Consider the following 288,358-nt stretch of genomic DNA (forward strand, 5'->3'; position numbering starts at 1 on the left):
CCTAAATAATGGATGTAATTCATGGGGGGGATATCATAGCATGCCACCTCCGTGCCAAACTGACTGCATACATTTTAGAATCATATCTTGTTTTCTCAAGACCTAATTGCACATTTCATCCTGTACTATTTTCTTCCTGTATCAAGGCTATTTCACTTTCTCCACTATTAGACCTGAACTCCCCTGATCCGAGATTTCCTTCTGGACATAAAAATGACAGAAGATAAGTATGTAGTAACAAACACATTCATTAGTTAAGATGCCAATCAGGAAAACAAGTCTACATTATTTTTTCATTGTCTATGTGACATAATGGGCCTATATAGTGTTTAATTTACACAGTCAGAGTACTCTGAAAAGACAAGATAGGCTTAGGCCTATATGGGTAGAGTAATGCATAGTCTGCAAGCCCGTCAATCTTTGTGATGGAATATCAATCTAATTCTTGGGGAAATCGTTCTAATATCTCCTTAAAACAATCATCGCACCAAGTGGCGCATAGTGGCAGGTCCTGATGACACAACAATTAGTCAATCTAAACCTGAGCTGAGTTGTAGGTGAAACCAATAGGCCAATATACATGTGTCAATGTGATCTGATCAGTTTATCGTATCGTATTCGCGTGTAGGTGTGAAATTTTTTAAGGGAATCGGCTCTTGTCGTTACGTGCATAGACATCATATAGGTAGACGCCGCCTCCACTGCTTCTCGGCGAAACGCGTCGCCGCCATATTGTTTCGGGAGCTCTCTGACGCCAGAGGTCTGTCAGACGTGTCAAACAAGCGCAAGTTGCCAGGAGCTGTGGTTTATCTGGATAAAAATCACGATAACCTTTTACATTTCGCAACCAATTTCATGGAGTATTCAAGGGTTTATGCTCTACGTGAAGTGTGTGAAAAAGATTTGCCCTCTACGTTACTTTGAATCTCGCTAGTTAAATCGCCAGTCATACATGTGCATGGGTCTATGATAAACGCTCTCTTTTCTTGCACAGTTCGTGCACTTTGAAAATACTGAGAAGATCTATAAACTATCGAAATAGTGCTTCTTTATTTACTACGTATTGACCATCATTAAGAGAAAGAGCATACATCAAATAGTGAGAAACTGGCAGTCAGTGTGTTTTTCATAGTTTAATAGTTCCTTTTCAAGTATGTGCATTAAGAAACCTTGAACAGTGCAATTGGCAATACACACAATACACGAAACAATATGGCGGCGACGCGTTTCGCCGAGGCAACGGGCTGAAGCATTGGAGGCGGCGTCTACCTATATGATGTCTATGGTTACGTGTCTACATGTGCAAAATGTGATCCGTTTACATTGCCTCGGGCATGCACAAAGACCACGGAGATGTGCTCCCACCTGGTTTGTTTACTAACAACATCAACGTGGATCCGCACCGTGCACAGGCAGTGTATTGGCTTAAAGTTCCCTTCTTTCTATCAGCATATAGTTCTTAATATTTTCTTTGAATAACCACTCTCAGATGGAAAGAAAACGAGTCTACGCGTGGATGTGTTTCAACAACGGTAGAAAACTGTGTTTGCTCCGTCTTTTACTGAACTCATAATTATATGACAGTGGTATTAGTTACAGTTGAGACATGGGTACAGTTGATACACCCAAAATAACTTGCATGCGCAGCAATCCTGAGACGTGATTTTTAGTTTGCACATGAATACTAACGTCTTCTTTGATCCCAGGAAATTTGAGCACATAACCCATCTCCCTTACGGAGATATTGGCGAAAGTTGTATTACCTACTTCATTGCAAACGTCTAGTTTTGCACACGTGTCTAGTTTTTGTGCAGTAGTGAATAGAGTCTCAGTCTACTACACCATACATAGCATATCATGTTTGTAGAAAATGATTAAGGTGCAACAAATGCCAATAAGCATATTTAAATTAAATGATTCACATTGCAAGTAAAATGGTGCGGCTGTAGCACATACAGGGAGGGACAACGGTGACGCAGTTTGGATGTAGCGACAAACATTTATGTGCTGTAACAAACAGTGTTGTTAACCAGTATGTGAGTAACGTGGGTTTTATTAAAGCATAGCGTGTGTAATGTGTAGCTATTTCATTCCGTTTATTAACCTTTCCGGCTGTCTGTATTTACTAGCCAGCAGCAGACGTAAAGGAAAGGGAATTAACCCCGAAGTTAAAAACATGTAATCTACTTCGGCAGCGGAGCATTTTAATCCCCCGCAATCTCTCTACAAACTTACATATAGACGCGGGATCAGCAGAGGAAAATCTACTTTCCTTTTGGGAGAAACAAGGCCAGTCGTTCCCACGACTACAGCATGCACCTTGCAAAATGAATTCTATGCATTCCAGCAACAAGTGCTGCGAGTGAGCGCTCCTTCAGTGCAGCAGGGCGCATTATAGAAGCCAGGCGCTCTCGCCTGAATCCTGACACTGTAGATGCTATTTTATTCCTGCATAGTGCTAAGACAAATTCTAAATAGAACGAAGGTTAGGCATATCAGCAGAGGTATATTTTGGTTACATTAGGATGGCTACGTTTATAGCTTGCGTTTTGGGCGCACCACAATGCCAAGTTTGTCGCGACTGTAATGGCATATTTCATTGTGGGGGTGATTGATAGCTTAAGGCTTATGAGACACAGTGTTTTCCGATGTTTTACTGAGTCCTCTCTGTCTCTATCACACACACACACACACACACACACACACACTAACGGAAGCAAAAAAGGTTTAAAAAGGTTTAAATTAAGTGACGATCCCTCAAATATCGCGTCTCCTTGCAGCGCCGCAAACCTGCAAGATATGAGTCAGCTGTCAATCTTGGAAGAAGCCTTAACCTCTCGTAGATGAAACTGCCTGGGTAATTTTGTTTCGTTAGGCTATTAGTTATATTTTAAAACAGCCAGTCATTGTAGCCTACCACTCGTGGATTAAGGAATTTCAAAGAGATGATGGAGTGATTTGACATTGGGCATTGGCAGCGCAAGATGTTCAGAACAAGTTAAACTTCTAGCTCAGTAACATCAACAGCTAAGAAAGAAGGTAAGAAAAATGGTCGGAAAACTTTGATTTACAAGGGAAGCAGGCAAGTGTTAGGGTTGTTACAGTATATAGCCTACAATGTGGTGAAATTTCGGAATGAATAGGCTCTGCGTTTCCTTAATATGCTTTCTTTCATTTTGCAAAAAACAGTAGGCTATATTACCATATTAAAATGGTGTACCAAATTGCGTTTTATTACAATGATAAAAAATTGTAGGCCTACTAGCCTATTGGATCAGTCTCCTTTCAAGAACAGGCAAGAACTTTCTAGCCTTTAACTTTCTAGCCTCCTGTCACCCCATGACACATCGGTCTGATTTGACACGCCCTTTTCTGAGCTGAACGATCGGTATAAACCACCTCTCTCGAAAGGCTCAGACAATCGGCGGAAAAATGATCAGATCACATCTAGACCAGTCCTACATGAGGCAATTGTAACCACATCGCGAGTTTCTATCGGAACAGATGCGATGTGAACGGATCACATTGACACATGTATAAGGGGAAATGACTCTATACAGAGGACCTTAGCGCCATCAAAAGGATGTAAAAAACATGGCATGTAAGGAAGGTTACAGACATGAAATCACTACACAAAATTGTGTTTTTTTATGTCAAAATTACCTTACAAAGTATCGGTTTTACTGTTTTGGCAATAAAAGACACATTTTCAGCTTCTATGGGGCAATATGGGTAAGTTTAGTCAAGAAAGCAGGAACTTTCTGAAAACATTTAATTTTCAAAAAGTTCTTGCATTGTTCAGAATTTGGCACACATTCCTTTCTTGTAATAACCTCACATCAAAATCCAATGCCAGTGATGCCTAGGCTTTTGCTTGCATATTCAAGGCTGCGCAAGCGTGATATACCCTAAACCTGATGAATAAACCAGGTCAAATTCTAGGAAAAAAGCCATTGAAATTATATGTGTGAATTGCTTTGATACAAATGTGAAATTTCCATAGCCTGCATTTTGAAATAGGCAAGCAAATATTGTTTTATTGCAATTAATTTATTTGATTTTGTAACTTTGTTTGCTTGCACTCAGCCAGCCATATTCCCTACCTTTAAACGGTAATAACAACACATCTAACATGATACAAATGCAGCCTTGGTAAATTATATAGGCTGTGGCCATTGCTTATAGTCTTACTAATGTCCGTTTTCTATTTACTAACAGAAATGACTTAAATCAATGAGCAAATAGATCATTTTATGAATGGTCAAGTTTTAAAAATTCGGTATTTTTGCACTTCAGTTATTTTGAAGCATCTTTAATGATCCATCTCAACAGTCCCTTATCATAGATATATTCACTTATATTGAACGTCTTCAAAGCTAAACCAGATGTAGCATGCTCTCCTCTAACCTTTCATCTTCTTTTGTGCAGTGTATGATTGCAAGAGCACTTACTGTAGTGAAGAACTGGAGAACATGTAAACTCACTACTTACTGTAATACTAGTACTACTACAATTCTGATTGAAAATAGTAAAAACAGGTCTTGTTGTGACTCACTTTAACTCTCAATACTTTGTCCTCTGCCTCTCTAGATCCCAGACAGTTCTGCTGCTGTGACAGCTCTGAAAACCTCTATATGTACTTCAACAGCCTCCAAAAAATAACTGATCAGTGTGAGTCGATACATTTGTCAAACCTCAATTAACGAAAATGCGATACTGGTCCTCCTCAAAGTCTTTACCGTAACTTTGTATTATTCAATAAAGGTATGTTTAGCATCACAAACTTGGTCCTCACTCAGCTGCACCTGGTCATGCTAATAAAAAACTGGAATGGATGTTAACAATAGAATTGGTCTATGAAGATTACTACCCCTGGTGCCTTCACAAAGGCATCACACTCGCTGGTATCTAAAAAAAAAAAGAGGCTGTGTATTGACCATATAGGGACTGATAGCTCTCATACACCATTCAACCTAAAATGCTACAGTGCTAAAGAGTTAAAGAAATTATGGAAAATGCTGTTATTGAGCTGGGATTACGTCGTCTGTAACTCTAAAAATACAGATGACATGAAAATATATCAGCCAGTTAAAGTATTTTATTAATGCAGATTGGCAAGAATATTAATCATCTGTTTTGTGTTTTTGTTCAAAGCATTTGAAGTATTACACCATCAAACAGTATTTTTCCTATCACACAATCAAACTACGCAGTCAAACACCTTTATCAACACTACTTTTAAAAACTATATAATTAACACCATCAACATACAATACTACAGTCCAAAAGTTTGGCAGTGGCCAAACATGTTTCAGGGGATTCTCTTGTGAACGTACCCAGCATAACTACAGATAGTTGAACTTGTTTTGCCTTTATTTTCTATCTCAGGAGCATGAGACAGGGCAGAAATGGCATTTCACATCTTTTTCATTTTGACTGCAGGATAATCAGATGACTGGATTGTATTGGATAGATTGCTGGTCAATGCATATCTATGCAGAATTGTACTGCTTAAAGATTTCTGATCTGATCAGTGCTTTCCGTAATTTACCCCTCTACATTAATTGCATTTAGGCATTTTGAACAATAGGTTGACACCGACATCAAACAAAATGTGCGACAAAAATGTGTGTTACACAAAAATAATTATATCTATAGAAAGAAAAAGTATACATGCTGGGTGAATTGAGAGCGTAATCTCATTTCAGGATGGAAAAAAACATGATTTAGATTTGAAAATGGGTCCAATTTACACTGAACAACATATAGAGCTAACTTTTCAATTTGATTATTTTCCCATTTGTGACTGCAATGTACATATCAGGCTTTTCTGCTTCAAGACCTGGTAGCCCAGAGTAAATTACATATAATACAAGACAGAAATCGCTGTTGGAGAACATTTCGTACAAATTATTTATAAATAATATATTGATATGTATTGACAAATTAAATAACATATTTTGTATATATTTATAGGCAAATTGACATAAGGGGTCGAGGCTCCATCCTATAGCTCTCCACAACAAGCTGCAAAAGAAGAAAAGATTCAATGATAACACAGAATAAAACACATGAAGACTAGATATAGTATCTTTACATTTTTACAAACAAAATAAAAAATAAAATAAAATAAATTATGACTGGTTTTACATGAACGTGACAAATCATAGTAGGCCTACTGGTTTCTGGCATCTAACACAGGATACAGTTAATCTTTTTAACTGTTTATATAGTTATCAGTTATTAGTTATATTTCTCTTCATAACTTTCAAGTTGACACAGTATTTATGGATGCAGAAAGGTGTATCCCTTTGTGTGCAATAACTTCAGAGTATTTTGAAATCACTGACAGAACTATGGTTGTTTTGACACAATGCAATGTTCATTACACGTCCAATAGGTAAAGCTGTTGGAACCCGCTTGGAAAAGTCATTATTCCTCTGAACTACGTTTTGCTATAAAAGTGCCTGGACAGCAAACCCATAAGACACCAAACTACACCACGCACAGTCAGCTGGCTGCATTATTGGGCTTGGCGCGCCCTTCAGTCTTTACGTTAGCCGTCTGCCTCACACTCCATACATGCAAGAAGCAGGCATACACTGGATGAAGTGGATCCTAATGTTATGCTTGAGAACATAGTTGAAATGTATCATAAGATGATAGTTTATAATAATTTATTTATTACTGCCTTTAAGTTTTTTGTAACACCCATTATGTCAGGCCAGGGCGGAGGTTAAAAATGGCAATCACTTTATTAATCAATTATTGTTGACTCATTTGGATCTCTAACTGCATCATGTGTGGGGGCCAGGAAGTCCTCCTTCACAGATCAAAATGCCGAGGAGGAATAGACCGAAATGCAGAACAGCTTTAAAGGTAGTCCTTTTCTCTAGCATAGTAAGGCGCAGAAAGATAACAAAGGCCTATTCATCATTTCTCTTTAAAAAGAACATTTTAGTACAAAAATAGCAGAGATTTTGATCCATACCTGTCTCTACTCCCAGAAATATCTCAAGTACCAAATGGTTTCGTTCTTCAACTGTGGTCCAAACAGTGGGTTGGTTTGAGCCAGGATGGCTATTAACCAGCTGAGATGGGGAACACGTTAATTTATTATTACACTTGCATTATAGTTACAGGGTTCATAAAACTATTAGGCTGAGATTGAGACATTGATATTTGCAGCATATTTCTACTCCAATTCCACGTAAATGAATGCACGTTAAATGATGCTGAATACTTACAACAGATAGCAGCAGACGGCGGTCAATATCAGACTTGTGATGATAACACTGATGGCAAAACAAAATGAAGGAAAGAATTAGCTGAATTGGTAAATGAAGGGAATGTGTATCTTAAATCAAACATAGTGAGAATTCGAGGTTGTAGCAGAGATACGGGTAACTAGAAAGATGCACTACGCTCTAAGGATGCAAGAGGCCTTGTATGGAAAGCATCCGTATTCCCACTTATCCCAAAATACAGAATCTTCATGGCTAAACCACAAGAAACACAATATTGGTTTTACAACCTACAATTCGCTCGAAGGTTATATCACACGAATAACTATAACGTTAAGTCCTGTGAAGAACATTATCGTTTAAAGCCTACTTACCCTCTATTTGGACCTTTTGGCACGAAAAAGGGGGCTACAACACCAACCAAACCCCATAGTGTTGTAAAACAAATCATCGGCCAGGCAAGCGAGTGGGCAACCATTTTGCACAACGATTATTGTTTTGATTTTATCCTTAGTATATATTCGTGATGATGGACTGAAATAACGATGCGTTCTCACGTAACCAAGAAAGCGGCTTGTCCCACCTACTTTGCGTCACACCGCTTTGGATTGGCTGTAACGGTCTCCCTGTTCCTTTTTGCTCTATTTTTTACTGGTGCAATTGAGCCATCAGTCAGGATTACAATCAAGCAATGGTTGATACAGGTTGAGACTAAGTCCGTAAGAGAGCATTGATAGTGACCACTCCCATCATATGTTTTGACAATACATATAACAAGAGGCCTTAAGAACACACACGTTTGCAAATGGGTCAATAAGCCTACCTCTCTGCCCTACCACACGCGCGTGCTGGTGTGTGCCTCACTGATACAACTGATCCCGAACACAGGAGCTAGGTATGGTGGGAAATGTAGGCCTTTTAAATGTAGGCTTGAAAAAAATCTGTTGCAAGTAGTGTGCTTCTCTGCAGAATTCCACGTTTGGACCTCCTCCTACTCGTAGATTAGGAGCAATGGCAAAACCTTTAAAAAATAACCAGTAGATGGCAGTATCAGACTAAAGTTTGTCTGGGATGGGGTTTGGGACGGTATGGAGCGCTGTTTCTTTCTTGTACAACCTGACCTCAACTCATGAGCCTCATTGAAAGCAGAGATCCTGGAATGAGTCAATTTGAATTGTCGATACTCCACACTGCTTCCAAATGTTACAACTGGGACTGCTGAAAAGAATCTACATGTATGATTATTATAAGGTTATTTTATTAATATGACATCATTATGACAAAGGTAATTATTGAAGTGCAAGCACCACAGCAATGAACCTTTAAACAAACAAAGCACTGTGATGACACAGGAATGGTGATATAATTAATGTATTATCATCTCTTGAACTTTTGAGTCATGAGTGGTGATTGCACATTGTGATGCACATTGTATGAATTGATTGCACTTGATTTTTAGCCGCCCACTCAAGTACTGTATGTATTGTATCATGTGTTAGAGGACAACATTAAAAGATTCACTTTAGCAAAAATCAGCAAATTTGCCAACACAAACGTGTGTGTAATGTTGCACTTGGACGGCAGCTTGTTCTCCGCCAATTTGTGTGCGATGATGGAAGAGTTAAGGAATCCTGAAGTAGGGAGTGGAGTGAGGTTTAGGAGCTAACTGGGTTGTTGTGTCCTGGGATGACTCAAAGGCGGCATCCACAGGGAGGGAGATATCACCTGTTATCTCAAGTGGCCAGGAGAGTCCAGTGAGGGGAGTGAAGACAGGCAAGGGAAAATACTATCTTCAGGGGCAACAGAAGCCACTCTCTTGAGTGCTGGTCTGAGGGTCTGCAGTATTTGTTTTAGGGTTTTGATGGTTTCTATGGTGATGAGACAAAATCATGTGTTTAGTGACAGACCACAGTAGAGCCTTTATTGTACACTGTTTGATATATATGATATAAGTCTACGATTATCTGATGTTGTACATTGTGTACATATTGGTCACCTGCCTCATTTTACTGATGTTTCAGGGTAAATAAGGCTTTCTTTGTGTGCATGTATCTATCTTTTCCTAGCCATCTGTCTGCTTGTCTTTGTCCATCTGTTTTCATTCTATTATACCTGTGCCTGTCTCTGTCTGTATTTCTTTCTGTCCGTCTGACTGTAGGCCTATATATACTTGAATCATATTTGTGTTCATTCATTCATTTATCCACTTGACACTGTTACAGTTACATGCCCCATTGTTTCTCAGCCAGATGGTATTTTTCGCGAGACTTTTAAACATACAGCAGCCTTTAGTCACTGCAGCAACCTGCTGTTTTGCCGATGACCAATCGTGACTGCATCCAATACCCAATACCACTGTAAAGTTTGTTATTCTGGAGCTCCAAATCGCTTCTAATAAATCACAACAGAGTTCTTGTCTTCTTTATGAGTGGCCTGACAAGGCATGCACACAACCACTTCATAACCCAAGAATGCATTTCCCTCTTAGGTCCTATCCCCTGAGAGGAAATGTACTCTGAGTAGGAGTTCAGCTTGAGTCCAGAAACTCTACAATGTCTCCATCCCTTTCCTCTCATTTGAGAACACTGTGCAGGTGAATGTAAACCAATGAAAAAAGTTTTTTATAGTCACTGATTTTAATGAGAATCCAAGAGTCTGATTTTGCTCCATCAGTTGCCTAAGTGTGATCAAAGAAAAGCTTCACCAAAGTTAAGGGATTCAAACGGGGTCCACTAGAGTAATGATAACCAGGTATGGAAAGGTTTTAGCATGACTGCTGAAATAAGATACAGAGCATTGTTGCAGCCCACATATGGTATTTGCTACCCCCAGTGAGAGAGCCTTATCTGGCAAGCATATATCATATAGGAGGTCAGGATGAGAGAGCCTTATCTGGTAAGCGTATATAATATAAGAGGTCAGCATCAGTGAGGGCCATGTGGTTACTGATATGCAGTTGGTGACCTCATTGCTCAGACATCCCCACTTAACTTTTGAATGGTCATTTTCAAGCTGTAGATCTCATCCGAATCCACTTAGGAACATGGGCCTCATCAGTGCCGAGTGGGGTTTGAGCTCATTCTGTTCACACTCTCTCATGCCTGAGCTGTTTTGCCTGGTTTGCCTGTTTTGCATGGTATCAGGGAACGGAAAGAATGTTTAGGGTGAGCTAATCTGCTCTGTACATGACAATGCAGTACTTCACAAACTGGGGATTGTGTATAAAAATACATGTAATATTATGTCAGAGAGGGGGGTGATAATGTGGGGTAGAGTTGTACAGAGGTATTATTGGGTTTTGTTTCAAACTAGCAAACTAACTCACTGACTGACTAGCCTTGCAAACACCCAAAACAGAAGTTGTCTCTTTGCTAGCTTGCTAATGGTGGATGTAGTTACTTTGGTGACACAATGCTGTGAAGATGCTTGTGGGTTTCCAAATAGAATAAACTACATAGTAAATAGCCTAGATGATTAAAGTTTGTTTTTCTCTCTACGTGACCATATCCCAGCAGAATGAATTTGAGAGTGTAAGAAAAACTACTTATTTACCACTGTCAAACATTCCTTGAGAAACATTAAAAACATGCATAATGTATTTTAACATCACTCTGACTTAAAAGCAGGGTTACAAAATAATTGTAGCTCCTGATTGGGATATGCATATTACTTAAAAAACAACACCATCCAAGATGTTCATGTTGAGGCTTTGTGCTTTCTGAAGAAAGATGTGGATGGCATCTCCTGACAGTATGTGAGAAACACAAAAAAGAAACACTGCAAACTAAAACAAATCAGTTCATTTATTGTATGTGTGCATTGCTCTGAAATGTCATAAATAATGCAATATGCACATTTCCATGTGGAAAATACAAGTTTCACTTGAAATAACTTTATACAGTTTTACAACATGTCAAATAAAAGGTGCCACTTAAACTACAGTCCTCTCAGGTACAAGAATCCCCATTTGTCAAGAGGGACAAAGGAGCTCTTGAAAGGGAGTCTGAAAAAGAGAAGACGACAAACATAAAAGACAGAGAAGTATAGAAAAAAGGAGAGAGTTAAAAAAAGGCCAGGAGTTTTTTTTCTTCCAGAATTAAGAATGAACATGCACTGAAAAAGCACTACAAGGAAAGGAATTTTGGCATGCCACAACACACCATGCCACATTTTAACACTTGAAATCTGAGACAATGGAATAGACACACTTTTTCAGTGTTAGAAATTGTGAAGTGAAAAGTAGGTGCTGAACAGTATAAAGAGCTGATCATGCGTCCCTATGGTGAAACACTGACCACAGCACAAGGTCAGGTGACTGTGCAGAGCGGATCAGCTTCAGGGCTGACATGATTCAGACTCGGAGGTGTCAACGTGGGGAACTTGGAAAAAGACTACAAGTGAATCAAAGAAGAGAAAATAAAGGAGAGGTATTATGAAATGGACAGAGAGATAGCAAAGAGCAATAGTAACAGAAAAGGACACATACATTACACATACATCTGAGTTAAATCAATGAGAAACGTGTGGGTGAAAAATCCTCCCTAAATGAGTAATGTTACAAATAAATGCTTTATTACCACGTACAAATACTAGATGTAAACTGTCACTGTTTAACTCCTTTTCACATACTGGAGACATCATCCTGGTGGGTATAATAGTGTCCAGCCAGGGATGAGTTTCAGTACAAGTTTAACTGTTCAGTGTATACTTGTAGAGAACACCAGAAATCTAACAAGATCTTTGGTGGAAATCAGTTTGGTGAAAAACATTTCTTCAGCATCTGCATTATCTTTGGGGTACATGATATATAAGGTGCTCTTTCACACATGCAATTCAACTGTTCATGCATACAAGTATTTTTAGTGTAACCAAGTTCAAGCAGTGGAATGATGTGCCTTTAACAGTTGTAGAGACAACCAGATTCAGAGGACTAAGATGAACAATGTCAAATCAGTTATACTCCTTTCTGCTTTTGCTACTACCAGAAACGCGTCCAATGCCTTTTCGTTACTTTCCTATTCTGTCCTGGAAATTGAAGAGGGGTATTAAAAAGCATCATGATCTGAACCTGGGTCATCTTTACATGGACTGGTACAACAGAAGGCACTGAGCCATGCCAGTCAGAGACTTCCCTGAAATGCTACTTTCATCCAGCTATATTTCAGGGAAAAAATGCCCAAACACAGATGTACAAATCAACAAAATGATAGTTTGAAACAAAGTCAAATAAAAGAGTGTTACAATTCAATGGTACAGCAAGTTTGAGATACTAAGAAATGTTCTAATGGAAGATTGTAACACACTCACAGACACACATACACATGTAAACCTGTTAAAGAAAGATTTGGCTTTGTGAATGGCTTAAAAGATGAAACCCTGTTTTGGCATTTTTCATTGCACACAACCTTAAAAGAACACACTGCCCTTCCTGCTGAGTTATTTCAGGTTTAGTAAACTTGCAGCATCTGCACAAATCTGGTCCTTCTTGTCTGAACACGAGAAATAAAAAAAGACCTCTCAGAAATAAGCACATGTACAGGCAAGGACAGACCACCATTTTAAAGTGCTTTAAGACATTGTGCATTAATCACAATGTTCAGAAAGACTGGAGCTACAGCAACCTGAGAAAAGCAATGAACACATATTTGGAGGAGTTGTCCTGAGCAACTCATCAAATAGATTCATAAAGGAGATTTGAATGTAGACATGTACTGATGAGTACATTTAGATTTTCAAACATTGCTACACACACATCAACCCCGTGAAAGATGTTTTGCATCAGGCACTTGCTGATCGTCTTTAATTTTCTTGAAATTACTTTAAGAACAAACTACAACCTGCTTTCAGCAGACTGTTAGGGGGAAAAAAAACCTTGTTTATAGGTATTTACACAGTGGCCAGCCATCATCACCCCATGCATTTCAAACATGCGTTTAGGTAACACAAGTGAGTTCTCTAGAATGGCATGGAGCCCCAGAGGATCATAGGAGTTCCATTATTTTATTCTAAATGAGCCTGAGGCCTAGGTGCTGCTCAGCCCACTGCAGCAGGGGCTGCGGGGAGATAGTCCCCGGCCCGAGCTCGAGCTCGGAGTACATGTGGAGCAGCACCTCCAGCTGGAAGCCCAGCAGGGGCAGGCCCAGGCTCAGCAGCTCGAACAGGAAGCCATAGTCCTCGGCGTGGGCCGTGAGGTGGAGGCGTGTGGCCTGAGCGGCGCTACGCATCCAGCGCGACAGGCGGCGGGGCACGGCACACACAGACCGGGTCACGTGCACGGGCCAGCTCAGGCTCTTCCTGAGCAGCGAGCCCAGGGTACCTGGAGACGGCCGCGGGCCGGAGGAGCTGCCTCCGCTGGAGTTCTGCGTCCCGGAGTCGTCCTGGAGCCCTGTGCCGTCGTTTTCCTGAAAACAGAAAGACACACATGCAGGTCAGGTATCAGATATTGAGAGGAAGAGGCACTACTTGCTGTTACGGTGATGAAGATGGTTACCATATGCAGACCGAAAGCCTTCTCTCGCTTTGCACCAGATGTGCGTTTTGCAAAATGCAGTTTGCAGTACAGCTTGCCTGAGGAAACAGGACATGCATACATTTCCATTAAGAGCTTAACGGAAATTTTAAGAGCTTAAAAAACGAAAACTTCATTACTTTATAACCAGGATGCTAAGGTGCTCTGTAGTTGTGGCGTCTGTGACTTACCTGTTTCAGAGTCAAACGCATGTCCGCCCTGGCGTAACGGAGCACAGCACGTGTCACAGCGGAAGCACTCTCTGTGGAAGAACAGGCCTTCCGCACTGAGCCGCTCCACAACATAGACCCGTCTATTACATGAGTGACATAACTCACTGCCACCTAATTCCCTACGGAAAGAGCCCTGTGAGAGAAAAGGGGTAGAGAGAGAGAAAAAGAGAGAGAGAAAGAGAGAGAGAGAGTGAGTTATAGACACAGTAACTTGAAAAGTTGTCGATGTTTAATTTGGCTCTGTTGGTTTGGGAGAGTTCATGCCTGGACTTTGCCTCCAGTGATAAGACAGATGAGACAGAGCAGATTTATGTGGATGCAGACGTCCCTCCTACTGGCAATAAAAAAAAAATAATATCTCTGCCATAACCAGGAAACAGGTTGAAAAAAAAAACAGGAAGCACTCACACGAGGGCATGGTGAGTCAGTATTCCGAGAAGGTCACACAAGTTCAATTTAATGTTTCCCTTACAAAGGAGGTACCCTCCTGTTTCCTACAGAACCGCATCGCTCACCCAACAACAGACTCCTGTAAAGCTAAATCTTAATGCTGCCCCTTCTGTGACACTGAAGAGTGCTAAAAACGAACCTGGAACCTATCCACTGTGGCCTACACACACAGCCACATGCAGTAATGTAACACTCAGCGTTCTAACACCCCAAATCCCCAGGCTGCAATAACCTGGCAGCCAGGTGGGGTAAAGGTCAGAAAGTGAAAATCCCACCATATTTTTTAGCTCCTTCTGTACCTGAAGCCAGTTCCCGCACCGATATATTACTGCTGATCTTGACAGGGATTTTTGTTGTTGTTGTTGTTGTTGTCTTTAACAGGCACACACACACACACACACACACACACACACACACACACACACACACACACACACACACACACACACACACACACACACACACACACACTGATGATTGCTGATGTGTATGTCCAGTGGGCTTACCGGGGAGGTTGGCGGGCTGTTGGCCTTGGGCTTGTGATCGTGCTCATAGAGAGAGGCTATTGTCTCAGCCCTGGCTCCCACAACCAGAGACACCTTCCCCACCGTGCGCTGACGGCCACAGACAGACACAGAGGTGGGATGGAAAGAAGGAGTAAGACAAGAAAGGGACAGAGACAGCTTGATGCAGACAGTATCAGGGGTTAGTGCAGATGACCCAGAGCGCAGAGGAAGTAAGAAAAATGGATGAATTTGAATTTGGAAACACAACTGAGCTCAACACCTGTTTGCATGCAGCATGTGGTTAGATTAGATATCAGCCAAAGAGTGCTCAGATGTTTTCCTCCAACTCAAAGGAACCCACATTCATTTTTTTACCATGCGTTAGAAGAAGGCCTCAGATTTCATCCTGTGATCCCAAACCACTGCTCCTTCCAAGGCAACTTGACTTTTAACTCACAACCACCACCAACCCTGTCCCCCTCCAGTAAAAAAAATGGGAGGTTTTCCCATCAAACAGATTTAAATTTCAAACCATTTCTAACAATGCAAAGACTGCCTGGAATGTTCTCCTATTGTGGAAAACTGGGAATGTCGAAGTGGTTTGACGTCCTTCTGCATACCCTTATGGCCTGATCCTGATCAGGGATCTACCTGGGGGGGGTGGGGGGGTTGCAGACAGTCCCACAAGGAGCGGCACCACAATAATAAACTGCCTTTGATGTTCTCAGGGACATGCTGGCTAATCGAAACCCGTGGCTTCAAGCTCAGCCAAAAATCACACCACACATTGGCATGCAAGCGTTTCCTCGAGGGGCTGTGAGCGGGTTCTGAGGGCAAGCGCATTGACACAGTGACAGAAATACCTGTTTGGGCCCAGCAGGGTCCTGCTTTGACTGAGGCGTTTCTATTTGCTTGTTGAGCGAAAAATGGGACGTGTTGCCGCTGCACTGAAATCAAAACAAGATTATATCTACTGATCACTCACAGTTTTCATTTGTAGTGCTATAGAAACAACAGGAGGCTGTGTCAGAAAGCACACAACATGGTTTTGATATGTAAAATACGGTAGAATAAAAACATAAAAGAAAGTTAAAACCATGCATGTTGCAATAACATGTACCTAGAGAACATGCATGTGGCTTTGAGGCACTTTGAGGGGCACTCACCATCCGCATGTCATTCAGTGCTTGTCTTTCAGCTGTGTTTCTACAAAGCTGCATATCTAAATCTTGTGGCTTCTGGATTAAGGTGTTTTTACCCCCCATCAAACGTGTGCCGCAGGCAGAGAAATGAAGCAGAGAGATGACATAGTTGTTAATGATGAAAGTGCGCATGATGAAATTCCTGAAAGTGATCCAAGATGGGTGAAAGACCGGTCCGTGGGTGGATCCTTTACCTGCTGCTGCAGCAGACAGAATGCAGAGGATATGAAAGTGGGAGGAGGGGGGCAGGAGGAAGTAGGGCATTCTGGCAGGAGGGGCGGTGGAGTTATTGCTGGAGTTATTTGGGGAGTTAGGTGGCTGGTGTTAGGAGGCAACACTGTAGAGTAGTCAGGCTGTCCAGAGCAGAGGAGGTGAGGGGCCGCGTGGACAAAAGGGAGGAGATAAGAGTCAGAGACAGACAACAGCGTTAGAAGGAGAAGGCACTAGGATAGAAAAGAGGTGGTTAATGACTGACTGTTCCTGCCCTGGCATGAGGTACAGTTCAGTAATGTGTGCATGTAATCTGTGTGATGTGTGTGTTTGTGGCAGGGGGGGTAACCTGTTACTTCCCAATGAGGTATTGCAGAAGCTCCACTGTAAAAACTCAAACCTGATTCCCTCATTATGTATCAAACCGTTCCCAATCACACACAAAACCCTGTATTGGCAGTGGACGGCCAAAGCACATGCAGCCACTGTCAAGCAGATGTGAAGCTTTCACAAATGAGTCAGCTATATACCCTTTAATCATCTACCCCTCGTTCTGGTGGCCTAACTGACCAGCAGGCTTTGCTGCAACTAAGACAAAAGCCCCACCTAGCTTCCCTCCTGAGAGCACTGCCAGTTGTGTTTCAATGAGCAGCCAGTGAACCCGGATGCTCCATGCTGTAAAGACTCAAACCAGATGGACTAGTGACCTTCTCTCAAACACCACAATTTTGTCTGTCATTTTGAGCAAAGAAATGATCGAAAAACCCAAGACTGTTCCTGTTGCCTTTTTTGAGTGACAGGGAGTATAAGTCATCTTTTGGCTGCGCTGAATACCTGATGGCTGATGGATTTCCCTGCAGCTTGTAATAAAGCAACAGGGCTCCCACAACAGAGCCCTGAGGCAACCATACCTCATACCGCTCTCTCTCTCTCCCTCTCTCACTGTCCTTCTTTGTCTCTATCTCTCCATACCTCTCTTTCTCTCTCAATGAAGCCCTCGGGATGTGAGCCTCCACTCACTTTAACAGCGCGGGGCAGCGGGAGAGCGCACGCCTCGGTGATGGCTTCTGCAGGTTTTTTAGTCTCAGTGGGGATTATAAACTACGCAATGAAACAACGAGAGACCATTTATTTTTAATGGTTTCTCCTGAAACAAGCGGTTGTCCAATGTGTTTTTACTGGGCGTTAATATTGGTTAAAAAGAGGCTTTGTAGCATTGACGCCTTGACGTAAATAAACATTTATAGACCCACGCTATTAAAACAGAACATGTGATTAAATAAACACAGAACACCATGTCCTCCTACAAGCAATCAACAACCAGCCTAAAGCACACCATGCAACATTGGCAGCGGTGACTCAATCTGAACTCTCCTTTTGTCATTTGTGATATGATCCAGACCCCAAGAATGATGTATTCCAGTGTTCAGGGTAGTCCAACCTTCACACTCATAACTGAACACAGGTGCATGCAACTTACTAATGGACATACCAAACACTCAACCCAGCTATATGCATGCATATATATTTAAGAATTTCAGTTCCTCTTTTTGAAAACATACTCTGCATTTCCAATTTTTACACAAAAGACAAATATATTTGTGCACATATGTAGCACATTATTCTAATTCAGAGCAAGCAGACATTGCAATAAAATGATGCACAAGGCCAAAAGGGGAGGGGGCTGGTTGAACAGCGTGGAATGTAAAACAAAACCAAAACAAGTGGTGGTGAAATCAGACAAGACGAGCAACAACACAGGTGCACTCAGTGGGGTGGAGGGCTTCACACAGCGAGACGGTCACCTGAGCCGCAGAGGTCTCGGACCCGGTAAACAGAGAGCTCAAGTGGACGGCCTTCTCCTTTATGCTCTTTTTGAGAAACTCTCTAGCATTCTGCGTCTGGGTTTTCCTCTGCAGGATGCCACAGAGGGAGGAGAGAGAGAGAGAGGGATGGAGGGGAGAGGGATAGAGAGAGAAAGAGAGAGAGAGAATCCATTGGGGACAGGAAAGAGAAGAGGCAGTGAGATCCCTGACATGGACATAAATTAACAGGACATGCACTAACTCCATTTTCTGCCCTAACCTCTGACTCTCAAAAGAGAAAACCAAAAGGGTAGCAGTAGACAGTAGAGACAGAAACTTAAGTCAGAAAAACAGACAGGTGAAGACAGAAAGCAGACAAAGGCGAAAGAGTGACAGGTCACCTGGGTGATCTCATCTTCCACCCTCTGCATGCGCTGAATCATCCCTTTCATGGCTAATATTGCGGAGCGAGGGGAGAGAGGGTGGCTGGGGCAGTCGGCCCCGTCTGCAGAGTCCGCGGCGCCTGTGGCCGAAGCAGCAGTGTCTGCGCAGTTGGGCCGCGACTGCTCATACGAGTGAACGACCTGCTTGGGGCGCCTGCGAGTGAAGATGGGGCTGGCCTGGGGTAAGGGCAGAGGGGGGTGTTCCTCTTTGTGTCTGACTGCAGCTGCAGACTGAAACTGCAAACACACAGCACATGTGATAGAGAACGAGTGAGGGAGAAAAAGAAAGAGAAATGGAGAAATAGACGGAGAGTGTGTGTGTGTGAGAAGAGAGAGACTCCTGCCTCAAGCTGGCTGACAGCCCCCTGTTCCTGAGGCCCAGCTGGGTGCCGCACGGGTGGGGCAGCAGAAACCTCTCGTGCAAGTCTACCTCACTGGCAAGTTCCACCCTGTGGCCCTCAAAGACATTATATAACCTCCCACCTCATGTACTGAGGGAGCGCTGCTATGTGCGTGAGTGTGAGTGTGCTGCAGCAGATTTGTACCTGTCTCCTGGTCGGAGGAGGTGGAGGAGGAGGAGGGCGTCGCTCCTTGGGTCTGGTAAACAGGGGGCTCTCAGTCATGTCGAGGGAGGGAGGCCGGGGTGGCCTCACCGTGCCCAACCCAGACTGAGGCGCCGCAGAGAATAAAGGAAGCCAGGAAAGGAAGGGTTCAAAGAGGACAGCGGAGGAAAGAGAAGAAGAAGAAGAAACCTGACATGCAGAATCCCTACAGTTGGGAGTTAGGGACGTGCGGAGGAACACCATTTATCTAGAGAAACATCTCTCAGACACTACATAAGAGGCTCTGCATTGGCCCTGCACCAGATTTGTATCTGAGTGAAACAATGATATGCTCTTCAGTGATACCATGGACTCAGTCCAAGTCCAACAGATGTGTCTGATGGTTCTCACCTGTCTTCGCAGGGAGCAGCTAGGGGCACTCTCCTCAAACTTGGCCAAAAGCTGGGTAGCCATGGACTTCACCTTGTTCTCCTTCAGATCCTGCCCGTCCCTCCCAGACGAACTTTGACTTGAGAAATTTGTGGCCTGTGAAAGAATTCGAATCCAAATCAGCGTGAGCCTTACACCTCATTTTTTTATTCTGATCCAGGCGCTTTCGATATTTCCGTCAGATAAGACTGGATTAAATCAGAGCCAGATGGAACAACATGGCACAGAGTACTGAGCAAAACCAACCTCTTCTAAATAGCTGCATATCTTTCGTCTTCGTTTGTAGGTCGGGTCATTTTCCTCCAACTTCTTATCATCCTGACACATAAGAATAAAGGCATTTGAATATCTGGTTACAGTTATGTCTCCCAAAACTCAAAAAGTCTTGCATAATCAAATATCTGTGAGATTCTACTTTCCATGTTTTCCTTGAACCGCCAAGGCAATATTGGTCAAACGTTCTTGTAGTAGCTGGAAATATTATCCCACCACAAACTTGTCTCAAGTCTATAAATTAAAGATCACTTACACACAGTAAAGAGGAACCAAAGAGTGCTGACTGTACCTTTGGTATCCGCTTTCTTGGCTGCGTAAAGCTGAATGATTTGTAAACAGGCCTGGTTGGTTTGGAGGGGCAGTCACCGTTGTTCGCATCCCTCTCTCTCCTTGAATCTGCATCGGAAAAAACATTACCCTCTGTTGAAGCTTTATGACTTTCCACTGTACTCTGTTATTAATGATACAAACGTGGATAGCCAATATAAATGTTCAAATCCAATTAAGAAAAGACCCTTAAAATGATGCAACGGAAAGCAGAGGCCCGGGCCAGCCCATCTGCTTTTCTCACGAAACTGCCCGCTAACAAACAAAAGTATTCCTGGAAACCTCCACTTCATGATACCAGATCAAAGGAATGTACACAATTTAACTTGAATATTTCACTGGTGGATCTGGGCAGCTGACAGGGCGTGTAACTTAAGAGGATCCTATGACCTCTCACAGGTCACAGAGCCAAGTATACTTAAGGTCTTTGCACAGGGTATATAGAGAGAGTGTTTTAAGGTATCCCTGTCTGTCCATCTCTACTGAGGGAACCTGCACTGGGGCAGATGTGCATTCCCCACATGCCACGCTCCATAACGGATTGGGATTGTGTAACAAGCTGTTCTTTTACCCGAGGCTGGATGAAATCTCACACTCTCTCTCTCACTCTCTGGCCTTCATAATTCAAGTGTCTTTTGAAGAGAAAGAAAAAAAAAACACCAAGTAGAGAGCACACAATGGAGTGGAAAGACTCGTCACAGTTCTCCTGTGCAAAGCGTGGCCCTGGGCTGTTGAAAGATACTAATCCGTGACCCATTGAGAGAGTGGCGCAGGTTTTTCTGTTGAATGGGATACCTTTCTGAATGAGTGTGATACTGTAAAGGAATACCATGAGAGGGCAGGTGTTGTTAAGGCACAAATTACCTGAGGGTGGAAGAGGCGTTCCCCTGAAGAGCTCATAAAACTTGGACAGGTAGGTAACCATAGTGACTTTGTCCGGCTCCTGACCAGCTGCCATCTCCTTGCTGGTGGTGAATGGCTTGATGCCGAACTCGCGGTCAGCAACGTCAAAGGCCAGCTGGAGGTTCTGAGCAAAGTCTTCCTCATTCAGCAAATCATAATCTCTGGAGGTAAGCAGGTAGACAGGGTACTGTGAGCATAACACTGAGATATGGAGACTGCACTAACATTGGTGCAACACTGAGACAACACTGAAACATCAGGCCAGTGTGAGCTAGGGCTATCATTAGGCCAACAGGGACTAACTGCCGAGCCCTCAAACCCTGACAACAATAACCATTTGGACAGAGAGCCCCTCAGTACTGGCCTAAAACCCACCTATTCGATACTACCTTGGTGTAAACGTCACCCATCCACCCATTTCAGAGATTGTTGAGATATCATGCAATAAATATCTGGATGCCAGGCATCTATGACCTACAGCACAATATGCTGTTTCTGATCTTGGCTTTGTGGAATGTACAGTAAACACTCAAATAAAGTATAAGGTCAACAGCCTCGTCAGACTCCTCTATTTCTTAAAATGGTCACAAGCCCGTGGAGGCATGATCAAGCCCCGGAAGTGACAATGGAATCGCAGCTGGTCTTGGCACGCACTAGCTCGCCCAGATTTGGCTCGATAGTAGAAACAGGGCTATCGAGTGGTGGTTGGAGCGCTGGAGCTAAGAGTGTTGTGAAACTGGTAGGTGTTATCTGGAGTGGCTGTCTTTGGACATACTAACTATGTGAGGAATGACTCTTGATAAGGCCTGAGAAGTCTAACAGATGTCAACGTCAGGCTCTCCAAACAACCTCCCTCTGTGGCACACAGACTGGGTCTCTTTGAGCTTTTACACTGCGTGTCTGACCCTCAGTTTGCTTGGTTCTTTCACATCCCTCCGTAACCCTGAAATGAAGAAACCGCCTGAAAGGGGGGAAGGAGAGAAAAGAGCACTTGACACGGGTCAAAGCGTTCTTCACACACATTGCCCATATTTACACTTTACAAATGGGCCTCTGAGCTGCAGCAAGAGCCAAGAGGCAGACTTACAACAGGGCCCACATGTGAATCATAAGACCAATTGTGGTTGTTAAGAGACATAAACATCTGATCATTCGTTTCATGGCTGATCTCATCTTGGCAAACACTTCGAGGCATTCTCACCCGCCACCATGAGCTCATGAACAATAAAAGTGAGCTGGATAATGGGGTATTCATCAGTACTGCACATGGCCTCCAGTTTTACAAGCACCCCGGAAAGAGCTATATATCAAACATGACATGAAGAGCATTCAGGGTTAAGTATAGGGTTGGCCTGGGCACAACAGAATAAGGATGTGTTGCAAAAGAAGGCGATGTGGGGAGGAGAGGCAGAGGCAGGGGTGATTGCAGTGGGCTCTTACAGGAGGTTAGGTCTGAAGCGGTGGATGAGGGCGCACAGGGCCAGGCCGCTGGCCCAGGAGGAAGTGAGATTGCACACGCTCACGCCTTGGTAGCCGTCCGTCTGCTTCTGGCACCACGTCTGTAGCCGGCCTGGCCTCACCTCGGACTCTGGAGAACAGATGAACACACACACACATTTTAATACTCCACACACTGACTTGAGACACTATAATACTCCACACAATGAAATCAGACGGCACAATACTGCACACTCTCTCCTCAGACAGCGCAAAACCGCAGTGTCTTTTTTTGGTAGTTTTCCTGTTAGGTAAGTGTAGTCAGACCGTAGCAAAACACTTGATGCTAATCAAATGCGTTATTAATGTATTTACAAGATATGAACATGCCGCTGTGTCATTGGTCAAATCCAATGAGACGAGTTTGAAATTGAGGCATATGACGCTCACGGCAATGAGGAAGTGAGCAATGAAAATCAGTGACGCACTCTTAACCGCAGAGGTGACTGGAGTAATCCAGTAGTTTAAGGTAGAGGGAGAAGATAACAGGATAAACAGCAGCTGAGGTATGTGCAGTGTTGTGTTAAGACATGCCCCTCATTGTGTAATGAGATGACGTCGTTAAAGAAGGGTGGGGATGTGTTCAAAGACAGGTTATAGGTGAAAAGCTGTGTGTAACCATCAAGAGCAACATACAACAAAGTATACTAACATTGGCCACAAATGTAACTTATGCTAAATGTATAGATCATAAAGCATTTTTTATGTTTTCTGTTTTAGGATGTGGAAGCATAGCAATCATAATAGACTAACCCGTATTTACTTATGCCCCAATACAGTATGTCTTTTCAACAATGAAAACTGAAATTTTTCAGACAAGCCCATAAAAGTCAGAGGGTACAAAATAGGTCTGGGGTATTTAGCTGTTTAGAGAGAGAGAGAGAGAGAGGGGGGGGAGGGAGAGGAGAGAGAGAGACAGAGAGAGAAAGAGAAAGAGAGAGAGCGAGAGCGAGAGAGAGAGGACTGAACACTCCCCAGAAGGCCTTTCCTCCATGCAAGGCCACAAGGGAAAACAAACATCAGACAGGAGCCAAACTCCTAATGCATAGATGAGGACTTCTGAGACGGCCCTGGGACTCATTTAAACAGCACAGGAAAGCAGGCCTTTGGTAGGTCTGCAAGAGCGCATCCTCAAAGTATTCTTAAGCACATGACCACTGTCTAATTGAAATGTATGCTTCCTCATCTTGAAGGGAGTGTTTCCACAGGGGATTGATTCAGACAGGCTACAGCTTGTACACAGAGAGTCTGACATAAACATAAAATAAATAGTTTCTTTGCATGCTGTGCAGACACTGCAATCCACAATTCCCTGAGGTAAAACCAGCATTTAACCAACACTAGAAAGCCCCACATGCCAATAACAATGGACTGACCTCGTCTAGACAGGTTGACGGGGCGACGTACAGTCGCAGCGCGCTCTAAAGAACAGTTCTTCAGTTCTCCATTGATGTAGAGATGTCGCACCTAGGAAACAACATAAAAGCCCACCCCAAAATGTGTGAGTAAACACATGCACCGGATGAGCAGACACCTTTCTGTAAAACTGTGCTATTCTTGAGTAATGTACAGTGCCATGTTTTCACTCCACGGCCTGCACATTGTTTTCATGACAAACATTAGGTGTTCCACTATGGTACATGGTGGTGCCTAATATTGGAGAGTTGGAGTGTATGTTATGGAATGGATATACTTTATTTCCAGGCATATCTCCGCTCACCTGGTGAGGTCTGACGCAGTTAGAGTTGAGATTGGGGTAACGTGTCGCTGGGTCGACTGTATACTGATCAAAGTTTTTGGTGATGTTCTCAGTTGTGGTCTGAGGTAGTATTCTATATAGACTTTCCCTGAAATTCACAGAGAGAGAAAGGTCAAAAACCCCCTCCAGAGTGTGTATGACAGTTAATATATTGCTGCTGTAGAAAATAATGTCATAAGAACAGTGAATCCTTTTAAACTTTGCCTTTCCCGATTTGCTTTAAAGCTCCAATTTGGAAGAATTGGCATTGACTAGCATCCCTGTCCTGCCCCACCCATAACCGGCATTGTCACATTTGACCGAGATTCCTGAAGCCAGATCCATGACTTTGAGCTTCTCTAAGCATGATTGGTGGAAAGCTGGGCCTTACTGAGAGACTTAAGACAGGAACATCTCCACTTTCATTGTTCTACATCAGCTGATAGAAACCTCTATTGTGCTCAACCTCTCTGACTTCTGAATGACATTCTGAATCTTAAGTCTAGTGTCTTACTCACCTCTCTGCCAGCACCTCTATTGGAGCTCTGCCCTGTGCCCAGCTCTTCACCATCCAGGCTGTGTCAAAGGCTGCCAGGAAACCTCGAGCACACCCTGTGCCCATGGGCCAGAACGGCTGAAGGAACATCCAAACATTTATCAGCAAACATCAGAGAGAGTCTTTCAAGGGGCTCCATCAACAACACTCAGGGGTTCGTTTATGAGGACAAGCAAATGAATACAAGGTGGTGCCACCTTGTTCTCTCAGACTGAACCCTACCAAGCAGGTCTCACCTCTAGTAAACTGTCTCCCACCAATGCGACCAGCAGCTGGTGGCCGAACCGCTCCCTGACAAGAGCAGCGTTCTCGGAGGCATACATGCAGGTAAAGTCGAACATGGCCACGTCCTGCTGGCCCAGGTGGTTCATGGCGAAGTCCAGGGTGGGCAGCTGGTAGTGTGTGGAGTAGTCCGCTGCTTCCCGGGCATAGCCTAGCAGAGCCTCCTGGTTCACGTTCCCACTGCTCAGCAGCATCTCAGTATCAATGTAGTCCTGTAATGCAACAGCAGTGAGTGTTTGACGTCTCTGAGTTTGTGTGGTACAAAATAGCAGACGAAACTGTGGAGTGTCAAATTTGGCCTCATTATTTTTGTTGGTCTTGTAGTATACAACCCCAAATCAGAAAAAGTGGAGACGGTATGTTAATCTAAAATTAAAACAATGATGAAAATAATGATTTGTAAATTATCTTTGACCTGCATTACATTGAAAACAATACAACAGCACATTATTTGATGTTTTACCACATGAATATTTAATGAAATATCTTGTCTGCAATGAAACCCAAGTCGGGGTAAATTTATAAATCACGGCTTTCTTTTTTTATTAACATTTTCCTGAGGTAGAATTCTGGGGTTGAAGTAGTGTTTTAAATCATGTACTTGATGATGGTGGATGAAAAAAAGTAAAACTATTACTGCAGTAAATGTTTCCAGCAAAAGACACAGTGGCACATTACAAAATCCCAGTAGGAAGGAAGTCACGGGAACACAAACACCTCTAGGAGTTCCAATGATGTGTTCACTGACAGCACTAGTCTAAACTCTTTAGCCCTTGGTGCTTCTATGAATAAACTCATGGCAATGACTCAGGCAGAACTAGGCCAGTCTAAACAGTGTGCATCCTCGATGAAGTATGTATTAAAGAGAGCGTGGGTGCATGCCTGTTTTTATGTTTGTGCGAGTGCCTGTATCAACATGAATCTGATTGCATGCCTGTTTGTCTATGTTCACAAAAGAATGTGTGTTTATTCGTATATTTGTGTTCATGTGTGTGTGTGTGTGTTCACACGCAGCCCCAGGCACCTCATAATCCAGTGAAATATGCCCTCCTTTGGGATGTTTATAATAATCGGCACTCATGGCTGTGTTTATGGTGCCCCGGCTAATAAACTCTTCAGTTGGCAGGCCACCGTAGATGAGGAACTCACACACACAGACACAGACACAGACACACACACACACACAGACACAGACAGACACACACACACACACACACACACACACACACACACACTACACAGGCTTTTACTGCCATGTTTGTGGCAACTTACGTTAATGATGACTCCCTTGTCCAGTAAACTCTGTTTCTTAGCTGTCATGACAAAGTAGTGAGTATTGTCCCTGTAGTACACTATGTTCTCCAGATCGATCCCTGCGGTAGAGCGGAGGTAACAGAAGGTTGTATGAGGACAGGAGGTCAGAGGACATGATAACATACTACAATTAGTACAAGCATGCACAATCCTTTATTTTCTATACACTTTTAAGCAATTGCACTTGATTATCTGTGTTAGGCCTCAGACATTCAGACACAGTATAGTTATTTAGGATTCATGTTATGATTTATGTACTTTGTGTTTGTAACCTTAAACACTGTGTTTCAGAAACATCAGGAAGCTTTTGGCCAACCTGTCTCGTCTTTGAGGTCCAGAAAGAATTTTTGGTTGAAGATGAAGGCCACGCCGCTGATCTCCTCCACTTTGGCCTCTGCTGTGGTGTTCCTGTTGATGAAATTGGCTGTGATGGCGATGGCTAGTTTTCCACGAAACTCCTTCCTCTTGAACCCTGTGGGTGCCACATAGACAGGGAGAGAGCAAAGGAGAGAGAGAGAGAGAGAGAGAGAGAGACAGAGAGAAAAAAAGAGAAAGAGAGGGAGAGGGAGAGAGAGAGAGAGAGAAAATGTGACATTACATTCTGTGGGCCTGGGGAAGTCACACTAATCCATGGGAAATCTGCCGCCCTGCCTGAATGCCTAAATCACAGGCCAGTTATTTTAAGCCCTCTGAGGCTTGGGCCCTCTACAAAGGTGAGGAGATTTTTATAACCGCATAACCGCAGGCTAAGTGATGCTTGGGTGAAGGACACTGGTACTGAAAGTACTCTGTCCTTGTGTGATGTCCAACGCGCACGGCTCACTTCAAATAATTGCTTTGCTTTTCTAAATAGGACCAGCAGCAAATGGGCCATTCAAATTTAAATGGCCATGAAACTTTCATTCGGAATACTTTGGATGAAGCAATTTCCCTCACAGGTTGTGTGTCCAACTCCATACAGCCATTATACAGGGCTAATAGCTATTAATTTTGTTCCTCTCAGTAAAATGCAGACCATTAGGGAATAAAAAACGAGCTAAGGAGTTACAGAGTTAGAGTTTATCAGAGGCAAATCATGGCCCAAAAACATAGTAGCATTGAGATAAATTTGAGGCATAAGACAAAAAACTAAACTTTCCTGCCAAACCATAATCAATTCCGCTGCCTGTCACCGACATTTGATATAAAACATTCCCTGTGAAAAATATGGCTGGGTGTCATGATCTACAGCTGGGTGCCGTGATCTACAGCTCTACAAGCTGCGGTGACAAAGCAACAAACCGAGGGACGCCTGCATACAGGCACAAGCCAGGGCACGGAGACGCCACCCTGCCAGCTTATTTCCATAGCTCACCCTGCAGGCTGCATGCTAATACCCAGCTAGAATTACCGCAGCTGAAGGAATACACCCTAATTACCCTGTGAAGTCTGAGAGAGATAGGGAGGAAGATGAGCTAGCTTCTTCCTCTCTCTACTCTACCCCCACCCCCTTATCCCCTACAAAATAATATATGAGGCCCTGAAAAGTGTTTTTCTGGAGGGGGAGCTTGCAGTTGATTTCGGGCCAAGGCTGCTCCATTACTGTCATGTTAATTCACTGGGGCATTTATCTCCCGCTCCCATCACTCTTTCCGAATGCAGCGGAGAGTCCCCTCGAATGGCCCTTTGGGGTATATTTAACTTTCCCCAGACAAGCAAAAATAGCCCTTCATGCTCAGGAGGAGAACGGCACACAAGTTAAAAGTTGGTTCAGCTTCAGTTTGCTTTGGACTACTTTCACTGTTTGCCGCCCTACATTTGCAATGCGCTCTTTCAGATCACGCAATGCCCTTTTTAGGAAGGAGCATCTGAACTGGATAGGTGAAAAGATGACAAGTGTGAAAGAATGAGTCCAGGGGGCCTGCGTCAGCCATAGAGGCCCCGTCCGCGGCGCTGGGAGGGGCCCCTGGCCGCCGGCTTTATGTGGGCCCCAGCTGCACTGATTCGGAGCACGCCCCCTCCCCCTGTCTCTCAGGGAGGTCCATGACATCATGGGGTATAACTTTACTGAAGCAAGCCTTAGGTTATGGTTTCGTAATTTCTTGGATGAAACAATGACCTCTAAATGGGCAAGAGAGAGAGAAAGGGTCACACACACACAGATAGATAGAGAGAGAGATGGACACACACACACATATAGAGAGAGAGAGAGACACACACACACACACACACACACACACACACACACACACACACACACACACAGATAGAGAGAGAGGCCAAGCACAACAGCCAAGATTTCTGCACGCATCTTAGTTACAGTTGTTATGCAGATCTCATATTAATAAAGAAAGAGCACACAGTGACACAAAGTTGGCCTTTTTCCTTATCACATTTATTTTCAAAATCGTTTGGGAAATGTAGACATTCCAACTTGTTGACATTGTGATTTTAAGGCTATTTAGGGTATTGCAGTGAATAGTTCAGAGTAAAACTTAAGGAGAGATAGAACTTTGTAAAGAGCTATGGCAAACACTGCGGCTTGTATATCTTCGCAGGTCGCTGGATTATATTTCGTCAGTCCTATCGCTGTGTCCATCTAATACTTCCTCTCCAAATATAGGAGAAATATAATCCTACTTGTACAGTTACTATGGAAATAGGCCATATTTGTGCCTAAAAATGTACTTTGTTTACCAGACACCAACACAGTCCGCAGATGCATCACAGCTTTCTCCTACACCCACCTTCCAGAGTGTTCCGTCGCCCGTCCGCCCCCACCACCACGTCAAAGTCGAAGTCAGCCACTGGGTGATCAGCAGGACGGAGTTCTGCCCTCCAACCAGGTCCTGGATGACACAGACACACACAGGCACAGGCACGCACACGCACCCACACGCCAATGCCACAAGGACATTTGCAGGCGTACACAAACACACCAATATAAACACACACAAACACACACACACACACAAACAAACACAGAGCTGAATGTCACATGTACACACAGACTGTTTGTTGTCTGCTGTCAGATGCCATATTTATCACACCTGTCAACGCATTGGTGAAAAAGGGCACAGCCACCATGACAACCTCTCACACAAGCAGGGCTTAGGGTAGTTTCTTGCGTAATCTATTTTAGCCCAGTCTACAGTTCCACCCTTACATAAGGGGCAATATTGCCTTCTGCTACATTATGGGTTTCATACAAATCACATCTGTTATCATCTTCATATGTCTTAAAGTAAACACAACCAGACTAGAGCACTTGTGTTTTCTCCTTTTACAGCAAATTAGCAACACAGAGCTGACGGTGCGACCTTAGGCAGGTTTCAGGGTCAAAGTCCGCGTACAGTACAGCAACAGAGGATCTTAATTTAGAAAAACACTTCTGCTTCAGCCCACTGATGTTCCTCGCTGAAGAGGAAGTGGGGGGACCGCTAACAATCGGTGGACTAAAAGGGAACCAAATCAAAAGCAGCCCCTGGGAAACCCAAGTCTGTAAGCCACTGATGTCATGTCATTCCTTAGATCAGCAGCGCTTTCATTCAGCACTGTATGCATGCTTATTTAAAAGCATGCACATCTGGCAGCACACTGCACCTAGCTGCGAGGCAATGAAAAGAGGATATGGTTATAATTACGCGGAATAATCAGCATTTGATTAGGTCTTTATTTGGTTTTCGATACAGCATCAAACATTACCATGTGTGCTTCATAACGTGAGTCAGTGTGCTCTGGCTATGAAACAACATGGTTGTTCTCCTCTTGGGGTTTAATGTCATTTTATAACGCTGTTGACCACTGGTCACCATGGAGATATATTTTCACAGGCGAGCGATACTGTACAGAGTCAGGAAGTTCATTGTTCTGCTTTGGGCTTTGTCTTCCTGGACTTGATGCCTCTCTAATGGGCCACAGGAGACCGCGGAGCGCTGGTGGAAAAGCACTGGTTATCAGGAGCATTGATGTGCATGCCAATGTCACACTGATGTAATGGAATCACACAACCCTCCTGCCTGCCTGCCTGCTTTCCTGCCAACCACAGCTTTGCATGTACACAGGCCAGGGCCTATTATACTTTTTCAGCAACGATCAAAAACAATCTCAATTGACTGTGCATTATAAATTGGATAATAAACGTTCAGATTGGATGCACTCTTATATGACTTGGACACACATGTGAACTGGCATGCTGTATGCAACTCCTTAACTAAGTATAATATTTGAGTGTTGGACTGAGTTGTACTGTAAACGGTTGCATGTGTGCCACAGGTAAGGGAGTGAATGTATATAAAGTGAGCTGGATTATGGGGCAAAGAGCAAGTCACCTTCATTCTCTTGGTCTTCTGGAGGCTCCAGCAGCTTGACGAACTCCGTGTTGACGTGGAACTCAACGGCCACGAGGAGGGCCACTTTCAGAAGCATGAGCTGTAGCTGCCGAATACCTGACAGAGAGACACAGACCATGAGCCCCAAGAGGTATGTCAACAAATGCAAATGTCAAAGCAAACACCACCGTGACTAAAGAAGCACACATTTGCATGAACACACACACACACACACACACACACACACACACACACACACACACACACACACCCACACAAACACACTTCAGATTTTCAGAGTTTCAGCTCTATTATTGTCCTCTACTGCGTGATATTGTCTATTGTCTCCCGTTTTTTATCTGACTTAATGTCCTCTACAATATGAACATCATAACCACCAGGCTCAATGGATGTGGGGCAGCCTCAGTCAAGCGGTACTCACTGATGTGGTCTATGGCTCCGGCGCAGAACTTGCCACAGAACTTCTTAGCTCCCAGGCCCCTAAGGTCATGGATGGTGTAGGGCCAGAGGTGCAGCACGTTGTTGCGGGAGAACGCGTCCCTCTTCTCGATCACCACCACCTTGGCCCCGAGGAAAGCCAGCTCGATGGCAGTCCGCAGACCACACGGGCCCCCACCGATGATCAGGCACTGTGGGGGAAAGACCACCGCAGTCAGGGAAAGCGGCCCAGCCAAACAGATCTAGTGTACACAACACCAGGTCCAAAAATCATGCAAGCCATTTATTATGTCTGGGATGAAGCTTAGCTAGGGTACTTATTACTGTTAATCGCATTAGTGTAACTCACAGATACTGTGAGACAAGTAGAAACAAGTTCAGTGTTGTAGGGGGAAATTAAATTGACTTAGAGAGAATCTATCATGACGCCATGCCTGATAAACTCAATTACCGGACTGAAATCAAACTACGGTTACGTGCGTCTGGTGGAATGCCTCTTTGTTACACAGCACCAAAATTAGAATCATTATTACCTGGAAGCCTTAAATCTTACTGACAACCATGTCTTACCACAGACATTATTCAGGCAGCTGTCTCACTCAAATATGCATGAAGTCAGTTTTTTGGGTTACAGTATCGGTCTGAGAATGTGTAATGCGGTTATGACTTCATCCCCACATTTGAGCAGGATAAAAGGCAGTTTAAGAAGGGTGGGGGGGGGGGTGGCTTTGAGGTATCATCTAACCAACACAGCTCAGTTGGAGGCTTCCTCTTTCCTCCCACCCCACCACCAGATGAGAGTCCATGCCTTCTTGTGCTTCTGCATTCAAGTCCCGTTGGCCCAATCTGACCCTTGTCTTTCTGATCCTGTCATTTCCTCAACTGATTAAATGTCCCACCTACGTTCGGCAACAACAGAGGGGTGCGTTATCACCCCCCTTTCCTGGATGTCAGAGTGCACAGGCACAGTCCAGGGAAGAACCAGGCCATGTTTGAACAGAGAGCCCCGTTTCCAGTCACCCAGATGGAGGTCGCACCCACAATGACCACAGGAACTCCCTGGCTGGTTGTGTCACTGCTATCCTCACCCGCGCCATATTTTGATTTGCTTGAGTTTCAGATTTCCGAAGTGGCTTTATCGTGTTTGCGTAGCTGTACCAGGGGAACAGCACCGCCATCTCTTTCTAAGGCCAGCACACAAAACCAGAGCCTCTCCCAGCGGGAAACTGTTTTACAGCGCTGTCTGTGCCAACAGTACACAGAGAGAGAGAGAGAGCAAGAAAGACCAGGCCATATAAGGGCCACTCCTCCCCAGGGCAATAAAAGCATGGATGAGATTAAGTCATTCTGTTTGTTTCCCCCACGACTCCGCCTCCGTCTTCAGCGCGAGTTTGTGTGATTATGCTGCGCTGTGTCATCACGACGTTTCAGGGCCTCAGGGTTTGGGGGATGAAGGGGTGGGGGGGGAACGACCGCGCGCCGAGAGAGAGGCATCTGCAATCCATCAGGCCTACAGGTATTAGGCAGATGCAGGTGGCTGCGGCTCTGTCTGGACAGGCCTGCCCCAGTTCTGCCGGCCTAGGCGCTGACTGATGATGAAACAGGACGCACTCTTCTCACGGCGAGAGATGAAACCTGCCAGGTGTGCTGCTGAGTGGAACACTGACGTCTTTCTTGAGAAACCTCAGAGGAGGAAACAATGGGAATCTTCACGGGTGGCCACATTCCCCCCCGACACTTCTTATTTTAATCTCAGAGACATGCTGTGCACACGGGACAGTGAAATGTGTTTATCAAACCAGGCAGACATTATCACAATGATAGTTATTGTCGTCCCCCCCCCCCCCCACCCCACCATCCTCTAAAACAGCCCCTTAGTGTTTGCTGCAGAGGTGAGGAATTTCCTGCTCTGTGGGCCCATCTCCTGAGGGTCGGGCAGCCAGTGAGCTCGGGCGGTTCTCACCACAGTTATGTGCAAAAACAGCAGAGGGGCTCGACCTCTGACCTCATCCTAACTAGGGCCAGAAAACACTGACCTGGAGGGTCTTGACCTTATTACCCCAATGATACCCCTACAGAGTGTGGTTGGGTGCCAATCACTGGCTCATCTAATTTGATTACGCCAGTCTGGGACAGGAGTCAGCGTGTACAGACACTCAGGATCCAGAGAGGATCCATGCTGATCAGTGGACCTTGTCTGCTTAAGAGCAGGCAGCTACTTCAGCCTGGAATGCAGCTTAGCTCTAGGAAACTGAGGGGCATCTTCTTAGCACACACTCCATGGTTTTACCATCCCAAAGAGGAGCAGGGATCCGGTCCCCTGCACCGGAATGGAGGACGCGACTGCAAACGTTGCTTGGCCGAGTGCGACTGCAAACGCTGCTTGGACGAGTGCACTGGCTGTGTCTCGAGCTGGTTTAGGTCTCGCCTTTACAATAAGGCACTCAATCATCCGGGGCAGACCACCGGCAAAACGACAACACAGCCTGCCAGCTCTCTCACAGCCAGGCATCTGGAGCTGCATGGGAACCTCGCGGGCTCACACACACACGGCGTACAGAGCAGACAGAGCAGACAGAGCCCCCGGCAGGGTCCCGACAGCCCTGTGAGAGCCTGTGAAACGGTTCTTTAGTAGAACACATGGTCTGTGAAAGTCAAACAGCCCCCAGACAGCCCCTGTCAGAAAGAACAAATCTGATTTGTCACATTGAAATAAAAACAATCCTGTGTGCTATTAAAGTGTGTAATCAAGGAAGGGAAAAAATAAACACATTTGTCAAGAGGCTGTCACAGCTGCTGGGGTGAGAAAATAAATGCTGGACTGGAAAATACTGAATGTAGGACAAGATATATTTGCTGTATATTTTCAACTGCCGAAAAAGTTAAGCAAGCAGCAACTATGAGAGGTGTTCCGAGAGGAGCAGGTGGCAGACAAACTCTCCCAACTGATAATTTATTGCAGTGTGATTACTTAGCATGATGCACAAAAATGATGGCTTAAAAAAAACACCTGAAGATGCACAGCCAAGTGGGAAATGACAATCCCTTCCAGGGACTACTGCAGTGAACTGGCTTTCTAGTCTAGGTAAGGATCTTGCTTCTTCAGATGGCAGGCCAGAACCAAATACTTTCCACGTCCAATCTGGCCAGCGGCTCGGCAACGCCCTGGAAAAGTCTTCCAGCCTCAGCCAGACCAGAGAGAGCCGTTAGAAAAATAAATTATAAAACACGCTCCTGCACAGCGATGCTCTAGATATTTCAAGACAACGGGAGCAATGCAGAAGTCAGCAGAGGCATAATAACTCAGAGAGGATGAATGAGACACTCCCCAACTCCCCTATGTGAAATCCTCTGTGTGTCTGTTTCAACACTCATTCTGCTGCTCCCTTTTCCTCAAAAGCAGAAAAGTGTCATGACAACGGTGGTAAAACAAAGCAACATTCAAGGGAAAAAAAAAAAAAGGAGAATGAGGGAGGGGGTGAAAAAGCATGGCACTGGCACGCCACAACCAGCAGAATGATAGAGTGAGCATGATCTCATATCCTGCTCTGACTGCGGTTCCAGACATTTGGAGGCAGGGTGGGGTGTGATATCATGTCAATCTCTCTAATTCCCTTCTCCTTCTGAACCCCACAGTAAACCGTCACTTGCGTCATCACAACACCACACACAAAGTCACCTATGGGACACAGATGGTCCGCTTTGCTTCCAGACCCTGTCGGCCCAAATAAGGGAACTGTTTGGGCTGTTTATGTCACCATTGTCATTCGCTCACTCTCTACTCAAGTGGAAACAGCGAAACAGCACAGATTATCTGCTGAACTTGCTGTTATTCTTTCAGAAGACTCGGCCTCCTACGCGACACAATACCCCTCTTCAGTCGCCCAGTGCCTCTCATAAATCAGATCCTCGCATATGATTGTTTCAATACACTTAATGACCTGTGCTGAAGAGCTTGCACATCTGCTCTTTTGTTTATCTGTACTGTAATATTTATCATTGCCATTGAGGAGCATGGTCCTGAGGCTTGGCAAGACTCGAAAATCAGTCAGAGGAAAGTTTATGACTGGAATCAAAGAGGATTTGAAGTTCTACTGTGAATACTCGACTCATTTTAAAATACTAACTTCAAACACACACACACACACACACACACACACACACACACACACACACACACACAAACACACACACACCGACACACTGACATACAGACACACACACACACACACACACACACACACACACACACACACACACAATAATAATAATCTGGGCAGAGTGCCAGTCAGACGGGGTGTGTGTGTGGGTGGGTGCGGTAGAGGGGGCGTGTTAAGAACAGGGCCGGCGCTGGACCAGCTGAAATAATCATATGGAAGCTGCTGAAGGATGTCGTCTGAGGGCTGTGCTGGGTTTTTTTTCTAGACGTGCTGTATAATCACACAGGGAGGACCTTACTGTAAGCAGGCTCAGGGAGCCTTTGTCACAGACTTTTTCAGACCAAACGCTGGTGAGAGATGGCGAGATCTTGAGAGGGTGGGGGAGTATGCATACGTGGGCAGACACAAGGGTGTGTAGAGAAAGAGAGGAATAAACCTACTATCAGTGGACTTTTCACTTGTTTACTTTAGACCCATTCTTGGTTAAAGAGTTACCAGCAGAAGCTGCAGAAAGGGTCATTGTTACCATTTTGCCACAATCGTACTCTGCAGAAAATGGCTTAATCAGTCTTGACATATTGTGTTTTGAATAGACAAGCTAGATAACCTTTGTAATGTTCGCTCTGGTATCAGTACAAACAGCTGATAGTCTAAAACAGACTGCAAAAACAAGAAAACCACAATGCTGATAGGGACTCCCTTACTATGCAGCCCTGTATGATTCATTCAACCTGCCACCCACCCCCACACACACACACACACACACACACACACACACACACACACACACACACACACACACACACACACTCCCCTCCCCACCCAAGAGATCCTCCATTTCTAACTGAGAGGCCTCCTACACCTTTGTTACCATTTTGATTTAATAAATAGAACCGCTGCAGTGCTTACTTTTGTGCCTGCACAGGCTGTCCCCTTCTTGTACTCCTTGTGGTTGGCTCTCTTGTCCAGCTTAGTCCACAGGGCCTTGGCCTTCCAGGAGGTCATCCTGGTCTTAAGGCTGCTGTAGAAGGTCTCATGATCCAGGGGGTCCAGCTCCAGCTGCCTGCACATGATGTTGAAGGCCTGCAGTGTGCCTTTGCAGGTTGAGGCCTGGACAAAGTTCTCAAAGAGCTTCCCCGTCCTGCCCTGCTCATCCTCGGTGTCGGCCATCTTCACCGCGCCCTCCCCCAGTGAGAGCTGAGACACCTGGGTTGGGTTCTGTAGCTCTCCTCTCTACCCGTCTGACCGCTACTCCCGATGTCTGTCCCTTTTTGCCCTGGCTGGTTAAGTGGTTACACCCAAACCCCGGAGTCTATGGTCATGCCCAACCTGAAAAAAAAACAAAACAAAAACACAACACAACACTGAGTTTGAAGTAATCTTGTGGGCATTAGGAGCATGTCATTCTGAACTGATACAACTGTGCCAGTGAATGGAGAAACTAAAAAAGGCCTGCGAGGTTGTTACGTCAATGACTGAATCACTAGCAGCAGCCTACAACAGCATCAACGTGGTGAGATGGAACATGACAAAAACAAGTTGCTTAACTAAAAACACTGAGCTTGTGCCCGGTGATTTACTGTTTTGTGTAAAGGGTGCCAAAGAAAAATCATCTTAAATGAATCAAACATGGCGTTAGATTGAGTCATCTATGATATGCCATCGGTTTGGTTTGATGAAAATGAATTGTGTCAGCAAGTCCAAACATTGAGCTCAGATAATAACGTGTTCCATACCGTCGCTCAGTACATTCTATCTCTGTGGATTACTTTGGTCATTCTTTGGCTGCATATCAGCTAGGCTTAAGGCAGACTACAGTCTGTATTTTTATCTCGCTGAAGTGGATTGCACTGAGCAGTTAAACAATTTTTTTTTAAATTTAACTTATTTTTCAAATACAAACACCCAAAAAATGCTACACAGGCAGTTCAACAAGACCAGCGAGCTTTGCTCATCTGCTCTCTCTCTGCTAGTCATTCACACTTCACTGGACGTAGCAGCCAATTTAGCAGGAGAGTGAGCTGCGCAGAGTTTTGCCGAGCAAGCAGAAAAAATGTTTTGCTTGTCTTGTGGCTTTGGCTCCGCAGCACAGAACAGGACAGAGGTGCATTTTTTTTAGGCATATGGGACACCTCGGTACGCAATGCCCTTGCACATGTAGTTCCCTCTTAACTTACAAAGCCATTACCTTTAAGATAACAATATAAGCTAGAATTGGATACACATTAGTATAACATATATAATGTCTCTGCAGAATATCTTTAGAATAGAATTAGTATGTATTACAAATACAAAAGGATTCTTCAAATCCTAATGTAACTGTAGGCTCCAAACCAAAACACAAAGAATGAGATCACTTCTCTGGCTCTAGTAAATGTATGCTGCATTTCCTATGCAGCTCTTGAAAGCTGTCCGTGAACAAGCACTGACAGGCGTGTAACCTGCCATAAGACAGCAGAGTATCTTTAAAATCACCAGTGAAACATGGTCAGGCTGCGCAAATTTCTGTATCAAAGCAAAACATCAGTGTGCTAACACAGCAGCTTGGCAGATGTGGAAAGTCTGCTCAGTAGAAGTCAGTAACCTCTTGTTGAGTAATGCATTACGCCATGACTAGCGACCTCTTGGACATTGTATTCAGCTGTAACCATAATAGCATACACAGCGCTGGAAAATGGCCAAAACATATCCATTCGGAGCCCCAAAGATTATCTGTTCTCTTGAAACCTCTGAAGATCATTTATCAGCTGTCTGCATGCAAACAGGTCAGATGAGGCAAGGCCTTGTCTACCAATCTGCTTTAGGTGCCGTGAGAGGTATTCTTCTGTAATATACAACAAGCCACTATAAAGAAAGGAGGTATGACAAAAATAAAATGCTTGAATCAGGGCAATCTCACTTCTGCAATCCACACTCATTTTCCCCTTCACTCTCACAGGTGCTAAATCTGTCCCAGCATGAAAACATTTCACCTCACACTGACACCATATAGTTCCCATCTAATGCAGCTCATGTTATGAAAAGGGTAAGCAGACAGGCAGTTGGGGGGTAATGGTCCATGTAGAAAGACAGACCAGCAGCAACAGCACAGGGATAGACATGGGGGAACGTTGAGAGATTGTGTTTTCAGCCGTGTTCGTCCTCGTCCCTGGCGGCCCCCTGAGAGAGGATGTGTCCACTCCTGTCGTGTGGGTGCTGAATGAACTCTGGCGGCCTCCACGCTGGAGAGGGCCCAGCCCTGCAAACACCCAGCCCGCATTCCAGACCCCAGACGCCTGACACAGCCACAGAGCACCACAGCACAGGACACACCCCCTTCCAGCTATTCTACTTGGGTGGGGCTAAGCCTCAGCATGAAGAGTGTCACTCAGAAGCACATGCCCTTCTCGAGATTGTTGCTTGATGTGTGTTAATATGTGCAGTGTTAATGTGGTGTGGCTAGGAAGTGACACAAGGGTGCTTTTATTAGCAACAGAATATTAAGACCAGTTTAGTTTAGCAATACTCACTTCAGAAGAAAAACAACACTACTAATTGCACTTCCAGTAAATATATTGAGGGCACTGGTTCAGGAATATAGGGAATTATTTCAGTTCAGAATGGTATTACGGCTGGGGGTGGGGTGCCATAAAAACATGCAGATTCCTTAGTTTAATATTTCTATGACACCTCAATTTGATGGTATGTACTTTGGGCAATAAAACTTCAGTGGACATTCAGCATATGACTGATGACCTCAGTCTACACCTGTGTGTCATATAGGGGCCCACGACGGAGGGAGGTGTGTCATATAGAGGCCCACGGCGGAGGGAGGAAAGGCTAAAGTTTTAAAATGAACACGAAGCCTAGTTTTGCAGATTTAAGCATTAAGTTAAGCAGTAAAAGTTCGAACCTCAGTAAAACTACAGAAAACATGCAGTTGGTTGACCACTAACAAGTAGTTTGGGAGTCCGGACCAAAACACCAGGAAACAACTTAAATATGTGGTTATTTGAACTTCATCGTTTCCAGCCTCTGCCTCACAACAATTCATATGCTGCGTTTAAGTTTGATTCGAGACATTTATATCTGTATTACAAAACATCGGGCTTGCATGCTGGCCTAAATAGATGTTTGAAAAAACAATTAGATCCCAGTGCTGGCAAATACCATGGCGGTTAATGAAAAGGTAGCCCAGGCAGTACACACAGCTTGGCTTTTAAGCTGAGGTTGCATTGTAACGAGTTAAATGCCATGACTTCACCAGCTGAGTGAATGGAAAGCCAATCGTGGGCAGACAGCACTAGCCCACAGAGCCTCACTAAAACACACATATACACGCACTCTCTCGCTTTTTTTCTTTCTGTAAATGACACACACACACACAAACACACACACACACACACACACACACACACACACACACACACACACACACACTTGCACTCTCGCTCTATCTTTTCTACTCTGCGTCCCTTTTCACATCTCTCTCTACTTCCTTACTTTTCTTCTCTATCTTTCAAAACACACGCACACATGTAAATACACATACAAATTCACATAAAACACAGACAGTATTCAAATATGCCCATTTAATTTTAAACTGCCTCCTTGTATAACAACATCTGTTCATCATATTGGGAAAATGACCAAGTCAATTTCCCAACGTATGAATAAGTGTACAAGCGTGGTTCATTAACAGTGAGTAATCCCTATTTAGATACAACTAAACTAGTGTGTTAATCGCAAAATATCTATTTTTTTTAAATCATCTGTACTCCTCACATGTAAGAAGAAAGAGAACAATGGAATTTTAAGTTGCTCCATCCTATAGTCAAGCTTTACTGGACAAGAATTCCAAAGATGTGAAATATGCACCTGTTTCGACTGGCAATTCAACACCAAAGAGACCTCCTATGATATCACTGCTGCTCTGCTTGACGGCAGCCCATTAGGAACAAGCACAAAGAAAACACAGAAAACACAACTGCCAGTGAAACAGTCTGACTACTATTCTTCTCTTGAGGTTTGATGCCAGGTCAGGTTTGGCTAAGGTAAAAAGGCATGCAATGAAAGTTTCGGCAGTTTTGAGCCATGGCTAATAAGGGAACACACCCATTCCAGTGAAACACAATGGTGATGGTAATGAGGCGGAATTAATTTAGTTATATCCAACTTGGCATTGCAACTCCACACCCAGTTATAGCACCAACATATTATATCAGGGGGCGAAATGGCCCATAGATAAAGTTATAGTTCAGGATTGCAAAGTCAACACAGCATATCCTCGTAGAGAACTAGTTGGGGAAGCTTTGAGGGCTGTTTATTAAGAGCCTTTCTGTCTGTCAGAGGAAACAAGAGGAAGCTGATGTCACCAGAGGAGGAAGCAGCAGCAGAGCTGGGAGTTACACATAACATGTTAATTACGCCATGGTCTGAATCAGGAAGGAACCCAGTTCGCACTCTGTGATAAGCAGGCCATGTGTCTGCAAGTCGAGGGCCAGGAGGAGAAAAACAATGTTTCCCGGTGCTTCTCATGGATTGAGTCCTTCTCCTGACCAAACTAAACTCCAGTATCTCATAAAGTTGGTCTCTCTCACAGACACACACACAAAAAAATGCTGGACTCTTTTTCACAGTGCTGATGCCAAAACAAAGGAAGATTCTCTTGGACGAAGAATGAAAACAATGTGTTATCTGGCCAGCTCCGGCAGGGCCGTCTAGTGAGGAGAAAAATCATTAATTCACACAGAAGCGAAACCCAGAGACATGGAGCAGCTGTCCGCTGCCTCAGCACCGGTCTGACCTGCCGCTGTGTGCGTACCACATGTCCCCTCCTCTCTGAGAACATTTGGAGCCACACAAGAGAGATAAAAATAACAGCACAAAGATGGGCTGCTTACTTATGCAAGGTTTGGCAGATGCTGTCATCCCCAGAAAAATCCTAAAACCTTTATGGCATGACCACATTCGCACAAAAGGAATAAAGACGTGAAGTGGATAAGCACCAAATAAACATTACCTGGTTCCAATCAATTATACTGTCTAGCTTTTGGGTAGTAAAAGTTGCCGTTTTTGCTTGACTTTGAAGTTGTTAAAGTATCCCATTCTTCCAGCACTACTGAAATTAGTTGCCACAGGGTAATGGTAGCACAAGACAATATTCTTCCATGTCCTTATCTGCTGTGGCTTTGGCCACTTGTGAGTTTGTACCCCCTCTAGGTATAGAGTGCAGAACAGGAAAAATAGTTGTCAGGGGTGACAGACAGGTTTTGTGCTCGAGGAAGGAAGCAAGTGATCCTGAAGACATCTGCTCATGGCCATGTGCTCACCAGAGGCAACACATGCCGGCTTTTGATGAACTTCAACCACACGAGTCATAGTGAAGGGCTTATTGCCTTGACCGGACTTTAAACTGTCATGTCTTTTTTAAACCTGTGTTGGTAAAACAAATACTTAAGGAATAAAATACGTACATGTTGTTTAAAAAAAAAAAATTATCAGTGAGTGGCTAAATCTAGTGAGGGTTTATCACTCTACATATGAACATGCTACGAACGTGTGAGGTTTTAAAAGAGTAAGTGTCCGAGGCTTAACCAGTGTTTTTTTTTTTAATCCTGTAAAAATCCTGCATGTTATTCACTCTTTCCTGTCCCAATTGCCAATGCTGAGGGACCGGAAACATGGGTCCATTTCTGCTAGGATCGGAGAGGGAAACGTGTGTGCAGAGGGAGGAAATAGAAAGTTCACTGGTCTGCTCGAGGAAATTCTATGCAAGGAGAGGAGTGTACATAATTAATGCTCACCCTTGTTGCCTTAGATACAATGAAAGCAGCATCGACTTAAAGTTCATCTGGTTTCTTTATTGAGTCGGATGAGTGGCAGTGAACTTGCTGGGAAAGGCTTGCTTTGATTTTTGAGTGGTTAGCTCATATGTGCCTGGTTTTAAAATTAGACAAACCTGCTCTGGTAGGACTGCTCTGGAACACTGTATTTTCCCCTTCAATCCTGGGTTTAAATCAAGCTTTCTCCGACCACTAATTACTGACTGAACTGCTGGTACCAGTAGCTGTGTTTTCACTCATTTTAGCTGATTTGGACCCAAACTGAACATTCTACGAAGTTCTACTGAGAATTCCAAGATAAGCTCTTTTATGGCCTTATTTGTAGACCCTAATGAGCCATAAGATTTTTGTACCTCCCCTGTTGTTACCTTTAAGAATTTCCACTGAGAATATCAGGTTGGGTTTGTGTAAACCTCTCCATCTCAGCAGACATCTTTAAATAATTATGAACACAGATGACTAAATGTCAGCTCCTCATCTGTTTGGATTTCTACATCCCACCCTGTTAGAACGTTTTAAACCAAATACTAGCCTTGGTGAGAGACATGCATTTTCTTGTCAACTGAACAGACCAAATATGGTGGTTGTTAACTTGATGATGTCAGAAAAAAACTACTTTTTTTTTTGCTCACCTTACGTCACTCTGCCTAAACAGGTTCAGTTGATGTATAGGAATCTAAACACAGGCCAGCATTCTTAAGAGGGGGCAAAGGCATGTTACCTTCTTATTGGTTAAAGTGCAGAAGAACACTCTATCTGGAAGTCTACATTTTGGGAACATGGCAACATGTGTTGCCACAAAGCTATCCTCAGAATTATGCAATATGACAGCGTAAGAGGCCAACAACACTAAAAATTCCTGAGGAAATTCCAACGATACAAGAAAAAAAAGCCCAGTGGTTTTCAATGAACATAAAAAGCATGAAATGTTTATCAAAATCTTGTGGGTCTGAAAACCTCTGTGTTACTTAAACTGCACTCAAAGAATGTGTTCTTTCAATGTACACATCAAGACAGTTTGGGCAGGCACATGTTTTCGTTTTAGCATCTCTTTATGCAAGATCTCTGTGAGCTCCCTGCAATACAAATTAATTTAAAATCGTCTTGGGACCTGCGAAAGCATGAGCCATCGTGGGATGCACAGGAAACGATTGCTCATTCAGAAGAAGGAGGGGGGAAAATTGGTCTGTTTGTGTGGCTGCCTCTCTGAATCACAAACCTGCTCATGTGCCACATTCCTTCTGTTCCTCTCACGTTTCCCTCACACGGACATCATTGCAAAGACAAGATCACCCCAGAAGTCATAAGCACACCACAGTATACAGCGGCACACCTACACACATCAACACAACTCTGCCGGCAGCCACACATTAAATGTACACATTTGCCACATCTTCACATTCTTAAGTGAAACAGACACTGGTCATACAAGTCCAACAGCACACAGTTATACACAAACACGCATAACTGCCAATGCGTGGTTGCCTGCACCTACTCAGGTGATCACTAGAAGAATTCAGCCAGTTTACAGTATTTTCATCCCCACTGTCACACAGGATAATCTATGGGTTAGAGTTACACAAGCTAAAGAGTCCAGAGGGGAACAGTTCAAAGCTGGCGTTATCTTTCTCATGCTGTTAAGGCAGTAACTTTCTGTGTCTGTCTCCATTTGTGTGGATGTTTCCCCTTATGTCTTCCCAGTTACTCAACTCAGCAGCATAGCTTTTGGTAACTAGAACAGATATCCAATGACACATCTCTGCTGTTTATGCTAATTGACTCCTAATACCTTCTATCATCTATCTATCTATCGACTTCTATCATCGACGCGAGAAGTCTGAGAAGTTTTGCAACTCTGACTTTTACAACACGGCATGGACATGTAGGGAGAGGCTAGACACTCTGATAAAAGAAGATTTATACCCTGGTTAAATCTATAGGCTTGCTATAAGAGGTCAAACTAATCACTCCCATGCTTTATTGCATTAGGTTTTGGAAGTTAGTGATTCTAGATAAATGAATGTTCCCTCAAAATGCTCTCAAGATAGGCTTAGACTCCTACAAAGTTATGAAGTATTGGACATAAGTATGAAATAAGGAATGTTAATTAAGCGTACCTTTTTCTTAAAGATATTCTTCACTGATTAAAAACAATACCTGGCACTACAGTTGTACGATGTATTTCAGTGTTTTCAACAAAGACTGAAGACTGCTTCATAAAACAAAAGTAATGAAACTAAATTCTGCGTGTAGACAAAGATGATCGTTTTAAATTGCACTGGCACTAAAATTAACATTATTTAACAACTTCAAAAGATTGACTTTATTCCTAAGTAGTCCTGACTGTGTTAGTTATAGAAGAGGGTCAGTGGCTGTCCCATTTTCTGAGGCACAGTGGCCAAGGTGACTTTACAGCCTAGAATCTGTGGCATACAGAAGGAATGCCATACTTTTGCAAATCCAGCCCACTCATATTCAAAGGGGGACCCGGTAAAAGGTAAATCACTAAATAAATATACAATTTCATACATCACAAGAACTGATTTTGAATAAGTAGTCCAGCTATGTTAGACCAATTTGTAAACATTTTACAGCAGACAGCAGGCGACACCTTCCTGAATTTAAAACTGTTTTAAACAACATGCTCGGAGGAAAGACATGTTACATTTTAGACGAGGATGGAAACATTAGGCAAATGTTCTTAAATTATTGAATGGCTACTTCGGTTCAGAGTAACCCGACGAAACCGCAAGGCTGTTTGTAAGATAGAATCTTGAACATTAATTAAATGCCTGTCAAGAGACCAAAGCGCACAAGCAGCGAACTGATGGCGAAAACAAGCAGTGGTTTATAGTAGCCTAGTTTACTTACTTCATATTCCGCTGTCGTCTCACAATTTAATAAGCAGGGTAGTATAGGCTGAAATACGCAGCGCCTTCTCACCTAGTTCGTTGGTGAATACCTATAGTAAACTAAAGTAAAGGAGGCAGCGAATATCACCGAGACTTCAGGTGATCACTGTTTACCAGTAGCCTACGGTCAAATCCGTCTGTCACTTTCGTGTGAAGGCATGTTTCGTTGGGAGCTCGCATTGAGCGACTGGCTTGTTTTTGAAGGCGGTGCTCACGAACGCAACTTCCAATGAGAAGTGCGCCGACGAAGAGGGCTTTGACAGCGAAGCAAACGTACTGTGTATTGTTTTCGCAATGGTTACTTTAAATCAAAATAAATATTATTGACGACTTAAAATCTCGCCATAATTCCAATTCCTCACATCTAATCGTGTGAATTTCACTGGCGCGCGGCTGGTGGATAAAGTTACTTCACTGCAAAGAGTGTCTGGGATCTAAGGTGGCACGTGGATGCGGTGATACGAAAGTGTGCACTGGGGCATAAAAATATCCGCAGCTGCTCTGCATATCAGTGCACTGATTTTTTTAAAACGGTCATGTGAACACTGCAGTGCCTATTCAATTGCGAGAAAGAAAGTTGTAAAGACTTCATTGTCGAAAATTGCAAGTGGAACTAGGCTTCGGTAGCTCGAAAATAGGAATTGACGAGGTTTGACATTTTAGTTTATTAGCTACTGACGTTCGCCTGCTGCGCTTCTCGTTACAAACAATTTTGTGCCTTCACAAATGTCTATTGCTCACTCAGGGTGTGTGCGTGTGTGTGTGTGTGAACTAACCTATATTGATCAACAATGTATCTATACAAGAATTTGAACGCGGTTGCCATTGAGCCAAATAAATGTAGAGATTAGGCTATCTTACATCTCTCTCCGTTTGTGTTGACTGATTTACAGGTCCAATGTCACCGCACAGGCCAGCAATCAGAACAACGAGGCGCAACTGTTCTGCTCCTTCTCGGCCCGCATGCTTTTACTGCAAACGGCGGATGATCGTCAACTCCTCATATATCAACAACAGGCTTCGGACAATACGAATGCCAGGGTCCTGCCTGAACAACCAACAGGCATTTGACCTTTGGTGACATATGACATCTTATTTATGTAGTCTACTATTGCGGTCAACTTCAAGCCACCTTTGTACCCTACCCAACAGGATCACTGTTGAATGGTGATGTGGAAAGCACTGACACTATAAGTGATCTCAAGCTGCATCATTTGCAACTTGTGTGGCTAAAGGTTGCCCGTTTTGATGAAATTTATATCACGTTTTATGTAAATAGCGCCCCTCAGTGGTAAACTGGGTTTAGTGTTAGATGATGGCAAGATTAGTCCACATCAAACATGCAACAGCAGGCTTTTCTAGCTTGGATTTACATTTAGTCATTTAGCAGACGCTTTTGTCCAAAGCGACGTACAAGGGAGAGAGCAGTCAAGCAATAGAAACATGGTGTAACAATAAATAGCCTACTACTTTACATAAGAAGTAGAAAAACTAACTAGATAAGAATAAAGAAGTGCAGGAATGTAAGTGCTCTAAGTGCAAGTTAAGCACTAGTCGAAGTGCCAGTTGAAATGGAGGTGCTTTCTGAAGAGTTTGGTCTTCAAAAGCTTCTTGGAGAGGGACGCCCCTGGTATTTCTAGGAAGTTCGTTTTACCAACGGATCTAACGTTAGGCTATACATTCTATAGACCTAACAGTCCAAGATATGGTAATTTAATGTAGGTTAGCTCATTTTTGCATTTAGTAGGAGCCTAATTCAAACTCAAAAATAAGACTACAAACATTAGGCCTAGCCTTTACTATATTGCGTCTGTTTTCATTGCGCCAGTTGTGATGACCAGAGCATATTGGCTATCATTCAAAAGCACACAAAGACACAGCATAGCAGAAAGTCAACAGACTGAATTTATGATGACTGCAATAGGGTCGGATGGCAGTTTTGCCACGTGATGGCGTGCTCGGACCATGAATAGCTTGAGCCGGTTCAAAAGACAAAGTTGCCTTTTTTGTAACCTACTCTGTAAAGCCGACCTAATGCAAATGATGATACCTGATTAGTTCATAAACGACATAGGCAACATACATTCCAAAAGTAGCCAAATCAACTTCTTTATCAAAACAGTGTTTGATTGAACAGACGTAATTGGTGGTTTTAAATTGAATATATCAACATGTTCCGACATGACATCACATTAGTCTACTGTAGCCTACTCTGCAACCTCAGAGCGGAGGAGTCCTGCCCACTGCGGTGCACCACCCATCCTCTGGCATCATAGTCTATAGCCAAAACGGCCAGTGGGGCCGATCACTAAAGTAAATGCGTACAAATATTTAAGTTACCCAATTATTAACTTCATGGTATGATATGGGTGTGAGTTACTAAAAAGTTCCGAAGTAAGCTATTGAACCTCCACGATAGCCTATAGCCTACTAAGTATCTGCTTCACATCCATCCAATCAGCAGGTTTATATTGAATCGGTGTTTAATTTTCTATGGTCGAGACATTTGCGTTATTATTGCTGTTTCATCGTTGTCCTCCCTGTCCCGATGGCATCCTGCCAATAGTGGCACAGCTGGCTTGCTTCACAGTGCCACATGACAGTGCTGCTCTTCTAGATCATTTGCACGGCGCATACGGAGACTGAGGACTAAGGACAGGCTAGTTCAGGTGAACGACTCTAACTGCGACGAGATGATGCTCTTTTTCGTTCTAAGCCTGTGTCTGGCTGTCGGAAATGGCATTCTACCAGATATGCCAACAACCGTGGATTCGGACGTCAACAGCACACTCGAGGCAAATGTATCCCAAGGTCATACAACCTTAAATGATATGTTTAGGGAGGTAGAGGAACTGATGGAAGATACGCAACACAAACTAGAAGACGCGGTGCACCAGGTTGGTAGGCTATTTGTTTTTGTTTGACTTACACATGGGCATTAACAAGCTAATTTATCACAGGTTTCACTGGTTTGTCAATCATTGCTGCTATGTATATACATCAAATTGTCAGTAAATGAACAGCCATCTAATTATCTGTTTATATTAATGCTATTTGCAGCATTTACACAATGACCTCAAGAAAATACTGATTCTTTAATCTATTGTGATCATGCATTGTTTTTCTGACAATTCTATAGTCATGGAGATAGATGGGTTACTGAAAATAGGTCTATTGATCTTTGTAAAGGATAAAGAAGGATGTTGCTTTAATAAAATTAATCTGTGATTCAGATTAACAATGAGAGTGCCAAGTCCAGCTCGTATGCACAGGATTACCATAATGAAAACATCTCTGAGAGTGTGGCCGGAAATCAGTCCATTCAAGTTACCAAGGAGGTTGAGAAGGTAGGCCCCCCAGCTGACATTCACTCCCTCAGTGTAACCTCTCTATGTGCATACTAACAACTTGTCCAATGTATTATTCAAAGACATAGTCTCTATGCCCTTTATAGAGAAACATACATTATATTCTGATTAAATGATATTTCGTCCTAATGCAAAGCATTTATTTAAGTATTCTTAAATAATTACTGAATGTAAAGTAGTCGAGGCAATGCTATTTCATTGTGAAATTGCTTTTACCTGTGGGGGAAATTCAGTGAGATTAAAGTGAATTATACAGCACGTTTTCTCCAGCCCTGAATCAGTAGTACACATTCACTCTTTATGTGTTCTTGATTGGATCTGCATTCTCACTCAGGTGGCCGACAACGCAACTGGAGAGACTCACTTTCCCAGAAGTGTGATCCAGAAAACTAAAGAAAATGATGTTGATCATGTGAGTGCTTTGATACACTAATTTTCCTCTGCTTGTAGACTGAGAAACATTTTCTTGTAGTCAACATTGCTCAGCAGTTGGATTAAGCAAAAGTACTGCAATATGCTATGGAGGGCTGTCTCAAATGAAATATTATCTCTGTTTCAGACTTTTGTATCCTCTACTCCTCACCTGCACTCTGTCACACAAACACATAGCAAACGCTCAGACAGCTAATTCTCTCTCTAACTGATGTGCGTCAGTCCTGAGAGGTCTTCAGGCCACTACCCTGTCCTTCAGGGCATATGGCTGTGTCTTCAGCACACTGATGAAAATGCTGACTGTCCAAACTCACATAGGATGTGATACATGAGGCCACGCATTCAAATACTGAGTCTGGTAGACACACACAGAGCACAGAGAAAAGTCATTCAGAGTAGTGAAAAGTATGTTAGAGTGTTGAAAAAATTATGGCGAAGTTAATGAAAAGGTACTTGTAAACAATGGATTTTAATGTTTGAGTGAGGTGTTTAAAGGTCAGCTGAGACTGTAATTCAGTAGTTTTATTGATAATAAACAGTGACAGCTTTGAAATGATTTTTGGCCCAAAATATAAGACGGGAAGTTTCCTTCTCTGTCCTCATCCAGGACTATTTATGAAGTAAAATAACAAAAAGAGGAAACTGCATATTTTCTTGAGTGAGGACTAGCTCTCTAGTCTCAGATTTCATTTCAGGCCAGCATCAGTAGGGTCATTAATGGTTTAAATAAATACTGCTGAGATCATATAGCGGCTTTGTACACTTCAGGACTCACTTTGGAGTCACAGAACAGAAAGTTTGAGAGCCCTGTGTTGCTCTTCTGTAGGTCAAAGGTTACTGAGCCTCTACCATGCCATATATTACACTGTGTTGAATTACTCTACCGTAAAAACCAGAGAACAAGTAATGTATTGTACATAATGTGTCTAGCTCTATGCAGATGTTCCCTATTACAAAACCACATCTAGGGTCAGTATGTGACCATAGCTCTCAATTCAGAAGTTGAAAAGTCTTAAGGGTCAGCCAAAGAGGAGATAACATAGACAGCTAATGGGGAACACATAATGGCTATGGAATGTTGTGGAGTGTACACAGATGGCAGGAAACACTAAGAGTTATTCCAGTCCACGGTGCGATAGCTGGAGACAGGCTTAATATCTGTGGATAAATGGTTAAGCTACAGCATTATAAGTCTGAAGGATATATCAACTATATGAGACCCTTTTGTTAACAGAAATATTATGTTTCTTTGGCATTTACAGCGTAGAATGCATCCATGTTACGGAAAGGATCGTAGAGAATCTTTGCATTAGAGAGTACTGGATCCTGATGCAAACAAGCACTGACCTTCTCTTTTTCTGAAACACCCTGAATGTGTCCCCACCCCTCCCATCTCTCTCACAGGAGTGTATCATCGATGAGGACTGTGAGAAGGGCACATATTGCCTCTATGAGACGCACCGCTCCCAGTGTCTGCCCTGCAAAGAACTGGATAGGGTAAGGCAATCAATTAATGGGCAAAGTGATTAAGCAACTACAGTCTTCATGTTGGTTCTAAATGTAGCAAGCTGTTTAACGCAGCTGGGTTTGTCTAAAATTGATTTATTTGGGTCATTACAACATTACTTAAACATTTACATGTTTAAAGTCAGAATAAATGCTTACCCATGTATGTCTCATGAAAAATAATCAACAAAATATTTGAAATGCCATTGTACCTTTCAAGGAGTATGACAAACATTTATGGAGGTTGCAAGAGTTTCACAAGGGGTTATGGGATGGTAAGACAAGCCTTACATGGATCTTTTGAAAAGATGCTGCAGAAAAAAACACTTATAAGAGACACACGTACTATCTCTGTAGAGGCAGTTGCTAGAAAGAGATACATAGCCAAAAGGCCCCTCACCACCCAGCATTTTAATAATATGATGCAACTGAGTCTGCATTATAACTGCATTGCAGTGTAGCCACAAGTGCTAAGTGTAATCAGATATGAGCACTCCTTTCCTCCACTGACTTTCCCATCAGAGTGCAAGGCTGGCTAAATATGAGCACCTCCTTAATTCTCCTGACTCACTGGGGATACAGATGAGAGAGTGGAAAGAGGCAGAGAGAAGGCAGAGATAAGGCAGAGAAAAGACAGAGAGAAGACAGAGTTTCAGCAGATGCTAGCCCTGCAGTGCTGTGGGCGAGGGGGGTGGGTGGGAGGACGATGCCGAAGTCAGAGCACACACTGAAAATGCTGGCAGTGGCACTTGTCCAAAATAGGGTGTGTGCCCAAAATATTAAGAATGCATGAAAGTGAATGTGAGCTCAGGAATACGCTGTCATGAAGCTGAAGACTGGTAAGGCATTTTTCAGGGTGAAAACATGCAGAAGTCGCACCTATTAAAGTAACCTGGTTTTTAATGGCATATGGTTAGCATAATGGTGTACGCCAGCCTGATGTAATGCTCATTCAAATGTTTACTGTTGGCGTTTTTGCTTCAATGTGCTGTGTAGTCATGTAGTAAGGATGAGGAGTGCTGCTCGGGACACCTATGTATTTGGGGCCAGTGTTCTCAAAATGCAACCAAAGGAGAGAGAGGGAGCATCTGTCAACACCAGAGCGACTGCTGTCCCAACTTGTGCTGTGCTGTCCACAAAGGTAAGTCTCTCTCTCACTCTGTCCCATCCTGCCAAAACCTGGAATGTTATTCTTCATGCCTAGACAGTGAGTTACATCCAGTGGAAATCGCCTGCTTGCTTGTGAATCTCAGCTCCAAGGTCTACAGCCTGCTCACAGAAGGCCTCTGCTGTGCCATATGTTTACCAGTCCACATTTGTTTTGAATTTAATACACCCTGCTTTTATTGCCCCCTTGGTTTAAACATAAAAAATAGAGAGAATATTCTGTGGTCTCATGTAAGCTTTGAAGTCTGAACCAAAGACGAGCATGGAGGTCCCATACCGAAGTCAATGCTGAAGCCATTTTACCTTTCCTCCTATTGCCCCTCAACAGCTCTGCTCTTCCCTGTGTGCAATTCCAAGCCAATCGAGCATGAGCGCTGTTTCAGTTCCACCAATCACCTGATGGAGCTCCTGTCCTGGGACGTGGAGGGGGAGGGTCCAAGGGAGCACTGCCCCTGCGCTGGGGAGCTCCATTGCCAGCACATGGGGTATGAGGGTCCTGATTCTGTTATTGAAATGAATTGCTTGACTGACAATTAGGGTGACCAAGTGTCCCGGTTTCACTTGACAGCATGTCGACCCTTTGTCCAGCATCACACACATTGAGATTATGTCCTTTAATGTCAGAAATAAAAACACATGGATGCGTTCTCTTACCCACACGGTACATGAGCCGCTTATACTGGCGCCACATCATTTCTACACTGTGTCAAAAGCAGCACCCTGGCTCATACAACATACCCCAGCTTTTCTAAAAGCTTTCAACTAATGGCTGAGAAAAGAGTAGTGAAAGTGGTCATCATCATGCTGGGATGGCCGTCAATCAGAACATGCAGACGTGGGGATGGTACACAAAATATATATATATTTTTTTTTTACACAGGTGTTCATGAGAATACAAATGTCAGGTTACCTCTCAGTAGCAGTGACATGTCCCACACAAACTTACCACTCATCCCACATTTAGTCTATTTGCATCTGGTCACCCTACTGACAATGATATAAATTGTCCTTAAATGTCAAGTGAACTGATAGTATTGATACTAAATCATTACCAAGTGATATTTACATAAAATGTCAAAAGTTAACCTGTTTCATAATAGCATATTCAAGCTATTAAAATATCTTCTGTTTATGGCAATATCCCATTTCTAATTCAGTGCAGTGACCCAGAAAGGCAGTCCTAGATTTACTGACTTTGTGCATGCAACAATTTTGTAGCATATTCCCTGCCATGTCCCGTATGAATGTATGCATCTCCTCTGCCAGGAGGGGATCTCTGTGTCTACAGCCCCAGAAGTCCAGTGAGGAGGAACTGACCGACACCCTTTACTCCGAGATTGACTACATCATCTGAGAGTTCACAGCTCGAAGTGGAGGAGCAAGGAGAAGCACACATAAGACAATCCAGTGGTGGGCTCTTGGTAGGTTAGCATCCAGAAACAAGGGCATCATATCTCCACAAAAGCATCACATTCCTCAATAGTGCAACAGAGCCCATTCTAAATACAACATAAACCAGCTCTAACCAAAGGCTTAACACATAAGATGATCCAGCCACATAACAAGCCAAGCCCTTATTTTTAATCCTACTGCAGTGTGCAAACCGCTATCCATTTAACTAATGCTGTAGGTGTGTTGCAGTACATGTGCCTCATTATTAACAGAGTTCAGCCAGGAGCAATAATAAGATGCCTAAGAGTTACACAGTGTAATCATATTTATCAGAACACCATGCAGTACTATTAAGATGTATTTATTTATTGTAAATTGTTAACCTGCTTTAATAAAAAAGGCAAATACCATTAGCTGTCCTATAGGATCAATGATCAGTTACAGTTGGTTTCCCAAAGTCTCACTGTACCTCAGTCATAGTTAAGCTTAAGACAATAAAGGGTTCATATCCGTGTTCCGTTGGTCTCGTTTTTTTTTTTTTGCATGAATAAATTAAAACTATGAATTAACTTAAGCTTGTGTAGAAGGACTTTACTGTATAGAACAGTTTCTTTGTCTTAACAAGTACAACAGTTTAAAACAAAGAAACCAGACACATACATTGATTTAATCGTACCTTTCAATTACTATTGTGTGACTAATTTAAAAATGTTACCTTAAAGACAACATATACCACCTTCAGGGACTTCATCTAGTGCTGCATATATACAGATATAATCTAAAGGTGGCACTTGCAGAATGCCATTTAAATCCTAAAATCCTCAGAATTACAACAGCAGTAGCATTAAGATGACAAATGAACAAAATAAACCAAACAAAAACGGGAAATGTATTGTCTCTTTATTTCTGTATTGGCATGTCTACTGTGAACAGCTTGTGGCAGCACAAGGAGCCAGGTGTAATTTTGTGTGTGTGTGTGTATGTGTGTGTTTGTGTGCGCTTCCCACTCTGTCTGCTTTTCAGTCTACATGAAGCAGCAGCAGCATTCAGCCTAGTTACACCCCTCAGCTCTGGTTACCTGCACAACCTATACAACCCCCTTGCCCCCCCACCCCAAACCCACTTAAACCCACTTAAACCCCAACCCAGGCTCCGTTCACATCGTGCACAAATAAAAACGAGGGAAAAAAAAAAAAAACATAGACGACATCTTCTAAACAAACAAAAGGTTAAATACCGACAAAAAAAAAAATTAAAACGTGTGCCAGAGGTCACTCTCAAGACCTAATATCATCATTAAGTCTGGGGTGAGAATAATTTACATTTAAAAAAAAAAAAGGTAAATGGTGCTGTCTACTTGGTTTGCGTGTCTATCCCTGGAGGCTAGGCAGACTAATATGTACCAGTTAAGGAGGACATGCCGTGAAAGAGAGAAATCACTTTGTCTGCGCAACAAGCCTAAGGAGGTCCCACAGTTCTGCAGGGCGTTGGAGGGACGGGTCACCTCCCACACCCACATACGCAGCGAGAGGAGATGCAGGGAAAGGAGGGGGGAAAAATAGACAATCAAATGTACAGAGAATCGGCAAACCTCAACAGCCATAAAGGATTGGGTGAAGGAAAGCAGTTCACTTACTATCGCTTTTATAGTTGAGTGATAAACGACAAAAAGGAAAACAATTTCATTCAATCAACGATTTTACACATGATTATTAATCTATGATTGGAGTCTGCAGAAGACATTGAAGAGATGGAAGATGTCTAGACTGTGGCTTCATGGGGCATAGGTGGACAACAACTTCCAATGGTCACTTTCGAGTAAAAAGTGCACATATGAACAGGGAGGGCTTCCATCATAAAGCTTCCCATGAAAGAGACAGCAAATTCTTGGGGAGACAAAAAGGTATGAGGGGGAGGGTGGGGTGAAAGTAATTAAAGACAAAAGCATCGATGAGAATCAAAAGAGAGCAAAAGGAGAATCAGATTGAGAGAGACTGGGGGGGGGGGGGAGAGAGAGAGGGAAAGAGGCCATCTTAGTATGGGCCTCTACTCCAGCCGTGCACCTCTCTGGTTCTGATACATCTGATTTTTCAGAATGGTATTGGATTTTTTTTTTTTTTTTCGATTCACAAATGAATAGCTTTTGCACATCCCTTTAAACTTTACAGTACAATAAACTACAGTGCACAATAGTTATCAGAGCCACGCTATACCCCGTTCCCCATTGCAGTTCAGGGTGCAGGGTCGTCAGCCCAACAGCACTAGTTACGTTGATTCAACGTGGGTCCCACGCGGGGTGCGGGCTGGGTGGCGCTACACTGCGGCAGGCAGGCCAGCGGGAAAAAAATAAAAGTTTTTATTCTTTTACTTAAAAAAAGAGAGAGAGAAAGAGACAGAGAGAAAAAGAGAGCGATAGAGAGAGGGAGAGAGAAATAGGGAGAGAGAGAGAGAGAGAGAGAGAGAGGACGATTTGAGGAGGAAGGGCCGGCTCCACCTCTGCGTCAGCTTCAGTCCTGGCTGGAGTCTTTGGCAGGCCCTCCGTCCAGGTAGATCTTGAGGGCCTTCTCCTTGCGGGGCGAGTAGCTGACCCGGTGGCCCGTCTTCAGCAGCCGGCTGCTCTCCTTCTTCATCAGCTCGCTGCGCTCCTCCTCCGACATCTCCATCAGCTCCTCCGTGCTGTCCCTGCCGCCGGGCAGAGGAGAGGAAGAGAGAGAAATGGTGGTCGAGAGAGAGAGAGAGAGTTTAGGCACCACCGCTATGCATTGCTTCCAAAAAGAACAAGGTACTGAAACACTATTGACCTTCACACAAAGATAAAAGAATGTTCTATAGGTTTAGGGTGCAGAAACAAAAAAGGGCAAATTTACGGAAAAAATTAAATTAAAAAAATCTAATGTAGGACTCACACTGGCTCCAAAAAAAATGGTTTTATTCCAGTATGGAAACAACCTCAATAAATATGTATGTAAATATAAGGGCCAACTGCCTCTAGACATCAGTCTGTGGTCTTTTAGAGAGCAGTGAGAGTGCTGCTCCACAGATGGGGTTTCTGCCTATGAGGGGCAGGCAGGCAGGGGGCTATGGCCATTACCTGTAAAAGACCACTGCTCCATCATCACAGATGTAGAGAGGCCAGACGTTGAGGGTGGACACTTTGGGGTTCCAATCTAAATCCTGATGAATCTCCAACACCGAGATATCACAGGGAAACGTCCCTCGACCCTAAAGTGAAACATTTGATCTGCATTTTATACCGGTGACTGAGGGTAAAGTGCATTTCATAAATTATGGGGTTGGATTCAAACATAATCCTTGTGGGTACAAAATGGTCACCATACCTTGGAAAACTCCAGGTTTTCAAGGGGAATACCACTCAATTCATTGAGCTGTAAAAGAATAAAAAAAGAAAAATAATTCAATTAGGTACACTGACATGGGTGTTAAAAGTTATTAACTATATTAATCCACTGCTCATTAGCTCCCTCCAGTGGTCCATTCTAGCCACACCATACAGATTAAGAGGACCTAGTAATCACATTGCTTAAGAATCCACAACATTAGAATCATGTTGCACTTGTGTGGTCTGTAGTCATCCATGCACGCACACACAAACTCGCACACACCTTTTCTTTGAGTTCCTCCACACTGCTGCTCTCTAGCACCACCTCCTGGAAGGGCTCCAGCTTCATCTGGGACGGCCTCCAGCGCCGGGTCAAGACTGCCAGCTGGGACATGGACTTCATCCGCTCTGGTTCTGTTGGAGGATTTATGACGCAGAAACACACCACTCTCAGAATATTGTATTAGTGAACCCAAAAAACATGATTGGGCCTACTCCATGACTAAGTAGCTGAAGTGGTTTGCATGAAGTTTCTCATATACATGAAAAGAACATAAGAGTGTTCCCTTTCCAGTGACACATCAGACAGAAGGCCTGCAGTAGCTCTTTCTACCCTCCAAAACATTAAAACTTGACCTTTACCCTCAAGGACCTCCAGGAAAACTTCCCAGTTGCTGGAAATATTGATGTCTTCTTCGTAGACGTGGTAGTCAAGAAACACTGTCCCAGGGTTTTTCCAGGTCTTCTTCCTGAGGCGAAATCTGGCCACACAAACATGGTTCATTAGCATTCAGCAGCATCCCCGGAGCACTTTAGTGATGAATCAGTCATCTTTTCAAAAGGTTAAAGCACTGATTCACGTACTGCAAAAAAGTTAATGAGCTAAACCGAAAGCATTTTATCTGGATACATGATGCAGGAAATAGCTTGATTAAATGGTTCGTTCGCTCTTGATTCCTCTCCACTTTTTTTTTTCCACGACATTGATTATAATGAACTAATGTTCCATTGATTGCAATGTCAGTGGAGAGAATGATTTCTGAATTGGATGACCAACCTTCCCTGGTGTGTGCGCCGTGTTGGAGTGTGTGCGCCGTGTTGGAGTGTGTGCGCCGTGTTGGAGTGTGTGCGCCGTGTTGGAGTGTGTGCGCCGTGTTGGAGTGTGTGCGCCGTGTTGGAGTGTGTGCGCCGTGTTGGAGTGTGTGCGCCGTGTTGGAGTGTGTGCGCCGTGTTGGAGTGTGTGCGCCGTGTTGGAGTGTGTGCGCCGTGTTGGAGTGTGTGCGCCGTGTTGGAGTGTGTGCGCCGTGTTGGAGTGTGTGCGCCGTGTTGGAGTGTGTGCGCCGTGTTGGAGTGTGTGCGCCGTGTTGGAGTGTGTGCGCCGTGTTGGAGTGTGTGCGCCGTGTTGGAGTGTGTGCGCCGTGTTGGAGTGTGTGCGCCGTGTTGGAGTGTGTGCGCCGTGTTGGTGTGTGTGACTCACCTGTCAATGCTCAGGTCCAGCTTGCACTGGTCCTTCAGCAGAGGCTGAAGCTCCTCTTTGGACTGTCTCACGGTCATGCCCTTGGCAAACACTGTGTCCACCAGGAACTTACAAGGCTGGGGGACAGAAATAACTTGCGGTCAGACAATTACTGAACATAAATGCAACAATTTGCATTTATTTTATAAGCAATTACTTTTGGCATCATCTAATTTTGCAGAAATATGGTCATGTGAAGGACAGATAAACACACCTGTCTTTCCCACTAGCCCTCCAGTACTATGTAGTTCTATGGTTCACCTCCCAAAAACCCACAAAACTTTAAGAAAAGCCTTAACAGCACAACATGCTAGAACTCTATAATGCTTCTTTAAGTTCAGTCTGCACTATCACCAAGCTCACATAACCAATGGTGTGTGTATGTGTGGGTGTGTTATTGGGTGTGTGGGTGTGTGTGTATGTGTGTGTGTGAGTTCAAGACTGCACTTTTGGTGTTTTAGGTTTACCTCTGCATCGTTGATGAGCAATTGATAAACCTTCACTCGGTACTCTCCTTTCTTCAGGGCTCGTCCTAACCGAATGGTTATCTTCAACAACACAAATATAGCACTCATTAGTACACAGACACGGCCATGACTCAGATGCAGACTTATTCCACTCATGACCGAACGAGCCAACGTGATCACAGGTTAAGGACTGACCTTGTTGTCGTCTGAGAAAGAGGAGAGTGTCTCGTTCAGCCGGACACTCTCAAACTCCTGGTTGTTGGCGTAGACGCGGAAAACTTTGAACTGTGTGGCCGTGATGCCCACAAAGGGTTCCAGGTTCTGCTTAAACGCTGCCAGTGTGATTCTCTTGTCCACGTGGACCAGTAGACCTGCCAGACCAGTATGAGAAAAATAACCGTGAGGACTGTTGACCTGAAACTAAATGACACGGTACTTGCATGGCTGCTTAGTACATGACTAGGAGTTTCTGATACTCTTGATAGATAACACATCAAATAATAGAAGAATTTTAACACTGCATAAGAGAGCACACTGCTCAGCAGGTCCCGGTGATATCAGAGTATATTACTGTCCTGTCTTCTCTATCCACTATCAGAACTGCTGTTATGGACTATGAAGAGAGAGGGGCTCACATTTCTGTGCGTCTCCTGCTCCTTCATCCTGCGTGTAGGGTTCTGCCCTGAAGTACAGGTAAGGCGCCTCAGCCTTGCTCTTGCCGTTCTCGTCGTACTCGCTGTCGGTGCCCGAGTCCTCCTCGGCCGTGTCCCACGTCTCCTTCTTGCCCTCGTGGGCCTTGGAGCGGCGGCTGCTGGTGATGCTGTGCGAGTCCAGGCCGTTGGCCAGCGGCAGAGGCCCGCTGCTGTCGGCATTGCACAGCGTGTCGCTGCTGTGGCTGGAGCTCAGGATGTCGCTGTCCACCGAGCTCGTGCTGCGGTCGTTGTTCATGTCCGAGTCCGAGCGCTCCTCCAGGGGGAACTGGTTGTCTGGATCTGAGGAGGAGGAGGCGGCAGCGGCGGCACCAGCACCGGCGGCACCAGCACCGGTGGCACCGGAACCGCCAGCACCCCCGCTGGCCGCAACACGCCCTCGGCTCTCCTGCTGCGGCTGCAGGGGCTGCTGCTGGGCGGTCTGGGGGGGAGCAGCGGGCTGCGAGGTGGACGGCGAGTCTGTGTCCTGGGCCGGGGAGTCGATGTGCTCAAAGTCACTGTTGTCGGAGCTCTTCTGGCTGCCACTGGTGCTGGTGACCAGGCCCTGCTGCTGCTGCTGCTGCTGTTGCTGCTGTAAGGACAGGTTCTTGAGCTTCTCCGTGCTCTCCTCCAGGATTGCCTCCACCGATTTTCTGCTGCCCTTGGCTCCCCCCTCCAGAGAGTCCTCAGAGTCCCCACCACCGCCACCGGTGGCGCCTGCCTTGGGGCAACTAGTTCTATTGGCCAGGGAGCCTGGCGACTGCTCTGGCAGGGTGACAAACAGTCTGATTGTGTTCCCGTGGCGGTCCAGCAGTTTCCACAAAAGGGAGTCAGTGAAAGTGACCTGGTGATCGGTAGAATCAGAGCTTTCGACATACACCTGGGGGCAACAAAGATCACAGTCAGAGAAACACAAGCGCGGTATTTCACCCATCAAGCCACTTAACTCAAATTTGCCGTTGATTTCAATCTTGAGTTACATATAAATATTAGCTCTGCTCGACACACATCTGATGCTTTGCTGCTACTTATCTACAGCAAAAAGGAATAAAACTAAACTCTCTCAAAGCTAAACACCACATTACACCAAAGCATTCCAGACACATTCAGGCAGACAAGCTGTAGCACAGTGTTTGTAGGTCATCCAAATGACATTTAAATGGAAGAGATACATAAGGATGTCCTCAACAATACAGCTTATGTGAGACAGAGGGAAGGAAACCTTGTTGCTCCTGAAGAAACCTTCTGCTTTCAGTGTCTTGTTGGGCACGTAGAGGAGGCGAAGGTCATTATAGCAGCGCTCCAGGACGACACGCATGGATTCTGCTGAAAGCCCCGTGGCCTGTTACACACACACGTAAAATATGACCACAAGTTTACCACACAGCGCAAAACTTCAAACATCTAGTCTTTGAGATAAGGTAAATGCAAACAAACAGCTTGATACTCCATTTCACATTGTAAGGGGGTTGTACCTGTGCAATGAGTTGCTTAAACTCGGTGACCGACTGGTTCAGGTAAGCCCTGACGCTCACTGGAGGGGCGATGGTCTCACACTTCAAATCCACTACGTGGACTTTCACCATGACCTCTATAGGGACACACATGGAGATGCATACAAACATGACAGCCTGTTCCCAGCCTGTGATGTCAAAGGCCATTGTCTGGCCACAACCTTGGGTCTGGCTGTACTTTAACTCTGTTGCTACACAAAATAACAAAACATCTGGGACAATAAAAACAGGCTACATACACATAGACAGGACTAGAGGAGGTTAAAACATTTAATAACAAAGGTTTTTCCACCATATAGTCCCAGTTTGATTGACCAAATAACACTGATCAGGTGAGCATATTCATTTTGATGAGCTCACTGATATACAGCCGCGGAAAAAATTAAGAGACCACTTCAAAATTATCAGTTTCTCTGGTTTTACTATTTATTGGTATGTGTTAAAGTAAAATGTACATTTTTGTTTTATTCTATAACCTACTGGCAACATTCCTACCAAATTTCAAATAAAAATATTGTCATTTAGATCATTTATTTGCAGAAAAATGACAATTGGTCAAAATAGCAAAAAAGATGCAGTGTCTTCAGATCTCGAATAATGCAAAGAAAACAAGCTCATATTCATTTTTAAACTACACAATACTAATGCTTTAACTTAGGAAGAGTTCAGAAATCAATATTTGGTGGAATAACCTTGATTTAAAATCACAACTTTCATGTGTCTTGGCATGCTCTCCACCAGTCTTTCACATTGCCGTTGGGTGACTTTATGCTACTCCTGGCGCAAGAATTCAAGCAGCTCGGCTTCTTTTCATGGCTCGTGACCATCCATCTTCCTCTTGATCACATTTCAGAGTTTTTTTTATGGGATTCAGGTCTCGAAATTGGGCTGGCCATGACAGGGTCCTGATCTGGTGATACTCCATCCACACCTTTACTGGCCTGGCTGTGTGGCATGGAGCATTGCCCTGCTGGAAAAAACACTTCTCAGAGTTGGGGAACATTGTCAGAGCAAAAGGAAGCAAGTTTTTCTTCCGGGACAACGTTGTACTTTGCCTGGCTGAGGTTTGTAAAAGACCATAAGGATTGAACCAAAGCCGACTGGAGGGTCTCCTAGTTCGTCTTCTCTGATGAGTCCAATTTCACAGTAGGTGCAAGACTCTGTGGCTTGTAGGCCTCTCCAGGTCTCCGTCTAACCATCAGACGACCATGTGTTGGGCAAAGCTGAAAATTGGACTCATCAGAGAAGACGAACTAGGAGACCCTCCAGTCCGCTTTGGTTCAATCCTTATGGTCTTTTACAAACCTCAGCCAGGCAAAGTACAACGTTGTCCCGGAAGAAAAACTTGCTTCCTTTTGCTCTGACAATGTTCCCCAACTCTGAGAAGTGTTTTTTCCAGCAGGGCAATGCTCCATGCCACACAGCCAGGCCAGTAAAGGTGTGGATGGAGTACCACCAGATCAGGACCCTGTCATGGCCAGCCCAATTTCGAGACCTAAATCCCATAAAAAAACCTCTGAAATGTGATCAAGAGGAAGATGGATGGTCACGAGCCATGAAAAGAAGCCGTGCCGCTTGAATTCTTGCGCCAGGAGTAGCATAAAGTCACCCAACAGCAATGTGAAAGACTGGTAGAGAGCATGCCAAGACACATGAAAGTTGTGATTTTAAATCAAGGTTATTCCACCAAATATTGATTTCTGAACTCTTCCTAAGTAAAAGCATTAGTATTGTGTAGTTTAAAAAATAATATGAGGTTGTTTTCTTTGCATTATTCGAGATCTGAAGACACTGCATCTTTTTTGCTATTTTGACCAATTGTCATTTTTCTGCAAATAAATGATCTAAATGACAATTTTTTTTATTTGAAATTTGGTAGGAATGTTGCCAGTAGGTTATAGAATAAAACAAAAATGTACATTTTACTTTAACACGTACCAATAAATAGTAAAACCAGAGAAACTGATCATTTTGAAGAGGTCTCTTAATTTTTTCCGCGGCTGTATATGTGCACAGCCAGAAGCACATGCTGTTCTTTAATAAGCAGAAACAGCCTTATTTGTCAAGGGCTTGGCCAAAAGAAATATTGACAACCACTATTTGATGAGGTGAAAGGGCATCCACACACGCACATGCTTGGAAATGTCCTCTGCAGGTAAGGATCACCTGAGCTTCAGGTCTGGGTCTCTGGAACTCTTACCTCCAGGTTTGTAGGGCTGGAAGACCTGGTCTGGCCGACGCGTCTCCAGCAGCAGGTCAAACATGTACGAGGACTTGACCCCGCCGAGGAGCAGACCCATGGGCATGTCCTCCTCGCCCTCGTACGAGCGCTCCAGGTACTCGTGGAACTCGTCGTACTTCACCAGTCGACAGCAGTCCAATGGAGCCACACCCTCCAGGTCCATGAGCTAGCGGGCAGAACCGACACATACATTAAAGTGGATTTGTCCCCATTGATCCCTCAAGCTGGTCAATCGCACCACAACTAGTGCTATTGGTTAAGACTGAAAGGTTGATGTATGAAGAGGGTGATCCTACAAGCCACCCTGACACACTAAGGCTAATTGCAAGTTTTAAGTATCAATCACTTCAAGGACGGCACACTTACGCACCACCTGCTATTGTGGGGAATATGCAGCAATGTTAAGGCTATGGCAGTAGAGTGGACTGTACCTTATACGCCGATTCTGTGGCCTCTCTCAGCGTTTTGTCTTTGTGTACTTCAAGCTTGTTCTCCATCATCATCATGTTCTTCACTGGATGCATGCAGAACAGCTTGATCTGACAAAGAGGAGAGAAGAGAAAGGGGAGAGGCAGCACTGAGTACAGACGAGTGACAAAACTTCAGAGACTTCTGTTGGGAGGAGGTATTTGAGCTCTGATGTCAAGAGTGGCATTGGAGAGTCCTTCAGTGGCAATGAGTGTGTGTGTGTGTGTGTGTGTGTGTGTGTGTTTCACCTTGCATGTGTTGCGCTCAATCTCTCTCTGCCTCTTCTCTTGCTCCTCGGACTCCTTCTCCCTCTGGACGAGACGCTTTATGTGCTCTGGGAACTCTTCCGCATCCAAGTACTCTGTAAAAGCCATGCAACACATTGAAGACATCCAACATCTACCAATTTAAAAAAAAAATAAAATAAACGTGTGAAAGCTACATTTTAGTCAGTCATATTTATTTCCCTTACTTGCATTCCGTGTGGGATCTTTCAACCTGTATATGAGCATATATGCATTCGTAGAACTGCATAGGGAGTGAGAGAGGAGGGAGGGAGAGATAAAGAGGACAATATTAGCTAAATGTTATTCCTGTCTAAATGTTATCAGCTGGCACGGCATGTTCTTTACAGGAGGTGTTCGACTTCCACGCTAAGGAGGCGCTACATGAGATGACACTGGTTATCAACAGGGCTTTGTTAATGCCGCAATAATGGGCCCCCTGTTCCCCTCCGAGAGAACAACGTCAGTCGGCAACACCGTGAACAGGGTTCCTTTAGATGAAGACTTTGATTGTGGTATAGTGATGCAATTTCCCGGCAGCTTTTTTGTTTTGTTTTTTGGAGTAAAGAGAAATCTCTGCATTCTTTGGACACCAGCGCTACACGAAAGCATTATCCTTCAAAAGGCTATCCCTCTTTGTTATACCAACACTTAAATGCAAAGTGGAACATTTAATAAAAACTCTCTGATCATCATTAACTAAAGTCATCTTATTATACAGAAGGCCACTGGTGATAGCAAGACATTCATCTGTATTTACCACAGGTCAGGGAGGTTGCACTGACCTGGCAAAGGCACTGGAATAATAGCCTCTGCTCCCTGAGGACCCCCCATATGTCTTCCTGATGTCGTCATGTGTGATCTGCACACAAACACAACAAACACAGAGCATCCAGTCAAAACATGCACACCCAGTCACGTTCCAGACATAATCTTATCTAAACTGGGCACCTAGCATTTGTGTGGTGGATTACCAGGCTCAATGCAAATAGACTAGAGGCTGAGCAAACACCCCCCCACCCCACCACACCTCATCGTTACCTAAACCAGTAGGCCACCCCCTAGTCCCTTACTGCAGGTCACTTCAGGACTCACCTTGCTGACATGCTGGTCATTAAAGCTGTACCACTGGCCGTCGCTGAAGGACTTGATGCAGGCATAATAGTGTCCTCCTGCTGCACTCCCAGAGTGCACCATGACTGAGAACAGCTCAAAGGTCAGCGAGCTCTGGGGACAAAACAAAGTAAGTCAGGAAATCCAGCCGAGGGATGGAGTAATAACAGTGTGGTGACCATCTCTGGTGTAGTGTGGAGTTGAGAAGGTAAAAGAGTTTAGCTTTGGATAGACAGACTCATCAGCAGTGAGGGGGAAGCAACCCTTAGCTGTTAAGCAGGGAGATGAACTGATTAGCTGTGATGATAGAGGGTTGTAGGAGCTAGGCACTCAGAGAAACGTAAAGGGGGGTGGCAGTCAGGACTCACCTTTGGCTTGAGTACCCTCTCCGTGCTGGCGGTGCTGTCCAGGCAGATGCCCTCGTCCACGCCGTCGTCCGTGGAGAAGTCATTGCTCATCTGGTCGCTGTGGCAACTGCCCTCATTCTCTGCCCCGCTGTCGGTGCAGCTTTCTGTCTGGGGAGACTTCTGCAGCGAAAGGGCGGTGTGGGGACAGCAAGAGTATGAGGGTGAGACACACAGATGCTTATGATGATTGCTTCCACACATTTAACATACCATGAAGGACTACATAAATACATTGGAAACGTCAAAAAAGACAAAATTAAGGATAGTTTGTTTCCCTGTCTGACTAAACCTCTCACTCACCTCATCCTCCACATCGATGAAGGAACTCATGTCGAGCTCCTCGGGGAAGGTCATGCGGTCATTGAGCTTGATGCGATGCATAGTGGTGTAGTCAAAGTCGAAGCGCTTCAGCTGCAGAGTCAGCAGGTAGGGAAGGTGCAGAAACCTCAGGCCCTGCAGAAAGCAGACGAACACAGCCAGGTGAAGATTACCTCCCGGGGAGTGAGAGCCGCTCAAAAGGCTATTTAACCTGAGGGGGAAGACCATTTCTTGGGGGTTGGGCTCACCTTGCGGGCGTCGCATTTCTTCTTGCAGCGCTCGCAGAAGTACTGGTTGGGTCCATCCAGAGTCTCAGGCTGGACGAAGGCCTGCAAAGCCTCCTCCTGTGACACCCCCCAGAGGCACGATCATCAGTTAGAAAATCTACTTCAAGCAGTTAACTATGACCTGCATTATCAACACCCAACTAACTAAAGCCACTGCCTCAAAGTCGTATGAGGTCATTTTACTTGTGGACAGTAAAACTGAACTGAATGCACCATGACTCAGGAGGGGAAAAAGACCCACCACACTGCCAAAGGCCTGGCTGGACCCAAACGGCCTGATGACGAGAGGGATGTCCAGGTATGTGTCGATCCTCCAGCTCTCGTAGCCGCACTCCAGGCAGCGCACATAGTCCTTCAGCTTGCCCTGATACAGCTGGTTGATCAGATCAGCCTGGATACACAACTGAATGCACTCAGAATAAGAACAACGGACTCCCATATAAAGAAATACACTAATTCTCAATGAACACAATGAGCCCAAAACCGATGACGTGCTTCTCGACACAGTATGAATGCTAAACTTTCACTGAGCTCTTTGACTTGTAGCCCACTCACATTCTTGCCTTCAATAGGCTAGTTCACTTACAAAAGTGGTCACAATTACACTTGACATTTCATTATCCCCCCCCAAATCATGCACAGCTGAGGCCTTTGAAGAGGCTCGCAGGTCTGCCCTTAAATAAAAAACAGCTAGATGAACATGGGCACTGTTTGGATGACACGATGAGTAGGGACACAATGGGAGTCAGTCAGTCAGCCGTCGGCGCTCAGCTGAGTGGAGCTGGTCTCTTCCTTAATGAATGCCTCCCGCTCCCTTGCACTCACATGAGCCAACCCTCAGAGGGTGTTTACGCAAACGTCCCCGGATCAGAAATAGCTGACCCCGGGGCTTTTCGGCCACTTTCTGTGACACTCCACAAAGGCCTCTTTGTTCTGGCGTCCGGGGGAGAGCGTTCATTGGCTGAGGATTAGCGACTATATGCAAAGGGGTGGGGGGCATGAGTTCTACCTGCTCTGTCTGCTTCCACTTTTGCTCCAGGGCGTCAAACATGACCCGGCACAGCTCTTGTACGTCATGTTGCTGCCAGGCTGAAAAACACGGAAACAAACACGCGCAAACACACACACACACACACACACACACACACACACACACACACACACAGAGACAGACCGACAGTCAAAGTGAGCAACACAACAACAAAGTTGCGCCACGTTTCACAATTCCACAGAACAGCTGAGGCCAAAGTGCAAAGATGTCCACGGGCTTCCCTGAGTGCTGGGATGCACATGTGAGGGGACCCCCTGTGGAGGTTTAGGGCAGGCCCACGGTGGGGAAGCGGACTCACCCTCGCTGCTGTCCCAGCCGAAGCTCCGCGTCACATCCGTGGTCTCGATGGCACGCTTCTTGCTGGTCTGCAGCAGCACAAAGAGCCTCTGCAGCTGGTAGGGGATACTGGTGACTGGGTCCTCTTCTGAGTCTGACTCAAACTCCCAACTAGGAACAGACAGCAGAACGTGAGCGTGCGCACTGATTCTCATGGGACCGTCTAAATAAACCCCCCCCGCCCCCCACAATCAATAGACATGAATGGGCTTGTGCATTCTGGAGAAACCCGACTCACTTGTACAGTGCATTTCGGAACTCTGGAGTCATGAAAAGTGTCTGCAGAAGGCTGTTCAGGTAACAAGTCATGGCCTGATTGACCAGACCCACATACCCTGAGAGCGGGAGAGAGAGAAGATGTAGGAAGAAAGAGACGAACAAGGAAAGCGAGACAAAAATAGTGAGCAGGTCATGCTGTAGGAACAAGTGCAGTGTTTTCTCTTTGTGAAAGACGTGGTGGTGGTGAGGAGGAGGAGGAGAAGGAGGAGGTGGAAGGCCTACCGGTCTCTGACTTGTTGAGTATGGAAGAGTAGGAGTAGCTGGGGCTGCTGTAGTCGCTGCTGCAGCCCACTGTTCCGTCTCTGGGCAGCGGGCCGATGAAGCGGTCCTGCGAGCTGTCCTCCAAACCGCTGCTGTCCGCCGTCCCGGACTCGTCCTGCACACAGAGGGCCGGAGAAATATTGTTTTTTCCGAAATGTATTAGGGGACATTTAATTTAAGTGTAGATACAGTAGCCCAATATATGCAGAGATGAGAGGAGATAAGCTAAACGTATATGTTGTTATAAGTTTTATATAGCCTTCGTGTGTGTGTGTGTGTGTGTGTGTGTGTGTGTGTGTGTGTGTGTGTGTGTGTGTGGGCATTTGGCTGTAGCCTACACTCACAGAGGCGATCTGCGGCTGCTCCCCATCCTTATCAGTTAGATGGAGAAAGTTCTTCTTGCCTGCCTCGAACCCTGAGTCCACCAAGGTCATCTCACTGCTCGGGTCAAGAGGTGCCTGTAGAGAGGAAGAGGAAAAGGAGAAGAGGTTGCCAGTTAAGAGGAGGGGGATCCCTGCAAGAAGCCTGAAGCAAGAAGCCTGAAGAAGGGGAGCAATGTGATCAGGTGTGTGTGTGTGTGTTCAAAAGCTCTTTCAGGGGAGAAGCAGTGCAGTAGCCTGTGGGTGTGCACATTGAGTTGGCCCTGTTGAATGTGTCTCTAAGTCAATTGAGCGTCAGGCAAAGATGACATTATTCAGCATTGGGTGAGCATGACTAACATCGGAACGTCTGGCAGACCCTGATAAGCAGCTTGTCAGTGAGAAAACTTTCACTGCTATAACGCCCTGCTGTACACAAAACTGAGATAAGTGGGATTCGCGATAAAAAAAGACTAAATTGGTCCTAATTAAAATATGAATAATAAAAAAAAGATGAATAATGAATTAAAATAGTGAGCTTCCATTACAGATGTGTTGCATATAACGTTGGTTGTTACAGGGACTGTGATAAATGCAAATAAAGAACCCACTTTTCTGATTTCATTTATTTTATGCACATGGTGGTATGTTCCTAACACCATGACAAATTTCCTAAAATTCGATTTAAATAACATGTATCGCCTTGCCTACAGTATGGCAATATATTGTATTGTAACCCCTCGATCATGATATGAACCATACTGCCAGATTCTTGCCATTACAATGCCCTACTAACCAGTGTTTTGTCCTAAAATGAGACCGATACTTTGAGGATAAAAAAAAATGCAGTTTATGGTAACGTGAAAGCACCCTTCACCAATAGAAAAAAAAGACAAGAAAACAAAGAATAAACTAAGCTTTTAAATATTTCACAATAGCCTATAGTATCTCACACAAAAATGTAAAATCCACTGACTTCTCAAAGTTTCTATGGCCATGGGAGGCCTGTATATGGAGGAGAAACAGAGAGTGGCTGGCCAGGCGTGGAAACGGGTCTAATCCACTGACCTACTCAGTGAGCTAACTCCAGCCCCAGCACCTGTGCTCTTGGTCAGCTGCAGGATTAGCATGTGGCCGGGTGAAAAACAGCACACTCATACGCACACACGCACGCATGACCCAAGAGTGCACACGGCCTTCATTACTCTTAAGCACCCACAGATCAAGGGGAAAGAGCCTTGTAATCATAATCAATGGTAAAGACTATGATGTTAAAAATAATCATATAGCCTTGCATTCTTTGAGATGCCCCACCCTCCACACCGACAGTCACTATCTACGGGATTGTTGAAGTTACATCATCTAGTAGTGGAAATACCTTTTTATAACATTTACCGTATTGCATATAATAATAATATGCCATATAATAACAATAATAACTATTATTAAAAACAACATGTTTGTCGACCACTGTTTGCATTTAATTCAGGAGAATTCAACCCCTGCCAGAACTGTGGTTACTGGCACAGATGGTGCCCACTAGCCAGTCCATCATCCCAGCACAGATGAAAATCTCACCATGGTCTCAGTGCCGCCCCATGCCAGATCAAAGGTGCCGTTCACATAGCCAGCCTTGTGGGCCACATCCTCGAAGAGTTTGGAGAGGGCCGTGGAAGCCGGCAGGTTAAGGGTCAGCCGCTCGGTGACAGTCTTGGCATTGGTGGTATCCTGGACGATGCACAACACACGAGGCTCCTCAGCTGCACTCTCTATCTGCTTGGGACACACACACACACACACACACACACACACACACAGTAAGTACAGAGCAGGTGCTAAAATGAAACAGACACATGCAGATTTGAAAACCAGTACATGTGCACAATAACTTAACACACTTTTTCATTAGTATCGTTTTGTTACTATAAATCTGACAAAACTGAACATAGAGCTCACTTGGGAAAAATGCGTTTAGTAAACCACCAGTCTCACAGTTCCACAGACAATGCAGCAGATGTTCTTCAAACATTTACACACACCAAAAAGGACAGACATGAACTGCACAAAACTGGAGCAGACGGCTTGTGCAATGCAGTCTTGATATGACCTACCGCAGACCTTGTTACATTAAGCTCTCCAAAGACACAGCTTAAAATCGACGGATAGGAGGCATACAAACAAGTGGAGAGGGAGGACCATCGAGCTGCCTGAGCGTATCTAAACCCAGCCAAAGCATGTCTGTCAAAATCAATGACCAAGAATTCGGGCTGTAACAATGCAGAGACTGACATGCCTGTTAGTAGGAAGAGATCCACTGCTGAAACTTCCAATTCACACAGACAAACAAGGCTCAGCATTAAAAGATTTGAAACTGATTTAGGAACAGGGCCAGCTATGTTCAGTCACCAAGAAAGATTTTTTTTTTTCTCACTGAAAAAAGAACTTTGTTCTCCTTTTTTTCCCCCTCCAAGAGACTGAAGGTCCTCTCCTTTAGCACAACTGCGAAGGGCCTTTGTTGACTGCACTGCACTGCTCATATTACTGATAACAATAAAATATATGGCTGCCCTGTTCCAAGAATGATGTAAGAGACATGTTTCTTGGATATCGGTGAGATGGGGGCAGTGTTTGTCGGTAAGCCTGGGGAAAAACAACTGGGAAGGGAATCACTTGAGCAATAGCTTGGCAGCGAGATCATGTTGTGTTGTCTGGTGCTCTACTCTATATAGGCTACACCCACCACTCTCTTTAGAGAAGCTAGCAACTAGCAAGTAAATTAGTCTTTATCATGCTAGCCATTCTTCTATCCATTTATCTGTCGATAGGGCATCATTCAAGTCTTGGAAAGCAAGTTTGTTGTGGGTCAAAGGTTAGTAAGAGAGGACACACGCAAACAAGCACACTGATGTCAACCCTGCATGCACAGGCACGCAAAGGCTCCATGACTCTCACTCTTCAAATCGCCCAGAATCGCTCGCTCACGCTCTCACACACACACACACACACACACACACACACACACACACACACACACACACACACACACACACACACACACACACACACACACACACACACACACACACACACACACACACACACACAAAACACAGTTCAATCATAGCAGAAGCTACCTGAGAATACCTCTGCTTCATTTCCTCAAAAATGCTTTGTCTGCATCTCCAAAACAGCCCCTGGAGCCAAACAAACATGACTGTCATACTTTGAAGAGAAAAAAAAAACCCTCAAAGACAGAAATGTTACAGTGCTGCTGTTGTTAACATTGCCCAGACTCTAAATGCCACATGTCTCTGCTGGGAATTATCTTGGAGGTAAATTAAAATCAACACCTCAGTAACACTGTTGAGAGGAAACAAAGGAAAGGAATCTAGCAATCTTGGCTTAAACTGACAGCTCGCTGCTCCAAAAGTCCCAGAGATGTCGATACACAGTGGGGCATTATCAGCTTAGTGGGTATTTTTATCATGGATAATATCGCAAGGTGCTGACATGAGGACACCTGTTCTCTTGCTCGCTTCGAAGCAGAGACAAAAGGCAGGCAGGGAATCATCTGAACAGAGGTCACCTGGCAAAAATGACTGCAATTTTTTTCAGCTAGCCTATACCTTCAGTCCAGCTGCAATAATCTGCCTTTTTCCCCAGGGCACCATGACTGCTCTATTGCAGTTATAAATGTCAGGAAATGTTGACAATGAAGAAATTAAGTATAACAGCGCATATGTACAATATATACACAAAACAGCATGTACCATGACCTGATGACATCGCCAAAGGGCCTTAAGGCAATCTACAATCCCAACAACTTGAAGTCATTGTACCTTACTCACCAATAAAACCTGTTCAGGGAAGAATCATGTAAATTGACAGGTTACACAAAAGGGAAACAGAAAGCAATCACCACTCAATCTTAGGAGTATTAGACTTACCCTGAGGCATACATAAAAAAGAGACAGTGAAAAAAGCAAATTTCACTTCCTGGTTTAAGAGGCTGTTTGAGTCTACCAGAAGAGAAATTACCACTGGAGGAGAGTTCTAACTGGTTTATTTAGGTTGTCAAAAGTTGTGAACGCTGGAGCAAGGTAAAAATACAAAGTAGCAGCATCGGAAGCTATCGAGTACTGTGGAAATAATCTGAAACAAAAATACCTCTGGTAATATGGCTGACTCGACAGCACAAGCCCACTGTCAAAATTATTTAACAGCAGCTAGCAGGTGGTCTACTGAAGAGCCAGTAGGCTCCTCAACCTCGACCAACCAAATGTGGCCATGAGGTCTAGCTTTCCTACTAACCTGAAGCCATTGATCCAAGTTCATCACCTTTAAGGAACTGAAACAGTGTGAGGATATTCCAAATCCATATGTGTAAATCAAAACACAGTTTCTGGGAAAGTGCTGAAATAAAAACCAGCGTCAAACCACAATGACATTAAAGAGCACATGAACATTTAAACAGGCCTGTCATGCACGCAGTTTCATGTCCACTGTTGTGGACAGCGGTGTGGAACATTTCTGCCCGTCAAGGGAAGGCTTGAAATCTGTAAACATGTTGACTACAGCAAACTGAAGCAAAGGGTCCAACACAGTGACATCAAAAGCAGATAATCTTCACTCCATAGGGGCGGGTCAGATGACCACGAGGGGCACTCAGTGATATGCCCCATTCAAAAAGCTCATTCTAGTTAAAAATACATTGTGCAATGATATTCTGTCTGCATTCTGTGTAACAATTTTTAGTAGCTAGTATCTTTTTCTACCAGCTGCCAATTCTGTTTCAACTCTATAAATTATAATGAGATGCACATAGAGAGTTGTGGTCACAGATCTTCTTCCTATGACACTTTCTCTGAAAGCGTTCTTGTTTGTGAGACAAACTGTTGTGTCAGTGTGAACTGATCAGGGCACCTGATATTTGTGCTGCTATGGATTTGTTCAAAATCTATCTCCCGGACTTTGTTGAGCCCTATCTCCCTGACTTTATGAATGCCGTAGGTAGTGCTTCCTGTACGCTGAATCAGAGTAAAACCTGTCCATTTAAATGGGAAGGTATTAACTAAGGCTAGCACACTGCATGCAACTCTCCTTCCTCAAACAAAGCAAACTCAAACAAGGAAACCAATTTCTGCATACTTCTCTTTTCCCTGATATTTTGAACTGTACATATTATTACAATGTGCATCCAGGCCTGTTTTCTTTTGAGAACACACAGATTGACCCATGTCAGTACAGTAATGATGTTCAAATTCAATTTGAGCAGAAACTCATAACTTATTTGCTTAGATAATGTAGGCCACAGTAGGCCTTTGCAAAAGGGCAAAAATAATCAGTCAGTGCAAACAAAGCAGTAGTTTTGATGTTCTTTTTCAGAAGAGATGAAGTAGTAAACATCTCTTAGGCCTACTACAGCTTGAAGTACAAAATCACTGTACTCAAGAATGTTGGTGATTCTAATCCTGCTGAAGTGCAGAAGACTCTCCATACACTGCTCTTGCCTCTATTTCCAGCGGGTTCAGTGGAGTCATCCATGTTATATCACAAGCGCAAAGGCTCTTGTTTTAAGACACAAATTAATCTATTACGATAACTGCCGAACGCAATCAAGAAACAAGAATAGAGGTATCCCCCAAATTTGTTTAAAATCTGCTCAGCATTTAAAAAGTACACATTTCAAAACTCTACTGCAAATCATTTTTAATAAATATAAACTGCACAAATGTGTCAGATTTCATGGTAATGTTGACAACGATCATGTCATTCTCCTCAAAGAAACTGCGGGAAGAAGGAAAGGAAAAAACGACTACGTGCCTTGATTACCGCTATGGAAAAATGTGGTCTCGTGTATTTCTCATTTTAGAAAAAGAAAATGTGGAAGTCAATTAAAGACATGGTATCACATCGGGAAATGAGCACTGCATGGTGTTTTTGTTTGGGTAGATGTTGCGTCACCGATTCAGATCTCCGTGCACAATGACAGGTCAACATGTATCACAATTACAACTAGGCCTAAACCATGTTGATAACTATACGTGATAACCCCCGACGACGACTGTTGGCTATTTGTTTTGTCCCTGCAATGACACAGTCACAGGTGCCTCTGTCATACTTCCTTACCTGATACGAAACATGGACGTCCACCATCCATAGGCACTCTTTGAAGTTAATTGCTTATTTCGATAGATGGTGTACTTTAAGTGGACGATTACTGGTAACTAAATAGCGGGCTAGTTAGCTAGCTAGGAGTCATCAAAAGTACACGGCTAACTGCCCAAGCGCTGTGCGGTCACGGTCTTACGAGCAACATTACAGAAAGCATACAAATGACCAGCTTGGTCATCAAGCCAGGTCGCAACAATGAAGGCCCTAGAAGGTGCAAGTGTTGACAACATGGTTGACAACATTGATTCCCTAACGTTAGTTTAAAGCTACGAGAGTTAGCTATACTGTTGTCATGTAAATGTCGCGTTGCAATTCTTCAGCACAACGGCCAACAACATCAGTCAGGTTTCCACCAGAATACACAGGTTGACACATCGCAGTTGTGTTGGTAAAATTTCTCAACAATGACTCGATTCAACACTACCAAGATAATTAACTTGTTTGTATTCTAATAAGACGGATTTAATGGCTCTCTCAATGTTTAGCTAGCGTTTGCTAGCTGTAACCTATCTATCTAGCAAACCAGCTACATGCTAGCTAAATGGCTACATACTAAAGGTAGTGCGAAACTAACAATTAAAAGTTAACATCGGTACACTTTGACCCCCGCGACTCTCGACTCTTTTCAACTTATATCTCAATCGACAGCAGAAGACCACAGATAAACGATTATCTAGCGAGACAGTTTACCAATGTTAGATATTAGTCTTTGCTCGAGCTGGTTTAGTAGCTTGCTATTAGCTGTCCTGCTAACAACTAGCTTGCTTATTTGCCTCTAGTTCGTGCGATTTCCTTGTGGTAAAAGCGATGTGAACTTCTCCTTAACATTAGCCCTTTTATTATTGTTCGTGTTGCTGAATTGCTAACGTTCTCACACGTAAATTCAGAGGGCCCGCTGCTGACAAAACCCGGTCACTGTGTGTATGTGATAATCTCACCTCTTTGGGTACGAGCTGGTTTTCTTCGCTGGGCACCATTTCCATTTGGGCGACAATTTATACGGACATCTACCCCAAATCGGATGTCAACAGGAAATGTGAAGAGCAGTAACGTTGCACACAAACATAATTTCTGTTTGGTTCAATCCAGTTGGATATCAAAGTCAAACTGAACAGATAAAAACTTGCAATCAAACTAATCGCAGATACTTTCTTTTCAGTTACACCACCTATGCACAAACAGCTATCAATGGGGGTAAAAATGGCCGGGCGTCAGTTTCGCGAGAGTTCAGTCCACCTAGTCTTGCGTCACTTCCTAAACATCTTGCGTCCTGACATTACCTGCCAATCCATTTGCACAATAGCAGCAAGGGAATAGGAATAGGAATAATAATAATAATAATAATAATAATAATAATAAAAATAATAATGCCGTGACTATCCTTGATAGCTTACAGTCATAAGGGGCTGACATCTTCAAGGAATGTGAATTTTGTTTAGCATGCAGATCAACAGTTCAACTTTTTAGGATAAAAGTGGACAGACAACATGGATGCGAAGGTAAAACAAGTCAGTATATTTGCTTCTTCAGACAAATATGGGTGTATTAACTGCATTCTGTATTGACACCACATTAAGGAATTAGGTATTCACAAATGTACTTCTTCTGACTGCGACAGACTTCATCATGCCACCTGCCCTGTGCAGCCAGGGAGAGAGTGACACAGCTCTCTCTCTTGCCACCTGTGGGTTGTTTTTTGGACTTGTCCCAGTTAAAGAAAGTGACTGGCATGCTGTTAACATCCACATACTGGCCCTCCTTAACGATGTCTGTCACACCAATCCAGAAATCCTTGGCACCCATAGAGCTCCGTTTGGCATATTCTCTCAGTTCATTGTTCTCTTGCATGTCACGTGGGGTAGCTAGTGTACCACCTTGAGCAATGCAGTCTTCATTGGCGTCATGGTAGTGTTTGGGCTCTTCAATGGCCAAGTAGCATTTCCTGTGTACTTTGATACCACGCAGACAAACTAGAAAAAGGCATAACAACAATGTATAAAACTGAAAGAAAGGTTGGCAAGTTGACAAATAAGAAAAACTCATGAAGGATACAATTTATTTAAGTAAGAATATGTATAGTACTTCTCCTTGAAACTCATTCATAAATTTAATTTAGTCACTTCAAGAAATTATTCTATATGTTTGTAAATTAGTCCAGTCTTTGCAGACTATCACACCAGTGAGTATCTGTTCAGTATCCTCCAGAACTAGCAATCCTTGTTCAAATTAATACATTTCTTGCCAGTTTCCTTGTTTGAAGCACACAACAAGCTCAAGTTCAAATTTGCTTATATTTTAAGCATCTTTAAACATTCAATTTATCTTGGAAAAACTAAGTCTTCCCAGAGTAACAAACAAACCCTTTCAAAGAAGTAAGTTCAGACAGATGCCAATTTTTTCTGTCCTCTATAATGCACTGCATGTAATCTGCAACTGAAAAATTTAAACTTAGTATCAAGTGCAGTAATCTAAAGGTCCAAAGCCTCACATGGCCAAATCACAAGGAAGACTGCATTGTCTAACGCTCTAGATTTAATATGGTCTTTAAGTTTGCTGGCGCCCTCTGTTGGAGATATTATCATAATCCAACCCGCAAAGCCCTCTTTAATATTCAATATTTACATGTACATTTAAGTTTACATTCACATTAATGCAGTTAGCATGCACTTAATCTACAACTTACATCATAGTGAAGGGATATGTTTCTATCTGTAATTGTGCTCCCGGGGCTTTACAACCCATGGCTGTTAAAACCTGGCTCTAGTTGAGCCCTAGGAACACTATGCTGTTCCTATGCACTCATTAGCGACTGGGGATCTGTTAGAAAGTTATGGATACATTCTAAACACAGAATGCAGGTTTCCCCATTGAGGCGATACAGCTCATAAGACAAGATCCATGTCAGTTCAACAAAAGTAAGTTTGCCATGTCCTGTCACAAGGCGAGTGTCTTTCAATTGAGTATATCTTGAGTGAAGTTATGTACAAAATTTAAAGCCAATTATCAGGGCAGGACTTTAGACGGCAAGCTTAAGTATTCACCCAAATACATTTGAAGGGGTTTTTCTTACATCACAAAGACCCTACAAGGACACTCACCTGTTTGTAGAGCTTGCATCTCCTTCAGAGAGTTTACTTCTAGCCACAGCTTGTCTATCTGTGTCTTCATATCCTCCTCATCTGCTGTATTTCAGGTGAAATAAAAAAAAGGTACAAACAGGACTATAACAAAATTAGCTAAATTCATGCTGCACTTGTTCTTGACTCTCAGGCAATGTGTGAATTGGTATACCTTCTAACCGTTTGTTCCGTTTGTCTTAAAACATGTCCTCAGCACCCACCTATCCTTGAAAGTGTGGCTGTCCTACCTCTACTGTGAGATGTGTGTTACCTCTCTGCCGACCTGGGGCTTCTTTCCTGGAGCGGGAGGGCCTGCTGTCCCCATGTTGAAGCAGGGCCATGCAGAGTACCAGGAGGATCAGGAGCTTTGGGCACGCCATCACTGCAGCCATTAGAGTCTGGCACACACTGGAGCTCAGTTTATACCACTGAAAGAAGCTCCCTGACACTCTGGACAGCTCTCCAAGTATGGGGGCTGTAGACAGCTCTCCAAATAGGGGGCTGAAGGTTTGCACAGTAAGGGTCTGGCATCTCATTGGCTTACAGTGTAGAGGCTGTGTGTGCCCCCTTGAGACATCAAGGGGGATTAGAATACCTGGGACGAAGTGAGAACAATCACTGCCTTGTTTCTGCCCATTCATAAATATTTACCTGTGCTAGGGTGCCGCTCATTTAGTAGTTTTCCCCCATTCATTGCTCAAACAAGCTGCAAATTCATTGACTGCCACACTGTTACATGATGTGCAAGTACAGTAAACAGACCCATTGGGCAGCTCTCTCCAGTTATGAACCCTGTTTTGTAACACCATGAAATGTATATATATGGCAACTTTGTGCAATCAAAGGAAGCCCCCTTCACCGTGGCTCCAAAACATACCAGAGCCACTATAGCTGCCATGTGATGCCATGCAAACTTGCTGTTTGAAAGAAGGTGCATTCTTTACCAATAGACTAGTCATTAGTTTAATGGTCATTCATAGCAGTTATGATTATTTGCTGTTTCCCCTCCCAATGTTATTTTTGCATCAATAATTGAGATGTTCTATAATAAAAAGGCATCATTAGTGCAGATATTTCAAGAAAAAGGTTCTTATAGTACTTGTTGTATGGTTTTTGTTAAGAAACATATTTGCTGAGGAGGTTCACCTCTATGTTCCCGTGGAGGAGGCTATTTTTAGGATGAGATGTTATGAGATGGAAGGAGGGAGGTGTATAGAAAAACTGTTGATTAAAGCAAAGAGACTCAGGGAACTTTTCAGTGCCTTGGTGCTATGACTAAATGAATATACGGAGGAATATATGGAAAGCTGTACAATTTATAAAGACCCTCAGTTAAATATGTGAAAGAGAGGTATGTTTCAAAGGACAACATAGGTCTTTGCCAACAGGCCATAGTGTTAGACACTTAGTCATACTGACTAGGACAGAACAGTTTACATGATATTCATGGCACCCAAACCACAGAAGCCTTTTATACAACACACGTCACTGGCTGAGGCGACTCATACAGCATTATGAAATGAACCTTTGCTGCCACAGTGCAGACGACCAGTGAGATTCAAATATAATCGACCGGATTCTTCTACAGCATTGAATGGTTGAATCCAGCATGATGGAAGATAACACAAATAATAATGATTTATGTGTCTAATCTGATAACACAAAGGACATTTTATGAGGGAGAAAGGTCATTTTGCTGGTGTGCGGGGGAAGATAAATAAGTGGACATTGTGCATGATTTTTTAACCATTCCTGCTTTTGCAATATTTGCTACCACAGCTTTACCAGAGTGCATAGTGTTTGTAAATCAAACAGATGAAAGACACTAGAGACAAGTATATACAATGTCTCGTCAAAAACACTACAGTTTTATTAAACACCACAATGTGCAATGTTTGCTATGCAGATCCATTTATTAAGGTGAAAAGAACAGGATGCCTACAAACAACATAAGTAAAGCAGAACACAAGTAAAGACACACATTTGTTGATATTTTCTCATCTATCTGCACCTGGACACATCCTATGAAATAGCCATATATGACTACTATTTTTTCAGTGTTTATATTTTAAGGCAAATGGATTACCCATTCTGACAAAACATTACTGTCACACTTTCACTCTGTCACTCACAAACAGAATATTTGTCCACAGTACTACACAAAGGCAAACAGAGAGGGGACACAGTCATATTCTTGTGCGCTAAAGATCCTCTATCTGCACCTTTGTACATGAAGCATATTTTGATATCTAATGATCTGCTCTGAGTTCATCTGTAACTGACTTAAGAGACAAATGTAGTTCTTCTGAAGGGTGATTTGAAGGTCATTAAAATTGTTCCTGATTTGATATTCCAATGGATCATTCAGAGGTAGAACCTTCTCAACAAAATGAATAACCATAATCGCCTCTAGTGATTCTGATCACCTGAGGTAATTCTAGAACTTATTGATTAAATCTAAACCACATTAGGTGAACTAGAAACACCTAGGTTAAACTACGAGGTTGTTGTAAAAAGGTTTGTGTGTAATTGAGTTTACAAAATGAACCACAGTCAGTCTGAATTTTCTGTGTATTCTGCACAATGCACAATGAAGCATTTCTGGCACAAATATAATAACAGACTTGGACCATAAAAATATTCTGCTTCATTTGAGTGGAATGTTCTAGCAGGGTTAGCTTTTCATGATGTGAAAATGGCCTATGTCATTTCTGCGTGGCACTACATGCAGAGGCACCAGAAGGTACAGTAAACATGACACATCATGGCAACAATGCAAAGGAATAAATTAAAGACAATCACTCACTGCCACACTGATTTTTGTCTCAAAATAGAATAAGGCTAGGAGGTTGCCCTTTAACCGAAGCTAATCAAACATCTAATCACACAAATACCACATGAAATACAGTGTACCGGGTATGCTATGTAAATTAAGGATCTACATAATGACAAGGAATGAGGGGAAAGTAGTTCGAAATATTCAACTCCAAGACAACCCAAAGGCACTAGTAGTTGTCCTTTTTACTACTGCAGGATGGATTAAGTAAAATGCTAAGTGGCACATAACAGAAGTTAATGTTTAATGCAAGAATGCATTAATTAACCTTGAGTTCCTATATCAGGTTGTGTTTTTAAGAAATATGTTTCAGAAGAGTCAAACACAGTACTGTCATCCTTCCACTGAAATCTTTTAAAAGTTGTTAATTCTACTGTTTTTCTTTTTTCACTTGGCAACTCACTCACTCTTTTATCAAAACAACAAGATCCAAACTCCTACTGGTGCAGACGCTGATGCAAACTGATAACCACGTAACAATATTTTGATTGGCAACACAAATATATTTTAACACTGCATTGGAGAATGGCACTTTTGTTTGAATCTCTGTGTAGTCAAAACATATGTTTTGAAACTTTTTTCATAATTTTGCACATGAAACTAGTCGACAACGCAACTACAGTACAAACACACACACTCATACACTGTACAACAGCATGGATTCACGGGTGCGTAGTTCAGGTCCTGGAATAGTCTCTGGTTCCTCCGACTCTCCTTAGGCCCCAGTGTAGTGGTCAGAGCTTACTGGATAAAGGGCATGCGCTCCTTGTTGTCATTGTCCCCCTCATGTTCCTCCTCCTCTTCGCCTGCCTCACTGGTCTCTGTGCTATCATTAGCCATCTACAGCAATAGAGAGGGGAAAAGATAATTACCAACATGTCTTTAACAGCAGAGAGCACAGGAGAAAGGATGATGTAAGACGTTTTCATTTTAAAGTGTTGACCCAAACCAAACATGTCTCTGACAGTCGTTATAGTGACTTTCTTGCATCTCAGTTCTCCAAGCAATTGAGAGAGAGAAAGAGAGGGAGAGAGAGAAAGAAAGGGCATAGCACTACTTATATGGTTTACAATTGTATTAAAATATCAATATTTCCATTAGTCCTCTGTCACCCATAATGAACCTTGTTATTGCCTCTGTACCTTCAACAGGTCAATGCTAATTCTCACTGGAAACTGGTCAAATCCATATGACGGATAATAAAACAATGATTGTGTTCGCAATTATCTCTGCATATGCTTCTCTTAAGATGGATTTCAGGCTGAGACGTTTCCATGGAAACATCTTATTTGCTCCAGCATAGGGATAGTGTTCACTGTCACCAGACTCTTCCCTCTGTAGCCCCCTTCACACGATTGTCAAAATGCCATTCCCTTAAGGAGCAGTTCCACACACAGTTTTGCTGGCCTTAGACAGCAGTAATAACAGTGGAATTTACACTTCCTAATTTTCACATGGATATCGTGGAGAGTTTATCATAGCAAAATGTAACAAGTTCATTAACTACTGAAAAGTTTTTGTCGTTTGAAAAGAATAAATAGAATAAGTCACCAAAGGGGTGGGGGACTTTTCCACATCCAGGATTAGTTTCCCTATGTTGCCTCTGTCATGGATTCTCTGCATAGCCTCTTTCACCTGAAAATCAAACACAAGAAATACCATTTGCCTCGAAAACAAACATACTCTACACCCCCACATACACAGAGAGAGAGAGAGAGAGAGAGAGAGAGAGAGAGAGAGAGAGAGAGAGAGAGAGAAGAGAGAGAGAGAGAGAGAGAGAGAGAGAGAGAGAGAGAGAGAGAGAGAGAGAGAGAGAGAGAGAGAGAGAGAGAGACATATCACAGGCAGTGTATTTTAATAGGCATGTCGTTTTAGAACTGCAGCAACTATTGCCCATTTAGGTATGCAATGCTTCAAAGTGCACAGTGGGTGGCAGTGGAGTTGTGTAAAACATGAGTTAAGAGCTGGACTACCTGGTGTTTTGACAGGCTAACGATGGAGAACGCTCCTGTATCTGTTTCGAGCAGAACAAACTCCCACATAAGTGATGTAACAGCTAAAATAAGCACAAGTTGAACAACATTTTCAAGAAGAACTGTGTGTTAAGCTGTAACTTGCTAGACACACAGCTGAACTGAAAAACTGAAGCCACAGAGTTTTATAATGTTACTGTGCTCCTCATGCACAATGATAAATATACAAAATGGGTTGACAAATCCATTTGTTAAATGCTGAATGGATCCCTTTCGCTTAACTAAACTCAACTTTACACGAAAGAACCAGGTCAATGACTTGATAGGATTACAGTACTAAGAGCTACATTTAGATATCCCACATTAATCTGCCTCATTAATATTTATATGTTGACTGGAACATAGCTAAAATGTTCAATTGTAAGGAACATATGTTAATTCAAATATTCAAGTTGTAATATTAGAATGATCAGGTATATTTTCAAATATCTTCGACTGGGATTATGATAAGCCTCCAGTTGTTTTTTGCAATATTTATTCATTAAAAAAAAGTCAGTTTAAAAGCCTGCGCAAATCAAGACAGGGTTGACAAAGCAAACATGTGGGATGAAGGCAGTGCTTGCTTTAAGCCCAGAAAGAAAGCTAATGGCTACACCAACACAAACACAGTCTGACTAGCTAAATATCATCAGACGTCCACAGACCAATGGCCACTGAGACCACTGTCTGGGTTGGGCCTGAGCTTGATGTCAGGCTTGTGTTGCAAAAGCCAGCTAACTTTTACCCCTCAAAATGCTCAAGACACCATGCACTTACCTATTCAGTAACCAGCCATCAGACACATACTGATTTCCAAAATTATTTTCTTCTTACACCCACATGCCAACCCATTCATCAATTTTCTTCTGACTTATTATGCTGTTAAAAACTAGAAAGCAGATGGCCATATTCCTGGAACTACTTCAACTTTAATGTTTCATTTTCATCTTGTAATGCATCTCCTTAGATCATTTATTTTCATTATTGTAATAGAATGACATGACAATTTGATAGCACTGAGAAGAGAGGGCCTCCTCTCCAACTTTGATGATATCAATTTACAAACTTCCAGCTGAGAAACAAGTCTCAATTGATTGTGGGAGTGAGTAGAATTTCTGACCATGTCTTCTTTTATTTGAGTTTTCTGTGGCCACGTTAAACAGGAGGTTTATAGTTATTCTTTATGAATTTGCATGTCATTTACATCTGCCAATTTTATGGATACAGTTCAAACAGTATTAAGGGTCAAGGCTGTGCAGGCAGATTAAGGGGTGAATATCAAGAGGCAATATTACCACTAAAATACCACTGAGATAAAGACGCCACCCGATGGGGGGAAATAAATTCAACGAATTTGAGACTTCCTGGAAAAACGACAACAACCTGCCTCACCTGATAGCTGTATCATGGCTGTATGCAAAAGTCAAGCAGCCAAAAGGAGCCTCATCGTTCTTAGTTACATATATTCTCAAGCCTTCCATATAAAGGAGACCTCTACTTTCTGCTCTACACAACACACTGTATGCTTACTGCCAGCGGCCCTTATCTTGAGTTCTCAGCCGCAGCAGCCCTGAGAAATGTGACAATTTCTACTGTATATTTAAGTGTCATACTTTGTCTAGCTCTGGGGGCCTATACCGGCGCCCACTGTTGTCTTGATGAATCTCCTTGCCTCTAAGGTTACACTCATAATCAATAATCGCAACATCTATTGCATCTTGAACTGCTGGCAACACCGGGCAAACTCTCCTCAACTCTATTAGAGAGGCCGTCCAGCTATCAGGGGGGTTTGATTGTTCAAGAATGGCCCGCTGTGGCCATCACGCGTAAGCAGCAAGAGCAGTTCTGGACGAGCACAATCAAATGCATCATTGAGAAAGCGCTTCATAAACACTATCTACTTCATCTCATCTGTCGGCGTGCAAATAGCTTCACGTGATTGCAATTTCTTTTTCTTGTGTATAACATTTGACAGGCCAATCTAAAGCTTGATGTCTTGTGGGAAACATCTGGGAAATATATCTGTGAACATATGCACACAAATAAGTCATAACAATGATCACACTATGTCTCTCAAACATACAGTGCTCTGCCTATATGATTCCTGATAACTAACACCAAGGTAAAACAGAGAGGTTCAAAACAAGGTGGTCTCAGAAACATGACCTTCTTGGAATGTTACCTAGATTAAAATCATCGTTGATATAGTTTTTCAAAATAAAATTCCTGCACACTCTAACTAATTCATGAACCATACAGAACCAATAACGGCAAACAATATTGTTACTGTTCTTTCAATATTATGACAGTGACAACAGAGGTATAGAGGCTTTTAAATACACTGGAAAGAGTACTTCAAGAGTACTTCAAGTACTTAAAGAAATAGGTTAACATGATGATAAGAGGTGGCAGCATTGCCTTAACACACTGTATCATAGTAGCTTAGGGTAAAGGTGTGAAACTCAGAGGTGACCCACAGTCCTGTCTGGAATTACACCGTGTTCTTGGTGTGTCTAAAAATGATACTTTACAATGTCACCGTGGAAAAGGATCCATGTTCACACAGAGGAGTTTCTCTTTGTGTGGGTGAAATCAAGCCAAGCATGGTTTGCATTGAGCCACAGATATCCCCCTTTAGTCAATACCAGGAGAGCTTCTTTTAGGTGCTAAGAATGCAGATCAGTCAGACAGGACCAAGTGTTGCTTTAATGCCAGGGGTCTGTCACAAAGAACCTGGCACAGAGAACCCCATACAGGGACGGTTTCCTGATCAAGCTTGCTGGTGGAGTCCAATTGCAGCACATGGACATTTAGTACGTTTTTTTTTGCTGACATATCTATTTCTAATCAATCTAATCACTAAAAGGTATGCTCCAAACCAGGAGATGCCCTTGTGGAATGGAGGATAACGTATTTTCAGGGACAACACCGCAATCACATTTTACAGACAAACACATCAGGACAACGAAGAGCAATATAGAGTTTCTGCATGTTAGATCTGATTTTCCTCTGCAGCTTTTCAAAAGCAGTCATTTGTTTGTGCCCCTCAGCCATGGAGAAGTAGAATTAGATTTAATGCCTTTGTTATTTTACTGGAAGAAAGCCTATTGGGGATGGGGGAGGGGCAAAATCCAAAACATATCTGACGCTTGTCAGAGGAATAAAAAGGGCCCTTTTAATTGACCGTGATCCACTATAACTGAAAGCAGACAATGACAATGTCTGGCACTGGCTCATGTTACATAAAAGAGTCTGGGGCTGTTGAAGTGGATTCTCAAAAGCTAGATGGGTTTCCTACAATATGCAGGCAGGCAGCATAGTGACAGTCAAGGACAACTTTTCACAGCGAACACACACTGCCTCAAAATGGCAGATTCACACCATAATATACAGATAACCATGTCCACACACTCAGTGCAGAGGTGTGAATCCAAAAATCTTAAATGTAGCACAATAATGTAAGAGCCCTGATCCATAATTCCACACATTGAAAAATCTCTTCTCGTTTCACCACGGCTCCCTTCACTTCCTAATCACTTGTTAAAGCAGATTTAGGAGCTGAACCCTTTCAAATGCTGTGGAGGGAACTGAGGGGGAACTCATGCATAAAACCAGAGAATGATCCAGAGTAAGACTCTGGGAAGGGAGGGCCATCACTCAGAGGATAGCGGGGCAACGTGGACTCACTGTTTTTCCCTCTATACAAACACTTAACAGCTTACAAAAAAAGAGGTGGTTTAACTGATGAGCACAATTATCAGAGTAGTGGAATTACTGAAAGAATGACGCAGAGAGAAATCCAGGCCGGATTTACGAAATCATCCCTCCACATTTCAGCTACCCCTCCATTTCTCCACGCACGATTACTTGGGGGCTAGTCACCAGTGATGCGAGGCGTTATCTAATTTACTGTGAACCCAGAATGAATGTGCCCCTTTGTGTCAAGTTCTTCATTCACGTATTTAATAAACATTACACAATCCAGGCACACAGGGAACACAATGCAACACAAAAAAATAGGACAGTGGTTGAGCACCAGTCAGCCGTTCAGCCGTTGGTAGACGGACTCAAGCTGGCATGAAAATGATGTATGGGAGGAAATAATGTGTCAATGGCATCAGCAATTTGACTGAGTTGTGCTTTTGTGACTGTGGATGCTTTTCTCAGGATTATAATTTAATAATGTCTGTATTGTAAGGCCTTTGCTACTTTGGTATGTATCTGCTTGCACATGAATCTGTGGTATCGAGGCAGGCAAGCCCTCCATATGTGTGTATGGGACAGATTGTGAGGCTGGTGATGGCTAAAGTCTCCCTGCTGGTTCTCATCCCACGCACTGGGCTCCCGGCATTCAACCCATTGCTCTTTGATCTGGCACTTCATGCATTATGGTTTCAGGGAATATCCTACCCCCCCCTTCCAAAGCTTGTTCAATAGCAAAAGTAATTTAATTCCATAAATTCCAAAGATATACACAGACACGTCTTGTTAGCGTACCAGTTTGTGCCAAGCATTCAGTTCACCGGGACGTGAAGTTTGATAAATCTCCTGACATTCCTTGCCAAAAGCACACCCTGTTTATTAAGTCAAAGGCCGCACAATTTCACATTACTATCCCCGCTGATACTATGTGCCAATGGGAAATGTCACAGATCTCTGGTAACTTTGTAAGGGCAGACCTTAACGAAGCCATGAGTGATGGGTACTGAGTTGAAATCGATTCCAGCAGAAGTCACCAACTTCATTCAACTAAGACACACTTGTAATATCCCTTGCAATAAAGAACAAAATGGAGACAAATAGTCTGACTGAAAATATTCCCTCAGACTGAAAATATTCCCTCAGTCAGATATCAAACACGAACATGACAACAGCCTGTAAATAAAGTATGAAAGTTGCTTATGTTGAGTAACAATTTATAGTTTCTAAAGACATGTATTTAATTCCGTTTTCCTCTGAGTCATTTGTCCCACTCAAACAAATGGGGTTTTCAGTAAAATTTTGGAATGGAAAGACAAACCCTGAAATTCTATAATGGTCACAATTCATACATTCATGATGCATGATACAAAATAATATACAAAATATGAATCACTAATAACATTAAAATAGATTCATGTTAATTGGCCATAGCAGATAAAGCTTCCTTACATGACAAGGCAAAAAAACAATTAAGCCTAAGAGTTTAGACGTTGGAACATCATACCTCTCTTCACATACATCACCCCACCCATGTTCATCTAATTTTGCCTTTAAATATCAAATGAAAGAAAAACACTATGATTCACTGTTTTACGTACATGTTTTGCTAAAAACCACACTTGAGATAAATATGAAATATGGAATAAACAAACAACAAACAAACAACATCGAGTGCTCTGTGATGTAAACAATAAATGTCACAGCATATGAGCTATACAAACTGATATGAAACCCAATCTCCACCGACAACTGTGCCCTTTTCTTATTATGATTTGGAACAGTACTCATTTTCTGTTGAATTGTTTTGTTTTTGTTTGAGAGAAGCAGTGGTTGGTAGGAGAATTACATTATCTGATGCAATTTGGTGTAACAGCCCTGTGTTGGCTTGAAGACAACACTACAAAAGGAAATGAGATATTGGTGGCACTGTTTACAAAGACAACTGGGTAACACAAACAGAATTCATCTCAGTTGCTGTCATACAAATAGCTCTATAAACTCTTGACAGCAGTTTTATATTTATATATTAAATATTTTACTCTTGAGCACAAAATAGTATGAACCAACTGAACAAATAATATGAAGGTAACATCACGCCTAATCTGTGCAATCCAATCATAAAATAATATCTGTGCATCACTTAGATCCTTTACGGACTAGGAAAAAGACAAATGACTCATGCCAGATTGCTTTGTTAACAAGGTCCTTGACATCTCCTGGTCTCACCCGGTGTGGCACAATTAAATTAGTAAGCTGGCCATGACCAACGCAACCGCTCCTGACATTAATTCAGCATGTAATGCTCATTTAAAAAAAAGTGCTGAAGCAAGACCCCATGAGTTCCCCGCTAAACTAATCAGAATCCTGAAAGAGTGGTGTGAACGAGCTACACTACAGGTGTTTCTCATTGAGCACCATTCCTAGCAATTTAAAGCGATATTTGGTGCTGTCAAGGCAATTTGCCATCTCCCCACGAGGGCCTCCACTGATGCACTCAAATGAACCCACGGTTGACATCATGCGAGCTGTCTGAGGCTCATCTGGGAGATGGGAGTGTTAAAGCAGCTCTTCAGCCACTCCGGGCAGTGGCCATTTAAATGCCTCCGGGCCTTTCTCTCTCTCTCTCTCTCTCTCTCTCTCTCTCTCTCTCTCTCTCTTTCTCTCTGGAGCGAGCCCCTGGTCACTATCTCATCGCACAATTGCGCAGAGAGGTCAACAAACACTGGCATATTTATTAGCGAAGGACCCTAGTTCCCATGGCAACTGTGCAAAGCGTGGCATCACCAAGGAGGAAATGTCAGCAGCGGTGGCAACTGAACAACGGTGATGTACAGTCACCGATCTCTAATTCTGCACCGTAGTTAATGACGTGAAACTGCACGGCAGGAGTCTGCCTGGCAGGAAAAAAAGAAAAGAAAAAAAAAGGCTTGCAAAAAAACAAAACATATTGCTAGAGGCTTGAGGCATACAGAGAAACACTTTCTCCTTGATTACTATTTACAATCTGCTATATATTTAGCTTTTCATGGTTATATATAAGGGTACTAGATAGATGGTGCCTCATTGCACAGAACCACACATTATGTGTGTGATGGACCAGAGCAAAGGGTTACCATCTGTAGGTGGGTCAGAATCAGAGTGAGGAGGCAATGAAATAGGGTTTAGTCCAACACAAAATTAAAATGATGAAAAAGCAAGAGAACCCCCCCCCCAAAAAAAAAAAAATATAATATAACCAAACAAAAACTGTCCAATATTTCAAAGAAATGGCACTTTCAGGAGGCACTGACTTTGCCTGACAAGGCAAGGAGAACATGACAACAAATAACAGAGAAGTCGGTAGCACCTACAAAGATACATACAAATATTCTGTAAGACTAAGCTTGTGCACCACCTGAGTCCAATAAAATATCTGTTTGCGAGCCTAACTAAGCTGGTGTAGTATCCTTTGTCCTGCCGTCATTACACAATGTGCATGTTTGCATGTGCCCATGTGCACCAGTCCATGTGTTTGTGCGTGAGTTTGTCTACCCAGCCATATGTGTATGAGTGTGCAAGAGTTTGTAAATAACAGGGCTGAGTTGTGCATGCAAAGCTTTGTTTATATTTGATGAGACCCTGTACTGCATCAGAGGCTCCCTCAGCATGAGTATGAACGTAGAATCCAGCCCGGCTTCTTCTTACCTTGGGCCTGAGGTGTGAGGGAGTGAAGAGTTAACATCTATGTGTGCAGGATCAGGGTTTAATGAGTTTAGGTCAGACACTCTAAATCAGGCCTGGCTTGACAAGTCCATCCCCAGCTTGACACTATCGGTGAGGCTGAGATGTGTCTGTGGGGAGTGGGGGAGGATGCTGCACTGGGCTCTGCAAGCAGCCCACATGCTGACAACACCTGTCTCAACAGAAGCCCTCCATCTCTGTCTCTCTGTGCCGACATGCCCCTTCCACGCGGCGCAACAGCGTATAAATCAGGCGTTAAAAAAGTCCCCCTGTGAGTCAGCACAGCCTAAATTAGATCCCACTCTCTTGTCCATTTTTTACGTTTTTTTTTTATTTTCCTTGAGTACCGCACTCGTGAACGAGAGCAACTCGTGGCATTGTGGTGGGTGTCGATTTCCAAGAAGATTCCAGAGAAGATTCCACTCCTCTCCTTTCAGATGAATTTGCCAGCATTACACAGGACCCAAGAAGATGCCTAGCAGAGTAACAGAACATAATGTTTTGATGTGTTGGGTGTGCATTGGTTTGCATAATTGAATCCTGTGCCTTCAAAGCCAATCATCAAAGCAGAAGCAAAGAGAACCTCTTACAACAAAGACCCCTTTTCTGCAGTGTGCATCATATCTAAAATATAGTGGGAAACAGCTATTCCTCTTTCATAAGGCAGCTTGAAAGGTCCTCTCTATGAAATGCATCTGTAAACAAGGAGACATTTTTTGCTGCCAGGTCAGTACCATCACTAATACTCACTACATCACTGTCATACAGATATTATACAAAACCCAACCTGCCCAGAAGGGGCTCAGGCCATAAGGGCCATACAGGTAAACAGCCAGATAGCCATCTCTACCTGGGGTAATAAGGCAAGAGGAATCAGCTTAGCTTAAACCACTCTCAAGTAATGACATTCTATTGTCTCCTAAGGCAAGAGGTAGCCATAGGGATGGCTAAATCTGATTCACCTCAGGTTGCTTTATATCACTGAGAGAAAGACAGAGGGTGGACAAAGGTCCAACACCTTTCTTCATTTCCCACTGAAATTCATTTGTAATATGTTCCTCTGATCCTCTCAGAGTCCTCTCATTAGTTCATTAAATCTCAGTATGTCTGAACTATTTGCAACAGCAAAAGAATAAGTGTATTCCCTCCTCTTTATCTTGCCACTTCGATGAGTGGAGACAGAGGTTGCCTCAAACAAAATGAAACACAGCAGCTACTGTTGGTTTTTCACAGTTGCAGTCAGAGATTATTTACATACAGGCTTCTGCCAACAGTCTGAAAGCCTTTAAGTGAAAAATCCATGGCAACATGATTGCACTGCTGGATGGCTTTGGGAGCCCAGTGGGATAAACAGACATGTAAGAACATTTACTTGACATGGAACTGCTAGTAAATGATTCTATGGATATCCTTTGTATATTCAAACCACTGACATTAAAACGTCATTTGTTAAAGACTTATGACATCCTGAAAAATTGCAGTAGTCCTCCCAACCTCTTTAAATCAAATCAACATAAAAGATATATCTAAATGATCTGATATGATAATGATATCTAAGTGATGTTCATGTCATTCCCCTGCTGCTTGCTAGTGTATTGGTTCTGCCACTCATCTCTCGCCTGCCCATACCTGATCCAGCGGTGCTGCAGCCTGTAGTTGTGAGTTCTGTCCCTGGCTTTCCCCATTGCTGATCCCGATGACAACAGCTATGTTCTGCAGCATTTAGCCTTCAGCCTATCTGAGAGAGCCGAGGCAGTTGTAATTGCCTGCTCTGAATTACATGGAGTGCTTCTGCTGTGCACACTGCATCCTAGTGAGCTTCCACAGACGTTGTGGAGCTATTTGGGTTCAGGCCGGTGAGACCTATGTAGTGTTTGCCGCTGGAATTTAAATGCCGTTTGTGGCAGCATTTCCTACTGTCAGATGAGGCCCTACAATAAGTCCTGGAGATTGGTTTGATGAGCAGCATACTATCTCTAGGTTTCATAGTGTATATCAAAAATGGGGCATTATGTAAGAGCTTCTGATGGTGTCTACTTGTGGTAAAACAATGGGGGTCCAAACTCAAGCATGCCAACAGATGTGGGTGGCCCTGATATCCAGGGCTAGATATTGATAGTGATGGCCCAATGCAATTTCATTTCGGAGAGTCCTGATTTAATTATTTCTGATCATTTGGATCGTTTGGCATTCATACTCCACCCGTATCATCCAGTCACATGGTGGAAACATTAGCATACAAGTTCATTAGCATACCAAATCCACACAGCCTCCTGCAACGCTGTTTGCAAAAGTGGATCATTCACTTGCCCAATTTCACTGCTAGATTCACCAACAATAATACTTTCTGTATCAATTATTCCAACTAAATATTACAATAAGGTGTACTCACCATCAGGGGGTTGTTATATTGTTTAACTGCACATCATTGCATTCTCTATATCTTGGAAATCATACCAATGTGAATCATTAGAGTAGCACAGCACCGTGAATTAGCTCTTATAAGATGCAGGGTCCCCTGTTGCTCTCAGAGAAAGCATGATTGCAAAACTGAACAGAAGAGCATGCAAATTGTATTGAGACACTGAAATATGATGCTTGCAAACGCTGATGCCTGCACACGCTTCAAGGCAGCAATGTTCCTCTCGAAAAGCATATGGCCACTGAATAATATTACTGGAAATGGAGGAGTGTTTTCACCACAACGCAGCCAAAACCACAACACTGACATCCGTGAGAGCATAATTCATATTTCACTGCTAATACGATGATGTGTGAGTCACAGAATGCTAAGAGGTAGAGAGTAAACACAAGATAACTTATCAGACAAGACTCTCTACAGAGGTAAGAAAAGACAATGATGAAGCTCCACACTTCAACCCCCTAGAAACCAAATGGTGTCAAAAACTGAGATATTATAGTCCCCTTTTAACCATTATTATGCAGTGCTAAGAAATACCAGCCACAGTGCCAGGATTCATATTATGTAATAGGCCATAATTCAGGAACACACTTGTTTCACATGGGAAACAAACAGTAGCTGTGTGCAAAATTTTGAGCAATTCAGTCAACAACAAAGTCATTACCGTCTGGAACAGAAAGCCGCCCTCAGAGGCTTAGTTCATGGCATTTGAGATTACCCATTACCATCAAAGTTTTGTGAGTTGGCAAATATGAAACATGGCTGTATAAGGACGCAGCCCATTTGAACAGCATCAGAATGCAGTTGAAGTATACAAATAATTGAGATAGTTGGCATATCATTTAAATAAATTGCTTGATTGAAGGGTATTTATTGTGTTTATTAATGACCCTATTGTTACAGTCACTACAACACTCATTCAGTGAAAACACTCTACCATTCACAAAGCATCTGGACATTACAACCTTCTTGTAGTTCTTGGTTACCAGATATGATCTGCTATTTTCATGCATTCTAAAATTCACCACACAGCCAACAGTAACCTACTTAGTTAAAGCAGCAAAAAGAATTTTTATTGAAGCTAACTACCTAAAAGGCATGCATAAACCTTGCGAACACCACCAACAGCCCAGCTGACACTCATATAAGCTTGCCAACACAACAACTGGTGTCTTCTGGCAGTATAGCTGCTAATGACCTGTGTTTGAAAGCTTTTCTTCCATTTTTTGCAGGGTATTCCAGCCCGGTACACAGAACTACATTGGGCATATCCTGGATGGCTAGCGAGGAAGACACAGGTGTTTATCTGTCCTTCACATGACCATATGCTATCAAAATGAATTCGAGGGTGGTACCAAAACTAGTTGTCTATAAAACAATACCTCAAAAAGTGTCAAATTGTAGCACTAAACCTTCAATATCACATTTAAATTTCAAACAGAAATATAGCTATGGAAAAACTCCCAACTGCCATGATGGAGGTGCAGGAGACATAACAGAGGGCTAGAAAGCTGACTGGAGTTAAGTGGGTGGGAGCAGCAATGGTAGATGGGACCAGGCTGGACAGCCCACCCACCATCTGATAGAGAATGCATCTACAGACAGCTGACAGTGATTCATGGCACAAACTCAACAGGACATAATCCAGATGGTCTGCAGATAATTTTCTTTTGATAAGGCTCCCTGTCTTACTGTCACCTGTTATCACCATAGCGAAGGGTAAGTTAACCAGAATGGACATTTTCTGCTCTTAGCATCGTGTCGTCAAATTACACAAAGACCTCCTGAACCGTAAATGATGCAACACTGGACAAAATTTAGGCAAACTGAACTAAATTTGATGACTTACAGTAGAGTAGATCTTACCTCCTCCAGTGCCCACAGGGAGTCTACGAGAGGTTTTATCTTCTGCTGGTTGTAAAGGGAAAAGAGTTTGTGGACTGCGTTCTTCACCTGGCTGCATCCACCCTGCTTAAAGAGGAGATTTAGGAGCGAGAACCCGGCCATTACTTTGTTCTCTTCATAGAGCTTAATGGGGTTGACCTTCTCCACTTGCCACCACTAGAGAAAAAAACACAGCAAAAATTAGTCTTATTATACTCCTCATGCCAAACTTGGTGAATGATTGAACTTTGTAATTGATACATTATAGTCTTGCTGACACTTTGCTTTCAAAATAAGCGAATGATTCTATGTAATTAACAAAATGTGTTTTCAAGAGAGAAATGCTTTTCAAAGAATTTAAGAAACATTTTCATCACCGTGGTTGATTCATATAATGGGAAGATAATGTTGCTGAATGTTTTTTCTATTTCTGAAACATACCTTTCTGGCACAGAGAACTGTTAATAAGATTAAAAGATACTCACAGATTTGGCAAAACTGAAGAAACTTTTGGTCTCTCCGGTAACCATGTTTGATGAGCCTGTGAAAATGATGACAGAATCAAATTCAAATGGAATTCATTATTTAGTACCATGCTACTATATCATAGAGAAATGAATTAAACAATTTAACTAATTAATTAATTTAATTACATTAAACTTTCAACACTTTGTCACTTTGTAACACATTTTTTTAATTTTCAAACAAGCAAACGTCAAGGTATTAACCAGCATTACAGTTAACAATACATATTATACATATAAATGGGGTTGGATGACTGTCTAGATGGCATTATTTAGTTTATTGTGGTTTTGTCATCCTCCAACTGATCTCATCCACACTGCAAAAGATTGCAATTACAAATTATATTGAATGGGATTGGATTGACTTCACTCTATTGCTTGATGTTCACCTGGCCATGAATGTGGTGGACTGAGCTAGGGTAAGGGAGGGTTGGGAGTTTCCAGACTATGACCACAGTGAAAACTAACATTTATAATTTTACTACACCAAAACAAAGTGACTGTCTGAAGACGTCTGAATAACTGCTAAAACTTAAATGTAAGTTATGGGATAGAGCAGTCTACAAGATTCTTTGTGGATGGAAAATTACAAACTTATTTCGAACCAGACTACGTGGTTTTCAAACAGTAGGACTGCAAGACAAGGACAGTCATCTTAAACTCAGTAGAACTTTCTGAAAGTACACCTTTGAGAGTTCAGTGATGACAGCTGAATCAAACATCGATCTCCCATGGCATAGATACCATACCTACCATAAAGGATATATGTGCCCAGGGGCTTTAGAAGGCCAAGGCCTTTCCCAGTGTTCTCTCCGCATAAACAGTCCAGGACAATGTCTACCCCCTCTGCTGAGATCCTGGGAAATACATAAAATTCCATTTGAGTCTCCTCTTGTGAGCAGTCTATGCAGCAGTCAGCCCCCAAGGCCAGAATATTTAATAAAAACACAAGGAAACATCTCCTCAGTAATTGAAATTCAGCCTGCAAAGTGTATCTAACCACACGCTTCCCTCATACCAAAAATGTTTCCACTTTCGTCATAGCAATCCTAATCCCAAAGTATGCACCAGAGTGAAACAATGTATCCACTTTAAAGAGTTACAATGAAATAACAACCGTTACACAGTCTGTGGCACAATACAGTAACATCATCTTAAGAATCACATTGACTTTGCTGTTGATATACAACCAACAGCCATAGTTTTATTTTCATAGAATGCCATAGAATTCCAATGAAAGCATTGGAAAAACTGGACAGGAATGAGAACATGCTCTAATCAAGAAGTTCTAATGCCTTCTCATTGGCTGGGCAACTTGTGTGGCAGCCTGACTTAGGGGTCTTGTGATGCCCACTGCCTGTGTGGACTGAGTGACTTGAAACCAATTTAATTTTACTTTTCTGCTGATCCTTAGAAGAATGTGGGGTCGCAGAGATGAAAGGCTTATTAGTCTCTCCCTCACTCACACTCTCTTTCTTTTGATATTCCTTAATATATAGTACCACAACAGTGTACAAGTACTGCGTTGATGTTTCTCCCTGGTCACTAAACATACCAAAGCTTCAGATATTTTTCTGCAAATAGCAGAGATCAATAACAGTGCTATGCACCTCCGGCTTGAGCCCACACAAGAGGCTTGGTCAGAAATGGCCATATCAGTCTCAGCCTTGTCAGAATGACTCTCAAATAGCATCTGTTACTGCTAAGGAATACACGAAAACAGTATTTTGAAATAATGAGTCAGTATTCTTGACAAGATCCCTTCACCACATGGGCAAGGTATTGTTTAATACCATTTGAAGGTATGGAGAACTCTCTACACCCTTTATTTTGGACTTTTCAAGAGAGACACCTGATTGGACCAGCTGCAGCACATGCTTATCACATCAACTGTTGCTGGTCGCTACATTTACAGACCATGGGTACTCCTCCCTGAAGAAATGCTCTCCCTGCCTCTCTATGTGTTGCCATGGCGACCATGGTCATACAGACCCGCACTCGATTATAGGTAATGTCTCCATCCACACAGTCCATACTGACGTGGCTCCTATAATCACATTATCATTACCATATCACCTTGCATGTGCATGAATTTGCTATACAACTCCACTCCCCCTTCATCTAGGCAGCTATTCCCCACCTTATATTCTCCTATAGATATTTCCACAATCTGAATCTCTGAATCTAGATTTATAAGGAAGGATTTAGAATGGATTTTTTTTAAGTAGCATGCCACGTGTGTGAGCCATTGGTACCGGCAAAACAGCTCTTACTTTTTCACTTCTGGCACATAATCGATGTTTCTGTCAAACAGGTGAGTCACCGAGTCTTTGATGGCCTCGTGTTTAAAGGGTGAGGCGGTCCCAAACAGGGTGACATTCGGAACGGTTGAGCAGAGCTGAGCAACAGCTTGACCCTGAAAATGACAATCCATCCAGGAGTGATCATGTGATTAACATTTATGTAGATGCTTTTCAGTCTCTCGCTTACATAGATTAAAAAACAGTAGTATATATAAGTTTATACAAGTTAACAGAGATACTTTGTACCTGTCTATTACAAAGTTACAGTTAACAGTAAATTATCATTTTCACAGTAGGCGATATGTCTTTAAGGGGACGCAAGTACACCAACAGTACATTTATTTACAGAGAGAGGTGTAATTGCACAGATTTTAGCTCCTGTGTCACTAGCATTTAAAATATTGGGCATAAATATGACGTTGATATTGATGTGCCTAAGTGCTGAACAACAGCAGAAAATATCATTAGTAACCATCCTGAGCAATTATGCTTTAAACAGCTTATGAGAATGGCACACGTGTGAACATGGACGGGTAACTCACCACACCTCCTCCTGCTGAGTGCACCAAGACTGACATGCCCTCCCGGAGATTGGCAACTTCAAACAACATCATGTAGGCGGCCACAAAGTTCATGGAAAAGGCTGCAGCCTCAGTGAAAGTCATATCATCTGGGATTTTGTAGACAAAATCCAGTGGTGTACAGACCACCTCAGCCCAGGCATTGTAATTCACAAATGCCATGACCCGGTCACCAATCTGTGGAAAATAACAGCACCCATCTGATCAAGGTTAGAGGCTGACATGGCCTCTGAATTATGAACATTCCTCACACCATAACAGCACCTCACTTATTAATCATCATGTATAATAAAAAAAAGGCAGCAGTGGTAGATATCAAATTTAGGCAATAGGCAAATTATCAAGCTGGGGTAGTTTAAGTTACACGTCTTTATTAAAAAGAAGTTGCTTGAAAAATTACAATAATGTGATTAATGTATTTATATCCTATGCCAGCCAGGGTATTATATTAATCATGCATTTGCCCATGATAAATTAATCAAACCATTTTACCACAAAATCTGAATTCTCAGAACATCTCAAAACTCAAATATTTATCCAGACAATTTTTTTTTTTTAGAGGGAACAGAGAGAGACAGAGAACAAGATTAAGCAAAGAAAAAGGACCTCTTCAAAGACAAGAGGAGGAGGAGAGGAGAGAAAGGTAGAGAGAGAGAGGAGAGGAGAGGAGAGGAGAGGAGAGGAGAGGGAGAGGCATGCAAGCTCAAGGCACTGACTGACTTTTTAAACAGATTCCATTAATGCTTTTGAAAGAGGCCAAGCTACATTAGACACAGCCTTTAGCTCCTCTTTAAGTACAGTAGCCTAATTTTTTTATTTTTTTACATCCATCACTGAAAAGACTTCTAAAATCTTTCATTTTGTCATAGATAATAGTTTTAGATTCAATATGCATTATAAAGAATAATGTCTCAAAAGGAAACGAAAAAAAGGAAACGGTAGAAAGTGATGACCTCTAAGTGTTTCTCCTCTAAAGCGTGCTTTTAAAACGGCAGTTCACAAAAAAGCCTGCCGTAATTTCCCACTGAGAGTCAGTGATAGCAGTGAGTCATCACAGGCTGATTCACCTACCTCAAATCCTGTTGTGTTGTCTCCCATCGCTTCCACTATGCCTGAGCATTCAAAACCAGGTACAAGTGGAGTCTTTGGAGGGTTATCAATATTTCCTTGTCGAACCATGAGGTCCACAAAGTTCAAGCCACTGCAAAGAGAAATTATGCCTAAAACGATCACTAACATGCAAACATTTAATGAACATGCAAGTAGCCCATGTATTTGTCTTTACATTACTAATTGAAGAGGCACATTCATTTGAAAGTTCAACTGGCAACATAAACAGATGGCTTTTAGGCCCACTTATTTATTGAATTCAATCAGTCTTAGATGTCTCATTCAAACTGTGCCTTTTACAATGATGGTCACACGTTTGGGGGAAATAAAATAGAGCCATACGTGTTTTATAAAGATTTGTATGACTTAAGATAAAATGTATCTGGAAATATACAAATAAATGTGAGAAAGCATTTATCTTTGGAAGAACAGGTCAAATGAAAAGTCCACCAGTTTTTAAATCATTTTCACTGTGGTAGTCACACAACCTATCCATTCATTTGGTTAATACATGTAATACATTTTCCACCATTCTATCGCTGAAAGGGATAGCCTACTTACCAGCACAAGTAACAAAACAAAAAAGGTTTCTGCACACGAAAATATCTGAATACAGGAACAGAGGCTTTGGATTTAGAAAAAAAACGATATTTTCAAAAGGGTTATCGTAAAATAGTGGATGGTGTAGTTGTTGACGTTCCTGGTACTTCTGCTAATTTTCATTCTACGTTGAGGATGTATTACAACCTATTTCGATTGATTCATTTTAAAGTCCAGTTTGCCCACGAGCTTATCAAATATTTTTCGTCAAGCAGCGGCCTACATTCGAGAAATGATGAGCCATGATTCTCTTACTTACACATGACAAGTGGTATGTGGTTCTTTCAGAGACAACTCATTGAAATAAACTTGATATTAAATTATTTATTACGTGCACTTACGCTTCATGACAAAGGTGGATGTAATTCCAAATATACATAATTATTGCTCCCATACTAACCTTGCACGTTTCCCTCCTACAAATTACATACTATAAATAAAACCATTTGGGACTTTATCAATAAAATACGAGGAGGACAATGACTGAGTATAGAAAGCCTGGTTTGAGAATCAACACACCACTTATGGACCCATGGTCATTGGTGATACCGAGCGCAACATGTTGCTGGATTCCTGCCAGTTGCACAAAGTTCCAACTATTAATTTCCACTAACTCCGATTTTAAGTAAATATAACCTGTTCACTTAGGAGGGATTCAAATATATTTACCATGCTTTAACCCGAATTTTGACCTCTCCTTCCTGTGGGTCTGGCATCGGTTTCTTGGTTACCCGGAGTTTGTTCAGACCCCCAAAGGCAGTAAGCACTACGACGCGCATTTCTTTGGCATCACCCGCAGACGCGACATTCTCTGATTCTTTAGCGCAATTTTTCTCTATCATATGATCAGTTTCTTCTGTCATCTCCGCTCCCTCCTTTGGCATATCCGTGGGTTTCATGAGCAGGCTGAGATAGCAAACTAACGGGTTCTGTCAACCCCTCCCAGCGATGTGGTTACCGCAGGTTGCGTATCTCTGTAGAGTGCAGCAAATGCTGCTAGATTGCTATGGCTGAACGGATTTGGCCGCTGAGAAAGGCGACTACCGTAAAACTGTGTGTACACGTGTAACTTAAATATATAACGTTGATTTAAACTTTCGGTAAATTGTTATAATTACAGTGCATGAAATGCCCTGTATTGTTATTCGGTGGCTTCTTATTTTTCTTCATCTTATTATTATTCCTTTTACTGATCTTCTGCGCTTAATTCGAACCCCTTAAATTAGAAACTTCGTTCAAACTTTGCGTAGGTCTTATAAAGGACATGCTATGTATTTTTCCTTATCGGGCCATTAGGACATCATAATAGGGTATTTAAACTGGCTTGCACCTGCGCCAAGGTTCCAAGGCTCCTCTTCTCCCTGTCCCTCTCCATTCAACTGAACATTATAAGACACCTTCCATTCTCTACTTTTTGTTTTCGCTCCATCTTTCTCTCTTTCTATCACACTCCATCTCTCTGCTTCACTCCATTTCTCTCCTTCTTTCAATATTTTCCCTCTTCACTCTCTCTTTACTGTCTTTGTCCAGAGCCACTCTTGTTCACTCTTCTTTCCTTCTTCCACTCTTCTTTCTTTTCTTCTCTCCTTCTTCCACTCTTCTTTCACTATTGTTTCTTTTCTTCTTCCACTCTTCTTTCCTTTTTTCCCTCTCCGTTCCTTTTTTCTTTCCTTCTTCCACTCTTCTTTCCTTCTTTTAATCTTCTTTCTTTTCTTCTTCTTTTCTTAACTTTGCATTTCATGCACTGGTATTTCCTTCAGGAAATGCATTTTTTTGTTTATAATGTTCATTATATCACAGCAATCGGATTCTTAAGACTGATTACAGCTTTAATGTTTTGAGATGACACTCCATGGGCATTTTTTTAATGTGTGAAAACAAACCAACTGGCATCTTTTTTTTCCAATGACAAAATGAAAGATACGGAATTGCTTCCAGCTACTTTAATATGTTTTACAATCTCAGCTTGAAAAATAATAACTTATAGGCTATATGACTAAAAGTGATCTAATCAAACATTGATTTCACTTTTCTAAGTTGTGGCTTGCTATAATCCTGGTATTTAGCTCTGTCATTCAGTGTGAATAGTCCAAAGGCAGAATAACACCCTTCACTATCTACACGTGGCAAATGAAACATGCAACACCATTAAATGGCTTCTGACTGACCAACTAAGCAAGGGCTCTCAGTTCTAAAAAGGAAACAATGCTACATAGGCCTGACAAGGGCCTTCATAGAAAAGAGAATAACCTATGTTATTATCATGTCACAAAATGTACAAATAAAACAATTGTGTAGTTTGTTTCTCCATTTATTTAGGTAAAACCATCTTAGTAGCTTTTATATTTCACCCCTCACTCAATGAATTAAAAGGTTTAGTCTTGTGTAGGTGCACTTTCCATTGTCAAGGCAATGAGTGGAAATAGAGTAAACTTTCAGTGGATGTGATATCTCGTCCACATTGAGTACGAGTCAGATATTAAAATCATTGGTGGCCCCTAGTGGAATACAGGCATCATCAGAATTCAATTACTTTTAATCAGCAGGAAGGGCTTCTACTCTGACATGAAACAGAAGTTTGGTTAGACTGAAGTAAAAGGCCAATATGGAAGGACTCGAAGAATGATGCTTATGGGCTAGTGGTGAGGAAAATGTATTTGCTTTGCTTATTATTTTAGTGCTTTGGAAATTGACACTAAATCAGCATACATTCTTGCCATAAAAATTGTGCGTATAAGAGCGTTATATGTCACTTTCCTTTTCTTAATAGTTCACTGTATCGCATATACAACAAAAACATTTATTATGAAAAAAAAGCCTGAGACACACGAATAAGACATGCAGAGTGAAATACAATTTTGTCCTTTATCAAGCTATCGAAACATTGCTTTGTTCTCTGGAGTTTTCTTCACATGGTATAACTGGTGTAATAATATCTGACCTACTTACATAAAATGAAATAAATTATATTTTTCAGGTATGCGTATTATTTAGTATGAGTCTTTAAGGAGAGCAGGACAGGAAACAACATTGTGGGTTGAATCATAAATATCTCCTTCTTACACTTTCTCTGGAATCTTTAAACAAAAACAAATTTTGGAGTTGAAAATAAAAAACTGGTTTCTACTTTCCCGGGATACCGGTGAATATTCGAAGACCATGCATGGCTTGGATCTCATCCTTTAGTGCCTAAAAAAAGAAAAAAAAAGAAAGCTGATGAGTGTGTGCGAGTGTGTACATAACTCCCACATATACAGTGCCACTTAAAAGTTTGTGAACCCCTTGAGCAGTTAAGAGTTTTCTGTTGTTTTACCATGATTTTTAAATTTCACCAATTTTCCATACATGAAATGTCAGGTTTATGTTTATCAATTGCATGTACTTGTTTAGAGGGAATTGTGTGAGTAGCCAAAAAACTACATGAAACATGGTGTTAGTGTATGTGCAAAAGTAAGTGAACCCCTAGCTGCATTGGTAAAGTCAAGCAGGTAACAGATTCGGTGAAACATATTTGGCTGCTTAATAAGTAAATTAAGCAAACCAATCAAATGAAACATCCTTAGGAAAAGGGTTGGGCAACACAGATTAATAGAGAGAGGAACCCAACCAAACTGCTGTTGTGCCAAGGTGCACACAGATCAACAATGCCGAGAGGAAAGAAGATATCCGAGGACATCAGGAAGAAGGTACTGACAGCCCATCAGTCTTGGGAAAGCTATGACCATCTCCAAAAGATTCCAGCTCCATCCATCCACTGTAAGACAAATAATGTACAAATGGAGGGCATTCAACATGACCACGACTCTGACTAGAAGTGGAAGCCCATCAAGACTATCACCAAAAAGCACCAGAAGAATAATAAATCAGGCAAAAGCCAACCCACACATCACTTCCAAAGAGTTGCGGACCGATTTGGCAGCATCTGAGGCCACTGCCAAACTAAGCCGATTTTCATACTTTCCGGAACGGATTCGGGGTTAGTCAATCGCGGCCAGACAAAGCTGTTCTGCGCTGTGATGCGGCCACACACACCCATTGAAACTGGTGAATCTGCTGTAGTACATAATCAAGGCCTGTTGGTGGCGCTGTGAAGGGTGCTACCGGAAACGGAGAATAAGACTCGGAGAAGAAGACGACGACAAGTTACAACTAGTTAAGTTAGTGACAGTTCTGTTTGTCGCCAAGTAGTTGACCATACTGTGCCTTAAACATTTCCAATGCTTAAATCATCATTGTTCGACCTGTATGTGATACATTATGTGCATACCTAATGAAAGTAAGGGTTTTCATGAAGTTGCTACTGTGATAGATCGTGTATTTTGGGCTACCTTCTAGTGCTATTAGTAGTGATTAGCATGCTAAGCGGAGATTTAGCTATGTTCGGTTGATACACTCAGTGCGGGCACATGATGGCAGCACTCCGATCCTATCCGATTCTCTCCATGGGGTCTCCATGGGGGGTTAACTGCTCTATCTCAAAGCACATGGAAGTGACAAAACTAGATCAGTTCAAATCAAATGCGGAATGTTTACATCTGCTACCGTTGATTATACAGTATACGTTGTGAAATGAAACAAAAACACACCACAGTTAAAGTTGTATTAGTATTGATTGATTCACATCGATATGAATGGATTACATGACTAACAACTGGTGGAAAAGTAATATGAAAATATTTGTTCACTGAATTAGCGCGTTCTGTCCCAAACAGTTGCGTTCCAGTTTCTAAGTTTCACTTTCGCTTTCAGTATTTCAACGTGAATGAGAGGGAGCACAAGAACTGAGAGTCTAGCAGCGTTTATCATATCATATACATTATATATGATGCATGTATATGTCTGTGGGCACGATCTCAAGCACGTGCAAAAGTTGTTGTTGTCCAATTTGAATCAGATACGAGAGATACATGCGCGCCCAGTCCAATTACCAGCGGAATCGAATCGTGTGTCCAGGGGTTTACATCGGAGTCCAGTCGGACTCAAGTCGGACACAATGAATCTAGTTCTGGGGAGACACATGTGTCCAATATCCAATTTAAATCGGACTGAAATCGGAAATTGGACACATGTGTCCACACTGACTGTAATAAAGATGTGTTCAATCCTGCTAAGATTTCGACTGGATGAGATATGAATGAGATCCATGTTGCCTAGTGTAATGTCCACTATTATATGTATCTAGTAATACAAGTTGAGTTATTGCTACACAATAACAATTACACATGTTAATGTAATTCAGTGCAGTGCTAATTAGTCCCCATAAAGAAGACTGCTTTGGTAACTCAGTGAACAATACGTGCCCTTTGTTGTTTGCCAGCCATAAACAGAACAGAAGACTTAAATTGTTTTGTTTTTATTGCGATTGGGAAGATGAACGTGACTACTTGACAGCTTCCAGCGTTCAGATTCGCGGATTCAAACCCGATTTGCGGTCAGACAGGCTCTGATAGCAGGGTAGATTGCAACCTTCCCACTCTGGAGAGGGGATTCTAACCTTGACGGTAAGTGACGCTCCAAATGGCAGATTTGTCTGGCCGGGAGGCCAGTTTGTCAAGGTTACGTTCCGGAAAGTATGAAAATCGGCTTAGTGTGGCAGTGGCCTGAGAGGTCCGCAACTCTTTAGAGGTGATGCGTGGGTTTGCTTTTACCTGATTTATTATTCTTCTGGTGTTTCTTGGTGGTGGTCTTGATGGGCGTCCGCTTCTAGGCAGCGATACGGTCATGTTGAATGCCCTCCATTTGTACATTTTTGTCTCACAGTGGATGGATGGAGCTGGAATCTTTTGGAGATGGTATTATAGCTTTCCCAGATGTCCTCCGATATCTCCTTTCCTCTCAGCATTGTTGATCTGTGTGGGTACACCTTGGCACTACAGTAGTTTGTTGGTTTCCTCTTTCTTTTAATATGTGTTGCCCAAACCTTAACCTAACAATGTCTCATTAAACTTAACTCTACTTAAAGCAGCCGTAAGGAGTTATGGTCCAAAACTAACAACCCAACCATCAAAAAGGCATGCAAAATCCTTACAAACACCAACAACAGCACAGTTCACACTGATATAAAGGCTTGCTGATATGTTAACTCTTGCTCTAAAGCTACATTTGCCTAATAACTCAACCAGCAAATTTTTATAGCCAACCAAGTAAAACGGAATAGAAAGCTTTGGAATGAAGGCTTGTGATAAAGTCTTTACACACTGCAAATAAGTAAGGGATAATGTATAGAACGCAGGTCATTGTCGGGAAAATAAGCCCCGACAGGGCGAACAGCACCCCGACGCGAAAGCGGAGGGGTGTCGCTTCACCCTGAAGGGGCTTATTTTCCCGACAATGACCAGCGTTCTATACATTATCCCGCTTATTATACGGTTACAACTAAAACAAACAAATTACTTAACACCGTGTGTCTTTTTACAATGCATTTGTTACTATACGTAGTGTTTAAAAGGAGAGAAATAGTTCGCCAAAGACGTTGAACTTCAAAGACAGTTGAACATTCTTTAGAACACAGCTGCTCAACCGTCCGCTGAAACTCCATTGATAAGTTATCGTACTACTTGCGGAGTGCTACGAAAGACGTGAATTAGAGGCAAAAAGGCCACTTTCCTTGACAGCGGTCATTAAGTCCATAGCAACGGTCAGTTATCGGAAAATAGTTGACCGCAGAACGTTGGGAAGCCCCATTCAAGTGAATGGAGCATTCTACAGCATTAAGAAGAGCCGTGTAATAACTTTAGTTAATTGTCAATTAATCATTTTCAGTAGTAACGGAAATTAACTTGATAGGCTTATCATTCAACTAGTCAACATCATAACCGTGGTATATTTTGAGGGGTGCATACACTGCATTCTGCATGACACCACAGTTTGCATTGTTATAATTTAGCAATCATAGAAGTAAGATACCCAAATAAAAATAAGTACTTCATGTTTTGTGGGATAAGCCCATATGCTTACCCCCCTACCCAGGTGATCACGTAAGGGATAATGTATAGAACGCAGGTCATTGTCGGGAAAATAAGCCCCGACAGGGCGAACAGCACCCCGACGCGAAAGCGGAGGGGTGTCGCTTCACCCTGAAGGGGCTTATTTTCCCGACAATGACCAGCGTTCTATACATTATCCCGCTTATTATACGGTTACAACTAAAACAAACAAATTACTTAACACCGTGTGTCTTTTTACAATGCATTTGTTACTATACGTAGTGTTTAAAAGGAGAGAAATAGTTCGCCAAAGACGTTGAACTTCAAAGACAGTTGAACATTCTTTAGAACACAGCTGCTCAACCGTCCGCTGAAACTCCATTGATAAGTTATCGTACTACTTGCGGAGTGCTACGAAAGACGTGAATTAGAGGCAAAAAGGCCACTTTCCTTGACAGCGGTCATTAAGTCCATAGCAACGGTCAGTTATCGGAAAATAGTTGACCGCAGAACGTTGGGAAGCCCCATTCAAGTGAATGGAGCATTCTACAGCATTAAGAAGAGCCGTGTAATAACTAGAGATAGTTACCTGATTCACAAGCTGGTGTTGCTGTACTGTTCTTTTACCTTTGAATTCATCAGATTCTATATGGACTTCATACATAGCTCCGCACCCACCTACAAAAAATAGCATTTCAGCCATCACTAACGGTTAAAACAGGGTCACAACAGGTTACATGAAGTAATTGATTAACTTTAAGCTTACCTGATATATCTACAACCCTCAGAGACGCAGCTTGAGGAAATTTCTCTTTTAATACACTTGCGATTCTTACTTCGCCGTCAGTCTGTGTGGTCAATGTCCTTACCATTTGCCTACAGGCGTTGCTCTGAAAGATAGTATCATTAGTATCATTGTCAAATGAGCGACCAAGGTAACGTTCGTCGTGACTAGGGACCTAACGTGGAAAGTCGGCTATAATTTAAGCGATCACTTGAACATACATTATAAACTACAGTAAATGTGAATATACAAGTATAATACCATCTCTTAAACAACCGTTCAAGCTGTCGAGTGTGCAAAACACAAGGTGACCAAGTGTATCTATCGCAGTGAATTGTTTAGTTAGCTATGAAATTAATGAACGCAAAGTACTTCAACAACTGCATTAACTTACATGGCACCTGAGAGCAAATCTTGAAATCGAAAGCATAGTGACACTTTTTTGCGAATTAAACGGACAACCTAAATACTTCTGAAATTAAAATCAACCTCTATGAAAAGTCATGTCGCTACCACCACTGCTGAAAGTTGTGTAAATGCTGTCGCTGTAGGATGATGTCACGTATCACATGTCTCTCGTACGCCCTCTAGCTACTCTTTAAAGCATTTCAGGCAGATAAGGACTTTTTATACAGTATATAGCTTCCTTGCGCTCCCAGAGTGTGTCGTGTGCACCCGTTTTCATAAAATAGAAAATTACAGAAGAAACTTTTCAGTTTTGCGACCGTAGGCCAGACTTCTTGAATGTTTACTCCATTTTTCACTGTGTCAAAATGTGTATACAATTAGGCACACTTGAGTAAATGTGAGTGATGGAATAATAGATCTCAAGAAGAACATAGGGTGGATTGCCCTAATGTGGGACATTTTTTGCTTTTCGGACTTCTGTAGAATATTACGATGTGAAGGCAACACATTAAATCCACATCCAATAGGCCTACCTTTTTGAAATCCTAAGGGGGTGTCCTAATCAAATCAAAAGAGAAAATCCAGATAACACATTCATAAAATAAATTATAAAGATATCAGTGCTCTTAGTGCCAAACTGTCTGAGAAAATGGACAGCTTCCTAATGTGGGACAGTCATTTGCCTAATGTGGGACACTGTAAAGTCTATGTTAAAAAGTCTAAACCATGGGGCACCTTCATTCATGAATGATAGTGTTACTTCCTCAATAAGCTATGCAGTAGGTTATTTTCATGTTCAGTCATTTTATCATTTCCAATGTTGTTCCTGTTAAAAAAACAAGGTTTAGCCTATGATGAACGTTGGAAAATTGACCATCATCCGTACACACACATCATCCGTACACACACAACCGCCGTTAAAGTGTCCCTTGCCCTTATTATATCTGTAGAAATAAAGTATTTTAATACTGCAAAAGATCACTAACAACATATAAATATTACCATTACTATTGCATAAACCCTGCTCCACCACTCATTCTTGACTGGGTTGAAGTTTTACAACTGTCCCATATTAGGCTAATCATACTGTCCCACTTTAGGACACATACTTGTCCTAAAGTGGGACAATAGAAAAATTGATTAAAATCAAATATATAGTTTAAATATATACCATGCTATACTATTTTTTTATGAACAAACAATTCATAAACACATTAAGATAAAAAAGAAGCATGATTTTTTTGATAATGATTAATTTATACTCTTAACACCAATTTGGTCAAAACTGTATGTCATTGACGTTCTGGTAGCATTCACAGCAGGTACTTCCTGTTCGATGATTGCCCCGCCCTTATTTATGACTGGACAGTTCAAAAGTTAAATTATTTTGATCACATGACACTACAGCTTTGGTTTTCTCATATATTCACTAACATTCATTTGTTTGGGGAAGAGCCACACCCACTAAAGCTTAGGTGTCCCACATTAGGCAGTGTCCCACATTAGGGCAATCCACCCTATATAGGGTGACCAGATTTGAGTTGGTGAAAAAGGACGTCTGGTCACCCTAACATATAGCCCTAACGCTAGAATAGCCTTGAATATCGTTGTAATGTACCAGTTGGATACTAATTCCAGGTATTCACTCAAAGCAAAGAGACTAAGGCGAAGGCCACACTAAGCCGATTTTCATACTTTCCGGAACGTATTCGGGTTTAGTCAATCGCTGCCAGACAAAGCTGTGCTGCGCTGTTCTACGGCCACACACACCCATTGAAACTGGTGAATATGCTGTAGTACATATGCAAGGCCTGTTGGTGGCGCTGTGAAGGGTGCTACCGGAAACGGAGAAGAAGACTCCCCAGCTGCCCCAGCTTCCTCTTCTCGTCCGTGAGTTCGCGTATAAACTCAAGCGCGCAGTCAGGAGCAGTTAGAAGGAGAAGACGACGACAACGACAACGACAACGACAACGACAACGACAACGACAACGACAACGACAACGAAAACGAAAACGAAAACGAAGCTAATAACGAAATACAAGATGTCGAAGACAAAGGCAAAGACCGATTTCTTCATATGGACCGACGACGAGGTTGAGCTCCTTTTGCAAGTGAGTCTGGACTACAAGACTCGTAGGAGGGTGTCGACTGGGAGACGTGCAGGACCAAATACGAGGACATAACTCGCCTGTTTGTCGAGCTATACCCCAAGGAGTCTTCTTCCCAGAAGGATTTTCCTCACCCCGCGAACCCGATAGCCAAAGTACAGGTCATATCGAAGCTCAAAAATGTAAAACGGAACTACAGGAAGGCGGTGGATGCTGGACGTCGAAGTGGGAATGGGCGAGTGGTGCACCTGTACTTTGAGCTATGCGGGAATCTGTGGGGTGGCTCGCCTGCTACGAGCTCTATCGAGGCCGGAATCGAGACGGGTGACCTGGAGGGCATCGACGAACTTGAGGAGTCTTCAATTGAGGCACCTGACGCACCGGACTCTGACGGAGCCATCCCAGATGCGGTGGTTATGAAGAAGCGCAGGGATTTGCTGCAGGTAAGCTCGAGATATTTTGCTACCTATATTCTTTGTCGCTTACCGTTTGATAACGCATACAGTTTTGAATCCGATTGTTACTTTATATGGTGATTTAGTACTCAATTTGTACCGTAGCTTTGGACTTAAACGCTTGTGTTATAATGTGATTTGTTCTGTTTAATCCAAGGCGAAGCTGAACAGCCACAGAGGGGATAGGCTGAAGAGAAAGCTACCTGCTGATCAAGACGATCTGAACATTAAGAAACGGATGTTGGAGTTGATGGAAGACACCAACAGACAGAACGTGGACAACTCAGCACAATTCAGGGAAAGTGTTTCGGAGATAACGAGCGCAATAAAGGATGGCTTCTCTCTGATGAGGGAATTATTCCTTCAGCCCTCCAATAACCCACACCCCTACCCCCACAGCAGTGGGTATGGACACGGACATGGACAGTTCTATGGGCACCCACCTGTTAACATGCCCTCCACACTGCACACGAGCACACCGGTTGTGAGGCACACACCTAGGCCCCAAACAGCACACGCACAGCACATGACACCCCAATATCCACCAAGACATGACCCCACACAATCCTACTCTTTCAGACGGGCACTGATGCAGGAGGATGCAGAGTAATGCGCTTTGCCTTGTTGCACTGACTGTGCTGTACAATTGCATTTGTCTGTAATTATTGTATATAGTTAATACTTTTGTGTGATGTTTTTATGCTTGTTTTTTTATCACCACTTCTCTATCCCAAAGACAGTTGGTATTTTATTGCATGTGCACTTTTAATTAAAAAAAAAAGTAATGGAAGCTGTTGCAGTCGTTTGTTTATTTGAAATGAGTTCTCCTACCCTCCATCATGTGGCAGTCAGTGAGATTGTCTTGCCATGTCCCAATGCAAATTGTTCACTCACAGTCTCCCTATGCAGGTTAAATTGAGGTGGATTGCATATATCAGACCATAACTTAACACCTCAAATAGGCACACATAGTATGAATAGCACTAGGCCAGAGACAAAGCGTCTTTGAGTATTTAGAAAAGCACTATAGAAAATTGAATTATTATTATTTAGGAGCGAAGACTGATGGCTTGGTTGAGATCCATCAGACACGGTGATGTTTTGTCTTGAGCCAGGGCTATCAGGCTGATTGTTGGATGGTTATTGCATTGTGAAGGAGGCTGCAAGACAATCACCATGTATTGGTCCCAACGCAGGTTGTTCATCTACCCACAGTCTCCCTATTCAGGTTAAATTGAGGTGGCTTGCATATACCAGACTATAACTTAACACCTCAAATAGGCACACATATAGTATGAATAGCACCAGGCCAGAGACAAAAGCCTAGGAGCGAAGACTGATGGCTTGGTTGAGATCCATCAGACACGGTGATGGTTTGTCTTGAGCCAGGGCTATCAGGCTGATTGTTGGATGGTTATTGCATTGTGAAGGAGGCTGCAAGACAATCACCATGTATTGGTCCCAATGCAGGTTGTTCATCTACCCACAGTCTCCCTATTCAGGTTAAATTGAGGTGGCGTGCATATACCAGACTATAACTTAACACCTCAAATAGGCACACATATAGTATGAATAGCACCAGGCCAGAGACAAAAGCCTAGGAGTGAAGACTGATGGCTTGGTTGAGATCCATCAGACACGATTATGTTTTGTCTTGGAGCTAGAACTATCAGGCTGATTCATGGATGGTTATTGCATTGTGAAGGGGGCTGCAAGACTGTCACCTTGTATTGGTCCCACAGTCTCCCTAATTCTGCCTTCTTCCATTATTTTACTTGCACTTACTCACAGTTCTGCATATTGTTTTCTTAAGTAAAATATAGTATTTATTGTTACACTAGGTCTCTATTGCTTGTAGCTTGAATGTTCTCTCCTTTGTACGTCGCTGTGGACAAAGGTCGTCTGATAAATTACTAAATGACTTAATGTAAATGTATTGACCCTACAGCAATAGTGCAAAACTAAGCAGGTGTATGTGGCAGAGGGCATTCATTGTGTGTTAAGTTTAATGCTTGGTTTTCATACATCTCCTCTGCCCTAAGGACAGTCATTCTGATATTGCATTTGTACAGTCAATATAGAAAGAAGATAAAACTAGAAGCTGTTGCAGTCATTTGTTTATTTTCAATTGATACATTTCACACATGTTAAAAATGGCACAAGCATTGAAAACAAGACACTCAAGGGTCCAGGTACTTTGTGACTACTCTCCTCACTCTCTTACCCTCCAACTCATTACTGTCAGTGAGAAAGTTATTGCTCTGTGAAGGAGGCTGCAGGTCACTTTGTATTGTTTGCAGCACAGATTGTTCAGGCACAGACTCCTTACTGACCTCACAGAAATTGTGCAACACAAAGCAGGCGTAAATTACATGGGGGAGTTCATTCAGGTGGAGGTCCATAGGCCTTTTCAGTGCAGCAAATCTGGCCTTGAGGCGTCCAAAAGCACACTCTATGACCATGCGTGCTCTACACAAAGACAGCCCAAAGTACTGTTCTTGTGGTGTGGAACCACCGTTTGAGTACTCCTTCATGAGGTAAGGCAACAGAGGGTAGGCTGGGTCCCCAAGAAGAAAAATTGGAATTGCTTCCTCATCGTCCACAATTTGCTTTTTTAGGGTAGGGATCCTGCCAGTCTTTAAATCCAAGTTAATCTTTGAATTGGCAAAAACCCTTGCGTCGTGCACACTGCCAGGCCACTTTATCACGACTTCCATGAATCTGTATTTGTAGTCACAGGTGGCCTGTACATTAAATGAATATCTACCTTTCCTGTTGAGGTAGTCTGTGGAGTTGGAGGATGGCTGCTTGATGTCGATGTGGGTACCATCGACTGCTCCGAAGCACTGTGGCATTCCATGAGCACGGTGAAAGTTCAGGATCCAACAAGATCCTCAGCCTCGGGCTCCGTAAAAGGTAGCTTAATATATTTTGGACCTAGGTGGATAGTAATCGCCTTGCACGTCTCCTTGACATTGACGGACACCGACTGACGAGAGATGCCGAATGCGTTAGCAGTCTTCCGTAGTCTTCCCATATCGCTTAGGTAATACAGTGTTACCGCAACCCTTTTAAGCGTTTCAATCGCTGTCCTCATCTGGGTTGTTTTCCTTTCAATATGCGGGCGAAGTTCTTCGCTTAGTGCGACGACGGATGCTCTGGACATGCGGAAGTTCTCCCTCCATTCATCGTCCATGACAACGCCATCAACAAAGTTGTCCCACCAGGTGCTAGTTCTCCCGGGTCTCACTCAAAACCTTCTTCTGGTTGCCCTTCTGGTTACTCTCCGCGGTTGGTCTAACATTTCCAAACGCTGAATGTTGTTGGCCACGATCTGTCGTACATCTCTACAGTAATTGAAGAAGCGAAAACTGTGATGCACTAAGCCTAGTAGGTTGATTAGCTGCTGCAGCAGCAGGAACACAGCTCTGGAGTCCGCCATCGTTGTGATTGTGGAGTGACAGCGGGGTTAATAAGAGTTCAAGCTGAGGTCGGAAGGCGGGGCGGGGGCTTCGAGCGTTCACGTGGGATAATTACGTCATCAGATTCGCGGATTCAAACCCGATTTGCGGCCAGACAGGCCCTGATAGCAGGGAAGATTGCAACCTTCCCACTCTGGAGAGGGGATTCTAACCTTGGCGGAAAGCAACGCTCCAAATGGCAGATTTATCTGGCCGGGAGGCCAGTTTGTCAAGTTATTTTCCGCAAAAGTATGAAAATCGGCTTAGTGTGGCCTGCCCTTAAGGAGACTCGGAGGTAGGTCTATGCATCTGTTTATTTCTTTATTTATTAATTGGAGGAAGGACAGAGTAGGCCATAATATAGCCTACACACACATAAAAGCATTTCATTGCATAGGCCGAACCAGTTTTATCAACTTATAAAACATAATTGTAAACACACGTTTTCACCCATAATTGGATGAGTCACCTTCAGGCGCGAACTGGCCATTGAGAAGTTCGTGAACTTTTTCAATCGGTGTTTCAATGCGTTTCAAAAAGTCCCACTGCAGGTTTGATTTAACTTTTTAGTTCATCGACTTTAACAGTAAATAAGTAAAATATACATGTAAATGTGTTAAATTGGTGAACTATCTCTCTTATGAAATATGAGAATGGGCTGCTATTTTCTATATTAGGCCTATTTCAATTTTCTTTGCACTAGCCTATAAGGCATATAATATTTGAATCAGTTTTGTATAAAGTAGGCTACTCAAAAGCCATACTTGAGTAAAAGTACAGATACGTTACTGGAAAATTACTCAACTCAAGTAAAAGTAAAAGTAACCTTTTAGAATATTACTTAAGTAAAAGTATTAAAGTATCTGATCTTTACTGTACTTAAGTATCAAAAGTAATTTTCCGATATTAAATGTACTTAAGTATTGAAAGTAAAAGTAAAAAGTAAAAAAAAAAAAAGTAAATGCTGTTAATAAAAAAGCAAAGGGTCAGAATTTTGAGAATAATGAAGTTTATTCAGACTAAAATGAGCAAACTTATAAACATGGGCTGATTTGAACCCCACTCCCTACTCAATACATCGACAAAGACAAACATATAGGCTACTGTATGTCTGCAAATGAAGCTGCTTGCAGCTAGATATATCTAGATATATTTGATAGCCCAACGTAAAAATGATGTATGTTAAAAAAAAAACTTGCTGTACAATCTTAACAAACAGGTGAACATGGCACTGAAACAAAAGCAGGAACCAACAGGAGGAAGCAGAAACCAACACAAACAATAACAGATGGTGTTTTTAATTAATGATTCATTGATTGATCAACACATGTCAGTTTGAATCTGGCATATCAAACTGGGGCCACTTGACAATAAATTCCCCGGACTGCTTTTTGGCGCCAGTCTGCCCCTCTGCCCGTCAGCCAGTCAGCTTCATGTTGTCCCTGTTCAGTACTCATAATAAATGTTGTCCCTGTGCAGTGCTCAGTTTTCTGACCAGAAACACACCTCTTAATGCTGGATTTAGACTCTTAGGCTAAAGCCTACACAAGCTTTATAAAAAATAGCTCAGAATCATTCATTTACAGTGATTACATATTCACAGGCAAGTAAAAGTTGCTGAAGTGATATCACAGCCATTCATTTTATATAGAGAAATTGCAGAATGTCATGAATGTTTCTTTAGTAGGCTACTATACAAGTGTATTTGACTGTTTACTATTTAAGACACTGAATTTAACTGCTCTGAGGGATGAAGTATCCATGCATATCCATGTGCAGTTCTGCTTTTACACGTGCCCGAGCAATCTCTTTAAAAGTCTTTGCATCAAGTACAAGTAGAAATCCTAGTTCCCCCGGTGTTGTATTTATCACAGATGTTAGGATCACACCTACAAGAACAAGAAAAGGGAAGAGGGACACATCTTCATAAACTGTATTGATATTGAAAACTGTACCTATAATAACTTAAATTACACATCCAGGGTTTTAAATGGGGCGTGTCGTTATGGCTTACCATCATCTTCTTCAACTGCATTTGGTCTGGAAATGAAAACAGCCTCAGATGGCCAGCAGTTTTCTGCAGTCCATTCTTGCTTTTTCTTTGTCTGAACATCAAGCTTGACAATCTGTTGTGATGAATATACAGTACATGATCAATTGTGGTTATACAAGTAGACAGCACATATAACAACTCTTTAGGCTTTATTATTTCATGTGGCATAATGCAAAGGAAGGGATCAAACCTTTGTGGCAACAGCTGACATCCCCACCTCTGTCATGTACACAAATCTGTGCTTCTTGCCATTGTAATCATAGTTGATCCTGGGTACTTCTACATCTACATGTTTTTAGGAAAGGAAAGAATAACTGAAAACACAACATTGCCTGTGTCCTGTGTGAAAAACCATTGTTTGAATAGCAGTTTGCATTAATGTTATAATATAAATAAAATAAGTATATTTTCAGAAAGCAACCTGTCCCTGAAGTAGATTTACCTCCACATAGAACCTCTGGCTGGCAGTGCACCTTCCCATCTTTCTCTTTCACAGCACTGGCTGTAGTGTACTTGAGCTTCACTAAATCCGCCCCTACTTCAGACTCCTCAAATCAGCATAAAAGTTATGTAAATGATAAGCACTGATTGACTTAATAATTTCCAAAATGGTGTATTATTACTGCCGGACAACGTACCTTGTCTGTGAGTGGAAGAGCAAACCTCTTGCATTTTGGTGAGCTGTAGGCTTTGTTTGATGACCCTAGGTTCCCATTTTTTTTGTTCAACTTGTCAAGGTAGAACATGTTATACAAGCTGTCATCATCATATGCAATCACATCAAACACTACATGGCCGTCCTCCTCAAAGGCATTCACATGATGGTAGACAACCATAGAATCGGTGTAGTATTTAGTCGCCAGCTCTTTTTTCGTCCTTCTGTCAATTAGATGAATTAGAGTCTGTGGAAAGATGGGAGATGCAGAGAAAATCAGAAATTGTAACAGGTGTTGCTGTTGTATTTCTGTCAAGCTACTGAAATCAGTTTTGTTTGAAATCTGAAATCACAGTTACATTTTCCTCCGGATGAAATTTCATGCAGCTAGCCCAGTTAACTCCTCTCATGTAAGCTGTAGCCATCTTAAGGATGTCAAGTTTGAAGGGCTGCTCTATGAAGATGAAGTAGTTGTCAGTCATGCCAAAACTGTGATAATAGCTGGGGGTGAGAAGGGAACGGCAGGGTATTGAACAGATGACTTCCAGGTTTTTCAGGGCAGGAGCGGCATCTATAACAGACAATAGGAATCCTTTTATCGCAAAAAAAAAAACAATTTTGCCATTTGTCATGTGGGGCGGGCTGGTCATGAACTCATTGAGCAATGACACAATAAATGTATGTTGGTTGGTTAAGAGTGGTCATTTGATATAATTCATACTGAAACACTTACCCCCTTCTTTAGTCGCTGCTGGAACCTTGAATATTATGTACTTGGACTTGGCCTTGTCTGCAATTGAGGTGCCCATGTTGTAGGTATTTCCCTCTTTATCATAATGTGGGTGTGATGTCACTAGGTTCAAAGGAAGGTATTTGAGGTAGTCCACCTTAAAGATAGTTAGAGTAGAAAATTGGTATAGGCTACAAGGAGAAACTGAGTGTAAAGGGGTAGTCAGACCAGTGTTTTAGCTACCTTGTCAAGAGTTTCCAGGGTCACTGGATCAATCTTTCGGATGTAGTTGGTTTCAGAAGTGGCATAAAAGTCATTTCCATATCTTATGATGTTATTTCCACAGTTATCTGTAAAGTCTGGAACAGTGTGGTTGAGGAAGGTAATGACCCTGTGGGTTTGAAAAATATATATTTGTCAGTGGCTCATATAGACAAAGGCCTACAGTTCCTCGAGTGTTTTGCATTCCACAATTTGCTGATTCCACTCAAAATCAGCAGTTTACTGCATTTTGTCCCGATCCGGCATAATTTCTTGTTTGCATACAATTGTATAAAATTAGACATTAAAGTGAGTACATGAGCAAGAATAAGTGAACCAGGAAATCAATTATCCTATCTTTTTCAAACAAGAACCTTTTTATTTTGCCCTGTTGACGGTGAAACAGTGCTCCCTAGTGGTAAATGATGCAACATTTGGAAAAAGTCCAAATTACCGTTTTGTGTGATCAAAGAGTTACTAAGAATGGTCTTTCTGTCAATATAGTCAATATAGGGATTTACAGATAAATTACCTTAAAGTAACATTATGCAACAATTTTAAGGTGAAGGTGAATCCTAATCACTTCAGGAACAGCAGTTACTTACCTGGAGAAGATGTTTTTTCTAGGGTCTGGGTAGGCCATTGTTCCCATCTCAGAGACAACGATTCTCTTAGCCTCCATGTTGGCTTTGTATGTGTCTCCTCGGAGATACCTGTTTTTGTAGCTCACTCCACCTAAACATATTTATTTATCCATTTAATTAATTCATTTACCCTAATTTCAAAACATATTTTTTATTTCTTAACCCCCATCATGATTCCCTAAACGACTATTTATACAGGCTAAATTAATGTGGAAAGCAGGGAAACAGAATATTTGTACAAATAGGTGTAGTCAGTCCAAACAGTTGTCCCCTGTAAGAAAGTATCCCTTACCATCTTTAATTGTAAAGCTGTGCATTAAAGCCATTCCATCAAACCAGTGGTTGTAGGAGGTCTCACCCAGAGAGAATATACCTGGACCAGTACGCACCAAAGTGCCTTGAAGCCAATCTGGAAGTGTTCCTGAACCAGAAATGAACACAGAGCAGTGACAGTTGTTTCTAAATAATGTATTGGCCAGTGAATACAGACACCTTGAAATGACTTGCTGAGATTTTAAAAAAATCTTTTTTTTTTTAATGGAGCATGATGCAAATTACTCTTCTTTGTACATGTGAGCCCAAATATGACTAATTAGAAATATGTCTAAAGAATGTACTCTGTTCAGATACGAGTTTTGGTTTTAGGTAGAAGAAATGTCTCATACTGTACTGATTTTAGCCTGAAATTTGAGGCAATTTTGTTTGACGTCATGTCACCATCACAAAAGCGAAGTAGCAGAAATAATTTACTCTTATGAAGTGAATATCAACTTAGCCTATGCATGCAACATGCATCGAAGAGCATTACTGAAACAAATAATAGCAACGAATCATGCTGCTAAATGAACAAAATTCCTTGCAGATTGAATCGATAGGCCTACATAAAGTGTTGGTTTGTATACAGAAATAATTTCAGGCTGCAACTTGAAACACGGGGGTTAGTTCTTTATAGTTTGTTTGTCCATAAAAGTCTCTTGCATTGTGTCACACATTCATCAGCTCCAAAAAAAAAAAGAAAAGAAAAGTTCGACCAATGCAGCTTATAGCCTACATAGGATACGGTGAATGGCGCACCGTCCAAAACATGTCCAAAGCAACACATAAGCTCAAAAGTGAATTCGCAAATCCAGTTTACAGTGAACGGCGCACTGTAAATGTCCAAGCACTACACCTTTAAAAAATTAGGAAGCTGGTCTACATTATTCATTGTAGGCTTAATGGAACAACTTCCAAAATAGTAGAAAAACTAGCTAACTAGCAGTATCGTTACTGTGTAGATCTGTCTTATTTATTTTTTCTTCGTCACTGGGCCAGGGTACCTGTTGCTAGGCAGATGTCAAGGGGCACAATTAAGACTACCCCTTCACCCAATGTCAACTTTGTCATACATCGTGCCTCACGTTCCCCTAATGTAGAAAGTTATTTACATTTTTCTCTTTTTCAGTTACAATGTACGAGTACACGAGTGTCTGGAATAGATAATCATAGCCTATATCATATAAACCCTGCTCAGCATTAGTCCCAAACTGTAGCCTACCAACAGGATGATCAACAATCAGCTTCAATTGGATTTAAAACCATTTGGAAAGACAATATATCTTGAAGTCAAGTCTATTGCCAGGGTATCTGTGTAAAATAGTTCTTCATCTCTGTCACTGACACACACTCACTCAAATACTCACCAGCGATATCTGCTTCTGCTGGCTCAGGATTCTCCTCTTTGTTTTTACCGTAATCGTACTCCATTGTGCTTTCAGGATGCCAGAGCTAGGCAGTTTTCTAAGAATCCTTAGAGAGACTGGTTTATAAGGACATGTAAAAGCTTTAACCCCTCCCCCTGTTCCTCAAGCTTCCCTGAATAATGACAACGGTGATACAGGCTTCTCAGAAAACTACTTGTTATCTTAATTTGTTATAATTTCTTTAATTGCTCGTGGAAAGCGTACTTACAGAAGTTCATTCAATGTTTTACTGGCAGGTGTGTTTTAAGAGAACCAAACGTATCAGTCACAGAACGTCAGTGGACTTTCCGCCTGTTCGGCAAGGCATTTGAAGGTTATTCTGACCCAAACATTTTATATAGTTATAACTCAGTCATCTGTTCATCCAAGCAAGCTAAACATTTGTTCTTTGTTCATGGCTGATATGGGAGAGGGTTATGGAAGACATCCTTAATTATGTTACCCTTTGTATGCAGGGTGATGGAGTTCAAAGATATCTATCTCTATTGTGTGGTCCAGTACAACCGTAATTACAAACAAATGTCCAGGATGGCCATAGTCCTTGCATTATCAGCACACAACATGTTATCTTAAAGTGATAATCCAAATAAGGTGCAAGGAAACAACTTATTATGTTATCGGGGAGGACTGCTGTATACATCTTCATGCCAGGTTTTATGGGTATGAGTTACACAGTGAAGGTTTATCAGGACATTTATCACATGTTGAGCTCAAGTAAATTTTTAACTTCATGGTCGTGGGAGGAGAACCTCCACCTGTTTGAAAGAACGTGGCATAAACTGCACGCTTTCCTGTGAAAATGTTCAAACATATTTGTTTGATCAATGTCTTGATATTAGTTGGAAGTCTTGTGCATTGGTTAAACAGTAAAAACACCTTTTAACAAACTGCCAATGTCCTGTTTTATAATAATGCTTATAGATGCATAAAGCTGCAACAAATACTCAAGACAAAAAAATGTATATATAAAAGGTGGTAATGTCTCCCCTACCTACTTTTAAACATAAAAACATATGATGTGGTTTATTGTAATGATACACTGGTGCATCCCCTACAAACCAAGCGAACCTAGCCACATGAAGTCAAACGTATGTTTGACTGGCTTACGTGGAATGAGAAAATGTTCATATTAATAAGGTACTGAAAGAAATTGGGAAATGAAAACACTGCAGTGGGCATTGGAAGACTTTTCACTGGCAAGTATTTGAGAAAACTTAGACAGAGATTGACAAACTGTCTTAATCTTGTGACACACACACACACACACACACACACACACACACACACACACATAACACATAATGGACAGAGTTAGAGGGACCTCCTCAAGTCATATTTGAGAACTCAACAGAATTCAATGTTCTCATCAGTGAATGTACAATGTCTTTGGGAATGGACAGTTAGCTGAACAAGTTTCTGATGTGATCACCTTTGTCTGTTTCGTCCAACTGAGTTTAGCAGTGTTCTTGAACATACTCATGAGTAGTTACATGGGTGCCATAAATTAACTTGGCGATAGCTAATGATCACATCTCAATATTGAAGCTGAAGAGATCTTTTTCCTGTGCTCAACATGGAGCCAAAGAGCATCTGTATGTTGTCAGTCAACATTCTTATTCAGGTTCTTCTGTTTGACTTGCTCTGCGTAAGAATCCCTTTAGATCAGTACGTTTGCTCACAATAGCTATCCTCTTCAGCCTATTTTTAAACCAAATGTAATGCGGTTCAACTGGTATTCTTTCTGATTTACTAGAACACAAAATGGCATATAGCCACCTCCTCTATCACAAGGGCACGTAAAGAATCCAAAGGGAAGAGAACAAGTTCATTCAGATGATTCATATAGCATTAAATGCAGGTATAGAAGTCTGGCTCTTGAGCACTAACTAGACCAAAGAAAATACTGCTAGTCTTCTTGATACCTTTTGAATAGGCCTATGTAATGCATTTATAGCCCTGGTCTGGAGACTTTGTACTCTGTGCCACTTGTTTGTGCAGTAATTACATGATTGCTCAAAGGCTACTCTTTGGGATAAGAGGTGCCCTAGTTCTTAGGTTTATTTTGCAATGTCATCGCAATTGATAATGAAAGAGATATGTAACAGTGCAACCAAACCTTGCTGCGCTGTAATGCTTTTTTAAATATTATTTGGGGGGGAAGGTGAGTCAAAAATCATGTTGTACCAAATCAGTTCCTGACAGAAATTCATTACACTGATCTGTAACCTTAACACTTAAGTCCGGAGAGATTTTCTCTTTCTTGTTAGATGCCACCAACAATCATTTTCTGTCTGCCCACTTTCCTGACAAAAGAGATCCCTAACCGGTTTACTTGGCATTTGTCATCTGTTTGTTTTACATGCCATACTTGAAGTTCATAGCACAGACTAAATATCCCGGCATTACAAAAAACTACTTAAATTGAATACTTTTTTGAGATTGTCAAATTCACACCTAACCACCGATTTGTGAACTAGTTTGTAGTCTAAAAATTGCGAATTTAAGACCGAGTGGACTGACAAGTAGGCTATGCATTTGTGCTGCTTGTGGGCAGGACAAAACCGATGTGTTTAATCTGCAACAAGACGGTTGCCCTTGTCAAAAGTGGTAATGTGAAACGTCACTATAAAACAAAGCATGCACACTTCGAACAGAAATACCCGTAGAACTCTGAAGTAAGGGTCAGAAAAATAAACCCACTGCAATCATCATACCAATCAACATGCAGTGTTATAGTTATATCAGACACACAACAATAGAATGCATATACATACATGCCAATAAACATGATTCTGATTCTGATACCTCAACATACAGTTGTGCGACTGCCTTTTCAACCATGAATATGATGAAAAACACATACAGGAGCACACTGACTTATGATCCTCTGCCTGGACACCTTTATTGCCCAATTTTCAAGAAGACGATCTTAGAGAAATCGTTGTGTGTGTGGTCGTTTATTGTATAAATACCTCCTCCCGGCAATCCTCACATACAGCGAACGATGGCAACTAACAGACAATGGTTGATGGTGGAGCTGGACTAGTTTAAGTTATTAGCAGAGGACGTGCTTGTAGCGATTTTTTTTGGGCGACAACTACAACAACAACAGAACAGAGACAGAGGCGCAGGTGGCATGTACGTTTACTAGATTTTCCGCTAAATCAAGCGTTAGCGTATTCACAATAACTCTCAAAAGTGTGCTGCTAATGCTTAGACCAAAAACCCATTGAAACACATAGTAGCTAGCTATCTTCGCTGCTAAAAAGTACAACGTTATCGTGCTGATATGCTCTCACACGCCACCCTCATTGAGGCAAAAGTAATGTTTGCCTCAAATGTCTTTCACTGCCGTTTTATGTAAAGTCAGCCATTCTAAATAGGTTCTACACATACATGAAATACATTTCCTATTTAATGGATGCAAAGTAATGCTGCCAGCATTACTCAGTAGCAAATTACGTTAGATGTCAGTTCAAGCTGGTTGGAGAAGGCACTTTCAACACCGAGCCACCAGTCAAGAGACCAACAGTGGTCGGGAGCAATGTACTTTTCGAGGGTTTATATAAAATACGGTAGCCGTAATGCTGCAAACGGTGCAGTAGTTTGGTAGTTTACCAAAGTCGTACTAAAACATTTTGACAGAAAACAGGAAATGTGAGGTCCTAACATAGCCTGACGATGTCATCTATCTATAAATCCAGGAATCTCTGTGTGTCAGTCTGTCAGTCTAGGGCGTATCTCACTGACGGTAGTTACGTTAGTTATGAGATTTGGCATGTAGCTTACGCATGTCATGAACCTGTGCATCCTTGATTTTGAAGATTTTTGAATTTATAGTTTTCGAGATATTTGTATTTTACCGTTTCCCCTAGGAAACAATGGGTTATCGTCTCCCGTCCCGTCGGCACTATGGGTAGTGACGTCACAATCAAACAATATACGCGTAGTAACTATCCTGCCTTCACTCAAAGTTCAGAATACCGTTGGATAGAGGAGGTGAGGTCCGCATTCAAATTCTTCTTGGTGAACAGATACAGACTTTTGCTCAGGTAATCTTAAGACAGTGATTGATTTGATCTATTCGTTTATTTTTAAGCTTCTTTATAATCTAAAGACAGTGATTGATTTAGTTTCGTTTATTTTTAAGCTTCTTTATATTAAGTTTCAAAGTTGATGCGTATGGGCCTCGCATGTAACCAACTCTCATTACCATGTTAAGTAGTATATTGTAGTTTGATGTATTTGTATAAGAGTTAGCTTTCTATTCAATGTTGATGGTAAGCCTAGACCAGTGACCATGCGTTCATGCATCTACTGACGCAATGAGAGGTTTTCAGATGTGTCCCGATGTATCTGTTGTACTTCGTGTGTAGATTTTGTTTTCTCATTATTGCAATATTATAAACCTCAGTCTGCATTTACCCTGGCTGGGAGAGGCTGTCATTCGGAAGATACTGTGTGTGATCGCCTTTGCTCTGTGTTCATTAAACCTGTCAGAGTGTATGAATAAACGGCTGGGTGCCAATCAAAATCACAACGCAAGAGTGGCCGCTACAAATGGTAGCTTATATTGATAAGCCTCGGAGGCTTTCAGATTGTACATTGCTTTCCCATCTGTTGCTATGGAGTCCACGAAATACGCGCAATTATGCTGTAAGTTATGTCGGGCCACGTCGTCATGTTATCCTCCCAGTTCTGCACTGAACAACAGCTAGCCTACACCTACGTCTGCTAACACTACAGAATGCATAATTCCTACGGGCACTGCACTAGTACTTATAATTCTATTCAAAATATGAGTCTGATACTGAACTATTGGGCTGTGATTATGGGGCGTGTTTCAACGAACCAGGGGGAAAAAAATGCCTCTTCGCTCAATTGGATACCTAGAACCAATCAGAGCAACGTAGTATGACCATCTGATACATTAAAACTTTAACCTGATCCCGTAGGAAGGAAGGCAAAAACATCTTTTCGATCGACAAATGCCTTGCTCGCGTTTCTCTGTTCCTCTTTCAAAATGAATGCGCTGTCGATATCTGTTGAGATATGCCTGCTCACGTTACTAATTAGCAGCAAGGCCAATTAGCTACTATGTGTTTCAATGGACTTTTGGTGTAAGCGTTAACAATGACCTAACAATAATGGTCTAGAGCGCTTCAGTTAAGACATACACTCCTTGGCAACATTCGTGTTGCACATATACAACTAACCGAGTCAATGTAGACATAAAAAAGTCGTGTAGATATCATAATTTACATAAAATATGTCCCACTTACAAGCTCTCGATACGCTGCCATCTTGGGAGGATTTCGAATCTACCGCTTGATCATCTGTTCATCATCGTATAAAGCCCGCCCTGACAATTTGATTGGTACGGCTTTATCCGACCGATGAAACTCTCTTCCAACTAGCTCAAAGCCAGACCAAATCTCCCTGACCAAAATGTTGTGGGCGGGGTTTGGGCTGGTATCCAGGCTAGTCCTGCCATGTGTGATTCCGAAAATGATGTAGTTTGGAAATGATGCCGTAAGCTGGCCAATCACAGCCAAGGGGTTATCCGACTCTCTCCGACTCTTTAAGAAAAGTTAGAAAAAAGCGTTCCTCTCCGATGGGTGGGATGGGTGTCAACACCTGGGTGAAGGTGTTGCCAAGGCGTGCCAAAGTGTCCCTCTACGACCGAATCGGAGAAGTAAAAAACGGCCTTGAGCCTTGCGAGCGTGCAGACAGACTGTGATAACGTCTAGTAAACATACTTACAGTGACCTTTCGACCAAAGCTGGTGAAAGCTGCCATAATCAGCTGCTCGATATAAAGGTAAAGCACAAAATAGTAAAATAAACAAAATGGTTAAATCATCACAAGTTAATTACAGATGCCGTGGCTCTCTTTTATCATGCCAGTTAATTGATCCTGTGCGTATGCTACCCTAATCAGTAGCTCCGCCAGCTATAACTAGCTAGTGAACTCTAGCCTACAATTGTAAAATTGTAGCCTACTGTTAACCTACTCACCTGGGGCCGTATTCACAAAGCCTTTTATCTTACCACTAGGAGTGCTCCTAACTCGCGCTAAAACATTTTACATAGGAGTAATTTCTTAAAAGTGATTCACAACGCCTCTGAGACCTACTCATACTAAGGATAATACCAACTCCTAAGCTTAAGATAAAAACTCTGTTGCTATGGATGACGTCAATTATCATGCACGAGTTTAGAAGCGGTGCGCACGGTGATTGGTTGCTGACAGGCGCTCTCATTCAAAACTCAGTCCTAACATCTCCCTTACGATCCCACAGAATCAACAGAAAATAAGAGAATAACCTAGGCTTCAAATTAAGTCATATTAAATAGTAATGGACAGTGCACTTAGCAGAATGCACACGCATGATGACAAGTTTGTGCATCCAACGAGAATGACGCTTTGCAAGTTAAGAGAAAGAGAAATTGCCGAAAAAAACACGGAGCATGGAATCAAGGAAGTAATAATTAAAGGACCCTGCAAACTATTAGGTAATCAGCATATTTCCAGCCCTTAAACACTTCAAATATCAGTCCATACGGCTCTTTAAGTTCTCCTGTCATAATGGACGAAACGAGGGCGAGACGTAAGAGAAAGCCGAACTGGTCCCAGGACCAACTGCTCCTGTTGGCCCAGTGTGTGCTGGAGAGGAGGGGGGTAATAAAAGCTAAATTTGGCTGTGGGGTGACCACAAAAAAGAAGCGTGAGGCATGGGAGGACATATGTGTTAACAAAAATGCTTCATTCCCCAGAGTTGCGCACAAAGTGATTACGGCACTGGCCCTGTCTGGGCTAAGCCTCATTTCCCCATGCAGGACATGAAAGCGGCGTTTCAGCTGCCCGATTCCTTATTCCACAACATTGCGTGTATTCTTGTGCGCTCTACAATTCATGGAAATAAACGGTACACAATAATTAACAGAATTAACAAAGAAAAGGCGACAAAGAGCAAATACGATTTTGTTCCGAGTTTGTGTCACCAAAATAGGCCTCATGCGTATAATTACATGTTGTAGTTCAACTGTGCTCCCGGTTGTGGATTGAGGAAGGGTGTCAAAAGCCATGTCTTGCATGGATAGCCACTGTCACCCAACAAGTGGCATCCGGCAGGTACATGGTGCCGCTCAAAAAGCTGGCGCAGACCGCTCTCCATTAAAATGCGCGAATCGTGAGTAGATCCAGGCCACTTCGCAACAATATCCATGATTGTGAAATTTGGATCAAACACTATCTGTGTATTAATTGAATGTACCTTTTTGCGGTTTACAAAGACGTCCTAATATCTGGATGGAGCAATTATTTTAATGTGTGTTCTGGCACCCACGACACCGGGCATTCCTGCAATCGACATGAAATTGACCTTGATCCTTTGAAGTAGGAGATTGTCCAAAGGGAACCGGATAAACTGTTGTACAATGTGTGGTCTACAGAGTGCGGTGATTGTTTGATGAATGAATCGGCTTACTGATGATTGCGACATTCTGAAGTCGTCTGCGTTGCAAAGTTGCATTTCCCCCGTAGCCAAAAATCTTAATGTTATCAAACATTTAACTTCCGGACTGATTGGGTTGTTTCGGTTAGTTGGAGACGTGATTGCATCCCGCACTAATTCTAGTAAAATGCTGATTCCTTCACGGTTTAAGCGATATCTTCTCAACAATTCAGAGTCGGTGAAGTGTCTCCAACACGTTGCGTCTGGCTTCAGCCATTTTAAGACTTTTTGTGAATAGGTCTTAGTGACTTAGGAGTCGTCATGAGGAGTTTTAAGCTGTCCTAGACTTAGGTGCTACTTTTAGGGATAAAATATTTTGTGAATTGCTCTTAGTAAAACAAATTAGGAGTCCTACGCCCATTATTTTTAGGAGTTTCTCCTAAATTTGCCACTTATGAGCTACTTTTAGCCCTAAGATTCTTTGTGAATACGGCCCCTGAGCTGCAAATCCCATGCTACAGCACCTATCTCAGCAGATGTCTTCAATATGTTTATTGTTGTGCCATATTTTAAATCTAAATTTGTAAATGTATCTTCCTAAAGCCTACTAGAGGACACTATTTCATAGGATATTTTCAAAAATGTCTCATGGGCTTAGCCCCCCCAAAAGTGGGAACCTAGATTTTCCCCTGACAAGTACCAGAAGTATGTTTTATATCATATTGTTTATCATAGACTGATGCAAAATAGCAGTTTTACACTTAAAGGGGTAAAGAGATGAGTTGGTGTGAGTCTGGTTTGTTTGGAGCTTTTAGAAAAATCAGGAGGTGCGTGTTCCTCTCCGACCAGCTCTCCGAGGGCTTTCTGAGGGCTTGGATGGGCGTTAACACCTGGGGGAAGGTGTTGCCAAGGCGTGCCAAGGCGTGCCCAAGTGTCCCTCTACGACCAAATTGCAGAAGTGTAAATTACGCTTTAGACAGCAGAGGGCAGTAGCTGTAAATACTGTATGTAAAGGGGTTAGGGAGTCAATTATGTAGTAAGTCATTGTATCTGCACATGTCACTGAAATACCCCATACTTTCTTCCCTGGTGTTGGTAAAGTAATAACATTTAAAACATTAAAATAAAAAAAAGGTTCTAAGCAAGATCACTCTCCATTTGTCTGTGGCAAGTAGACATGAAGCAAAGGACAGAGTCTCCTCAGCATCCGTATGAGAGCAGACACAAAAATCCCTTCCTTACATAATGTTATTCTGTAATTGAGGCTGTGAGGTGTGCAAAGTCAAGCCAGTTATAATGCTTTTTTTGCAGAATGTAAAATAGTGGAAGAGAGTCATCTTAACCTCGTCATTCAGAGTCTTGCCTCATCTCACATTCATTTTTCAAATGCATTGAATCAAACCATTACATGATTGTAGGCTTTGAGTGATAAGATAAGATAAGATAAGGGAGATACACTTTTATTAATTCTGATGGAAATTCAGTAAATTTGATTACTGGGGAACTATGTGTACTTATATGAGGTACACATTATACTGAACCACATTACTAATCTGTACAGAGGACAGGTTGCAGAATTCATTGTTAAGGCTATCAATACCATTGATAAGACCTTCTTGCCCTGTAAATGGAAATTGTGGTTCTAGCAGTCTGGCCCTTTGACTGTGTATGAAGTGACTATTTCAATTTGAATAAGGCAGTTAAGAAATGGCTTCTGTTGTCATTGTTGTTAGGTACTGGTAAGTATCAGAAAGATGGTTGTCGTATACACTGTTGTGTTGTAACCCTTAGGTGAGAAATTCCCAACCAATAGCACAAGGAATGTAACATCTTGTCCTGTGTATAACAAAAAACTGCTTAATTAGTAATTAGTAGCCTGGAAATGCTAAATTAGTAAGCTGTTGTGAATGGTTTAGTTAACAAGAATTGGCTGTTGTGGAGGCAAGGAAGGATGTAACATTACTAAAAGTTATGTGGATAAGGTCAAAACCTTTCCATATAGGCTTAATGGAAAAGATGTCGAAAAAAGATAAGATAGTCAAATGTATAAGATGTTCCGATAATTTCACCATTTTTCCAAAAGGCTTTCTCGGTTCAAATGTACAGTCTGATTCCAAACCTATATTTACCACACCGAGATACCGCAATACCATACACACAGTCATGGCTGGCTAAATGGGACACAAAGTGGCTCGAACTGAGCCATACAGTATTCCAGCCGATCAAGGAGCATGGAAGAGAGGGGTGCAACTTGATTAGCGGTTGACCTCAAATATTAACAAACTTTCTCCAGAATCGTGGGCTGTACCTTTAACTGACTGGTGGTGGACATTCAGTTTGACTATACATCCAGACACAACAACTTGATTGATTAGATTGTGTTCGATCAATGCATTCATATGCATGCTTGGATAAAGTAAATTGAAACATGGTTTATAGATGAAATAATGAAAGACAATATATAGTTAGTGCACTTTAATTACCAAACCCATAACATGCTAGTTGGGTAAGTAAGGTTAAATAACCACAAGACTGCTTACAGATTTTTATCAGACATTGATATACTGTACATTATTTCCCACTTACCACAATACTGGCCACTTTCAACCATTTTGACTAAACTGTGCAAGACAAATGGTGCCAAAATTATTTCTCTTGACCATTTAATATAAACAAGTGCCTTATATAAGATTTACTGCATGAGCATCTAAGCTTTTACAGAGAGGTCTTGTTACAATGATTATTAAGACCAGAGATTCATAAAAGCAGTTTGTTATGTGCTTTAAAAACCAAAGTCACCAAAAATGAAAACCCTGCCTGCATTAAAAAGCATTCACTTCCTCTATTTGAGATGACCCCCACACATTCTTCATTATCATACAAATATACAATAGATAACAAATAAACAAATGAAAGGGCTATACATCCACGTTAAAACGTTATGAATTCCTTGTATGGTTTACAATAGGCCAGGGCAAATTAACTACAGAAGTAGCAAATCATTTAATTATGTAAATGCAGGGACGTGCAGTGAGGTTCAGAGCCGGTGAGGCACAGAAACCGGAAGTGATTACGTCATTTTGAGCTCTAGTTTAAACTATATATATAATGTATATATACATGTATATATGTCTATGGTTTTAAAATTGTCATCTGATCAGAACTGAAAAAACGTTGTTTTATTGTCTAATACCATTATTTTCAAACGATTGTTTTTTTATTGTATTATGATGAGTTATTAATAAGATATTAATAGTTGCAAGCTAGTGTATGTAGCCCTCCCACCAATGATATGGCTCATTTCATTTTGTCTGGAGAAAATATAACTACGGTGGTGGGATGCTAATTTAAATGACCATTTAACCAACTCGGACAGCTTCGAAAAAACAATTCCATATTTATTTACACAACATATTAACATGTAAACAGTTAAACACCGCATACATAGCACACAATACCAAAATGTTCTACTGGCCAGTATAATTTAAAGTTGGTGCACTTTCGTTGGAGCTCATAACCGTCAGTTTGAGGTGAAACAAAATGAATCCACTCACGATTATCAGTATAGATCAGTGGAAATCCGTTGTCCTCTTCTTGAGTGAATGCAGTCAGTGGCTAGTTTAGCTCAGGATTAGCACCTACCTAGTCTGCTCACAACTTCAAGGCAACTTTCCTGCATCAACAGCCTTTAGGTTCTTTAGGTTCGTGTTGCGCATGAATATGTAGTCCCGTTGGGAAACGTGAAATACTCCAATGCAAATGTGTAATACTACTGTGTTAACTTAAAATACTTAAACGTTCTTAGTTAATTCAACATGCCTCAGGTTAGCAATGCAATCTTCCATTTTCGCTGTCAAACTCAAGTAGAGAAGTGAAGAAGAAAATCCAACGTCAGATTATATACCCAACAAGTGCCCTCTCGCTCGCCACCCTTCTTGAATCCGTGGTAGTGCGTGCCTCCCTTGCAATATTTTTCAATGCGTTTTCAGCTCAACTCAAAAGGTTCTACGCTTGCGCACGCATGCGTAAAACCCAGTTTGGAGTGATTTCGCAATCCTAGGGGAGGCACTGCCTACCCTGCCCATAGACTGCAATGCATCTGCCTCCCTTGACCGCACGTCCAATGCTCATTGGCTGATCACTGGGAACCGGAAATGTTCAAATTCAGCGATTTTGATAATAAAAATGCTCGAAATGATCGGAATCATGCAGAAATGACACTCGTAACACAGATAACTACAGAAATATGAATATTTATTTTATAATACATAAATATATATGATTATTATACAAAAAAAAATATTTTTTTTAAATATTTTTTTTTTTTTACTTTTCAAAATGACAGGTGAGGCTCTGCCTCCCCTGCCTCCTATGACTGCACGTCCCTGTGTAAATGTCTAAGTTATAGCCAGTTCTTCTGACACCATACTGAAGACTTTGAAGGTTAACAAAACAACAAACAAACAAGGCTGACTTCAGCCAGTTTTTATTAGCACAAACGACACACAGTAACACACACGTGCATAGTGGCGATCAGGACACACACAAACACACACACGCAGGCCTGAGGTCGCAGTGGATTTTTTCTCCACATTTCACCCATCCTGGACTGTCCTTCCTCCAGGACCCCCCCAGGAGCAGTGGGCCCGCCCGGGAAGTTAATAATGTTAAAATACAAATGAATGTTAAAATGATCGTATTATATAAATTATTATACCGTATGTTAACAAATATTCTATTCAAAGTAATTTGTTATATTTTGTTTTGCTCAATGTTGCATGTCCTCCTGAGATTTTACTGATAATGCGACCTATAGTCGTAGCGCACTTTCATGAGCTCTGACCTCAGACCACAAAACCAAACCCTGCTCAATTACTGCCCTTTTGAGGAATGAAATAGCCATGTAGGTCCATGTGAATAGTGGCATCCACTGATGCACGTGCAATCTCCTCCATTGTCTTGGCATTCAAGATGAGCATAAAGGGGGGTTTTTCTGGATTGAGAGACACGACCGAGGACAGAAGCACTCCTGAAAATTAAATCGAAGGGGAAACATATAGTTCATGAATAACGACATAGCATTATACCTTATCGATAGTGTTCACCTTACAATACAACACGTGCTGTGTTTTTCGGTAATTGTCAGAAATAAAACTTTAATTTCATGTTCCTCTTTTGCATGCAGCCTGTACTACTTGCCATCATCCTCCTCCTCTGCGTCGGGTGAGGCCACAAAAACAGGCTCAGATGGGTAGCACTCCTCCTCTCTCCACTCTTGATGAGTTCTGGTGACAATGTCCACTTTGGCAATCTGCAGGAAAAATGATGGACAGCAAGACTCTTATGAGTAAATCTGTGCCTGCTTCTATACTTGTAACATTATCTGGTGTTGAGACAACATGTTACCTTATTCGGATGTGGAGACCACTCCACCCTTGAGCCGTAGAAATATCTGTACTTTTTGGTATTAAATTTGTAATTAATCTGTGGCAGCTCTAAACCTGCGGGGATTAAAAATCGACAGCTATATATTAAGATCAAGAAGAAAAACTTTCAACCAAAGGCTTATTTGATCAAATGATACAGGTTATTAGTATATATAAGGAGGAAACCTACCAACAAAGAGTGTGTCAGGTGAACAGAAGACTGAGCCATCCTTCTCTGTCACTGCTTTGGCGCTTGAGTCCTTCAGTGTCACAAGGTTTGTGCCCACTGGAGTGTCCTGCAAGACGAGGTGTGACCCATATAGAATAAGCAGGCATAATTCCAGTCAAATTGAATTAAAATAATTCAAATTAGGCTTTTTTAAATTCACTGAAATGTATGCAGAGATGTCCACTGTACCTTGTCAACAGTGATGGGCAAGACAAATCTCTGACAGACCGGCGGCGAGAAGATCTTATTGTTTTCGACGAACTTGTCTGTGTCTTGATTCAAGTTTTCAATGTAGAACATGTCGTACAGGTTGCTGTCTTTGTACGTGATCAAATCAAATACAACATGGCCGTCTTCCTCAAAGGCATTTATGTGGTGGAATACTACAAAAGGATCTCCGTAGAACTTTGTGGACACTGCCTTTCCAGTCTTCCGGTTGATCAGATTGAAATATGTCTAAGACAGACCAATATAAATCATGGTACCTCTAGAACTTAAGGTGGAAACATAAGACGATTAAAAAAAATTATACACTTGAATAGAAATAATTTGCTTACCATATCGTCTTTGTCATATTTGAGACAGCTTCCCCAGTTGACCCCTCGGAAGTAGGCCGTGGCGAGCTTGAAGACGTCAAGCTTAAAGGCCTGCTCCACAAAGATGATGTAATTCTCCGTCATGCCAAAGCTGTGGAAGTAGCTGGGATAGAGGGATGATCGGAAGGGGATGGAGCACACCTGCTCAACTTCACTCATCGCTGGCTTTTTCTTGCCTTCATCTGCAGACAAATAACAGTGTTTCTTTTCATAAACATTTAAACATTGAAAATATTAAGTGTAAATCTGTTTTACGTTATCCGATCTACGTGTTGCCGGGACAGGCCATTACCTTTCTTCTTCTTGGTACCTGATGCATCTGCTGGAACTTTGAATATCATGTACTTGGGTCGGCCAAAACCGATGATCGCTGTGCCCATGTTGTAGGTGTTTCCCTCTTCATCGTAGTGAGGGTGTGCAGTGGCCAAGTTAAGCGCAATGTGGTTCCTGTAATTTGTCTACAGGAAAATGTATCACATGTGTTTCACAACTTTATGGGCTTTCACACCTTGGTAAAGTGACCTTTCTATGACCTTTTGTCAAATAATAATTTGGCCACACATCAACTCATTTAGTAAATCAAGAGGACAATGGAACAACCTCTCAAACCACTGGCAAGGAAAACAAACATTTTCATTAATCGGTGATATCTCCTGTCCTCAAAACAGAAATGTTAAGTTCCAGAGTTTTTCTTTAAATGTTTTCCATTTAAATTTTTCAACTCACCCGCCCCACTGTTTCCAGAGTGTGCGGGTCAATCTTGTTTATGTAGTTCACTTCAGATGCAGCATAGTAGTCCTCGCCATATCTTATAATGTTCACCAGGTTGTTGTCCGTGAAATCAGGGATGGCATTGCTGAAGTAGGTGAAGGCCCTTAGGAGAGGCCAAAAGTGTCATGGATCTGAATCTGCATCAGCGTTGTGTAATTTTGTTTATGTTCCATAGCAACATAGTAAGTTGAAGTTGAAAATGAAAATGTATTGAATTGAAATGAAGGTATTACTTTGAAAATATGTTTTTGCAGGGATCAGGATAGACCATAGTCCCAAATTCTGACACAACAATCCTGTTGGCACCTGTGTTCCTTTTAAAAGTCTCACTCTGAAGGAATTTACTCCGGTAGTACACATCACCTGAAAATGAATAGCATTCATATCAGTAACTGTATTGCATTGCGAAATGTAGCTCAATGTGGATTGTGCTGTGTTCTATGCCTTTCCTTCTCACCATCTTTGAAGGTGAAATTATGGATGAGAGCCATGCCATCAAACCAGTGATTGTAAGCAGTATCCCCAATACTGAACAAGCCAGGACCATTGCGCACAAGTGTCCCCTGTAACCAGTCAGGGATTGCTCCTGGATGCAGAGAGACACAAGAAAATAATCAAGTTCAGTATTAGCTTTTGTCATCAGTTCACCCGGAAACCAGTGGTTCAGACAGTTTAAAATGATAACAACTTTGTTCATTAGCAATCACCATAACATCCCCAGATCATTGTTCTTTCTGACACCAGTTTTAAAACAATAAAATGCAACGACATGGTAGTCAAGAAGCTGTCAACTTCATATCACAGTTTTTCGACCTTAGACTAAAACACAAGAAAACAGTTATCATTGTAATTGATTAAATGAGCTATAAAACCCTAAATATATAAATTATATGTAGGTTTTTAGTGACGGTTTTGACTCAGTAAATTAAAGTTTGAGACAAAGTTTACTCGGAATTACCAGATACTTTCGCTTTTACGGGCTCCGGGGTCTCAGATCCATTCTTAGTAAATACTGCTTGCATGATTCCGATTTGTCAGCTCAGTATTCTCCGTGCCGTTAGTTTGACTGATTTGTCATGAAATGGCATGCTGTCAAGTCCAAAGGCACGTTAGTTTACTACGCCAGTCTATATATAGCCTATCGACTAAACACGACGGCCTACGTGCGCAACCGCATAATGTATTGTGTAATACATTTTTCATGACGAGTTGACGCCTGTCAGACAACTTACTTCTGAATCTTACTTAATGTACACATGCATTCAATCTGCACTGTTGACGATCATTTATCTTCGAGAAACTATTGAAGTGGCGGTGGCGCACACTACTAAAAATATGCGCATACATGCAAAATTCACTTACATTTTTATCTAAATTGGTTTATCTCATGGTATCTAAATTGCTTTTGTGGACTTTGCTACTTTTCACAAGAACACTGGAGATCGCGGTGTTATTGTGCGGGCGAAGTGTATGGAACTGAATAAGGACCCATACACATACGTACTAGACTATAAAACTATTGACTAAATATATTTTGGAATTTAAAAAATCAACAGCACCCTTAAAGACATAATCATAGTAATGTTAATTTCACACCGTTCTTTGTACAGCAAGCAATCAAACTAATAATCTTGGCAGGTGGCACTTGAAATTTCTGCCAGTGAGGCCTGGAGGATAAAAAAAAATAACCTAAATGTAGGTAAGCATCTTATAGAAATATTAACAATATCCACTTGCTTGCAAAACAGCTGGAGGAACTAGCAGTGACAGGGCTTTTGATTATGAAAACCATTTTGGTCTTCCTTGAGAACTTAACATAAACACTATAGATAATTTACAACAACAGTGTGTGGTTTCTGTTGATGGCAAGATGGCACTGTACAGAACAACAGCGTCTCACTTATGGTCAACTTCACAAAGCTTATCTTCAAAAGCAGACAGTGGTCCTGAGGCTTAACTATCAAGCCACTGGGAACACAGATTGTCCGGCAGTTATTTACCCATGGACCTTTTTACAGCACATTCACTACAGGCCATTGTTCACAATAATGCCTCAATGGAAATCTCACAAAGCAGTCAAACAGCCAGCGAACAGGTCATTTCATGAGATTGGGGCAGCATGAGGGCGACTGACGTCAGTATGCTTTAAATGTGCAGAGCTTTGAGGCTGCACCAGGTCACTCGTGGTGGCAAATATGGAGACAGGTTTCCTCACCAAGGTGCTCCTGATTGCGATTTTACACATAGCTGTGACAAGTGGCCAAGACTATACAGAGGTGTCAGTCTGTCTGGAGCACCAGGAGGCTTTTGATGGTTCTTGTTATGAGTTTGTGTCGCAGCAGCGCAACTTCCAGAGCGCCCAGCGCTGGTGTGAGAGAGGCGGAGGACACCTGGCGTTCATCCAGAATGATGAAACGCAGCAGTTCTTCCAGAGGCATCTTCAGCCCCGGCAGGACTGGTGGGTAGGGCTGGCCCCAGCTTCCATCAACCTGACCCTGGACTCGGCTGCTGCTGAAGGTAATACAAGCGCTGTGATTTAAAATAAAAAGCTGATCACCCTGATTTGGTCTGCTGTCTAAGTATTTACAGTTACAATTGTACTCTTAATTATGGATTCAATACATGAGTACAAACATGAACAAAACAGATTTTTCTTAATGGTTTTTATTTTTAAAACTTGCACAGGGAGATGTGAATTTGTGAAAGAGGGGATGTGAACAAGAACCTTGTTAGTAAACTATTCATCGTACAAGTTGTTTCCACCAAGTCTATGGAAGGAAGCGGGAGTATGAGTGCATAGGGGTTTGTGTGTATGTGTGTGTGTGTGTGTGTGTGTGTGTGTGTGTGTGTGTGTGTGTGTGTGTGTACTACTTCTGCCTTTTCTTTAGAATAGTGTTTCTTCAACAGTGTTGTTGCAGTTTTTTCTGAAGAAATTAGGAGGAACAAGAGGAATTACTGCTTAGGTTTACAGCATTCTGCATTCTGTTTAGCCTAACCACATATTTATTGTTTAAGATTAACTTTACAAATACATTTACCATTTCCAGATCAAATTACCAGCTGATTTGGTTGAAATGTTGTACTTGGTAATTGTCCCAGCAGTGATACACCAGACAATGTGATACACTAAAGCGCTGACAGGAGAAAGTGTTTACTGAATGAATTTCTGCAGTGGGTGACAAAAAGATCCTTGAACTTTTATATCTGCTGTGTTTTTCATTTGTCTATTAAATTATGCTGGAAATGCGGCCACTAAACCGTCTTTAAAAAAAAAAAAAATCAATGTTATCTCTCACTTCAGATTGCCTCAGAGCCATTTACACATCTGTCAATCAACCAAAAACTGCACCCTCTCGATATCTGTGATTAGCAGCAGCCCGTTGACAAGAAATATTGGGTCTAAATGTGTTTATTCTCATGCCATTGAAATGGGTTAATGGCCACTGTCGTGACTGACACAGCCCAAGCTTTATCTTCCTCACAAACGAGGAAGCATTATCACTCAGACCATTCTACGGCTTCTATTGTTCCATTTACGGCTGTTCCTCCTGTGTCTTGTCTGGGTAATTTAGACCCTACCAGGGTCAAGCTGTAACTCCAGTATACATGCTTTGGTGAAAATATATTGTTTCTGATTCGAACAACGTTATCACTGGGAACCTGTTCTGAGTAATCACATCACAAAGGGTACATATTTCAGCATGCAGGGCTGGGAGCTCCTATGTTGTGCTCTGGGTGTAGCCAGTTCACCCATATTTCAGAGCGTGTAATAACTCTAGGGTGTACTGTGTAATTCTATGTGTAATGTTTGTTAGGAGTGTATTCACGTTCCCCTCTTTTGTTAAGGTCAGCGTGTATCTTTTGTTAGCAAGTCATGTAGTTTCCTCATGTGTTATGGCCTGTGTCATCCTGCGCATGTGTATGAAGCCCAGAGCATTTCCCGCACTCAATGCCAATTGTCCTCCATCTGAATCAATGCTGTTAGTGCCAAAGAGTAGCCTTACCTCAGCTCGTCACTACATCTATAAGCCTGTATTTGAAACGCATTATTAAGTAGGAAAATTTACTAGTTTCAGTCTCCATATAAAAACCACTACAAGAAAGTTAGTTTAATTTTACAACCATTCATCCAGTATGGAAATGTATTTGGTAAAAGCTTCACTGACATTATATTACTTTCTCATAGGAACCCTGTCCTGGCTTGACGGCTCTGATGTTAGCTACTCGAACTGGGTGGGTGAGCCCTCACTGGGAGCCAGATGTGGCTACATCCTGCGGGACTCTGGCTTTCAATGGGAGGCCACAGACAACTGCACCCAAGAGATGGTCTTTGTCTGTGAATTTGGTTAGTCTTCATTTCCTGCTTTTCTGAGTGCATAGGCTTATGGGATAAAAGCAGTCTTGTTCTGTTCCTACCAGTCATGTCTGGTAATGTTCTTTTTCCTTAGAGAATGGGAAATCTATGGCTTGTGCAAACCATAACGCTACCCTTCAGTGTGGCTCCGGGCAGGTGATACAGGTCGACGACAGCTTCTTCGGTAGAAAGACGATACACTACTGCCAAGGCGGCACCTCTTCTTCCGCCACATCCTCCTCCCAGGAGGAGTGCAGTTGGGTGGATGTAGTAGATTTAGCAGCAGGTATGGTGGTCAGCACAACATCTCTATGCTTTACATGTGCTTTATACTTACATTTACAACAATATTATTTGGTGTTTTGCTTTCTTGGCGAGGATACAATATATCTCTACTAAGACATCTAGACGCTCAGTGCTCTCTGTAAAAAATCAAAGAGTGCAAATGCCCTAATGTTTGTGTCATCGCTGATAGTTCATGCACAAAAGGATCTCTCTCATATAGCACGCTCTGATGACTTAGAGGATAAATAAGGCTCATACTATAACAAGGTCAATATTTACTGAGGCTTTCCGAAATATCTCATTGTTTGTAGGGGAGGACAGATGAGCTACAGGGATGAATAGTCAACACTGTATGCAATATGGCCTCCTCTCTGTGAAGTACAGTGTTTACTGTGAATCTAATACTTGGTACAGGGATACTTTCCATTGAATGGACAGCCTTGCACGAGGAGAGAGTAGACCACATTTCCTAAACAAACAGTAATACAATGACGGCTATTCAATTTCAAGGGCACTGTCATGGACTGCAAGCCTGCCAGGCTTTGGCAGATGCATCATCCTTTGGAGAACCTTGCCCTGGTCTTGGGAGCTACTTGTCTGTGGAATATCACTGTAAAGATGGTAGGCGCTCTCTTTCTTAACCTGATTGTTTAGGCTTTCCAATATTGTCCATATTTATAGAAACATAAAAATGATAGCTGGTAGTGGTCATAGTGAAATCGTGGACAGTATATATGTAATGGCAAATAAATGGATCAGTATTCATACAGGATAGAATTAGTGATTATACAGCCCCGGTCAATAATACGTAACTGAAGCTTAATCTGTAAAATTTTGACTGTATGAACCTTTGGTGTACATACTTGCCCTTCTGCTTGCCATGTTATATTTATAATCTCCTGCATTACCACCTTCATGTGTTCCCATATCACTCAACTCTATTCCCATATCATTCACTCAACAAATGGTATTGAATGGTATTCAACTGATGGTATCTGTTGCCCTTGAGGTCTGTGACATTTATAATTGTTCTCCAGGTCTTCACCTGCTCATGAGCAAGCTGGCTGCTGTCTTTGACAACGTCACTATCCAGGTGAAGTGGCTGTTGCACCCATTTCAGGGCAACCTGACATGCACTTTCAGTGCAGGTGATGGCCACACTATCGATCCCTACAGCCCTGATGAGTGAGTTGAGATGTGTGTGCTTTAACTTTATGAGCAATTTGCATCAGTTGCATTTGTAGCGTTGCCACAACTTTTACAGACTACACCTACATTGAAAAGAAGGTTGATGATTTATCTAGAAATCTGAAGTGATGATTCAATTCAATTCAATTCAATTCAATTCAATTCAATTTTATTTATATAGCGCCATAACAATACAATTGCCTCTAGGCGTTTTACAGAGCCCAGAGCCTCAACCCCCTTAGTGCAAGCACAATGGCAACAGGGGCAAGGAAAAACTCCCTGTTAGACAGGAAGAACCCTTAAGCAGAAGCACGGCACATAAGGGGGGACCCATCTGCTTGAGGCCGGCCGGGTGGAGATAGGGTGCAATTGGCCGTTGGTTTCTACAGGTAGACCAGGTGGAGAGACTACAGCAGCGTCCCATGGCAGAGAGTCTAGATTAGGAGGGAAAGAAAAGGAAGAGAGTGACTGGGTAGAGTTCAGCTATCCATATGTGTAGATGAGAAGTGGTGGGGGTGAGGAGCAATGTTTCCACTTCCATCAGCAATTGGAACATGCTATAAGGTAGAGAGAACATTTATGTTAGTAGACATTCATTTCAGAAACAGATAGGGAGATACATTTGGGTAGTAGATTTAACAGTAGGCCATATGGCTATTTTATCAGTGTTATTATAGGCATAAGCAATATGATATGAAAGGAGAAAGAGAGAGAAAGAGAGAGAGAGAGAGAAAGGGAGAAGATATGTTTAGTAATGCTGGCATTTAGCATTTTGTTTGGTAGTGTACATACGGAGATATCAGTTGTAAGCTTTAGGGTTGCAGGGTACACAGCAGTGCCAACTTGGCTGGTGACAGTCGCAACATGCGCCGTATGCTGTACCCGGGATCCGTTAAGGCGGTACAACATACGCTGTCTGTAGCCCAGTTTTGTTGATTAGGGGGGGTATTGCACGTGTTTAGATGTGTTTAGTAAAGCTGGCATTTAGCATTTTGTCTGGTTTAGTACATTATGGAGATTATAGTCGTAAGCTATGCTAGGGTTGCAGGGTTCACAGCAGTGCCCATTTGGCTGGTGACAGTCGCAACATGCGCCGTATGATAAGGTTAGGGAGGCAATGGATGGCCTTTGGAGTTTAGGAATTTTAAGCATTCTGCATTCTGAGGTTCTAGAAAGAGGGTCTAGCAGCATCTACGTAAGGGATAATGTATTGTCCAGAGGTCATTATCCAAAAATAAATCCCGATGGGGCGAACAGCACCCCGACGCACAACCCATTACTTGCTGACTTCAAATTACAATGAGTATGATACGTTAAATGACCGGACTACTTGCGGAATGATATGAAATATGTGAATTAGAAGCACAAAACCCATTGCCAATGACAGCGGTCAATATCTTTTCGCAGCGGTGAATATCAAGAAATATTCACCTGCGAACGTTGGGATGGCCTATTCAAATAAACGGTACTTTTTGGAACATTCTGAAGAGCCGTATAATAAGTGGTGTTTAATCAGCTTTCCTTTTGTTAGGTCACAAGCCAGTGTGGTGCATCAGTATAATCATCCAGGAGTCTTCACCGTGGGGGTGGAGTGCAGCACCAGTGAGTGGCATGTGACTGCACAGAAGACCATCACTATCCAGGAACCACTCAGTGAATTTGGTGTAATCAAGTGCTACAGCATGGGCCAGTCAATGATCAGCGCAAACTGCAAAACCCTCGCCAAAAACCCTCTCACAATCCAGGTCGAACTGGAGGCAGGTAACCAAAATGTCTCCATGCGGTGCACATGTGAAATTAGTTTTAATGGTACCGTTAGAGTTGATAAGATGAGCACATGACTTCACTTTCACAGGAACCAATGTCACCTACAAAGTTCAGAGCGATGTCACAGTGCTGGCCTTGTCATCTGCCGCTATTGGCATATACCCTCACAACATCACACTGGGTCCAGAGGCGCTGCAGAGACTGGGTCTAGGCTGCCATCAGCTGACTCTGCTGGCCTCTAACAACGTCACCGCTGCAGACCACTCGGCTGCCCTGGAGGTGTGTGTGTTGGAGATGGTGCAGGGCCTACAGGCATCAGTGTCATCGCAGGCTGGGCTGTGCCCTGAGTCAGACCTCCAGATCACCGTCTCTCTGGACCACGGAGCTCCTGTGCAGCTGCTCTTCCAGATATCCGACAGCGACAATAACACTGTCCAGGACACAAAAGAAATGGACAGTGGCAGTCTTCAGGTTTTCAACATTTCAACAAGTGTCCGAGGTTTCCATGCTTTTAAAATCAGATTTTCATTACAATGTAACCAATCGGAGAATGCTCTCAGAGTTGTCTCATACCTATATTGTTTGTATTTTAGGAACAGTGCAAGTGAAGGTCAAAGCATGGAATTTACTCTCAACCTTAAACCAGGATGCAGGAAATACAACAGTGGTTTGCTTTCCTCAGTTAGAACTTTGGTCAAATGATACTCAAAATTCAGTAAGTTTTCCCTAAAAGATACACATTCAGCTATTGAATCCTTTCTTGATTCTCTGTTACTCTCATGTCAATGCTACGCCTATTTAAACCAGAATTAAACTGATCCATATAACTCCCATGACTTTTCTACTTAGAGCAACGAGCATGTGAGAATTCCAAGGGCCAATCCTGATATTGAAATGAATCCTGATGTGCCTAAAATTGGAGTCAAAAAGGTCAAGCTTAAGGTCAAAGGAGGAGGATGGAGAGAGGATGATCTTCGCTGGAGCTGCAGTAAGTCTTTCACAACATGTTTTTGTTATATGTTGACTAGCAGCACATTGGTGTCACTCTGATTGGGATTTCAATTTTTTTCTGTTTTTCAGTCAGTCAAAATTGTAAATGTTCTGAAATCTCTGATGGGAAACATCATGACATTTCCGAGGACTGCCTACCAAGCCCCTTTGAATATGTAATGTACTCTGTGAAAGGCACGAAGACGGGTGAAACTGAGGAGTTTACGTCAACCAAATGTGTAACCCTTACTCCAAAGAAAGAAATAACTGTCGGAATAAGGTGCGAAGCTGTTTTTGGTTATATAGATACATTTCGTTTTAATGTTTTTGGGATTTAAAGTAACACATTGTTTGATGTCTTATACTCCAGGATTTCAATGGCAATGCAAACTAATCTTCTTTTCAGTTGTGAGCACTGTAACCCTGTCAACCTTCAAAATGATCTAACCCTTATTGTGGATTGTGAGGGTTGTCAGACAATAGTGTGGTTAATGGAAGACACATCTGCAGTCTCTGTGAGTGTGTTTACTTACATATTTATATTATATTATATATATACTGGTGATATTTTATACTGTATTTTAAAGGTCTAATAATTTGTCCGAATTCTATTAGAGTTTTTTGTTGTTGTTTTTTTCTTCAAGGACGACCTCAGCCCCTGTTACAAGAATGAAAAACGACTCACTGAGGTACAGAGGGGTAGCTCATGGAATGTCCCAAAGGCAGCCCTTGTAAATGCACAGCAGAACATCAGAGTGGTTGTTTACGGTAAGTGCCTTATTCTAGTTCAGACACTGTGCACATGAATCTAAGTCACTATATGTAACTCACTGATATTTTTTGTTTACTAAACCCACTATAGGTATTCAAACATCAGGAAGAAACCCAAAGTCTGGTTATGGTGAATTTACAATTCCATTAACTGGCACCCCAAGTGTGGCACCGACAAATTCTGCATCTATCACAACAAAAGGACAGTCTAGCTTACCCTCTGTGACCACCACATCTCTCTCTGCTACAACCTCTGCTTCTGGGGCTATCACATCAGTCTCTGCTACAACCTCAGCTTCTGGGGCTATCACATCAGTCTCTGCTACAACCTCAGCTTCTGGGGCTATCACATCAGTCTCTGCTACAACCTCAGCTTCTGGGCCTATCACATCAGTCTCTGCTACAACCTCAGCTTCTGGACCCAGCACGTCAGTCTCTGCTGCGTCCTCAGCCCCTCCTGGGACGAACGCAGCTCCACCCAGTGTCCTCTCATGCAGGACCAACCCAACTGCTGGAGATGTTCTTTCTCCATTTACCATCACATGTGAAGTAACCCAGTTGTTCTGTACTCCTGGACCCTGCACCTACTGCCTCAGGACTGCCAGTGGTAAGGAACTAGTCCTGGGTACATTGTTCATGTCAAGCTTTGATGAGTTTCTGTGAGTTATGTCAGATGGTAATCGCTTGGAATACTAAGAATAAACTGAAACTATTCCAATTGGTTGTCTATTTCTATGAAGTCAAACAAAAATGACAGGATGAAGGTTTATATAGTAATTTAAAGTGTATGAACAAACTTCATTATCATTCTTGATATAGTAACCAAATCTTGATCAACACATTGGCTCATTTTGTTATCTTTTTTAAGGCAATTACCTTTATTGTGGTAATAACCCCGAAAAGAGGTCACTCTTTATGCCGCCAGGGGACAAAAGTAGTGACTACAGCCTGACTGTTGCTGCAACTTCGAAGAACTCAGCAGGAGAAATCTTAAACTCCACAATTGTCATCACGGTTTGTGATTGCTAATTAGACAATTCTCAGTTCTTATCTGATTAATTTTGATCAACAAACCTTGGACAGAATATGTTGAAGTGAAGGACATGGTATCATGTTATCAGCAGAGGTTTTAATGTTAAGCTAACATTATGTGAGGCGTCTAGCATAGGCTAACACTCATCCAGTTGAGCCACACTAGACACTGTGTTTCAACATTGTTCAGCCTTGTGCCCAATACACTTATGACAAGACACAAACTGACATGACACAGTATGTGAAAATGGAACACAGTATGTGAAAATGGAAACTGATGAATCTCAAAATTGATGGTTGATGTGTTTGTCCACATTTAATGTATGTCTGTCATTTAGGTGAGAGACTCTATTGCAGAGTCCTCTGTACAGGGTCTCCAGAACTTGGTGTCAAATCAAGTGGCAGAGTTGCAGAGCCAAGGCCAGCTTACAGGGGCATCCTTGGCTCAGATGTACCAATCTGTGTCAAATGCCTTGAATGAAGGTTCCAGTGAGGAGGAGAAGAGTGCCAGAAAAGAGGTATCAGTGCAAATCCTAAGCGCTTAGCTGAAGGTTAACCTAAATGATGATCCAAACAAAGTACATGTTGATGGGGTAACTGTCGTGATCATGAGTTTAGCCCATGCTATTGCTGTGAGATGTTAAGATGTGAAGTCCAATTCAATGATAATTTTGGTTTACTTTCAGCTCAGAGAGCAGATGGTCACCAACATGTCTGAAGCGATACAAAGTGCCCCCATCAAGAGTCGAGAGGAGGTGCAGGCCATTGCCAGTGCTGTGGCAAAACTTACTAAGCAAGATGACGAGCTGACTACAGCAACACAGGTTAAGGACTTCTGGACTTTTGTGCTGGACCCTACATTTCTTAAGGAAATACTTATCTCTATCATATACGGCTTGCAATACAGTCTGAGTAGGTGTGCCACACAGACACAGATATCTTGTCTATGAGCTGCTGGATCTGAGAATCCAGGGCCCCCTACATACTCTGATCAGAGGGGTTAAGAGGGGTTTAAGGAACCCAGTGTAATCATTTCCATCCAGGGGAGTGGGGTCCCTTTGCAACTGTTGTGGCAATAGCTGTCCATAGCAGCATCAGCCTTTGACATAAGTTGTGGGAAGATAGTACTGGCAGTAAGGATATGGGAATGGAATTGAGCCTTTGAGGACTACCCTAGCCCCTGATGCACTCTTTTTGTTCCCTTACGAACAGATTCAGGCCAGCACTGTTTTGGCAAAACTCAGCAAGTCCCTCAACTCATTTCCTCTCCCTGGAGATGATGCAAGTGAGCAGATGTTAGAAGCATCCAGGCCTCTCATCGAAGCTGCTAGTAATATCCTTGGGGTCTCCGCAGCTTCAGATAAACAGGTACTTTTGCTGCATGAAAAGTGTAGTTTTAAATTATTTAAATGTTTTAATAAATATTATCTGGTACAGGCACTCACTCATTGAGGTTTACATATATTTCAGAGTGAGATCACAGAACATTTACTCAATGCTGTAGACAATGTCCAGAGTGCCCTTCTTGCAGGGAGACAGCTCAACCAAGGGCCCACAGTCTTAAGCACTCCTCAGATTAGTTTATATGTCAACAGGTAAGGAACAGCTACCCAAGCTGCAGGGTAATTTTATATTTGTTCTTTCCATTATGCTTTTCCATTCCATATTGGATAACTGAATTGGTGCTTTATTACCGAAAGATCAATTTATAAGTTCTTTATGTAATATTGTGTATATACAGCTTGCACTTAAAAAAAAATCTACCACACAATATCCCTCCTGTAGACTGTCTCCGGAGGACCTTAGGAAACAGTCATTCACAATTGAGGACTCCAGCTCTCCCAGCTTCACCTTACCACCTTTGGATCCCTCTGTTGTGCCACCAGAAAAGCCAGTGGATGTCCGCGTAAGAATTAGGCACACAGTATAGACAATGCATGGATGCTAATGTATGCTCTGTCTAAATGGTGTTTGAATGCAACTGTTTGGACTATTATGTCGGTTCAACTAATGACTTTCTCTGTTCCTGCATATTTCACTCCACTTGTCAGCAATGGTGTTTATCCTCACTTCTGGTTGACCACCTGTCTGTGTTCCATATCAGATGATGAGCTTTGAGACAAATCCATTCTCCTATAATGAAGCACAGCCCATCAATGGCACAGTGGGAGCTCTGTCTCTCACCCGAGAGAATGGCTCTACCATCCCCGTTGGGAACCTGGCAAATGAGATTGAGGTTGGCATGTTTACCATAATTTGTTACAGTGTTTTGTTAATTGTATGTTTATTGTGTGTTGTAAATCCTTTGTTTAGCTAAGATGGTTCATTTGAGACCCAGGTTTCCAGTAACTGTTTTGATTTTGTTCAGATTCTTTTGCCAAGGCCATTAGCTGCTGGAGTAAACAGCACTTTCCTGGACCTCGGAAATTTCAGCACGATCATGATCAATGTGACGTCACCTAATGTGTCCCTGGTGCTCAAGCTGGACCCCTCAGAGGACATCTCCTTACACTTGATGATTGGCTTTCAGGAGTATCCCAATAAGACACACTACGAGGCACAAACTAACCTACCACATGAGGGAGACACGCAAGGTATCCACATTAAATCTCATTCCTAATAATGTGCAGAACTTTTCAAATCAAGATAACTGAATGACTGAAAAGTTTTTCTTTCATTCTGTTGATTCTGTGCAGATGAGAGATATACATGGGTGTTGAGCTCCAGGAATATGACAATAGATGAAGGTATATACTACCTTCTAGTGAGGCCCATTGTAGAAGCTGGTGTAAACTCTACAAATGCCTCGGTATCTATCACATCCATCGCTGCTCAGTGTGTGTATTGGGATGAACTAAAGCTTAACTGGAGTGACTATGGATGCAGGGTATGTTCTTTTTGCACTTTTCTAAGAGTGATTATGCATTTGACCAAAAAGCAGTGTTGGGTATGAAAGCTTTTTACAATGAAAACAGGCTTTAGTCAGATTGTTATTACCAATCACTACAACCTGATTTATTTAACCTGATGATGTTGTGTTTATTAGTCTAAAGCACATCCTCTGCTCTGTATCCATAGGTTGGCCCTTTGACTACGCCCCTGGTCACACAGTGCTTATGTAACCACCTGACGTTCTTTGGAAGCTCCTTCTTTGTCATGCCCAATGTGATAGATGTCACTCAGATTGCTCAGCTTTTTGGGACTTTTGTCAACAATCCAGTGGTGGTGTGCTTTATTGGTGCCATTGTCCTGTCCTACTTCGTTGTGGTGATATGGGCACGCCAGAAGGATGTTAAAGACACAGCTAAGGTCTGTCTCATTTATTACAAACCTCACAGATATGTGACATTCTGGTTGGTATTTTACAAGCACAGCTATGACTAGACTGTACATACTGTATATCAGAATACCTTTACTTTCCCCTTTTAAACAGTGCAATGTATATAGTAAGCTATCTGTTGATGCACCAACATTATATTGGCTTTTGACTTGTCACAGCATTTAGCATTCCTCAACAGAAAAACTCTGAGGTTCTGAAATGATCGCTGTTGTTAGCCATAATGTTGATAGTGGTACTGACCTGTAACTATCCAGTCCCTTTAGCTCCCCCTAGTGGCAATCTCCAACAGTCAGGTAGGTACCAGTCCTTGGAGTTCCACCAACCAAGAGTAAGGTGCCAGTGTTCACAGGAATTACCAGTTTGAGCTACACCACCTCTCAAAGTAGTTGTGGATCCCATTATATAGATCATCCTTATTTGTGAATGTGTTTATTAAATTACATTTAATAAGAATTACTTATCAACTCACAGTATACTGTATTTGTCAGTTATTTCACCAATGTTTTGCTGCCTTTTAGGTTAAGGTTACTGTGCTGGAAGACAACGACCCCTTGGCAGAATACAGATATTTTCTGAACATCAGCACTGGGCACCGGCGTGGGGCTTCTACATCCTCTCAGGTGTGTATATCTTACTGCTTCAAGGTCTTACTGGGCATCTCTGATTGGTATGGCACTTTCCTGTTGTTGTTATTTTGATATACAATTTTTTTTCTCATTTACTGGCAATGACTATGTAACGCCGGTTAGAGTTAGACTTTTCCTATGTCAAAGGTCACACTGTGTCTCTGGTCCCATGGTAGGTGACAGTGACTCTGCTGGGCACTGAGGGTGAGAGTGAACCCCACCATCTGACTGACCCTGACAAGCCAGTGTTTGAGAGAGGGGGGACGGACATGTTTTTACTGACCACACCATTCTCACTGGGGGAACTTCAGAGTGTCAGGCTTTGGCATGACAACTCAGGAGATCATCCTGCCTGGTAACAGAGATTTGCCTGTGCATGGCCACCAGTCAAGACCTCATCCACTCATATTTTCCTACTTACTGCAATCATTGAACAATAGGCTACACATGAATTGCACAAATCTGTCATCCACTCATTTGAAACATTTAATTGTACCAAGATATGTGCTGTGTGGCAGATCTGAACGCAAGTTTATGACACAGAGCTAACCAAAAGCAGGTTGCATGGTGTAGCATCACAAACCAGGCACACAGTACTATTACATCTGTGTCTGTGACTTACATGTTTTACAGGCCCACAATACCATAACATCTGTGCCTGTGACATCCATGTTTTACAGTCACTCTTATGCCTGCCTCTAATGTTTTGTGCAAAACAGGTACATTAACAAAGTGATGGTGCAGGACATTGAGACAGGGCAGAAATGGCACTTCCTCTGTAGCTCATGGCTTGCCATAGATATGGGGGAGTGTGTCCTGGATAAAGTGTTCCCTGCAGCTACAGAGATGGACTTAAAGAGATTTAGGTAAAACATTGTGTTTTTTAATTTGTTCTGCATATGTTGTTTGATTGTGACTAGAACATTTTTTGTCATGATAAGTCACAATCTTTAGCAACATATTTTATTTGGAATTCAGGTATGACAAAAATGTCGTTTTTCTTCTAGTTAATTTATGGGTCGATGTCCTGTCTTTCATGTTGCAGCAATCTGTTCTACATGAAGACAGCGAAAGATTTCCGCGACGGCCACATCTGGTTCTCTGTGATCAGCCGGCCCCCAAACAGTACATTCACATGTGTGCAGCGCGTCTCTTGCTGTTTTTCCCTGCTGCTCTGCACAATGCTGACTAGCATCATGTTCTATGGCGTGCCCACAGATCCCGCTGAGCAGACCATGGACTTGGGTAAGTCTCTGCACATTTCACCCTTTGCCAAACTACCTGGATGAGAACAACAGACAGCAGCGCTCGCTTCTGAGGTGAGATGCCTATAGGGACTATTTCTTTGTCTTCTTTTCCCAATACGACAGGTCACATAGAGTTCACCATGCAACAAGTGATGATTGGCATCCAGAGCTCCATCATCATGTTTCCCATCAACCTCCTCATTGTCAGCATCTTCAGAAACACACGGCCCCGACAGCGGAAGTCCAAGAAGTCTGGAAAGGAGAGGACCATGACAGAGACGTGCAAACAGGCAAAGAGTGGTCGCGTGTCACCAACTCAGCCTCCCTCTCCTGAGAGCCAGCACAGGGAAATAACACCAGACGCTGTCATCAAGGTAAAACAAATGACACAGATAATTAGTTAATCAGCTTTAACCATCTAGTAAGAGGAATTGGTCGTCAATGTTATGCTAGTAATGTCTACACTTTCCCCCAGGACATAAAAAGAATAGCGCAGTCCCTCTCCAAGGTCATGAAGAACCCACTTCCCAGGATAGATGTGACATCTGGCAAAAACCCTGACATCAACACTCTTCTGTCACTCGTTGAAGATATCATCCGACAGCAGAACCGTGCAGGGGACATGTTTTACACAGATGACTCCAAGTTTACCGTCACCTTGGAAGGTTATTACACTATTATCTCATTAGTGACAAATGCATCTTGTAAAAGGGAAGTTGCAATTCTTTAAAAATTAGATGTAATTCTTTGTTGCTGACAGAGAACACTTCCTCTGAAAGTCCAAAGAAAATGACCAGTGATGGCCAGAGGTCCAGTCTCTACAGCCAATACCTCTACCGGCAGCTTCAGCATGTGGAGAAAGAGCTGGGGCTGCTAAGTCCCACCCGCTTCTCCAACCCAGACAGCTACAGCCAGGCCGTGCAGCAGGTAAGGGGTATGAAGGATCTCCTGGAGCCCCACCTGTCTTCAGCCTCCAGCGCAGACCACCCCTCCCGCAGCCCTAGCCCAGAGGACAGCACAGAGGGAGGAGGCGCTGGCAAGAAATGCTGTCAGGGAGGACTGCCCTGGTGGTTTGTGTTCATTGGCTGGCTCCTGGTGGTGGCAACCAGTGGAGTGTCTGCGTTCTTCACTATGTTGTACGGGCTGAACTACGGGAAAGAGCGCTCAGTCAGCTGGCTAATCTCCATGGTGGTGTCCTTCTTTGAAAGCCTTTTTATCACTCAGCCTCTGAAAGTAAGAAACTTGAAATAACTTTAAACCAACGGCATTTAATTTAATGAATGTATAAAAAAAATACTTTCATGATTTACTGACACATCTGTGTGATATTCAACACCACACAGGTGCTTGGTTTTGCAGTTTTCTTTGCCCTGGTGCTGAAGAAAGTCGATCAGGAAGAATACGGCGATCCACCTATTGACGGATCAGGGTCAAATGCAGGTACCATTATTATAAAATTCTTTGTTATGCATATAGATACTTTATCAGTCATTGATCAGTCATTCAACTTAAATGAAATAAACACACACACACATACTTTCAGGTGATCCTGATGCTGTACGGACTGCACGAAGAGACAGCACATGCAGCTTTTACCAGCCTCCGCCACCCTCAGACATTGAGAGGATGAGAATGAATATGATCAAGGAGCAGAAAGTGTTTGCCCTCATCAGAGAGATCCTCAGTAAGTGAGACCTACTGATAAACACTCAATCATTCCATCCACTGAAGAATCAGAACTAACCGGTTTTCCTTCCGCAGTATACATGGGGTTCATGTGGATGTTACTCTTGGTTGCCTATGGTCAGAGAGATCCAAATGCTTACTACCTGAACCAGCACATTCAGCAAAGCTTCAGTAGTGGGATTGCAGATTCTATGAGTCACAAGGAGGTGTTTACATGGGTCAACACATCCGTTCTGAACAACCTTTTTGGACAATATCCAGGTAAGCAGTTTGTAATCATTTAGTTTTCATAGACACAATGTTTCATTATACCATCTGAGGATTGAATAACAGACAAACATACACACTGTATGAGAAGTACACTACAGTATTACATTTTAATCAAAGTCAAAGGGAAACATTAGGCTAACCCTATTCAATGTTTAAAATACAAAATCATCTCATCATCATGTCAAATCCACAACATGAAGGGGGTTATCAATAAATATCGATAAATATCACAGCCTCATACACTCATTAGTCTCTGTTTACTCTAGGCTTCATAACAGATGGGAATTCCAAACGTGTTGGCAATGCACGCCTTCGCCAGGTGAGGGTGCAAAAGGACTCCTGTCGCATTGCCCGTTCTATGCGCCAGTCTGCTACTGACTGTCATGCTCCGTACTCTTGGGAGATAGAGGACATGGGCTCCTATGGAGCAGGCTGGAACCGTTCCAGGGATATGAATACCTCACAGGAGGCTCTTGCACCCTGGCGTTACCTGAGTCAGGTCAGACTCAGAGCACATCCCATCTGGGGAAATGTGGCCATGTACCGAGGAGGAGGCTTTGTAGTGAACCTCGGCCCTGACTTACCCAATGCTACAAGGTAAAAAGATGACAAATGAAAAACTGTAACGATAAGAACTTAAGATCCCTAGCAGGGTTGGCAATGTTACTTTTTAAATGTAATAGGTTACAGACTATGAGTTACCCTGTAAAAGTGTAAGAAGTTATGCAACTATTTTGTTGTTACAACTTGTTACATTTGATTACTTTCGATTTCTTTTTGATTAGTAGATGATATGGTCTACATATAAGCTTTAAAGCTTTTTACAGACAATAATAAATTCAGATGTTACCCCTTTGTAATCCCTAATCCCTTCAATTATAATAACTATAATTGAATTACATATTTTTTCTCAATAACTGTAACTGATGACCATATTTTTCTAATCCACAGCGCTCTTCAGTACTTATTCGACAACAGATGGCTGGACGTTTACACTCGTGCCATCTTCGTGGAGTTTACTGTGTACAACGCCAACATCAACCTTTTCTGCATTGTCACGCTAATGCTAGAAACAACAGCTGTGGGTAAGGCAGGCATCTTATTGATTTGAGCCATTTCACATTCAAATATCAGAGATCAGACATAAATACAATCATTTTATAATGTTAAATTGCTAATAATTCAGCAACATTATGTTTGTACAGGTGCATTCCAGTATCGTAGTGAGATACAGACTGTCCGTATCTATCCGTCTACGGGAGGCCTTCACATTTTCGTCATGGCCTCCGAGGTCATCTACTTTCTCTTCATTCTCTACTATATGTTTGTCCAGGTGAGTATATTTCATGAAGGACCTTAAACATAAGTAGTGAAAGTTAACAAGACTGTTCATTCCTCCGTAGCCATAGTTAAAGCCATCATTCTCTCTCCTTATAGGGTAAGTTAATGAAGCAGCAGAAGTGGGCTTACTTTAAGACTAAATGGAACCTTCTGGAGCTCTCCATCATCATCCTCAGCTGGAGCGCACTGAGTGTCTTCATCAAGAGAACATTGCTGGGAAACCGGGACCTGGAATTCTATCAAAACAATAAGGACACGTGAGTGATCATCATTTTCAGGTGACCATCCTTATGGTGCAGAATCTTGGGACTGGATCGTGAAGTTATATTTAAACCTCTTCTCCATTAGGTTCACCAGTTTCTATGAGACTGCTACAGCGGATGCAGTACTGGGCTACCTGATCGCCTTCCTGGTTCTCTTGTCCACCATAAAGCTGTGGCACCTGCTGCGGCTCAATCCCAAATTGCACCTCATCACCTCCACCCTGCAGAGAGCGTGGACAGACATCTCTGGCTTCCTGTTGGTCATGACCATCATGCTTCTGGCCTACTCTATTGCTGTAGGTTACCCACCCACAATATCCATGCAAACACCGGACTCTAGTGTAATGGTTTGATATAACAGAAGCAAACAATTGATGCTATTATGTTAATCTGATTGTTAGTTAGGTAGGTTCACTGTATTCCTAACCAATAAACAATCTCATATTAAACTATACATATTTTTGCAGTGCAACCTAATGTATGGCTGGAAGCTATACTCATACAGGACTTTTATTAATGCCGCACAGACTATGGTCAGCTTACAGCTTGGAATCTTCAACTATGATGAGGTAAATTCTTTGTAAATGTACTTTCAACAGAAATGAATGCAAATAGGTAACAGCTCATGAATCTCTTTGTTTTGGATTATAGGTTTTGGACGATAACCCAGTAATTGGTGCATTCCTAATTGGATCGTGCATCATCTTTATGACCTTTGTGGTGTTGAACCTCTTTATTTCTGTGATCCTGGTGGCATTTAGTGAAGAACAACTTCACCATAAGGTTTTGACATAACATAACATTTGACCTTTTGATTTTAAGAAAATACTCTCTGAAAATACTCTCTTTAAGTGTATGTAAGATTCGTGAGATTTTAATTCCACTGATATCCTTTTATTCCCCAGCCATCTGAAGAGGAAGAGATAGTAGACCTGATGCTGATGAAAATCAGCAGCCTGTTTGGAATCAAGGTCAAAAAGAAAGAAGACAACCACTGCAGTGCAAAAGAGAGTGGCTCCTCTTCCACCATTCACAATCCTGCACCATCTGTCATATCATAAAACTGTTTGTCATCCATTGTTACTTTAGCAACAGAAGCACTTTGGTGCTCAGTAGTCTGTTGTCTGGGATTTTAGTAGGGAAGTGATGTTGCTGCATGTAGGACGAAGTTAGTATGCAAAATAAATAAATATGCTGCTTTTGGTTCTTGTTTATGTATACACATATGCTGTATGTTGCTAACTTGAACTTCTTATAATTAAAAGACAACATCCTGAGATTTGGGTAAAGTAGTAGTGATGTGTTAGGGAGCATCCTGTGTCTTTCATATGTGAATTGTTTTGGATGGCATAAACATGGTAAACTGTCCACATGTTATCAGAGTTAACATGTTATCAGAGTTAATGTAGTAAGAGTTGAATTTCCTAACTATACTAGTTAGTGCTTTATTTGATTATCGCACGCTATTTCTGGTGTGGAATAAATACATAAAGGCCAAAAATGATGTGTGGTATATTTTATAATTCAGTGCATAATACGCTGCTGCAGATTTCATGTAGCCTATGTATTGCATCCATACAGGAGGGGTGCATTTGGTTAAACCTTGTGGAAAGTTCAGAGTAACTCTAAAGCAGTTCCTCCTGAGCCCCTCAGACAGATTGTATTTCTTTATAATGAGATTTAGATTAAATTAAATTCACACAGGATGATTTTTTGTAAATCTATAAAACACAAAATGAACACATCGGTGACATCTAATTGGTAATGTTTCTAAATGAAGATCTACAATAGAGCACTTAAGTTTTTTTTTTTTTTTAAAGGACAAAACAAAATGTTATGATGGACTGTCCCTGTCATAAAATAAATAAACCACAATTCAAGTCTCAGTTTAATGGGGTAAATATTGCAAAAGCATTAAAATAACTATTATGTTGTACAATAGGTTATATGGAGATGGTTTAGTGTCCTTCCAATGGTATTGATATAGACATCGTGCTAACAAACCAGTTGAACAAGCAGCTCACTGAGGCCCTTGTTTTCATACAGCATACTTGAAGTGCAGCCATTTGGTGAAATTTGAGTCTTATGATTAATGTACTTGATGCTTATTAATTAATGTAAAAGATGAGCTTGCCTTGACCTGCATCTCCCCCTTGTGAATAATATGAGGCTTCAGCTAAAAATGATCGTTGGAAGTTTTGAAATTAGAATTTTTTTTATTTAGTAAAATTGCTTACATGTTTGTTCTTTAACAGATCCTACACCACGGGGAACAAAAGAGTAGGTGATAACCATGCCTTGATGTTTCAAGGACTGTTGCAGTATATGACTGTCAGATACCAGCCTCAGTGTTTTTCTTTAAAAAACCAAACAAAAAAAAACTAATCTCTATATAACAAGTAGCACAGATGGATTTGATGACCAATGACAAAAAAATGGGGTTCCCTTCCCTCTTTTAATCAAAACAAAAGCATGTTGAGTCCTCTTTATCAAAAAGATAAATACAATGCCCGACCAATCCTGTACTTACAAACAGGACGGGGGTACCAAAAAACAAACATCCTCTCAACTTTAGTCAAGACGGTGTGAGCCCATGCTAGAAGCACTAGTTCATTTCTTTTCCTTTTTCTCATCTTTCTTGGCTGAGGCATCTCCCTTCTCTTTCTCCTTTTCCTTCTCCTTCTCCTTATCTTTGTCCTTGTCTTCTTTCTTCTCTTTCTTGGCATCATCTTTCTCTTGACCCTCCTTCTTCTCAGCGTCACGGTTTGCAATTTTGTTGTTGATTAGATTGTGGAGGGCCACGACGGAACGGATTAGGGAGGCCAAGTAGACAACCAGCATCTGGTCGTTTGTCTTGAGGTAGAAGGCCTTAATGAACTCCTGCAAGTTGACATCCGGCAGCAGATTGAACACATCCTGCAGCTGGTAGATGATCTGGTGGTTGATGGGCAGTTTGCCTGTTGCCACCTTCTCAAGGTAACTCTTGATCTCCAGCAGTTTGGAGTTCAGGCCCTTCAGGCCATGTACCTGGTTGGTGATGCGCTGAGACAATGTTCCAACTGTTGTGTCCTTGATATCTCTGTTAAAAATAAAAGAAGTTTAAGTTGGAGAAATCAGAACTATTCAGCTATGGCATTTCAATAGCCATCATCTCCAGCAGCACAGGACTGGACACCTGTCAAATGACCCTACCTGAGTAAATGCTCCACACCGACTTCTTCAGCCTCTTCAGCTCCAATTTCACTCGTCACATGCTCAAATGTCTTTGAAGTGGGAGTTCCATCCTATCACACAGAGCACAGCAAAACATGTCAGGCCCTATTTATCCAATCATCATCTTTTTGGAGTTAAAATCACTGAGCTATTAGTTCAAAACAAAGCAATCTATCTAAAGTTACACACATTTAGGTCAGGTTATCAAATCTGGAAATAAATAATAATACTTACTATATTACAGTATCGATTAACATACTTAATTATACTATTATCTCTCTATATATACATAGTATTATAAACAAGAATAATGAGGATGATCTTACATCATGCACTTCTTCCACAGAGATGTAGGCCTCAGTGGGCAGCCCCAAGTCTTTGGGCTTCACATCAATGATGACCAACACCTTTAAATCACAAACACAAATCACAGTATTTTAGCAGTCCATCTAGAATTCTACATTCTCTAGGCATTTAACACCTTACAACATGTTTATAATTACTTACAGAGTTGGCGCAGTACTGCTTCATGAGTTCATTGATGGCAATGTCATTCTTGTGTAGTTTTGGACCAGTGTGATACCACCCAACTATTCTTTCTCTGGCTAAAGAGCAATTGAACATAAAAAGGAGATGAAGAGCCCAATTACATATGATACTTTCCACCTACAGGGATGGAAACTGGTGGATTCAGCTTGTAAGACTAATATCCCGCACGCACACACAAAAACTTACCGTTTACTTTCTTGAACATTCCATACATATTTTCCAAGTAATCATGGTCCAGGAACCACACAGAATCGTCTTTGTCATCCTCATCAAAAGGCACTGTACATCAAAAAGCATTGTGCATTAGTTGGCATAACTATACCAGCGTTGTCAGATAAGTTGTTTCAAAACAAGAGAAGCCTGTTATAACCTGCAAAACTGTTGGAAACATCAAGAATTTTCTTGTGCCACGATCCAAGAAGAACACCCACAACACGTTTCTGACTTCCAACCTTTCCGATTCTGGCGTTTAGGATGAGAACAGGTGTTAGACAGACAATACATGTTTATGCTTCACTCTTGATGGCATTTAAGGTATTTCTCCACATTCCCACTAGCAATACAGTAAACTGTGATTTTAAACTAACACGATTTGATACAACTGTCATAAGGCATTTGTATGTATTTGTATTTATTTCTGGATAATTCATTGCATTTGTTTACATTTGTCAAGCCTTGTAAAATGTAAATAATTGCACAAAAACTGATTTTTTTTTTTTTTTAAAGTATCAGGGAGGAATGAGGTAGTTTTTCTCCCCCATTTGTTTTACTATCTAGGCCTCTTCAGGCAAGATGACATTTTTTACATTTATATAATCCGGACAAAACACAAGCAATTGCAGCAAGAAACTGAAAAAGTGGAAAAACTGCAAATGTTGCCAGATGTTAAATGGATTTAATGTTAACTGTTAACCATGGACTTACTACGCAGCTAACGTTAGGTAGATAGCTAAATGACTGAGTCATTTTGCTAACTTGGAGCTAAAGTTATACAGTCACACGAACTAGCCAACGGTCTGATATTTATGGCTTTAACCAGACTATTTGTGCTAAACAGAATTACCCCACATCAATATATTAATGAAACACTGAGGGTAAGGATTATATCAGGATGAAGAAAATCTTCTGTGGATAGAAAATTGTGCATCTTCTGGCCAAATAAATTACTTAGCTAACGTTATGCTAGCGAGACAAATGCTGTCTAAATCACGACACAGAACCCGGTTGGCCTTTCCTGCTTTCGCTACTTACCTTATATTGTTACAATCGAATTATTTTGACGGCTACATATTTAATAGCGTGGTTAAGAAGAAAGTATTATGCGTTAAATCACAGGCACAAATAACGTACTTTTCAGCTACAGCACCCTAAATGACAGATACTGTCTTACTTGCCTAATGTTAGCCAATTGTATCAAAGCCTGACGTTAGCTGTCGATAGCTCTTCAAGTTTAGCTGACGTTATAGCTACAACTATGTAAGTGCCAGGCAGACAAACTAGACTTCAGTACTTGTATCCTATAAACTCTGTCATTTCCAGCATACATGTCATGGGGGAAAATAAGTTCAATAGCACTTTCACAAAATTATGTTCGGTTATCTACTTTGCTGAATAGCATGGTTACTATTTACGTTAGCCGATGAGCCAGCATTGCTGGGCCCCTGAAGTTAAACCGCGAAAGATCTACTTTCACAAATAAATCCTAGATCAAATTATGAAAACATATTATTTACCTGTTGAAATGGTCAACCACACTTAGCAACACGAGGGGATGTACAACAACCCTTTCAACAGCAAGCTCCGGCATTTTGGTCAATGAAGTATTGACAATAACCTAGCTAGCTATCATTCAATGGAAATTTCACTTGAGCAGCGTGTAGCCAGTGACGATAATGAACATTTCAATATGGCCGCTATTCAAAATGTTTTCAAAATAAAAGTAGAAACTTTTAAGAGAAATCCTCATTTAACAAATTGTACGTGCCACCAAAGGTACAATACACATACTGGTTGGGAAATCTTAACCAAAAATAGAAAAAAGCTTGAGAAAAAAGAAGAAGATTGAAATGCCTTTTTTTAAAGCAAAGAACCTACTAGTGTTGTTCAAATAAAACAAAAGTAATTTCTTCCTTAAATAAAATAGATATTAACCCCTGAATCACCTTTGTAGGTACCAGTGTAAGTGGATGGAATTACACAGCAAACATACAGCAACACTTCCTTCTTTTGGTCCATAGTTCTGCTGTCCAGTAAACTAGACATTGGATTATGCTCACTTTCAACTTAGTAAGTATGTATGTGAAACGCAATCACTACAGCCTAACAACCTATTGTCCCTAAATATCTTCCTAATGTTGCCATTTTTCTATTTTAATCTATGTTTGTCATAGTTATTATTGCCATTGGTCTAAGAATTTGGTACCATGTGTGGCTCAGGTGCTTGCACTGCCGCTTCACAGCAAGAAGGTCCTGGGTTCAATTCCCGCAGATGCCGCTGTTGGTACTGGGGGCAGGTTCTCCCCAGGCAAAAATACAGCAGCTGTGTAATTCCATCCACTCTTGGGGCTTTCTGTGTGGACTTTGCGTGTTCTCCCCGTGTTCGCAAGGGGTTTCCTCCACTAAGAATCCCAACAGAAAAACATGCAGAAGAACAGAACACTCTCCTGTCCGTCCCTGATCAAGACGGACAGATCACTTGACTTGGTCTCCGGGTGCCATAAAGGCTGCCCACTGCTCCTGGCTGTCCTGGAGGAAAGACAGTCCAGGAAATGCAGAGGAAAACTTCACTGCGACTGCGGCATGCGTGTGTGTCGCCACCCTAATGCATATGTGTGTCGTTTGTGTAAAATAAACTGACTTTACACATTTTCTACAACAGAAAGAACATTTTCTAAAATAGTACATGTCAAGCTGCTTCACAAATAGTTTTTACATGCTCTGTAGCATCTGGTGCATTTTATATGCAGTACATTTCAATGCTACCTCAGTTGTTTTTCCCTTATATAATTGAGTAGCTTGTGAAAAGCCATGCAGATGTCTTTGTGTCCACTTGTAGAAGATGCGTTTTATTATTAATATTGTCTTCTGTTTTGTCCTGTCCAACTAACATCCCACTTGTGATCTGTACTTTGATGAGTGGGCTAAATAGGCCTTTTTTCTGTATCTTTCAGCATTACTTGTTTGTCTTTTTACATGTGAATAACATTATACAGATACTGCCACCTTCCCTGTCTTGCATAGTATAAAGTACAAAAAATACAATGTACTGTTTGTTCACCAGCTGTCATGGGTGTGTTTAAATATTGTATGTAAATGTATGGAATATATATTTATATTTGTAATAGGGAACACAATAATGGCACTCTGTTACTCTTTGCAGTTGGTTGTGTAAAGATGTCAACAGGTCCTTGAATCCATTCTAACCTGCTCCATCACCATCTGGTATACTGCCTTTACTGCCAAAGACCAGAGAAAGGATCCTGTCTATCATTTGTTTTACTGAGAAGGTGATTGGCTGCAATTTGCCAACACTCCAGGACCTGCACGACTCCAAGGCCCTGAAGTGAGCAGGGAAGATTATGGCTGACCCTTCCCAGCCTACTCAGGTCTGTTTGAAAACCTCCCCTCTGGTAAGTGTTGTGTGTTTTTCTGTATGTGCTACAAAATAACTCACAACTCTGTCCTACCTATTCATATTAAACACAGTCTATAGGCTCATTTATTTCAGGAATGTGTAGGATATTCTATGACTCACAATCAGTTAATAAAACAATTGGCCCTTAGTGTGAAATGCCACTATCTGGATGTGGTGATGTATTATTAATTTAATGGAGAAATTAATGATAATAAACAACGAAAAACGTTTTAATAAGGTACCATCTCACTGTACGGTTATTTGCCAAATCAGTCTGTTATTGTATTTATCCACCCTAGTTATCAGCACATCAGGCATATGCCGGTCAGAACGTTGAATCATTTGACAATCCGGACTTTTATTCTGTCGCTTTTTGCCTATCTTATTGTTGCTAGCTCCACGATACTCAACTTCTTCACCAACTTGTTAAGTAGAGGGCCGCAAATAAACAGATGGTGTATTACCGCCACCATCTGGACTGGAGAGTAAATCAAATGAGAAATCTGTAAGTAACTTTGTAGTTTTTAGAATTAACATTTCAACACTTCCTGGAAAAATTATTATGGATAAATTAATGTTTTTATTTAGCAAAATCGGCGAAAATAAGATGTGAGCAAAAAACCACCAATGGAAAACCGAGGCAACCATCTGATGAGTAAAACATTTTTGTCAGTTTGTTTTTGGGAACTCATGCATGCCTCATGTCATGACTCATGATTATTTTGCACCCCCTTTGAGGCTATGGGACCTGGTGTGTCTGCAGCTAATGCAGCCGGATCTAATGTCAGCTGTAACGTGATTGTTGTCTTAGAAGAGATGTCTATGATTCCTACAGTCTAAGACGATTTGGTGAGGTCACTCATGCCAAAAGCTAATTTCTCAAACCATCTTTAATTCTATGGGTGCTTACCACCACCAACTCTTTTGGAGTGTGTTGCAAACACTGCTGAACTGGATGACCTAGAACACTCATCTGCATCAATCTCAGGATAACCTTCATACTGCATCAAACTAAGTTTGTCTCTAGAGAATCCTGAGAATCCTACAGTTGTAGTATCCTACTGAGACTGCATCACACATATTCGGAAGAGAAAAGAAGTCGTCCATTGTTCAACACATCTATCGCATACATATAGCCCATCTAAGCAGCATTTTTTGTGAATGATGGTGAAATTATACATATTGTGAAGACCTGATCAAAATACCTTGTGTATGAAAGGTTATGGTAAATCTAAACACAGAAACTGCATAGGTTTCACAGCGCCTCAGGGAAACTTGTATAGAACAGTCCTTGTTTCATTGTGGTCATTATGATTTATGTCCACATACAGAAGCCAAAATATTTAGGCAAGTTTTTAAAAAAAATTGTAACGTGAGGATAATCAAAATATACATATATACAGTATATATGTTATTGAAACACTAATGCAGAAGTAAAGAAAACTTTGTTAAGACAAATGCCTAGAACTTTTGTACTGTACTGTAAACCATCTTTGATGTCCTTAAACACAAGGATGCCCAATTCCCTTTCCCGTTATCTATTCTGAAAAGTCCATGATGAGGTCAGGTTGGCTACCTTGCCTGTCAGCAACAGACAGAAAAGAGAGATTGTTAAAGCCCATCATGTGCACTTACATATTTCTGTCACTCAAGGGTGTATTGTCAATTATCAAAACCTACTTTATTAAGTCCATCCATGGATTCGTTATAACCAGTGGTGTAGTGGTCCCTGGAGAAGTGGGTATACTAATTTTTGTAAGCAGCTCATACAGCACAGGATAAACGCCCTGCTTTGAGAAGTGGGTATACGCAATGCTGACCAAAAAATAAGTGGGTATACTCTGTATACCTGTGTATACCCGGGACTACACCACTGGTTATAACCCTGTAAATTAAGTTTAGAAAGGAGGTAGTAACAGGAACTTCCATAGCACTGCCACCATCCTCCCTTCTTCTTCTTCTTTGTCAAAATCCACAGTGCACCAGAGAGACAGCCCAGAGTCCTTATGCATTAACGTAACCAGCCTTCACCCTGTTGGATTATTTATTTTGGTTAGTTTATTTATTTTCGAAATTGTTAATTATGAGTCTCATCCCAGTAAATGTATGCTCACATTTTTGTCATAAAATATTTTGTTTATAAATGCCTTCTTTTTTTTTTTTTTTCGTCGCGTGTCAGTGACGTTGCACAAAATACACTGCACCGCCACCAACTGGACATGGAGTGTGTTACAAGGGGGTTACTGTTCAAATAGTTTCAACATTATATTATATTAGGTTTCCGCCGTCTGTCGAAATAACTTATTTTTGCAACTTCCAACTACTGCTTCGCGTCCAGACGTCACATCTGCTTTCATATGTCCCGCCTGTGTGAATGAACCATGGGGAGGAACGCAACACGCACAGTCACTCCGGTATGGGGATCTATTTGACAAGTAAAATTCTTCATGAATGAATTCTTATTGGGCGAAGAGTGTTTGGTGTTCGAGGAGCCGACCTGCAGGGAAGATGGCTAGCTGGCCACACACATATATTAAGTATGAATGTTGTTATCCATACATAGCAGTGAGAAAATGTTGTTGTGCTCAGTATGAGAGCATTATTCTTTGAGCCGTTTGTTTCGAACTTGAACAAAAGCATAGCAATGAGCTGCAGGATAGTTAGCCTTATCACACACAGCTAGCTAGTAAGTTAGCCACCACTTTGATATTAGTAGCATAGCGTGTAAGATAGGATAAGGGGACCTTTCTACATAGCTAGCTAGCTAGCTAGCTAGGTGAGTTATCTATATTGGCAAAACTGACAAGTTGGCTTCTCTTCACCTAACGACAACTGAAACGTTACTGTTTTTTCGTAGGTTAATTTAGGGTACAGTTTATTTAGAATTAGTTAAATGATATCCAGAGGTATGGTGCGTTACTCTTTATATTGGTAACCTGTGACAGAAGTGGGAGTAGGAGAGAAGCTAATATTTGTTAGCTAGTTAGCCAGCTAACTTGGCTAGCATTTGACTGATAAGAGCTGGCTACCTAGCTAGCGGTTCATTGTTCGATGCTAACTATTTATGTCGCGAATGCTGGCTAGTTTGTCCCAGATTAGTCTCGACGTAGGTTGAGGTGACCGGCTAAACACGACAACGTATGAGATGAATATTAATTACGTGTAATAATAGAACACAGCACAACACAGTATTTTGCCTAACGATTTGAGATGGCATAGTCAGCCGAATTTTGGTCTACTCTCTAGCTCCCGTCAACAAAGATAAGCTAGTTCGTTAGCTACCAACCTTTTTTTCGATAGATAGCTTGTTTAATTGTTTGCTTTTGTTATTAACTGCCAGTACAATCGTGCCCCATTTAGTGGAGACCTATTTAACTTATAGTGCAACTAATCAGTTTCAGCGTTTTGAAATATAACGCCAATGAGACAGGTATGTATTTAGATAATCGTATTCTTCGAAAACGTTCTGTCATTATTTGTCTTAGGTAGCCAGCTACCTATCCTAACTAGGTAACGTTAGGTAGTGACTTGTCATTCACAGGTAGCCTTCACTGGTCTTGCTAAAGTTACCCTTGCTGAGGTGCTGGAGGTCCAGAGCCCAGTTGGATCAAAGCATTCTATGAGAGAGGGATTATTTAATTGTGTCGTTATGAGTGACTTGTTGTGTACTCTCAGAGTTGGGGCATGTGCCAAACCTGTATTTCCATACGTTTTGATATATCCTTTACACATTACATTCACAGCTTCTAGTCAACAGTGCTGTGGATGCCATGTCCAAATAGCTGATGCGTTACCAGATATGGACACAAGACAAAGGGAACCAGTCACACATCGGAGGCACTGACAGAAGGTGAAAATTGGAGTAATTACTTTGAAGCATGCAGATCATATTTTAAAATGCATATTGATTTAATCTGATCAGTCATCACCCTATGGACTGGCTGCCCCATCATTGCATACTTAGTTACACCTGCCTACCATGACCCTCTTTCCTTTCTTATGCCCAAAATTACTTCCAGAGGATAGGTGTGAATGAATCTCCTGGTGCGAGATGTAACAGGATGCTGAACCATCACTGCAGAAGGAATCCTGAACTTCAAGAGCTGCAAATCCAGGCTGCAGTGGCAGCAGGGGATGTCTACACCGTCCGCAAGATGCTGGAACAGGGTTATTCACCCAAAATTCGGGATGCCAATGGCTGGACCCTGCTTCACTTCTCGGCAGCGAAAGGGAAGGAGAGATGTGTTCGGGTGTTCCTGGAGCACGGAGGTGGGGAGCAGGCATAATTTTGTATATATGACTTAACAGTAGTCAGGAAGCGGTATCCAAAGTAGTCCAGTTTGAATGTTGATCTCTCAATATGTTTCATTTGTTCTTAGTTATGTTACTTTTCATTTGTATTACACGCCACAGATGTATGATCTGTTTTGAACAGGGATAGTGGGCTTTGAAAGAAATATTGTTTTATGACTGATTGCATTTCACAGCTTACCTATCAGCACCCAACAGAAAATGTTGCAAAATGTGCACGTGTACATATGCGGGTAACGGTAAGAGACCATAATGTCCGAGTCCAGTTGAGAGTACTTATTCGGTGTTGCCACCCAGACCCTTCCCCAGAGGTCGCTAATAAGCAGTCCAACGAAATTCTGGTCTGACCAGCTCTTCTCTGTTGAGAATTTCCAGGCTATAATCAGCAAAGAAATTATGTGGTATAGCTTTTTCCAATTTTGAGCAGATAGTTAAAATATAGTAGAAATGCTTAAAAAAGAAAGTGGATTCAAGTCATTTTTGGGCTGTCACTGTAGACTATGTGGGACATAGCCTTACTACATTAAGGACCCCCCCCCCCCTTCCCTTTTTTGAGCTAAACGTTCCTGAAATACAATTTCTGTGATGGTAACAGTAAGTTATAGGATACTATTTATTAGGCTATAATTAGTAAGGTAGTCGCATTGCAAAATTTAGGTTGAAGAACATCAAAAGCAGGTCAAGCCCATCTCTAGAATGGAGCTGAAAAGTCATTAGGCTACCGTATTAGCAATCTATTGAATTATAACTCACTAGCTTTTACAGATTTAATTTGGTACATGTACACATTTCCGATGAAGGTCTGAATAACTGCCTACAAACTTCCCTCAGTTGTGAACGGTCTGTATGAACTGCCCTGTTTTTTCCTTTGTGCTATAGCTCAATATAGTTTCCTTAGCACAGACGCTGATAGTAAGTTGGTGCTGAAGCTTATCATCAGTGTCACTTGATGTCAAATTGATTATTTGTAGGGATAGCGTCTTGAAGCTAGATGGCAGTGTGAAACCGCTCTGGCACACATTGGTCTCTACATCAGCTGAGTCTTGTTCAGGAATGTGTTTTCATTGCATTTAGTGCAGTTTGCTTTCTTCAGCTAATTTAAATGGTGATTTAGATTTACCTGGTTAGATTTGTACTCATAACTGTTAAATGATAATCCATAGTGATGATAATATTGATAACATTGTAACTTGTGTTTTGCTGTAGGTATGTCATTTTGTACCATTGACAGGATTTACTAGTTAGGAAGTTGAGGAAGTGTAACATTATGTTAGCATCAAGATCTCATTTAGGCAAGTTGTCTGCAAGATTTTCTTTTTCCCCCAAAAGTTTCTTGCTGTCGTTTTCCCTTCCTCTCTCTCTCTCTCTCTCTCTCTCTGCTAAACAAAGCAATAATGGCTGTCTTGGGTAATTGAAATAGCAGGACTTAACCTATGGCCTCTCTTTCACACTCTGCTCTTCCTGATTGTTGAAGTGCATTACCAGCACGGCCCATGATGGCCCCTTAATCTCCCATCTGGCTGTCAGCTCATCCTGGCTGTGTGTGTGTGTGTGTGTGTGTGTGTGTGTGTGTGTGTGTGTGTGTCGCCCGGTCTCTGCAGCTGACCCTACGGTGAAGGACTTCATCGGGGGCTTCACGGCGCTGCACTACGCAGCCATGCATGGGCGTGCGCGCATCGCCCGCCTCATGCTGGAGTCGGAGCACCGTGGCGATATCATCAACGCCAAGAGCAATGACGGCTGGACGCCGCTGCACGTGGCGGCGCACTACGGGCGCGACTCGTTTGTGCGGCTGCTGCTGGAGTTCCACGCTGAGGTGGACCCGCTGAGCGACAAGGGCACCACCCCTCTGCAGCTGGCCATCATTCGGGAGCGCTCCAGCTGCGTGCGCATCCTGCTGGACCACAGCGCCAACATCGACATCCAGAACGGTTTCCTGCTGCGCTACGCTGTCATCAAGGGCAACCACTCCTACTGCCGCATGTTCCTGCAGCGTGGAGCCGACACCAACCTTGGCCGCCTGGAGGATGGCCAGACCCCGCTGCACCTGTCGGCACTGCGCGACGACGTGCTCTGTGCCCAGATGCTCTATGCCTACGGCGCCGACACCAACACACGCAACTACGAGGGCCAGACGCCCGTGGCTGTTTCGGTCAGCATGTCAGGCATCAGCCGGCCTTGCCTGGACTTTCTACAGGAAGTCACCAGTAGGTGTCACTCCCCTATCTGCTCTGTCCTGTCCTCCTACCTGTGTGTTTAGCTCTATGGGCTGGGGAGGATGTATGTATGTATGTATGACGTTCAGGTGAGGCTAGGAATCTGATGCTCTCCTGATGTGATGGAAGGGTTTTTGGCTGCTTTCCAGTTTTGCACTTGAAGTATGTCTTTCCTAAGGGTATGAAGGAATCAGTTTTTTTTCTTACACATTGGAGTTCGTATGGCCCAGAAAACTGGATCATTGCTGTGCATATGGCATAATGGCCAAATGACAGCCATCAAACAGCACTACTTTTGCGCTGTAGCAGCAGTTTAATCAGTTATCCCAGTAATGATGCATGATGAAAGGCTGGTATGATTGCAGCTTTGGTCAGACATGTGTTGTGCTGTTTGATTGTAAGTTGAGTAGAAAGTGGAGGATAATGTCATGAAGCCCAGCACTCGCTCACAGAACAATCGGCCATATGAAAAGAGCCGTGTGTTACCTGAAGCGCTAATGATTCGGTAAGCACAATACCTGTATTCCCATTATTCTCCCTGAACTTTGATATCGAGACATCAAAGCCAAAGTCCTCAGACAGACACGCACTGTGAAGTCAGCCTCATTCAGCTCCGGACAGGCCGGCCTGATCATCTTTCCCCCCAGCTTATTGATCATCCAAACTGCTTTATGGGGGTAGCTTGTCAGCCCCTGTCTGTGCGTCCATGTGATTGACACGCCAGCCTATGAGCAGACCGTTCGTGGCCATAGCTTGGAAGTCAGAGCTGCATTTGAAGTGACATAAGACAGGACCCACAGATGGCCTCAGCTATGCCTTTGTTGTGGGTTTTCCAGCTGGCTTCATTTGTGGGTACAGCCTGTGGCACGGGGAGCAGAGAGTGTACTGCCTTATTAAGCTGATAATAGTTTTTAGTTTTTTTTTAATAGTGAAGTCCGGAAAAGGGCCTTTCCCATGTTAACTTCTGAACCGTAGCAGATAAAGGGAGTTCAGTGGCCTTGAAGGCTGTTCTGAGGGCCAGGACAGAGGAGTTTTTGCTGCTGTTAGTCTCAGTGTCTGTTTTCATTAATTGGATGCATGACCTAGGATACCATTATGTTCACTGCCTGCTTTGTGCTGAAGTCGATCCAAGAACATGCCTCGGAAAGCAGACCTAAGTTGTTGATGTAGCCTAAAATATAGTTTAAACTTGTGTGGTCTCTACTGTCAAGTCTTCATAGTGATATTTGATTAAAATATTTTCCATCTCTCTCTCTGTCTCTCTCTCTCTCCCTCTCCTCTTTAGGACAACCCAGGACTTTGCAGGACTTGTGCAGAATTAAAATCCGGCAGTGCATAGGCCTTCAAAGCCTGAAGTTCCTGGACGATTTACCCATTGCTAAGGTCATGAAAGACTACCTAAAACACAAGTTCGACAATGTCTGATGGCAGCCAAAACACGTAATGACATAGCGTTTTCTTCTGCTTAAGACTATGCAAACTGTTATCCTTTCTACTTGTGAACTCTAAGAACAGGTGCACAGTTTTTATACAAAATGAGATGAATGCACATTTCTATTTAGCTATATGATTATAAAATCAGTGAAAGTCAGTGAAGGAATGGCCAAGCCTAGTTGCTGCGATGGTGTGGATATTTAACTGAAGTATCATACTTGACCACTGAAACGAATCAGTAAAAGAAGTTTGTACAGGAGCGCATTCTACAAAATTCTGTTCTCCAAGTTGGTAGGAGGCTGTTCATTTTGTGGCATTTCGTAATCACCAAAGCCTAGTGTAGTTTGTTCGAATTTCAGTCGTCTGGATCGAGTAACCATAGAACAGAGATTCTTCTGCTCCCAGTCTCAGGAGGTTAGTGGCCTGTTTTAGCAGTTGCTTTTCCTCTTATCGAACACAAGACATTTATAAGGTACCAGGAGCTTTATTTCTTACCCAGAATGGAGCTGCTAAAGAATCCTTGACTGAGGTCATCCTATAGAACTCCTTACAGCTTTGGCGTTAAATATAAACAAGACGATAATCTTCGGAAGGGGGGTGGGGGTGAGGTTGGAGTTTTTAAAGAAGGAAAAAAAGAAAGAAACATTGAAGCTCAGTGTAGAAAAGCCTCAGTTTCTGTCACATGTCATCACAGTTCATATGCTTCAACCATGGATCAGTGATTCAGGACACCCATTTGTGGGAAAGCGAGAAAGAGCTCCCACACTTTCCAAGTATGTGCATCTCTACACAGACAGTTCTGGTGCTTTGTCTTGATGTCATTTCTGAGATGGGGCTATTGCATTGTTTTAAGTGTTTCTAGTTTGGCTTCGAGTGCTCATTTGTTCTAGGCGTCAAGCGCCAAATCAGTGTTTTGTAGAAAGCAGACATCAATATCATCGTTCATTTTGAGAAAAGCAGCATCTTAGCCTAGTGAGTTCTTGACGTTGAAAGTGGCCAAATGCAATCCCAAACATGTTTAACAGAAAACTGTTGGCTATTCATGTCTATATTCACAGAATTATTAACAAAGAAAATGTAAATAATTGTGTTATATGTACAGCAAATATTTTTCTAGAATTATTTAAACAAACTCAATTTCAAAGTGTGTTTTAAGTCTCATGCTTTTTTGTCGTGTTTGGCTCATGTATAATTGCTCTTTCTTTTTAGAGATTCTTTAAAGAGTTAGAAATTGCAATTAAGACAAGTTGATATTTTCCCACACACTACAAAAAGTATAAAAGATACCTTAATATGTTTTCAGAAATTCTTGTTTGCATTGTCAAAATGAACAGTGAAACAATACCTTCTATTGGGGACATTTTATTAATATAATCTTTAATTGCATTTTCCATTCCATAAACTATTTGATTTTGTCAATTATTTTAGCTGAATCTTTGGCATCTTTTGTGGTGTTATGGTTAGTTTACTCTGCTCCCTCAGGCAAAACCCTGTCATAGGAAAAGAGAAGCAGACACCCATATTTCGACAGTGTTTGTGGACTGCGAAAGTGTACAGGAAGAGTGTGCATTTTCGGAAGAACAAAGTCTCGTTTTGATTGCCCTTACATGGCCTTGGGACTCTAAATTAAATGCAGTCATGATTTTAAAAGTCAAACCCGTCGGCCTTTTCAACCTGGTCTGCCGTCTGGTCTTCTGAGCTACTGGCTTCCCAAGTGTAGTGTGGCATGTGTGCTTCAACCTCTGTGTTCTGCTGTCCTGTCTGCCTTTTTTTTTTTTTTTTTTAAAGAAGGAAAAAATAAAACGTGCAAGTCAATGGTGACATCAGTGTGCTCTCCGCATCTTTCTCAGAGGCACGCTTGTCTCCACAAATACTTTAACCACCAGCTGCCTTTGCCATTGTTGTCGCATGAAGCGTAGGATTACAGTGAAACACAGACTTACAGAATGTCACAAGGAGGGAGTGTTAATTTGTCTTATTGCGTTTTTTATTACAGTTTTGGCAGTCCTGTGGGTCTATTTGAATACTGCAGCATTTTGTAAGATTTTGTATGAGACGTGTGTGTGTGTGTGTGTGTGTGTGTGTGTATACTGTGTAGATATGTTTGGAAGCATTTATTCTGTGTGTAAGAGGTGGCAAGGGGCATGTGTGTTGCTGTTGTAATGTTTGGCACTGCAGAGTTTGGAGGACCGAAGATGGTTAATTTGTTGTCAGGGAATCTAAGAGCTTAGTAGGAAAAGTCTATGAAATAATCCCACGTCTTCCATGCCATCAACTACTGAATGTACATAATATGCTGTTTGCCGAATTGTTAATGTAAAAAATGTGTGAATAAAAAAAACCTGGCATAATCCTTGTGTGCTAGTCATTTGTGAACACTACTGAAATCCACAGTTGTTACTTCAAACAGAAATATGGTTAGATATAGATACATTTATTTTTAGAATGCCACCAATTCAGTTAATATTCTTCCATTACCCTGTTGATCCAAATTGGGAAAAGTGGAGATCAGATTCCCAAGTGCTTCCTATTGTGAAGCCTAACAGACAGACTTCAGCGGTGTTGGCGTATGTGTGCCAGTGCGCTGCAGTGATAAGAGTGTTCTATGAATGGGTTCAGTGTTTGTTTCCTCTGCCTTGCACTCTCGCTTCCTGTCCTCTGTATCGTCATGCAATAAATCTCCGGCCCAGATAGTGATCGTGGCAAAGCCTGTTTCAGGTGCAACCCCCTCCACCCCCCGCCCCAACGCTGCTGAATCCCTGCCAGACTCCTCGGGTTAAGAGCCATACTACACCATGTGCAGCAGGATGGTGCAGCAGTAGATCCATTATAACAGCTCTACTTTTACAGCTGGCGCTACATGAGAAAAAAAAAAAAAAAACGTATTCTTCACATGTAGGGGATGGGATACCTAAAATTACACAAGCTTGGCAGTTTGTCAATATGTTTCATGATACATGTATCCCTTTGAGCATTGGAGTGTGGGGGGGTTCTTCCTTTCTTTCCTTCTTTTTAGACTTTTCCCTCCCTCACTTTCAGGAATGTGGACCTACATAGAAAGATTTTTTTTTAGTTTTTTTTGCCTTTGTCTCCTCAGTCTGTACACCAGGACACTGCCAAACTGTGTACCTGTGTGACCCAAGAGCACCAGTGATATATTTGTGTATTACTTTACAAAACACAGGGAGCTATCACTGATCAAATCACAGGTAACATTACATGATAAAGACAATGGCTTTCCTCTGTAGACATGTATCCTGGCAGACAGTGGGAACAATGTACCTACTGTTGGTAGCTTACATGGGGCGGAGGAAATCCTGTGCTGTTCTCGTTTTTGAAAATGTGGAGCACTGAAGCTTTGGGTTTAAGGTGAGGAAGCTCCACACTGGTTAAGTTGTGGATCCATCATGGAAGATGGAAACCCCTTTGTGGGAGTTGTGTGTGGAAGATCGCTGCAGGGAACATGCAAACGGCACTCCATGGATTTTGGGATGTCATGGTTTGTTTCTTTATCTTAATGACATTTCGGAGATTTGGCCACTTATCATCTTAGTAGTTACATATCAGTGTTGTGTTTGTTGTTTAAAGTTGAGGGGAACTGCATTTTTCTTTTTCAAAATGTAAAGTACCAATTTAAGTAGTTTTATGCAGCTCGCTAGATTTAGACCAAAACTCCTTATTGCTGCTATAAGTTAACAAAATTTAATTTTGCTGCTTAAATTGTATTTTGGCTTTTTTCTGTCAACAAAAATATTTCAACAATATAAACAGGTGAATAGAGTATAGTATAATATAATATAGTCATGGTCTGTTAAGTGCAACCCTGCCATTACGTACTATATTTCATTTTGTCAGCGCATTAAAGCCCATTGCAGCTGTATAGAGCCTGTTTTCATTACGTTGCTTGATTGTGACTTGTCTTCATATTGATGTGATTGTCTTGTGTTTTAATATACCCTCACTGGTGATGCATTGTTACTTAATGAAAAGACATACGAGGGCTCCAAGAAAAGCAACAACATTCCAGGGGCCCCTCTGGACCACTTCCACATCCATATCTCAAGAGACTCTTTATTTTCTGCCCCCCTCCCTCCTCCAAAAAGTTATGAGACAAGTGTGTATCCCAGGCCGGCGTGTGACGCACTGCCCCTGCCGCTCACTGCACACAATGGGGCCTCTTTCTGGACTTTAGGGGAGCCTCCGGTACCGTAACCCAGCTGTTCTGTTACCGTTTTATCAGCTCCTAATTTTTGTGCTGAAAGCCGTGCACCTCTGCGCGGATGCACGGCGTGCTCATGCAGAACAGAGCGAAAGGCCAGGCAGAGGAATGCCCTCCTGCTGGGAGCCTGGGGAATAAAAGCCCTGCGACCGCCGGCTCGGCCTCTCCTCTCCTCCCGCACACTGCACGGCATTGTGTGCTGCCGCCGCCGCCGCGCTTTAGCGCAAAGCCCTAGTGGCTGGCCACTCCAGGTGCATGGGAACGGGGGGATGAGGTGATGGGCCTCCAGCCCAAGCACCCCCATGCTAGCTGAAGGGAAAGATTTGGCTACACGTGTGCCGGTGGGCAGACAGATGCACCTTCATCCTCCAGCAGTGGTTATAAGACGTTTATGATAAGCAATAGCAGAAGGATCCAGAAGAAAATAAGCAGAACTTAATAATTAACTATACGTAAAAAGGTACAAGTCGTCCTACCATGCTTGTGTCTTTTCCCATCACTTCGATCTTTCACCTAATAAAGAAAGTCAAAGGCAGAATTTTTCACTGAGGATCCAAATGAGTCCGGATATATGGTCGATTGTCCAGCCACAAGGAAAAATAATCCCAAAGTGAGAGTGGGCTAAGTGACATTTTGGGCCCACAAAGAGGAGGCCTGTTTGATTTTTGGGAAAACAGTAGATGCTGTTAAAGATGAGTAATGGTGGTGTTGTGGTGCCAACAGTATGGAGGACAGCTTGGGAAGATCAAATATATGCTCGCTTTCAATATTCCACATCAGCCACATGCTGTTTTGATAGTTTTCCATGAAGATGCCATGGAGATAACTCTATTAAGTTTCAACTGCCACAGAATCATCATGTAAACTTGTGGATCATTCTGTCATTCTGTTTCTTGTTGCGTAGTTCATTGCTTCAAACTATGGTATTTTCGTCCTAGCATCTGAAATGCTTTAAATGTTATGTCTATGACTGAGAATGATCTTTAATTATATTTGAAATGGTATTGTGCTAATTGTTTCTGATATTCCTTCAAATTGAAAATACACTTGAACAAATACATCTGTTGTTTTGCATGTGTGTGTTTCTTCAAAGTGCAATTCTGAGAGGGTTCTGAAAGAAATACTTATTTGTATTTTTTGTATTAGCAGTTCTTTTAGTGCCTTTACATTGCTGAAACCAAATTACACTGCAGACTTGATTCAAAAACATGTTTCCACTCCTGCATTGCTATATTGCATGTATGGAACAATCTAGACAAGTAATAGCCTTTCTTTTAGCATATGGTAGCACAAATACCCTAACCAAACTCTGGTCTTGTGGTCTAATATAAAAACCAGTCAGTCTACCTTGTTGCACAAAACAATGTTTGCTTGTTGGAGGAAGTACACAGAAATACAACAAGGCCAGTGAGTGTAATGGTATATGTTGGTACTTGCCCAGAACGCCCTTTCACTAAAACAAGCCTGTTCATCAAGGATACTGTACACTGCTGTACAACAATGCCTCATGCATATGTTTTAAATCAAGGGCTTCCATGTACACACCCTCTCATCCTTCTTGCTTACCTTCTTTACATCCAAAGCACTCTCCTCTAAAACCTGATCACATGATTTCCTTTTGACAAGAAACCCGGAGCATTGTTTGGTTTTTACTTGGATTTCCCAGCACTTTTTTCCCCCCTTCACTTTCAAGGCTGATGTCTGTTTGTGGTCTTTGCATTCCTGCACCAAGCCTTGCCCAGTCTGATTTTATTTATTTAGTCTTTCCTTAAAAAAAAAAGGCACACAGATAGGGTTTTGGGGTTGACTTTCCCATAGAAGCTGACAAACTATCAAGTGACATTATAATTTGATCAGTGTTAATAAAAGCTCGACATGGCTCTCGAGGCTGACAGGGCCAGTTGAAAACCAGGCTCTCCTGGGATAGGAGCACAGGCCAGCCTGTGTGTGCCAAAGAGCACTGGGCCTGGCTTGGGTGAGAGCAGCCCTGGATGGGTTTCAGCAGAGGCCTGAGACCTGTGCTGCCAGACAGACCACACTAGGAGCAATTATCCAGGACACTCACTCATGCAAGCAAAATAGTTCTAGCTGAACAGTGGAGGAGAACCGACATGCCATACTAGATGGTCCACTCGCCGGCTGAGATAGGTGGTTTAGGTTTCTGGAGAGAAAGAGAGTATTGATTTGGGAAGCATCAAAAACTGCTCTAAATTAATGTTTTTGGTACCTTCCAAGGGTCCAGCATTGCAGCACTAAAAAACAGGGATTTCTTTTACTGTTACTGTTTCCATGGTAATGCAGGGATAGTATTGTATTTCCAGGCTAGTAAAGAAAAAAAAACTTCATCCAAGGGCATGTATCTCTGTAAATGCTGAAACATTAAAGGATTGAAATGGCCTGTTTGGACACTAACCAGGGGGATGTTAAATGTAGAGCAGCATGTCTAAGATAAGCATGGCACTGACCCTGCCAAACAAACCTATAGAAAAAAAAGCACAGTCCTGTAGAGCATAGGATTTCCACACAGACTCTTTTATAACATCGCCTGTCAGCAAATGAATGGCTAGCAAATCAGTCCATAGGTTATGCAATAAAAAAATTCTCGTTGTCTTTTACTGATTTAAATGGCATATATTTATATGTTCAACAGATTTGTCAACAACATGCACAATTTATATGATAAACAGAATACAGGGTTGCCCTTGACTACTCATAAATAAGAAAGGTGTTTGAAATAATAACTGTAAATATACAGATTGTATTGGATAATGTGCTGTTTGAAAAGGTTTGGCTATTTTGACAACTGGTCATCCTTTACAATTCACTTCAACTAGATATTTTCAAAACTTTACTCAGGATACAAATACATATCTATGTTTTCCCACATGTTCTCTCCTCAAATTATGTATGACATATCATATTTTCATAGTGGGCTGAGTCTGAGAAGCTGTTAAAATGAATTAAAATGCCCTGACTGAAACTACAGTCACACTGCGGGATATGAGAAAGAAATATGGCTGTAGAATAGATCCACAGCACAACTACCGCAGGCCGATTGCACACATGTCTCAGGGCCTTTGCCTTCTCTTATTAGAGCAAAATCTGTGCAGAAGAGCTCATGTTTCATCTGACAACAAGACGATCCCTCAATGTTTATTTTCCTGTGTTTTTAATGACAAGATTTGTCTGTCACCCACCTATTCATTATCCTCCGGGGAATAATAACTTAGACAGATTACAACCACATCCTTGTCATGCAGGAGTAATAACATAGACAGTGCTGTGCATGGTAAGCACTTTGCTAAACAAAAGATAACATTGATGCCGCTACTAAAAGCACTCACACTCTCCCTGTGCCCCAACTTACAATCTAGCCGGGCCAAAAGGGAGATGTAAACACTGTTCAGTCATTCAATCCTCCACATTAGACGGCTGCTTTTGACAAGGAGCCCCTGCATCCCCGGACAATGCGGCTACATAACACAACCTCTCACTGGGACACTACTGAGTCTCCACAGTGACACACTATCTCACAGACTGCGTTTCAGCCCAACAGTTGGTCACTGTAGCGAAAAGCAGAGGAAATTATCATTTCTGAGGCTATCGCTGCCCATCATATGAATATAGGGTATTACAAGTACTTTAAGTTATTTAAAGTTTGTTTGTGTAATTCCAAAAGTCACTGGGTGAAGCTCTAGTTCAGTTTTCAGTGATCAGCCGCAGTCATGACCATCATGGGTTTTTAAAATAAATGTTCTCTCTTTTACGTTTTATTTTTTTATGTTTATGTTTTACTCGTCATTTAAAATCGTTTTTTTAAGTCTATCCATTTGTTTCTGTGACATGTTTGTTTTCATAAAATCTTCACCGCCAACTAGACTGGAAATGGACAGTCTACAACCAGAGTCATGTACGTGGTGAGGTCTGCACCCTGCGCTGTCTGGAGTGCCTGCCTGACCGATGGATTCCACAAATGACCAGCCCTTAAGGACAATCTTTCCAGTTGACAGTTTCTCTGACAACTTCCTTCACTTCCACCAGGGTCTGAAAGGTCATGTGGTTCTCAAAGACCTAGTATATGAAATACAGAATGACTAATTAGTCTTTGATATACAGTTCAATACAGTTTGTTTGTTTTGGAAGTGAATGTCAAATACTATACACCACAGCCACAAAATGAAATGGCTGTACACAGATGTTTGGTCTCTCAGTGTCATGATAATGAGTTTTAATTGTAAGGCAAATATGGAATAGTGCTCTTGAGAGATGTGATAACAATCATGGACAGACAGACCTTTAGGGACTCCCCGTTTCATGACAAGACCCAGACTCCAGGGTGAGTTGGGTTCCCAGATAAAGCACTCATGTGCAAAAGTTAGATATCAAACAAATACACCACATACAAATACACTTTTACAATAATGACTTGTCCTGTTAAATTAAGGACAGACAACTTCTGTATGGATGTGCTTTGGCAGTTTGATTACCATGTTTCAGCCACATTAACTTGTAGGTATTTATAATTGAATTGTCTTACAAATGTAATTAATGTATACTTCTCTGCATGAGTTTTTTTTTTTTAATTACAATGAAAGAGCAATCTGAAATCAGTTTATCAAAATGAGATCATGTGGCATAATGTAGATCTTTTTTTGTTTGAGCTTTTAAAATAAATGTAATGTGATTTATGTGTATAACTCTTTTTTCTGCTTGTACATTTCAGAATACCTTTGAAACATGATGCACAGTATGGTAAATCATTAAGTATGTGTCTTCATGTCAATGGTACAATGTTAAATAAAAATCATGTGTCCAAGTCAAAGCATTCTTCAAAGTGATTTAGAGATCACTTACATTGTTACGAGATTACATTGCTGTAACCTCAAGGCAAAACTTCTTTCAAAGAGCTGATTGAAAGCAACTGTGATGTTGTTTAGATAGAAGAGATAGAACAACTATGTTGATTCTTACTATCATTTTAATAATCACCGTAAATCTTTGTAGAGTAACTATTCTTGTTCTTTGAAGGCGCACTCTCAGTCAAGATTAAGAGATTTTGATGGCTTCATGTGTAATCCCACAATGGTAAATATTATTTTAAGTCAGAGATGAATCAAATAGTTTTCATCTTGAAGGCATAAATGTGCTCTGATCAGAATATTAGTAACAATTCATTTTAAGTAAAATCATGTATGGTGGATAACTTGTTTTCCTTTCAAATAACACACTTTGCTTGTACAAATGTTCTTCTTTAGAAATAAATAATAAAATCTGAACGGTAAGGGAAAGTTTTGCAATACTGTTCGCAACTGGGCAATTTCATCAACTATGAAACCTAATCTTGAGCTGGCAAGAACGGGCGATGACAGATTCTATATCTAAGGTCCCATTGTTTGTCCGTTTTCTCTCAATAAAGCTTGCAAATTGCTCTGATCTGAAACACAAAGTGTGCTCTCACTCTTGAAACAGTCTGAATAAGCGGCTCGATGGCATCTGAATTGGTGAGAAATGGTGGGGATAAGAATCGCTTCCTACATCAAAGGCCCAGTCCTGACAGGGCACGATAGGATGAGGGGGAGCCCTGACAGAGAGGCAGATGGTACACACTGATAAAGAGGAAGTGAGCACCTCCAAGAGCCCTCTGCTGTCAGCTCTCTGTCTGTGTTGTTGTTTATCCCAAAGTAGCCAGCTAGACTATCAACATGCTGTCTTGTTAAGAAATGCTTAGCCCTTCAAATAATGACCCTCGTTAGCTGTCTTGTAGGGTTATCTCTAATTGAACAGCTCCTAACAGAGAGAAGTATTGCAGTAATTACTAATTTACTACTGTTGCTTTAGGCATTTTCTGACTAATTGTTTTGAAAATAATAACTTTCAAATGTGAAGCATTATCATCATCGAAACTTCAAACAAAGCAGAAACAAAAGATTTACTTGGTGGAAATCATTGGCCTTCCAGCTTACATGAAAACCCCAATGAAGAGCCACAGTTGTCTACAGCCAGTTCACCATGATGGTTACGCGCAGTGCGGACCATGAGCGGAACTACTGCGACACCTTTTGTTTTTGTCCCTCCTCTAATTAATGAGGTTGCAGAAGAGCGCGACTTGATGGAACGGCTTTCTTCCTTGGTCCCTTGTTTTGGTGCTGTAGCAGAATATTAGCATCTGCCCGAGTTTTGTTCTTTCTCATCCTGTATATTTTGCAACAAGCGGGAGACCTCCTCATTCTCATAGGGGGCTGAAAAGGGTCTTTGTTTCCAACTCTGAACACCTGGAGGGAGTTATCTCAGACAAACTCCCTCGCCCTCGCCCTCGCCCTCCCCTTCCAAACCAGAGATGGACCACTGTCTGCCCAATCAGCAGAGCCAGTCCCACAGACAGAGACAGTCACAGCAATGGGAAACTGCCTCTCCCATTAGTGATCACATTGTCCTTAAGAGCCTGCAAGTGATCTCCCATTGAGATGATTCCTGCAGAGGCAGCCTGACACGCAGCGGCAGCTGGTTGGGTACCATGGTGGCCGTCCTGTTTACACTGTGTGTGACTGTAAAAACAGACAAAAGCATGTTTTTCACTCTCTCTGTTGACTTGACAAGACCTTGATGTTATTTCAAAAAAAGTATCCATTATGTTACTATAGTCACGCCATCAGTTGTTCACTCACTATTTGTCTTAAAACATCTGAAGATGTTTGGAGGATATAGAGTTGTGTTCTTTATTGTCTTCTGCCTATTTGCTATTTTGGCAAAAGCGAATAACAATGATAATACTGTAGTGTTCAAATGCAACTGCAGACCTCACAATTAGCTTGGTAATGACCAAAGAAAGCCTTCAGCCATGATGTGCTGGGGGGAAGACTTGACCTTCATTAAAAGGTGTGAAACTCCAATTAACCAGAGCATCCAAGCTTGGAGGATAAGGGCACCTGCTTCCCCTTTCCCACGATGTGGAGGTTATAAGGGAGCACTTCAAACACAACTCTCTTTACTTTTATAGTTTTTAGATTAAGGTTAAAAATTGTGACGATAATAATAATTGAATGTAATGTATTTTATTCCTTCTTTAATTTAATTCTTATTTTGTATCTATATCTTTTCTTATCTATATTGTTTTTTTGAGTTGATATTTTGAGAAGGTTATTTTGTGTAAATTATGCACCCACTGAGTAGATACACTCCAATTTCCATAGCATGGAAATGTCTTTCCTTTCCTTTTCCTTGTCTGTCCTGTTCCGGAAACTGATTTCCCCATTAGTTTTTCCAGCTTCACCTTTCACTTTTCCCTTTTCCCTCTCCATTCCTTCCTGTCATTCCTTTCGCTCAATCACTCTGGGTCTCAGCCTCATTAGGAAGTGTTAGAAAGTTGCTGAAGTGAGAAATGGGCCCTCGAAAGCTCGTTGTCCTAATTAAACTTTGACAAGAAGAGTGACAAGAAGCAATGGAGAGGAAACAATGGCAACAGTGTTTGAGTATGAGCCCAAAGCTGGGAAAGGCTTTGTCCTCCAGAACAAAAGCATTTGTTTGCATGTGTTCAACTCCATTCAACTTCACCAGGCCCAGGTGCAAAAACCAACTTCACGATGAACATCACAACTCATCACACCTTTGCACGGCTGATGACTGGCCAGCAGTCACCCCCAATCCCCCCTCTGGAACTAGATCAAAGCTACTGTGTTACAATGTAAATATTGTGCTGGAGAATTAATTCACACTCATTACTTCCATTGCCTGACTGCAGGACACTGCCAATAATTTGGGGGTACAGTAATCTTTTTGGGCTGAGAGAAGTCCGAATAGCTATTTTGGTGCACCCAGCATAATTATAGCAGTATCAACTTATATTTCCATGTCTTTTTGTCTTTACTTTAGATATTAATCATCCAAACTTCCTTATACTCATAGATGACTAAATGTATGTCTAAACTATATTTTGCAGTCCTAATGAAAGTTTTAGTGTCTACATTTGTTGCAAATGTAATCATAAAACAAAGAAAATACCTTTCTGTGTGGCGCAAGAACAAAAAACAGCCTCATCCAAAACGTGTTTTTGAGCACGTGTTTTACGTCAATTGAAACAGTGCAGTCCAGTATGAAGACAACCACAGCGGATGTTGAAGTCATGTACACCTATGTCTCTGAATAAAATAGCAAAATTCTCAGACCCGAAATGAAGAACAAATGACCACAGACTATTGAATTAACTTGTATTATTCGTTACATGTTGTTCCATTATTCACCGTCTGCCCACTGTGTAGGAGTATTTATTGAACTCACGTGTTCAATTGAGCTTATTAAGGACTCCAACGGTGAATGCCCATGAATATGTTTACAGGGGCGGGGTTGGGACTAACTTGTCCAGAGGGAGGAACTTCAAAACTTCTTATAAAGCCTGCTGGATGAAACAGTGCCCAGTCAACAACTGCTCCCTGTACACAACTTTCTGTCTTTATCTATCGCAGTATGGCACAGAACGGAACTAAAGAAAATGGACTGTCTCAAGGGGACATTTTGCCTTTTCCCCAGCCTGTGAAAGTACCAGAGGTTACACATACACAGGTAAGATTCACAATTCAATTCACATTCAAGTTTCCTAATTGCTATTTTAACTTCGATGAAGTAATCAGTCGAATAGACTCAAATTCTCAGGCGCTGGGATTGTGTGTGTCGGTAACTGTATTACTTCATTTCATAAGCATGTTCGTGGACAGAGTCTGCCGCGAGCTGTTTCTTTTTGATATCAGGACCATACTTGGACTTGAAGTTAATTATTAAACTAATAAATAAGTGAATGTGTAGGCTACTCGTTTTACCAAGTTGTGGTTAAAATGTATTGTTCCATGGTACTAGACTATTTGTCCAGCAATTTTTTAGCATCTGTTTTTTTTCTTCTTCTGTATAGCCTACTTAACCATTGTGACTGTGTTTTTAATCCAACAGATCTTTATCAACAATGAATGGCACAAATCGATAAACGGAAAACGTTTTAAGACAGTCAACCCGGCAACAGGTGTGAAAATCTGCGAGGTTGAGGAGGCAGATGAGGTATGTGACTGTTCTGAATTCACCAGCAGGTGTATATGGCCGAGGATATTTGTTAGGCCGCCAGCAAGTGCCGTGGTCTTGCCAATCCACTAGATTGTTATACGTGAGATTGAATATATGGCAAACATTTAAAAGAGTTAAAGTCCATTCAAAATCTCACGTGATTTGTTTATATATCCCATAATGTCAGGCAGATGTGGATAAGGCTGTGGAAGCTGCGAGAGCTGCCGGTCAGAGGGGATCTCCGTGGCGAAGCTTGGATGTGTCCAGTCGGGGGAGACTACTGCACAAATTGGCCGACTTGTTGGAGAGAGACCGAGTCCTGCTCGCAGTGAGTTGATTTTTCCTGTGTCCTGTACCACAGAAAATTGGAAACTCCAAGTTATCATTACATAACATTTACCGTTAAAGAGCCGTTATAATAATTATATATTTTTTTAGAGCGTTACAATTATTTTCTAAGAGAGCATTTCCCAGCTGTTCACTCACAGCTTGAGCCCTTTTTCTTGACTGTTATCACTTATCCTAACATGGTACAATTTCATAGTCATAAACTGCTATCGGCTTCATAAACATAATATTTTTTAGGAATTACAGACCCCCATCCACCCGCCCCCGTCCCCTACACACACGCACACGCACACACACACACACACACACACACACACACACACACACACACACACACACACACACAAATGTTAATACCACTTTTTGACGAGAAGCAGTAAGAATGTCCAGTCCAATAAAAAACTGAATGATGAAGCCTGTGGTACAGCCAAGGGCATTGCAAAAATCTAAAACAGCATTGCTTCGTATGACATCATAAACACCCCCTCTGCTTCTCCTAGTACACTGGTGACTTTTGGTTTCTAAGTGCAGTATTACAATCTTTGTAATTAAACCCCTGCTTGCTTTAGTTTTCACTTCATTGAACTGCCAGATTGCATTAGGGAACACATTTGTGAATGAAATTTTACAGATGTGAGTGAAGTAATATTTTGGGATCGCATGTGACTGCTAATTGCAAACATGTTCTATAGTTCTCTGCTGGCGTGTCATTAATTACAATAAGTCCCAGCACTGTTTGGGGAAATACAAAACAGATTGACTATACAAAAAGGTAAATGTGATCTCTTTGGTTATCCAAGCAGTTTACTGATTATCTCTTAATTTGTAGTGTTTTAAGTTAATTAACGTGGAAGGTCTGAAAATGCAGACCTGCATCTTTGAAAGTCCATGAAGATGAGGAGAAACAGTGTCAGCCGAAGTAGGAGACGACATCCATCTTGTAAACAAATCATACATCAGAAGACCAGCTCACTCACTCAGAGGACATCAAACACTTCCTCTGAACGTATAGCAGAGTACAGAGCCAAGTCATTTGTTAACTTGGTGTAATTGTTATCAGGGTTACCGGATTAGCAAGTGAATCATTTTAGGAGGAATTAGATATATGGAAATGTAGTGATAGGCCCTTAGCAATTCATTTGAAGTCTAAAATGACGGTGCTTGTTTTCAGGGCATATCACAATGGGATGTGCATAGTGCATGATCTATTACAATTGCATTGGCCAATCTTTCAGTGCATGCCAACCCTGGCCTGCAAAAGACACGGGCCTGCCAGCGGCTCTAGAAACACACCCACTAAAGCTTGGGTCCTGGTTCATGTCTCTCCATTGTGCTCTGTTTGAGGGGGAGAGAATCATTTATTTTCAAATTATTATTATTTCATCTCTGGATCCACAAATTCCCGCAGCATATTAAACTGTTGGTATGTACGGCGCACATAAAACATTGTTTTGTAGCAACCACTGCATTACATTAAGAAGCATTTATCAGATCCTTTCAATGTTTCTTTAGGGTAATCTTGGATTTAATATTTATGTCAGTCAAATCAACCATCTGTGATTTTAAATACTATGGGACTTGCAATACATCTCTAGAGTGTTTTTTATGGTGGTTGATCTAACGTTTAATTTTCTTTTCAGACTCTGGAAGCAATGGATGCTGGTAAACCATTCCTGCATGCTTTTTTCATTGATCTCGATGGCAGCATCAAAACTCTGAGATACTATGCGGGCTGGGCAGATAAGATCCATGGCAAATCACTACCAGTAGGTAAGTGTCTATTCTATTGTGACTCCATTCAGTTGTGTATTTCTTTATTTAGCTGGAAGCGTTTGTGCTGTCAGTCATGACAGCCATGGCCACTTGCACAGCTTGCACCGCTGCTTCCTCCTTCCACAATGCGGTCTGAAAGAGATGAGTTAATGGTCGCTGGCTCAAGTCAGGGGGTTAGTGAATTCTTTTAAGCCCTGGGTGGTATCTCGTCCCCTCTAATTCCTCCCTCCTTCCCCTGCCACAGTGTCTCTGCCACACCGCAGGGGATCAAATAGACAAAACAGGCGAGCCTCCTTCCTCCCGATTACATTCAAATAAAGTGTTAAAAGACGAAAGGGCCAAGCGCACAAAGGAAAAGGAAGAGGCTCTGATCATAATCATTGAGGTGCATCAGCCAGTGCTGGGATGTTGCACTGATAGGATTGGGCACCCAAGACGAGATTTGAGTGCAGCTCACTTAACCCACCCACCCCCACACACACACACCCAAAATGGTTTCCCCTCTTGGTTGGCCTCTGCCTCGCCCAAGACCCAGTCTCGAAAAAGTCCCACTCACATCCGTTTTATGAAAATAAGTTCCCTGAAGTGTCCCTGGAGCCGTTTGCCCTGGCAATATGTAAATTTAACCTTTGATAACCAGTAGTGAGGGATCACCCAGAAACTGGGAGATAATGAGTGTCAAAGATGGCCATTGTGTGAGGGAGACTCTCCGTCTGTAATCACAGGTGAACAGCCGCGCAGGGAAACATGAGAAGGTCAGAGAGGAGAGGGGCTGGATTTAGCAGATTATCAGCCATGGTTTTGACATATCCTGCCGCAGCTATACAGCAAATGTCATGTTATAAGGCAGGGAGTTGCTGTTCTAAAGATGCACGTAATGGGGATCGGTGGTTGCTCAGAAGTAGTTTAAAAGCATTAATAACAAATAATTCAATTTAATAAAATAAGAAATAAGTGTTTTTTTTTTAGATATTTCACCATCAAATGAGCGTTGTTGCTGAAGAGAGGCTTAAAACTTGGTTATAGTGTAATGATTTTCTTGATGGTATCGTACTGTGCGCTCTGAAAATATTGCTTTATTTGAATTGGCATGTACAGATGCCATTCAGTTCACAGGCTTTTATTATATGGCTCTTTATTTCCACTTACCATCTCTACCCAACAGACTTACTGAAAAAAAGAAAATTTGTTTCCAAAATGTTTTTTATTGCCCTTGGTGTTTCCAAACACCTGCTGTTGCTGCCCCATTGCCTGAAGTACCAGGTCTCCCAAATACTTCCCCTCTAGCGCCGTAAAACACTGAACACACACACACACACACACACACACACTCACAGAAAAGATGTCGGCAATTCTGACATCTCATTTAGCCGTGATCCACAGCAGGGCCGGATCTCAGGTTTCAAATTTGTCTGCGTCTCTCTCTCTCTTTTTTTTACCTAGCCATTTGTGAAACAGGGATGTGGTTAATCATTCCAACTCCCTGTTTACAAAGGAGAGGGTACAGTGCAGTACAAAATAATAATGCGGCAGAGCTACCTTAAATTACCTCTGGCTGGATATCTGATTCCACCGTGGAGGAGAATTGGAGAAGGAGACTACTGACAGGGAACAAAGGTGTGCATCAGAGCCAAGGGTAGATCTGCAAAGAGTTTGAACTGCTGCCTACACCTTTCACACTTTATCCCTCTCCCATTACATTATATCTCTGGTAAAATATATACACTCATCCTGGCCAAATCTTTGTGTGGGCTGCTGAGATGCGCGTTGGCGTTTTTTCTTTTTCTTCTTTTTTTTTATTCATGTTTGGTTTCGGTGCCCACATCCAAGAGCTTCTCTCCTGAAAAAAACCTCTGGGTATATCAAAGGCACATGTTTGACAATGCATTTAAAAACAGCGGTTAATGTTTTTTTTGTGTGTGTTGTCTCTTGCGCTTCAAACAGATGAAACTTTTGTGTGTTTCACCAAGCACGAGCCTGTCGGTGTTTGCGGAGCAATCATTCCTGTAAGTATGAAAGAGGGTCTGTTTCCACCCACTGTCAGCTGTTTCACTTCCTTCAGCTAAGCGGCTGAAGCTCATGATTGTATCTGACGCAAGCACGGAATCTCAATTAAGCAAATCAGACAGGTCATACACATCATCATCTCGTGTGCAACATTTCCTAATCTTCTTGCAAAGGCTTACAGTTGCGATCTCTCGTACGCAAATATTTTAAATGTTGTAATGCTTGCTGTGCCAAGGCCCGTTTTCAGAATGACTTAGCGAGTGCACAGGGCGCTCTGACTAAGAGGACAACACTCCCCCACCGGCCCACCCCCAACACCCCCACCGCACCCAAGCATCCCGTAGGCCTCTGACTCTCTCGTCCCCCCGCCCACCCTCTCTTAAGAGACTGCCTCTTCAGCTGGCACACTCGGTGATGTTGTAACTGAGGCCTTTCTATCATCCCTTCCCTTCCCTGCTCCACTGCTGGGTTAAGGGTTTTTTGGTCCCTGATCGCCGCACTTCACCCTCATTGTTCGCCCCTCTGTGTAGGCCACGATGTTATCAGGGCGTGCACTGCCACAGAGACACACAGCATGCACTTGGGGGAACTCCGGTCCAGGTGTTACCTTACAGTGCCGGAGCCGAGGCTGAGGCTGAAACAGAATCCACACAGGCGTCAGCCAAACAGGGGACACAATGCCACTCCGATTCCTCCATCCTTGCCTGATGCGCGCGTCCACTGTATGGCACAGTCAGGCTGTGAAAGCCCCAGCAGTGCGCTCTTACCCCATTAGCTTGTATAGCTCTTTAGTACTGTGCTGAGATCAGATCCTAACTCATATTATTAACTACTAATGAGTCTTTGCTGATTAATGGAATAGAACACACATCACACAAATACTTTTCTGGAAATTCAATCTGAATCTCAGTTTTTGCTAATCGCGTGCCCATGTTTCTTAATACCAGCACAGGGTACAATTACAAATCGGTTCTGTGAAGTCTATATGTTAGCAGCCCTAAGTAATCTGTGACTTTGATAATAACAGCAAATGCAATCAGGGTAATTAGATCGGGGCTTGGTGGGGCTCCGCTCAATTCATATCGCATTACCCGTTTCTTGAAAGAGCATATTTTGTAAATTTAGAGCAAAAGTGATCTTTCAAGTTTATCTAAATGCTATGTATCTTCTTATGTTGCTTTGGCAACAAAAGAACAAAACTGTTGTTAGCCATGGGATAATATATCATGAAGTGTTATTCATACTGAGGCACTGACTGTAATTACTAAAAGTACTACTGGCACACACAGCCCATGACTCAGTATGAAAGGAAAACAGGAAGCCGTTCTCTGGAGTACAAAATTCCATAATTGCCATCACTGTATCCAAAATGCTGTAAAAGTTAACAATGCATTAAAAGTAAACATGTTGCCCGCGTGCTCATTTCTGCTGACGGGGCCTGCACGTTGGCCACGCTTGTATTCCCCAGGTGCACAGGGGTTTGTTGAACACTTCGCTCTTGCCTATCTCTCTTTTTCTCTCTGTGCTCTCAGTGGAATTTCCCCCTGTTGATGTTCACGTGGAAGATTGCACCTGCACTGTGTTGTGGCAACACGGTGGTCATCAAGCCGGCCGAGCAGACCCCACTCACAGCACTCCACATGGGGGCACTGATCAAGGAGGTGAGGTGAAACCCTGGGACCCATTGGGGTGGGGGGGGGGGGGGGGGGGGGGGGGGACGACGACTGCGGCCAAAAGTGCCAACACACAAACATTCAGTCAGAGCAGAGGTACTGAACATCCTTCTACAGACATCCATTCTTTTGCGGTGAGAAGAGGATATGTTGTTCAATATAAAAGTATCAAGTAAAAAAAAAAATGGCATTGAGCTTAAACAGCCAGGCAAGGAACTCAGAGCCTGTGGGACATTTGCTTTGACCTATTTAGGTTCACTTGTAGCCCATTAGTCAATTTGGTTCTGGACTCTTTTCGGCGCATGGAAAAAGTCCTGGTCTTAAGTGATTAGGCTGTTTCTCTTTTATCATTCGTAATGATTGTTAGCGCAGCCCCGCTCCGCTCCTAATGACTCACATTCTTGTGGCTGTGCCACGCAGGCCGGCTTTCCCCCTGGAGTCGTGAACATCCTACCCGGGTTTGGCTCCACAGCTGGCGCGGCCATTGCCAGCCACATGAGTATCGACAAAGTGGCATTCACTGGCTCCACAGAGGTAAGCATTTTCATCTGGATGCGTAAGACAATTAGAGCCTACTGCCTGTTGTTGCATACCCACTGTAATGCTGTTAAGAGAGACTTTAATTTACTTAGTTTTTACTTTTAGTAAGTCGTGTTTTTTTGGTCACTGTCACTGTTGATATATCAGCAGATGTCCTGACTGGCTGGATTGTCCTCACTGCTTTTTGTCTCCAGGTGGGTCAGCTGATCAAAGAAGCCGCTGCCAAGAGTAATCTGAAAAGAGTGACTCTGGAACTGGGAGGGAAAAATCCATGCATTGTCTTCGCTGATTCAGACTGTGAGTGATGTGGTTTTTGTCATATGACATCAGCGCAATGACATCTGAAAAGGTTGAAATGGTATCACATTGAAAAACCCACAGCAAGCATTTTGGTGATGGCATTAATATTAATGTAATTTTTGATGACTACAGTCTTTGTCAAACAAGTAAGAGCTGTGTGCAGCTGATTGTTTTTTTTTGATAGACTACATTGCTGTATGGTTAGCAGGATGCCTGTAAAAAGTTATTACAGTACAATAGCAAAAGTCCGCAAAAAGTAATGTGAACAGCACAGCAAAGAGAATTTGAATTTGTTTGCTTAGACTAACCCAATCAGAATCAGAATAGTTTTTATTGCCAAGTAGGTTTACATCTACCAGGAATTTGTTTTGGCATAGTGGTGCTGACATAATAAACATAATGCACAATGAATCCACAAATCCACATCTTTCTTTGACCATTAAAGGAATACATGAATAAATGCTTGGGCTCACCATGTTTATCTGTATGGCAGAAAGGAAGTGTAACCTTTCTCTCCTCACAGAATTGTGTAACCCAGTCCAGTTGACCACTGATTCATGTGTGTCTGTAGTGCAGCTGGCAGTGGAAGAGGCCCAGAAGGGGGCGTTCTTCAACCAGGGCCAGGCCTGCACAGCCGCCGCCCGCATCTTTGTAGAAGACGAGGTGTACGAGGAGTTTGTGCGCCTCAGCATGGAGTCGGCCAAGAGGATAGTGTCCGGAGACCCCATGGACCCACGAACAACACACGGGCCACAGGTGAGCGACTTGCTCGCCACTTTAGCACTGTTTTAAGTGGCTGATAATTCAGACATTTTAAAGACTGAGAGGCTTTTTATTCATAGTGCTTTGACATAGTCATAAGAAAACCTGTAGCAGACCCTGTTTTGTTATTACACATAGTGTTAGTTGCACAAGCGGCTAAAAGGTTGGCCCATAATGGCCCATCATCACCTAGAGGGCTAATTGAGCTTGGAATGCTTTTGCTATTATAGTCCTTGTTCATGAAGTTTGCCACCCTTATCTACCACCTAGTTACAATTGCATTTGGTTCGGTTCTTCACCCAATAGTAGAAGTGTGTGAATCGGCTGACAATTCTAACAATTCCAGCTGAATCACTCAGACCTGTCTCTCTCTCTCTCTCTCTCTCTCTCTCTCTCCCTCTCTCTCTCTCTCACTCCCTCTCTCTCCCTCTCACTTTCTCTCTCTTGCTCTTGACCTTGTTGTGGTAGATTGACCAGAAGCAGTTTGATAAGATCATGGATCTGATTGAGAGTGGGAAGCGGGAGGGAGCCACTCTGGAGTGCGGAGGCCAGGCTTCGGAGGGAAAAGGTCTTTACATTCAGCCCACCGTGTTCTCCGGAGTCAAAGACCACATGCGCATCGCCAAAGAAGAGGTACTGCAGTGTTCAATGGTCTAGTTATTTTCCATACATTTTGTTTATGCTGTAACATGCTGTTTGTGGGATGAAACCAATTGTTGTTGTTATTGTGTGTATAATACTGCCATCTACTGGTGAGCAACAGAATGAAATTGAATGGATTGTGAGTAAGAATAGTTTTTAGTTACAATGTTGTTGTTGAAATGAAAGAACAGACAATATTTCAGTTTGATGGGCAGAAACATAGCTTTGCATTGGTTTTGAAGCTGATGTTTTCAAACCTAAAATAGCTCAGCTTTTATTTCTTTGCGAATCCCAAGAGAGGTTTTTTCAAAGGCCTGTCAAAGCTCTCTGACCTCACCATCCTAAAACCGCAATGTCACACTTAACAAATCTAAGATGTCACCAACCATCTGCTTTCTAATGTTGCTGGCACTGAAGTATACTGTCCCAATTTATGAGAAGCCAATTAAAAAAATGTGTGCATAATTAGTTCTGTGCAGTTTTGAGAGATGAGGGGAAGACCAGAATAAGAGCATTACTACATGTTTGTGTTTTGTGTTTGCATAGTGTGGTATCCTAGCTGAGTTTGGTTGGGCTCAATTCTCTGCAGATTTTTGGCCCCGTGCAGTGCATCCTGAGATTTAAAAGCCAAGAGGAAGTGATTACGAGGGCGAACGGCACGCAGTATGGCCTGGCAGCGGCCGTGTTCACACGCAACATGGACCGGGCTCTCAGTGTCTCTTCTGCTCTGCAGGCTGGCACCGTCTGGTTAGTGACCTTACTAATCCCCTCACAGCCAGCGTGGTTACCTTCGGTAGGTGGAGGAACAGAGTGTTGTAACTACAAGGAGATGCTTTGAGGCACATGAGCTGATAAACGTCTTAACTGTATGCCAGCATAGCCTGTGCTGTGAATCGCCTTGGATAAAACCACTGGGGTGTCAAATTTCAGCAAATCGAAAAAGTTTCATAAAGCAGCCGTGAAACAACATACAGTGAACTGATGGTATAGAGTAATTCAGTAATAGTGCTCTAGAACAGCAAAGACTATGGTTAATCCATCACATTTAATAGGTTCACTACAAAACTTTATAGAGTTACAGTAGAGAAACAACGATGGACTTCACCTTGACTCTTGTAGAGAGTCTGTGCTGTTATGTTTTACCAATGACTGACCTTTCTATGTAAGGGAGCCCTCATGTGGTCACTATGCAGAATGTATTTGATGGAAATTCATACCAAGGGGTTTATATCCCATTTTTTAAGTTTATAAACTTCCCCACTGATTTATTTTCTCAGTCTGTAAACTTTGCTCACAGTTGTGGTAATCCATTTCTACACAGTTTCACAATTTATACTTATGGCTTTGTAAATCCGTTCCATGAATTTGTAATCCGGTTCCTCAAGTAAACAGTTTGACTTGGTATGTATGGATTGGTAAAATGAGGGAACAGATTTACAGCTCTGTGGGTGTGGCTTGTAAACTGATGCAATGGAGTATAAATCTGTGAGTGCTGAGTTTCCTCACACAGTGACCTCAGAATGGTGTGGTATAGAAGTTTGCCTCACATTATGGACATACCAAGTCAGGAATGTGTAGCTCAACTTCCAGTCAGTAATGCTGAAGATAACCACTCTCCTACAGACATTATAGCATAATTTATTATATTCTCTTTCAGCAGTTTATTATTAGTTTTTCCCATTGTGCTATTTCAGCTAAAAGACTAGGTGGATACATATTTTTCAACAGAAAAATAAGTTAATGAAAGACATCTGTCTGTGACTGTGTGTTAATGTGTTTTTAATGGCGTCATATCCTCCTCACTAGGGTGAACTGCTACAATGCTCTTCATGCCCAGTCTCCATTCGGAGGCTACAAAATGTCTGGAAATGGACGAGAGCTGTGAGTAAAACTACAATCAGATCTGGTCAAAATATGTCACATTATTATGACACTGTTTCTTCGCACTGTTATATTTTCCTGTCTGTGTTCCTTTCGATTTGATGTTACCCAAATTGTCTTTTGGGATTACTATGTTGCAATGCAGCATATATCCTACTAACTACAAACTAGAAACAAACATTTAGAGGAGAGTTGACCCCATCCTAACTAATTCAGTTTGTGTTTGGTCTTGCAGTGGTAAGTATGCCCTAGCTGAGTACTCTGAAGTGAAAGCAGTCACCATCAAAATCACGGAGAAGCTGTGAGAGAGAGAAGGCCCAGACAGCATCTCACTCAACCCCAGCATCGAAACAAGCACTTCCTGTGATAAACACCACCAACTAGCCGCAAGAATGTGGCTTGGCCTGATCATCTATACCATGTCTGAAGCCCATGGTTCTGCACCATGGCTGTGGAGCCTTCCCTCATAACCAACGCTTTCTTTACCTCTGCCAGCTACCTGTCTGTCCTCTTTTATCTCTGTAGATGTTATGTACAAATGTAAATGTAATTTGTTTTTGCTCTATCTTAAAAAAAAAAAACGTTGCGTCTTAAATTGCAGTCTTTTTCTAGAGTGTTAAACTATCTCCCCTGCAGTGAATGGACTGAGGACAATATGTCTCAAAGGAAAAAGAACTGATGTGTATGTCTAATACTGTATGATTGAGCCACATTACGTGATACTCTTGATACTGTTGTATCAAATGTATACCATCATTAAAGGTCTCCAATAAGGAAATTGTGTTTTATACCATACTGCTAAGTAAGACACATTTGGGACATTTACAGCCAATGTACAGTTTTTACTTTGAATAGGAAACTGTCCAGTTTCAATAGGGCTCTTTTTAATTATTGTCTAAATACCGCTGCTCTAAGTAGTGTGGTGATATTTTTTAAAGCTTTACTGGAACTGGAAACGTCAAATATAATGTGAAACTGGACATTTCATGATGTCATTAATGTATTTTAATAGTTTGACAATTTGCTGTACATTCAGCAAATCTAAAGGAAGGAATCAAGTCAAAGTGCTTTTGCTCTTCAGAGAATGTTTGTTAAATTGTTTTACCTGCAGAGAATGTAACAGTTATTTACAACCCAAATGGCAAAGTTTTTTCATGATTCTTTGAGTAGTCATTATCTTTTTTGTAAAACCTTTAAAATCTAACTGCTAAATAAAAAAACAACATTGTTGGAATTAATTTAATGGTGAAGTGATTTCTTGGCCTTTCAAACATACAAATGTCAGCCTAAGATTATAAGTAGCTCTATAACATATGAAGTGGTCATGCTAGTTGTAGACTATCAATAGTCTGATTAACATTGATATATTAACACTGCTTAGGAGGTCAAGCACAAGTCATTAATAACAGTAGAATGTAACAATTCCCGTTTCCGGGTACTGTCTCGAAACAATGCCGTAGAACTGTGCAGTGCAAATCAGATGGAAGCACTGGATGGTAAATCAGGAAGTCAGCCTCTTCTCTCTGCGAACTTCTCAAATCAGGTCTAGCAAAGTCGTCGGTTGATGGCAAGAGAAGAATTGCAGCAATGTCCGTGAAAGTAGGTTTTGTAAGTATTACACAAACGATAACACAATAATGTGGTAAGTACAGAATTACTCCAACACGCAGACACGAGATGGCGCAGCTGTCAGAATGTAAGGTTTTAGCAGCAGGCTATAAAATATAGTAAAAGTTTGTATTACCTGCATATAACATTGTAACTGATCGGCAATTGCCTTCTGCTATTGCTTTTCTGTGCTCATTCGAGGTTGCTTTGCATACGTATGCGAAGAGTACACAATTTGTTGTTCCGAGCTGTGTTTCGCAAAGTTTTCTCATGTCAATCTCATGTCTTACATTAGTGAAAACACAACGTAAACTTAATCATTTTAAATATTCCTCTTGGGTAGCCTATATACCATATAGTTGCAGACAACAATCTCCCAGTTTTGTTGCCTTTATCTAACATGCAATTTCAGGCAGGGCTATTCCAACTAGTTTTGTTTTCCTCTGTGTCAGTGTCTTCGGTATTCCAGTCCAAGAAAAAATGAGTCACGTCTGCCTTGGTAATCTCATTGCACTGTGGCAGAACTGTGAAAAGTGTGCTGTACACTTGCCGCATTCTTAGCCATCAACGGTAGGCATTTGTATTCACCTGTTTCTTGTAATCTTACCAGCCTAGTATTATCTGCCTCAATACCTTGGTATCTAATCCTAACCTGGACAATTCCTTCAAGGATAATTAATGATTTTTTTTATTATTATTATTTGTTTTAGCATTTCCACCTTTCATTTTAACAGTATAACTGAATGTCAAATGCTATGGTTTGTGGTTATTGATGCTTATCATGCTTTACATCAAGCATATCTCAACAAACCCTATGTGATTCTTTGTTGAGTATCATTATATGATGTACTTCATGTTTTTTTCTGACAGCTAATATATTTAGATTACATTACTCAATGGAACTACTCAGTACTGCTAAGGCTATGTGTTGTAGACACCAAAATGTTTTCCTTAACTGTTGTTCTGTTGGCATGTGGCAGTAAATAGGCTTCTGGACAGCAGCACCATACCATGACCAAGATGACTTCTTCATGAAGAGGATGCTGTGAGCTGTGTGGAGGCCATGCAAATTCGATGAAAGATGTCTTACTGGTCTGTTGGAGTCTCAGAGGACCAGGGAACCACAAGCAGCATGGGAGAGCAAGATGGTGAGAAATGACAGTGAATGTATTGAAACTCTTTCACAATCCAGTTTTTCATAGGAAATGATGAAGCAAAGAGGTGGAAGAAGAGTGTAGCCAAAGTTGATTGTAGGGTCTTTGAGTTGTTCGTAAACCGCGTTGAGATTGCAGCACGTGTCTCAGAGGTGGTTCAGGAAACATACTGGGAGCCACATGCAGAAGTGAGAACTGAAACACGTTGACGCTGTAAATAGGCACCAGTACAGTCAAGGCTGGGTTTGGTAAAAGTACCGTCCCTCTCACTTTTTTTTGGCAGTCTCTGCTCTCTCTTGTGGTACAGTTTGATTGTGGTACAGAGTTCCTCCCTCACAGGACCTTAAAGGCACCCAGTGCAACTTTCGAGGCTTAAAAATAAACATTCAATTTCTAGTCTTTTTTACACATAGTAAGTTTCAATAACTCCATACCATTACATATCGACATTCAAGGAGCAAAGATGAGACGTCGTTGTGTGGTGAGAACTGATAGAAAATCGATAACAACAACAATCGCCGCCATTTTCTTTATTTATTGGTGCCCACAATAAATAAAGCAGGATTCCAGTCAATGGAAAAATGGCCTCTCCCCACTGGTGATTGTTGTTGTTTACGATTTTCTATCAGTTCTCACCATAAAACGACGTCTCATCTTTGCTCCTTGAATGTCGATATGTAATGGTATGGAGTTATTGAAACTTACTACGTGTAAAAAAGACTAGAAATTGAATGTTTATTTTTCATTGAATGTTTATATAAAGTTGCACTGGGTGTCTTTAAGGTATTAGCAATGATTAAACAAGCAATGATGGAAGCCAGTCCTTCTGCCATAAGCACTGTAAAATAATCCACAAAAGAATATCTTTGCTTTGTTTTAATTTTAGGATTAACATCTGTCAGGCTCATGCAGAGTATCTGACAGGCATACACTACTGTGGCCATTTCTGAATTCTGAGATGGACCACATGAATTCACACATGCACATGTACATGATCTATACCACTCAATGTCCAGTAGATGGTGTAACCCCCTCCAGCCAGTGCAAGAGAACGGCAGCCGTGGCCACCAGTGAGAGCAGCTCAGAGGGCTACTCTCTGTAGAGCGTGCAGCCGCCAGCCAGCAGAGCTGGGGGTTGCTGCGGCAGCCCCACGCCCGACGCCACATAAAGAGGCTACTGTGCTAATCGGCTCCAGTGTTGCTTAAGCCATCTGGTACAAGTGTGCCAGTGAAATAAGGCTCTGAGGTCATTCAGACGCTTACTGTAGCCCTCTTCTCCCGCCCTGTACCAGTCCGCTGGAGCGCAGGGGAGGACGAAAGGGGTGGGTTTCAGTATGTAAAGGGGCTGGAGGTAGGGAGGGGGTAGGAGGGGAGGCAGCACAGGCTAACCTTGCCATTAAGGACAGGAGGGGAGAGCGTAGTCAGTGAGGCATCCTCCCCCTCTTTAGCAGAGGGATGCAGACGGTGTTCAGGGAGAGGAATTGCTGTGTTTTGGTGATAGGAAATCCTTGATTTATTTTTTTCCCGGACTTATCAAGCACAAGCTGTGTGGCATGAGATGTTAGAAGGAGGGTGTCATTCTGCCATGGATAACACAGACAGGGTTGGATCAGCCGTCACATTATGACAAGGTACTTTATGTAGGAGGCACACTGTCAGTTGTAAAAGCATGTTCACAGCCTGACTGTTGAGGATTTGCTGTCTCTTTGTTGTGGTAGTTGTGGTCGAAGCTGCCAGAATATGATCTATTGAGTTGAACTATACTATTTTGGGTTGCTTGTAGAAGTATCCAAAAGATATCTTTCTCTCCTTAAATGCTTGTAGTATTTGTGGCGTAGCCTTCAATGTATCAAGAAATGTGAATACTTTTTGACGTTATTTTTGGTAGTTTAGTACAAAATGTTTAAAAGGCCCATCATATTTTCTTGCCATTATTTGAAGTAGTTGAAGAGCACTTGATGCGTCACACTCACTTATCAGTCTGTTTGATCTTGATGTGATCTTCATGTGATAAGTAACTCAACTCTAGTGTACTGTTGAAGATGTCATCAGAGCCTTAACACAGATGGCCCAGGTCACCATCAGCGAACATTAAGTCATTTTCCTGGTATCAACTTTTTGTTGTTCATAAAGCCATTGAAAAGATTGGAATTCACAACATATAGTAATAAAACACATGAAGTAGACACCTTTTGTTTATTTTTCTAAACAATGATATAATACAGCTAGTTAAGTCATGCATTCAGTTTGAGAAGGCCTCAAATCCTAGTACCATAACAAAGACTGTTATTTAAATAGCGAGTATAAGCCTCTCATAACAGCCAACAAAAGCCATTGTGTTATAAATATATATTTCAGATATCTGTTTTTTGAAAGTTCAATCATTAGGACCACATAATCCAGTAAAGGAAGGATCTCACCGCTATGCTGAAACACTCAGTCGCAAGTCTTGTAACACGCTTTTGATCACTTGATGTAATCAGTAAGCGCAACAAATAAGCAGATTTTCTTCTTTTATTTGCTAATGAGGTACATCCAGCAAAATCGGCAGCATTAACCAACCCTGGAAGTAAAATCTGTAGAGGGCACCATACTTCCAAATTCAAATTATTGTTTCTCGTGTTCTATTGCAAATAAAAGTGCAGTGAGTCACTGAGGTGAGGCAGTAAATTCCATGAGATCTTTTGGACAGGTTCTCTTTAGAGTATCGATTTGGATGCTATTGTAGCAGATGCTCCATGCTCTATAATGTCAACATCTCCCTGGAAGCCTACTTAAGGTTTAATAAATCTCATTACAGCACCACCCATAATCTATTTGCTATGATACACTAATGTTCCAGAGATGAACGGGATGGTTTTTAATGGGATTTGCTCCCTTTAATCTTCAGCCTAAATAGGGACTGCTCTGTCACTGATGTCAGGAGTCAGTGATGAGCTCTTACTGAGATTATGTGAGTGTGAAACCGATCTCTTTGTGTGGCAGGGGGGGTGTATCTGTGGGCTGCGTCATCTCTGTCAATTAACCCACAGGCTGTGGACGCGTTTAAACAGTATGAAATCTGAAAAAGCACGATCGGTCTCATATCTTGACTGCGTGCAGGCTGTTGTCCATATATTTTTGTATTCCTACGGCCTTTAGCCAAGATGAATTGCTGCCAACTCAAGTTTGATCTCTGTGGTTGGGCTGTTAGCTCCAGCAGTAGAGAGGCTGTATTGATGCAGCCCTGGCACTGGTCTAATGGTTACTGTCCCTGAGGATTTCTCAAATAGCCCATCAGACTTGCCTGCTAAATTATTCATTCAAGTCCTCAAAATAGGGAGCAGTTTCAGTAAAAGAGACTTGTTTCTCCTATTTTCCTCCTAAATCTTTATGAAGCAAACTTTCACTTTAGGTTGTCAAAGAGAAGTACGCTCTTTATAAATGATGTGCGATACACACAGTCTGTTTCCACATATGCAGGTGGTGGGGAGAGCCAAACCGTCAGCCAAATTAAGAACACATCCCCTTTCCCCTTCTAAGCTCTGCAGACGCCCACACAGCGCTTCAGTGAATGCAGTAGTGGGAGCTGTAGATGCTTCTGTGTGTCTGTGCATCTGCATCCCTGTATTTACACCCAGCAGTTTCTTCAGATGGAAGTCTAACACATTAACCTGCAGGATGAGCCAGGAGGGCTTTGGGTATCCATGCTGCTTAAGGGGCTCTGCACAGCGTACCTTTGAGCCCTTATTGTCCTTAGAGAGATCCAGGGGTATGCGCAGCCTCCCCTCACATCCCATGCCACAAGCTAGTCCAGGGGGAAACTGGTGTGCATTCTTTATGAGCGTGACCTATTTTTTTATGCCGTTCTTGGTGCAAGGCTGTTCCCTGAGCTTGCGCTGGAACTGTGTGTGCGCAGTATGGCGAAGGCTCTTCTCTGACTGAAGTGCATCTTCCGTCTGTGTGTGTGAGTGTGTGTGCTGAGGTGAAAATGTTGTGGGGGGAACTGATCAATGATATCCTCTGACAATGCTCCTGTCCCAGGCGCCGCCGACATGGGAGCCAAACATTCTCTCTTGGGAAACTTCTCCTTGGGCCAGTCGCCGACACTCGAGAACATCCAGGCGGCCTACAGGGATGGGGAGAGCGACCGAGCGCAGGATCTGATCAGGATATCTTGCAAGGAGAGTGGTGGGCTCCGGCCAGAGCGGGTAAGACATGCTTCCTCTCCTCTCTCACTTAACGAGTCTGTTGTTTCTGCTGGAGGTGAAAGGAGCCAGGAGCAGGAGGGAGGGAACGAAACAGGCAGCCGAGTCTTATCGATCAAGGGGGCGAAGAGCAGAATTCCCTATGCCCTGAAGAGGGGAGAGAAGAAAGAGCAGAGTGGTGTCATGTTTATATCTAATATTGGACACGAGCACACAGTCAGCAACCAACCATAGCCAGAGCAAGCACAAGAGCTGCCGTTCCCATGTTTGTTTATATTGAATGCAGCTCCACGTTGGCTATCGTCAGGGGAAGAGGTGGCCTAGTTAGCATATGCTGTTCCTCCATCAATTTGGCTGAAATAGGCACGCTGAAATGCAGATATCATTCTGGATGTATCTACAGTGGCTGGGAAGAGGAAGCAGCCCCTTCTGTTTTTGGCATTGTGGTGAGATAGGCGAGACAAGATTCGGGATTCTCCCCATGCTATTTCTGAAAGCTACTGGTCAGTCAGGTATCTTGTTTTGTAATGAAACAGGGCAGTTCAAAGGTTTAATTCCTTAGGAGCCGATGAAGATGAACTTAGCAGGATTATTTCCAACACTTTGTCCTTTGGTAAAGTCTGGAGAAGAGCAATAGCTTTTGTAAGCAACACAAGGTTGATATTGACATTAATATTGATTGGTGAGGTTGATTTTGCTTTGCAGTAAAAAATAATATAATGACCTAGTTAAATTACCGATAAGATACCGACATTCCTACTAGAAAGGCATATTTGGACATGTACATTGAATCCTACTCTAATAAAAGACATTGATATAACCTCCTGACATTTCATAATTTTCTCTGAGGCTTGGTAAATATTGGCACCTGTGGGAATTGAATATGAAAAAAGAGAAGTGAAGAAAAGAGAAGTTATTGTGTCCAGTCAGCGTTAACCACTCTAATGGGTCTGTAATATGGTCGTTAATGATGCCGCTATTGGTGGTAGTGGCTCTGAATGCCATAGCTCAGCATACATGCACACTTACACTCTGATAATGAAAGAAGCATCAGCTTTCAGCACCTACTTTGAATAAGACCCCGTCCATTAAAAGTGACCTGTAGTGTTGATTGATGTTTCATCCTCTTAAACATACAAGACCTGACCTGGAACACAGTGTCAGTTTCATTTTTCTATGTTTGAGAATGTTGCCAGGGCTCTTTCATCAGATTAGGAAACATTCAGTCGTGAGATATAATGGAACAGAAGTAGAGACTGGTCATTCAAGTGGATTCTTATGAAGTGTGTCTGCTTGGAAAGAAGAAAGCCAGAATAAAAACAGGAAGTGCCGTTTAATGAGCTGACTCTATGGGTATGCCAGAGCAGTAGTTGTGTTGTTGACTGACTATGTCGGCGCTTGTTTGAGGAAAGCAAAAATTTGTTGCATCACTTATATAAAATGTGTTTGAATTGATTAATTAATGCATCCGTGGTAGGTTTCAAGAGTTAAAATAATTTGAAATTGTTGTATTTTTTATTTTTTTTGTCTTTGTGCTTCCTTTATACTTTTAATACCTCCTCACCATTTAGGAAGCCAATGAGAAAAATCATTTTAATAGTATTAATAGTGTTGCTGCCATCTAGTGCCGGTTCCACACATTGACATGCGCTCATGTTTGTTTTCAGCTTTTTACACACTTTAAAAGCACAGCATGTAGTCTTGTCCCATCCCATTTCCAGACTTTCAATAATTAGGCTATTTAATTTTAAACAAGTCAAAACAGTCTCCCATAATCTTCCTGAACATTCCCTGCACCTTAATTGTTGTAGGCCTTTTTTTGCATTTCTTTGCATGACATGGATAAGAATAAAACACAGCAAATTTACAATGAAGACACGAAGAAGGTATAGGAACACTTGGTAGAGTATCTTTTTACTGTACCTGCAGACTATCATTATTATAACAGGTTCAGGAATGTCATCAGTTTTGACAAACAAAACCAGATTTTGCAGAATTATACTTTCTAACGTTACAGTTAAGAGCTGAGAACATGCATAAGAACACCCAATGTGACTCCTATAAACAAAAACACTTGTTTGGGATGTTTACACAGACCACAGAGATTCGGCATAATAACGTTAAATACCAATAGGCTATCAGTATGATATAGTAGGAACTATATCATTAACCTTTGCTGTATTTATAAGTCTGCTGTATTGGCTCAAAGCAACTCATTAAATGCAGGTGATCCCATTGAGGATAACTTTTGCGACATTTCAAACAAATGTTCTAGTTCTGGTTTTGTAGTGAACCTATGAATAGGCTATGTGTCTCAATAGTTTATCAGCCCTGCAACTCAAAAAGCCTACCTAATATAGTTAGACACATTTTCTTAAAGTCTCAGCACCTCTGAAAGTAGGTTTTTGAAAAGTGTGTTTTTATAGATGATTTAACCAAAATCACTTTTTAAAGCACTTTGAGCTGCATTAAAGCACTTTGAGCTGCATTTTTTTTTTTTTTTAAATATAGGCTACCACGCCTATCTCCTAAATGGATAACACTCAGTAGATCATTCAACCACTGTGGTACCACTTATGAAAAGATACTTGATTGCCATCTCTTGCTGTGGAGAGAACAACAGAAGTGAAGAGTTCATTCTCTATCTCGATAATGCGCATTGCACACAATTAATCGAGACCATCAACTCATTTTGAACTGATTTGTATTTTAATAGCAAAGTTGGTGTTGTCTGCATGTGTGTGCCAGAATGTCTGTGGGTCATTGGTGTTACAGAATAACTGCCCTGTTAGATAATCTTTATTGCTCATCCAACAGGTATGAGGAGAGGCGATCCTTTCTTTCGCAGGGCAAAGTGTTATCATCCACGTAACAGCATATGTTACGGAATACAACGGCCAACTGCTGCAGCACAATCACACTCGCATTTTCTTGCAGAAATGCATCTCTATTCTCATGTTGATATACATACTCTGGAGTGTTCTTTATTGCACATGATTGAAAGGCTAACTAGGAAGCCTATCCTTTTAAACATGTCGTCCTGGTGTCTTGTGGTCCGCGCAGCAGGAGCTGCTGTGTGTAGCTGCTCAGTATGGGGATGTGGAGAGCGTGCGCTACCTGCTGAGAGAGGTCAGGGTGCCCATTCCCCAAGAGACCGGAGAGAAGAACCCAGCCATCCAGGCCGCTCACTCGGGCCAGCACCACGTGGTCAGAGAGCTGCTCAACTCCATACCCTGTGAGTCAGTGACAAAATCAATGGGACCGGAGACTGCAGGGGAAAAACTGTTAGAACAGGAACCTTTGAGAAATGGAATGTGTATCGACTGGGATTTAAAAAAAAAAATTGATGTAATGAAGACGTGCAGACATCCCTACAGCAGTGATTTTTACACACATATGATTTCCCTCTTTCAAAAACTATTAAGAAGAATTGAGCAACACATTTTCTGTCCTTTAGTGCCTTTTTATGCTCCTGCTCACTATCATCCTCCTCTCCCACTCTCTTAACCTCTGTCTGTCAGCGCATTGTCTGCGCAGGGACCTGCTGAATTGGATGTTGGCGACAGCATGCCAGCAAGGACACCTGGAGGTGGTGAAGCTGCTGGTTCTTAGTTACCAGGCTGATGCAGAGGGCTGTGCCATTAACAACAATGAGTTTGCAGTCATCACGGGCCTGCCATTATATGCTGCAGCAAGAGCAGGTATGGCTTGCACGCACACACACACACACACACACACACACACACACACACACACACACACACACACACACACACACACACACAGTGCTAGTAGGTTTTGTGGGACCGGGCAGTCACCCCACGTTATTGGGATGTGCCGACTAGAGATAGTGGTGAAGAGGAAAAACCATGGTGCACAAGATGATGGTTTTCATACAAAAATATATATTTGTATTTATTTGCCTGGGGAAATCTCTCCAACACCAAACATACATTAAAATAAATAAATAAGTACTAAAATAGCAAACCAACAGCAATTCAACAGCATCTATTTCACCTCTGAACAAGAAACTCCTTCGCCACCCCTTCCAAAGGAATGAGGCAACCTTAAATAATGCTTTCCATTTGGCCAAATTGGACCAATCATGCCCAATTGAATCCAACAATGTCAGTGGGGTAACCCTACCCGCATTAGTCCTATAATGCACATAATACATTACATTAACAAATTCACCAGCTAATTCACCAATGTTCCCATAACCATACATTTACAGCTTTTACACATACCATCCATATTATTAACAATCACACATAACAACTGTCAAATTAAACACCCCTCATGCCAATTCCCATCTCCCTCCCCTGTGGGACGTGGAGAAATACCGCCCCTTAGAAGCGCGCGCTTCCTCAATCAAGCATCAGAATTGGAGTGTTGTGTTGGGTGAGACTGTGAGTATCTGTGTGTATGAGTGTGTTAAACGGGGTTGTATGCAGAAACAGCGAGTAAAGGTGCTATGACATGTTAATGGATGTAATGATAATAAACAGGTGAAAGGTTACAATGGTGAATCATGTTTTGTATTTATACTGCGATTATACCGCGTTGTAAACACACAATGGCGTTTGCGTCTGAACTCGCGCCAAACTCTCACAGCCAACCATGCACACAGGCTGCATGGAATGGGTAGCTAGCGACAGACATGTCTAGGCATGTGTGTGTTAGAGTGAGTTCATTGTCTCTCTCCCACTCTTGCGGTCAACGAGAGTAAAGAATCCTCGTAGAATCATGACTATAAATGTGAAACGTATTTTCACTTCATGTAACCAGCTTGTGCTTGTTGAACAAGTGGTGTGATAAATTAGCCTACTTGCTTTTACTTCTAGAGGTTTTACTGGTGTGGTTGGTGTCCTCACAATCAGACTGTGTACTGGGCTGTTACTGTAACACAGAGCTGCCGATAACCCGCCCGTTGGAAACGGCATGTGAACCAAACCACTTTGAGGAATGGGGATAATGATTTTTCAACACTTAAAACAACACATTGTTTTACGTTTATAATAAGCACCGCTTGTATTTAATATTATTATATTATTCAAACGTATTTATTTGTGTTTACAATGATTGTTGGGGGGACACGCCCCCCCTGCCCCTGCCCCCGCCCCCGGGATTTCCGCCTATGGGTGGAAAAGGGAATTCACCTGAGATAAGAGCATGTAAAGATAAACAGCAAAGGAATCTGTTGATAAGCTCTGTCCTATAGCAGTTCCCTGTAATTACAATGAGTTGCAGTAAACCTGTGAGCCAACCTGAGCAGAAACTTTTACAGTTTTGATTTCTCTCTCGTGTGTCATTGGTCACAAAAGTGGAAGTCGTGGAAGGGAATTTACTTCAACCAGCATTCCAAAGTAAAGCACACTTCTTCTTTCTGGTGGTATGTTAGCGGTACTTCCCATCACTGAAGCACTCCAGAGCCGAGCCTTTTGAGTCAAGCCAATATTTCTGTGCTCCCCGTAGGCAAAAAGGAGATCGCCACCTTCCTGCTGGAGAATGGGGCCGGCTTCTCCTCCTACACCTTGATGGACCACCCCGACTTCAGCCGAGAGCTGCTGCGTCAGCGCCTCCTAGAGGCCATCCCCGGCCCAGAGGCCAGCGGGACCACGGAGGAGGTCAGTGTCCGAGTCAGACACAGTTTAAATCAGGGAAGGATTGCACAGGCCCCTGGCCTACATGATGATGGGATTTAATGGTGATTTTGGATCGCTTGAGGAGGGGAATGAAAGCAGTGTCAGTGGAATTGTCAAAAAAAAATGTTGTGTACATATCTGGTATTAATCAAACTATTTGCATCTAGTCAAGTGACTGGCATGCATTCAGGAATTGCACAGCTTGTTGTGTAAATGTCTGGTATCTATCAAAATAACTTGGGTGTGGGCATGCGTGTGTGTGTTTGTGTTCCTTTACTCTTTTATATCGAGATGTTTGTCTCTTTATATTTCCATGCAATCCTGTGTGTGTGTGTGTGTGTGTGTGTATGTGTTTACTTAAAAGTACTTAAAAGGCTTAAAAGTTAATATGTATGTATGTATGTTTGTGTGTGTGTGTGCCCATCTCTTCAGGCTCTTTCAGTGCAGTGGTCAGGCCTGAAGCTGCCATGGCTGGAGCTGGACTGGTTTATGGATGTGTCGTCACGGATCACCCATCTGGACCTGTCCAGAAACAGCTTGAGCTCCTTGCCCTCCGTGGTGCCATGGGGCCTGATTGAGCTGCGCAGCCTGGACCTCTCATGCAACCAGCTCAAGGAGCTGCCCAGCACCCAGTCCTCCCAGGAGATCATCTGCACACGGTGAGGAATAACATAAACACAGTAACAAATATATATGCTTATGTGTGAGTGCACACATACACACACACACACACACACACACACACATACACACATGCACACACACACAGATACACATATACACAAACTTAAAGGCCAGAGCAAGCACACATATACACATAAACACAACCACACCCAGTTTGCACATAAACATACAGAGACAAGCTTCCCCATGGAGAACAATGAAGGAACACACACACACAAACACACACACACACATCCAGCACACAAACCCAAACAGTATCTATTCTTTACACACATCAGTGTAATCACTGGGTCCTGAGAGGCATGGGAAAGTCGTCTCAAATCTCCACCAAGCATTTGATTTTTTCATGCTCCTCTATCCTCAAGCCAGAGAAATAAATCTGTGTAATCCTGTCTGCGTTTTCTCCCCTCCCTCCCTTGGATGTTGTTCCTTTCCTGCTGAAGATTACGCGACGTCAGTCTATCTGAGAACGAGCTGGCCAGCCTTCCTCCTGGGCTCCTTCACATGTGCCAACTCCAGAGGCTCAGCGCCGCTAAGAACAAACTTACCTCCCTGTTCGAGGTCCCTAATGGTACGCCCCGCACAGCACACACAGACAGGAGACAGGGACACACTACTGATGGGGTTTGTGATGTGTAGTGTGAATTGGACCTTTGGGGTTGGAAACAGAGACATCTATCATTTGTATGATAGAAAGATTTTTTTTTTCCTGTGAGATATACGTCTATGAACTCTCTCTTTATTTGTCTTTCCGTATCGCTTCCTCACACACACACACACACACACACACACACACACACACACACTGATTTTCATGTTAAATTCAGGGACCAACTGGATAGGTCTGCGTAAGCTGCAGGAATTGGACGTGGCAGACAACAGCCTGAGCAGCCTGCCCTCGCCAGTACTGCACTGCTTTAAGTCCCTGTGCAGCCTGAACGTCTCCAGGAACAAGCTGGCGTCCTTCCCTGACCCGTGGGCCTGCCCTCTGGTTGGTAATCCTACATGCTCTCTACCCCTTCAGAGCTTCTCTCTGGGTGGTGCTGTTTTCTTCCCCACAGTGCTTCTTACATGCATCTTGGAATTCCACCCATGCGGCAGCATCATATTTCAGTCCTTTTGCAGCCAGAGCATCCTAAACCCGATCCCCAACCCAGCCTCCCTCACCAGAATGTGCTTATTCCTCAACTTTCTTTGGCAGTCAATTGTTCATAGGCTTATAGGGACATAGCCTTGTTATTGGGGGTAAAAAGTGTGATGGGTTGATGTGGTCCACCTTGCCAAAAAAAAAAAAATGTATCTTGAAGCAGATAAAGAAAGTGTGTAGGCCTCTGTCTTGGTGAAAAACGTGGGGTCCATCAAACCTTCAGCATTGCAGGATTATATGTATTGAAATTAAAAAATACTACACAGTTGCATTTCCTTGTCCTGACAGAAATATTTAAGAGCATCCTGCAACCAAATTGAGAGCCTGCCTGATTTGATCTCCATTTTCTGGAGGACTCATCTGAGGGAAGTGGACTTCTCTGACAATGCCCTCAAGGAACTGCCCTCCTACATATTTGAGCTGGAGGTACAGTACATACACATACCTTCTGTCAATAGGAACAGTTACTCAATGTATTTTTTCATCAGCTACAGGCCTGTCCTTCAGTGCACTGCCTCATGATGGCACTGTTGTCCAAGTCAAATAATTCAATTGCGGCGTTGGAAAACAGTTACCACTTTGAGGAAACTGACACTTTCACGGATAACAGAATCAAAACACTGATACACAGAGACTGAGTGTATGGTCATTAAATCTTAATAGGTTCATTTTATTTTAATGAAACTTTGGCATGCCCCCTAGCAAATCGTATCAGTAAAGAAATAACTCAAACAAGCTGGTAGATTTAAAGATATTTGAGACTCTCATTACCCCTCCTTGTGTAGCTCATAAAAGACCTGGCAGTTATTCAAAATACACACAGGAAATCAGTACAGTAGCTTAGAAAGATCAGTTTACAGATTATTGCTTTCTCTGACCCACCAGGATGGCTTTACAGTTTCACATGGTACATATTTGGGCGATTTTATTAGGTTTGGGTTCAGGTAACAGAGATAAGCTTTTTGGGCTTTTCTAAGCAGTATCAGTGGGTGGGATGTACCCAGGTGAAACCCCCAGGTGATGCGCCATGGTGGAAGAGGGCACAGTCGCGTTAGGCACCCTGGTGATTTTGTTTGTGTTGCAGGCCATTGTGTCCCTGAGGCTGTGTGGAAATCAAATCTCTTCTCTGCCCGCACCCAATAAATGGAAGTGCTCACAGCTGAGAACACTTGATCTGTCCAGGAACCAACTGGGGAAGTAGGTCATACTGTTGACTGCCCTCTCTCTCTCTCTTTCTCTCTCTCTCTTTCTTTCTCTCTCTCTCTCTCTCTCTCACTCTTTCTCTCTCTCTCTCTTTCTCTCCCCTTCTCTCTCTCTCTTTCTCTCTCTCTCTCTCTCTTTCTCTCCCCCTCTCTCTCTCTCTCTCTCCCTCTTTCTTTCTCTTAGTCACTGCATGGCTTTCAGGGACTCATACCCCTTTGGTATAACTTCCTGTTAAATCAGTGTCCTTCTAAAACCCAGACTCCATTTTTTTTTTACTCCAATGTTTGCTGCTTCTTTCAGGAGTGAGGAATCAACTAAAACCAGGAAGTTGACCTTTTTCGCCACATGGCAAAGAAGAGACCCTGAACCAGGTAGATTGTTTGGTCACACATACATTTACTTACAGTGCCCTCAAAGCAACAAGGCTACATAAAACAAAACTGTAACAAGGGTCATGTCAAATAAATTTGTTCTCCGTTGTTATGAACACTAGTTTCTGAGCAGTCATAAGTTCCAGTGTCCAAGCACTGCCACACCTCTATACAGAGTGCTGGTCTAGGATAGTCTCTTAATTGTGTGTACAGTATGAAGTCATTGACCAGCTCCTGAGACTCTTGTGTCTGTGGCTTTTTTGGCAGTGTCGCCCATCCAGTTTCCAGTAATACTGCGGGATTCGTTGGAAGTACTGTTCTTGAACGACAACCAGCTGGACTACGTTCCCCCTTCCGTGTGCAGTCTTAAAACTCTCTCCGAGCTCTATCTGTCCAAGTGAGTAGCTCGCCTAAGGCTGAAGTCCAAGGGGAAATGGGGCTGAGCTCACTGAGATGTTGCCCGCTTTTGGGCCCTTCCAGTGCATCTGATACCCCAATGGTCTCCCTTTTCTCTGGCTTATGGTTTAAAGTTTGGTGCTGTAAGCTAGTGCTGACGTTGACGCAGCTTATGTGTCGCAGCCGCGGCTACTGCCGCTAACGCCATATCCTCCTTATTTTCCCTGCAGCAACACTGGCATTCAGGAGCTGCCCGCAGAGCTTGGCCAACTTCCCAACCTCTGGCAGCTGGACATCGAGGACCTCAATATCAACAACGTCCCGCCCGAGGTCAGGAAGGAAGGTAGTGTTACGTGCCGTGCCATGCCGTCCCATGCTGTGCCATGTCACCCCCCCAAACACACTCACACATATGGGCCCCACTTTTAGATCCACTGGCCCACATCTGCTAGATCCACTTAAGCTCATGTCAGCCTGGAGGGGCGTTTGGTGTCACAACACGTTAGTCAGGGAATCTGCTGGCCACTCAAAGAGACAAGCCTCTTAAAGCGGTTGAGTTTGTGTGCACAGGGCATTCTGCTGCTGCTGCTGTGCTTTCACATGGATTACATGTTAGCTAGAGGACGTGTGATATTTAGTCTCCAGGAGACAGTTCTTGATACCCTTGAAATAGCAATGGGAAAGTGACATTCATTTTAGCTGAAGCTGCTGCGAAATCTTTTTCTCCTTGTTATAACAAGGTATAATAACTCAATCTAATTTGACTTGGTTTGCATTGCAAAGGTAGTACTGTATACTAATGTGAGGCCAATCAAGACTAAATAGATTTATTAAGAGAAACTGAGTTTGTGTTAGTCGGAATACATAGTGTTAATGTGAATCACACATGCAGGATTTTAAGTTTTACATTTATTTCAAAGTGTTGCGAATATGAGGTGACCCCTATAGTGAGTTAGTGAAGAAGAAGAAGAAGAAGAAGAAGAAGAAGAAGAAAAATAGTGGATCAGCTTCAGGAGCCTACAGTAATGAAAAGTTCTGACTGCAGTCCTGTGTCCTCAGGGCCAGCTGCCGTTCTGGGGTACCTGCGTGCCCACCTGAGGAAGGCGGAGCCATGCCGGCTTCTGAAGATGCTGGTGGTGGGGCCGCCACGGCAGGGCAAGAGCGCCCTCCTGGAGTCCCTGCAGACGGGTCGCAACGCCCAGTTCCTGCCCGCCGAGTGCAGCATCCGCACCTCTGACTGGGAGCTGGAGCGACCCAGCGGCATCAAGGCGGGGGTGAGACAGCGCCACACGTCACATCACACTCACTCCCATAATCAGACATCCTCAGCCTCATGCTCGATGCACTCACATGACACACTCACATGTACAGTAGTTACACTACCGCGTGCTTTCAGCCAACTGGGGTAGAAGTCTTTGTAGAGCGGAAGGCTGGAGTCTCTGACTGAGGTCTGAGGTCACAGACTGAAGGCTCTACTCAGAGGGGTCTGGAATGCCGTGTTTGACTCCCAAGGCAGCATTGCGTCATGAACAAGCCGGCCACAGACACGTGCTGGCCGAGGACCTTCTCTCCGAGGCGTCTCATCTCGTGCTTATCTCTGTGTGCATTCCCATGCACACGCATGGCCCAGTGGATGAGTAACAGAGAAATACTGAAGGGATGGACCTCCCTTTTTGAAGGGAGGTTTTTATTTCTCATGCATTTTCAAATCTTGCATAGTTTAGGTGATTTATTTTTACTCTAAAAGGCAAACAGCGATAAAGTCCCATCTTGACCTTTCCTCCCTTAAAGCAATAAAGAGAGCAAGCGTTTGAAGTGACTTTTGACCCCTCCTGTAGAGGTGGTCTCATTTCCAGGCAGAGGCTGACTTAACTTCCTGTTCCCCTGTGAGTCAGGAGTCCGTCTGGCCGGGGCAGCTGGTCCTGCTCAGCCCACCACTGATTTACCACTGCTGTCCTTTTCCCCCCCATCCCATTCTCTTGTAATGTGCACATATGAAAACATTCAGGTCTCTATTTGAATGCTCCACCACCCCCTACCCAGAGGCAATGTGAAGTATGCTTTGTGGTTAAACAACCAAACAATTGCTGCAATTGTATGAAATACTGAATGATTTTCTGAAGCAGTGGTACAGTATTTTGAGTTTTGAGGGTTTTTTTTAAGAAAAGAGGTTTTCATCTGATCCCATGACGTGTGTGTTGCTAGGTAGACTCGGTGTCCTTCAACGTGTGGGACATTGGTGGGCCAGCCAACATGTCTACGGTCAACCAGTGCTTCTTCACAGACAAGGCCCTGTACGTGGTCATCTGGAACCTGGCAGTGGGGGAGGAGGCGGTGGCCAACCTGCAGTCCTGGTTATTGAACATCGAGGTGAGGGGAAAGGCCAGCGGAGAGGCCTCATCTCCGTGATACCTCCTCATTACATCCCTGACAGCTGCTCTCTTCTCCTGGCCGGGGCCCCCTGGGGCTGGGGGTGCTCAGGGCTCAGGGGCCACGTCAGCGTCAGTCAGCAGGGGCATTTCTTATTTTGGGTCAAGCTGTCCACTGTTATTAATTATGAGGGTGTTGAACTGTGTAACTATGTGAACGGTTGAGCTTTTTAAGTTAATACCGGGAATATGTGTGTTGAATTTAGTTTATAGATATGATTCTCAGTTTATGTTCCCTGCTGTTTTATATTATATATAGCAACAGGACCAAACGGGGGTTTATGACCAGAAAGTAGATTGTAAAATTCAGATTTCTATCATTTTCATTCAGGGTAGATGCAACCTTGTATATGTGCTGTACTGGTCCATTATTTATGAACCATGTTTTAGGAGGTATCATTTTAGATAGGTGAGAGCCATGTTAATGAGCAGTTCTTGGGGATTTGACTGTGGTGTTTGTCTGTTAGGCCAGAGCGCCAAACTCAGCTGTGGTGGTGGTTGGCACGCATCTGGATCTCATCGATAGCAAGTTTCGCACTGAGAGGATTGCCACCCTGCGGGCCTACGTGCTGGCGCTCTGCCGCACTCCCTCTGGAGCAAGGGCCAGTGGCTACCCTGATATCACCTCAAAGCATCTATAGTCAGTTCCAGCTTTTGTTCTATTCAGTTCCACCTTTCTGTGAAAGCGTGTGAATGGTTCTGGAATCTTTTAATGCACTGGAGACGATCCCGGTGTTTTCCTCCCCACTAATGGTTGGCATGTGGGTGTGTGTGTGTGTGTGTGTGTGTGTGTGTGTGTGTGTGTGTGTGTGTGTGTGTGTGTGTGTGTGTGTGTGTGTGTGTGTGTGTGTGTGTGTGTGTGTGTGTGTGTGTGTGTGTGTGTGTGAGACAGTGAGGTGTCCTGTAAGACTATGGAGGGTGTGGACGGACTAAAGAAGCTCTTGTATCAAGTGGCCTGCTCTATGAGGGACATCAGCAGTGCAGCCAGTTGTCACAGACTGGTTGGAAGGCTGGTGAGTACTACATGCTGTGATTTCAGCCTTGATGTTTACTTCTTCTCCGTAAATGTAATTATGTGAAACTGAAATGACAAAGTTACAGAATGGTCCACTTCAATAGCATTGTCATTCTTACTTCTTCTCTGGAAATGTCATTATGTGGAACTGAAAGGACAAAGTTACAGAATGCTCCATTTCTATAGCATTGTAATTCTAAAAACTGATCATTTTTAGGTTTCCTCCGGTAGGAGGTAACCTATTGTTATTGTAGGCTTTCTTCTATGAGTACCATGGGAGTCAATGGCAGCCCCTAGAACCATATGGTAACTTTTTGTGAAATTTGGCACACTCATTAAGGACAGTCCCTTCTTCATTCACACCAAGTTTCATGGCTGTCATTACACCACTCTAGCGCCACCAACAGGTCAAAGTTGGACTTTTGTAACACACGCAACTTTTGAACCGTATGACCGATTTTCAAAAATGAGGTACCATTGGATTCCCTGGATCAAGACGAATTTAACCCACCCCATGGCGTCAATTTCCAGTTATATAGATTTTCCGCTATTTCCGGTTTTATCAAAAACCTTTGAAAGCCTACTCCTCCTACAATTTTTGGCAAATCTTCATCAAAATCACCAGAGATGATCTTCAGACCTAGCCTCACAAAAGTTACTATTTAGAATTTTGATCGTCACAACCGTTTGTCCGGTACAGCCACTCAAATTCAGCTGAAAAGTCGCCAAACAGGAAGTGAAGTCATATTTTGGCAAATCTTTGTGAAATCAACACCAAACTTGATATGTCACTGGAAGACACTACAACATGTTCCCATGTGCAAAGGCAACTTCATATCTTAAAAAATGATTGATATAAAGCAAATTGGATACATTGTTAACGCTAAAATAATGCTTTACACATCAACAGGTCAAAAAGTGATACTCTGATTCAATCACAAGTTCATGTGAAGACACTTGAGAATGTTAAGTACACAAATCTGAAAAAAAGTTGACTGTAAGATGAAAAGTGGATTTTTGGTGAATATTTGAAACATGCATGCTTGGCTAATTTCTAGGGTGATTTTCAGTAGAAGGTCTCTCTCTTTGCTCCTCCGCGCGTGTATGCTCCAGATTCTCTCTCTCTCTCTCTCTCTCTCTCTCTCTCTCTCTCTCTCGCTCTCTCTCTCTCTCTCGCTCTCTCTCTCTCTCTCTCTCACACACACACACACACACACACACACACACACACACACACACACACACACACACACACACACACACACACACACACACACACACACACACACACACACAGGGACAGGGACAGGCTCAGGCTCCTTTGACACGCGCAAGCACACACACACAACATTTAAGGAAATGTAGGGATGACCACAGCCCTTCTCACTCTTAGCTTGAAGCCATGGCCCTTGAGGATCTTCAAAGTAATGCATTTGAAATGTAATATCCCATTGGCAAGTCTGCAGCATGGATCTTTCTATACAGTGACAAATTGTCACAAAAATACATTTTTCCCTGGTTCGCAATGTCTGGAGGAGGAAACCGCCATCGCTGCTTGCAGCTATATTTATTTTCAAAATACATATTTGTGTGTAATGTACTTTACCGGGCACATGCAGCTCTGGACATGAAGTACCCTGAACACAATAAGCATGAACTTGCGCACATATCCCTAGGGAGTGCTTAACAGAGAACACAAGGGACTCAACACGTGTCTGCACGTCTAAATGACAAGCATTTACAGCTCTGACTGAGAGATCCCTTGAAAGTACACGAAAGGAATGATTAGGGACCTTGTTGCCCCCTGTTCACCCCACCACCACCCCCCACCCAGATCCCCAAAAGTTACCTGACCCTCCAGGAGGCAGTGCAGGCAGAGCGACTGAGGCGAGACTCGGAGGACATGGTCCTGTACCTGACCGACCAACAGCTGGAGCAGGTCATCGCACAGAATCCCACCAGTGACATCAAAGACTATGAAGATCTACAGACAGGTAGCCAGCTTCAAACCACCTGTTCAGTTGAACCCTAGTTTCACCTTAGTGATTCCCCTACAATATGTCACCAGTAAGTTCCGCCCAACTTAGTCAGTCTGTTGGAATCAATAGTTTGTTTAGTGCACCGTCTTGACCTTCAGTAAAAACAGGTTTTACACATCATGTCCATATGTCATTTGTCAACTGAACAAACATTTTTAAATGCGGCAAAGTGTATGGTGTAAGTGTTTTTGACAGACAGACAATGAATTGAGATAATAACTTGGAGAAGAGCATACAAAACTGGGCTTAAATCTGAACCCATCCTACATGGTCTTTGTACACGCTAATGTTACACTGACGTGTGCGAAGAGTGACGATGAAATGTGCACATGCCGACGATGTCAGTCACATGCTCCATCTCTACCCCACAGCCATCAGCTTCTTGATTGAAACGGGCACCTTGTTGCACTTCCCCGACACCTCTCACGGCCTGTGCAAGCTCTACTTCCTGGACGCGGTGTGGCTATCCGAGTGCCTGGAGCGCATCGTCCGCCTGAAGAGCTCGCGCTCCGTGGCCCGCAACGGTGTGATCCTGGCCGAGGACCTGCGCATGCTGTTGGTGGGCACGGGCTTCACCCAGCAGACGGAGGAGCAGTACTTCCAGTTCCTGGCCAAGTTTGAGATAGCGCTGCCTGTGGCCAACAACAGGTGAGAAACCTTCACTGTGGACCACCCATGTACATGCTAAAATCAGGCATAATCTTGATACCTGCTCAGCAGAAAGAGAGGCATGTGTCCATCTCAGGCCATTGGCATGGATTCAAACTTTAAAACATATCATAGAATCATAATGGTCTGAAAACAAATCTAATCTCATTCTCACAAACGAGGTCAAAATAGCACCTTATGATGTTCATCTTTATGACCAGACCAGACCAAACTACACTCTTGCCTAATGCCCTCCACCTGTCTTGCATACTGCAGCTATCTGCTCCCCCACCTTCTCCCTGCCAAGCCTGCCATGGATATCCATGGCTTCCGCCTGCAAACCCACAACACCATCCAGCGGCACTTCAAGATGAGCTTTGTGCCAGCTGGATTCTGGGAGCGCTTCATTGCCAGGATGCTGATCAGCTTGACTGAGATGGACCTGCAGGTGCGAACATCCACAGAAACACATGGCAACACCACTCAGTATTTAGTTTGAGGCTGCCAGGTCCAGCCAGTCATCGTAAATCCTCAGGCCATTTACATGCTTCATGTAATTTAATGTACTAACAACCACAATTTAGCATGCAGACCCATAGCCACAGAATGTGAAATTGTATGTGGTTGTAGCTCTGGTGACCACATGACCAATATGATTATCCTTATCTGCTTGTGGAGGTTATATTTATATCTTATGTAACTGTGTCGAAATCAGATGTAATGAAAATGTGGGTCAAAATGTTTTGTTGTCACACTTCACAGGCATTTGAGAACAAAAAGAATCCAAAAAGCCACAGGAACAGAAGCACAGTCATTTACAGTTTTGCTGGGAACCAGCAACGGAACCGCTGCAGCACTTTCCGTGTCCGACGGAACCAGACAATCTACTGGAAAGAAGGACTCCAGGTGACCTTTGACGGAGGATACCTAAGGTAACTATAGTTTTAAATGCCCAAAATTGAATTACCTTTTATCCGTCCAAACAGGATCTATTGTAACACAGTGAACAATAATTAGCATAAATTAGACCCTCGGAGGAATGCTTATGGAGGAAAGTAACTGCTTGCCAAATCATCATCAGTGAATCATCACTGCTTAAGTTATGATTCTTTGCATGGCTGCATACTTATATATTTAACATTTCATTAACCATTTTGAAGACATAACAGTTTCATTTCGAAAATTGGTACCCTGTAGTGTTTGGCACACTGGCAACAGTTCAGGAGAGTTTTTCCACGTAACATCAGGACTGTGTGTGTGTGTGTGTGTGTGTGAAAGCCCTGGGCCGTGCGAATGTTGATGATAGGCGTGGGAAGAGAGGCCCACTGAAGTATGAACACATCTCTGGTGTGCAGAGGGAAATGAGGCGTTGGGAGATTAAGGCTGTTCACACACACATAGGCACACACCCACAGGCACGCTTATGCACACCTTTTCTCTCTCGCTGTCTCACCCTGCAGCGTGGAATCATCTGACCTGAACTGGAAGAGAAAGAAGAGTGGGGGCATTAAGATCATCTGTCAGTCGGAGATGAGGGACTTCTCAGCCATGGCCTTCATCACTGACCATGTCAACGCCCTCATAGAACAGTGGTTTCCTGGTGAGGCACCAACACCCTCTTAAACCCGTTCTAGGGAAAATCTGCACATTCATGTTCATTCAACATGGTTTCAGTGGCTCAACATTTATTTCTATAACCTGTTATATAACAGAATAACAGAACAGAACAGTTTTCTGTTTGGTGTAGTGGTAGGGGCATCCTCCCGCCCTGTGAAGGATGCACATCATATCTGTAACACAGTGTGTATATCTATTAGCAGTCAAGATGAGAGAAGACAATGAGCAGTGATTTGTTTCATGGATTTCCTTAAATGACAAGGTCATTTTGAAGTCGTGAGCAGACCTGTAGTGAAGAGATTTCGCTAGGAGGCTGCTGGTGCAGAGGGAAAGCGGTCTGACGGACGTGTGATTGGATTACGCCGAATAGTAGTGATGGATGAGATCGGCAGATATGTTGTGAGGAAGAGAGACAGAGAGATAGTGTGTGAAAGAAGAAGTGGAGCGGGCAAAACAGCAAGAGAAAAGTGTTGTGGCCCAGTGGGTTGACACATTTGAAAGGGCTGGTTTTGTTATATCAGTGAATGGTGCAGTGGGGAGAAGGGATATTAGGAAGCTCACTTCCTGCAAAAGAGGAATATAACGTAGTAGGTGCCACGAGTCCACATTTCTGCTGGAGGAGCTTAAGAGAAGGGAGTTCATCACCGTTGTGCAAGAGCCAGAAATGTGAAGAAAGTGGATGATGAATTGGTTTAGGGCTAGATTAGGTGTCATGCAAGGCTAATGATGGGGAGTGTACTGGTGTAGCCAGTGTAATGAAAGAGAACTGTCAGTTTACTGTAAATCATTTTTTACCAGAGGTTCTTATAGTCTCTCTCTCTCTCTCTCTCTCTCTCTCTCTCTCTCTCTCTCTCTCTCTCTCTCTCTGTCTCTCTCTCTTGCGTGCTCGCTGTGTCTCTCTCTTGAAACAAAATGCTTTTTGAAGAATGTGGTCTTGGGCTTCTGGTGCCTCAGGTTTGCTTCAGTAAGGGCTGAGCAGCTAAGTCTACCTCTGTGAAGATGAAGAGGAGGTGACTTTAGAGAAACTGGAGAGGAAGGACTTGTCACTGTGTATAATGTTGATTACTTGAAAAAGACAACACCCTTGGTTCAGTGCAAGACGTTAGAGGTGTTACATAAAATATTACAGCAAATATTACAGCAATCTCAGTTACTGCCAGCCAGGAGGCTAGATTGGTTACTCAACCTTGAATGGGGCTGAGGACAACCTGAGCAGTTGGAGGGATTAGTGTTTTCTCGAGAAGAATGAGCAGGGAGGAAGAAGGAGTATTGATGCATAACAAGATTCTAAGCCGATTCAAGGAGAAATGGGATTTGAGTTTCAGCCAGGTGTCTTAAGAGCATGGGGAAACCTCCTATATGAGCCCCTGTATACGTTGGCATTGATCCTAATACAGATGTAGTTGGTTCTACATCTGAACCCTGATTGTCTTGCGGTTTCACCTTGGGCTGTGTCTCTCTTTATGTAACTAAGGAGTTATCATTCTGAGCCATCGCTGGTGATGTCCTCACTCACAATGTCCATGAAAACAAAAGATGACATCCCTGTCACCTCAAGAGAGTAATGACCTCTCAAGAGCTCCTGGGACTCTACCCTCTGCGTGTAGGTGGTTCTCACGTCATCTGCCCTCTCAAGACAACGGGGCTTCACAAAAGGAGAAAAGAAAAGGAAAAAGGTTTAACCTTGTCGTATGAATGTATATACCATCAAATGCCATGACTAATTGTGATGAACATCACCTTGTGACAATTTGTAGTAGTCAATAGATCACTACAACAGGGGTGCAGCTTATGTTTGTCATTCCCCCATTCAGCCATGCATCCCACACAACATGCTCTCTTCTTTTGTCATAATTTGCTGTTGATGAGAGGGCAGAAAATATACTTGTATTGGTAACACATGGCAACAAGCAAAACAAGCAAAAAGCCTTTCAATTCTTGCTTGGGGGGATTTTCACCCATTCTTCCTGTGAAGATTCTTCTTTTGAGGTCTATCCACAGATTTGTGATGTTATTTAGGTCAGGGGACTGCATGGCTGCTGATTGTTGGGACAAGGTTTGAGGAGTCATAGTATTTACAGAGCTTTAAATTTTGCATCACCTGGCCTTTCCTAACCATGATTGTGAACAAGGCATAGCTCTAACAAGCTAATTAAGATAGCTTGGTAAAAGTAAGTGGCCTTTTTTCAAAACAAAAACAGTACACTTATCTTGATTTAACTTTATGCCTTTGGAGATCAGTTTGTCAGTTCATCTTCTACTCACTATTCACAGTGACTGAAATGTTGACCGGGGGTGCCCAAACCTTTGCATACCACTGTAGATACCTGAAGGGGACTGACCAAACTGACACACACACATACAACTGATGAACACACACACTAGGGGTGTAAAAAAGAATCGTTTTGCATCGATGCATCGATCCAACAGCCGACGATACGATGCATCGACACGTCCGCAAGAGTATCGATCTAAAAAAAAAAAAAAAAAAAAAAAATTTTTTTTTTTTTTTTTTTTTACTTTTTGTTGCTAGTGCACTTTGATGAGTATTTTTATTTTATAGTGAATGAAGTAGGCCTACAGGGGTATTTTTTGTTACCATTTGCTGCTACTAGTGCACATTTGCACTCATTGCACTGATTTTGTGGAGCATTGTCATTTTAAATTGAATTAACTACAGGCCTATTATTTGTTACCGTTTGCTGCTAGTGCACTTTTGCACTGATTTTGTTGAGTATTGTTATTCTATAGTGAATGCGGTATAGGCCTATTTTTGTTACTTAACACTTTGTACTTTGTACAGTACTTTTTGATGCATGGCCTTTCAGAATCTATAACAGGGGCATTATTATTTTTCAGTGAATGAGGTTGTCATAGGCCTAGGTGGAGTACAACTTTTCTGCTTCTGTTATTGGCTGTTGTTTCTCAAATAAAATGCATAACGATATAACAGCTTTCATTGATTTATTTCAAATCTGAAACATTGTCTAGCCTGTAAGGTAAAAAAAAGAACAAATTAATCGAATCGAATCGAAATCGAATCGTATCGTGGTGTATTCATGAGTATCGAAAATAATCGAATCGTTGGGTCTGGAAATCGATACTGAATCGAATCGCCATGATGGGTGTGATTTACACCCCTAACACACACACACACACACACACACACACACACACACACACACACACACACATATACACACACACACATACACACAGACAGACACACACACACACACACACACACAGACACACACAGGAGGGCTCATATGAAGGTTGACTCACCCTGTAGTTATCTCAGCAGGTGTGCTCCAGTGTTCCTGCTCTTTGACTGGCCAGCGTCTCAGGCAGACAGACAGACAGACAGACAGACAGACAGACAGACAGACAGACAGACAGACAGACAGTATTAGCACACCTGAGCCAGCTCATGCCATCACCGGCATGGTTCACACTCATGATGACTTCTTGTTAATCTCCCTTTCATCTCGGTGTGAGAGAATTCCATGTCTGTGTGCCTGCACATGTCCATGTGAATTTCTGTGTGTATTAGTTTACTGTGTGTGTGTGTGTCAATGTGTGTGTGTGTGTGTGTGTGTGTGTGTGTGTGTGTCAATGTGTGTGTGTGTGTGTGTGTGTGTGTGTCAATATGTGTGTGTGTGTGTGCCTGTGCCTGTGCCTGTGTTTGGTTCATGTGCCTCACTTGACTCGTCTGTGTGAGTGTATATTTACTGGTCTTTTTGTTTGTGTGTTTTACTTTATGTGGAGTGTGTTTATGTTTATTTTTGTGGCGCATGTGTTTGTGTTTATTTCTGTGGCATGATTGTGTTTATTGAACAACTCGACCAACGCCGTGTTCTCCCTTCTGCAGCGCTGACGGCGAGTGAGAGTGACGGCACTCGGCTCATAGAGCAGTACGCTCCCTGCCCGGGCTGTGCCACCGTGGCGCGGCAGAGCGAGCCCCACCCGGCCGAGCCTGGTCCCGCCGGTGCTGTCCACTATTTCAACATGGAGGACTGCGTGCTGGCGGCTGTGGACAAGGAGCACATCGTGTGTCCTAACCACCCCAGCGAGCCCGTGCCTCTGCAGGAGCTGGTGCCTGAGCTCTTCATGACCGACTTCCCCTCACGGTATGAACGCGCACACACACACACACACACACACATACACTCACACACACACACACACACACATACACTCACACACACACACAAACATACGCACTCTCTCATGCACACACAAACTCGCATTCATACCAAATACACATACACATACTCGCATGCACACACACACACACTGTCATGCACACACAAACTCACATGCATGCACAAATACACACACATATACACATGTTCACACTTGCGCACACCTACATACTCTATCTCTATCATGCTCACAAACATGCACAGACTTACATGTACACACATACTCACACACACATGCAAGCACTTATTGCACACACTTACTCATAACACTCACACATAACACAAGTTTTTATCACACACACTCACACGCATACAAGAATGCACACACACCGCACTCAGTCGAATGGCACCTCAACCCTTATCAGCCACAGGATTTTACTTGACAGAGAGCCGTTCCATGGTGAGTCATGGGCCTTGCTCATATGGAAGTTATTTAGATTATCTCCAACAGCCAATGTCAACTTTGTGTCACACTTCTGGCATACAAGGCCTGCAGCGATCCGTTCTGCGGGATTCTTGTGGCCTTGGCCATGGAGTGGCAAGGGACTGAGGCACGAGTGGTATATAATCATCTCACAATAAGTGCTTGTGAACATCTCTGCTTGTTTTGAATGCTTGCTATAGCTTGCTGTGAGAAAAGGCTGATGTCCCTGTTTACATTATCAGACAGGAGATGGGTTTGGACATATTTGGACTGTCTCACACAAAAGTTCAGTTTACACATGCAAATATACAAGGGAAAAAATCTGATGTTTGCTTTTCTCACACAAGGGTTCTGTTTCCACATGCAAAGATACAAAGAACAAGGAAGAAGTCTGATGAATAGCGTTGCATCACAAACCACAGATACAGTGATTACACACTATGGGCCTGTGGACAAGTGACTAAGCTAAAACCCTTTAAAAGCGTTCGTAGAACTAAACCCTCCCCCCCCCCCCCCCCCCACACACACACACACACAAATATTTCCTTAGCTTTTTTACACACATTACTTTTCCTACAAAAGTACGAAAGAATGAATGATAAACTGAACACTGTTAGGATTGGCTTCACTCCAAACTTAGGCACAAATCTATTGCAGGCCACAATAACAGAGGTGTTTATTATCCCTCCTTCATATAAAATCCGGGATGAAAGAGCTAAGTCGGGAGGGAGCGGGATCATAGCGGACAGAGGATGGAGTTAACGATAAGGACATGCCAGAATGAATATGTAGCCAAACCATAGAATGTGCCTGTAGGATATGCTGAGCTTTGCTATACACACATGTGATGCATATGTTGTCTACTGCCGGGAAGCACACTATACACCGAAATTTAGATTAGAGACACGTCTTTGTGCGGAGCACATATGAACCATATGCTGTTGTGGAGGGAAATTTCCGGAACACATGAGACAAGACCAGAGTGTGTTTGACACGTGAGCAGTATGTCACGTTACATTTGGTTATGTGTGCTGGCAGCAGCGCAGTGTGTGGGACGGATGTGTGTCATTACAAAACCACATTATTTGCATACAAAGCATGTTTTGGGCACAGAGGGTGGCGTGATATTTTTGAGCAGCTAATGCTTTGTGCTTATGTCATTGTTATATCTATTTATGTCATTGTTTTATGTATGTATGTTATTGTTATATCTATGTTGCAGGCTGTTTCTGGAGAAGAGTGAGCTGGACTACAGCGAGGATGAGAAGGACATCCTGGGCCAGGGGGGCAGTGGCACCGTCATCTACAGGGCCAAATACAGGGGTCAGCCTGTCGCCATCAAACGGTTTCACTTCAAGAAGTGCCGTCAGCAATCCTTCTGCAGTGACACAGGTAAGCCCCCCCCCCAACACACACACACACACAGCATGACATCCTGATGAGGTCGATGGTCAGTCACCACCATATGGCCAAGTGTTTTATAGCAGCATTTCAGCTACGGCCCTCTGTGAAGGACATCGTTCCCAGGATCAGTAGAGAAGATGGGCCTTAATCCTCACTGGATTTACTGGCCTGTTTACCGTATCTCCAAAGCATCTACACGGCTGCCTGGATATCACTTAAAGTGCTCAAGGATGTGTAGTAGTGTTTAACCACTGATACTAACACATGTGGTGTAACTGCATGCAGTTATCCCCAAATTGCTGCTATTTGTCATCGAAATGAAACTAATCCTTTGAGACGAGGTCAGACACACAGCTCTGTAGTTTGCAAAAGTCCTTCTCTTGTTTGTTTACAGAAGTTTGTTGAGTTCGCTGGCCAGATTACACGGGGTGGGGGATTCATTAAAGAGGATGTTGTCAACCGATGAGGTCGAAGAGTGCCCACTCAGCACTTCTTCGCTGGGGTTGATGAGATTTAACAGACAGAGATGGCTGCGAGGTCTGCTCCATGTCCTCGCCGATGCTTCTCACGTCGTGCCAAGATGTGCTGTCGCTGGTCTGCATTAATGAAGGCTTCTGCATTTCGTTGTCATCCCTCATAAACCTCCCAGCCCCTCAAAAAGACACGGAAATATAATGCGTCGTGTGCGCGGCAGCAGCCGGCCATCTCCATATCATTCCACTTAGGTGACGTCAGTGTGCAGGTAATTAGACAGTTAGAGATCTTCTAATGCCTCTCTCCGAGCTGTTTCATGGTCTGCAAGTCATAACAGTCTGTCGACCTTCATTTCCTCCTTTTCATTCCGCCAACAGCCAGCCTCTCGTTCCCAGGAAAAGATCTTAAATGCCATTCCTCTTGATGGGCTATGAAGGGGTTGTTTACTGTTTCTGTTTTATCATTCATAGTTTAAGGCATGGGGCCATGTATGCCGGCCTTGCTATGGTGCTGTTAAAGATTTTTAGGGTGGCTTGGCTACTCTGCTAAGTCTGCAGAATTTTCTCTGATACCGGGGTGGGGGGTGGATCTTAAAAGTTATCACACATTGTTGAATTTTGTGCATGCGTTGCAATGTCTGCACGCTACAAAGTGTAGGTTTTTACCACTGAAGAACAAGGTCAAGTGTTTCATTTTGACCGCAGGTAATCTCTCTCTCTCTCTCTATCTATCTTTCTCTAGGGATTTGAGGGACTAGGTCCCTGTTGAGAGAATGCCCCTTTTTTGCTGATTGAAAGTTCTTGTTTTTGTTACTTCCACAGCCCATTTTTGGGACTTTACCACACAGCTATTCAAAAACAAGCAGTTGTAGAATCATAGAACTGTGGTAGTGAATTGTAAAAAATGTAATATTATCATTGTATTGTAGACGCTTTTGTTATAGAGGGTAATTTTGGATGTCGTTGTTCTATAAATGTGTACGGCCCCACGTGAGTGGCCTGCTGTGGTGAGAAGGAGTATGGCCTTTGGTAACCTTCCCTGTCACCCGTGAATTGCCTGAAGCCTCAAACATGAGTGAGTGTTGGCTTCTTCAGAAGAAGACGATCAGAGGCTTTATTACCTCTCTCACATTGTACAGAAAACCAGTCTCTGATATACCACATACATTTTCCACATGTCAATCAACAGCAAGTAATTTCTTCCTGTGACTCAAGATTGACGCAGAGGCTGCAGCAGAGCCACACTTCCTCATAACCTGACTCAACCTTAGGTTTGCTGATCAGAGCAGAAGCAGCATTAGTCAGGAAGGTCTTTGGGACGGGACAGGGTTGAGGACAGCTTTTAAAGGGAAAGACACACAGTAGTGTTGTCTGTTAACTGTTGCATCTTGTTTAGAGTGAGACCATAAATCGAACCTTCGACAATTCACACCGTCTCCATCTTTCATGTCTGAGGTCAAGGGCCGAGGCCAGGATGGGGGAAAGTACAGTAGCCCCGGGCGAACCTGACTGGCGCCTCTGTTCAAACTTAATTACCCCGAGCCAACGTGCGCTACGCAGAGCCGAGCGCAGTGGCGGTATACGGCTCTCGCGCAGCGGGGCCGAAACAAAATACCGCTCATTAGAGTTTATTACTGCAACGCGTGACCTCTGCGCAGCGTGAGGTAAGCACCTCTCGGTAACCAAATCGTTAAAATCGCCTGGACCGTAAATCAGAGAGCGGTGTTTGCCAAAGGCCAGGCTTGAGATTGGAAAAGGGTTCCATTTTGAGCCCAGGGACTGAGTGGGTCGTGACTGATTGACTCATTGCGGAGAGAGCAGATGCCCTTGCCTTGATTGTCTACCTGCTGGCTCCGCTGACTGTCGATTGCCTCGGGCAAGAGAGTCTGGAAGAGCGTATTGATCAGATGACATAACAACACGAGAGGGAAAGTGCCATTTCGGGAAGTGTTCTTTCTGGTTCAAGGTCACCTGAGTACATCCTCTCTATTTCTGTTCACTCTTTCCCTCTCCACTCTATTCTCTCCTTCTCTCTTTCTGTCTCACTTTCTCTCTCTGAGGCATACTGTTGTCCATGTTCCATGTACACACAACATAACTCCCTCACTCTTTATACCTTTCTCTCTTTGCCTCTTCTCTCTCTCTCTCTCTCTCTCTCTCGCTCTCTCTCTCTCTGTGTGCTCTCTTAGACACTATGTTGAAGCATCTGCAGTCGATGGATGCCTCGCGGAGCTTCTCCGAGTTCAGGCAGGAGGCGAGCATGCTGCACTCACTGCAGCATCCGTGCATCGTGCCCCTTGTGGGAATCAGCATCCACCCCCTCTGTTTCGCCCTGCAGCTGGCTCCGCTGGGCAGCCTCAACACGGTTCTGGAGGAGCGGACCAAAGGTAGGCACCTGTCTCCCGCTGCAAATCCAAGCATGCCGTCTTAGAGTCAGTGCTACCAGACGTAGCAAGTATAGCTAGCTTCTTATACACTGTTACACTGTCTTTCCATAAAGCGTAGCGTGTGCTTATTTAAGCAGGCCGGTCGGTTCTCCTCCACTGGCCGTGCTAGTTGTGCATCATTTCTGTGCTCAGTGGTTCGTGCTTTTCAACTGTGGCTTCCTCCGTCTCTGCCCAGGCTCTCAGTACATGCCCCTGGGCCACATGCTGACCTTCAAGGCGGCCTATCAGATCGCGGTGGGGCTGGCCTACCTGCACAGGAAGAACATCATCTTCTGCGACCTCAAGTCTGACAACATCCTAGTGTGGTCACTGGAAGTGTGTGATCCGGTGAACTTCAAGCTCTCCGATTACGGAATATCACGGCAGTCGTTCCATGAGGGGGCCCTGGGGGTGGAGGGAACGCCAGGGTACCAGGCCCCAGAGATCAGACCAGGGATAGTCTACGATGAAAAGGTACTGACCCTGACAGTCACCTCGTTGTAATTCCTCAGGCAATACCTTTCAAAACCCTGAGCTTTACACACTGCTGTTCAGTCTGACCTTTAACACATACTGCTTAAATTTAATCTTACTAGATCTTTTGAAAATGTTCTTTTTTTCAGTGGGTTTGAACAAAAAGGGGTGTGGTAAAGATTAGTATTCTCACAGAGTTGAGAACAACCTCTTGACATGAAAGTGTCTGTGTTAGTGTCATAATGAATGCTCTGCTCTGAGACTCAACCTCAGAGCTAGACTGCACAAGACATTTACTGCAAAGTTGTCTTTGTAGTCTCCTTGTTGTGGTATACTGGGTGAGTCCCTGTGGTGATTGCTCATCACTCTCAGCACTGTGCACTGTCTTCTTGTCCCTCCCTTTTTTTCTTAATGACGTCTTTGTTCCACGGCATAAGACCCTATTGTACGTGTGTCATGTCTCTTGTTTAACTGGTAAAACGTATATTGCGGCCAGTGCTGACTCAGATCCCCAGCCCCGACTCAAACGAGGAGAACATGAGGAGGGCTGCCTCCCTCCCTCCCTCCCTCCTCTGTATGTCGGCCTTATGAAGTTGGACTCGGCGCTCCACCAGCTCAGCATGGGCTTTTTTACTGGCATCTAAATCTTCCAAATTTCAGACTGCCTGCACAGTGAAAGCTCTGCACAGAGATGTTATGGGCCAAATAATTCCTCCTGTGTCAATAGGTTAACTTTCCCACTGGCCCTGGCCCCTTGGTATGGGCTGATTGTGGTCAAGGCTCCGGTGTGAGTGAGTGTTACGGCTGGAATGAGAGTGGAGAAGGAAGCCTGCCTTATATGAATGTAATGATAACCTCTCCCAGGCAGGCTGTTGACCCAACCTTAGATTTCCTGCATGTTTCACATGCTTTGATAGTGATGGAGTTTTCCGCCACCATGACTTCAGCAAACCACAGTGGTCCAAAGGCAGATTTGTTTTAGTGTATTTTTGGTGGGTTTGTTGTTTCTAAAAATAACCCAGCGGTGTACGAGAATCATTCAGCAGACTGCATGTCCATTCATAGATGGGAGAGGGTGCCAATACAGGAGTGCTCTGTTTCTATTCGGTCACTTTTCCATTGCATAACCATTGGCATAATATCCTTCATCATATCAAGCCCCCTGTGCAATGTTGAGTCGTGTGTTCCAGGAACTACTAATGTAGGTCTCCCCCTTTTTGCCTTACTGACTCATTTCCTCTCTGCCCCCCTTTTCCCTCTCTCTCTCTCTCTCTCTCTGTCTCTGTCTCTGTCTCTGTCTCTCTCTCTCTCTCTCTCTTCTCTTTCATCCTCCTTCAGGTCGATATGTTCTCCTACGGCATGGTTCTGTACGAGCTGCTGTCGGGTCTCCGGCCTGCACTCGGGCACCATCAGCTGCAGATTGCCAAAAAGCTCTCCAAGGGCATCCGGCCCGTGCTGGGCAGCCCGGAGGAGGTGCAGTTCTACTGTCTGCAGGCACTCATGCTGGAGTGCTGGGACACCAAACCAGAGAAGGTGAGAGAAGGCTCTGTATGGCATCAGGGACGGCCTGAGGTTGTGAGGCCCTTTCACTGTAAAACCTATCGGCCTACATACCTGTAATATGGCTCTTGTCAGCTCTGGGGCAACCATTAGTCATTTACTGCAGTTAATGTATGTATCTCACAGCTGTAAATTGTCACCGCCTCTGTCAAGTAAATGAATGCCCAGGACCGGTAATGACCACATTATGCAGTCATGATAGATGAAGGAGAATTTAGTGAGGCACCAGTGATGAATCTATTACACGCACAAAAGGCATGACCATAAAAACACACTTTCCCCCGAGAAGCCAGACACAAACCAACTCATTTTACAAGCAGACTGTGTTAAATGCCTAGATGGCAGAAATTCTTTAATAGGTGTTACTTAATTGCAGCTTTTTAAAAAGATCCCATGTGAGTCTCCACTTCACTTCTGTAGCCAGTGATGTTGCTAATTGGGATAGTGTTGCTGTGCTGCTGTGAAGCTGACGTGTGTTGCGCTGTGACAGCGTCCTCTGGCCATGCCGCTGCTGAGACACATGCAGGAACCCAGCTTCCCCTGCTGCAGGTACCTGCTGGCCTGCGAGAGCCACCGCCAGCTCTTCCTGTCCACACAGCAGGGCCACAGCGCAGTCTTCTGGGATGGGGAGATGGACGACAGGTGAGTGTGTGTTTGTGTGTGTGTGTTGTGGGTGTTTATGATAAAAAGAGAGAATATACAGGTGTCTTTCAGATGTGTACCAGCAAAACAGCTGTTAGTTCTGTTATGTTTGAGCAACAAACACTGATGTCATCATGCCTTAACTACCAATACCACAACATATTGCACTGGTTTCCTGTACAATTACCTCCTAAAGTAGGATTTGGCTGTGTAATAGATTACTTGTGGGGCTAAACATGTAAACTGGAATCATTTCTCACTGAGGGATGAGACCCGTCATGCGTTCTGTTTCCGACACAGACGTCTGAGGCGTGTTTATTTAACCCTGTCCCCTTCTTACACGAATCTCTCGCTAATCTCCACACAGGAACAATGCCCTGTGCAGTGGAACTATTGCAATATGAATTGTGGAGCAACGGCACTGTCTATATATGCTCATGTAGTACTATCAGTGGCGTTTTGTCTGCCGTTGGAATTCAGAAGACACTTGCAGGCTGTGTGTAAGCTGATGGTACACGCGGGTGCTGGTGGATGATGAATAGAGGTGGTCTGCGGCAGATCTGGGCAGATTACTCCCAGGTGGCATGAGTAATTGCTATTTTGTTCTCACTGCGCAGCACGTAGGTGCTCTGAGATAATTTCGACATAATAAAAAAAACGCCTTTTATCTTGCAGCACAGGTGTTTGCAATTACGGCTACAGCCAACCTCCCTGCCAAACGTCGACACCAAAGCTACAGCTGACCAGGTGTAATGCCCACTCTACATAAGGAGGAGCAGTAGAATGACAGTTTTGTCTGAGTTACAGCTGGCGTCATTTTTAGTGTCCTTAAAGCCATGATAGACTCTTCAGTCAATAAACATGGTCAACAGGGACTAGAACAATGAGAGCGATAGACTGTAGTAGTGATATGTAAATGCACATTGGTTTTTCACAAGAGAAGGAGGTAATCAGCAAGTACAATCAAAGTGCAATTTCCTGTGGTACACACCACCTCCACAACCATTCCCACGAGTGCTATTCAGACTAATTTCCTTTTTAAAACCTTTTCCTTTATGTAAGCGTTCCCGTGGCAACCTGTTCAAAGGTCAACAAGACTGACCAGTGTAAGGGGTCGAGGGTAAGGTGCCAACTCTGAGTGAGAGTTGTCCAGTGATCTGTCATTTGAATGTCTGTGTGGTCATGCCTGTTGCCTGCTGTAGAAACTACACTGTGGTGAATCTAGCCAAAGGTCAAGTGGAAGTGAAACGAATGCCCTGCCCAGGAACGAGGCTCAGTTGTCAAATGAAGATGGAGAACACTCTGTGGACGGCGACTGAGGTAGGCATCTGGGAAGGGAAGAAACACCCCCCCCCCCCCACTCTCACCCCTCCTTCACCGAGTTTATATTTCCCCTCTGTAGGAATGTTACCCTGGAAACCTTGTTGAGGGATATATGTGGAGGAATGTTTTGGCTAGCAAAGCAGCTCCAAACGTGCACCTCAGCATGATGGTGGTTTTGGGCAGACGAGGCTGTTTTCAGTCAAGGGCTATGTAACGTAGATGTGGATTTGACGTGATTTCACAGCATTATTGGGCCTTGTGAAAGTTTAAAGTCTATGAAGTCAGTGAAAGGATGTGTGGGCATTGTTGTGTTCTCCCAGGACCAGGAGGTGCTGATCTACAGTCTGAAGGAGATGTGTCCCCTCAGCCAGCCCCAGAAGCGCCTCTCCTTCCCCGCCGTGGTCACCTGTCTCTTCCTTGTACCTGCCCAAAAAGAGGTACAAAAATATGCTCCTTTTTTTTACCAATAAAGCACTTTGGGTCAATTCCTGCTGTTTTGAAATTGGATTTGAATGGCAAGATAAACTCCGTGTTAACAGAAAGTAACCTTGACAACGTCAGCTGGGGGGAGGGGGGGGGGGGGGGGGGGGGCTAGCTTGTCATCTACTTGGAGTCAGCTGAGAGGGGGGTCAGAAGGGAAAGGAGGAGAAAGAAAGGGAGGGTTAAGAATCAGATCAGGCAGATTAAGTGTACCGTAGTATTGTAGATACAAAGATTCCGTTTGTATTGACCCTATTTCTGTGTGACAAGTGGTCTCTTTACTAGTTATTTAATAGTTACTTGCCCTTCTTTCTGCATGTCGTCGTTGAAATATCTTAACTAGGATGAGTTGTTTGCTCAGCAATTGCATTTCCAAATATGTCGTTTGACAAGTGTGCTTGGTGTTTGCTCAGCCTCTTTTGTGGGTAAACGTTTATGATCTGACTCCTTTGTGACTCAGCAGCCACAATTCATCTGTGGTCAAACATCCCCACCTTTAATCCGCCACTGTGGGAAAGTCGTCTTTTTTATGAGGTGCCACAGGAAATTTGCCTGCAAGGCCACCCCCCTCCCGCTCTCCCCCCTTCAGCCTTCTTCTCCTTTTGAAGTCCCTGCCATTAGAGGCTCCAGGTGTTTCTCCTCTCCCGCACAAAGACGGATGTCTCCTGCACAACCTGCAGCGCTGACACAATGACAGAGCTCGAGCTCTGCCCGCGATCCGTCTTCCGTAAACATACACTTACGCCTGACCCGCGGCTCTTTGATGTTGTCCCTGTCCGAGGGGGCTTTGATTCATTAAAGTCAGTCACTGGCAGAGGTAGAGATGTCAGCCAAGGTCCAGGAGAGCCATAAAGCCCAAGGCCTGATAGTTGATGCGTTGATAGGGGGGAGGCCATAGAGGGTGAGAGCTGTGCTTCAGGTGACATGACACAATCCCAAATGTTTCTCCTACGCTGAGACCACCATTTAAAAGGGATATGTATGGAAAGACACTCACTGTATAACAGGATGGTAACACTCAAAACATCTTTTCCATGTATAGTCTGTGGTTGTCGCGAGCCCTGCAATATCATGTAATGTTGTGTCATGCATGTGTAAATTTGTTTTCACTAGCTCATGTAAATGTTTGCACAGTGGATATGATGATTACATTTCTTGTACTGTGTGTAAAATTGTGTAAACTTTGAGCCAGCTGAGTGACTTCAGGCTTTTGATGTGTGTACATAGGCATAGAACACACAAGGCAGAAACCCTGACACTGTTTGTAATAGTAATAGTTAGCAAACTATGAATAAATCTTAATAAATGTCAAACTGGCGAACTTAACTGAATTCTTCTCTCTCTCTCTCTGCCTCTCTCTCTCTCTCTCTCCCTCTCTACCTCTCTCTCTCTCTCTCTCTCTCTCTCTCTCTCTCTCTACCTCTCTCTCTCTCACACTCACTCCCTGCCTCGACGTAGACACTCCCGTTGGTGTTTGTAGGCATGGCCGATGGCCTGGTGTCCGTGCACACGCTGGTGGATGACATGCCGACCGACGGGGAGACGTACCTCTGCTCCCACTCCCTCAACAAGTCCGAGTTCGGCCTGAGGGACGATGACCCCCGGCAGAATCCCTACCCGGTGCGCTGCATGGCCCAGGTGCGCAGTGGCTCGGAGCTCTGGTACTCCAACGGCCCGGGTGTCCTGGTGATCAAGTGCCCCAGCCTGCAGGCCACCCGCCGGCTGGACCCCTACCGCCCCCCGTCCAGCGTGACGTCTCTGGTCTGCTCCCCCAGCTGCTGGGGGGACGAGGCTGTCTGGTGCCTGGACGACCTCACCAACACGCTGCTCATGTACCACGCTAGCAGCTACCAGCTCTGCGCCAGCTACCACTGCGGAGACGCCAACCCCCTCCGGGATGTTTTCCCCATCCAAAGGCCAGCTGGGAGGACAGTGGCCCCGCCTCGCCCGGCCTTGTACAGGGACAGCTCAGGGGAAGAGGAAGATGAAGAGGAAGAAGAAGAGGAGAAGCCCGGTGAGGGTGACCCCGTAGTGGTCATGCACAGCGAGGATGCTGGGACGCAGATCCTCCGCAGGGACGACTCGTTGACGGATTACTGCTCCGTTTCCACGTCCGGCTTCTTCTCGGAGCCTCTGGAGAGGGATGGGGACGCGGAGCTACTGGAGCGCTCTAGCTCTGGCGCCCTGAGCTCGCTGGCCAGCACCTCCAGCATGCCCTTCTCCACCGACACCGAGGACACCTCCACTGTCCCCTCCCCCGTCACCGAGACACCGGAGCCCCCCACCCAGAACCACTCCCCTCCCCACCTACAGGCCCTCACCGTACTGCCTGTTAGCGACACAGTGTGGGTCCCCAGGTAATCATACACAGTCCTCACCGTTAACACTTCAGTCTAAGGGTCAAAATACAGTCACAGCTAGCCGGTACAAATATTCACTTAATGGACTGGACCAGAGAAAGGACCTGTGGAGTAACACAGCTGGCTCTTATTAGTTGGGGATTGTGCTGAAAGAATATTAAGTGAAACTGAGCTGGATGGAATGTGGTTGATGAATTGTTGTGTGTGTGTGTGTGTGTGTGTGTGTGTGTGTGTGTGTGTGTGTGTGTGTGTGTGTGTGTGTGTGTGTGTGTGTGGGTGTGTGTGTGTGTGTGTGTGGGTGTGTGTGGGTGTATGACAGGCGTGGAGGGGACATCATGGTGATCGAGGTGCAGGAGAATGGTGGCCTGCTTAGAGGCCGGGTCATCGCCGTGCTCAGTGCCCCAGGAACACCGCAACATGGGTGAGCTCTTCTCCTTCTCTCCCTTTGCCTCTCTGCTTCTGTCCCCTGTCCCTCTCACTCCTCTTTCTCTTGCCCTCCCTCTGTGGGGGAGGATGTGGCCCTCAGGCAGCTGCCCAGCAGATAAGTCTCCCGGGTTAATGGAGCCAGGGCAAGCATGGGTTTTCACCACACAAGCTGCTCTGCCAGGCACCTGAAGCACAATTAGATGGGGATTTGTGTGTCAGCCCTTTTTTTAGCATAATCAGCCCTAAACCTGCATGATGTGTGTGTGTGGTATGTAGTGTGTGAGGAGAGGGGGGGGTGGTGGGGGGGTGGTGTCAGGTGGGGAAAAGGGGGTTGTATAGGATCCGGGCTCCTGAGTGTGTAAGTAAGGGCAAGGGTTGGTCTCATGGGTGGCCTCTCTTGCTCACAGTGTTGTTTTTTTTACAGCCTAATCCACAAGGACTGGAATGTGGAGCAAATGGATTCAGGAGTAATCACATCACTTGAAATGTAGGACAGTTAAAAGACCTCTTGCCGTGCTAATGTCAAACACTCAGCTCTGTGACATTTCCACTATTGCGCCACAGCCGAGCATGTTCGTGCGCACGGTCAGTGCCCCTTCCTTCCTGCTTGGCCTCAATGTGCTGCAAGTCTGTGAAACGCCTTTCTTAAAGCTCCGCTCAGCCCGCTCTCTCAGACCATACTGCGCAAGAGGGAAAGAAACGGGGGTAGATATTAATTTGCTGATTCAGCCTCAATAAAGCACAGAGGGATCATTCATCATGCGGTTAACGGGTTCTCCCCGCTCTGTCATTATTTCTGTAAAAGCTGCAGCCAGCTGTTCTCCTCCTGGGAGAGGCCTGGTGGTGGAGGCTCAGAGGTGCTGCCGTTTCATACGGGAGCAGGCAGTAAAAGGCCACACAGGGCAGCTCCCCCGCCCCCTCACAGACCCCCATATTTCACCACACACCTGTGTCATGGGCACAGCCTCCCAAGGGTCATTATGGGGGTCAGTCTCTCTCTCTCTCTCTCTCTCTCTCTCTCTCGCTCTCTGAGATGGAGAGCAATCCTGGCAACCGGGAAAGTCTTTATCTTCCATAATGACCATATGGGACATTGCATTGCTTCATCTTGAAATGTTCAGGAGCAAAACCTGTATTGACCTCAAACAGCCAACAATGTGCTTAAAAGGATAAACCATGAATTCGCATGTACACATGTCTGACTTAATGGTGTGCAGTAGAACTGTCGATCGAAATTAACTAATAAATCGCACAATAAGATGTGATTTAATTACTTTAGTAAGATTTTAAGTATATATTTCCATGTAAAATCACGGAATTTAGAATGTACAGTCACCACAGGGAGCATATTTATATTTATTCAAATACTATTGTTTAATAGAAACTTTGAACACAGATTTCCAATAAAACCATCAAGGCCACCCAAATTGATCAGCTTGAAAGACTATATTTGCTATATGTGCAGCACGTAAAGTGCTAAGCTCTGTGTCAGGTGTATGTTGGATGCCGCCAGGTATTTTAACAATTACATATGTACTAACAGAAATAATTACAAAGCCCAGGCAGCTGCGTTCATTTGTCATGCATTCATGAAACCGAATAATCCTCCCCTCTTTTCAAGGGCAGCTGTAAGTCTGAGAAGCAGTACATTTAGTGGCCTCACTGCCCTTCGAGGGAAAAGCTTCTCTGAAAAAGTCAAAACATTTCTAGGAAGAGTCTACACATTTAGTTGTACGGATAAAGATATGCCCTGGTTTACACTCTCCCTCTCTGACACACACTCTCCCTCTCTCCATCTCTCTCTCTTCTAGAACCCTGGTAGAGGCAGCGCTGGTTGCAAAGGACACTGTTGTGTGTGGCTTTCGCAACGAAAACATGGAGTGGTGCCTGGCTGTCTGGAGGGGCTGGGGAGCCAGAGAGCTTGAAGTCTTCTACCAGTCCTACGAGAAGCTGGGAAGCCTGGAGACCAGCATGCGAAAAAGAAGGTAGCCGTTGTGCGCAGCGCAGAATCGGCGCTCTGTGAGAGTCCCCCTTTCTGGCTTGGGGGAATAGCGCGCTCACAGGCCTCAGTGTTCCCTGGAAGCCGGGGGCTTGGCAGCTCTGACATCAGCACGCGTTCTGGCCCTGTGGACGGGTGGGGAGGTTAGAGAGAGGGGGCTAGGTTGACCCTGCCCAACACCGCCGTAGCTGTTGGCTCTAGGGTCCTGGGAGTCTGTCAAAAGCACATGTGTAGCTTCCCAAGTGACGGCCCCCCCAGATGCCTGTGACAGCTCCTGAAGGGCCAGCTCAGTGGAGGAGCATCAGAGGACAACAAGACACACAAGTCTGAAACTGACAGGAGGGGTTGTGTGGCCCTTCGTCACAACACAGCAAGTCCATCTGCTAAAAGGAGATATGCATGTGTGTGTGTGTGTTTGTGTGTGTAAGAGAGAGACACACATGCAACCTAAGCAGATAGAGCCTTTGACAGCCTTTGTGGATTAATCCACAGAGGAAAGGTGTGTAGAAGAGGCCAAGCTTGGGGGAAACCATAAAGAATTTTCAGCTTTAATGAAAGTGGAAATCTAATGGTGGATTGTAATGCAGACATTAAGGGGCTTTTATCAAATGGTTTTACTCTCTTTCAAGTACAGTTAAAGGTGTAATTTTCATTTTTTTGAAATGCTCCTAGACTAACCGTAATGGGGTAATTCTGAATCCATCTAAAAATATAGTATTCCCTGCTATTGTGTTTTATGCTCCTCAATTCTTAGCTTCAGATCATCTTAATTTACATATATATTATACAAGAAATGAAGAAAAAAAACAATTTGGAACATGACCTTTTTTATGATTTTTGACAGGGGGATGGTACCTTTTTAAAATTACCTCATTGGAAGTCTACAAGCATTTTTATTTTATAACAAAAACAGCATCATGAACATTTCAGTATGACTGGCAAATGTTTTAATATAACACAACCAGCATGATTGTGATTACTATATGCAATGAGCTACACTTTGTAAGCGTTGTAAAATATAGATTGTTGTAAGATAGTATGATTTTTTTCAGAAAATCTCATTGCATGTGTAAATAGGATATGTTATTGTACATAACACATTAAACATGAAACAAGAGAACAAGCCTCTGGTTGACTATTTCACTATGGGGTAGCCTTGTGGCTGCCATGACTGTCAAGTCAACACAGCTCAGCACCAAGCTAAATAATCACCTTTCCCACTTGGGGAAGGCTTTCATTTCAGGCCTTCATCACTGCATGCAGTCCCCTGGCAGGACACACAGCAACACTGATTAGACTGGTTTGAACCTGCTCTTGCAGCTGAAAAAAATGAGCATAGTCTAAAATGGGTACTGAATACTAAAAGGAACAAAGTGTAGCAAAACATAGTTTATGCTATTTAGAGTGTGGTGTTATTCTGTAAAGACAGTCACCCTGGTAAGTGCTGAGCAAAGGGGCCCCCTTTCTCTCCTGGCTTTTCTTGCTACAACCAAGCCGGTAGACAACTACACCTCAGCCAAGCAGATTTGAGTTCTCTTCCAGCGACCAGAGTGACTATGACACGTCTACCTGGCAAACGTGATGAATAGGAACCTTGTATCAGGGATGAGCTCCATGGCCTGAACCACAGCACTGTCACCTACAAAGCAGGTTCTGTCCGCTGGTGTTCAACTCAATTTTTAGATGCATATTTTGGTCGGTTAAAGGCTGTGCATAAATTGAGCTCTAACCTGCTTCATAGAATAATCTAAGCTATAAATAATTAGCTACAAGTGCTTGTTAGCACCCAGTGCTTGTGTATCCAGTACTTTAGAAAGTTCCACCAACAGCATGTATATTGAATCTGTTGTTGGCATGGAAGCAACCTGTACTCCTATCCCCTGGGGTAAAGCTGAGAGCAGAGAGCTACCTAGATAGAGTGTCCAACAGTGGCAAGCATGCAAACACGTATACACACACACACACACACACACAGGCATTCACACAAAGAGCTCTACTGTGGTCATGGTCCTGCTTGCAGATGCTGCATGATTGATTAATGTGGAAAGTTGATGACAGGACACACACACACACTGGATTGTGACTGGGGAATATGCAAAGATCAAGTCAGGTTCAACATTAGGTTTTATGTGCAGCATATCTGCATCAGTTGAGATACAATGTTTAGACATGAAAACAAAAAGGAATAATTGTTTCATAACCCATAACAAATCATTAGAAAGGTCAGCTCACCTGGTTAGGGTTCGGGAACACTTTTAACATTGTTTGGGAATCTGTGTCCATGACAAAGAAGCAATGTTAAGCCAAAAGTATACATGTTAACCAAGGCAACCAATAGACTCTGCATTTTGACCTTTGAATTATTTGATATCTTCAGAAAACTTACCTGATCATGAGCTAGCCAAAGCATGCAGCAGTAACTTCTGTCTGCCTTAAGGTAGCACATCACTGCATGTTACCTGGCATGAAGAGACCATTTTACCTATCCAAACAGTCAGGTGTGTTGGGGCCACCCTTGATTGTTTGAGGTGTTTGTGCTCAAGGTGAGGTGCTCAAAATTAAAAAAAAAAAACAATACACTTGTTTAATTTTCATTACCAGAATTTCACTACATCCAGATCACCAAACCACACGTTTGTTAGTTTTGACTTGACTCAGGCAGTCAGCCTTACCATGTCTTTAAAGCGCTATGCCGCCCTTGACTTAAGGGGGGAGATTTTCTGAATGGAAAAGCCATTAGAGGTTTATCGCGTGTCTGCGTGCTTGCCAGTCAGCACGTTTTTAAGTGCTTTTTCACTGTTGCAAGTAATTAGAGTGTGGATGGGTCTGGTATGCAGCATCTTCCTAGTTTGGGATGGGGCAGAGGCTGAGCGCTCGGAGTGGGGGGTAGGCGGGAGGCAGAATGGCTTTGCGAGCGGCATTGGGGCCAGTAATGACTTACAGGTGGCGCCCTGCCCTGGGGACCAGCCCTGTGGGGAAGCAGCCAGTCTTGGTGTGGGCAGGCAGGCAGGCAGGCAGGGGGAGAGGGAGGCAGGCAGGCAGCTCACAGGCGGTACTGGCTGATGAGCCAAGAACACCAGACCCCAGCCCAGGGGAGGAAGGATACACACACACACAAACACAGACACACAGATTCTCATGCTGCCACAGTGTGACCAGCAATGCCCTGAACTGACCCCTATTGGCTCTACAGCGTGGAACTCTGCTTCCCAGGACGCTTTCAGCAGCTGATAATTGCATTGCCGCTCAGGAATGAATTCAGACCTCACTTGAGCGTCATGCTCATTTCTGAGGGCAGATAAGTGGCTGTTTCCCAGTAGGCTACATACAGAGATGGGCAGTATTTCAATTACTTGTATTTGAAATACTAGTTAATTTACTTTTGTAATTTGTATTTGATAGGGCCGATAAAAAACGAATGTAATTTGTAACAAGATACTTTAGAATGGAGTAATTTTGTATTTAAAATACTTTCTCCAGTGTTTAGGCAGAAGGAGATTTTTTTCTGTCGGATTCTACCACTTGACCATCTGATCTGCCTCTGAATGTCATTGTCGAATCAGGCATCAGTCAATTTGCCAAAAGTGGTGCTTCTTATGGCCCGCCCCTTTTTGGGGCGAAAAGGAAATCACCCCAGATCTCTCTCATTGACTCTCATGTTAAATCCATTTTTTTTCACAAAAAAGGGCTCAGGTCGAAAACTTAGATAGCTGATCCTTGTCAATTTATCTTCATTAGTACACCGACTAAAAGGAGGTTCTTTCAAAGAGCGAATCGAGTTGTTGCACTGAACATTAGCCATCTTGACAGAATGTGACTTGATCAAAGCCGTATGATGTCCTTATACGCAATTACGTATGACGAAAGCACAGTGGGGATAGCCCTCCCGGAAGCCATAGAGCAGTGGTCGGCAAATAGTGGCCCGCGGGCCAATTTCGGCCCGCCATCTATTCTGTCTGGCCCGCGAGATGACGTTAATTTGATGTAAAAAAAAAAAATATTAAAAATGTTTTCAACCCCATATTTTTTAAAAGAAAAAAAAGGCATACAGCAATCCCATCAATTTCGAAACATTTATTGAGGTATAGATGATAGTCCTAAAGTGACAAAACAACAGGTGGAACATCTGTGCAGTTATCCATGACGCACAGGTCGGAACGGTATTGGCACGCGAGTGCGCGTAATCTTGTGCAAAAAAAAACCCCAAAAGTGTCCTGTCTCTGTTATGTTCATGGAACTACTTGTTACAGGACCTATTTTATGTGTAGTAATGCACTGCGTAAAATACCGTTTACAGTGATCCTGTGTATAACTAAAACTATCAGTAAAGAGTTTATATCTATATTCACCTGCGTGGTTATTCATCTTGTTATAAGTGTAGAAACATAACAATTGGCGACGAGACTGGACTGAATCCATATGTGCAGTGAAAGTATCACGAAGAAAGAAATTGTTGACATTTTTACCGTCTGTTTTTTGCCTACCCTGTGGATGCTAAGCTGAATCAATGGACCAGCAAAGCTATCGTCAACCACGACCGGAGGAGGGAAACAGGACGCATGGAATGAACGAAACAGTGAGTGACAAAGTAAACTACTAAAAGAAGAAAACTTGGACATTGGCTACTGTAAGTTGAAAGAAAAAAAAAGTGTAACAAGATGGCTGGATGTGTAGGGCAAATGGACAGTTTTGATAGTACTGTGGAAGACTGGGCTTCATACATTGAACGACTTGAGCAGTATTGTGTTGCAAACAAAATAGAGAACGACAGAAAAGCAGCCGTGCTGTTGAGTGTCATGGGTGCAAAAACGTACAATTTGCTGCGCAACTTGTTGGCGACAGATAAACCAGCTTCAAAGGGTTCTTTGTAGGTCCTGCATTCTGAATCAATTTTCCTTTTCAAGGCTTTCGACAACGACATTTAGCATCGATGACTAGCATAGCAATGTTCAGCTAATCATTTTTACACGTCATCTAAAAGAATATTTGTATACGGCAGGTTAGGCAAGCGCCTGTTTCATGAGAGAAGACACGAGATGCAGCAGGCGGCATAAAAACAGCGTACATAAGCAAATAAACGTTTTATTGGAATTAAATTAAATGCGTTTTAAAAGTTAGATGATGTTTATTTTATTTTAATATAATAAAATAAATAATAATTTAAATAGTAGACCCCCCCCAAAAAAAAGCTATGGCCCGCGATGCCATTGTCTGAAAAAAAATTGGCCCGTGTCCAAACGTAATTGCCGACCCCTGCCATAGAGATTGCAATGAGAGCCCTGTTTTGTGAAAACATGAAAGTCACACAGCTGCTGCCTGCAAAAATATATATATACAAAATCAATCAAGTTGATGTCTTTTAATAGATTTGCTTAGTTACACTGACATTCTGTGACTGTTCTTCCTTTTTTACTGGGTTCACCAGAGCTTTGTGTACATTACATTATATAGCCCCGTAGCCAGGGCCCATAGGCATAGGCCTATTTATGTCAATCTAAATAGTCTGAATAGCCAAGTCACATTGCCAAAAATACTGATGTATACCTATATTCAGGCAGAATATGTGTGCGGGGCAGGGGCGTGGTAGCCTGGCCATTACCAGCCTGTGACTCCATTTCATTCAATTCAGGCGGAAATACGTAGGCTGGTGTCACCAGGCTAGGGGCGTGGTGGCGGCGGTTACAAACATGCAAAAAAGGCTACAGGACTCAAATGTTTGGGAACCACTGTCTTACAACACTGACAAGGCCCGTCATAATAGCCTGCACCTGGGCCCGTGATAACTATGTTACGCCACTGATTAGCCCAAACCTGAATGTTCTGCTATAACAAATTGAGAGAAAACTAAAAAATACATGTATTGTATTTTGTTACATTTTCTGGCAACAGTAGTTTGTATTTTATTTTGATACATTTATTTGAAGGGTATTTTGTATTTTGTATCAAAATACATTTTGATGTATTTTTGCCCATCTCTGGCTACATACCCCTCTTGTCTTCTGCTCACAGGAACCTCTTCCTTTCTATCTCTCTCTCTTTCTCTATTTATTTATTTATCACTCACCACCACAACACAAAAATTGGTACTTTACTCCACACAAATTAATCCTACAATGTTTAATTCACGCAAACAGGTTTTTTAGCTAAACTCTTCCGGTTGAGCTTCAAACAATACTTTGTGAAATCTAAAGTAGGCATACAGGTCCTTTATTCTTTATTTCAGTCCGAACTGCCAAAGTAAAGAGGGCCAACACGGCTTGATGTGATTTGCAATAGCCTGAATCTCGAGCTTTGTTCATACTGTCCTGTGAGACAGTACTTTACATAATGTGACGAGCGCCTTCAAGAAATCATCTGAGGGAGCCTTATTCATATTGGTGAGGAAAAAAGAGCATCGAGAGCAACACAGCTGACACTGCAGATATTAACACGTATCATTTCAGCACTGAAATTACAGTGGTTCTGCTTGTAAAGCTAGCCTATTTGCAGCAAGTGAAACATCCATCAGAAACATATGTTGCATACGATGTTTAATGAAAGGTGGTTCATAATATCTATTAGGTAATTCCCGCAAAACATTCATTTTAAGATTTCACATGCAGATGACAGTTCGCTTAGTTGAATTTCACCCCGTAATAATTCTGGTAGCAGATTTTAACTGCTTTCTTTCAGCTCCTGCTGGCTAAAGGTCCTTGAGGACCTAACTGCCAAGGTGAGGCTTATGTCAGTCAAGTTCAGACAGATAATAGAGATGCATTAAATGGAATAGCATTTTTTCCCACGCAGGGGTCCTGGCTTGATTCCCTTTGCTGAGAATGGAGACTATGCTTTCAGGAAGCACAATAGAGGCCCCCCAAAGACCACAAAAACAAGGATCTGAAATAAGGAATTAAAAACCTCAGCGTTCCCTAATTCTAAAAACAATGGCCACGTTGTTCCGTGGCGCTATGCCCCGTTAAAAATCTGGAGAAGATTTGACCAAAGCGTGGGTAAAACTCTCATGTGTTGCTAACCCTCGAAATCCAGCCCTGCAATCCGTACGAGTTCGGATGTCATCCATTAAGGCCTACTCTGTCCCTCCTGTCACTAGAATATACTCTTCGAGAAGGCACGAATGTGTATCACGTTTGTTAAGACACACATAATTGAAGAGATTAAAAACAACAACGCATTAAAGGGCTGATAAGTAGGTATTGTGTCTTGCTAGGGTTGATAAGTATTGTGTCATGCTATTTCTGGGGGAGAAATCCGATTAGGATGTTTACATTTCTTCAAAAAAAAATCGACCTTGTACACACACAACCTAATGTTCATGTTTGAAACTCACTGTTACCCTCACAATTGATTATCCACAACTCACCATCCCAAGTGGCCACCAAAAATGTAAATCTTACCCGGCCTTTTGAGAAGGGGTCCCATCAGACATATGCCTCACAGATGACAAAAAGAATAGGGATTTAATATTAGGAAACCAGAGCTTTTTGAGACATGTGAGAACATTTTGGTTGGTTGTTCTGCTTTTGCCACAAGTGAATGAAGAGAACATGTCTCTACAGACCTAGTTGCAGATAAGGGTGCCTTTTCTGTTCATGAAGGGGATAAGGACACTCTCACTCACACACACACCCATATCCTCACAGGAAGTCAAAGAAATGGGTTCCAGTTTGCCCATGGGGAAAAGCTGCCATTATTTCTAATCACAAAAATGTGTGGCCAGGAAAAGAAAGAAGTGGATTGAATTTTATTCAGAGCGTCCAGTGTTTCATCTGTCCAGAGAGGGGCAATCTATTCCACCAATGACAGTTTTTTTCTTCTTTGGAGATTTCTGTACAATAAACAAAAGACTACAAAGAAACACAAAAGAAAAGGGTTCCACACAACAGAGCCAGGGAAGTCTTACCACAGATTGGCTTCGCAATCATTACTGCCTCATCTCAGGCCCAAGATCAGTGGACCATATCAGTTTCAGTTACGCCACTGTGATTACAAAGTGTGATTGCGCAATGCTTTGAGGTTGGTGACAGATATATGCTGGCCCTAACTTGCTTGTCTTCAGGGTGGGGAAGAGAGGTGTGTCTGTGTGGGAGGGGAGGAGTATTTTCATCACTGGCTCCTCAAACAAACGTGTGAAAAGACTGAAAGACAGTGCACACATGTGCAGATAGGTCAATATTCTGCTATTGAGAGGGGAGGCAATAGAACCAAGAAACTCTTTATTTCCCCAGAGATGGGGTGAAATCCTGCACCCTGGCAACCAGGATGCAGGGAAAGGACAATGACGACAGTTACTCTCATGAGGAAGGCAACCAGGCATTTAATTCGAAAACTGGAAAAATGGCCTTTCAAAGAAAGCTTTAAAAAAATTACAGACACTACAAATTTGAACGTCCCCAGCAATTACCAGACTAAGGACCTTTGCCCATGCCAAGGCACTGGTTCTACTGTACCAATGACAGGATTACCCTAAAATGAGGCTCTCCATTTCAATCATAACAGAGAAACTGTTTTTTTCTAGGATTGATGTTTCTGTGAAGAAAAAAGAATCATGAAAGGCTTCATGTCTTTGTGGATATGTTGAAAAGGACAGAGCAGAATGCCTGAGACAGCATGGCAGACTGGAGTTTTGGTGAGATTGATGAAAGCCAGATGATGGTACTGGGCTGTTTTATATTAAAGTCTACTGCAGAGAACTTATGAGATCCAGCCATAATTGTGAAGTTGTCCTGCTTTCAGCTCCCCTGGCCAGACTGTTCTGAACACAAACATTGTTCTCCCGCTACTCTGGCCCTCTGTCCTTGAAGCAGCGACACTTGCATCGGGCGGTGTGTGACATAACCACAGAGGACGAGTCCAATCTAAAAACTATTTCATGTGCTAGTTCCATAAATCTTGGTCAATAATTGACATAATGGTATGTATAAACACATGCTGTGGTGAACTTAATTAACAAAAGGTGGTCGGAAAGTTTTCAGTGATCCCTCGTTTTGCTCTCATTTAAAGGCAGATAAGTGTTTTGGTCTGAACCTCTATTTTAAATGTTAAGTAAAGGCAGAGATATACCCAGTTTGAAACGCAACGCGTAAGCGCGTAAGCACGTAAGCGCGTAAGCACGCCAAGCAATTCACCGGCAGAACAATAGGCTTGCGTAAAATGGCGCAAGTCTAGAAAAATCAGCCGACGCACGCAAGACGTGAAAAGACGCGCAAGGGGCGCGCAAGGGCCTCTTGCGCCTGCGCTTGCGTCTCTGAGCATAAATCAGGCTTTAGTTAACTACTGAAATTGCATCCTCTCTCCAACTGTCAAGTTTCTACACACCCCATTTCTAAGCATGTTGCATTGTTCCCGTTTCCAACCAGTGTTTTTTTTTTATATAATCCTGTTTCTGAACAAACATGTCTGAATAGCAGCTTGCTAGACCTGCCAATGTTTACAAAAAAATAGTGACGACTTTCAACAAGATCATTTTGGCAAGGGATTATCTAGATGGTGAAGTTGAAAAGGAATTATTTCAGAAAGAAAGCAAGAGATGATTGCAAACTGGTTTGTTTTATAAGGAGAGGTGTGGAGCAGCCTCATGGGTAAGTTGAATGGCATTGGGATATTCAATAGCATCTTTTGGTTTGGGGGTTTCTGTTTCAAAAGGGACTGCTCGTGTTCGGACCTCACTGCCTTTGAGTTCCTTTTCTCAAGCAAGCCGAGTGCTGAGCCCCAAGTTCCCTAATGCCCTTGCTTGGCCAGTGGTTCCTGCTGAAGAAATGCAATACCACCTCCTCACCCATGGCTAATTTGAAGGGAACATGTTCCTGTTTTTGGTAGCTCACTCCAGGACGCAGATTAACATCGGAGCCCAGTGGGGATATGGAGTCCACACAGCGCTCATTAGAGCTGAAACGGACTAAAACAGATTCTTGGACACCCTGAATTAAACATTGACAGGGGTTTTCTTTTCTTTTTATATTTAATGAATGCATGAAGAGCTAATTAGGCTTCAACACAAAACAGACTTGATCTATCTGTCTGCAGAATTTGGGGCAATTGCATTTTGGTGTTATCGATCTGGTCATGAGAATACATGCAATTACCGTAAGAAAATGCTACTATAGTTATAATCTCCAGGATCACATTAAACAAACGACAACACACTACTGTAAAACAGAAAACACTTGGTAACAGTGTACCATCATGTTCTTAATTTAGCAGCCAGGCAGGCTGATATACTGATCAGCATATTAGGGATGTTGGAATTTAGCTATGTATCACACCATAGTATTTTTTTTTCTTTCTTGGCAAATCAAACATAGAAAGCGCAAAATTCAACAAATTACTTCACATTATGAGCGTCATAGCAGATCAGAGGAAAATCCATTCCTGTGGAGTTCTCTTCTGACTGGGCTCCTACCCACACACCCATTAGTACATATTTGACCATGGGGCCACTATGAGACAAGAGGCCCAATGTGTAACCTCATTTAGAGATGGACTTGACGCTCTTAAAAAGGTGATACTTGTTGGCCTTTGCCTGGGCCTCATATAATTGCAAGGAATGTTTCTTGGGTTAGAAAAACACCCCTTGGGTAGTCAAATTCTGCACTCGCCCCCTGCCTAGTAGTAGTTGCTATAGACTCTGGAATAATCTAAAAGCGTTTAATTCAATTTGGGTTAAAAACTTTCCTTTGTGTTTCTGCTGATCCTTTCTAATTTAGCTGAATCTACTATAAGATGTATACTTCACTGTTAAATGTTGTGTTTGGCTAGATATAGTTTGAAGGCATGGTGAGAGGTAGGAGATCACATTTAGCATGTTAAGCTATTTTGCATGTGAATTTGTGAGTGATTGTGATACTTGGCAGAATAAGAGGCAGATGAAATACCATTCTGTATTTGTGCATTAGGATCTATGCTACTGGTGGGGAATGAATTAGTACAGTACTCAACCCTTGTGAGTTAATCAAAATGACTTCACTGGATTAGAGAGAAGCACAATAAAAGATTGACAGCAACACATTTGATAAAACATTTCTTTTTTTAAAACTGTATTACTTAAATATAAAACTTTTCCCATGAAGAACAAAATAAAAATACAAAAAATCCCCACAGAGAGACAAAGATAGAGAGACTAAAACAAAAAAAGAAAACCAACAGCAGCAGGGAGGAGAGCAGCCTGAGCTGCTGGCTGAAGAGCAGGGAGTGGGCTGGGACGACGCTGTGACTATAGAGGAGGACTGCTGCTTCACACCCAGCCACACCACAACCATTTTCAAAAAGGAAAACTGTGGCAAAGTGGATGCACAAACCAACAAACAAAAGTATATTAAAAAAAAAAAAAAATCAACCAGACCTACCAGCTTTATAAAACCAAATTAGACCAATCAGGATCACAAGGTTGTATTTACAGCCATTCTGAGAAGGCAGTGTAGCGTAGCCAGTCTCTCCTCCTCCTACAGTACAAGTTAATGCTCGCGCCTGCACCTCAGCCTACACCACACACACACACACACACACACACACACACACACACGGTAGCACAGGCACACAAACAATCACACAACTCACTCACATCAACGTCTACAGCAACTGTGCAAAAGGTCTTTGGTAAATCAAATTAATTTGAGAGTAGGACAAAGAACAAAACACTAGCCATGACTGAGATGGTAATACAATCTTCTAATATACATACTCTCAGTCAAGTACTGTAAAACAAGACTGCATATTAAAATAAATTAGACAGAGGAAACAGAGGAATCGGAGATAGTAGATCCAGCAGTTTTGTTCACATAAGTCAATAATAAAACAGTGTTATTTCCAATTTCCAAAACCATACAAAAACACATAGGCCCTTAATGATAATGTTAAGCATTGTAATTTATCCCCCCTTCCCCTAAAATGTACTATTTGTTCATGTATCTCTCTGTAAACATTCACAAATAAAAAAAAATACATTAAAACCCAATACCACGGCTCAAAATCAACAGCCCTTCTAGGATGAATATCAATACCTAAATACCATTTCACACAACTGTTTGAAATTAGACATCAGTGTTCTTCCCTCAGATACACCGCATTACTGATTTTTTTTAATATTTGATCAATATTAATAATACAAAAAAAAAACCTCAATGACTTTGTTGCTAGTCCCACATACATTTACAGGCTTCTTTTCAGATGTTGGTCTGCATTGTTAAAAAAAGATGATGATGAATATTTGATGATGTGCTCATGTTTGTGAATGTTGGTGTGTGTTTTATCTTTTTAAGTTATTTCCAAAATATATCCATGGTAAGTCTCTTCTGTAAAAATAAATTAGGTAGTTTTTAAAAAAAAACACCATTTCAGGAGTCAGGCCCTCCTTGTCCTTGCAGAGATCATTCTGTCCTCGATGATCCATTGTCTCCCAGTTTGCGGAAAGTCTGATCGTTCTTTTCGAACCACAGTTCAGCCAGCTGCTGTGTTGAGGCGTGTGAAGACGCCTTGGAACCCAAACACATTTTATACTGTTTGGGGTCTAGGTTGGGGTCACATAATACAGGATGGTGAACGTGCACGATGCCAATGTCAACGCTGCGGAACTGTTTAAGTCCTGACTGGACAAACTTGTTGAAGAGGTCCACGTCCTCCAGGCCCCAGCCCTGTATGGAGGTGTCAAAACCACCAGCTTTCATCAGGTCCCCTCGATGAGCACACACGATGCCGTAACCATAGTGTCTCCACAAGCCTGTTTTGGTGGTAAAAACATAGTGGTTGTCACTAGGAACCATTCCGGCATGGACAACTTTGGGGTCGTACTGGCTGAAGATGATTGGGAAATAAGTTTGCTCGCCAATCTTGGTGTTGTCCCGGCACCGCTTCATGAAGTCGGCGGTGAACAGCAGGTCCACGTCACAGTAGAAGAGCAGCGAGTCGTTGAGAAAGTGGGCAGAGCCGACCTCCAGGGCCAGAGCTCGGGAGAAGGGCCCGGACACAGGCTTGATCTCCATGTCGGCCTTTGGGAACTTCACATGATACTCTCTCATGAGCTCCACCTGCCGCACGCGCTCTGTGATGTTGTCTGTGCTGAAGAGCAGGACGAGGAGCTTGACGTTCTGGTTGGGAACGAGGCAGACCTTCTCGAAGTTGGCCATGAAGCGGACGAAGATATCGTACCGGCCTGAGAGCGGCACCAGGAAGTTGATTTTTTCTTCTTTGGGCTCCCTCTGCTCTGAGCCAGAGCTGGCCAACCTGAAGGGCACCAGCATCTTGAGGGAGTTGGACAAGAAGGAAAGCGGGGCTGATTCCTGGTTGATGCGGTTGGCCAGGTCTTTGGCATCCATCTCCTCCTCCTCCTGGAACTGGATCTTGCTAAAGGTCTGCTGCAGGTAAGCGTGCCTTCGGACAGGCACAGTCATGCTCTTGCCCTTGTGCTTCTTGTAGAGTAGCAGCAGATCCAGCACATACTCGGCTCCATACATGGGATTGACCCGCCGGTATCCATACTGGATCTCCTTGAAGTCAATGACCCGACCGCGAGTCTTTGCATTGGCGTTGATCATCTCCATCACCTGCATGACGATGTCGTCCAGGGCCACCTTTTGTGAGGCATCCATGCCCCGGCGTGGTGGCTGGCCATCTGCAGAGGTGAAGATGTATTTGCCCGTCAGGAACTCCCACTCCAGTACATCCTCACGCTGCCGTGGATGGAAGCGCATGAACGACGGGGCCATGCCCAACTGAAGGTCCTCCCGGCGGACCTCTGTGTTGGAGAGACGGCTCATCTGTACAATCTCACGGTGCAGCTGGATGGTGCGGTGGCGCAACTCAGCAATTTTCCTGCTCAGCATGTAGCTGTGCAGGCGGTACTGGTAGGGAGGGTTCTTGTTGGGGTGCAGAGTGATGGCGCGATGGATTTTGCTGTTGTGCAGGTCCCGAATGTAGCCTTTCTTGTTGGGCTCATAGTTCTCATAGAAAAGCTGCTGCATCTGGAAAATAAGGAAAAAGGGAGAAGTCATGAGTTAGGTGTTGCCTCAGTATACCCAACTAAAAACTCTGTGGGAGCACAAAACATAAACACAATCCAGAAACCAAAACCATATCAATCAACAACAATGACCAATCAACATCAACTTTCAAGCCTTGGGAAAGTTTCCATTTAGTCATGACCTTGAAAGTCAGTTAGTCTCATAGACAGCCCACATGGTTTTGGCAAAGGATGCTGGTGTCTCAGTGGGCTCTGAGAAGAGACAGAAACACGCTGTGCTGGTTGAGTGCTGTGCCAATGTGCCAGGTCTGGCTGTCCAGAGACCAATCCCTGTCCAGCTGAGAGGACGGACTGGCGGCCAGCCTTCAGGATGTTCCAGCCGTTCTGCTGCCATTTAGACTCCCATAATTACCTGACCTATGCTACGGCAGTTGCCTCTGCTGCTTTGTTATGGGGTACAACTCATTATGATGATTTCTTCAGAGTCATTGACCCGACACAACTGCTTTCAGCTAATGCATTTTCTTGCCAAAGTAAAGAGGCTGTGAGGTCGGATAAGGTTTGGAGAGAGGTGTACATTTTGTTTTTGGTGGGGGAAAAAAAGCCTTGAAAAAGGCTGAACTGCAAACAAGATACCACATTCATCCTTATGACTGAGTTGTCTTTTTAGGTTTTCGTAATTTTAGTGTCTGAAGTATGACACCAGACAAATCATCAAACTGTAACTGTACAAATAGAGTTAGTGAACTTATCAGACTGAAAACAGGGGATATAGATGACGAGCATAAATCTGGCAAAGAGGATGCAAACACGGCAAACTAAAAATGCCCATGAATAAATCTGGACTGAGCAAAGTTAACGGCTTCCACACTGATACCATTGTCTCCTGGGGTTCTTTAGCCTACACAAATAAATTACAGCAAGGCAAAGGGTGCTTTACGCCAGGAGATAAGACGGTGAAGTACACTTGGGTGAAGTATCGGGCTGCTCTGTGTTCTGTCAGACTAATCAGTGTTTGCACTGATCTTTTAGAGAACCTTGCCTATGTGATTTAACTTCAGAGAAAGCAAGGGCAGAAGCATGGCCAGGGTGCACTGCAGTCCCCTCTGAGGAAGAGCCTTCAGAGGAATTACATCCATGCATCAAGTCGTCAAATTTATAGGAATCACATTTGGCATTGGCCTTGACGTCTAGTCCTACCTGATATATTACATAAGATGGGGTTGTTGGCTTAAGACAATATGATGAACTCTGTCTTTACAGGTTCTTCAGGACATGGCAATGCCACAACTCACATGGACATAGATAATATACTAGACTCATGCCAACACATACACACTTCTTTTCTATACACACACAACTACAGATGTTCACAGAAATGAACAATACTGAATATTTTATCACCACCAGTTTAAAGCACAGCTGCTGTTGTAGTGATCAGTTCCTATTTCAAAAAAGGACAGAATGCCATGCCATGACACTGAAGCCTTTGAAGTAGTCCCTGTGTGCTGATTTCTTGATTACAAAAAACAGTGCAGATTACGCATACATTTTGGGCTTTATTATTTGCTGGGGAAATATTTGTTGTGAACAGCTAATAAGCGGTGATGCCTCAAAAGGTATCTGCAAGTGCTTTTCTTTCCCTCTCCTTCACTGTGTCTGTGTCCAAGTGTGTGCGCATGTCTGTGGCTGTGAGTTATTGTCCAGGGACATTAGTTTCTGCTGAGTCAACCGCAGTCCTGCAGCTCTGCTGCCATGCCATCCATCAGGAGGAGCAGGGTAGGCATGAGAAGCAGGAACTGGGCCAGTGGAGACGTATGCCATGCTTGCCAATGCTTGGCCACAGAGCGCCAAGCTGGAGCTACTGCCAACCGGCAGGGCTCATGGCAAATATAATTGAAGGCACCATTATGTTAACCTAATTGGCTCGGTTGCAGTTACAGTATACCGCTTCCAAACCTGATGGCTTTAATCGCAGTGTTCCAGAGAAGGCAGGAAACCCGTCTGTCAAGACAAGATTCTCATTGAGAGACAGATGAAAAGCTTTCATTGTGAGCACTGGGGAGGCACTATATTGTGGTTTTTGTATCGTGTTTTTTTGTAAAAATGTCCTTGAAATGTCCCACATACATCCCCAAACCTCAGTTTGGGATACTCGCCAAGTAAATATTGAGAACCAGATGAACCAAGCTTCTTCAGTGCTTTCCTCAGGTATTGGAATAGGCCCAGTGTGGGAATGGCACACAATAAGAGCAACTGGAAGACATTTAGTCGTTGAGAAAGTCACAGGGAGGCCTGGATCCAGTCAACAGAAGGATTTTCCTAGTCAAGATCCATGGTAGGTTTTATAAGACTACTGTACATAGCTATCAGCTCATTCCACATGTCAGAGAAAGGATGATACGAGATAAAGAAAGTTAACTGTGACTTCCTGCAATTGTAAGGAGAGGCCTCATGTGAAAATCATTTTTTCCCTCTTTTCAAACCTATAAAAAGGAGTGAGAGCTGATGTTCCACACATGTGAATAGTGTCTCCTGACATTTCTTTGTTGCTTTATATATCTTTTTCTTTTTACTGGTACAGCTACCAGCATGAAAGTAAAACATTCAGACTGCTCATCAAAGTCAGCTGATCCATCAGGACTCCTGCGGTTATCAAACACATACGATTCCTTTGTTAGAGATCTTTGCCTCAAGTGAGATCCGACATATCCTCGAACAGCTTTAGAAAAATGGAGTTGTCAAGATTCTTGGTAGTTGAAAAGTAGCTAAATAAACTGACATAGACAAGCCTTTGGCCTGAAGATAACAGTGGCTTGGGATGACGAGAACAAATTTCAAATAGCAGAAAAGACAAGCAAATAAACTTGGCGGCTGCTTGTCGCAGCCCAGAGTCAGGATATGAGCAAGGGCAGAGTGCAGGATATTAAAGGCCAGGATGAATCAGAGGATGGCAGGGAAGAGCCCAGCGCTGGATCAACGCCCTGCTTCACATCAAGTGGCTGCTGGAGATACCAAAAGCCCATTTGCCAGTAGGGATACATATTCATATTCCAAATACACATCCCGACAGAGGACTAATCAGAAATGCTCAATTTATCTTCCTTCTGTGACTCACTCTTCTTCACTCCAACTCCTATACCCTCTGCCACTGGTCCATTAAAGGGGGCTTCCAGATGATTGCCAAAATAAGTAGGCGTAAATAACAGCGATTTGACAGACCGTCAGAGCAGTGCACCATCAGACTCCAGGATGCCTGGGCCTGAGCCGACACACACTCCCTCGCAGTTCAGTGGAACGAACGTGAAGCGGGGAAAGTACCAGCCTTTCTTCCGCTACAAGCGAACATTTGGATGCAAAGCCACACAGCTGAGTGGAGACAGGAAAACAACACAAATGCGTGTTTACTGAAAACGATTGACGCTAATCTCTGGAAGTGCAGACGAAAAACTCTCTGCAGGCCAACATGTCTGCCAGGGGGTGGTGTGAGGACCACAGTGGGGAAATGAGGGGATGGGAGCTGTTGGCCGACTGTATTAGGGATTAAGCCAGCTGTGTTTCATTTTCCCATGTGTGCAATGTGTGAGTTGAGCGGATCTCTCAGGGCTGACTGACCCTTTGTGTGCTCCCCGAGACTGCCTTCCATCACACTGGGGACTCGGGTTACTGCTTAATCAAGCCCCAGGATAGAGATTACCTTTTAATGAAAAGCCAACGATTAGTCCGTCATTGCCCATGGGGCGGGAGCGGTTCATTTAATATCATGGCGGCTGTCTCTGAGCCTCTTGTGTAAAAGACATTCTAACGGACTGAGAGAAGGCACGCTCCCGCGGCAGTCAGCTAAATGAAAAAAACCTTAATACAGAGAGGACGCCTTCTATACTTATCCCATATTCTAAATGTGACATGAAAACATAAAAAAGGGGGATGAGTTTGGGAATCTATAGCATCGTTTAACCTCAATTTACAAGTTTACAAGATAAATAAAATCCATAGTATAACAAAGTGAACACAACAGATCAGCTATGCCATCTAATATCATGAAGCAATGGTGTTCAATTAAACCGAACAAGTTAACTTTCAAAGTTAAGAACACACACCCTTAATAAAATTAATTAAAATTAATAAAATGAAGTAAATTTTGTGCAACAAAACGAGGTTCAGACAGCTAGATAAATATTTCAGTTGCTAGAGTGCCATGCAATCCCACAGTAGCATGAGTCAGGGATCATTAATTAAGGAGGGACATTCTATAATATGGCAAGTACGCCAACGTGTCCCTTTCTCACTCAATCAAACCCTCTCTCGGCCACAATCTCATCAGTGCTTCGCACGATATAACAGCATGTGTCTGTCCTGCCCTGCAACTGGCTGTGCTCAGTTCTCCCCTGGGCGTGTAATGAACTGATGAATAAATCAAGCAGTTATGCACAGGGCCTGAGAAGAGGACTGTAGTTGAGAGATCTATTACACAGACAGAGATCCTTCACCCTGCAGAGATCAGAGATCCGGTCTGTCCTTCTGCGATGAAAGTCTTATCACTCGCTGCCGCCATATGAATGCCGCTCCAATTACAGCAGTGTGATGACTGCAATGATGGGGCAGGAATGTGAAAAATGCTTGTCTGCTCATTACTGAAGCCACACAAGGGAAGGTCTCTTATTTTCTACAGCAGATGTCTTTTTTAAAACATTCAACTGTAGCATGGCATGATGTCCATGGTAAGATGACAGACATAAAGCTTGTGTGAATGATAGACAGAAACAAAGCAAGACAGAAAAAGCATGACACAGAAAGACTTCACGCGACTAGCTTTGAGGCTCTAACAGTGGGATTTGCTTCACTTCTCAAAATGAAGGACACTGGTAGTCAGGCACATGTGGTGCCCGGCCCTGGACTTGAAAGCCAACAGGCTGGAGACGTCGTGCCCAGCACCACAGCTCCTGGCTATACCATCACCTCCCCCCAGACACACCCTTGCTGTCTGGTCTGGCCACACCCACACACAACAGCCAGCGGTGGCCAGGCACAACCCGACTGACCTACTTCCAACTAGCCAATCTACTCCCACCATCTCAAGCCATGGCACATAACCAGATCCCAAATTAGGCAAAAAAAAAGGAGACCTGGCTCATTCAATATTTACAAAATACGACATCATGAATAAGAAATTCTAGCCCCTTTTCATATCACCCTATCCTGAGTCCCAAAAGGAGGAGGTAGAAGGTTTTTCACAAAAGACAGACTGTTATCTTCGCAACAGGATGAAAGCATGTGTGAAACACACTGTAAAAAAAGAATACAGAGGGCCCCTTTCCTTTTCATAAAAGGCCGCTGTCGATCTGCTATTGATTTTCCTGACACCGATGCCTTTGAGAGCTGTGAGAGAGAAAGGAGAGGCTTCGCTTTACTTCGGAGGTCAATTAATAGGGTCAGAAGTGGGTGGAATTGGAGAAGAGGGGGCAAAAAAGTGTACTAAAAAATCAAATTCTAATCTTATCCAGTGTCTTTGCCCGTGGCACTGAAAAAATAAACACAACAGAGTGACGATGTCAAGGGATGAGAGGGAAAGGCCATGTCACATAGCCCTCATGCCCGCCTTCTCTTAAACATGCAGTGCCCCAGGGCTTGGCTTCAGAGCTACGACACTCGTGCTGCCAGCTCACACAACACCACAGCTGGGGTCACGTCAGCCCCCGGAGCTCCCCTTCACCACCCCCACCCCCTCCCCTGGTTCACACAGCCACAGAGTCCTCTGGGTGGATGGGAAGCTGATAAGATAGAGCGACACTTTCCAGCCTGATAGGCAATTCAAACATGCTGGGCAAGTTCACATCACACACCCACACAGCAAAAATAAACTCTGCAAAAACCTGTTGTCCGTCAGACTGAACAATGGAGCTGATCTAAGGCCATGGAACACTTGTGTGGTGGCATCATTTGGTGTGCTGGAAAAATGAGGGTTTGTATAATGTTGTCCGGCAAAGTTTCTTATGTGAATTGAGCCTGACTTGCTAAATGCAATCTGAATGATTGTGCAGTCCTAGAGAGTAGGCCTAGTTGCTGTCAGCGCAACCCTCAAACACATGGTGTTGAATTTCTACCCTTGGCACTGAAGATACGGACGAGGCAGATGGCTGAGCTACAGAAAAGACAGGAAATCTAATGGAGTACCTAATGGCTGAGAAAAATAAGTTTGTTTTTAAACAAAAGAGGAACAAAAATAACCCACATGGGCTATTATGAGCCTCACACGATATACTTGCTTGAGAGATAGAGAAGAAAAGTGTTTATGTGTTTTCTAGATGCTATCAGACATTCTTTGAATGCAAATCACAAGCTGTAAACACCCTATGTTAAACATGTTGTGTGTTAGTGTACACAGCTAAATCAGTCAATGTAAGGTGTAGAAAGGTAAACTGTAAAGTACCTTAATCTGTATCCAAGTATCCAACAGTATATTTTCAGGACATAATATTAGACTCAATACCACGATTTGCAGGCAGGGTTATATAGTTAACTGAAAATAAGATTTAAATTAAAACTAGCATTGAAAAAAACATTAAGTTAACTTAAATAAAAATCAAAATAAGAATATTACAGTTTTTCAAAATCAACAATTAATAATGCAATATGAACTTAAACCAAATTGCAGGTAAAATATGCTTTGATTTCAACTGTGGTTGCTATACCTCTCTGAGACGCTGGCCTTATTAAACATAAGCTTATAAACTATAATAACTTTGGTTGCTGGTAACAAATGGGAACACATACAAAGTTAGAATCTTACAGCCTGTTTCAAACACCCAGCATAGAATTAGTAGGGGCACAGCAAAGACAAATTGTTTCCCAATGCCTTAATGAGGCAGTGCATTGATGCCATAATCACCACTTTCAATTGGTAAAGGCCAGAGCGGTCATCCCTCTATGCAGCATTATTGAAGTTCCAACAACTGCCTTCAGAAAAACAACAAATCCACATGTTCAGAGATTCTTAGCCAGGGACACTCTGTGCTTTTGTGCTTGCTTTGCCTCATGGTGCAGAGAAAAGGCGTCCATCTGTAAACGATAACTTTGCAGGGTCCTGATGATTGACATATTCAGAGTGCCAATTAAGTTGGATGATCTTCAAATGTGGGGTCACTCTAGTGACTTTTGGCTCGTCATTCTTTACCCAGATATGCCTAGTGCCACACCATCCACACTTCATAACTTAAAGTAACATTATGCAATAATTTGACACTTTTTGACGTTAGATTTTATAGGCAACTAGTTTTGGTACTATCCTCAAATGAATTTTGATAGCATGTGGTCAAGTGAAGGACAGATAAACACCTGTGTCTTCTCCACTAACCATCTAAGATATGCCCTATGTAGTTCTGTGTACTGGGCTGGAACACAATGCAAAAATGGAAGAAAAGCTTTCACACGCATGAAATCCTCATCTATACTGCCAAAAGACACCAGTTAATGTGTTGGCAAGCTTCTATCATTGTCAGCTGGGCTGTTGGTGATGTTTGCAATGTTTTTGCATGCCTATTAGGTAGTTAGCTTATTAGTTTTGGAAAAGAAATCTGTATTGCTGCTTTAAAGTAGTTCTTTACCAAATTGCCTTTTTTTGCACTACCATAACCTCACTTTTAAGAAAACGTATGCTGCTGTATGTGTATCTGTATGTTCTACTTAGTTTTATGTAATGTCTTGTCTGTATGTTCTACTTAGTATTAGGTAATGTCCTGTCTTATCTGATGTGCCTGCGCACTTTATGTTTCACCGTGGGAGAGTGGGAAATGATCTATCGATTACTTTGTATGTCTTGAGAAGATAGTATATGATCATTTGACACCATCTGAAACAGTCCTTATTATGTACTGGATTTAACACAAAAAACGCTAAGGGTTATATCTGGTCTTCAGATTTCCCTCCAGGATTCCTGAGGCTTCAGGCTGATGCAGATGTACGATAAGCCTAAGAGGGCTGGCAGAGAACTGCTGTGCAAGAGACTCAGAGGGCGCTGAGCCCCTGAATCAGCCAGCGACAGAGAAGGGCTAAACCCCTGCCCAAGATGAGTACACTCTTTTCTAAAAGTATGAAACCTTCCATTCTAGTTTACTCTTATACATCTGTCCAACCTCAAGGTATATTGACCTTGTGTCAATACAAGGGACCATATTCTGTTATTGTCACCCACAAGAGTATCAAATTATGACTGTCAAAACATGGTATCTGTTTACAAAGGCTGTCATCATTTGGAATTATACGTCGGGCTACTCCCACGGTTCTCTTTCGCCTTAAGTTGAGTAGAAGATTAACAGGAGGGTGTGACTATTTTGGGGATGATGCTCCCTCAGCTATTTACTGAGTATCAAGAAAAGATGAAGTTAACTGGTCTAGTTGGAAGGGCATTTGCAATCAATGCAACCTTTACCTATTAGTCACTGAGCCTAGGGTGGAACATGAACAAAAGGCATTTCTAAAAGCCGATGGGTAGATATTTAGTAAATCCTGTTTTCCAGTAAACACAGGTAGTCATTCTAATTATGACAGTTCCACCTTAAGCCCTTTATAAATCAACCTACACTCATTTGCTATTTTCCAGATTTCCAGGTTTTACACGAAATTCTTCATCAATCATCCTGGTGAGGGTAAAAGGTCAAAACACAATTTCGCAAAGTATTTTTCTGCAGGGGTTCTTGCACAATGCACACAACAATCATATTGGTGATGCCATTCCCAAGCAAAGTATGTGCAGAAAAGCAGGTTTTGGAACCAGTCCCAGTGATGGGGCTGATGTGTCCTTCTACACACAAAGTGAAGCAACGAGTTCCAACAACCATAAACCGCCTTCCTATACGCGACAGGCCGATGCAGGGAATTGCATGTCAAATGTGCCCAGTGTTGGGGCGGCCTCTCCCCAAGCAGTTTGGAAGAGGAACAGAGAGATGTACCACAGGCCACCACCCCAACCCCCACCCTCCCTCTCTAAAAATATCCAGCGGGAAGGAGGATCAGGACGGGAGGAGGCCACTAGGGACTTTCCCAGTGGTTGGCTGGGGCACATAGAGCTGACTGGACATTGCCATCACGCACTGTGATGCATTTTCTGAGATGGACTGTATGGCTCACAGAAACATCTATATGCACATGGGCCCCCCCTATGAACACGTATAGTGACCTGCATGTGTTGTGTATTCACACAAAACACATAAACACGCCTATATGTTCTAACCTCTCGAGACTCTGAAATTGCGTTTTTACCTTTTACCCTCACCACTCTTTTGGAGGAATATTTAGAATTTCATGTAGAACCTGGAAATCTGGAAAATAGTAAGTGGGTGTTAGGTTGATGATGGGCTTAAGGTGGATTTGGTCATAATTAGAATGACTACCTGTGTAAACTGCAAAACAGGATTTACCCAATATCTACCCGTCAGCTTTTAGAAATGTCTAAGCCTAAACACAGCTCTGTGAGTTGTGTGAGTGACGTTATGACGGAGAAGGATGGTAAAGGCATATGGTGACCTTCCCGGCTTTCCAAAAGGTCCCAAACAATGTGCTAAAAATAGCCAATTAAAGTTTCATCACTCAAGATTTCCATAAATGGGACCTTGTCAGAGCAACATAAAAGCCAGGCTGTACTTATTCTCAATATGAAATACACTCTTAGGACCTGACAAGTCCATTATTATCGTCTGTCTGGTTTCAGAAAAGGGAGGAACCTGTAAATAAAATGTCCCTAAGCTTCTAAGGACTGGAATACGAAAAAAAAACACCCCTCTCTGAAACAAAAGTAGAAAGGCACCGATATTGGCTGTTTTTTCCTCTTTATTGACTACTGTAATTGGGTTACAGCCACTATGGCAGTCTGCAACATACTTGCGGAATCCTCAGTGGTCTGTTACCATGGCATTAAGGCGTGCCACCAGAGCAAAAGCAGTGTGGACAGGAACTGCACCGTGGGCACGGTCAGCCCTGTGAATCAACTTTATACACAACTCACAAGTCATTAAACACAAAAACAAAATAGGAGGCCAGTTTTAAAGTAAAGCTGCGAAACACTATATAATCATGGGAATCACGGATCTAAACAACTCAAGACTTCAGAGCTTTTGGACACCCTGTCCTTTTTCTAAAAGCTTCCAAGTGTAAACTAAAAGGCATGGAGGAAGAAGGCAAGTGCTAGAGCCACTCCCTTCAACAAAGCAATTCTACTGCTGTATTAAGAGCAGTGAAGGAACACCCCATCACACAGATTAACTAAAGGTACACTGCATTTAAGGGAATACAATAAGACACTTACTTTGTTTTGTTTTCATAACTTTAACTATCCAAGTGCCAAATAGACAATATTGACAGTGAATCCCTATTCATTCTGCTGTGAAAGGTAGGGTGTGTGGATATATTGACAAGTGTCATTTGTTTTCGGTAAGCCTTTACTTTCAGAGACAAGAAAGGCCACATCTGGGATCTGCAACCACCACGCGCCCAGCCTGTGTTTCCAATGAGCCATTTGCTGGCACTGCGCCAGGGTGCCGTTGACTGTTTGTCATGATCAATAGGGGGACCTGCCGAATGATTTGCCACGGCAACTAAAAGCTTCAGCTTTTTCATATGGTTAACAAAAGATCCAAGCAACTTAATGGCAATCCTTGAAATGCTCTCAACTGGGTAATACGTACACAAGTTTTTCATTCTTTAATTGGAAATGTTTGCATGCAATTTCACCGCTGACACAAACAAACATGTAAAAACACTCTGGGTGCTGTGAATTCCATGTTCATCTGGAGCAATCCACCAAGTCTATTTCCAAGATGCACAGATTCACCGCGTCATGTGGAGAGCAGAATGAAATGTCCTGGAAAGTGTTGGAAATAGTGGTGCAGCTCCTGCTTTTCCGACTCCCTGAAAGGGTTTGCACAATGCTGGGGGTGAGAGGTCAGGGCTGCGCCTGTTCTAAGTAGTAAGGGGGTGGGGAGGCAGAAGTTCAGGCACGCAGGCACCGGTCATCACCTCAGAGGGTCCTGAATAGATGGGGGAGGCTGACGATGCCTGGGGGGAAGGGAGGGCCTAATTACAGCCTGGCCCCCGATTTGATCCTGCCGGCCCAAATTAGCGGGCAACACAGGTAGCAGAACAGCTGAAGAGGCCCAGCAGAAGCCAGATGTAAGGGCCCAACAAGTGCACTCTGGGAAAGATCCAGGCTGTTGCTCAGCACCCAGCGCAATGGGTTATGTGATTTGATGAGGTCTTCACCTAGCACTTCTGTTTGTAATAACAGGAATGAGAGACATGCAGTGTGAGAGACAGACAGAGAAAGATGGATTGACAGATGGAAAAGGAACGGGGAAAAAAAACACAGAGTAGAAAACGCAGTTGAGAGTAGGAGTAGGGAGAGACACATAGACACAACGGATCAAACACCTCTTATGTCAGAGAAGAGGAATCAGGGAGACAGGGGCAGAGAGGTTGGGCATCAGAGGACAAACAGAAAGAGAGAGTGTGAGAGAGAAATAAAGAGAGGAAGCGCAATGGAGTGTGAGAAAGAGAGCGAGAGAGAGAGAGCGAGAGGTCTAGGCTGAACTAAGGCTGACAATACAGATGGTGGCAGCTGCTAAAGTGGTCATGGCAAAGGGGTAAGACTGGTGCAGACAGGCTGCCAGTAAAGGATTTACAAAGCTTTCCCCTTATTCGAAGGAGCTGGAAAAAAAGCCAGACTCTCATGGCCTCTCCTACCCTTCTGTCCTGCTCAGCCCAGCTCCTGGGATGAGCACACCACAGCCTGCCTGGTCAGACAGCGCTGGAGCTAGCAGAATAAAGAACTGACAACTAGGCAACATGAAAAACGCTAAAAGCCCTACACAAATAATTGATTTGACATTTGTTCGCTACACCTCCAAGTTCCCAACTGTGGTTGTTGTTAGCAGGAGTGTCTCAGCTCTGACAGAGCACCTGACTCCATGCTATGGCGCGAGGCAAAAGTCTAATTAATTGTGTTTATCAAGCTTTAGTTAAACCCAGCGGAAGAGCAGAGCGGCACAATACGCCTCCCACTGTGCTCATTGAACTAGCAGCGACGGCACTGGCACGCAACTAGATAAGCTCTTTTAAGGCGCTTTCTCGGGGCCAGACCATTTTCACCTTCCTAAAGGTTAATTGCAAATTTAATTCGTTGTAGCATGGAGCCCCCTAAATGAAAAGCGGGGTGTAAGCGATCCAGAAACGAAGGCTCCCACTGGAGCTAGCAGCGGTGTCGGCTGCATTATCAGAACAGGCAGGAAGTGTTAAAGGCACCCAGTGCAACTTTCGAGGCTTAAAAATAAACATTCAATTTCTAGTCTTTTTTACACGTAGTAAGTTTCAATAACTCCATACCATTACATACCGACATTCAAGCAGCAAAGATGAGACATCGTTGTGTGGTGACAACTGATAGAAAATCGATAACAACAACAATCGCCGCCATTTTCTTTATTTTTTGTAACCTACAATAAATAAAGCAGGCTTCCAGTCAATGGAAAAATGGCTTCTCCCCACCGGCGATTGTTGTTGTTTACGATTTTCTATCAGTTCTCACCACACAACGACGTCTCATCTTTGCTCCTTGAATGTCGATATGTAATGGTATGGAGTTATTAAAACTTACTACGTGTAAAAAAGACTAGAAATTGAATGTTTATTTTTCATTGAATGTTTACAGAAAGTTGCACTGGGTGCCTTTAAAGCTCCCAATTCCACACGGCCAGGAACCTATTCTAAACGCCACTCAGCTCTCACTGCCATTGAACACTGGCTTGTTAAAAAGGGAAGTTACCATTCATACTTTTGAATTCAACCACATTTGAGAAATCTGGGGGGAAAAAAAAACAACAAGTTAAAAAAAACAACTAGCTTACATCTAAAGAGGGTGGCTTCCTTCCGCCGTTTTAAGAGCTAAATGTGTGTAAACAGGAAGAAGTTTGCATGCCTCATTAGCACAAGAGAGTGCTGATATTTTGACAGATAAAGTTGGACAAATCCAATTAGCTGGAATGCTCAGGGATGTGAGAATCTCATTTATCGGTTCTCCTTGAATGCTTCAAAAGCATTATGCTCGCAAGGGAAGGCAAAGTCAAGGCACTGTGATGCACAGTTGTCTGTCAAGCTAAAGATCTCTTGGACACACCTACAGACACACAACATTTAAGGGTGCCTGTGCACGAAGATAATTCAGAGCTTGGGTAAATGCACAGGAAGACAAACAATGTTAAGGTCTTCCTCACAGACACTGACAGCATGCAACATCGCTCTCATCCCAACACAGCTCCCTCCGATCTGATCTATTTAATTTAGCCTGCCATCACTTCAGCCTCAGACCAGGTCTATAAAGCCAGCGACAACACACCCAGTAAATCTGTCTAGCCACCAGTGTCCGGCACAATTCCCCTATATATCTCAGGAGAAATCATTTGGATTCAGACCACGAGATGTGGTGGCACTTGTCCCATCCATCTTACTGTCAGAGCACAGAGTGCTTCTCGGCCGCTAGTTCCTTCATATTAAAACCAACACGCAGGGTAGACTACAGCCGAAGAGTGCCACAGACACCTCTACCCTAACCCGCTGACAGAGTGGTACCATTCTATTTTAAACTGCCCTCGAAGGCCCATTTTTCCATTCAAATAAAACACACTAGACATCATGGTGACTGGTCCCTTGGTTGTTGCTGCTGGCTCAGTTTGTTTCCAGCTGCCACGCAGCCAGACTGGTGAGGGAGAGATGGAGAGAGATACCACAGTCTGCCCACTCCGAAACCAGAAGCATTTTCTCTGTGCCGGTGACTTCCAGTGACTTTTCATCACATCAAGGTAATTAGATTCCAAACAGTAGTGTCATCAAGCCGCTAAACATTCCAGCTTTCTGCAGAATGTGTCACACACAAGAGAGGAAGCGATAAGATTCAATAACGTTGCTATTTCTACTTCTGCTCTTCAGTCACGCATATAGACATGCATACCATCTAAACAGTGCATCACCGCACCCACAAACAGGAACTCTAGCTTGCATATGACAAAAGCAACAGACTTATCAGACTATTGAAGAAACTAGGATGACGTTAAACCCACAAGGGAGTCTGGGGCCTTCTTTAAACAAGCTGAGGTGCTACTCTGCTTCTTTTCCATGATGACTTGCTTCCATTCTACTGCTCACCAGTGTGATTTAGGCCGTACAACACCGTCTCCTTTCTGCTCAGTTCCCGCAGCCCGACGGTCAAGGCTTCTGACTCAGAGGGACCTGCTGGGTTGACGCCACAGGGCTGGGAACATGTCTTAAAGCTTGTCAACATGTCACCCATTTTCAAACACTGAAATTTACTAGAACATATCTTCCTCATTGCGCACACTATGTACCCACACGCACATCCATGCACACACACACACAACCATGCCCACACACAACCATGCACACACCCCCAACGCTCATGTATCAAAAGATTCTGTTTCATCTTCATTGAAAATAACTGATTTTTTTCATTCAGGCTAGACTGCCATAAAATAAAGGATGATTATACACTGTCTAAATGTACCCCTCGACAGGGAAAGTACCACTATAAACAGCCACATTAGTGAAATTAAAGATTACAAGGAATGCTGCTTCTGATGTTCAGACAGATGTACATTAAAGCTTTTCAAGTCTGGTCTGGCAAAAAAGAGAGAAAGTTATTTAGCCTTTAGTTAATTTGATAAACTGCTCCCAAGACACTAAACCTACTGCACACTATCGGAATTCAGACACACGTCACAGAATGTTCACAATATGCAAAAAACTTCACAAGTTTCACAATATGCAAATAAGGCATCTGGTCGCAAAAGAAAGAAGCATTCCGAAAGCCTGTCAACTACTGAATGACTTTCAACACAAAAAACATGGATAGGTCCAATTCGAAAATATTATACTTAAAAAATGAACTTAAGTGGATTAAAAATAAACCATGCAATCTGTCTGGTCTTTTTTTGTCATTACTGCCAGCTTTCCACCCTAAATGGAAAAGGATGTGAGGGAAGTTATGGGATGCCCCGAAATTCTTAGATGGGATCAAGTATCAGGCCCTGCCTCGTCACATCCAGTGGGATTTGGTGAGACGGCACTTTCCACCGAGGAGAGCAGTGAGGAGATGGAAAAAGTGACAGGGCTGTGGGGCCTCCAGGCTCTCCCTGCTGGAAACGGCAGGGAGCAGACAGGCCGAGGGAGCGCCAGCGCTGCCACTGAATAGAAGGTGCAGTAGCAGTGCCGCCACCACCACCGCTGGAGTTGTTTCCTGCCTCTCTGAAGCAGGTGCCGTGCTGGCAGATTCCTCCACGGCATATAGGAGTGGGGGATGGTCAGTAATTCAGCCTGTAATGGCTTGACTATTGTGTGTTATGATGCAGACATAAGGTCCTACAACTGACCCTTTAACGTGTTAGCTCTCTTGTTATAGATCCATGCCATCCATACTGGGTGCGCTGTGGTGAAATAAAAAGCAAATCTGTTTTTCAGCATCACTGTCTCCAACTACCAGTCTGGTTGTCACTGTGTGAGAAGCCTCTGCACATTGTCCACTGGCTATGTAGTATGTAGTCATGAGCTCCATTACCCCCTCTCAGCAGCTATGGTCTGCACACCCTGGTGTCCCTCTGTACCTCACTAAGGCATGGCAATGACTGTGAAGACAAATAGTTTTGTCTTTTCAGTTGCAGCACTGAAACGACACCGTTTGCTCTGCACTGAAAGGGGAAAATAATGACTATCAGATGGGTCTCTGGGAGCTACGGAGACTGCAGCTGTTGCAGCCAGGCGGCATGCCCACAGCCCTGTAATCTGGAGACAAAAAGCAGCCTGATTTTATGGCTTTCGACATGAACACAGATCTGAAACTTTGGCTTTCCTCCTGCCCTGCAAGCACAAAGGTCCACTGGACAGCAGACAATGCAATCCTCCACGCTTCATATTCCTGACACAAGGCCTCTGATTAATTAGATCATGCAGTTATCTTCATTCAAAGCACGTGATTGGCAGCTCAGCCAAGAACTATATCAGACCAACAAGGCCTGCAGAGGAAAGATTGGATAGGTAATCTAACCACCCAATCCCCCATATCTGAGTCCATATCTCCACAATTGTGGTGGACCAAGTTCAGCGTTAAAATGGGGGGGGGGGGGGGGGGGGGCTGAGAGGAGAGGGATATAAATTAAAGCTGACAGAGTGCTGCCCAAGCAGAGGGATATCAGAGTGGTGGCAGGGATTGGGTGGCAGCGGTCACATCCTTCCTGATCTCCTTCTCTTTTTCGCTGCTCTCCCTCGTGGGTTACTGAGGGGAGCAAAGCTTGGGGCCTGGCAAAAAAAGTGCAGACGCAGGCAACCTGAGCCGATACAAGGCTTTCACCTGCTCCAGCGCCCACACAAAGGGATCATTCTGAGCTGCTCCTCCAGAGAAGCCACTCCACCCCCCTCTGGAGAGTGGGCTAAAAGGTCCCCAGGACCCCCTAACACACACACACACACACACACACACACACACACACACACACACTTCACTAAAGAGGAAATCTGCATTAACACCCCTACAAACAACCCCCTTTGGGTTACTCTCCTCAGTCTTAAGGAAAGATGTGGGGTGCCAGATGAGTGAATCAGGGTGGTGGTTCTCACTGTTGTCAGTGTCTCTGGACTGCTTTTGATTGGTGGTGTGGATTGAGGCTTCTGATAGTTGATAGGGAACTCTCCCATGATAGTCATGGTAAACTAAGATGATGTCTATGATCTGCAAATACAACTGTGACCATCACACAACTACAATGAAATGTGGAAAATACTAATCCTCTGCAGGAAGGGATTGTTCTATAGCATACAGTCCATGTCAGAAAGGCTGAACAAGTCATAAAGGCAAGTGTTTAAAGTCATATTTTTCTTTGTTTAAGACTGATGTACTGGGCCTCTCAAAGTGGACTATTACTTTCCTAGTATGCCAAGCTAACAACAAGAAAAAAAGGTGAAGAGAATGGGCCAATGGTATGGTACCACCCATATTAAAATGATGACTTCCCATAGAAACATGGATAAGGAAGAGGGGGCGAGCTACCTAGTAATTCAGCCGGCTATGCCAATCAGTATGTGGAATCAACAGAGATGTCATGGAGAAGAAGGCAAATGTGCTGGTCCAGGCTGCTTAGACCCATCAATTTCTCTACCCAAATAGTAGCTAGCTAGCTAGGTAGATTTACTAACCAACTACCTAACAACGTTTCATCACTGGTAACTGAAAAGGGCTATGATCCTCAGAAGTATTAGAGCTTGATGTGATATAAATGCTAGGTGATTGAGTGATTCAAGCATTAAATCAGGTATTTCTTGAAAATGGAAATTGTCCTTTCACGGTGAGGCTGTGAATGCCAGAAATCAGCCTCTCATTCTAAGGGATACATGTGGTGGAAAATAGACATGTTTAAAGGAAACTAGAGCTTTTTTTTGCAAATCTTTCTCACAGTCTGCAAAATATACTGGCTATATAAAGTCCATATAGATATACTTTGACTGAAGTTTGGGATCGTTTACTTTTTTCTCTTGACATGAAAAATGTTCCATTACTTCTAGTAGCACGCCAAGGGGGTTAGGAGTTATGAAAACAAAGAGGAACCCCATTAGTGTGCACAGAGCAGCAGGAGGACTTTCCGTCGTTTCCGCCTCCATGTGCCTCCCACAAAGAAAAGGGTTCTGAACCACAACTCTCCGACGGACATTACCCCTTTTGCCTCAGCATGAATGATATCGAACCATGACAAAGGCATTCGCTTGTGTTAAATTGCTGACTAGGATGTGCCAAGCTGCTGACTAAGATTATTTTCTTTATGAAACCCTAGAATTAATAAAAGCTGCTACGGGACAGTGGACACTGGCATGAGCAAACACAGCAGACCTGGGATGGAGGACCACTGATGACCACAGATAATATACAAGGTTGTGACTGCTTGTGTCAGCTTCTAAATTACTGAACTGAAGGCAACATAGAAGTTACATAGAAGTTACACACACACACACACACACACACACACATATATAACCTCTATCTTGTGTACTGAAAATGCTATGATAAATAGTTTCAACAAGCTACAATCATCGGACTGAGCCTTCTATGGGACAAAGAGCACCTGGTCTACATGTAAGACTCTTATAGAATAATCTCCTCTAATTGGATGGAATGAGCTTAGTTACTACTGCGGTGTGGTCTGCAGGTGATTAATGATATGGAGGAATGAAATTGTAACAGTTCATGAACAATGAATGATGTTCACAATCACAATCTCCAAAGTACAGCAGTGCAGTTACTCTGGTTACCTGCCTACTAACCGCATTTAACTCCTGCTCTGAACTGAACAAACAGTCGGAAGCTGATTGACACACATGGCAAAGCAATTAACGTTCAGGAAGGCTCCTGAGCTAAGCAGGGTGGGCTTGACTGGGCAGTGCTGGGGTCAAAAAGTCAGTAAGTGAGAAGTCATCCTTATACTGGGAAGGCCATGGTGTCGAGGGAAATCGCATCCATAGCGAGGAACGCGGACATGAGACCAAATCGAATTTGGTGTGAACACTGTGTCGTACACACAAGCCGTACACATTGCACTACAGAAAGATTCCATTATAAGGGGAGAACTGGTCAGTTAGGTATGCAAATGGTTTAGCCGGGGACCAAGGAAAAAAATAACTGGATAAATTACTTGCTCCAAACAAAAGAAGAGAAATAGGACAGAAAAATGGCTGTGAGGCATGTTCTGTGGCAGGAAATTAAAGAGTGCCTCTTTGTACCTAGTCCAGCCCATACTGTAGGATAGAGAAAAGAAAAAAAAGGATCCCAGACAAACAAGCCAGTAAGTGGGACATTCAGCATCCAGGTGGAACAATGCAGAGCTGGACCTGACTCCCCTGTCAGTTTGTCCTGCTTCTGTAACCATTTACCTCCCTGCCCGCTGCAGCTTGAGGAAGCCCAGGCAGGGTTGGCGCTTCCGTGACAGGCAGCGCAGCAGGGGACGCACAGACAGTCTGATCTGGGCACCGGCGGCCGCTCAGCATGACGTCAAAAGGGATGCCCCCAGCAAATCAGCTTTACTAAGCACTGTGACCACAGTGCAGAGACGAGAAAATGACTAGCTTACATTAAGACAGATGATGAGATCAGGTCAGGAGGCAGACCAGTAACATTCATAGAGGATAGCGTGACATTGTACCTCAAAAAAAAGGGAAATTCAAAGCGAATTCAAACTAAGTTTCATCTTGTCTGTGCTGGCAGAGACGTGCGGATGCAGCCGAGGGAAAAATATGCAGAGGAATGACCAGGGAATGAAGAGCATGTCCGGAACCATCCTTCACTCTGCCATTGCTGAGAAACAAGGCCCACGATTCTACTCACTCCAACCCTAGGCTCGTAATGCCAGCCACGTGAGCAGTCCTTTACAAACAAACAGGCACACTGAAAATAGAGTTAAATATAGTGCTTCTAACTTCCATGGAAGCCCAGAGAATCTCAGAGTGAGACATAAAATAAGTCACAGATGCTGCACACAACAAAAGCGAAATTCATGGGTGACTGACACTGATCTATAGAGTGTCCCACCTGCTAAACAGCTGATCCTATAGCTGCCTCATCACATGCTGTAGTCTGCCTCAACTCCAGGCTGGAGATGATATACCGCCAGCGATTAAATTTGCTCTAGTACTATTTACAGGTTAGTTCTGAGACTAATGTATATTAAGATGTGACTAACCTTTCACGCTGCACAAAACCAAAGGTAGTAAGTTAGTGATTACTGGATGTATTAGGAAAAGGACTAGACATATATTGGTTTTGTTCAGACAGCCACCCCTTCCCAGGGAATGCATGCTTCTTGTAAAGCTGTGCATGAGTTCACAATGACCGATAAATGATAATCCTCCGGAATTAGAAAACATTTGAATGGTAACAGGTTTTTATTAGCTCAGATGGATGTATGGCAGTGAGATAACCATGGAAATTAAATTTGTTGTCTTCTGCATAAATCCGCACTTAGACGTTTTCAATACCTTACATTTAAATAATCCTGGCATAGAAACCCAAGTCAAAGTAAAAGTGGAAGCGTCTGAGGCCACTTAACCCTGCTTGGTTTCATTCGAAATGAGCCCTTGTTCCCGTATCCAGAGGCTGGATTTCTTTCTTGCTGTTCCAGCAGAGAGGCAGAAGCAAGAGGCAGGAAAAGAGGGAGAACAAAGGATCTAAGGGCTTAGCTGGTGAGGCATGTGTGCTGCTTCCCAATAGGCTGTCCAAACGTGCTGTGTACAAGCTCTCACATGAGGATGAACACACACGTACACAGACACACAGACACAGACACACACACAGAGACACACCCACTGTCTCACTTTCTCAGAGGTGACCGAACACATCAGACTGACACAGAGCCTCAGAGCTAAGTGACCAATCAGCAGGGAGCACATTCTGAGGGCCCCCTCCGCTTGGTACCCCCAAGACAAAACACACAGACCACCAGTTGGGTAAATACAGGATTCGGTAAAACAGACACACACAAACACACAGTGACGACACGTCCTTTCACCGTGAGCTGCTTCTGCCAACACTATGCGCCAGATGTTACCAAACCATGCCGTCAGCAGACAGACAGCTGCAGCAGCAGCAGGGTTTGGCCTTAGTGCCACTGAGGGGCTCTCGTGCCACCTGGCAGTGAAGGCTTTACCCGCAGCAAACTTACTGCCAATCTGGGACAGTCTGCATGGGGATGGGGTGGGGGGGCAAGCCGGTTCCCATGGGGCTACAATAGGGAACTACGGCTTGAGCATATAAATGTCTCAGCCCTGCTGGCATGGCGCAGAAGGAAAATGGGCTCATAAAAACCCCAGAGAGTGATGAACCTGAGGACTAGCGAGAGCACCTCTCTACAAATGTACTGCTGCCAGCAAGCATGATGATCTCTCGCTAGGACCAAGCATCATGGCAGCACAATCAGGGGCTATCCTACGGCGGATTCAAGGCCCATGATGCCGCCAGAGTTTACTGTTGTCACCAGATGGCAAGCAGGGTAAACAGAGTCGGTCTCAAAGGAGACACTCATCATGAAGTCAGAAAACGGTAATATGTAACAATTCTGCCTTCAGCCATGGGTTTTTTCTGTGACATGGCTATAACTATATTATGACAGCTTCATATCATTTTTTGTTTCTCCCCCCGTGGCTTGGATGGATAACTAGTCCAACCATCCGGCCCCTTAAAAACTGTTGGGGAGACTCTGGCCCTGGGAAGGAAAACACAGGTGTTACAATGGCAGCTGCTATTAAACAACCAAACAAAAAGAAGACACTCAACTGGGTTTGTGGCAGACGCCCCTGAGCCTAGGGCTCATCACTGGGCTATGCCATCAGGAATCTACAGCGGGGACCGGTAAAGCTGTTCAGACTGATCCTGAATCATTTGTTTGGAGCCATAAAAAGGGGGTGGGGAGAAGAGAGCCCTTAAAAGGGGGGAAAAAAGCTGAAAGTAGACTGCGGGCAAATGCCAGGAATATTACGGTCTCAAGGACGTACAGCCCAACTAACTCATGCCAACTCTACCCAACAGCCAGAGCAGGGGCACGATGTGGACTGGTGGTGGTTAAAAAGTGAAAAAGTACCCAGTGCCTTTTTTGCAATCTGCTTAAATGATTCCTGGCAGAAGTTGCCCTGAGTAGAAAATGAGACAATTAGAAATAGAAAGTGAAGAGGAGAAATAAAAGTTAAATAAAAAAGGAAACCAAGACAAATTAATTGGCAGGGTATGCAAGAGTACAGAAACGGTATAGACTAGAAGCCTAAGAGCAGTCCAATCATGCGATGGGAGACTGGGATATCGGAGTCCAACTTAAGAACAGGAAAACAAACATACACCACAAAACCTTTACTAAAGGACAATGTCAGTCGGTATAGTATGTAAGTTTACAGAGAATTGTGCCCATAATTAACATAGCTCCACCTGAAAACCTGTTTTCTTGCACCAAAATGTGGAGGAAACGCACAATATTATCTGATGAATGTGGCCACCTCAGTCTTAAGGCAGAGTTGTGCAAGGGATTTAAGTAACAGAACCACTGGGCTGAGAGGTGACATTACACTTTGGTTCTTTATTTGCAAGGCTAGTTCCTGGGCAGTCCGGTCAATCCCCCTGTAGTTGGGCCCAGGTTAACACTAATAGCCTGTTGCTACATGTTACTGGTTGGGAGGAGACAAGACACACCTTCAAAAGGGATGAGGAAATACAGGGCCGCCCTAGAGTTTCCATGCGTTAACAATTGTGAACCACTCCTTTTTCTGACTTGAGTGACGTGACCAAATGTTGACAGCAAGCAATGATCTTTGTGGTTGTGTATTAAATGAAGATAGTCAGATTCTTCAGAGTTAAATAGGCAAGACTCACTGGTTTATTTGGGATGGATCCTTTCATATATTAAAGAAAATAATACACCTCCATGAGCTGCCACACATACAGTGAGTCAACACAACTCAAAAGAACAGGTTTAATTGAGAATTACCAGCGAGAAACTACCAAACTGTTTGGTTTCACATTACGTAAACAACTAGGGCCTGGCTTAATCTCTGACTTTGGGATTACCCATCTCACCACTCCTTTCTGCTGAAGAAATCCTTTCTACATTTCCAATGTAACCCTGCACACAGCAGCTAGTCACTTTACTTCACCCTCTGCCACTAGCTTTGCCAGTCATTACAGCTGAGCATCTCGAAATGCAGCCCTTCCAGCAACTCTTGCATAAAGAAAAAACACATAGGGTTCAACATGGGTATGACCACTTTGAGAGTGATAAAAGCCCACATAGCACACAATCAGATACTGATCTGATAACCTATTTCATGGGACAGGAATAGGACTGGAAGAGTAGTTGGATGGTAAGCAGAAAAATCAATGTTCCAATGTTCACTTACACACAACACACCAGATTCATGAAATGAATGTGGATCAATGGGTGATACTGCATGTGGTTGACATTTCTAGTTTTTGCAGTGATGATTTAAAATGAATGAGGGCTGGTTGCGAGCTTGTGTGTGTTTGTGGGGGGGTTTAAACAGCAGTGGCCTAAATAAGCTAAGGGAAATAAAATGTTCACTCCTCAGTTCTGTCCACTTAAGACTCCAATACAATCACTTTACCAACATCAAAGCCACACATTAGGAATTAAATAAAATATAACAACTCTCACTTTATTACACTCAGCAGTGTCAAAGCTGGCTTACTCGGCACAAATAAGTACTTAAAATGTGGGTTATGAGACAGCGATGACTAATTACAATTACAATTTGTGTGAACCCTCCCCTCAAACATGAGACACCAAATGAGCCTTACTGGATAATAGTTGCAGCTCTCTGGGGTTCTGTTGTGTGTGTGCCTGTACTAGGGTCAGTGCCATTGGCGCTGCAGGGGAGCAGGAGCATGTGTGGGGACCTCAGCGGAGGGCCGCCGCCCTCGGGCTGCATTAGAGAGACCTCCCTCCCGCTGGAGAAGCAGGGCACTGGGTATCTGAGCTGCTCGCAGAGGCGCTACTCACATCACAGTCACTCTTCCCACTCAGCACATTCAGATCTAATATGCTGCCTACAGCCAGCAGCTTTTCTTTCCAGTCATCATGTCCCGACAGCAGTCAAGAAGAGAGCCAGAGCAAGAAAGAGAGCGAGGAAAGAGGTTTGTGTGTGTTTTATACAAGGGATATTAGGTCGGCCAAAAAAAAGATCCATCCTTTAGAGAATCTAGCGAGTTTTCATGTTTGTGCATCACAACAAATCTGTACCCATGTTTGGACGTGACGTCGTAATGCTGTGGCAGAAGAATGTTAATACCAGAGCCTTTATAAATCAGCTGATGTCTCGCCTGTGTAAAGAAAAATGTAGCACAGCGTAATCTCAGCTATTCAACATGCACACTGCCCCAAGAAAATGTATTAAGCGCAGCTTGGTGTTTGGGGTGTGGGTCCCTACAAACTGCATCAAAACATGGGTGACGTGCTTAAGGGTTATGCAAGAGTTGGGACTATCCATCACAAATACTTCAACGTGTTAATCACTGATGCGTGATTTACCAAACTAACTAAAGGACGGGAAGAGAGCCACACATACAACCAAAACAGGAAAAGACAGTTTCTGAGAGGGTTGCTAAAGACAGGGAAGGTAGTCCATAGAACTAATGGGGGAAGTACGAAGGCTAAAAGGCATGCTAATTGACTTCCTGTGAGTAGAGCTGCCAACCTGTTAGCTGAAAGATATGAGACCCTGCCCTGTGCTGCTGTCCTCAGACAGCCCACCAGAGAGACGGAGAATTACATGGGTAAGAGAATAGAAGGTTAGTAGAAGGAAGGTGTGTGTATAATTTTTATACCGAAACATATTTAGAGTTAGCCTGACTATGACACTAGGATCTGAGGCACAGGCTTAGTTTGGTAACATGAAAAGTGGGAGGAGAGTCATAAGATTCACATCTGAAAGCCAAACAGTCAGACAGTGAGACTGTGGCTAACACAAACGGCTGATCACCTGATTAGAGGGGATTGCATATAACCTTCTCCTAGCCAGGTGACAATCCCCAGGCTATCTACACAGAGCTCCTAGATCTGCCTACCCTACAACGGCCAAGCCAGCTTTTGTCTCTACGGTGACACTACTGTCTCCTTCAAACAATATAACATACATAGCTGCCGAAATGGAGTAGAAAGCAAATGCGTCACCTTAGTGTCACATTATTGCTTTGTAACAGGATGGGCCAATGGATCCAGTAGGGACTAACTGTTATATAGCTACTATATAGCTTGGCTGAAATTCTCCTTGAGTAAGGGCTGGCTATAAGCTGTCCAGCCCTGTAAGGTGCTCAGTGTTGAGTGTCATTCCCTCATCCTGCACACAGACCAGGGCTGCCTGTTGAGGCTGAGGCAAGGAACACAAAGGCCAAATGGGGTATGTTTCAACTACGCCAAAGTGGCAACAAGTGTGAGTCAATGAGGAACTCTATGACAATCTGTTTTAGCCCAGTTTCATGCTGTGACTTATTACACGACAATAGTACATTAGGGAATGTTCAAGTGTGACGTAAGGAAACAATCTGTAGAAGGGGTGCCATAGTTATGGGTTCATTAGAGTGAAATGCTATGTTGATTGTGATGGAATGATTCATTACATTCACAGATTACACAAGAACCAGATTCCACAAGGCCTTGAAAAGCATTCACGAAGGTATAGAGGCTTCAATGTGCTACAACCAGAAATTCCTGAAAAATCAGACATGCAATGTCCTCATAGTTTTCAGAGGAGTGCCAGGGCTGTCCTTGCTTTCTGAAAGATTATCCTCTCCAGCTCACCATGAAGGCGAGTGGCAACTAAAATAGAATCTGTACAGGCCTGCAGGCAGTGCAAACCTTCAGGACTGTTTCAGGTGTCCACTCTTATCACATTTTAAGCCACTATACCTTCGAGAATGCTTTCAAGGTCTTATGGAATGTGGTTCTTTCGTAATCTGTGAAGGTTATGAACAGTTCCATCACAGTCAACAAGGCATTTCCCTGAAATGATAATGTAACTATGTCAATCATTTGGCCTTTGTGTCCCTTGCCTGTTTTTCACTTCTCTTAGGGCCCTCCAGCCTCAACAGGCAGCTCTGGTCTGTGTGCAGGATGGGGGAATGACACTCACCACTGAGCACCTTAAGGCCAGGTGCAAAAACAATTCTTCCAAACCGGAGCAATTTTGCTGAAGGCCTCGTCATCCAGGCCTCTGTGAGTGTGAGTGTGTGTGTGAGTGTGTGAGTGTGTGAGTGTGTGAGTGTGTTTGTTTGTTTGTTTGTGTGTGTACATTGCTTGCACTCCAAACAGCCAACAGGAAAAGCAGTGTGACTGCTAAATTTACTAGATTAAATGTAAAAAAAGTGTACACATCTGTGAAAAAGGATTAAGAGGGACACACAGAACCATTGTTAGGAACACATAGCAATTACATGAGTATGTGATCGACTCTCTATAGCAAAGTTACAAAAGGTTCACTTATTATTTGAAACTGTTAAAGAGCTAGTCAGTTGGAGGATGAAATGTGCCTGAAGATTTGGCAGGAGATGCTCGCAAGAGACCGTGCGTGGCCTAAGAACATGGGAGCAGAGCTGGAAGGGCTGGTGGGGGGAGCAGATTCTGCTGGTTCTGATTAGTTGTGTTCCAGTGTTTTGTTTGTTTACTGGGACAAAAAGGAGGAATGACCGCAGATACTGCTTTGTGGCTGTGGGCACTGTGCGGAACAGCTTGTTCTATGCTGCAGGAGGTCGCAAGGGAATGCACAAGGCAGAGCCCTCGCGACAGGACACAATCTGAGGATGTGCGAAGAGCTTTCATCCCGTCCCCATGAGCACCAAGGATTGCACATCCATTTACTTCTGAAGTCAAACGCGCTTTGTTGCACAGTTATGTTGATACGGGCCTTAATGTAATAAGAGCTCCAACAACAGTGAGGCAAAATCCACGCAATCCAACCTGTCCCTTCATACTATTCCTGTTTTCCTGAAACACAATTGATGGTTTGTACTGTAGGACACCCAAGCAGGACTCACATGGGGACACACAGCATCACAGGACATTATTTCAAATTAAACAGGAAGTATTCAATCAGAACAACAATCAAGAACGGAGGGCAGACTATTAAAACATTCTGTATACTTTAATGTTCTGAAGGCAGGTGGGCCAGGAGTGAGCCAAGGAAAAAGTGCTTAGCCAGCTAGCCTTAAGCCAAAGAGTGTCAACTTTCATGAGACATGGCTATGTTGATTTCATTCAACAGTCAGACCAACACAGCTGAGGGATTTCAAGCCTAACCTAATCATGTGTTATATTCTCCATGACAGTCAAATCAGAGGCATGCATACCCGTCTGTATGCGTTTCGAGGGCTTCATATATCTCTTCCTGAGCTTAGGCCTTAGATGTAGAGTGTAAGCAAAGGCGCGGAGAGACAGCCCAGGCAGGAAACAGCTGAGAAAGCTCACGTTCACTCAGCGTAAAAAAACTAAAAGGCCGCCCCATTATTTCTTTAAACAAACTGGCTGATTTTATCCCCATGTTACACTGCAACTTTCACAGGTCAGAAGTGGACTGTGCCTAAGCAGAGACTCTCTCACAGTCAGAGGATCCAGACCCAATAAGTGAGCAGAGGAAGAGGCTCAGAGTAGTACGAAATTAAGCATTCAGTCCCATTGCTCGAAAGACCCACCAACCGTACAGCAATTGAAAGAGCAATTTCAAAAGTCAAAAGTTGAATTCACGCTCATGAGTGAGCTCTTGAACCTCTGCCTTGTTTTTTTTTCAAAAACACAGCTTGTAAACATTTATTTGCTTATTTCAGGGCTCTAATTATAGTATCACCCAAGGGAGCGCTGAAAAGAGACAGAACAACACATACATAAGTCCAGTGGCCACAGGATATCTGAAAATACATGAGGTTTGCCACATGCACAGCCCGTCTGAGGGAAGAGGAGGAAAACGATAGAGGCAGACAGCATCACAGTTCAGTCTGCTCCTAACAAACTCAGGACAGGAGGCCATTGCATTTAGCCTTTAGACACTCACAGTGTGTGCCATAAAACAAAATGTATGGCCTATAAATAACCTGTGCGAAAATGCTCAGCCGAGGGAGATGGATAGAAAGGCGCTTTTGAATTAAGCAGCCAAACAGTCTGGTTCACGACTTCTGCCGGACGAAAATAATAGACAGCACTGCTGAAGCCTACCCAGGATCCTCAAACAAGCACATCCCTCATGACCTGCTCTATAGGGACAGAGCAGTTAACTTAATAAACCCATGCTCTATGGCCTGCATGCCACTGGATTCATGAATAAGATACACTGTTAGAGAACACAACAGGCTATGCTGAGAAAACTGAATCAACCTCAAGGTCGTTTGAGGTTCCTCAAAAGACAAACACATTTGTGATCAACTCACTCATTTCATAGAAACTGTACAGCCCAAAATATCAGATTTCAAACATTAGGCTACTGGAAGACAAACAACGGTCATAAGCCTTGTTACTGTTGTCAATAAAAACAACAATTTTGACCAAAACATCTATAAAAAAAAATAAAAACAGATTTAATTATGCCAATGCTGAAAGTTGTACAAAGTGGGACTTTCTGGGCTGTGGAACCAAGGACAAAAGGACAAAGTACCTCATCCCGAAAAAACAAGTAGGGAAAAAAATGCATATAATAATGACTCCGTCCTACATAAATCTCCAAAAGGGATTCTGTGAAAGACCCACAAAATATAGGATTGCAGTGGCAACATAACTCTTGGTTTTGCACAAAATAGACTCTTGACTGTGGCTGGTGTTTGTGCTAACATGTGCTGCATTGTAGAAGCGGAGTTCATGAGTGGGCGTCAGACTTCCTGTGGATTCTTGTCTGGCCAAGCAGCCCTTATCTAGAAACACTGAGACAGCCAGAGAAGAGAGAGGAAAGTGTGCGTTAGAGAGCCTTATTGCACGTCAGGATGAGGTTTGGCTGGTCCTGCCAAGGATGCCATCTCCACTCTCACTCTTATGGTGACGCTTGTGTGGGTGGCGGGGCAGCAAGGATGTCAGACAGCCTGGAGATCTTCATGGGAGACTGTAGGCCTTCCACTCAGATGTGAGGATGGACAGTGTCCTCCTTGGGACAAACTGCCTGCTGTCTGGCCAAGTTTTCTCTGAGGAATCTGTGTGTGAATGCAATTACCTAAATGGTACTCAAACCAACCCACACTTTTCCTGTATGCTCTCAATTAAAACAGCCCATTTCACTCTCAACACAGTTAGAATCAAATGTTCTGCAAGGGTTGCATGCACAGGCAGGATATGCAAAAGAGCAGACCATTGCAGGTTGCACTTTCAGATCACAGAGAGGACATCAGTCATTCAGACTGGGTATGCAATCAGTTTAAGATTACAACTAGCAAAGTAAGACCATGCCTAGCTTTATCTCCTACATCTCTGCAGAGGATGGTTTGATTTACATGGAAAGGAAGAACACAGATAAGGACATGAAATATCCATTCACCACAGACATCGCTGTCGCCATCAAAAGGGTGCCACGATACTGCATATGTCCAAATAAAGCCAGCTCAATCTTCAACTTAGTAAGCCATGACCATCTTGAAATCCTTTCCTTGAAACCATCAATCTCATCAGATAAGGCAGATAACTTTTTAAACCAAGCTATTTTTAAAGCAGTGATGGCTTGGAAAATTGCAGCAACAGGATCCTTTAGATATAATGAACAAACAAGCAATGTATAAGAGGTGAGGTCATAGGGCCAGCCTGAAGTTATCTACGACCGCAAGTGATTTCCTGGCAGCTGTGCGGAGGATCCCGAGGTGAGCCTTAAGACGCAAAAGATGAGAGCTTATTCCTGCACCCATGGGCAGACTGTGGTCTATCACTGAGCACTTCCTTTGCATGGCAGATCTCAACAAGTTGCACCTCCTGGAGAATGTCCTCCCAGCACTACTTCTGTACTGTGCAGCACTATCAATTTCATAATTAACATTTAAAGAGTATTGGATGGAGATATACACACTCTAGTGACCATACAAGTCACTTACTAGGTTTCAAAGACAACCTACCAACAAAGTAACAAACATTTTTAAACCTATAATTGTATTTATTTATTCATTATTTTGAACAAATTTGAATGAATTACCATTACCAACTCCCTAAGTGTGACTTCACTTGTGCACTAAAGTCTGTCTACACGGAAAACACTTAAGTGTCATTGTTGGGCCTTGTTCAGACATGCAGAACTAGCTCTTCAAGTCCCATAAAAGCACTTTAGAAGACATTAATGGCAGCCTCCTCATCTGCTCTCCCTGTAACTAGCCTGCTAAAGTTGTAATTAAATCCAACATCAAATGCATGGTAACGCTCCCAGAGGTTCCTGCCGGTTCGGTGGTTTCAAATGCGCTTGGAGGATGTGGTGGTAAGTCTACGTCATTCTACCTGCCAGGAGGGCCCCTTTATAATCATGGGCCATAAAGATGGCACCCTCAATAAAACCTGTTGTGAACCTGATAATTAAAAAAATTAGAACTCAAGTACCCACTAGGCTCATCAAAGTGTCTTTGATTAGTGTCAATTTGTCTGTAATCTGAGAAAATACCAAATATTTGTTGCCTGAGGAGGTCAATGTCGTTCTCTATGATTGGTGCACCAGGGCATAAGGATCAAGTGTCTTAATAAAAACTGTCCTGGAAGAAAAAAAGAGGTCTCATTACTTTGCACACTGTCTTGTTTGTCTTATAGACAGCCCTGTTTGTCCCACTAAGTAATCAGTCCCTGGTTGGCATTCCAGTCAGTCAGGAGTAGTGTGCGTGCCTCCAAAATAAACCCATTAATTACGCGACAGTTGGAATTAAGTCTGAGTCAGGTAGCCATCTTTAATCCCCCTCTAATTCGGGTTTGGGGGAAGCATAAAAGCTTATAGACTTCTCAAAGACCACAATATATATATATATATATATATATATATATGTATATGTATATATAAACATGTCTGCCGAGTCGTAACCTACAATTTTCAATACCCCAAATTATGCCTCTAAAAAACCTTTGGGTAATGTCTGATTTTAGAACAATGTGCGTTAGAAAGCAAAAGGAAAAAAGTAAGTCAGCTCTGCAGTAAGGCAAAGCAAATTTCAAAAAAATGCATGGAAATGAAAGTAATCAAATAATATAGGCACAGTTGGTTCAGAGGGGCAAATAAACTCCACTCTGCTGCAGCCACACATCACACACATTTCCAAATGATTTTCTTATTGCAGTAGAAAAATAATCCCATTAATCCAAACAATTCACTTTCCCATACCTCATAGGACCAGGCACACTGCACCCCAGCGAAGCGGTGCACGCAGCGGCCCACCTCCACGTCCTCATGTGTGGTGTACATCTCCTGCAGGCACTGGCGGATGTGAGGCACCATGCGCCGCAGCACCTCCCGGCTCATGATCACCCCCGGGCCACCCATGCAGAAGTTCTCGCCGGGCTCCAGGGCCAGCTTGCCCAGCTCGTCCCGTGCGCCCATGCCCGTCTGGCCCAGGAAGATGGCCTCGCTGCTGTTGAGGCTGCGCAGGAAGCTTTCCAGCCGATTGCTCTTGATGTAGACGTCATCGTCGGCTCGCATGAACCACTCAAATTGGTCCAGGTAGTGGTCATGCATGTACTTGAGCATCATGAAAGACTTCTTCTGAGGTGGATACGAGTCGTCCACGTTCTTCAGGGCCACGATTGGTAAAGGGAGACTAGTGTCTGAGCCTTCACTCGAGAAGTACTCCACACGGCCTGGTATGGTGCGAGCCCAGGTCCTGCAGGACACAAGATGTCCACAACACAAAACTGTAAGACTTAGGTGAATAAGACCACTGGTTTCATTTCTACACCTAAATAGGTTGCAGACTAAAAACCAAAGATGAAGTCATGGGAATGTACCCGGTCCCTGAATATTATTTAAATTTAGTCATGAAGGTTTTCAAAACATTCAGTGAACACTTCCATATCAGTCTTTATCAGACCATGTCTGAAGTGCTGGACTTATCAAGTATATGTAATCTTCAGATCATCTCAGTCATTTCACATCCTTGTTTGTCTTCTGCGCAGATGTGCGCTCATGTTTGTTCCAAAATATATAAGGGTCCTTCAGATGACCATGTTTGCAAAGAGAGCACTGTTCAGTTGGCAAACCTTTTCTTAGGTCAACACTTAATTTCATAAAAAGTCTGGACTGCACAATGCAGTGTCCTTGACTAAATGAACCTCGATTATAGAATTTTATAGCAATTTTATAGCAATTACGTCTCTGTTTGATCACATTTTATCATTAGCAGTTGAGCTACATACATATTTAATGTGAGTGCAATCCATAAACCTTTTGTTTTAATTCTGTGTGGCTTGCAGATCAAGGCAAATTATGATACTGTTGGACCTCTATTATAAGTACATTTATTCAGTTTTGCAGATGCTTTTATCCAGAGCAACTTAAAGGTCATGTTAGGTATATCTTTTACCTTGGTGGTGTTGACTCCTTGCTAAACCAGTTTAGCTACTACACACTATATTTGTCACAATAGACCTAGAAAAAGATGCTGTCAAATACAATGATTGATAAGTTGATATTGAAGAATGGAACACCACGAATATAAATGTAGGCTAGCATTAGCCAATAGACCTGTCAAAGGGTAACTGTAAAGCGAGGCGCCCTGTGCCTCTTACGTGCCCCCAAACACACAAATGTGGTTGACCCCTGAATCTATTTACGTTTGTACTATGACAGGTTGAAAATACTTGAGAATACCACATTTTAAAAAGCTGTCTTTGTTTAATGTTTAGAATGACCAAATGTTAGCTAGAAGATTAAGAAACCAAGAACGTGATCCTGACACCTAACGATTCAGCTCACATCGGTTGGGCCCCGCTTTGGTTAGTGGCTAAGAGGGTAAGTAGAAATGTTTTTGCTGCGATGACTAACGTTAAGACTAGCAAGAAGGTAATGTTTATGTTAATTCAAATATTATGTACCTTTAGTTCTGGACAAGTTGACATTTCTCCAGGTCCATAAAAATTACTACAGTAAGACGACGCTTTATTAATGGAATAAGTCACCCACTTAACAAAGAACATGCTAACAGACACTTTAATGTTAACTAATTTGATTGTCAAACAGGGAAATCTAACTAGCCACTTCTATAGCTAACGGAGAGGCAATAGCTGGCTTTGTTTCGGCATTGCAATATTTCCACATACCTATGTGCCGCTACAACACGGGTGTCCAGGTACTTCTGGGCAGTCATGACGCCGACAAAAAGAAAATTGCTGGATGCAGAGGCTGGCTTCTCAGTTGCCAACACACCGTTATCTTGGGGTGGCCATACCAGCCCACCACCGTATTCTTTCCTCTGTGCTCTATGTATCCCACAGCCGCCGGTGCTTGCTTTGCGTTTTTGACCAGCTTTCTTCAACTCGGTGGCCCTTGGCAAAATAAGTCTGGAAGCCAGAGTGAATCCGACAACCAGTCCCAAAAGAACACTGAACCATGCTCTTCGGCTTCTCCCTGCCATTCCACTAAACTAAACCAACTTGTGCTTGCTTCTTCTTGTTGAGGGAAAGGTATCTTACAACGACAAATAAAGCAGCTACTTTGAAGGACCCTCCAGAAAACTGGGCTCGCACTCTCTCATGATAAGAAAGCCATTCTCCTGCCACTGTTAGTCCAATTGATGCTGGTTTGCCTCAATCCTCTGTAGCTAGCTAACCTTATACCACGCAACACCGCAGTGTTCACATACCCTCCACCTAAGCCGTCCTCCAGTTCTAACCGCTATGATACTTTAACATTCCAGCACTATCACTTAATAGTAACTCACTATCAAATTACGTTTTCCTTTTAGCCCTGAGAAACGTCCCCATTTCCCCCACTATCTCGCCATTGTGAAAATGCTCAGTTCCCCTGCCTCGACACGGCTTAACTGTATGGTTTGACCTACTGGAGTCACCGTAGGAGAGTACTGACTGGCTGTGGAGAGCAATTACGTATGTTGGCCCTCCTTTCACCCCTCCCCTAACCCGCTTGCTATGACGCTGTAACGTTAGTTGTATTGACGCTCAAATGTGTGTATTTTATGTCACTGGGTGCAATATGGTAATGTACACTCGCGCAGAGGTACAAAGTAACGAAAGAACAGCTAACGATTTATGTACATCAAGAAAGACTATATGTGTGTCATGTGGAAACTGAGTTTAGGCTTATTTTTGGGAATCTGCTTAAACTGATTGTATGAAGTGATATGAGGTTGAAATAAAGGAAGAAAGCTTATTGTGATGATGTAGTCTAGGTGAAATGCATTTTATGAATGTATGTAACTGATTTGTATACATTTAAGAATGGAGGGTTCTAGGTAGCCTTCTTTTATGCACCAGGTTTTTGGGGACTTTGGGACTATAACCACAACACTTTTCTTATTTCCTTTTGTAGCACTGCTGACTGTAACATCTCCACCCTGTCTGGCATCTGTTGAATTGTCTCTCTCCATGTCCAATACGTTTTGATATCTGGTCTTGAAGAAGATGTTGTTTATTTAAGGGGAATTGCCACAACTCTGAAGTTGGCTATGCTCTACTTAAGTTTCTCTATTGCCCAAAACACAAGAAAAAAGACCAGTCAATGACAATAGAATGAATTATAGTAGGCTAGTTTCCCCAGCTTTGGGCAGCAAATTTAAGGCATGTTGCTACACATGCCTAAATTATTTGTATTCCTTATATGAAGTGTATTTAAATTCCATACAAGAATTTAAATACACTCCATATATGACAGTTATATCCTGTTTATGTCAGGTATAAGGTAAAATGACTGACAACCTCTCTATGCTGCCTTGGATTTATTTGAGAAACCTCAACAACACACAAATGTTCCGCTATTGCCATCTAGTGGTTAATATCAGCAATGACTAGAATTCAGGAATTGTTGGCTGAAGGATTTTATTGTAAAACTAATTGCGTGCAAATAAATGATGAAAGGTACAAATTTTGATCAACCAAAACATTTCCGCAATACAAATTCTATAACAGAGCGTATATCTTTAATGGTTAGAGATGCATTGTTAGATTGATATGGAATACATGTATCGATACAGCACTGTAAAGCAACATAAATCTCATTTATTAAGTTTCTGAAGTGCAGTGTTTCAACTACAATGAATTAAAAAAATACACAAACCTTGACTGTTTTTCAGCCCACCCCAGTGGCATGACTGCCATTTACAAGGTAGGCGTCATTCAAAAGCTGTCCATCTTACAATGTCATGCTGTCGTAAATGGCTAGCCAATCCAGTACATTTCCCTACACAGACATAGACTCCAATGATGTACGGGCATTAACCTGTATTGACATTTAAGTTTAGCAAGGCCAAGTAGTAGACAATGCCAGAGATATGATCTTAAAATGATGTTCCTCCTAAGGTTACCTTCCACTGTCATTTGAGCTTCAGCATACAGCATAACTACATTTGTGACCCAGTCAGATAAAACAGCAATTCAAATTTTGATCATACCATTAGTCAGATATAATGCTGGAAAATAAACAGGTAATGCTTAGGTAGTACAAAGACTTGGTTGGAAAAGATGGTCTCTGTCAAAGTTAATGGTTTGGTCACTTTTTAGTATACTAGTATACTAAAAAGTAAACTGCATGCACTTGTTTAAACCATGATTCTTCAAAGCTCAACCATGACAGATAGAAAGATGCTATGAGAATAGGACCAATATGTCTGGAACAGTGTAGGAGGTGACAGCTTCATTCAGTCAAAAGTTTGGCAAAATGTCAGAGGAGAAAGGTCTCTGTGACTGCTTCCCTCTGACTAACTTTAACCTCATCCGCCTGCTGATGGGCCTCTTCTCCCTGGCCTCCAAGCGCAACTGCCTCCTGCACCACCACTCAGGGGACTGTATCCTGCAATTAACATCAGCATGTTATCGTGCAACTGGACATCATAAAATAACAAACAACCATGACCGTTAAACGCTAAAATATATGCCATAGACCCACCATCATTGCGCAGAGACTTTTTATCAGACTTTGGCTTCAGCACTGTGGAGGAACTGGCTTCATCAGAATTCTGCAATAACAACAGCAACAAATACAATACAGGATAAATTAATATTACAGAAAGTTTTCATAGGAAATCAAATTAATACCAAATAAACTAAGGACGGTTAAAGACAGGACAAGTTGATATCATACAATCAGTATTGCTATTAAACATCTACAAAAGAGGATAAATGTGTTCTGCGTTACAAGAAATTACATGACTGGCTTACCTGTGAAATCTTTGAATTTCCTTTGAAACTCTTTCCTTCTTTCATACTCTCCCACTTATCTATTTTCTGTTTCCTCTTCTCTTCGTCAAGCTGAAGTAAACATAATACAATTTGTGTAAGGTGTGTCAAAGGTGGTTCACCTTTTAATCCAGAATATCAATAGTGTCTCACCTCCCGTTGCTTTTCAAGGAAAAGAGCAGCTTTTGCATCTAGCTCCTCTTGCATCTTTTTCCGTGCGGCTTCCATTGCCTCTTGACGCCTCACTACAGATACAGGATCTAAAGAAGGAACCAAAACAACATACTCAGTCGCAGTAATCAATTTTATTGAAAATAGTGAAGGAAATGACAACCGCAGAATATTAACGTAAGAGAACATTCTGACCTGGGTCTCCAGAAGTACCACTCTGCTCCTGACGGGGCATTTTCTTAAGCAAGTGTTGAAGGACCACATAAACTCCAATACATAAAAACACAAGATACCAGCCATACTCCGACAACAGAACAGCGACTGCAAACACAAAGTTTGCTATTTTAGTAACAGGTTAAAGATAGTTAGCGGAAGCGTTCAACGTCACAATATGTTTATGTGTAACGTTAACAGTTGTATACAGGGTGGACGCTTTCTATATGGAATAGCTAGCTAACGGTGCTAGGTAAACATGACAATGAAAACAACAAATCTAGGACAACCAAATTAGATATCTGTTTTTCTGCCGCCAATCATCAACTGACTTGTCTAAGACAGCATAAAACTAACCTCTAACAAACGCATACTTTCGAGGGTTCGATCAATTTAACGTTACAGCGTAAAGTAAGCTCACGTTAGCTATGTTTGCTAGTTCGTAGGGTAGTAACGTTACCGTTTGACTGAAGGAAACTTAAATCTTGGTTTTTCAACGTTGACTTGATATCAGCTGTATCTTCGTCGGCCTCCATGTTGTCCAATACGCGAACAAATCCCCTTGCAAGTACTGTCAAATTGCAGTACACAGCAGTAAACGCTTTTTTCCACTTTTAAAAAAGACTTCCCAAGTCAATATTATCTAGCGTACTAGCTTCCAAGCTGGTACGTCTCATTTCCTGGTCTGCATCCGGAACACATTTGATGACGTGGAGGATTGTACTTGGTCCGGGAAGAAACGGAACTGATGACCAAAAGTGTGCCACACTGGTGAAATCAATGACTAAAAAGCATTGTGGTTAAATTAATATTTGCTTGGTCAACGTCTCTGGCCTATTTCATCCACAGCATTTTCAGATATCTACTCGTGCGATTAGTTATAACTAGAAAATGCATTTCCTAAGGGAAATATCAGTGCATGAAATGCAAAAGTTAAGGAAGGAAGAGAAAAAGAAAGAAGAGTGAAAGAAGGAAATAAGAAAGGAAAGAAGAGTGGAAGAAGGAAAGAAGAAAGGAAAGAAGAGTGAAGAAAGGAAAGAAGAAAGGAAGAAGGAAAGAAGAAAGGAAAGAAGAGTGAAGAAAGGAAAGAAGAGTGGAAGAAAGAAAGAAGAGTGAAATAATGAAAGAAAGAAAAGAAGACTGCAAGAAGGAAAGAAGAGTGGAAGAAGGAAAGAAGAAAAGAAAGAAGAGTGAAAGAAGAGTGAAGAAAGGAAAGAAAAGTGGAAGAAGAGTGGAAGGAAAAAAGAAAGGCAAGAAGAGTGAAAGAAGGAAAGAAAAATGGAAGAAGGAAAGAATATTGGAAGAAGGAAAGAAGAGTGAACAAGATTGGCTCTGGATAAAGAGATAAAGAGAGAGTGAAAATATTGAAAAAGGGAGATAAAATGGAGTGAAGAAGAGAGATTGAGTGTGAGAGAAAGTAGACTGAGAGGGATATAGAGAAAGATGGAGAGATAAAATGCAAAAGTTAAGAAAGGAAGAATAAAAGAAAGAAGAGTGAAGAAAGGAAAGAAGAGTGGAAGAATGAAAGAAGAAAGGAAAGAAGAGTGGAAGAAAGAAAGAAGAGTGAAATAATGAAAGAAAGGAAAGAAGACTGCAAGAAGGAAAGAAGAGTGGAAGAAGGAAAGAAGAAAAGAAAGAAGAGTGAAAGAAGAGTGAAGAAAGGAAAGAAAAGTGGAAGAAGAGTGGAAGGAAAAAAGAAAGGCAAGAAGAGTGAAAGAAGGAAAGAAAAATGGAAGAAGGAAAGAATATTGGAAGAAGGAAAGAAGAGTGAACAAGATTGGCTCTGGATAAAGAGATAAAGAGAGAGTGAAAATATTGAAAAAAGGAGATAAAATGGAGTGAAGAAGAGAGATTGAGTGTGAGAGAAAGTAGACTGAGAGGGATATAGAGAAAGATGGAGAGATAAAATGCAAAAGTTAAGAAAGGAAGAATAAAAGAAAGAAGAGTGAAGAAAGGAAAGAAGAGTGGAAGAATGAAAGAAGAAAGGAAAGAAGAGTGAAGATAGGAAAGAAGAGTGGAAGAAGGGAAGAGGAGTGGAAGAAGGAAAGAAGAGTGAAAGAAGGAAAGAAGAACGGAAAGAATAGTAAAAGAAGGAAAGAAGAATGGAAGAAGGGAAGAAGAAAGGAAAGAAGAGTGGAAGAAGGAAAGAAGAGTGGAAGAAAGAAAAAAGAAAGGAAAGAAGAGTGAACAAGAGTGGCTCCGGATAAAGACAGTTAAGAGAGAGTGAAGATGGAAAATATTGAAAGAAGGAGAGAAAAAAGAGTGAAGCAGAGAGATGGAGTGTGAGAGAAAGTAGAGTGAGAGGGATAGAGAGAATGAAGGAGAGAGAAAAAAAGTAGAGTATGGAAGGTGTCTCTTAATATTCCTAGTTATACAGTTGAATGGAGAGGCACAGAGAAGAGGAGCCTTCGAACCTTGGCGCAGGTGTCAGTGAAGCACAGGTGCAAGCCAGTTTAATGACCCTATTATGATGTCATAATGGCCCAATGTAAGTCAATGGGAAACATTTATATTCGTTTTTCTTTAATATCTTAAAAAGTATAAAGTTTAGAAAAGTGAAAAATACATAGCATAAGTGTCCTTTACAAGACCTACGTGACAAAGCTTGAACGAAGTTTGTAAGTTAAGCGGTTCGAGCTGAATTAATCGCAGAAAAAGGTAAGAAGAACTAGAAAATGCATTTCCTGAAGGAAATACCAGTGCATGAAATGCAAAAGTTAGGAAAGGAAGAAGAAAAGAAAGAAGAGTGAAAGAAGGAAAGAAGAGTGGAAGAAGGAAAGAAGAAAGGATAGAAGAGTGAAGAAAGGAGAGAAGAGAGGATGAAGGAAAGAAGAGTGAAAGAAGGAAAGAAGAAAAGAAAGAAGAGTGAAGAAAGGAAAGAAGAGTGGAAGAAGAAAAGAAAGAAGAGTGAAAGAAGGAAATAATAGTTGAAGAAGGAAAGAAGAAAAGGAAAGAAGAGTGAAAGAAGGAAAGAAGAAAGGAGAGTGAAGAAAGGAAAGAAAAGTGAAAGAAGGAAAGAAGAGTGGAAGAAGGAAAGATGAGTGGAAGAAGGAAAGAAGAGTGAAAGAGAAAAAGAGAGTGAAAATATTGAAAAAAGGAGATACAAATGGAGTGAAGAAGAGAGATTGAGTGTGAGAGAAAGTAGACTGAGAGGGATAGAGAGAAAGATGGAGAGATGGAGAGAAAAAAAGTAGACAATGGAAGGTGTCTTAATGTTCCTAGTTACAGTTAAATTGAGAGGGACAGAGGAGAGGTTCCTTTGATTTGGCGCAGCTGTCAGTGAAGCACAGGTGCAAGCCAGTTTAAAGACCCTATTATGATGTCATAATGGCCCAATGTAAGTCAATGGGAAAATTTCGATTCGTTTTTATTTAATATCTTAAAAAGTATAAAGTTTAGAAAAGTGAAAAATACATAGCATAAGTGTCCTTTACAAGACCTACGCGACAAAGTTTGAATGAAGTTTCTACGTTAAGCGGTTCGGGCTGAATTAATCGCAGAAAAAGGTAACAAGAAGAAGAAGAAGAAGAAGAAGAAGAAGAAGCCTAGGAATAACAATACAGGGCATTTCATGCACTGTAATAAGAAGAAAATGCCTAGGAATAACAATACAGGGCATTTCATGCACTGTAACTAGAAAATGCATTTCCTGAAGGAAAAACCAGTGCATGAAATCCAAAAGTTAAGAAAGGAAGAAGAAAAGAAAGAAGAGTGAAAGAAGGAAAGAAGAAAGGAAAGAAGAGTGAAAGAAGGAAAGAAGAGTGGAAGATGGAAAAAAGAGTGGAAGAAGGAAAGAAGAAAAGAAAGAAGGGTGAAGAAAGGGAAAAAGAGTGAAGAAAGGAAAGAAGAGTGAAAGAAGGAAAGAATAGTTGAAGAAAGAAAGAAGAAAAGAAAGAAGCGTGAAAGAAGGAAAGAAGAAAGGAGTGAAGAAAGGAAAGAAAAGTGAAATAAGGAAAGAAGAGTGGAAGAAGAAAGGAAAAATAAAGCTTCCATAAAGCTTTGATTGGTGAAGAACCCAGGCAACAGTGGTGTATGCAGAGTTTCTCCAATCTCTGAAGATTGAAACTCCTTCAGAGTAGTCATAGGTCTATTGGTGGCCTCTCTTAGTCTCCTTCTTACACGGCCCCTCAATTTGTGAGGACGGCCTGATCTAGGCAGATTTACACATGTTACACAATCCATCCATTTCTTGATGATGGATTTAACAGAATTTTAGGGGATGTTTAGTGCCTTGGACATTTTTTTGTATCCTTCCCCTGACTTATACTTTTCAACAACCTTTTCTCTGAGTTGCTTAGAGTGATCTTGGGTCTTAATGGTTTAACAATAGCCAGTAATACTGATTACTGAATACTGACCAGTGAATGGACCTTCCAGACACAGGTGTCGTTATACTACAATTACTTGACACATTCACTGCA

The 288,358-nt window shown here is 42.8% G+C and overlaps 16 protein-coding genes across 37 annotated transcripts; 5 read left to right on the top strand and 11 right to left on the bottom strand.

The window, feature by feature from the left end:
• Nucleotides 1-5,893: 5,893 nt before the first annotated feature.
• Nucleotides 5,894-7,722, bottom strand: atpv0e2 (ATPase H+ transporting V0 subunit e2; the record flags this gene model as incomplete). The annotated part of the gene is made up of 4 exons (XM_080844085.1): nt 5,894-6,027; nt 6,992-7,091; nt 7,248-7,295; nt 7,619-7,722. 3 exons carry the CDS (start codon nt 7,720-7,722, stop codon nt 6,998-7,000), a joined length of 246 nt encoding a protein of 81 aa, XP_080700211.1. The 3' UTR covers nt 5,894-6,027; nt 6,992-6,997.
• A 3,332-nt stretch (nt 7,723-11,054) lies between these two features.
• On the bottom strand, nt 11,055-45,456 carry mical2a (microtubule associated monooxygenase, calponin and LIM domain containing 2a). Of its 14 annotated transcripts, XM_080843111.1 has the most exons (28): nt 45,111-45,448; nt 36,325-36,744; nt 31,239-31,446; nt 30,797-30,913; nt 29,213-29,314; nt 26,803-26,958; nt 26,445-26,545; nt 25,127-25,384; nt 24,853-24,968; nt 24,317-24,443; nt 23,973-24,063; nt 22,540-22,687; nt 21,061-21,260; nt 20,159-20,265; nt 19,840-19,911; nt 19,555-19,689; nt 19,147-19,269; nt 18,560-18,838; nt 18,159-18,266; nt 16,338-16,496; nt 16,108-16,179; nt 15,805-15,888; nt 14,942-15,049; nt 13,944-14,118; nt 13,735-13,811; nt 13,561-13,645; nt 11,540-11,635; nt 11,055-11,247 (listed from the first exon to the last, which is right to left on the bottom strand). In XM_080843111.1, exons 2-27 carry the CDS (start codon nt 36,583-36,585, stop codon nt 11,580-11,582), a joined length of 3,525 nt encoding a protein of 1,174 aa, XP_080699237.1. In that variant the 5' UTR covers nt 36,586-36,744; nt 45,111-45,448; the 3' UTR covers nt 11,055-11,247; nt 11,540-11,579. The 14 variants fall into 14 exon arrangements, 8 of the variants coding, with proteins under 8 accessions (XP_080699237.1, XP_080699231.1, XP_080699235.1 ...); XR_013968733.1 differs by having other exon boundaries at nt 11,540-13,645; nt 45,111-45,450; XM_080843105.1 differs by having other exon boundaries at nt 11,055-13,645; nt 45,111-45,450.
• A 2,356-nt stretch (nt 45,457-47,812) lies between these two features.
• On the top strand, nt 47,813-53,426 carry dkk3a (dickkopf WNT signaling pathway inhibitor 3a). The gene is made up of 7 exons (XM_080843121.1): nt 47,813-48,048; nt 48,385-48,498; nt 48,854-48,931; nt 50,356-50,448; nt 51,454-51,598; nt 51,953-52,109; nt 52,891-53,426. Exons 1-7 carry the CDS (start codon nt 47,845-47,847, stop codon nt 52,976-52,978), a joined length of 879 nt encoding a protein of 292 aa, XP_080699247.1. The 5' UTR covers nt 47,813-47,844; the 3' UTR covers nt 52,979-53,426.
• Nucleotides 53,427-54,160: 734 nt separating this feature from the next.
• usp47 (ubiquitin specific peptidase 47) lies at nt 54,161-75,299 on the bottom strand. 8 transcript variants are annotated; one of them, XM_080843103.1, is made up of 29 exons: nt 75,060-75,299; nt 71,092-71,141; nt 69,526-69,720; nt 67,933-68,046; nt 67,550-67,703; nt 67,287-67,383; nt 67,011-67,159; nt 66,671-66,750; nt 65,903-66,064; nt 65,623-65,718; nt 65,357-65,509; nt 65,018-65,176; nt 64,632-64,763; nt 64,322-64,398; nt 63,725-63,780; nt 63,501-63,613; nt 63,216-63,323; nt 62,743-62,950; nt 60,504-60,619; nt 60,251-60,370; nt 58,975-59,908; nt 58,535-58,710; nt 58,340-58,420; nt 57,834-57,949; nt 56,999-57,117; nt 56,640-56,770; nt 56,355-56,402; nt 56,108-56,238; nt 54,161-55,698 (listed from the first exon to the last, which is right to left on the bottom strand). In XM_080843103.1, the coding sequence occupies exons 3-29, from the start codon at nt 69,526-69,528 to the stop codon at nt 55,524-55,526; spliced, it is 4,008 nt and encodes a 1,335-aa protein (XP_080699229.1). In that variant the 5' UTR covers nt 69,529-69,720; nt 71,092-71,141; nt 75,060-75,299; the 3' UTR covers nt 54,161-55,523. The 8 variants fall into 8 exon arrangements, with proteins under 8 accessions (XP_080699229.1, XP_080699225.1, XP_080699223.1 ...); XM_080843099.1 differs by having other exon boundaries at nt 65,903-66,052; nt 71,082-71,141; XM_080843097.1 differs by having other exon boundaries at nt 71,082-71,141.
• Nucleotides 75,300-75,693: 394 nt separating this feature from the next.
• Nucleotides 75,694-77,776, bottom strand: clec3a (C-type lectin domain family 3, member A; the record flags this gene model as incomplete). The annotated part of the gene is made up of 3 exons (XM_080843515.1): nt 75,694-76,091; nt 77,220-77,303; nt 77,512-77,776. 3 exons carry the CDS (start codon nt 77,774-77,776, stop codon nt 75,694-75,696), a joined length of 747 nt encoding a protein of 248 aa, XP_080699641.1.
• Nucleotides 77,777-80,817: 3,041 nt separating this feature from the next.
• Nucleotides 80,818-99,833, bottom strand: vat1l (vesicle amine transport 1-like; the record flags this gene model as incomplete). Its single annotated transcript, XM_080843117.1, has 9 exons — nt 80,818-80,916; nt 81,628-81,711; nt 93,799-93,993; nt 94,302-94,357; nt 95,094-95,197; nt 96,614-96,756; nt 97,186-97,401; nt 98,296-98,425; nt 99,604-99,833. 9 exons carry the CDS (start codon nt 99,831-99,833, stop codon nt 80,818-80,820), a joined length of 1,257 nt encoding a protein of 418 aa, XP_080699243.1.
• Nucleotides 99,834-101,224: 1,391 nt separating this feature from the next.
• bola3 (bolA family member 3) lies at nt 101,225-107,175 on the bottom strand. The gene is made up of 4 exons (XM_080843122.1): nt 107,039-107,175; nt 106,627-106,750; nt 106,450-106,538; nt 101,225-102,123 (listed from the first exon to the last, which is right to left on the bottom strand). Exons 1-4 carry the CDS (start codon nt 107,072-107,074, stop codon nt 102,058-102,060), a joined length of 315 nt encoding a protein of 104 aa, XP_080699248.1. The 5' UTR covers nt 107,075-107,175; the 3' UTR covers nt 101,225-102,057.
• Nucleotides 107,176-114,810: 7,635 nt separating this feature from the next.
• Nucleotides 114,811-119,165, bottom strand: bco1 (beta-carotene oxygenase 1; the record flags this gene model as incomplete). The annotated part of the gene is made up of 11 exons (XM_080843115.1): nt 114,811-114,965; nt 115,091-115,202; nt 115,320-115,414; nt 115,572-115,677; nt 115,768-116,031; nt 116,144-116,355; nt 116,518-116,671; nt 116,758-116,905; nt 117,381-117,510; nt 117,712-117,840; nt 119,102-119,165. The coding sequence occupies 11 exons, from the start codon at nt 119,163-119,165 to the stop codon at nt 114,811-114,813; spliced, it is 1,569 nt and encodes a 522-aa protein (XP_080699241.1).
• An 11,846-nt stretch (nt 119,166-131,011) lies between these two features.
• Nucleotides 131,012-134,725, bottom strand: bco1l (beta-carotene oxygenase 1, like). The gene is made up of 11 exons (XM_080843114.1): nt 134,598-134,725; nt 134,097-134,225; nt 133,873-134,002; nt 133,595-133,742; nt 133,161-133,326; nt 132,830-133,050; nt 132,462-132,728; nt 132,234-132,339; nt 132,024-132,118; nt 131,817-131,928; nt 131,012-131,646 (listed from the first exon to the last, which is right to left on the bottom strand). Exons 1-11 carry the CDS (start codon nt 134,659-134,661, stop codon nt 131,486-131,488), a joined length of 1,599 nt encoding a protein of 532 aa, XP_080699240.1. The 5' UTR covers nt 134,662-134,725; the 3' UTR covers nt 131,012-131,485.
• A 1,109-nt stretch (nt 134,726-135,834) lies between these two features.
• On the top strand, nt 135,835-153,860 carry pkd1l2a (polycystic kidney disease 1 like 2a; the record flags this gene model as incomplete). Its single annotated transcript, XM_080843517.1, is given in 38 exon segments — nt 135,835-136,156; nt 137,826-137,984; nt 138,088-138,279; nt 138,789-138,899; nt 139,316-139,463; nt 140,998-141,227; nt 141,322-141,704; nt 142,083-142,221; nt 142,314-142,503; nt 143,272-143,513; nt 143,863-144,008; nt 144,365-144,544; nt 144,713-144,850; nt 145,239-145,394; nt 145,497-145,621; nt 145,812-145,932; nt 146,131-146,262; nt 146,395-146,620; nt 146,723-146,913; nt 147,105-147,335; nt 147,885-147,986; nt 148,169-148,347; nt 148,712-148,858; nt 149,038-149,237; nt 149,363-149,613; nt 149,715-149,942; nt 150,002-150,472; nt 150,583-150,679; nt 150,783-150,923; nt 151,001-151,186; nt 151,462-151,792; nt 152,147-152,280; nt 152,401-152,528; nt 152,633-152,793; nt 152,885-153,095; nt 153,267-153,368; nt 153,451-153,582; nt 153,705-153,860. Coding segments are annotated over 38 exon segments (7,119 nt in total).
• A 1,135-nt stretch (nt 153,861-154,995) lies between these two features.
• Nucleotides 154,996-158,436, bottom strand: psmd7 (proteasome 26S subunit, non-ATPase 7). Its single transcript, XM_080843118.1, has 7 exons — nt 158,295-158,436; nt 156,932-157,023; nt 156,748-156,840; nt 156,520-156,617; nt 156,339-156,419; nt 155,992-156,083; nt 154,996-155,878 (listed from the first exon to the last, which is right to left on the bottom strand). The coding sequence occupies exons 1-7, from the start codon at nt 158,366-158,368 to the stop codon at nt 155,410-155,412; spliced, it is 999 nt and encodes a 332-aa protein (XP_080699244.1). The 5' UTR covers nt 158,369-158,436; the 3' UTR covers nt 154,996-155,409.
• A 4,019-nt stretch (nt 158,437-162,455) lies between these two features.
• Nucleotides 162,456-170,456, top strand: asb7 (ankyrin repeat and SOCS box containing 7). Of its 2 annotated transcripts, none has more exons than XM_080843119.1 (5): nt 162,456-162,732; nt 163,939-164,045; nt 164,215-164,464; nt 166,108-166,713; nt 168,008-170,456. In XM_080843119.1, exons 3-5 carry the CDS (start codon nt 164,257-164,259, stop codon nt 168,145-168,147), a joined length of 954 nt encoding a protein of 317 aa, XP_080699245.1. In that variant the 5' UTR covers nt 162,456-162,732; nt 163,939-164,045; nt 164,215-164,256; the 3' UTR covers nt 168,148-170,456. The 2 variants fall into 2 exon arrangements, with proteins under 2 accessions (XP_080699245.1, XP_080699246.1); XM_080843120.1 differs by having other exon boundaries at nt 162,456-162,609.
• Nucleotides 170,457-180,835: 10,379 nt separating this feature from the next.
• aldh1a3 (aldehyde dehydrogenase 1 family, member A3) lies at nt 180,836-191,651 on the top strand (the record flags this gene model as incomplete). Its single annotated transcript, XM_080843116.1, has 13 exons — nt 180,836-180,931; nt 181,313-181,417; nt 181,608-181,748; nt 183,409-183,538; nt 185,486-185,547; nt 187,081-187,209; nt 187,642-187,755; nt 187,956-188,058; nt 188,633-188,817; nt 189,292-189,456; nt 190,055-190,212; nt 191,272-191,346; nt 191,582-191,651. 13 exons carry the CDS (start codon nt 180,836-180,838, stop codon nt 191,649-191,651), a joined length of 1,533 nt encoding a protein of 510 aa, XP_080699242.1.
• Nucleotides 191,652-194,035: 2,384 nt separating this feature from the next.
• lrrk1 (leucine-rich repeat kinase 1) lies at nt 194,036-233,674 on the top strand (the record flags this gene model as incomplete). The annotated part of the gene is made up of 33 exons (XM_080844135.1): nt 194,036-194,102; nt 198,131-198,297; nt 201,358-201,529; nt 201,816-201,995; nt 203,770-203,921; nt 204,372-204,598; nt 205,067-205,194; nt 205,451-205,614; nt 206,059-206,196; nt 206,855-206,967; nt 207,274-207,344; nt 207,612-207,741; nt 207,971-208,083; nt 208,800-209,014; nt 209,946-210,110; nt 210,637-210,809; nt 211,062-211,182; nt 213,019-213,178; nt 213,595-213,871; nt 214,148-214,319; nt 214,634-214,803; nt 215,332-215,471; nt 219,360-219,618; nt 221,340-221,509; nt 224,184-224,381; nt 224,617-224,894; nt 226,233-226,427; nt 226,945-227,096; nt 228,299-228,416; nt 228,740-228,856; nt 230,358-231,256; nt 231,579-231,680; nt 233,497-233,674. The coding sequence occupies 33 exons, from the start codon at nt 194,036-194,038 to the stop codon at nt 233,672-233,674; spliced, it is 6,081 nt and encodes a 2,026-aa protein (XP_080700261.1).
• Nucleotides 233,675-246,039: 12,365 nt separating this feature from the next.
• Nucleotides 246,040-280,777, bottom strand: chsy1 (chondroitin sulfate synthase 1; the record flags this gene model as incomplete). The annotated part of the gene is made up of 3 exons (XM_080843811.1): nt 246,040-247,636; nt 278,533-279,028; nt 280,464-280,777. The coding sequence occupies 3 exons, from the start codon at nt 280,775-280,777 to the stop codon at nt 246,047-246,049; spliced, it is 2,400 nt and encodes a 799-aa protein (XP_080699937.1). The 3' UTR covers nt 246,040-246,046.
• Nucleotides 280,778-282,180: 1,403 nt separating this feature from the next.
• Nucleotides 282,181-284,606, bottom strand: selenos (selenoprotein S). The gene is made up of 6 exons (XM_080843034.1): nt 284,398-284,606; nt 283,920-284,045; nt 283,707-283,813; nt 283,536-283,625; nt 283,264-283,333; nt 282,181-283,167 (listed from the first exon to the last, which is right to left on the bottom strand). The coding sequence occupies exons 1-6, from the start codon at nt 284,471-284,473 to the stop codon at nt 283,088-283,090; spliced, it is 549 nt and encodes a 182-aa protein (XP_080699160.1). The 5' UTR covers nt 284,474-284,606; the 3' UTR covers nt 282,181-283,087.
• Nucleotides 284,607-288,358: the final 3,752 nt, after the last annotated feature.

The sequence above is a fragment of the Sprattus sprattus genome (genome assembly GCF_963457725.1).
Source record: "Sprattus sprattus genome assembly, chromosome: 8".
NCBI lineage: Eukaryota > Metazoa > Chordata > Actinopteri > Clupeiformes > Clupeidae > Sprattus > Sprattus sprattus.

What these genes read in the sequence shown, in the direction of transcription:
- mical2a (XM_080843105.1), bottom strand. Translation starts at nt 36,585, where the DNA reads ATGGCCGACACCGAGGATGAGCAGGGCAGGACGGGGAAGCTCTTTGAG. An exon ending in TGGAAGATGAGATCACCCAG is followed by an intron (nt 18,267 to 18,559) that starts GTGACCTGTCAC and finishes GGCATCCTGCAG; the next exon opens with AGGAAAACCCAGACGCAGAA. An exon ending in TCTGTCTGCTGCAGCAGCAG is followed by an intron (nt 16,180 to 16,337) that starts GTAAAGGATCCA and finishes ACCTTAATCCAG; the next exon opens with AAGCCACAAGATTTAGATAT.
- dkk3a (XM_080843121.1), top strand. Translation starts at nt 47,845, where the DNA reads ATGATGCTCTTTTTCGTTCTAAGCCTGTGTCTGGCTGTCGGAAATGGC. An exon ending in TAGAAGACGCGGTGCACCAG is followed by an intron (nt 48,049 to 48,384) that starts GTTGGTAGGCTA and finishes TCTGTGATTCAG; the next exon opens with ATTAACAATGAGAGTGCCAA. An exon ending in CCTGCAAAGAACTGGATAGG is followed by an intron (nt 50,449 to 51,453) that starts GTAAGGCAATCA and finishes TGTGCTGTGTAG; the next exon opens with TCATGTAGTAAGGATGAGGA.
- usp47 (XM_080843096.1), bottom strand. Translation starts at nt 75,104, where the DNA reads ATGGAAATGGTGCCCAGCGAAGAAAACCAGCTCGTACCCAAAGAG. An exon ending in ACTCAACAAGTCAGAGACCG is followed by an intron (nt 67,384 to 67,549) that starts GTAGGCCTTCCA and finishes TCCCGCTCTCAG; the next exon opens with GGTATGTGGGTCTGGTCAAT. An exon ending in AGCAGGAGACGCACAGAAAT is followed by an intron (nt 58,711 to 58,974) that starts GTGAGCCCCTCT and finishes CTGGTCTGGCAG; the next exon opens with GTCTACTGGTCCACGTGGAC.
- bola3 (XM_080843122.1), bottom strand. Translation starts at nt 107,074, where the DNA reads ATGCTTTCGATTTCAAGATTTGCTCTCAGGTGCCAT. An exon ending in GAGGGTTGTAGATATATCAG is followed by an intron (nt 106,539 to 106,626) that starts GTAAGCTTAAAG and finishes TATTTTTTGTAG; the next exon opens with GTGGGTGCGGAGCTATGTAT. An exon ending in AACACCAGCTTGTGAATCAG is followed by an intron (nt 102,124 to 106,449) that starts GTAACTATCTCT and finishes TTCTTTTTTTAG; the next exon opens with GCACTAAAGGATGAGATCCA.
- bco1l (XM_080843114.1), bottom strand. Translation starts at nt 134,661, where the DNA reads ATGCAAGCAGTATTTACTAAGAATGGATCTGAGACCCCGGAGCCCGTA. An exon ending in TAATTTCACCTTCAAAGATG is followed by an intron (nt 134,003 to 134,096) that starts GTGAGAAGGAAA and finishes ATTCATTTTCAG; the next exon opens with GTGATGTGTACTACCGGAGT. An exon ending in GGTCTCCACATCCGAATAAG is followed by an intron (nt 131,929 to 132,023) that starts GTAACATGTTGT and finishes TTTTTCCTGCAG; the next exon opens with ATTGCCAAAGTGGACATTGT.
- psmd7 (XM_080843118.1), bottom strand. Translation starts at nt 158,368, where the DNA reads ATGCCGGAGCTTGCTGTTGAAAGGGTTGTTGTACATCCCCTCGTGTTG. An exon ending in GTGGTTGACCATTTCAACAG is followed by an intron (nt 157,024 to 158,294) that starts GTAAATAATATG and finishes CCTAAACGCCAG; the next exon opens with AATCGGAAAGGTTGGAAGTC. An exon ending in CTGTGGAAGAAGTGCATGAT is followed by an intron (nt 156,084 to 156,338) that starts GTAAGATCATCC and finishes TCTGTGTGATAG; the next exon opens with GATGGAACTCCCACTTCAAA.
- asb7 (XM_080843119.1), top strand. Translation starts at nt 164,257, where the DNA reads ATGCTGAACCATCACTGCAGAAGGAATCCTGAACTTCAAGAGCTGCAA. An exon ending in GGTGTTCCTGGAGCACGGAG is followed by an intron (nt 164,465 to 166,107) that starts GTGGGGAGCAGG and finishes CGGTCTCTGCAG; the next exon opens with CTGACCCTACGGTGAAGGAC. An exon ending in CTTTCTACAGGAAGTCACCA is followed by an intron (nt 166,714 to 168,007) that starts GTAGGTGTCACT and finishes TCTCCTCTTTAG; the next exon opens with GACAACCCAGGACTTTGCAG.
- selenos (XM_080843034.1), bottom strand. Translation starts at nt 284,473, where the DNA reads ATGGAGGCCGACGAAGATACAGCTGATATCAAGTCAACGTTGAAAAAC. An exon ending in TGGTACTTCTGGAGACCCAG is followed by an intron (nt 283,814 to 283,919) that starts GTCAGAATGTTC and finishes TTCCTTCTTTAG; the next exon opens with ATCCTGTATCTGTAGTGAGG. An exon ending in AAAGTCTCTGCGCAATGATG is followed by an intron (nt 283,168 to 283,263) that starts GTGGGTCTATGG and finishes TGTTAATTGCAG; the next exon opens with GATACAGTCCCCTGAGTGGT.